The sequence below is a fragment of the Ptiloglossa arizonensis genome, chromosome 14 (assembly GCF_051014685.1).
Source record: "Ptiloglossa arizonensis isolate GNS036 chromosome 14, iyPtiAriz1_principal, whole genome shotgun sequence".
Lineage (NCBI taxonomy): Eukaryota > Metazoa > Arthropoda > Insecta > Hymenoptera > Colletidae > Ptiloglossa > Ptiloglossa arizonensis.
In genome coordinates, this window is record NC_135061.1 from 5,318,010 (window position 1) to 5,606,367 (window position 288,358).

The 288,358-nt window shown below is 35.9% G+C and overlaps 15 protein-coding genes, 3 long non-coding RNA genes and 1 other non-coding gene across 33 annotated transcripts in view; 7 read left to right on the forward strand and 12 right to left on the reverse strand.

Moving 5' to 3' along the window:
* Positions 1-1,418: 1,418 nt before the first annotated feature.
* Positions 1,419-9,133, reverse strand: LOC143154246 (ubiquitin-conjugating enzyme E2 Q2). The gene is made up of 6 exons (XM_076326190.1): positions 8,851-9,133; positions 6,318-6,665; positions 6,016-6,175; positions 5,754-5,905; positions 5,177-5,474; positions 1,419-4,678 (listed from the first exon to the last, which is right to left on the reverse strand). The coding sequence occupies exons 1-6, from the start codon at positions 9,010-9,012 to the stop codon at positions 4,647-4,649; spliced, it is 1,152 nt and encodes a 383-aa protein (XP_076182305.1). The 5' UTR covers positions 9,013-9,133; the 3' UTR covers positions 1,419-4,646.
* Positions 9,134-10,095: 962 nt separating this feature from the next.
* Positions 10,096-26,208, reverse strand: LOC143154261 (uncharacterized). 4 transcript variants are annotated; one of them, XM_076326217.1, is made up of 7 exons: positions 25,768-26,208; positions 15,850-17,195; positions 15,240-15,418; positions 14,561-14,587; positions 13,518-13,748; positions 13,147-13,404; positions 10,096-12,957 (listed from the first exon to the last, which is right to left on the reverse strand). In XM_076326217.1, exons 1-7 carry the CDS (start codon positions 25,862-25,864, stop codon positions 12,759-12,761), a joined length of 2,337 nt encoding a protein of 778 aa, XP_076182332.1. In that variant the 5' UTR covers positions 25,865-26,208; the 3' UTR covers positions 10,096-12,758. The 4 variants fall into 4 exon arrangements, with proteins under 4 accessions (XP_076182332.1, XP_076182334.1, XP_076182331.1 ...); XM_076326219.1 differs by lacking the exon at positions 25,768-26,208 and adding an exon at positions 19,324-19,642; XM_076326216.1 differs by lacking the exon at positions 25,768-26,208 and adding an exon at positions 18,833-19,642.
* On the forward strand, positions 18,887-21,070 carry LOC143154262 (uncharacterized). The gene is made up of 2 exons (XR_012994028.1): positions 18,887-19,562; positions 20,018-21,070. It is a non-coding gene; the product is annotated as an uncharacterized LOC143154262 (long non-coding RNA).
* Positions 26,209-27,466: 1,258 nt separating the features above from the next.
* On the reverse strand, positions 27,467-48,261 carry Aduk (unc-51 like kinase 3 homolog Aduk). 4 transcript variants are annotated; one of them, XM_076326167.1, is made up of 9 exons: positions 48,064-48,179; positions 44,968-45,126; positions 44,765-44,916; positions 35,303-35,517; positions 34,986-35,212; positions 32,111-32,372; positions 31,811-32,014; positions 30,932-31,116; positions 27,467-27,665 (listed from the first exon to the last, which is right to left on the reverse strand). In XM_076326167.1, the coding sequence occupies exons 3-9, from the start codon at positions 44,788-44,790 to the stop codon at positions 27,552-27,554; spliced, it is 1,233 nt and encodes a 410-aa protein (XP_076182282.1). In that variant the 5' UTR covers positions 44,791-44,916; positions 44,968-45,126; positions 48,064-48,179; the 3' UTR covers positions 27,467-27,551. The 4 variants fall into 4 exon arrangements, with proteins under 4 accessions (XP_076182282.1, XP_076182281.1, XP_076182285.1 ...); XM_076326166.1 differs by lacking the exon at positions 44,968-45,126 and having other exon boundaries at positions 48,064-48,261; XM_076326170.1 differs by lacking the exons at positions 44,765-44,916; positions 44,968-45,126 and having other exon boundaries at positions 35,303-35,527; positions 48,064-48,196.
* Positions 48,262-48,779: 518 nt separating this feature from the next.
* On the forward strand, positions 48,780-53,989 carry Ari-1 (E3 ubiquitin-protein ligase ariadne-1). Of its 4 annotated transcripts, none has more exons than XM_076326223.1 (9): positions 48,780-49,147; positions 49,873-50,302; positions 50,627-50,905; positions 51,087-51,260; positions 51,339-51,404; positions 51,545-51,760; positions 51,835-52,392; positions 52,475-52,701; positions 52,879-53,989. In XM_076326223.1, the coding sequence occupies exons 3-9, from the start codon at positions 50,699-50,701 to the stop codon at positions 52,958-52,960; spliced, it is 1,530 nt and encodes a 509-aa protein (XP_076182338.1). In that variant the 5' UTR covers positions 48,780-49,147; positions 49,873-50,302; positions 50,627-50,698; the 3' UTR covers positions 52,961-53,989. The 4 variants fall into 4 exon arrangements, with proteins under 4 accessions (XP_076182338.1, XP_076182339.1, XP_076182340.1 ...); XM_076326224.1 differs by having other exon boundaries at positions 50,013-50,302; XM_076326225.1 differs by having other exon boundaries at positions 48,780-49,056.
* Positions 53,990-57,090: 3,101 nt separating this feature from the next.
* On the reverse strand, positions 57,091-60,925 carry LOC143154225 (uncharacterized). The gene is made up of 5 exons (XM_076326147.1): positions 60,591-60,925; positions 60,367-60,496; positions 58,965-60,276; positions 58,060-58,527; positions 57,091-57,953 (listed from the first exon to the last, which is right to left on the reverse strand). Exons 3-5 carry the CDS (start codon positions 59,292-59,294, stop codon positions 57,834-57,836), a joined length of 918 nt encoding a protein of 305 aa, XP_076182262.1. The 5' UTR covers positions 59,295-60,276; positions 60,367-60,496; positions 60,591-60,925; the 3' UTR covers positions 57,091-57,833.
* A 3,336-nt stretch (positions 60,926-64,261) lies between these two features.
* Positions 64,262-108,432, forward strand: LOC143154259 (synaptic vesicle glycoprotein 2B). 4 transcript variants are annotated; one of them, XM_076326211.1, is made up of 10 exons: positions 64,262-64,465; positions 100,416-100,654; positions 102,565-102,624; positions 102,718-102,801; positions 103,535-103,859; positions 104,983-105,104; positions 105,634-105,872; positions 106,458-106,899; positions 107,178-107,465; positions 107,952-108,432. In XM_076326211.1, the coding sequence occupies exons 2-10, from the start codon at positions 100,618-100,620 to the stop codon at positions 108,005-108,007; spliced, it is 1,653 nt and encodes a 550-aa protein (XP_076182326.1). In that variant the 5' UTR covers positions 64,262-64,465; positions 100,416-100,617; the 3' UTR covers positions 108,008-108,432. The 4 variants fall into 4 exon arrangements, with proteins under 4 accessions (XP_076182326.1, XP_076182329.1, XP_076182328.1 ...); XM_076326214.1 differs by lacking the exon at positions 64,262-64,465 and adding an exon at positions 73,636-73,913; XM_076326213.1 differs by lacking the exon at positions 64,262-64,465 and adding an exon at positions 79,810-79,921.
* On the forward strand, positions 96,705-96,777 carry Trnar-ucg (transfer RNA arginine (anticodon UCG)). Its single transcript has one exon. It is a non-coding gene; the product is annotated as a tRNA-Arg (tRNA).
* A 384-nt stretch (positions 108,433-108,816) lies between the features above and the next one.
* On the reverse strand, positions 108,817-110,058 carry Rpl17 (ribosomal protein L17). The gene is made up of 5 exons (XM_076326215.1): positions 110,021-110,058; positions 109,682-109,768; positions 109,386-109,545; positions 109,110-109,280; positions 108,817-109,024 (listed from the first exon to the last, which is right to left on the reverse strand). The coding sequence occupies exons 2-5, from the start codon at positions 109,760-109,762 to the stop codon at positions 108,879-108,881; spliced, it is 558 nt and encodes a 185-aa protein (XP_076182330.1). The 5' UTR covers positions 109,763-109,768; positions 110,021-110,058; the 3' UTR covers positions 108,817-108,878.
* Positions 110,059-110,465: 407 nt separating this feature from the next.
* On the forward strand, positions 110,466-118,842 carry Dsor1 (mitogen-activated protein kinase kinase 1). The gene is made up of 8 exons (XM_076326203.1): positions 110,466-111,038; positions 111,138-111,363; positions 111,447-111,559; positions 111,651-111,762; positions 115,304-115,480; positions 115,616-115,829; positions 116,078-116,244; positions 116,324-118,842. The coding sequence occupies exons 1-8, from the start codon at positions 110,917-110,919 to the stop codon at positions 116,438-116,440; spliced, it is 1,248 nt and encodes a 415-aa protein (XP_076182318.1). The 5' UTR covers positions 110,466-110,916; the 3' UTR covers positions 116,441-118,842.
* Positions 111,689-115,126, reverse strand: LOC143154254 (sodium/potassium-transporting ATPase subunit alpha). Its single transcript, XM_076326204.1, has 2 exons — positions 114,603-115,126; positions 111,689-114,507 (listed from the first exon to the last, which is right to left on the reverse strand). The coding sequence occupies exons 1-2, from the start codon at positions 115,032-115,034 to the stop codon at positions 111,901-111,903; spliced, it is 3,039 nt and encodes a 1,012-aa protein (XP_076182319.1). The 5' UTR covers positions 115,035-115,126; the 3' UTR covers positions 111,689-111,900.
* A 284-nt stretch (positions 118,843-119,126) lies between the features above and the next one.
* Positions 119,127-126,775, reverse strand: LOC143154215 (uncharacterized). Its single transcript, XM_076326132.1, has 13 exons — positions 126,115-126,775; positions 125,499-126,010; positions 125,155-125,431; positions 124,665-125,087; positions 124,161-124,188; positions 123,771-123,798; positions 122,513-122,576; positions 122,339-122,424; positions 122,102-122,229; positions 121,766-122,025; positions 121,152-121,660; positions 120,800-121,073; positions 119,127-120,740 (listed from the first exon to the last, which is right to left on the reverse strand). Exons 1-13 carry the CDS (start codon positions 126,323-126,325, stop codon positions 120,358-120,360), a joined length of 3,183 nt encoding a protein of 1,060 aa, XP_076182247.1. The 5' UTR covers positions 126,326-126,775; the 3' UTR covers positions 119,127-120,357.
* Positions 126,776-126,919: 144 nt separating this feature from the next.
* Positions 126,920-130,506, reverse strand: LOC143154217 (protein-lysine N-methyltransferase SMYD4). Its single transcript, XM_076326133.1, has 11 exons — positions 130,161-130,506; positions 129,668-129,899; positions 129,318-129,501; positions 128,927-129,242; positions 128,605-128,854; positions 128,200-128,525; positions 128,048-128,121; positions 127,796-127,908; positions 127,358-127,649; positions 127,125-127,287; positions 126,920-127,049 (listed from the first exon to the last, which is right to left on the reverse strand). The coding sequence occupies exons 1-11, from the start codon at positions 130,280-130,282 to the stop codon at positions 126,920-126,922; spliced, it is 2,202 nt and encodes a 733-aa protein (XP_076182248.1). The 5' UTR covers positions 130,283-130,506.
* An 848-nt stretch (positions 130,507-131,354) lies between these two features.
* On the reverse strand, positions 131,355-132,994 carry LOC143154292 (uncharacterized). Its single transcript, XM_076326265.1, has 2 exons — positions 132,490-132,994; positions 131,355-132,114 (listed from the first exon to the last, which is right to left on the reverse strand). Exons 1-2 carry the CDS (start codon positions 132,535-132,537, stop codon positions 131,881-131,883), a joined length of 282 nt encoding a protein of 93 aa, XP_076182380.1. The 5' UTR covers positions 132,538-132,994; the 3' UTR covers positions 131,355-131,880.
* Positions 132,995-138,978: 5,984 nt separating this feature from the next.
* Positions 138,979-146,519, forward strand: LOC143154307 (organic anion transporter 3). The gene is made up of 8 exons (XM_076326292.1): positions 138,979-139,113; positions 140,734-141,075; positions 141,314-141,561; positions 142,720-143,009; positions 143,355-143,721; positions 144,312-144,550; positions 145,679-145,854; positions 146,211-146,519. The coding sequence occupies exons 1-8, from the start codon at positions 138,979-138,981 to the stop codon at positions 146,517-146,519; spliced, it is 2,106 nt and encodes a 701-aa protein (XP_076182407.1).
* Positions 146,520-147,735: 1,216 nt separating this feature from the next.
* On the reverse strand, positions 147,736-151,338 carry Med31 (mediator complex subunit 31). 2 transcript variants are annotated; one of them, XM_076326247.1, is made up of 5 exons: positions 149,109-151,338; positions 148,979-149,032; positions 148,705-148,794; positions 148,349-148,636; positions 147,736-147,902 (listed from the first exon to the last, which is right to left on the reverse strand). In XM_076326247.1, the coding sequence occupies exons 2-5, from the start codon at positions 149,013-149,015 to the stop codon at positions 147,865-147,867; spliced, it is 453 nt and encodes a 150-aa protein (XP_076182362.1). In that variant the 5' UTR covers positions 149,016-149,032; positions 149,109-151,338; the 3' UTR covers positions 147,736-147,864. The 2 variants fall into 2 exon arrangements, with proteins under 2 accessions (XP_076182362.1, XP_076182361.1); XM_076326246.1 differs by having other exon boundaries at positions 147,753-147,902; positions 148,979-151,338.
* LOC143154282 (alpha-tocopherol transfer protein-like) lies at positions 150,438-155,765 on the forward strand. 2 transcript variants are annotated; one of them, XM_076326245.1, is made up of 4 exons: positions 150,438-150,696; positions 150,873-151,184; positions 151,928-152,291; positions 155,269-155,765. In XM_076326245.1, exons 2-4 carry the CDS (start codon positions 150,883-150,885, stop codon positions 155,524-155,526), a joined length of 924 nt encoding a protein of 307 aa, XP_076182360.1. In that variant the 5' UTR covers positions 150,438-150,696; positions 150,873-150,882; the 3' UTR covers positions 155,527-155,765. The 2 variants fall into 2 exon arrangements, with proteins under 2 accessions (XP_076182360.1, XP_076182359.1); XM_076326244.1 differs by having other exon boundaries at positions 150,447-151,184.
* A 51,613-nt stretch (positions 155,766-207,378) lies between these two features.
* LOC143154302 (uncharacterized) overlaps positions 207,379-288,358 on the reverse strand; it is a 135,101-nt gene continuing 54,121 nt past the window's right edge. The window contains exons 2-3 of the long non-coding RNA XR_012994040.1: positions 207,564-207,896; positions 207,379-207,434 (exon numbers count right to left, since the gene is read on the reverse strand). This is a non-coding gene — a long non-coding RNA (uncharacterized LOC143154302). The remainder of the gene's footprint in view (positions 207,435-207,563; positions 207,897-288,358) is intronic.
* Positions 255,601-256,315, reverse strand: LOC143154190 (uncharacterized). The gene is made up of 3 exons (XR_012994019.1): positions 256,195-256,315; positions 255,974-256,128; positions 255,601-255,856 (listed from the first exon to the last, which is right to left on the reverse strand). It is a non-coding gene; the product is annotated as an uncharacterized LOC143154190 (long non-coding RNA).

Consider the following 288,358-nt stretch of genomic DNA (forward strand, 5'->3'; position numbering starts at 1 on the left):
TCATCGGTAAGTCCTCGAATAGCGTGTCGTCGAATCGCGAGACAAACAGGAGAGAAAAAAAAGAAAACAAATGTCCATCGATAACATTTCGATACGAACGACGCTCTTTTCTCGAAGCCTTCGTCAAAAAAGTATTACAATACGAGAATTAAGTAATGCCATATACATAACACAGTACACAAAGTTTGTATACTTATAGCCGGTGGCTGGATGGATAATGATCGAAGGCAGCGGTTACGACGGAACTATGGTAATCGATCCTAAACGGTGGTACCTGTGACGCGAGATACAAATTTTCTTTTCTTTCTTTTTACTTTCTTTAGATTTCCATGCGTCGTCCACTGGAGTAACGATATTTCAAATTTCTCGTCGCTGAGGTTAGGCGTATTCCCATTCGACTATACGTTCCGCGCGCACCACGTGCCCTACTTGACAAATCAAAGATTACCTTTCCGATTAATGATTAAAATCGATTACTCAACGTAATGTGTGCAATTACACGCGGGAGTCGTAAAGGGAGCGGTTTACGCCGGTGTCGAGATACTCCGAAGGCAACGGGGGGGGAAAAGAAACTTAAGACACTCTAACGAACTCACTATTTTTGCCACAAATACATTCGGGAACTGAATACGTCTACTGTCGGCAGAGCTGCCCGTTATCGTGATCGGGAACGCCGGTGTGTACGTGTGTGTGTTTGTTTGTTTGCCTCTTTTTTTTTCCTTTCTTTCTTTCTTTTTTTTTTCTCTTTTTTTTTCAAATTCACACCGTCAAATGCATAAAAAAGATAGCTTTAACGCGTACAGGCCGATTGTTTTTGCGCTACTTGTTTATACCAATCCGATGATGTGACAAGTGTCGGCACATCGATGACAACGACGTGACGCGAATCTTGGTACGTGGTATGGAAGTAAGGAACGCGAAAAGTTCCAGCTTTAATCAGTCTTCGTATCGAAAGTCCACCGTAAATCACCGTGAAAAGTCGAAAGTTCGTTAAGCATATCGCGCGCAAACTACACTCGAAGTTACCTAAGAAGTTATGAAAATCATTTAGTTATTTTCTGAAGGATCGGCGATCGACAAACAAGTTTCTTTCACGCCGTTCGCTTCGGCACATTTTTAGATACACGCTCGTTATTTCGTTTTTCCTTTTTTTTTTTTCTTCTTTTTTTTTCTTTATCACAAGAAACTGAAACAAGAATTCAATCTGCTCGAAACGAATAGGTCGGTATCGTATTCGAATGCGATCGTCTATCGATGCAAGAGTGAGGAGAATTTCTTCGTCGTATTAAAATGTAAAAAAGTCCGGATCGAACGGGGACGAATAAATCCTTTTTACACGAGTCTAATATTTCACCTCGGGTAGAAACAGTTACTACCAGTCTCGCGGCCAGAAAAATAAATGAAATTTCAGTTTCAAATGGGCGTAAATGTTCTTTATTAAATATCGATATACCGCTGGATAAAAAATACTTGTACGATACTCAGTGCTTTATTCCCGTACGAAAATTCCCGTTACTTTTGCATCTACCGAGTGAACGAGATCCTCGTTTGTTTAACAGCTGAGAAACTCAAGTCCGTACCGGTTTATGTACGTCGATCGATATAAACCATTGATCCGTTTTCGATTTGTCCCGTTATAATCGGTATTACTTTCCTTCGGCTTTCCTTAGAACGTCAAATGAATTGAAAACAGAAATGTAGGAAGAGAAACGCAAAAACGTTTGAACGTTTTAGAAACGGTACTACTAACGATATTTGTAGCAAAAATATACAGGCCACGTGACGGCTTACAATATATACGCTCCGCAAGTTCTTACAAGAAAGAAAAATAAACTTAACAGATACAAGAGAAAAGAAAGCTATTTTTTGAGATAGAACATAACGGTTAACGACGTCGAACAACCAGCACTCAATGTCAGTCGGGCGCGGCTGTACAAATCATTGATGCCCCCTGACAATGAGCTCGTTGATTGTACACTTATACTTAGGAATCTAGATTTCATTACGATACTGCTCGCACGAATTTCACAAACGATTTTTAATTACACCACGAACAAAACTAGTAACCCATGCTACTCCGCTCGATTAGTCCAATAATTATATTTACGGATGCATCGTACATGCGTTATTGCCAATAACATATGTACCGCATCATCTTCGTACGATTGCTGGCCGTTTTTACAGAGACACGTTAATAATAATGTTCCTTGTACAACACACGGTGTATCGATGCGTCAAGAGATTATGGATTCGTGTTTAATGAACAACGATGTGTACTTTGTCGAAATTCATATGCGGCTCCAGCCCTCCAAGCATTAAAAAGTTATCATCGCTGAACGCGTTAATTAAGAATACGTACGGACCAACGTACGAAGATGAAACGCAAGGAACGGAATATGTATATTTATATACACGAATCGGAGCATGTGTATGAATGCATATATGCATGGATGTATCTCTCTCTGTCTGTGTGTGTATGTATACGTGTGCGTGAGCGTGTGTGTCTATATGAAGATGTGTCATATATGTATACGCGTATTTGTGTACGTATGTATGTATGTACGAAACAAGTCGCATAGACGTTCTGGGAGTCGAATCAAGTACTTTAGAATACACTAAAGCAAAAAACATCAAAAAAGATTGAAATTCGCTTCATAATAACGTATACGCAATAGTTTGACCATTATTTCTGCTATGCAGCGAAACTTATCACTACTATCAACTAGAATCAAGTCATCGTGAAAAAGACAACGGAAGTTCGTAATTTCGTATATAATGAAGAACAAGACCCGTTCGTAGACGGAGAAACGTTCCGCGAAGAAAGACGTACATGGATAGCCGTAGTCTCGTGAATTTCAAAAATACATGTGTAATAATACGCGTGTATTAATTTTAAAAAGCGGTACTCGTCTTGCGGTCCTAGTGGTGCCATTAATGTACTCCGTGTTCTCCTTATTGTGTCTTATTTTTTTTTTCATTAACTGGCCCGTGTAAACTCTACTCTGGCACAAATAAATTTCATCCATTACTCGTTACGTTTCACGTTCGATACGTCATGCAAATAGAGCTCGAATTGCAAATCAATGTCACGATATATATATTTATATATATGTAGAGTACTACTAAAAGATCTCTTGAACGTACGCCCAACACACAGATTTAGTGCCGACCTCAAGCACAATCAACCGCTTTGTAAGACCGTATAACAAAAGTGGGTCGTACTAAAAACGAGTCACACAACCAAATCTTAAGTTTGTTCTTTTTTTTTTTTGATATTTTTTTTTTCTTTTTCTTTTTCTTTTTTTAATTATACGTATATTTGTATTCCTCGATTTAGAAAACTGGACTCTAAAGAGCACTTTCGAGACGTCAATATACGAGCGTATGTATGTACATCTATACAAGTCTTATTTATTTTATTCAGTTACATTAAGGAAATACATACTATCTAATATTGCTATGCGATACCTACGTGTATAAATATGATTAAAAATGTAATACATGACCTTTCAAAGCTGTTTAGAATGCAATTTAAGACAAATGTTCCACCGTGTTATTAGTTATACATTAAATACGAATGATAAGATAATTATGGTATATGCAACGTAAAGCGTTAGAGGTATCTACAGTCATTACTTTTAGTAACTAGCGTTGCGAGACTGCTTAAAAAGTGTAAAAAAATATTTTTTACGTGAAAAGCTTACAATCTTTTTATCTGGATAGAAGAAATCAGTATTTATTAAGATACTCTTTCTTGACTTCTGTGTGATGTGCAAAATTTAAGAAAATTTGTAACTAATGCCATACCCTCTAGAGCCTCGTAATATGTAACTGTAAGATTAATGTTGTGAAAATTGTGTCTTATTAAAGTAGTTCTTCGCGTAATAGTTTGGTTGTGTGCTCGTTCACATGGTTGAACTATGTTCGTCAATGAACGAAATTATCCAATAAATACAAAAGGTAATAACAAAACTCGCTTTTACCCCCAGAAACATCGCTATTCTCATATTTAATCGTTTACTGGTTACTTTTAACAAATGTATATACCCAAACAACTTATTCATGAATTGCACGATGAATGAAAAAATTAAAATATAATAAAATAGAATGAAACGAATGAAATCTCACAATGATAAAAAACACTTCGAAAAATTCTCAATATAACTATCTAAGTTAATAATCATCGTGTTCGCCCTGTTGAAAAAACAGGAAACACAGATTGCGCAAACGCATTTCACAGAATGTTTACACTGTTTCGTACGTACGTACAACATGTGTACTCGCAAAAAGAAAAACTAAGATTAATATTATTTGGAATAATTACGATTCTTAGTAATTCCGAACGTAAGAATCAATTCCAGATAAAATGATCATATCTCACATTCACAAATGCGATTGGCGATCTAATCACTAATTACTGAAAAATCTATGCATACGGAACCAAACACTTCACTGTTTGCGCGGCAGCCTTCTCAGCCATCAAAGGAATTATGCTTTAGATTAATTCAGTATCTTAAGTTACCTAGTTAATGTTGTGTTTTGTGTATTAAATCATTATCGTAACAATTATTTGTTGGGCACACACCGAATTAAAGTCTCAGCTGTAAGCACGCGTCAAACTTTTCTTTCTTCCTGATTCATGTTCATTAGCCATCCTCTTTTGGAGGGGTAAACCAACCTATAAGAATATTTAAATACACAATGTGCTCTTTGTCGTTTTTTTAAAAACCACACTCAATGCACTTCTACATATTAAATATTATATATGAAAATACTAAATATAAAAGAGAATCCATTTATTTCTTAAATATGTTCATCCTTCTAAGAAACCCTTTACTAACAATACAATATTAGATCATCTTAAAACTAAATTTACATGAATAAATATTTTTGTAAGAGTGACAATATTGCATTAAAAAACTTGCAAATAGATTTTACATGCTGACATTTTTTAACATAATAAAACTTTATCACAGAAGCAAACAACACAAACCCTATTCAAAGTACATAGATACATATGTTGTGTTACAATAAAATTATAGATATTAAGAACATAATATTTAGGTAGTAGAAAATATCTCAACTATATTTATTACTTTTAAAAGAAATTTTCTTTTTATTGAAAACCCAATTGTGTTTTTATAAAATTTGTTGTAGAACAAAATTGAAGACTTACCATTTTTTTCATGTATTTGTACAAGAGACTTGAATGACTGTTGTGCACGTGCTAGACTGTATTGACCTTGCCCACCACATACTTTTCCTGCGCCACCAGATCCTTGAAACTGTATACGTGCTTTTCCCTTGACCAATGTTGCCGATATCTGCATGATGACTGCTTCCACTGTGTAGGCTGAACTCCAACCTTGTTTTGTTAAGAGCTCCATGCAAATAGCGCCTCCTATAAGGACGTATCCACCAGAAATCATGGGATGTACAACTCTGACAAATGGAGGTTCAAATGGATAAGTTTCCTGCAACAACAAGAATGGGTAATGAATTTTCTTATCCATAAAATCAGTATCTTGGATTTCATATTTACAACATACAATATGATTTGAACGTTTTACAAGTTTTTGAATAGTTTTTCAAATTTATTTAAGTACATTCAAGTCATGTACAATCAAAACATTATAACATAAGATTAGACATTTTGCATTTATTTATTTAGATAAAATTAAATATATTTTTAAATATATTTCAGTATACTTGAGATTTATATAAGAGTATATAGTTTTAAATCAATAATATACCTTAAATAGCATATTAAGTAAAATACTATCTTTTCCTTCCTTCTCTTTCAAAAGTATGAGATCGCTGTGTAGAGGCGAATCGGGGTCAACACACATCAACCTGATATTCCATTCATACAAACTGTCATTTACTAATTCTATGCTGTACATTCCTGTAACAGATACAAGCAAAATAATCAAATATACTGAAAAATTCTAATGGTATACCAACTAATAAAATTCCATAGTACAAGTGTAAACAAATAAGACTACCTATTCTTACCTTTCTTGAAACTGTCGCTTCGATAAATGTCGCGCAATTCTTTCATAAGTCTGTCTGTGGCTTGCACACTTCCACAGGGAGAACCCTTTAAGTAGTCTTGTCTTTGATTTTGCCTCAACCTTTCTAACGTTGCAAGATGTTCTAGATCCATTTCCTCGCCCTTCAAAATAAATTCAATGTTGATCCAAATGCATACAAATACAAAGAAATGAATATAAAAGAAATACAATTTAGTAGAATCATTAAATACAGATATTTCAATATCGAAATAATGTTTGTATTTAATATTCTCCCATGTTTACCTTACTCTTGGCATTCACATCTCCCTCGTCCATGTCTAAATGAAGGTCTTCTTCAGCCTCACTTTCCTCATCTTCATCGATATCTTCAACATCATCTGCTTCCATCCTTTGCGCTGCAGTTTCATTTGGTCCTCCTAAGCGCAATGGATCCAAAGCTGTTCTTAATCGTTCAACGTCAGGTGGCTCTGGTAATGAGTGAAGTCTACATAATTCTTTCAAGAGAATCCCAACTTGATTAATGACATGGTTGTCACGGCCTGTGGTATTACTTAAAATTTGTACCGCATTTGTGACACTCGTCTCCTCTGATTCTGCAAACCATACTGGTGGTGTAGAGGGGTATGTTTCCTGTGAAACATTGATTATGGTTTATGACATTTTATAAAGTATTACAATGCTAAATAATCTTAAAAGTTAAACAATTTTTTATTTAATGTATAGCTCATTAAATTTAATAAAACATAACCTTAGGGATTTATTTAACTTGTAGAGTTATATACACAGAATGATACAGAATGATACAGAATGATACAGAATGATACAAAATGATACAAAATGACACTTATACAATATATTATAAAGAACTGAATGATTACTTGTAAGAGTAATGGAACTTGAAAAGAATTAATTATTTGCTATATGCTAGTAACAATATTTAATCGTATAATTTGGAATCTCTTTGAAAGATGTGAAGAATACTATTGTTTAAAAAAACAAACAAATCTTGTATTGTATGTAATAAAACTTATTTGTTGTATCAGAAAATGTATACAATTAAATTTGTTGTTTGTAAGTTCCAAACAAATATATCTGTTTAATCCTGTGATAGTTTAGTTCAAAATGGAATAAAAAAAAGTGACATCAAAATTATATACAAAACTGAAAATTATTACTTATATACAAACTGAAATTTATTATCATATAGACCTTTTTGCATTCTCTTACTTTTGTTATATTTTATCTAATTCTGAGTAATATGCTCTACTGTAATAAGTCTAGTTTCAAAATCAATATGATACTGAATTTCAATAATGATATAAAATAAATTCCAATTTTTATATTCTATGCATTAAGAAACCATAAATCATTTTCAGATAAACATTCTCAATAAATAATAAACTAGTCTTCCACAAAACAAAAAATCATTATAGATAATAATGTTTAAAGCAAATTTTTTTATCATATGAATATCAAAATTTCTTAATTCTAATTTTTCAGAATGTTATAATGTTTATTAAAACTGTGGCATAAAAAATAACCAAAATGCACAAAGCACAAAGACTGAATATAAGCTTTGTCTTAGATAAAATATTACAATCATGAAAATTTAATAATTGCAAAACTTGATGGTAATTTTTATTATAAAAAATTACGTTAATTCAACAATTATACAACAAAAATTTATTAAAAACACTTATAAAATATTTAAATATGGATTTATCGGCAAATGCAGTTGGTTTAGAGTCAGTGCCACGTCTATACATACGCATAACACGAATCGTAAATTAATTAGTACTGCCAAACCGTAGTTGATATCAGGTAAATGCGAACAAATATTATCGATCTTCTAACGGACGAATCAACAAAATAATAACGTAATCAATTCATTTATAAATTAAATTCGCGCATCGAGCTTTTTGACGTTTCGTATAAAACGCAAAATAATTTAAATACCTTTTTCACGTCAAATAGACGCATCCAAAGTACCACACAATTCGTAATTAAATGGCACAAGAAAAAAGAAGATAATTATCATACGTTTTGATTTGCATGTGACCTTCCATAATAATTCAAAGTTAAGCTTCGATATTCGGTATCTTAAATTATCCATTACAAATCAATCAATTTCGTTCTAAATAGTATGAATACTATATAACGAGAAATAAACAAGTCTTTCTCTTCTATATTTAAATATGCAACAAAGAATTGTGCGATATTTATACATACATAGATAATTTCGTATCAAAAGCAACGGTAATGGCAACGGTAAGAGCAATGCAAATGGATATGCTTATTATTATCTAGCTTATCTATAAAAATTATCTAGTATATACGAAATTAGTAAATAGTTTGGTTTCGTACAAATACGATATAACTGTTTCAATAGACAGCGAATGTAAGTTAAATTTATTTTTGGCAAGTACAAATGGACAAGACAGGTACTATTGTGAGAGGTAACCCTCTATTTGTGACATACATTGACCTCTACCGCAATATTAATTCGTCTGAAAATCTCCACGGAAACTGCTTCATTGAAGCGAGAAAGAATCGATCGTAACTACAACAAAATTTTCTGCAGAGCAACAAGAAACCGTGGTAACAAAAGCGTGCATGGTGAATACACGGTATACATTCTCCCCGGGCATGGCTCTTGTCAAAAGCTCCAAATAATAACATGAGTGTTATTGTTTCTTTGTCCGACAGTCGCAGACAGCAATGGGAGTTAACGTGCGCCCGTATGAAGAGAAAAATGCTGTCGATGAGCCAGAATCGATTTACTGTTTCAAATTGTAACCATGCTTGTTACACTTACTGTGATATTGGCGTGTATTTCGTATTTCTTCCCATTTTTACCGACGAACCTGCAGCTGAGTTCGTCCACACTCGCAGACATTATCTGAAATCTCTCATGGCTCTTAGGGAAGACGGACTCAAGAGTTTTAATCTCCTGTTTAAGGGTATTCAGACAAGCCATTTGGGGGAGCGAACGAATGTGCCGTACCCCAAACTTTTCGGCGGCGCTTGCCCCAAAAAACACAGCAACCCGAAAGAAACACGACGTACCCGATGACTACCCGACAAAATGGCGACCGCGACTGACTGCTTCGGCCAGTCTCGTGTAATTTCGCTCGTTCTCGTCACAGATGCCAGCACTGAGCCATTCAAATGTACATGACGTCTTTCCGGTACAGCTGAGTGTGGTTGAACATGTTACGGCATTTAAAAGCTGAATTGGTTGCTATTTTAAATAGTGAATGATTCAACGAATATATAAAGGATAGTATTTTAAATACAGTATGAACACTTAACGAATGAAGTAGATTTATTTAAACAAATAAATCATACATCAAAAAAATAGTTTCTCTCGAATCTCGAGATATTTTAAACATTTTCATCACTTAATGATGATGAAAAGAGTAGTACATCGAGTAAAGAAGTATAAGAAAATATAAGAAAAAGTAATACATTGATAATTGAAAATTGCCTGAACTTATTCTTACATTTAAGAAAACACTTGCTGATATGTATAATAGGATCTTTAGTTTAGGCTCTGGACATCTCAATATGAAACAAAATAGATTTTTCAAATTAACGATCTATCAAATATTTCTATTTCAAATTTTACACAAATTTGATTCATAGTCTAATGTAGCCTTATTTGTTTGTTGTTGACCTTATTAATCTCACTGTAAAGATTGAAAATAAAATATTTTATTTAGTACATTGAAATGTACTTTCATACTGTTATTCTAAACTGTATATATAGACTTTTTTACGATTTATAAGAACTTGAACGGTGTTTACAACCTCAGATTGCAATTTTTAAGAATTTCCTACTGCGAAATTAGAATGTATATATATATAACTACAATCTTTTCGAACAAAATGTCATATCACAATGATTTCGAAAAATAGTCGCTCAATTTCTGTTATGCTTTTATTAAATTTACTAGAATTAAAAACATTGTTGTGTTCTTAACGATGCATTTTGAAAATTTTAATTTGTATGGTTTCATATAAAAAAAAACTAATTTAAATAATCAACACTTCATTAATTATATCATGAATTTATTTGAAATGTCTAGTATTTCTAATTCTTATGATCTATATGTACAGATGATAATGTGATAAAGTATAATACACGCATTATTTTAACATGTGTTAACAAATAAATGCTCTAATCTAACATACTAAAAATAATTAAGTTCTAATTTTTGGACTGGGCCCACAAACCTCCATTTCTCTTCTTTATTTTGAAACACAGTACGTGTAATACATTATTCTACTAGCCCCTTGTAATAACATGAAGCAATTAATAATGTACAGTATTGTGTGTACTGGAATTGCTATTAAAATAATTCAAGAAATTCTTTATACTTGATGAATTCATATTCGCGTGCCCTCCATAGTATGCATATTTCGTAATTCTTTGCCTATGCATTCCAAGTAATTATTCGTACGTTAAAAAGTTGCATTTACTTATTAATAACAACGCGAACGCAATGTAATACAAAAATAAAAAAATTAACTTTACTGACATTTTACTTTATTTATTAAATAAAATAAAATATCTACATGTTACGCATGCTTGAAATTGGAACGGCTTTTGTTCAACAATTATCACGCCGGCGTCATTCAAAAATTTCCTTTACTAAATTACAAAAATTTTAATTTGCCGTATTAGAAGATGTAAACAATAAATATTACTGTACATATTATTGCACAGACTTTTCCAGTGAATATTTCTCGTGTATGAATTTCTTGTGTTATTTTTTTTTTTTTATCAACGTTAGAAAAGGTTAGACACCAGTCCATAGTAGTTAGTCTTTTCAATGGCAATAGAATCTTTGAAGTCATGACATGACTAAATGTAATTTATAAATAACAAAATATACCATTTCCACCGTAACAGGATGCCTAAGCCTTTCTTTTATATGGAAAATCCATGATGGTCAACATTAATTTATTACTATAATTACCTATCTCCATACATATATACATACACGTCTTTTTCACATATACATACTTAGTTTTTTTTTTTTTTATATAATAGTAATAGCGAATGTGAAAGTTAATCAGTCAGTAATACTAATTTAAGCCTCTGTTTTGAGAGCAGGATCAGTTGAAACGGCGCATTTATACGTCATAAAGGATTTCACTTTTATTAGTTAGTCGTACCCTACTTTTTTCCGTTTAAACAGAGTAAAAAACATCCAATGAATGTTTTTGTAAACATGGAAAATTATATTAAATAAATATCTTTAACTTTTGTACCCATATGAAATTGTAGATTAAAACGGAAGACCATCTCAGGCGGCTTTATGTTCCATGATCTGTCAGGTTTAAAGACTCAATAATAGTTTTTCACGTTTTTCTGTTTCCAAAAAACTTGCAAACTGTTACATCTTCTTTATACAAATGAATGTGTGTTACATTAATATTTGAAATTAACATTCATGAGATATGTTTGTTCTTGATAACTACTTAATAATTACGGAATCTAGTAATTCAAAAAAAAGTATTAATAAAACAGTTTTTTATCTTGTATAAACGATTTTTCAACCATGAATTTGATAAATATTTAACGATATTTTATTAAGCGCAATACAACAGAACAGTATGTTGATTCAAATAAGAACAATGCAAAATCAATTGCACTTTATTTACATTTTCTGGAATGATTATACTCAGTAAAATAGTAAATAGTTGAAAATTTCTCGTAGACACTGGTGACACATATCTCATTGATTGTTAATGTGTGTCATACTTTTAGTGGTATCCTAAGCTGCATTTTTTCTTTTTATTGACTTAGATATTTACAACACTGACAATATCTGAACAAAATTAAATGCATCACTGTTTACGGTGTTCTTGATAATTGAATTTTAGAAAATATAATTTTCCAACATTCAAAACTTAGAATGTTTTACGTAATAAGTCTTGGTAAACTCACGTCACAATTTATCTTAAACCATTGTTGTGAATTAGTAACATTTTTAAATTATTTTGCAGCTAGTTATCAGGATACGTATTAGCAATAGCTAGGAACTTGAAGAAGCATTACTTCCATTTCTTTAAATATACAAATGCCAAATTTTTTTGATATCCGTTCAGCGAGCGAAGTAGGTGAATTTTAAACAACACACCTACAGCACTTCATGTCCATTAATGAATCGCATATCACCACTTTCTTTCTCCGAATCACATTACGATTAGAACTTTCAGTTTATTTACAAAGAAATACTACAAGTAAGATACTCTGCAGCAGAGGTAGAAAAATGAAATGAAATGAAATAAAAAATAAGGAATGATCTTGATAATTATAATTTCTGTTCTTGCTTTTCTTTCACTTATCAACTTCGAGTTCTAAACGAAATATCAAAGAAAAGTGTTGTTAATCTTAATATAAAAGCATATTTGAATTGCCAACCGTGCAACACTAGTTTTATACATCTGTTTTATTTACAAGCAGACTCTCGCCGCATAGATACACTTTGGAGAAAGAAGTAGCTTGCAGTATGTCACAGATTCCTTGTATATAAAAGGTAATCATCATTTGTATGCACTCTCTGGCACATGACGTCAGTATTAATTCTTCTTCGTTTTATGTTTTCTCAGAGCACATAATGCTGATTTGTTTCACAAGAGTCAAAGTAATCGGCTTTTTCAGAATGCCGAATGATAATAATCATAAGTAGGCCAGTAAGGCTGTAGCCACTCCTAGCTGGTGCGTTGACGCTTTTTGGCAGGGTGTTCCTCAGATGAATGTGCTGGTGCTGGTGGCATCACCATCTCTCCTCTATTGAACATGTACTTCAATTGGGGCATGTATTTCATTATACTTTTTACTTGTATTAAAGGTAACTCTTCATTCAAAGATGAACACTTCCCTGCTTCCATTAACATTTTCATTTGTAATCTTTAAAGAAAAATGTTTTGAATTAATAGTTGTTTATATCTTTTAATTATGTTTTAAAAATAATGTTCACTTTGTATATCATATTTATATAAAACCCAGACAATAGTGTATCTGTAATTTTTTAACCACATACGAACGAATGTATATGTAAACTTTTCATAAGAATGTGTGCAATAACAGTAGTCTTACCTATTTCCTTGATATAAGTCTATGTGCAATACATCTGTAAGGACTTGTCGACAACTATTGATGTCACAGGCAGGAAAATACTGAGCGACGAAATCAGAAAGTGTCATCAACAATTCAGAGTAGATGTACGGCTTGAAATTAATACAAGGTACCATTTTATCTTCAACAAGTGCTTTCTGAATTTGATAAGGTTGAACTTGACAGGTTGATACGTGTGTTTCTGGTATTGGTATCAACTGTTTTCTCCCTCTCGAATCTCTAAAATGATATATTTCAATATAATAACGACAAATAAATTATTTATGTTTCCTATAATAATGTTTTTATTAATGTAAATTAAAAAAAAGAAAAACAAAATACATTGCTTGTACCTGGAATTATTATTGTTACCATTAACTGGTATCAATGGTGGTGGATATTTTGCATGAGATGTATTATGTACGGATGGTGTATGCCTTTGTGGGTGCAGCAATGTAGGTGCTGAAGTAGGCGATGGCATTAGAGCTTGTACTTGTTCACTTAAACCAAGCATTTGAGGGTATGTACTTGCAGTGACAGCATTAGGTACACCTAAAGTAGGTGTAGTATATGTAGATGTAACCCTAAAATAGAAAAATTTTATATTAAATTCTTTAAAATATAAAAATCTGAAGTATAATTTAAATAAGCTGATTTGTAATACTTGGGAAAGTTATGAAATATTTAATAACATTTATTACTATATACTTTTTGTGTATAGTCTATAATTTTTCAAAAACAGTTTGAAATACTTTAAAATATATACTGAAACAAATAAAATATTAAAAAACCATGTACAATAAGTATTAAATTTTAACTGTTTATACTATTACAATTAAAGATTCTTTACAAAATATATACATTGATTCATTATATCTAATAAGAAGAGCAAAAACTGTATTATTATAACATTTCATAATATTTGCATCAATTAATATTTTATTTGTTAATTGTTTAAAGAAAGAATATTTTTATACTTTGTGTTAAAAATCAAATTAATTATTATTGTAATGAGAATAATACATAAATAAATAAATTAAAGAGTTATAGTACATGTATAGTATTTTACAATAACAATGATAATTAAGTTATTCACATTTCCCATGTATGTCAACATCTAATTTAATGAAATTTGCGAGAAAGAAAGGTTGATTACAAATCTGAGTTGTAAATGGAAAAAAAACAGAACTACACTCCCAAAGGGAATTTACATGTTTAGTGAATTAAAAGAATAAAAATAGTAAACACATAAGTAATGTTTAACGAGGCAATACATGCAATATGAAGTTATTGCAGTTTTGCATAAATCAAAAGTTTGTTAATCATAGTATTCTTGTGCATGCTATCTTACTTTTATGTAGTAATCATGACTATAGTACATTTTACAGGGACTCACCAGTCATCCTTCCCATAGGTTGGATAACTATACAAAAAAATCATACATTGTATGTACAAATGCAAAAAGCTATAGTGCAGGTTCTCCATATAATAAATAATAATCTTTTACAGACACAAATATAATTATGTACTTTCAAACAGACAGTATAGTTCCCTAAAATTTTGTACTGCATGCTCACTTTACTCTAATATATACTTTGTTAAATATTTAGTTTCAAAATTTGGTATGCGCTTATAAACTATAAGAAGGTATGAATGTACAAATGAATAATAAATATAATAAAAATATTTGATACTAAGTAATATATCTACTCATTGAATAAATATGACACTTATTTTTAGTTCATGATTCCTTTCATCTTGTATAAAGTACTTTAAGTAATGTATTAAACCAAATGAATTGTAATTAGCTTTCTTGTAGGGAACAATATTAAATGTGTATAGATTTAAATATAATATTTCACTGCGTGCTTTTCTTAACACTGAACTTACACCTAATATACAATTTACTGATTTCAATCACTAAACCAAAAGCAAGTACAAAGTATTGATAATGCTATGTAAGACAAAAAGAAATGCTTAACATGAAAAAAAAAACTGTCCTGAATATTTCAATGCTTTATTGAGAAAACACATATTAAAAGACATTAATTTCAAGAATACTTTATATTACTCACCCAAGATTAGATTGAGTGGAATGGACTGTTGTTCTGACAAGAGGGGGTAGTTGGGCTTGAGCGACAGTTTGCATAGTTGTAACCGGATATACTCCAGGATACTGAGCTGTTGCACTGCCACCACCCCCTCTACTTCTACTAGACTGTTGAGAATAATTTTTTGGCTGTGTAGATATTTGCTGCAATTGAAAAATGTATAAATCAATGTAAAATTCTACATTAATGGATCAAAAGATTAAAGGTTTAGTACTATATTGAACAAACTATACAGCTTAGAAACTTTTCAAAATGTACTTTAAAATAATTTCTTACTGAAAATGCATAAGAATCTTAGACATTTGATATAGATCATAATTTAAACATAAATTAAAAAAATTATTTTTTACTCTTGTGTTTATATTTAATTGGCATTTTAAATTCTATATATTCTAGTAAATTTATTATAAATTAAACTAATATTTTGTTCCAAGTAACTTTTCCTGTTAACAATTTTTTCTATATTGTACAATGTCTTTAAATGCGTTTTTACGTTAGAAAATGTTATATGTTAAAATAAAAAAAAAAATAAAAAATAAAAAAAATTAAAATAGTGACACTGAAAAAAACTTACATTGTGCATGTTTAAGGTCGAAGGCATTCGTATAATGGAATTCGCCTGAGAAACGAGTGCTGTTTGGAAAGTGGGCTGACCACCAACAAGTCCCGCCCAACCGTTTTGTACGGTGTTAAACACTGGTTGTGATACAATGTTCGATCTGCCAGAGGGAAGTGCCGTCGGTGAAGAATGCGCGGGATGTGTAGTCACAACGGGCCTCGGCTGAGTGACACCACGCTGTACTTGCGATGCATTAGGAACCGATCCACGCGGTAACAGATTATGCATAGGAGTGGCACGCGCGTTAAGCGGTGCTTTATTCACATTATTTTGCACGGTAACGGGTTTCGTCGCCGGTGGTGTTGGAGGTTGTTTTGTCCATCCACCACCGCTACCACCACCTTTGCTAGTCACTAACAACTGAGAGTCCATAACTTTAGTCGGCCAATAGTCCTCAAATCCCGTACCGGGTGGAAAATAACTTTTAATATCATTCAAACTAATCACCGAACATGTCTCACTTGCAAACAGTTCATTACGAATACCCTGTACTTTGCAACAAAACTTCAAATACGATAAGTCCCAACCTTCGAGTTTTTCCGCTTTCAATTTTAAATTCTCGGTCTCACCTTCGAAATAAAACAGGGGAACGTATTGAAGACCGTCCTTCACTGTATAAGGAACTACAGATTCCTTGTTTATTCGAATAAACCCGCATTTATCGGCTTTATGCCCATTCGACACATTAGGATTTGTGCCTGCCGTTAATTTCGTGTAACACACATCCAAAAAAGTGTAGAACTCCTTCGCGTCAGAAAGTCGAACCACTAAGTCTTTACACGTAAATTGGTCTCTACCGAACTGATTTTCGCAATGTTTCATGTTGATTTCGGTGAACAGCTTGCTCTCGGCTTCCGTAATATAGTAACTTCTTATGCACGTGCAACTGTAGATGTCAGAGTGCAGGTAACTCAGGTACTTGTTCAGCAACTTAGATTCTAAGATTCGTACGGCGCAATACTTTTCGCCGGAGCGAAATATATACGGTATATGACAGTCGTCGAAGCTTGTCCATCCGAATCGGCCTCTTTGACTCTCATCGTCAGGCGGTACTTTACCTTCCGCAGGAAGGGGTTTCGTTGCTACACCGGTCGACGAATCGGCCGGCCGTTTATTCAAATATCCTAAAATGCCAGGAAGATTTGTTTGCGGAAGGAGACACTGAGGAGGCCTTTGTTGTGGTGCCCCTGGTACCACCCCGCTGACCATTTTCGCCTTGTTTGCTTCCACCATTTTGGCAGCCAGTTCTCGGATTTCCGCTTCATCGGGAAGTTCTTGTTTGACGACAACTTTATCAAAACCTAAAAAGACACAAAAAGAAAAAGACTTAAATTACATTCAACGGTTAATGAGTTTGTAAATAAACATTAAATTGCCCATTTAACGCGTATATGCGTGTCGCGACAGCGAACAAAAAAAAAATACGAATTATAATTATCTGCATATTTATAGATAAAACACTCATCCCTCGACAAGAAATGTTGTTATGCGCGCTTGGTAATTATAACTATTGTTTACATAAATATAGAATATAAAGGCAGTTATCTCCTACATCTTTATTGCATATTATTACAGAAACTGTTTAAACTGCTAAACTATGAGTTCTAAATGTGACTACAATAAACACGAATGAAATTAATGTTTCTTGAAAACGAAATAAATTGAATGCAATCGAAAATATTATTTATAATTCGATAATAGCAAATTAGTGATAGAAATTATTTTCATATTCTCTTGATCTTTGTAACATTTAAAATGTTAAAAGAAAATTGTCCAATATACGCAAAATAGTAAAAAACGGTGAATTTTTAATGGAAAGACAAATTCACTGCAAAAGGTTTACTTCTAACGAATTTTCTTAGATCGTTATCTGTGAAACCACGGATAGTCGATGGAGAAGAGCGCGGGAAAATATATCACGTGTCAATGCACGGTTACAATGTATAGTTGATAATGAATTCAAGCAATTATCTCTTATCATTCTGTCGTACGCATCACATGAAAATGATGACCCTCTACAATCTCAAATTTCGTTTAACGGGTTAATTCATTTAAGATTTGGACAGTTTGTTCGAAGTAATAAACTAACTTTCGCGATATAGAAAATTTCAACGCTCCTATGACGCGGTCGACTATACACGTGTATGCAAACCATGCGCATGCCAGAGACACCGTTTACTGAAAAATAGTTTGCACGACAAAATGATTAATACACTGGTAGTTGAAATTATTATAAATTCCAAACTGTAATTATTGCCTGCTATCACGAATCAAAGTGTTTAACGAATTAATAACGCACAAGTATTGATCACAATCGTACACAAATAATTGTTTACACTTTCGTACAAAGCACAATTGTGAAAAAAAAAAAACATAGAAAGCCCACTCTGTGATGTATTTACACAAGAACCGTTGCATTTTATGTTCATAATACACAATAACTGTTATTTCCAATCTATGTGTCTAAGACATTCTGGTTTTTGTATAGAGAATACCACACTTTATAAGAACATTTAACTGTCACAGATCGCAGGATTACAACATTTTTAACTCGATGTAAATGTACACTCGCAGTTTCATAAAATGCCCAGATATTTCAAAAACACCGTGCACGCGAAGTGTGTTAATTGACAATCCACCGTCTAGCCATTTTTTGTAGTCACTTTTAAATAAATATTTAAACAAGACGATCTTTGATTATTACCTTAGCAAACAGCAAAAAACGTTTAACGGTACGGTTCGTTAATATCGACGAATTTGACAAAGGAAAAGAAACAGATCCTCACGCTCTTTTCTATCAACATTGATTACTAACAAAAACAAAGAGCTAACTGAAAGCACGCGGACGTACACCGTCGAGAAACCATTAACAGATTTGATACACTAATTCTGCAAAGCACATCTTTCTTTGATACGGAAAGATGTATTTAGGACGTACTGAGTGACACTTGATCGGGCGCAGTCTGCGATGGACTCCTTTTCTCGAGCCATATGGCGTCCGTGCTGCTATCAGCATTCGCTGTATGCATGTCCGTAATGTCGTTCCTCATCTTCGACGATCGAGCGTGTGTTTTACTTTAATCGAAATCACATTTCGATAGATGCAAAAGTGGACGCAAACCAGTGAAGAGGTTATACGCGAGTGCGTCTGCCTACCGATGTGCACTGTCGATGAGACGACACACGACCATGTTACACGACGAGAAGCGAACAGGCTCAGATGGAAAAGTTCCCCTGTTTCGACTCTCTTGGCTTCTAGTTTTCACGCTTTCCCTCGACGTTTCACTTTGTCTGCTGACTACAATTATAGCAGGTGGCGCGAAACAGTTCACCACGCACAACTCTCGAGGGATACATTGGGGAGTAGATAAACGTACGTAGACGGTACCGTTGACACTGACTACGTACATGTTCTTTGAACGGGCGTACCTCTGGACCCCGGCGAAGCTTTGCCGTGGATTAAGGTGCTCTCAGTCGAGGGTAGCGCCATTTTACACGGACCTGGCCTCTGTAAATCTCCGATTTCAGGCCGTCCAGTAGGCCATGCCGTAGCATCGAGCTGTCTGCCTGCAGCTGCACGGGACACTAGGCATTCCGCGGTCTAGCCGACCACGAATCCTACGGACCAGAGCGGCACGCTCAGTTTTCCATCCGGACTGTACCGCTAGGTACGTGCCAGTATCGTCCTCCGCGCACACATGTCCAGTTCACTTTAACTTTCCATTTTTAGGAATCCATCTGACATTTGTATTACATTCAGTATTTTTTACGAATTATTCCTTCGAACATCCAGCTTTTGCCATATTATATTCTTTTATAAAAAAAATCCAATTTTAAAATATATTTTATCAAATTTTGATGTATATATGACAAATTATTTGACGTTAAGACTTACAATATAAAATACACGGAAAATTATTCTCGGATTGGTAAAAAGATTCTTCAATCTTTGCTATTTCGATCATGATGTGTAACTCCAAATATAAAACAATAGATTTAAAAAAAATAAAATTACAATCTGATATATATAAATTTATGACAAATGATCTTTCGTTTATAAAATTCGATCATGGAAAATTTAGATTAAATCTCTGTAGTATCGCTAAAAATCTTTATTGTTCAGGATAAAAAGGGATTGGCAACCTATCCGATAGCTGTCGCCATCTATCCACTGCATCTAATATTATTAATTAGATAGAATCTAGTTTCTCGGTATAAACTGAATGTAACGCATGCGCCGATAATTTGTATTAAGTAAATGTAAAAGTAAATGTACCGCGAAAAATTTTAAAAACAAGTATTATTACGTATTATAATGCGTATATCGCTGTAAGCTATAAAAAGTATTAATTTAATGTAACGGACTATTTATTAATCTATTAAAAATAAATAACTTATTAAATGCGAAGGAAATTCTTTTTATACTAATTGCGATATAGCCGTGCACTTTGATGTTCGATACACAGTGGTATATAAGAGCGTTGCGTGGCGGCAGTCTTTAGTCGAAGCCGAAGAGTGACAAGCGAAGGGTGTATTCAATTTTGTGGTATAAAATTAATAAAGTGTTTAAAGAAAATATGATTTAAATAGTTATCTTATATTTTGTGATTACGCATGTACGTGTATAATATTGTTCTGTATCATAATTTTGACTTAAAAACATTAAAACGCATAAAAGTATTAAAAAAAAACTTGGAAATGTTGATTCGATCTTGATACTTTGTAATAAAGAAAATACAAGTGCCGAAACAATTAAGAAAAAATTGGAAAATCTTTATATCCTCCGTTAATACGCATGTCTGTCCATCGTGCTATGTGAATGACGTTCAAGTTTCAACCAAGTAAAGTTTGATCACTTTTTGTGCTTTCAAACATACTTTATCGTAAATTAACACGTTAATAATGTCTAAACATACAACGAATATGTGTTTGGAAATTTACACAATGAACCTCGTTTCCGCATTGTAACGATTTGAAACAGACTGTACGTATATTGCCGACGACGAATAAGAACTGTAGGAAAGCGAAGCAGAAATGGGTGGCAAACCTTATAGTACATTCCCCGTATACATACATATATCGTATTTACACGGAGCCATACGTTTTCGAAAGACATTAAAACCACGAATTATGTTTATTCATGTTCTATGTACACAATAAAATTATTTAATAACAATGTTAGCTATATTGAATGTTAACGTGTAGTAATTATACTAATGTTTAACTAATAAATTACTTTATGTTCCTACTACATTTCCGGGAATAAAAAGAACCATGAACTCGAATATTATGATTCATAAATACAACGTGTGTGATCATTAGAATTGTTGAAAATAGAATACGTCCACAACTGACTGTACTATGAACAAATATTTGTACAAAAATATATATAAAATTGAATTTCATCTATAAATGTATCTATAATAATATACCTATTGCGTCTACATTGTAAACATTAAACGAAAGTTTTTGATATAACAGATATAATGCATTCTTTTCTTTTTATTACTTTTCTCTGAAAAAGTAATTAAACAATTTCATATAAAGTATAATTTTAAGTTGATAACTCTTGTATTAATCGTTCTGGGATATACGTTTTCATTTATGAAAATATTAAATTTTGGACTAGGTACGTCACTGAATCATATAAATAGGTGAACCATATATCGTTGATCAGATTTCGCATCGTGTGTCAGGGATCGGCTGCAGCAGCTAGGTACATACCGCTCAAAGAGTGGCCAGGGCCAGCGCGTAAGATCGCGCAGACGATGTGACAACGTCGCACGGTCGATATGCTCTTTCAGGCAAAGTGCCAAGATTGGTAAACGCACGCGGGGGTATATAGTCGTGGTTTCAGGTGCCCTTCCCTCCTCTAACGCCCGCGTTTCATCCCCACTGCCACTTCTGGAACTTATCCGTGGGATTCTGCATGATAGTGGGGGTCAAATAACAAAAGTGGGGGAATTGAAGCTGCGCAGAACCCAGCCAGACGTACATTGCTATTTGTGCCTTTGCGCAGCTCTTACATACATATACGCGACGGCCTCCTATGTACTACATATGTATTATACTTATTATTTTAATCATGATTTACGACCGCAGCGTTGCCAGTTCTTGCTACAGGCACGCCCACTCTCTCTCTTTTTTTCACTTTTCAGTAATATATACGAATACATAGAAGATGTATGCAGAGAAAAGCAACGTCGCTTGATCGATACTTAATGAAATATGCAATAAAAAAAAATACATACAAAATGAGTTTATCATTATTATATTAATACGATAAGGGTACATTTTTAGAAACCACAAGAATATATATTTTACGTATTATCAATTGAATAGACTAACTAAGAAAAAGTATGGACAAAATGGTGCTTAAAAGAACAAAAAAAATCTTAAAAAAAAAAAAAGAAAAAAAAACTAATTAAATGTAAAGAAGTTAAAATGTTCGATTATTCATCGTTCACTTTCTCTCCAGGTTATTGCCGCAGTAACAAAAACATCACTATTCCGATGATGCGACGTTGCCATTGCAAAATGGCCGACGCGGCCTTGATTGGCCCGATTTCTTCCACGACGACGCTGGGCCAGTCGTTTTGGCAACACTGGAAGGTCGTAGCGATCTATTTATAGTAGCCCTCTATTGCTGCTGTTGCTATGCCGAGCGAAGGCACACTCAGTTTAACGGGAGGGGAGACGATGGAAAATGGAGGGGGAAAAGATTACTAAAGAACAATATGGCGCTGAACCGGATGTGCCCTCTTCCAATCTATCCATTCTCTTTGCCATAACTACAATGCCTTCTGTCTTTCCAATGCTTTTCGTCTTTTTCTGACAATATATCTTTTTTCCTCTAATAATGACACGTTTCTTATTACGTTTTGTTCAATTATAAAATCATAAGAACAAACATTACATAACGCAGTGAAATATTGTGCACCTAGGTACGTTTAAATGAAATATGCTTCTGCTTCCTCCCATCATGATAAGACAAACGACATGAAGGTCACTGTTTTATTCGTTTCATAATAGAAGGAAGAATATGATTGGGGGGAAAAAGGTGAATGTTGATTGCTATGATGGAAAAGAGTCGTCCAAGTATGCTCTATCATTTTTGTAGACGTAATTTTTTGCGCAACTCAGTAGAATTGCACATGGCGGCGTACACTTGTAGCAGCTGACAAGCTTCATTGTGTCTGTCCCCATAGCACACAAGCACGCATGCGACTTGCACGAAGCCGTCGCTTCGGGAGTGCTCGGCAAAGTTCGTGAAACTGCCTCTTTGTTACATCATTCTTCGGTTCTTATGTAGTACATAGGGGCGGGTACATTATATACCGCGCCTGCACATATTTCCCCCCCAAGCTCACGCTCTCGTATGTACAGTGTATATAGTTGCCTTAGCACATATATGCTGGCGGAGCAAACGGGCGGACGCTCGGAGGAGCGAGCTGTGATCCGTATTACACGAGGCGTACAGATGCGGAACAACTAGAACGGACGCTAGTACATAAAATGTAGATGTTTGTTATCGATAATTTTACGAGTTATAATAAAACATACTAATTCTTATTTGAAACTGAATTATTAGAAACTATTATGTTAAAGTGTTCAAAAGTTTCCATAAGGTTATTTCACAGTTAGATACTTTAATATTGTTTATCAATTATTTACTACATAAATTTCTATGTAAATATAAGTTTAAATTTTAAGAGAAAAAGTATTTTTACGATAGAAAGCATAATTTATTACCTATAATAAAGTTCCTAGATTACGACTGTTAATAAATGTTTCAAAAAGATGAGTATTCTGTATAAATTAATAAAAAAGATAACATAAACGAAAAGCTTGATCGATACTTAAAAAAAATGTATAATATTTCATATCTCCCTTATTATTTTTGTATATGTTGAATGCCATAGTTGATGGTAATAACTGTTTATTTTCTACTAATATCGACCTGCACACGTGGCGCCAAAAATGCTGTGATTACTTTGTGTACGAAGGAAAAACAATACTATTTTCTTTGATCATAATAATCTCAAAGACGGCCGCCATACTATCCCCCGCCAATGTCTGCGATCGATTAACTTTCGATGTTCTTCTACCTTTAGTGCTGTACCGATTATTTCTTCACTTACTGATAGTGGAATGATCATTGATGATACTAATCACAATACGTTGGGGGTCTATATTTACTTCAACAGAAATTCTATTTTCAATTGAGTAGTTCTAACCGCATATAAAAATAGTTGAAAAGTAGAATGAAATTGAATTGATTGATAAACAAGTCACAATTTTTAACAATAGAAAAGTATACTGCATTCACGTAGAGTTGTTAATATTAACATTAAACCAAAGCGTGTAATATTTTTTTATCATTCAGTTGCATTGACAGGACAGATCAATAATGTTACTTGACTTGGTACTACAAACTATAGTATAAAATATTTACATATAACAAAATAAAACATATTATCCTAACTATTCTAACCTTTATTTACAAACATATATGTATATACACATACATTCTAATATATATATACCCTTTCGTACATATACACTGTGATTTAATAAGTAAATGACAGATGAGTATCTCTGTGTAGTTTCTAATAATAATTTAAAGATTGGCACATTTTTATACGATCTCAAAATATTTTCTATTTGAAAAAATCTACTATTCGTACAAAGATGATGTTAAACCGTCACGTTTCAAACTTCGTATAATATTTTACCTTTACAAGAATTGCATGGTTCCCTAATTTAAGTATTCGTTACACAGCTTCTTTCTAAAAAACATCTACGATATTACCAGGATCATCTTACCGTTTGCTTTAAATAAACCGTGACGTCATCCTCTGCAAGCACACGCAGATAAAATGAAATGAGAATTAACATCCTTTATATCGATCATATATCGAGGATGTATTGAAAATGTGTCTTATTGTTAATGATTTGAAAATACTACTCCATATATAAACGGTAAATTATATTGGTATTTGACAGGATTTACGTTTTATTCAATAACCGACTTATATTTAACACAAAACTACTGTTAAAGATGTAGTTAGAACAAACTTAAGAAACACTGTATCTCTGAATAATATAATATGCGACAATCCCATCACGTGACTTCTATATTATGGTAAAATAATCAAGTAACGTATCAATTTTTTACAACACCTTTTTTTCTATTTCTAATAATGATATGCATTGGTCCAAAAATAATTCATACATCTGTTAAAAAATGAATCTATTTGCACACCGGCCAACTTAGACAATAGATCGTACAAAAATGAATCATCCCAAAATATTTCACGTAACTTTAAACCTGTTTCCTAGCCAATAAAATATAACACACACAAACACAATATTTACAAATAGATGGATCATTGAAGAAAATCACTGTTAATCGGTTGTGCGAATATTTCGAAAAATTGGGAAGACTCAGTGAAAAGAACCCTTTGGATTTTTACTAAACAAAATGTATTTTCAAGCTTCACGTGTCAATGTTGCAATAGTAAGCAATCAACACGAGAGTTACAAATGTTTGACAGGTAGTCACATCGAGGAACCACGTTTCGCCGGGTCTGCACGAGGTGCAGCTCGTAGAAAACACAGAAAGCATGATGTGTACTCCAAGGCACTGGCCACTCACACAATGACGAGGGTAACGTGATTGGACGTGGTAGGAAATCGAGTGAGGAATATATATAAAGTGGGAAAAGGACGGAAGAAGTATCCAACGTGAGACGAATGGAGAGGGAAGAAGGAGAAAAAGAGATAGAGCGCATGAGAGAAGGTACACGGGAGGGGAGCGATACGCGCGAGTCTGATGTCGCCGCTGCCGCCACCCATAACCTCAAAGCTTACCTCTGTTGACTCGGGCTTCGACGATTTGTACGTCTTCGTCGACACTCTTGTCACTCATCTTCTTCTTCTTCTCGTTAACCTGAATGTCCATGCACATAATTCCACCACACGAAACAACACTTCCGCCACGCGGTCGCGCTACCCCTACGTCCCCGTGACATTTACATTAAACTGCGTGCGCGCGCGCAAATTTCACACTTACGGGGGAAAGCGAAAGGGTCGTCGCGCGAGGGCGCCGCGAAATGTGCTCTGTACGCTGCAATCTATTCGTTGCTATACTTAATAATGAGACACAACGATATACACAAAAGATCGTAGATAAATCGCACGAAACGCTTGTTGGTCGCCCGTTCCAAATGTGCACGCAATTCTCTCGCGGCCCGCGTTTTCTGCTGTTTTGTGCGGAGGTGAACCGAGAGGCCGACCGGGTTCCGTCCAGATTTGAATGTGGTACACGTTGCCAGTTCTTTCTCGTATCCCCCTCCGTCCCCCTTCCACTCGTCCTTATGTACTTAACGGTTGCGACGTTGCCGCACATCCGGTACCAGTGGCCAGGTGGTGGGGGAAGGAGAATTTCGCAAAGGAGTGGGGGATGTACATAAGTACCTGACAACGCCATAGTGGGGACTCTCATGGGGTGGGGGAGAGCAGGGGGTATGTACATAGAAGAGGGGGAGGGTTGTTGCTCGGGAATGGGAATTTTCCATGACGCTTCAGGGCAACAGCGACCGTTAGCTGGGTCACGTGGCTTTACCGGAAATCGTAAGGGCGACGCGCCACGACGCGCGCGCCCTCGTCTTCCGTCGCAAGTCCCAATGTTCTACCTGTTAATAATCTATTTTCTTTTTCGGTAGAATTATTTTTTAACGATACCACACAACTCGTGCCGCATTTCTTTTTCTCTCATTGAATCTTTTTATATTTAGAAATCGATTTTGTAATCATATTTTCTTCAAAGCGTCAAGGTTGCACCAAAGTCCCCTAACGTGAAACGCTGTTAGATTCCGTAACAAGAATAATATAAACAACGCGCAACGATAGTAATATAAACAGATATCGTATTTTTTTTTCTTTGTTGAAGATGGCGCGACAGATATTGTACAATTAAGATTAAAAAATTCACCGATACAGACGTTGAACGCTTAAGATTAATACTTCAAAAGAAATGTAAATAGTCTCAGTGTGTCCTTAAATGACTTTTTGTAATCCGATGAAATGAGTAAACACATAATGTGTTTAAGTTCGAGCGATCGAGCCTTTAATAAACTTCACGTTTGAGGACGTAAGAGACAAATATTATGTATCCACTACCTTAATATTTATGCAAATCATAGTACAAAGTATAATGTATACACGAATTAATTATGAATGTAAATGTAATTAGAATCATGAAATACGTCCCTTTCACTATTTCTTTACTTCTCTTTGCATAGTATCTCAACGAAAAACTAGTTATTCCACGTAATGTCTCAAATAGTTTATCGAATAAAGAGACAAAAGTATATATTATACATATTACAATTTTTACATATTATATATACTTGTATAATACAAGATTGCACGTGTTTGTAGAACATTACAAAAAAATGGTATTGTTTATGAAATAATGCAATTTATGTTCATTTAATTTAATACAAAGATGTTTTATTTTTCCATAAATTAATATACACATTCTATTTACATATATTAACACATAGAATAACGCAAACGACTTGTATTTGATTTACAAAATTTTAATACACAGTTCTAGTAAAAATTATCTTTATTATATCTAAAATGCAAAATTATTGTAGTGTGCATTGTTCAGGGAAATCGGAACCACGCTGCACGGATTCTTCAATGTCTTTCGTAGCTAAAAGACCTTTTGTGCTTTCGGCTTGTTTCATCCAAAGTTGAACCTGTGCATTAACAAAACATTATGTAATGAAGAAATAAACGCTTATAGTAACTGCCATCAATGCAGTAGTTAGAATAAGTAGTTACGACATTTAGTTGTGACATTTTCGCAATAATGCTGGATAATGTTTGGTTTTACAATATTAGAATTGTAAATTATTTTATACGAAACTGATGTATTAGGAAACAGTTTTTATTTCATATGCAACGAATATATACGCAAATTGGAAACAATAATGTGCTTTTAAATTAATTAGATGTTAACCTGACGAATACATATTATTTAATTGAAAATGTACGAAAGTTTATCATACGCTTAAAATTTGTACTTCCGCTTGTATTTATCGTGAAGTTCTATCAACCTACGCGACGATACGTAGTTACATATATACAATATGTACATTGAAATTGTTTCTCTTCTTATCTAATTTTTTTTATATCTTTTAATTATATTAATATAATTTTGAAAATATTGGTAGCAATGTTGCGACGTTGATGATAGTATATTATTGACACGCATAATGTGTACAGCAATCTTGTTAAAAGAATTAATTAATTAATAAGGGACGTTCGACAACTCGAAAATTTTTCAAAATTTTATATTTTGCACAAACGTAACTCAAGTAACCCCATTAATCGATTCATTCTTTGTTCTGACAAAGAAGCGAGTCCTGGGCTGAAAACACCCCCTTAAAGAAAATACGAGTTTACGCATTATCATAAATATCTTTCAAATAATATAAGCTATAAAAAAAAAGTTTGCTACAAAGTTTGATGACGTTTGATGTCCTACAGTAAGGCCGCAGGAAATTTTCGAGAAATTTTTTTTTTTCAAAATTTCTTTCTCTTCTCCTTTAATTTGTTCAAGTTCTATCTTTTGATGATACTCAACTAGATAGCTTTTTAAGAGTCTTTTACAATCGTGTATACGAGTTGAATCACATAACTTTTGAAACAGACGAAATTGCTTTTTCGCACGAAGGTACGTACCCTTGTAAGTAACAGGTACGTAATGTAACCACATAGATACATAAGCGTTTATTTATAAGTGTTGTACATTTACACGTGCTGTCTTTACATTTATACATATTACTTTTGTATATCGATTAATTTACCGTAAATGTGTGGTCAATTGTAACAGATATTGAAGTATTTGCACGCGTAAGGGTGCAAAAAGTAATTTTACCGTAGATTCTGCACTTTACATTTATGTGATCCCAAATGGAACAGTTATACTATTCTACGTAAGTGTTACAGTAATTATACTCTTCGAAAAAATATTGAGAATAGATGTACTTTTTGTACCACGCACAATGTACGAAAGCTTACTTGCTTGCCTTTCGATAGAAACTGTTGTAAGTCTCCGGGACAATGTTCTATCCTCGAATGTAATAGTAATGAATTCTTCCCCTGGGAATTTTGTAAAAATATTTCTCGAATGCAGGTCTTAAAACGTCGAACCGTGAGCTCCCTTGATTTTGAGGCTGCGATATCAGCGTTAAGTGGTCTAAACGGATTTTTCTCTACATAGGGGCCAAATGATCCAGTAGCTTCCTTTGATAAAATGTAAAGGGGTGAAAGGTGTTCTCTAATTGCGGATATATGTAATAGGTATAATGGTACAACTGTGAGTCATAAAGGATAAAGACTGAACAGTGGCCTCGATCGTTTTCGCTCCAACAATAGACAATATCCAGAATGTAACTCCAAATTAATACCGCTTTCATCTACATTGTAAATTGATTCTTCACCGGCGGTAACGATGCACGGTTTTATCGATTCAACGAATTCTTCGGTATTTCGACGTCTATTTTCAATATCACCGACGATATTGAAAGATCGTGTTTGAAATTTCGTCATCATACGTGGTAAAATGCGATACGCTTTTTTAAAATTCCATATTCAATATCTTCCCTGTTTCAAATAACGAAAAGTCGATTCGTTCTTTTGCTTCTGGAGCTCATCTTCGTAAATCTATATCGTGAACGATAAATTTTCATTTCGGAGATTTTTCAAATTTCATTCGTGTATATTCGAACAGGAATCTGTATTTTTCCCTATCAGAATCACCCTGTATTACACGTGCTTTCCATCTGTACAATTGGAAAAGAAACTTTACATTTTTAAAACGAGCCTATACTATCTTTATTGTTTCTCAGAGTTTAACAGCATTTATTTTGTGATCTAGATCTACATTACTAGCTTCTGGATCCGTCGATAAACCTAATTCATCCTCTTCGGCTTTAGATCATACTCGTCTACGAATTGTATATCAGGTGGTTTCGAAAAATGATCAGAATCTGGATCTTAATCGTGATCAATTTCAAATTCGTTATTTTCACTTCTTATTAAATTAGTTGTTGCGTTGTGTAATTCTACTTCAAGTTGGTTCGTAAGAGTATGCACTATTTCGGAGATACGAGATGTTGCACTCAACGTATTTATAATATTTACTATATTTATCAGAACCATTTAGTTGTGCGAAAGTTTGCAAAATTCTGATTGAAAATTTCTGCTTAACGAAAGTTATCGAAGATTGGTAACTTGATCGAGTAACTTCTTCATCGAGAGATGAAGAATACTCGACTGGGACACGAAAACGAAGATTTCCTTTTTACAGGAACTGACGATAACAAACATTTTCTACGTACTTCAATGAGTAATATGTTACGATAGAATATAAATAACTCATTCGGGGAAAATACGATCTGCACCGGATGTTGTGAAAAATATATACTATCTATTTCGGGAATCAAAACACTTTGCAACGTATTATTGATACATCGTATCGTGTATGATTGATCTTCGTGCATCTCGTTCATATTTCCTGCGAAAAACGGTACCTGTTATAACTGTTTCATCAAGAAATTTGGTCACACGCGATTTAAAATTTTGTAAACTACAACTACAATAGCTGTCTTTCAGTTTTATATTGCAACAGTGTTGTTACATTAATATGAACGCGTACAGTTCAAGACAAGTATCGTCGAAAGTAAAGGTTAACAAAATTAAGGGTGAAGGAGTACAAATTTTGAAAAAGAAGATTTTTCAAGTACTATAAAACTTCTTTTCAAAGATATTTACAATAATATGTAAAATAATATGTTTCGTTAGAGGATGTTTTCACTCCTAAAATCGCTTTTTTTTTGCCAGCACAAAGAATGGATCCATTAATAGGGCCACTTGAATAACGTTTGTGCAAAATTTTAAATTTTGAAAAATTTTCGAGTTACCGAACGTTCCTTACTAGAGTCTGTAGTATAGTCACCTGTTTGTATAATAAGTCTCTCCTTCGGCCTACTGGCTCCTTACCCAATAAGGGTACCAGCAGTCCTAGACAAGATTGAAATTTTTCTAACGCAAGTGCATAATTTCCTTCCGTAAAATATTGTTCACCGACTTCTCCTATTTCGAGTGCATCTGCCATGCTGGGTGTGGTTTTGCTAAGAATTCCTATCGATAAATATATATGATGACGATTCAAAATTTTACAGTTGAACGTAGACAGGTGTTGGTTTCGTTCGAATTCTGAATCCAATTGAACGTGCTCGATCCTTTACTCTGTGTCTTAATCTCAAGGTATAATCATAAAATAATATTTCTTACTAGCGAGCACTATTAACCGAACGAGTATCAAATTAGTCGCTATTAATACTTGGAGTTTGTTGTCGGTTCACCAACCACAGCAAGGAAGAATTTTGTTTTTACTGTCAGTTACGATAAAGCAAGACTCCGTTCCGTTTCAGTAAGTTTACTGCTAAATTTTGTTCTTCGTTTTGCTGAATTTTACTTTCATTACGATTCCATCGAAGTGTTCTACTATCCCCGTGAGGAGGAATAAGTGAATTCAAAAGAGGGTATGTCGAAACCATTCTGGTTTTTAATTAGAATTACGGTGTGTGACTACCGTGTAAAGCTTATTAGTAAACTGTAACCTACTTGAAACGATACAGTTAAAAAATACTAGAATTATATTGTAATTACAAGATTACACATTTTCACATGTTTTGAAATTAACGACGATAATTGAAACGATACGTGTACGCGGGACAATTGGCTTTACATAGCTGAAGAAATATTATTTTTTTCACCATCTTTGTATAAAATGAAATCGTTCTAATTGTTCGTAGAAAATTGGAATACAAACGTAGTTCGTGATGTAAAAACGATGACGGTCCATTCGAAGATGGTATTTTTTGAATCGTCGAGGAGCTCCCTTTATCCTCCGATTGTAAACATTTATTATTCTCGTCGCTATTATCTATAAACGATGCTTTCAATATCTCTGCCCTCTGTATGTAATTATTTACGTGCGACCTCAAAATCTCTTTCCGTTTTAAGTCGGTCTCACCTAAGAACGTAGCATATATTTTTAGTTCATCGATCCGTTGTATCGATTTATTTACGAGGACGTTATTTTATTTATATCAAACTCGTAGCACCTTACTTGTAAGAAAAGGAATGAAGAACCTAAGAGCCTGGCAGTAAAGGTGAAATGCTTCTTTCGGACGTTTCTCCGCGTCCATTTTCACTGCCTTTTGCACTAACTCTAACGCAGTGTCATAATTTTCCTTTGTCGGCGCGTGAGCTAAATCCAGAAAATCATGGGCAAAAAATTCATCGAACGATATCCTCTCGTCAGGGTCGTGCTTCAACAAGGACATCAATAAATCCTTGCACTCGCGCGACACATGCGATCTTCTCGGTAACTGTAGTTCATGAGAGCAGCGTTAGAAATTTCGTGCATGATAAATTTAACAAATCATTTCTCGTAAAATGTGGAAAATGGAACAGTGCTGAATAAAAAACTTAAGACAAAAAAAAAAAAGAATAGAACCTTCCCTACCGATCCAGTCGTTAAATATCGTATTCGAAGTTGGATATATTTTTAAATAAAAGCATCTATTCACTGTTTAACAATCATCCCGTATAAGGCTGAACACCTAAATATCTCTGCACTTTTAAAGATACGAATATTTCGTCCATAACAAAATTCGTTATACACGTATAAACGACATTCTTTAATGTTGTTGTCAACGTTATCGAATTTTTTTTTTTTTAAACGAGGTAAGAAATTTTTATAAATTCAAAATATTGTTGCTACTATATGTTTATATTAAGGAAACACGATCTTCAGATGACCTTAAACGTAAAAATTTCTTATGATTATGCGTATCTGAAACGTGCATTTACGACGCGTAAACATTAACTCAAAATTTTTTGCGACAAATGTATATAATCTTGTTTTAAAGTTTCGGCTTTTAAACGATTACAAAGCCACATTTTTTCGTCAACTGATGTGCATACAAATCACAATTCGTGTGCCCATACTTTACGCACGATTTTCGGGCAAAAAATGACTTTAGGTTATACCTGTAAAGTTTTAAAAAATAATCTTAAGAAAAATCATTTTTAAAACGTCGTATTTGTTCCCTCGAACGAATTGCGCATCGGCTTGACTTTCTCATAATTTTCGAGACAGTTAGATGTTATTCCTTGTATATATAGAATATATCTAAATTGTATTATACATAGTTATAGCTGATTACGTTGTACACTTTTATGTGCTAGTATATGTATACTGACGATGTGCTGCATACGTACATATATAAGTACAAATCGTATATAAATTATATTTATAGTTAGTTACGCAACTACACTTGGCTACATATCTTCTGTACTTATATGTGGAAGTTTTTTAATTACATACAGCAGATGTGTAATCTGTGTATGCAAACACATGCAATTTATCTGTACTTAAATATTAATAATTAATAACTAAAATTATAATATAAGATTACATTAATTAAAACATTTCTTTTAATATATAATACCTATATATATGTGTTACATCAATGTCTTTATAATTTTATATTACGTAGAAGTAAGTTATACAATATACAGTAAAAAAGTTCCAAGTTCAAACCAAGAAAAAACATCTAAATCATTGGACAACAATAAATATTACTCGTTTTATTGCACAATGAAATCATCCATTTTCGTATCTACAGTTTTTGTTAATATTATCGAGGTAGCTTTTATTCTTTTCAACTTTCGACCACAAAATAACTAATTACTTCAATCATTTTCATCACGTTTTCTTTCCATTTTATAATCGTATTTAATCTTGTTAGAATGGAATCAAAATAACTTCGATTGTTCTTTCGAAATGTCGTGTCTGATTAGTGACTGTAATCGGCTACTTAAATTTCAAATGCAGTTAAAAAAAAAATTTGCCACAACCATAAAGTTCATTCGATCGTTTATTTCACCATCCCTCTATGATTTCTTATATTTCACAGTTTTGTAACAGATTAAACACACAACACACATAAAACGAGACTATCGTTTCATAGGCATCAACAGTGTCCATATTAGGTTAAATGTTTAATATACACAACATTTCTCCTATTAATTTCTTCATGTTACTTTCGAAATTCTTATTCGTACAACTGTTATTAATCTTGGAACTTTTTCTTATTAACACCACATACACATAACGACTAAAACGTGCATAACTAACAAATGTAAAGAAAATGTGCCACAGTAGAATTCCATTATTCGAATAAACAAGAGGACATGACGATTCGGACGAGGCAATATTCAACTAATAAAACACACTCGTTTTTCTAATATTGATTCTCCCATATTCCAAGAAGAATGAAAAGTTTAAGAAAATAATACTCCTCGACGGAAGTAATTATATTGACAAAACAATTATACCTTTGAAACTCGTACAAAAATAAAACAAGTATCGGTAAAAGACATACAAAAAAAATAATACACGCGAAGAAACAATTTTCTTAAAATTCTAAATTCTCTTTTTGCCCCGAACCATTAAAGCCCCGTTTCCGATGTCACGAGTCGCAGTTTTACCAGCACTGTATGCTCATGTTGACTTTAATCGAACCAAAAAACTCTATTTAATTAAATAAAAAATTTCCCTTAATTAAATGAATATTTTACTTCAAAAACGGAGGGTTCGGTCGTTTTCCAACATTTAAATCGTCTCGGGTTTTATTTTCCCAGCAACCGTCTCCGTTCCGACGTTATTATTATATGCAAGTGTGTACACTGGAAACTTCGTATTAGATTGTTACGATCGAAATTAATTTCAACCGTTACAGTAGAATGTTTCCATACGGGAAAAGGTAATTTACAAGTACATGCCCGGTTCAGGTAATACAACGATAGAATAATAGAGCGTTCGGATAACGGAGGTTCTACTGCACCGTTTAGGAGGATGAAAGTAACGGTAAAAACATTACGAGGCAAGACTATTTCTGCGTTAAAAAAAAAGAGCAGATCGATATAGTAGTCACCTCTATCGGTCGTGAGTCCTTGATTTTTTCCGCTAGTTCGTGAAAGCTATTGCTAGAGTACGGAGCTTTGCCGAATAGGCATTCGTACATGATCACACCGACGCTCCATAGATCGACGCGAGCGTCGTACACACGTTTCAATAAAATTTCCGGCGCCATATAAAGGGGGGAGCCCCGAATCGCAAATCTCTGCTCCGAATTCTTAAGGTACTGAGCGAAACCGAAATCTGAAAGAAAAGAATTATTCGTGGCGAGGTGGTATCGGGGAACGGGGGGCGATGAAATGGGCGGTGAAAATTTTTCAAACGCGAACAAACCTCCGACTTTCAATACCAAATGCGGATTTCTCATTAAGAGTAAGTTCTGCGGTTTCAAGTCCATGTGCGAGACATTGTGATCGCGGAGATACTTTAAAGCGAGCGCGAGCTGCTGTAAAAATCTTCGACATATTTGTTCGGGTAGCTTGTTCTTTTTTCTGATAAAACTGGACAAATCACCGCCGTCGCAGTATTCCATTACAATGTATATGTGCCTGCGTTACGCTACATGATAGAGAGTATATAAACAGACGTATTTATACATTGCTCGAAATAGTCAAAGGATCACCTTTCGTTACGTCGTTGTCGAACCCTTAGCTACCGACACTTTCGAACAGTTTCACAACTTTACAGGATGTTCGTAAGTTCGTGGTATTAACACGGACGTCGTATTCGTACAAATAAATGGAAAAAGTGTTAATGTTTACTTTTGCGATCGAGCCCTGATTTTTGTTATTTTTTACGATTACGAGTCAGAAACTAAGATTGCGATACTTTGGAACAGTTTCAACTTTACAGGATGTTCGTAAGTTCGTGGTATTAACACGGACGTCGTATTCGTACAAATAAATGGAAAAGTGTTAATGTTTACTTTTGCGATCGAGCCCTGATTTTTGCTATTTTCTAAGATTACGAGTCAGAAACTAAGATTGCGATACTTTGGAACAGTTTCAACTTTACAGGATGTTCGTAAATTCGTGGTATTAACACGGATGTCGTATTCGTAGAAATAATTGGAAAAGTGTTAATGTTTACTTTTGCGATCGAGCCCTGATTTTTATTATTTTCTAAGATTACGAGTTATTGGGGGGATATGGGCTAAAGTTGTGTATCTTTGAATCACGTGTTAAAAGCAATTAACTTTAACCTTCAACTGTACAATTCTGAGTAACGTTAAGTGCCACGTAAACTTTGGTTCGAACTTACAAAAGCATTTGTTCGAAGCATTTATTCATACCACGAGAGAAACAATTCATTTTGAAAGTTATCGTACGTTAAAAAATATAGTGCAACTCTGTTAGTTAGTACTATGCGTAAGGAGAAACTTAAAAAGTGTAATAAAACTTTTTCCTACATAGGCATGCTTTTCGTGAAAATCGATTAGGAAAATTTTCACAGGGCTTCCCGATTCATCGACTTCCCCGTTGTTTGTTTCTTAATTAACCGGTAGCTCTTGTCGATCTCGGTGAAGCTGATTTCCACTCGAGCCATACCTCGAAGAGGTTTTAAAGCCACATTCCCATTTATGCGTCCGTTACTTTAACGTTATCGCAAATTCGAACATAGAGTTGACTGGCACTCTACGAGGTAAGTACCACAGCGTACGCTCCGAAGGATTGGCGGAAAGAGAGTGCGGAAGCGAGCGAACAAACGAGACAGATATAGAAGATAGAGAGAGAGAGACGACAACCTTTGTTTTTCCCAAGTTTAATATTGTTAAAACCTGAAATTAATCGAATCGGTCGACGTAGACGAAAATTTCGAAATAACTCGATGTCTTTCTGGTAGGATGCAGCTGAACAAAATTCGAACGGATTGTTTCGATTCGTGTTGTTCAACTATTTTATCTTCGATCGAGTTAAACGTTCCCATTGGTCCGTTCATCGAACACGCGTTATTATATTCCAGTAAAAATAACGAATAAATGGATGAACCAACTGAAATGGTTAAAAATGAAAAATGTCTTATTGGTCGATTTATTCACTATGAAGGAATTTTTCATCAATTTTATTTCAGGTTGTATATACCAGTCGAGGTGTTTCGGTAGTATATCGAGACTTTGGAGATCGTAAATGTTATTCGTTTGGAAATCTTTGCGGAGGAGAAATTTTTCACAAAGGGTAGCGTCGAATCTTATGAAAAATATCTTTTCCGTAAAAGAAATTCTTTGCTTTCCATTGCGATGCATTGACCAGAAGGAAGCGAGGTTAAGCAACGGGACACTGACGTCTCACCTGGTGTAAATCTACCAGCTTGCTTTATTGTATCAAAGGGCCGTGCATGCTTGCGAAAATTTCACATTTTCGATACCCTCGTACTTTCTCAGCCCGACAAACGAGAAATCAAAAATATCGGGTTGCTCGGAAAGTAATTTCGTTTTCCAAAACGGAGAATATGTAATTCAAATACGTTTATACACTCTATGTATAAACACTCGCTGTGTATATACACTCACATATATAAATAAAATGTTTATACGCTCTAAAACAAATCGTATTCTATTTTCACCAGAAGGGTGAAATGACTTTTCGAACAACCCAATAGAAAGCACTTTTTCGATTACCTCGGATCGAAATGCGAACACTGGTTCGTTTTGGTCGTTGACCGCATCTTTAAGGGTCCTAGAATTTTGCGAGTCGCATTATTACGGTCGTTGACAGGTAATCGAAAATCCGTTTAGAGTGTATCGTAAAATATAGAAAACACTTCGGTGGTCGATCGAGAACGCGAAACAATGAATAAGTTTCGCGTGAACGTGTGCCCTGTTCAACCTCGTTCCCAAATTATGTATAACCATTCTCGTGCTCCGGTAATGAGCAGCTTACCTTTGCTGGAACACAACTAAATTTCAGTAATTTGACTTATAGAACGGAATAGTCAACAAGGTCGACTGACATCAAGGATTTATCGAGCATCGTACAGAAACAGTTCAGTAGAATCTATTACAGCTTAGCTCGTGCTTAAGAATCATCGTGGTACAAAAACAACTATAACGTAACAGAACAAGGTGAAACAGTGTTTCATTGTTTTCGTGTTCTCGATCTATCGCTGAAACGGATTCGTTGTTTACAACGTTACGATGGAACGTATAATTGGCAATTCCAGAATTAACGAGTCCGTTGCGTTTATTTTTTTAAGAGAGTCGAGTTTCACCCAAAATTGTTGTCCACGTCGTTGCTCCATTACGCTTTATTAACGTTTAAAAGTAATTCTCGTAAAGGTCTGTTGATATTTATCTCCGTAAAGTGTACCAGTGGAACGCGTTGAAAAGAGATTCGACGAGACACGATAAAGGAGAAAATTTTAAACGATCCACGTAGCGAATATGAGCGGTTACGAGCGGTCGTCATTCTGCTTTATTACACGGAATTTTACCTATGGTGGAATGAACAAAAGAATCGACTTGATTGGTGGGAGAAGTTTCAAGAACGAGAACCCCCCACTCTTCGCTCTATCTCTACTGTTTCCGACTCTTGTAGCGAAGTATTCAAAAGATTTCAAGACATTACGGTTAATCGTGGATTTCGAACGACTTTGCGTTAATAACATTTATTATTATCAATAACACTAGTACCAAATTAAAGGAAAACAAAGCTACATAGGATACGTACGTTCGATCTCGTCGCTACCTACTTTTATCGCGTACTGCTGAACCATGGGTATCTAAACCATAGGTCGAAGTGGGGAAAGAGTTCTCTTGAACGAGTCAACCGGTGGAAAGTCTCACGAGTCGATCTCTTCGTTGACTTCGCTATCATTTTCGCGTCCAAAACGTTCATCTCTCTGTATAAAATTACTCGCCTGAAAGGGTGGACGTAGACCACGATGACGAAAACATTTCCGTTCAACGTTACAATTTTTCCGAAACACCGAGATCGTTAACGTGCGCTTAAGCGACGAAACTATAGGCTTTTGTTACCGCATTCTTTCCGCCGATGAAACGACGAATTCGACCATACGTGACACGTTGTCCTTCAGATAACCTTGGACAGGAAAATACCACACACAATCGGAACAGCGAAAGCGTATGAAACTCATGAGTCTTTGTGCGTAAATCGTGTGTGCGTTGAATATTTACTTGGCGTCATGACTGTTTCTAATAGTTCTATTCATACGTGTACACATCCTCCGAGGTGCTCTACACGTTCCGTCAAGCCCGCCATTGTTCCATTCGGTCGAATCTGTTCAATTTTTAATACCGAAACTGATAAAAGATTACATTGAAAATCAATTCTCGTAATCGTACCGATCATCTCCGAGCAAACAACTTCTGTCTGTAACATTCTTTTGCGTTGTTAATAATGATACAAAAATAAGCCAAAGATTAACTTTGGAGCACCTAAAGCCACGCTTTTGCCCGTGAACGCGCAAATCTGAAGTATTTCTACGGATCTTCGTCGGTATAGATTCTCAACCACATTATGCGAAGTTGCAAGATACTGTTTCAAGTTAATGAACGACTACACACACATATCACACACACCACCTGTCGTTCCAATGCTTCCTTCGCCCAAAATTTAAACAAGAAGGTAATTACAATATCTAAAGTACCTGTAGAATCGACACGACCACAACTGGAAGTAAATTACACAAGATTAGTAAGAAATTGAGAGGACAAGTTGTACGTTTAGAACGACGAATGTTCATAAGCATTTAACAAACACGACACTTGTACCAACGGTTCACAGCAACTGCCTACCCGTATCCTTAAAACGGATAGTAATTACACATCTGATTGTGAAATGCTCCGTGAGATGAGCTAAGGTAAAATCTAGTGGTCACCTTTTGTGTTCGGATGGACACCCCAAATTGGTACATGTCTCAAGTGGAGGGTCACAAGTCAAAGAGGCAGCAGTTGTCTGCTGTAAACATATTTTATACGACCCTCCGTTGATGCTCTTTGTTACTGCCCCAAGGAAATTGCGTTGTATCCGAATTTCGCCGGAAGGTTTCGAAGCCGGAGCAACGACGTGTGGGAGGATCTTAAATTTATGTAGAAAAATAATGGAAAAGTAAAATAACGCGAACAATAGAATGATATAGTCGAATTGGATACGCGATCAAGATTTTAGATTGCAAACAAATCGAGGCCGAGAACACCCTACGCAACCTTCTGATTCGAGGACCTGTGGTCTCAAAATATCGGTTTAAGGCGGAAGAGAGTCGTCTCAAAGGAACGTTCTCGTTGACTCTCCGGATATTGAGAACGACTTCAGTTATCTGGCACGAAACGATCAAGATTTTAGATTGCAAACAAATCGGGGCCGAGAACACCCTACGCAACCTTCTGATTCGAGGACCTGTGGTCTCAAAATATCGGTTTAAGGCGGAAGAGAGTCGTCTCAAAGGAACGTTCTCGTTGACTCTCCGTATACTGAGAACGACTCCAGTTGTCTGGCACGAAACGATCTGAAGGTACTAGAACCGTTCGAGATCCTGGACATGCGAGAATCTCGAAATTCGAGTCGAGACGAGACACGAACGTGAACCGGGATCTCGCCTCTATCCAAGCCTTTCGGTTTTTCCGAGTCGCTCCCGAAATATTACGACCATAGCCGAGCGCCGTTTGCACCACTACACGTATCGTTCGGATGTAATCGGAGTATCTCGGCAGTGGCTCAGAAAAACCGAAAGGTTTAGAGCAGGAATGGAGAAACTGCGGTCTTTTGAGGTGTTCCGAGCGATCTTTCCTCGCATTTCATCGATTATGTGTTCTCTCGGCTCGCGAATGATAGGTTCTCGAACGATGTTCGGTCTGATCAATTGAAATTAAAGAATTATTACTTTTAAAGCATTACAGTTCGATGTGTCGTCCTTTTATTTTTTGATCTGTTACTAAACTGTGAGGAAAAAATGTAGAGTAAAAATTCGTTTACTCGTTCCTAAAGTGATACTTTTTTTTCTATAATTATTGAAGTATCTCTCCATAGATTCGCGAAAGCGTCGCTAGTTTCGAAGAAGCGTTCGGAATTCTCGTAAGAACCGAGAGTCTCGAAATAATTGGGATCCCGCTTTACATTCGAATTCCATTTCGGCTCGAATATTCGAGACAGGATTTCCTCGTTTCGCTTTTTCCGAGGTGTCGAACAATCTAGTGCGTACGAAGAACAACTCTAGTAGCTCGAGTCGCACTATACTCAGGGACGACTTTACGTGGCAGGAAACGATGGGTAGCATCGGGACACTTTCTACTAGTGTTTCAACAGCAAAAAAAAAAGAAAAATTGTTCAAATTAATAAAGCAAACACGATTATCATATATGTATACATAATTGTAGCTAATTTTCCATACGAATTAATAAAGCACAAAGTGATACAAATATCGCTACGTATCATCTAAAAGCAAGGGAAGTAAGTTTTTAAAAAGACCCTGTCCACGCTTAACAATATGTTCGGTAATATTATTGCGTAAGAAAATTTCATTCCATCTCGTACAATACGTATTGCTTTGAATTTAAAAACTCAGATGTCGTTTACGTTTGCAATACCAATGAAAAATGGAGGTTTAACTTGGAAGCTTAATCAGTGCACTAAGAACTCTAACGTTGGTATCCAGACAGCAGTTCTTGGCTGAAATTTAAACAAATTAACTGTACTTGTACAGGATACATTGAACTGAACGATGCAATTTAAAAATACGCCATAATTCTATTCCAAGGCACGTGCTACTAGTAACTTACAGTTTATAGTACACTATAGGAGGGTCTTCGACCAAACTATCTACGTGTATATCGTAACGGATGAGTTAGGTGTGTTTTTGGCAATGTTCTGTCACGAAGTATGCTATACCTTCTCGATCTATGGTTTTCGTAGTGTTTGGCGATGTTATCGTACACGAATGACACGATTGCATCTGTAGATGTGTAACCTTACGACTCAAGATGTAAGTTTCTAACTTTTCCATCGTCGTATATTTTCTTGGAGTTCTTGGAAATTAGCTCGCGATGGCTAATTATTAGTACGACCTATGGACAGACTGAAGCACACGAGGTGCACAGCTGTCCAAGAATTTCAGTTCATGGGGTGGCCCGCAATAAAGTAATTTCAAAAGCATGTGGCTCTTTGAAGTCATCATTTGTCTACTTTACCTTGCAACTGTTGATCTTCGAACCTATATTCGTAAACACTTTTCTGTTTATTTCCACGAGTATCGTACGTATATAAAGTTTATACCATGAATATACGAACACACCGTACAAATTCGACATTCGGTAAAAATATTATTAATCCATCCGTTTCGTTTGAACTTATTTCAATGTTGTTTACTTACAGACACGAGATTTACGCCGAAACTAATCCGACTTTTAAAACTTTACTTTGATGCATCTTTCTTTTGGTTTTTCAACATTTTTGTCCCGATCGCTCTGCACCCTTGTATTTAACAAAGTTAACGATAATTATAACGATAAATTAGCGTTAAGTGCACCGAATTTCTTTCAAAGTTAATATTTACTTTGTTTTCTCGAATTCTAGAGACGTGATCCCCTAATTGTTTTGAACAGTGTATATTGAAGAATTTTTCAAATTCGATAATATTTATAGATTATAGTAGAACCGACGAAAGAATCGAATCGACTTGGCCGATGGAAAAAATTTCAAAAACCGAGAACTTTCGGTGTAGATTACTCTTGAACACTTGTATAAGTGTTAATATACTTTATACTTGTCGAATAACGTTAGTATTTATTTGACCCAATTTTATAAACATTGATAATATTTATATTCAAAAACATTGATAATATTTATATTCAAAAACATTGATAATATTTATATTCAAAAACATTAATAGATTAAGGTTCATTCCTTACTAAGGTTCATTAAGATTTAATACTTAAGGTATTAAATCAGGATTTAATACTTATATTAAAGTATTAGGTATTATATATACATAGGTATTAATAGATACCTTATATCTTAAGGTATAAAGTATAATACTTAAGGTTCGTGTTATTAAAGGTAGTACTCGTAAGAACAAGGATGCGACACACTCGATCCCATCGCTATTTTTATTGTATACCACCGAATTTTGAACATTCAAGTCGTTGACTAGGGCGCTAAGAGAGGTAAGAAGTCTCCTCAACGGACAAGTGGCAGGAGAGCTACCAAGTCGATTCTTTCGTTGACTCTACCATAGTTAGAAAAAAGACTGTAGTGCCATCATGTGGTGGAATAAGTTATTTCAACGACCAAATAATACATGAGTCGAGTCTGGTCTGGATCACCGATTAAAATCTTGGCGAAGATTTCATTTAAATCATTCTAGAACACCTAACATGAAAATCTTGCTGCAGTAGAGTGCAACAAACAATTAAATTTGTCACCTACAGAGATTCATTAATAATGGAGGAATTGGAGCAAGAGAAACTGGAAATTTATAATCCTTGCAATGTTTTATCATTTTGCTACCAACAAAGCTACAACATTATAAAAATATTGTTACATTTATATACTCCTGATAGGAGTACATCTATCAAAGAATGTTTATAAATAATTTCCAGTATTGGTGGAATAATTGGATAAAAATGTGATATATTTTTTTGTTATTTTTTGCAAAATTTTTCAGATCACTTTCAGTTTGTTAAACGACACCCTACTGTATCGTTAAAATTCTAAGAACCTTTGTCGCCATCGAGGTGATCAAATTATGCAGTTTACCCTGTACATAGGGATGACTTTATATTTTTATAAAAATTAATATATCGGTGTGTAGCCTATTTTTATTATCGGTCACAATTCGTTTTTTCAAGGTGAAAACACCCCTACTGATCTATATATCTTTAAAACTATGGTAGGTATGACAAAAACGATTGGAATAAAAGTTTAATAATTTTTCATGCTTCTTAAGGCGATATTATGAAAACGAGAATTATTTTCTGTTTAAATAAAACATTTCCCTACCGTTTAAAAAAATTCAATTCTTCCCTTTCGTTGAAAACCTCAATGTAAACGAAGATGTGTTTGTTAAGTTTATCGAATAACGCGTTCTGCATATAATTTTAACTGGTAGGTACGTCTTACAATTAGATGTCTACCGTTGCACTTTGAACGATGAGTCATCTGTTATTATATGCATTATCAGTTGTACAATGGTATATATAACTGTTTCCGAGTTGATGATCATTTCGTGTTGCAGTTAAACAAGTTTCATTGCATTCGTTCTTAGAGAATAGAAATGTGTTGAAAGAATGGTGCAGATAAATGCAGCACTTGCAATTAGAAATTCTCTAAACGAAAACGACTCCAAAAACGACCACGTTCAAACTATTTTTAAAATATACTGTTAAAAGATACAATTTTTACTAATTTTCATCGAACAAGCCTCACCAATCATTGTTAACATTCTCACGAAAATATAACATACAATTTGACAATTGTTTATGTGAAAAATATTATTTTCGAAATTTCTCCAATTAATACACTTTCCTCCCTTATAAGTTAAAAAGGATAAATACTACTTTAAATGCTTGCCAACAAATTAAATTCGGCGGTCACTAAACCGAGACTCACTGTACACACATGTACAATTTGCATATACAGACGTTGAAATACACGAATACTAATAAATAAGATACCAATATATTTAATCAGACAACGCAAACGATATTTTCATGTTTCCAATTCGATCGAATCAGACGTAGACTCGCGTGTAGAAAATTTCTGATCGATCAGTATTTTTCTGGTGACCACAGTCCTTTTTACGTTGAAATTTTTCGAGACCCGAGGAAATCGATTCGCGACTAACCCTTCGTCCCAGAAGAAATCTTTCATTTCTACAATGTGCTCGTGCTTGAGAATTTTTAGAAGATTGATCTCCGTAAGAAGATTATCGATAGCCGACTTGGACAGCGACGATTTGTCTACACACTTGATTGCAACTACCTCTCGGCATCCATCCTACAAACGACCAACAATAGCATTACGCTTAGTCACCTTGAGATAACTTACTTCTTTCGAGCTACAATGCAACCCTTCTGGCCACCTCTCAAATCACCGGTGTCGGTCGACGGATAGAGACCAGTCATTTGGAATACATTAAAACAAGTGTAATTGGAAACACGGCGGGTTAAACCGATACTTTCCGCTGTATGCTATGCGAGAAAAAAACTAGTACAAAGGTTAGTGTATTCATGTAAACTTTGATCGACAATATAACGTGTACGGTTGTGTTACCATCGTGGCATTTGTCTAATGTCAGTTGTGTTAATAACAACCGTCCGTGATTCCTAATGATATAATTTTGTTTTTTTTCTTCTTTAAATAAATTAATAGGTCAAAGAAAAGAGAACTATTGATCTGTCTCGATAAGTAAATCCGTTTATCGTAGATATTGATGCAAGTTTACGTTACATACATTGAACTTAATACAAATGTACGATACAGAGATTTAATATCGATAATAGAACCGCGTGTTACCTTATCTTACGTGTGTAACGAACTCATCGTAAATAATCTTGTAAATGATACACAACAGCTGAGTGTTAATAAATAGTAAATTTCCCGCGAATTGTCAAGTGGTATAATTTTTATAGCTATCTTTTTTAATCCGTCGAAGAAATTACCATAACTAGCCATTGCAACTTCATTGATTTCGTGAAATCGGTTTAGGTCGTATATTTGAAATTCAATTAATAACGAGTGTTTACCAATGTACCGTAGTATAATGCGTCCGAGCAAAATAAAATATTAAATTAAATGGCCATGCGGAGTTCATTGGAAAACCAAAACTCGTCTTTCAACATTTTGACCCTAGTTGCAGATTCTTCTCGGGAAAATTGTTTGTTTATTAGTTTGCAGAAATGATCGATCTACGACGCGATATATTTTTTCGAACATAGTTAATAATTCGTGTTAAAGTTACTTATGAAATAAGTAAAACGAGGTGGTGAGTGTATATAAAATTAACAAAGGCGAGTATAATATTTAAAGCATTTTTTTCAATTTTTACAAATAACGAATATGCATCGAGAAACCCTGAAAATTACAAGGGGGAATCATCGTTATCCATGGACCGATTCTGCTCAAAATCAAATCAGATCTTGACACGAGTATATAAAACGTAAATACAAAGTTTCGTTAAAATCCATTCGGTCAATTAAATGCTAATCGTGTTAATGGACATACACACGCACATGCGTACATCACGCACCTGGGGAAAAAGATTTGGCGGCACCGCGGCAGTGCGCACCTCGTCTCGCACAGCGCGTACGCTTAAGAAGGGATCGCGCGCTTTACTAGCGGCGACCACGCATCTGTAGTAGTGCGGCCAAGTTTTTTCCGCCGAGTGTACGTAAGTACACATACACGCTCGTTCAAATAACATTTTCTTTTTTTTTCTAACCAAAACGTAATCAAGACGTGTTTTTTCTTAATAAAAACTGTTCAAAATTTGTCGCGAGCACGATAAATGCTTTCGTTCCTCCTTATAGGTTGGAAACGAAAAAGAAGAACCAAATCGTTCAGAAAGAAGTCATAAATAAAAATACTCTAGTTAATTTTCTAAAAATGAATCGATCGATAGAAGACTTACTTACGACTTGGAAGAATCCCTGCTTAATTTTAAAATCCTACTTTAACACGTTAAGCACGGAGCTGATTTTGCTCCGCTTTTCATTTAGGCGACGCGTAGCGGCGTGCTGGCGTAGCGGCGATCGTTTGGCGGGGTATTCGATTACAGAATATAAACAGAAGATAACACGATTCTGTTTCATTTTCTGTTTGAGCTATAAGAATGCCGCAACCAATACAGAAGTATACAAAGTATAAACAGAAAATAATAAAAAGGGGAATGGTAAAAAGGAGATGACCGGTTAAACAAAGTAGAGACTATTTGAGCAGAAAGAATTTTAGTTCGTTGCCTATTCAAAGTTTTGTTTTACAAAGTTGATGCCGCGCTCGACGTATTAACTATTAAATGTACATGAAATTTTTTTTTAAATTACAAATAAATATCGCAATTGTTTAATCAATCAGTTTTCACAAAATTGACTAGACAATTTTATTTATAATTTAATTCTTAATAGAAACATTTTTCCTTTTTTATATATACTCACTATTTCATTTGACTTATTTCATAAATATTTAATATGAATTATTAATAATGTATGTAAAAGTATTTATATAATCGTTCAGCAACGCGTATTGAAACGTCGAAAGAGGAATTTACGTTTTACAAAATGTTTTACCCGACTATTTAATTTAATTTAACTTAATTATAGCGTTTGTTACAAATGCGTAATGCATCGAATATTGATCCGCGTATTAATGTATCTTTATGCGCAATAAATTATTTTCAAAAATTTAGATCTATACGCATTTTTAACTAATATTTTTCATTTAACAGGTTTACAAAAAATTATGCTTGATATTTTCATTCCCGCTACGTAAGTTTTAAGAATTTCACTTAGCGCGTTTAAAATTTATGGTAATTGGAGCACGCGAAGAGTTTATTAATCTTTCATTGAATTCAAATCTACATACTTAATTACCATAATAAACGAGTGATTAAAAGTTATTGAATTTGCATTGGCATCGGAATCACGACAAAAAATATTTTATTAACTTAGTAAATCGTTCGGTACCCAGCACGTACTGATATCGTACAATGTTTCAGCACTGCATTGCAGTGTTCTACTCTTTATTTACAGACAAAACAAAAAACACTAATGTGTAAGCGTACTCTAATAGAAATAATTCTCATGTAATGAACACACAACAAATATAACTATATCGTAAATCCTAATTAACCTTGTCATATTCTATTAATAACGTATTCTGTATGCATTTTTTGCCGGAATGTTTGACCTATTAAAGTGAAAACAGAATTAATTGCTCACCGAAAGCAACGAAGCCACCTTAAGTTTAAATAACGCAAAATGTAGGTCATAAAATTATATGCGTGTAAAGAAAAAATAAAAAATCTGCGTCGCGTATTTCACGATGAATTACGATTTAGAGGGTGAATTGTGGCTCCCGTAAACTTAGTTACGCCACTGTCACCGTATACTTCGTGTACCCTTGTACCCAACCTCAAAACGCACGTACCTTTTTGAACGCTTTGTAGACAGTCGCATAACTTCCTGAGCCGATTTTTTCTAGCAAAGAATAATCACTCACGCTGGGCAAACTCATTTTGCCCTATAACTGTGTAATTCGCATCGATTTTTGCCTCGATTATTACGACACTGAGGGGTTAACTTAACTTGACAAAACGCTGTGAGCGTCTGCGCTTATCGTTCGTGCAACATTGGCGTGGTAACTTGAAATCCATTCCGCAAACATACACATATTACAGAGTGAAATAAAATATTCAATGTGAGAATCGTTCAAATGTCTATTTATATGAAACTGTTATTAGTTTTAATATTTGTGTATAATGTGTACAGTCTGAAAGATTCTAAATCAAATATGTACATATATTTATACAAAGTACATCGATAAAATGTTTTATTTAGATGTAAATGCTGAAAATCATTAACTGCGCATTTTATTATACTACATACGGAGATAAATTTGAAGGCAAAGCACTAGGAAAGATATAATGTATTAAATTATTTTTATTTTTAGTCGAATATTATAAGATGTTATTACTTTTAAAACACTTTATGATAGTTGCATTATCTTTGCAAACATTGTCAAATGTATTTAATATTTTTATGTAAAAATTTTTTTACGCGTATACGACTTTTAAATAAATATGTCAAAATTATGCCCTCTATAGGGACGCCCATGTGCGTCAGCTGTGCGCCGCATACGGAGCATACTTCAAGTAGTTGCCTCGAGTCAGTAAAACGGCACTTGGTGACGAGACATTTTGTTGTCGCGTCACTAATAGATTTTCAATTTCTCGGATAGTATTGCGCGAAATTTTGTGTCTATTTCTATTCACTAACCAGTTAGCCTTGATTTTGAATAGTGAGCGCAGAAAAAAATAATAGCGTATTTAAGTCATCATTGAAGAAAAGACATGGCACGCACTGCTATGGACGTGACCGCAGTGATCGAGCTATAAGCTCGTCTGTTCTTTCATGGCAAATGGTGCATTCTGGTTTAATTTATGATTTTACCCGATTAGCCTACTAATTTGGTGACTTGCTGGGTGCAATGGCTGAAACGATTGTTGTGCATGGTAATACATCTTGTAAATCTGTGATGTGTTTTAACATCGATCAATTTTCGAGGTATCGCGTAAAGTGTGTTTAGTGTTCTCGTATTTGTTACAATTATCGATTAAGTTGGATGTCGTGCAGCTTAACCTTTGTGAATTAAATGAGGTCGAAAAAATATTGAAATAAGATTTCCTACGTTAACCTTTACATGTTTCCATATTTTTAGTGAAATCATTCTGGTTTAATGGTTACACAGTGATATCGTATATATACATACGTACATAGTACACATGCATACACACGCGCGCGCGCACACACACACATGATTTGACATAGAGTACAGTTTATTATTTGTTACAACTTTTCATAAGTTATATTATTTTACAAGATATTCATTTTATTTTTGTTATCTTATTTACAGTAATAATTGTTCGTATAAGTTCACTTGAACATTATTAATTAATCGAAATAATTAGTACAGTTTCAAGTACAGTCTCTGCTACAGCAACTGCTGTAATTGGTAAATTACGATTTTTAATTACAGCTAGTAAATTTTATATAACATTTCTTATTTGACATATAGCATAAATTTTATAAAAATAAAATTGCAGCTTTATAAATGTTTGTGTTAAAAGGATTTACTTTATTGCTGCAGAATTGTTTTTAATTATCTTAATGTTTATCTTAATTTGTTGACTATAAACTGGGATTGTGCCATTTTGTGTAAAATTATTGAATTCTAAAGCGAAATATTAATAAAAATCAACGAACAATATAAAGTAACAATTCGATAAACACAAGACGCCATTGGATAAAATGTACACACAAGGCTTCTGATTGGCTACGACCACGGTAACTCATTCATCGTTTCTACCGTGACTTTAGCATTTGGTGTAACAGCTACCGGAGTTCAACTCGGATGTTTTGGCAGCTGATTTACTTCTTGCTTACGAATATCGTAGATATATTTTGAAATTTTGTTGACTATACATGTTAATGGAAGGATTGCGTAGTGTCGTAACAGTAAATTTTATATGATACTATTGGCACTAAGTAAGGGACAACGCATGATAAAGCTTCTTGCTTTATTCGGGAAGTAGCGAACGATGACGTCATGTGCTGAAACATAAGCTGTTTTCACCTTGTTCCGCTACAACAGTATTTCGCGGGTACAGGTGCGATATATTTCTTTGTGGTATTCAAATTTTCTCGAAATCTATTGAGTAAAGTAGTAAAATAGTAATTATGTTCGTGTTAATGTTATTATTCGTCTCATAATTATTTAATAATATATGAAGCACAAGTTAAGATAAAAATGTGCTAATGTACTGTTTTCCCTTAACTGTGACACATACTTATTAGTGATTTCATTGTTTCCAATGTATGTTTACTGTGTAGTTGAATGAACAAAACAGAGTGTACCAAAAAGAAATGTGGTTTTGGAAATGGAGCATCAAATGCAATAATTGTATCCCTTGATAGCAACCTTTTATGTACAGGTGCAAAAAATATATAATAAAAAAATATATATATATATTGGCGTTTTAATCGCTGAATAAATTAACGATACAATGGATTCTGAAGAAGAAACGTATGATGATATTGATTCTGGCAATGAATCCAGTGGGGATGATGTGGATTTTGCAATGGAAATAGAAGCTGAAAATCCAAGAGAACGGACAACAGATGTTGATGATTATCCTTTTGAAGTTTTGTCAACAGAAGAGATAGTGCAACATATGATTGATTCGATAAAAGAAGTAAACACAGTTGTAGAAGTATGTTAAAAAATGTTTTACATCTAAAAGTAAAAAAGGAAAAATGAAATATAAAAATATACATGTGTATATGACAGATACTTGTTTTGTCAGAGTTTTGATAACCATAATAATAAATATAGAAAAATTAATTATACATTATATTCAAATATAATTATAGTACTTCATAATTTAACTATAGATACCAGCAACCACCACACGCATTTTATTGAATCATTTTAAATGGGATAAAGAGAAATTAATGGAACGCTTTTATGATGGTGATCAGGAAAAATTATTTGCAGAAGCACGAGTTATTAATCCTTTTAGAAAGGGTCCATTAATAAATAGAAATCAATCTCCTCAAAGCTCTCTGGTGAGTAAGCTCTTATTTGTCTGTTTTTCATTCATAAAAGACCATGTGTTACATTGACAATATACTTATAATTTTTAGTCTAGAAGGACATCAACAAATGGTACAGAGGAATGTGGAATCTGTTTTATGGTTCAACCATCTGCAGTATGTATATGTAAATTTATATTAAATACAATGTAATATATTTAAAATTCATGTGATATTCTTGAAAAATTAATACTCATATGATAATATTCATTAATATATTATCTTGTGATTGTATAACATTTAAAAAACAAAAATAGATGATGACTGGACTTGAGTGTGGACATCGCTTTTGTACTGGTTGTTGGGGAGAGTATCTTACGACCAAGATTATGGAAGAAGGAGTTGGCCAAACAATTGCATGTGCAGCACATGCTTGTGACATTTTAGTTGATGATGCCAGCGTTATGCGTCTTGTAAAAGACTCTAAAGTTAAACTGAAGTATCAACATTTAATAACAAATAGTTTTGTCGAAGTAAGTATCATCTTGTACATTTCTATTTATTTGAAAAATTGTCAAAGTATACTAATTATTATTTTGTTTTATAGTGTAATAGGTTATTAAGGTGGTGTCCATCTCCAGATTGTAACAATGCTATAAAAGTACAGTATATCGAAGCAAGACCTGTAACTTGCAAATGTGCACATACATTCTGTTTTCATTGTGGTGAAAATTGGCACGATCCTGTGAAATGTCATTTACTGCGAAAATGGATAAAGAAATGTGATGATGATTCAGAAACATCTAATTGGATTGCTGCAAACACAAAGGAATGTCCCAAGTGTAATGTCACCATTGAAAAAGATGGTGGGTGTAACCACATGGTGTGCAAAAATCAAAATTGCAAAACCGATTTTTGTTGGGTTTGTCTTGGACCTTGGGAACCACATGGATCTAGTTGGTATAATTGTAATCGTTATGACGAAGAAGAGGCTAAAGCTGCAAGAGATGCTCAAGAAAAATCAAGATCTGCGTTACAAAGATACTTATTTTATTGCAATAGATATATGAATCATATGCAGTCATTGAAATTTGAAAGTAAACTTTATGCAAGTATAAAAGAAAAAATGGAAGAAATGCAGCAACATAATATGTCATGGATAGAGGTACAATTAATTGAAATTAAATTGAAAAGAATGTCGTACGATGTGTTTTTAACATTGAGCTGAATTATAATATTATTTTCAGGTACAATTCTTAAAGAAAGCAGTAGACATTTTGTGTTCCTGTAGACAGACTCTTATGTATACTTACGTTTTTGCTTATTACGTGCGAAAAAACAACCAGTCTGTGATTTTTGAAGACAACCAAAAAGATTTAGAGGGCACAACGGAACGCCTCTCAGAATATCTTGAAAGAGATATTACAAGTGAAAATCTTGCTGATATTAAACAAAAGGTTCAAGATAAATATAGGTAAGTTGTTAGATATATTTATGAGGAAATCATTATTTTATCTAGTACTGTATTGAAATAATATTAGCACTTTAGTTTCTGTAAAAGTTAATTAAAATAGTGTGATGCATTTAGATAAAAACAAAACATGTATTCAATGAAAATATATGTATATTTTATCGTCTCTTATTTTTCAAGATATTGCGATAGTCGGAGAAAAGTGCTTTTGGAACATGTACATGAAGGTTACGAAAAGGATTGGTGGGATTATGTGGAATAGAGAGCTATATCAGCTTTATTTTTTGGGGGCGTGAGACAAGTTTTCCTTCTTGTCACGTTTGCGCCAGCTGTGATAAATCAAGAAAGCTGACAAGAGACAAAAATAGAGCATGTCACCAAGTGATTTACGTGTTAGATATACTTTAAACACAATATGATCTGTGGCAACACATATATCGTTATGAATTTTGAATTTATTAAAATTGAATCCTATTACCATCAGGCTAAATGTAAAATACTTTTGTATTGATTACTGATGTTAATTTGCGCTTGTTGTGTGCTATTCATTGTTGCGTATTTCGATTCTTCATAATATGCCTTGCAATATGATATTTTCAAATCTCAAATGAATTTCATATGCAGACAGACACATCCGACGATAAACAGAGGTACGAAACAAATCGAACAGTGTGTTGCAGTACTGAACAAAAGTTTATCTGAAATTTGCTTAATATATTTTAATGCCATAGTGTAATAATACAGTGCACCTTTTCATAATACTATAAGATTCTCTAGAAAGGTATTAATTGAACTTTAAAGAAAACCTTTTCAAGAGTTCTTTGAATAGTACATGGAAAGGTTAATATAGAACTAGAATACTTTAATCTGTCTCTTATTCTCAGTCCTGTGCAGTCGATTTATGAAGGAATAATTGAACACGACAGGCTATTGGTGCAAATGAGACTTATAAAATACCTTAACATTTTGCTCTATTTTGGACAGCAATACGTCCAGGCTATAATTGCCAATCTTTATAAAAACTGAATTAAAGTGATCATATCGTCAGTATCGTGTGCGATTTGTCCATCAAATTGTACTTCTTTACCTTTTATTTTATTTCTATTATTTTTTTCTACATAATAATATTTAAAGTAACTATTCTTGCAATCAATAATTTATGTACAGTGGTGGCTATATACCTACGTATAGTTAGCAAAATGAAATTTTATTTGTTCTGTTTTTATACAGTAAACAGGTATACAAAAATTAATTGTAGTTTTTATAACTTTACAATATACATAATAAAATAGTAAAATAGTTTTTTTTAATTTGCTATAATTAAAAAGTTTCTTATATTTTTGTATTCAAGTATCAAATTTTCTGCGGACACATACTTAAGTACATACCGAAATATTTATATTTTCACAAATTTCTTTGACTTACAATTTTAATACTTTAATATTTCGTAGATAAGTCCTTATTTTTAAGAGCTGTGGCATACCTTTGATTTAGTTTTGATAAGTGCATCTATAATAGATATCAAATTTTGTGCTTCTTGCGTAGTAGCGTATAATTTTTCTGGAAATTGTGCTGGCCATTTCGTTACGTGAATGTTATGATCATTTGAAAATATCTTAATAACACGTGCGGTATGTTTTGAATTATTATCCGTTTGATAGATCTGTTCTTCCAGTATATACTCCTGGCAATTTTGTTGTCATTGAATCTCATACAAATACTGGTCTGCCATCACTTTTTACAGTTAGTATTATACAGTTTTTTAAATATTCTTCTTCTATCCGACGTCACATATACACTTCTTCGTTAAATCTGAATTTGAATATCTATAAGATATGATATCTTATTCTTGCGAAGCTGGTGCACTTGCCGCCGTTGTTCTGGCACGATACTTTTTCCTTTACACATCACGATACCATTGTAACTATCAACATTGTTCAGTAAATATTGATAAACATTATTTACATTGTAAGCATTTTGACCCCACTGTGTACAACCGCAGCGTACGTAAGTAGTTGTCCGCTACGAAACCAATAGGTTGAGACAAAAAATTTAATTTCTCAGAATAAATTAAAACCCTACTACTGATATACACATTAGAATCTAAACATTTTAAAAATAAATTGTCGATACCACTACACGTGTTCCACAAAAGTACATAAAGTTTTAAAATTAAAATATGAAGTGTTCGTAAGTGCATGGCCGACACTGTACATATAGGAACAGTAAAGTTAAAATTGATTTATAATTATAAAAACAAAAATACTCAAAATACAAATAGAAGTACATAAACTCCTCGGTAAAAGTCCAAATTATTCCTCAACAAAAAGTTTCGGAATCATCCTCGCAATTATTTATGTTTATTCATTGTGAGTAAGCGGTTAACTTACGCGGCAGCGGCTGTGTAAATAAGACAGTTCAATTTTTGAGATAAAACCGTCTACCACTTTTGCTAGAAATCTCTAAGCGGACTCGATTGTGATTTTTATTAAGGAGTTTCTGTAAACTTTAGACTGTTGGTTTGGGATAAATTATCAGAATTAAAGTTGCATAATATAAAGGGGTCCAATATTTCTAAGAATTTGTAGTATTCATCATTTTATTTTTAGTATATTGATTAACAAAAAATTCAATTTATTAGCATTATGTATTTAGACTACAATTTTTAATATTCATTATATGTGATCATACATCATTATTTTATTCATTTAAAATTTAACTGGAAAAAATATCAGCATTTCACATTATATTCATGACATTAGTGTTGTTTGCGTTGATGTTTATTCAATGTAATATTTTCATAATGCTGACGATGTGTTCCATATATCATTAGCCAACTATTTCAAGGTTAATGACCATGATACAATGATCACTTATTGTTATATAAGTGGGGAACGAAATAAGAGTTCCACTTGTACAGTTATATAGTTATATATTCACACATAAATGCATAATACATACTTATATATAGTTGTAATATCAATATTAGTAGACTTAAAGTAGAAACATTTGAAGGTTTATTAAAAAAAAAAGTTGTTGATTCTTACTATTATCCACGTTAGGGAATAAAAAGTAAAATGCAGTTGTTTTCTGTACAGTCACAAAATTTGAGTAGAAGTAAGAAAACTGTTAGATATATTCACAGGAAATTATTCTCTAGTTCGTGGTTTTGTATTGTATATTCGTGTAATGCATAAAATTATATGTAATAATCAGGGAATTACCTTTTTTTATATTCAAACATAAGAAATATTCAGAAAAGCTTAAAAACTTACATGTAATTCGTGTAACAATTATTCGCCCTTAAAATCATCATGTATTTATTAATACGTGTGCAATAAATTTGAGCAGATGCTGCCAGATTTCTAAATTTTGAAACATATTTGAAGAACTTAACAATTTATCTAATAATTAATACTAGAATTTTTCAATGGTATCAAGAATTTGATATTTAAAAGTGAAAGTATTACTTGAGAAAGCATTTTCTGAATGCCTGTTTTTAATATCTATAGATTTTCAATCATGGGCAATATGTACACAGAAGACACATAATATTATGTGTTTAATTCTGCAAACAAAAGATCAATGCTGCACACCGGTACTTTAGTAATATCTAATTTGTTTGAAGGATAAAAAGATGCAAGTCGTATAATAGTACACTCACTAATAATCATGTAGTTTAGAAATTTTTTGGTTTTGAAATACTTGCATTCTAATATCAATCGATAAATCAATATATTTTGAGTAGTACATAGATTGTATTTATGTTTGAGTAAGTATACTACTTTAAATAAAACTATACCAACATCTGCAAAATATATTTTTAATAATTCTAGTACTAAAATATTAGTTTTCTTTTAAGAAACTACCTTTTTGAGATTAATTTGTTCAATAGTAATAAGATTTTGTATATCAAATTATTTGTTTTTTTTTTATCATTTCTAGACATTATATTATATATAACTAGATCAACTAAGAATACTTATTCATGAAATTGACAGTGATCTTTGTTTTATACCCACTTATTATTTTTTACTATTTTCAAATATATTAGAGTCTAATATTTTTCAATACATATTTTAGAATATAGAATCGATACTATTTAACATACAATATCGATTAATATTAAATGCGATCGTTAAGCGTAAAATAATACATTAATATCCTCAATGGGACCGACCGAACACGTTTCACGAAAATCAGCTATTAGAATTGAATCTTTGAGCCTCCTTTGCATTTACTAAAACTTCATATGTCAAAATTGAAAAAAGATATCATCTAAATATTTTCATAATTCAAAATGTTCAAATACATGCATGAAAAATATAATTATTATATCATTTTACAGATGACTTTTTTGTTATAGGTTTATAAAATAATTGATACAACTAAGAAAACTGATATTTTGTAGAAATGTTTATTATCTCCAAATATTTATATAAAAGTTTTGCAATGTTATTAGAAGCTACCACATGTAATATTCACTGTTGTTTAAAGTTGTTACTGTATATTTAACGAGCACTGTCGTATCAATCGCTTTTTATACATTCTAAGTGTTCATTATTATGATGGTCTTTGAATGATAAGGAAATTTATTATTTAATATATTTTCTACCTAAAATAAATTATAAATAAATATACTTAGATTGCTTCTACCTAAATTCAATATAATTTTGAGATTCTTGTTTGGCATAAATATCTAAAACATCAATTTTGAGTATCGTATGAAATTATTTTGATAAAATATCTAGATTAACATTAAATAAGATTTTTTTACTAATTTAGCTAATTCATCGAGCTGCAATTATTACAAAATACGAATATAATAGGGAACTTGTATCATTATACTTCACTCATGCTACATATTTGTTGCAGTTATGTAAAAAGTAGGATGTTTGTAATCTGAGTGACAATGATATGAAGATTGAATGCACTGCAAGGACGAAGCTAAATTTACGTCCTGCATTTATGATAAATGCACAATAAAAATGGCTTTCGAATCATACAATTACCAATGTAAGGGCATTCTATAAACTCTGGGAAATTGTTTTTTTAAGTGCATTTTGTTAGAATGTAAGTAAGCTAAAAGGTTTCACGCAAAACGTACCCTGTGCAACTTGGTTTTTAAGGGTATATCAAGAAGTTACAGTTAAAATTGTTGCAACCAAACCAAGAGTGGCACCTGTCATCAGAAGGCTCCTCCAGATTGCTCCAGTAATTTCTTCTGCCACAGGGTATTCTATACACAGCTGATCCTAAGGAAATACAACATATACATATATCAAAGTGATTTTTTGCATGCAAAACAAGAAATTACTTAGTATCGATATTTATTTATGAATTTTAAATTATGATACGTACCCATCCTCCATACCCTTTGATAAAATGTGCAACTTTTTCGCCAATAAATCGAGAAACATACAGGGGTAATTTTTTCTTCAGAGTGTGCATTCGTCTGTCTCGTGCCCAAAGAGCAAGTCTGCCCATAAATGCGTACAAACAAACAATTCTTGCCCATGTAACGCCACCATGTAAAAAGAGCTCATCCGCGACTCCCATGAACGCTTCATACGCCGTGTCCGGCACTACATTCAAACGGTTTACCATACTTGCGAATAAGATACTATGTTTGTTTAACATTTGATACACGTTGTGTCTCATACTACGAGAGACCGGGTCCCGCGATATAAGATAAATATCTTCCTTTAGTAGATATCGCATAACATCGTTGGCCAAACATTCTGCTGTAAATTCTATAGAGTCCTCGCACAGGCTGTACCGCTGAGAGGACGATGATACTAATTGCGGGAAAAGATGTTGCAGTCGAATCTAAAAGAGACGACTTTTTGTAACACTGTTGCAGTAAATAAATACATAAGAGAAAGCGAGGTAGTAATTGAACGATTAACGGTGCTTCGTTCTCGTTACATCAAAGATCAAATAGTTTAATACTTTGAATGATTTCTCGGGAACGTTTGTCCGTGAAATTTAATACGAATTTTCGGCTTAACGTTCGTACGCGTTCGTGAATAATTCAAATTAGCAAAACGGGAGTATTTTAATTTTGAAATTCGATGTTTCGTATCGATCTTCCCGTCGAAACGCGGGTCGAGCTTTCACGTGAGCGAGACGAAGAGAGGGGAAAGAAACGCGCGCAAAAGAGAAACTACAGATAAGTCATGAGGTCAGAGAAAGACGAACATAGAGCTCATTGACAGTCAGCAGAGATTAAAGCACGTAACACCGGTAATCGCGCGTATTGTTACCTGACAAACTTCGATGAAAGACATAGCGGTATTGGCAGTGCTGATAGCATATCGGCACAGACCGCCGTTATCGTCGGCAATCACGGTTTCAACGCCTCCGCCGCTGTTGTTACAATCGTCGTCGACAATCACAGTTTCACCGCTTCCGTCGCCGCAGTCGTCGTGGTCGTTGCAGGCTCGTTCGCTCGGCGAATTCCTGTTACCGGGGGGATCGCATTCCAGGATGCCGCCCACTCTGGAATGCGGTTCCCCCCGCACTGACGCACCCTGCCCCTCTCCGTCCGCACCGAGGATCTCATTGTTCGGTGGTGCATCGTCGTCGCCGGCCATCCTCGTGCACGACCGCCCGCACTGATCTCTTCGAGTCACCGGCTGTCTGTCCGGACACCGACTCTCGCGACGAGATGGTCGGAACACCTACGGGAGGAACTCCGTGTCCGCGTTTCGTTTCTCTTAAAACATCACACCGTGTGTCGAGAACCTGGTGAATCGTACGCCCGAAGCGCCGGGTTAACGAGCGCCGCACACGAAAAACTTTGGCTCGCCTGCCGGACGACGTAATGCTCTCTACTTTCCCGCGGCCATTTCCGAAGCCGAAGCTGTACCCGCACCCCACTTCTCTGTCCTCCCGTATCCCTACCATTCCTTTGACGTTTCCCACCGTTCCACTACTGTTCTGTTCTCTTTCGTCGGTACAGTGCTCTCTACGTACCAACACACGTATCTCGCTCCCGGCACACAACGCCATCGACTTCTATGGATCATTCACGTTTTCTCCCCACCATTGGCTACCGGCGTATTCCGGCACGCGGTCACACTATCGTCCATCGCTCCACCACAGTCTCACCGGCTACACCTACGGTTTTACCTGGTGCACCGTGGCTGAACTATCTCCTTTCCACCTCCTTCTTCTTCGTTCGGGCCCTCTCTTCTCCTTTCTCTCTTTACTCTCGTGCGCGAGGCGCCGTCGATAACATTCCCCCTTACTCTGAAGGGTGCTCACGCGCACGTGCACGGCCACAAGCGCGAACACTTACCTGTGTGCGCTCTGAGAATCGAACGAACGGAATTTCCGATGGAACGCGGAGTTCGCCTGGTATCGGGCACCGTTTCCCAGGCCATATTCTCGCCGTTATATTATTCACGCGGAACGTTCGTTAAATATTGACTTCGTGCTTTCGCTACCAAGGAAAGTATTCTAATCATGGACACCAGCGAAATTTTATTCGCCAATGAATTCGTGTGCCTTTTTTTTTGCCTCTGTTACGACACATATTGATCGTTGTAACGGCCGTGGTGATTGGTGTGGTTTCTGTAATTAATTGAGAATCTTTACAATCGAGAAATTCCTCTTCTAAGGCTTCTCGTAAACGAAATAGAGGTCTTCGCGTCGTTACGTTACCTTTGACGTAATTCGTACAACGAATTATTGTTCGTAGAATTTTAATCGAATTCAAAATTCTTGCAACACGGCAGACGTCGATTCGATCCTCGACGGTTAATATTATCTTCGTTGGGTGGTAATTTTCAATCTGTAACGAAAGTGTTTGATCGATTACAAGAAATTGCGACACTTGTGGGGATCGTGCTGGCGTGCACAGTGAAAGCCACGTCACGGTTGCTGACCCAAAGGTGACGTAGGACCGTCGGGGATGACGATAGTATTCCAGTCATTGGTAGTTTCCTATTTCATTGATGCCGTGCTCCCTATCATTATGACTTCCTGCTGTACAAGTCACATGGTCCACAATTTGCTTCTTTCTTATTGCGTCCCAGAGAATTCTACAACAATACTTTTCTCCTCGAACAATGAATAAAAGTAGTTTTTCACTCGTGTATCGTTGCCAATGTTTGTTCTTAATTCATCTCTGTTAAATCTGAGCGATAATTACGTAAAAGCGTGAAAAGAATAACATTGAGCACGACATTCCGAAGTTGTATTTCGAAGAAATATATTTTTTTTCTCTTACTGTTACTATTGCGAATGTCGTTGGCATTATTGTTTAATACAAGGATACGCTTTCTCGTTTGGAAGTTACTGCCTTAGGTACACACCGAAATACAAGTGATCTTCAAGATTTCTTTCCATTAAATCCTGAAAAACGAAGAAAGAGTTTTTGAGTACTGGATTGCAATAAGTGTAAATGCATTGAATCAGATCTTAATTAAAAAAAATGTCATCGGATGTCAAACTTCAATTTACCTTTAGCACACCACTCTTTTCGAACATTCGTCCGATAACATTTGTGCGATTTTGTTATGTTTATTATTGTTGCACAAGATAATACTCTTTTATCAAGACCTGAAAACATAATTATAAAGTTATTACAGAAAAGTCATTATAGATGGAGAAAGACATCTAAAGACTAGTAATTACGAATTGCTGATTAATAATTACAGCAATGATTATATTCTTTCATTTCTTTGGATCTATATCTGTAATTACATTGTTGATAATTGAGTAATTTTAAAAAGAAGCTTGGAACAAGTAAAATTGACCCCTTTGGTAGTTCTAGTGTTAATGGTTGAACCTGACGACCGATAAGAAGAAAATACCTCTCGTTATTTTCTTCTTATACAAGAGCATGAATTTTTCACCGATTTACAAATGTACATAGTTTATGATTACCGACCAGTTTTACTCGTAACTGATAATTTTTTCATTTCGATTACTTTTTTGATAAATTGCAAAGGTAAAAATAATATAATCATTCACGGTTCAACTCTGGTGTTATTTTCAGCAGTAACAGCACCGTGAAAAAAAAATCAGACGAAGGGATGGGAAGACGGCACCGTAGTGTTTGCGATTCGGTTCACACGTAACAAATGCGGTTCCCATTCGTGATGCTGTAGAATGCATGGTACCACGGTATATTTCCAAGAAGGAATTATTATGTTGAAACTGGTCGGTGTGCGCGCCGGCTGACTCTGATCGCCGGCGCGCGACCGTGCCCGCTTCTTTCTGCCTGTGCAACCTTCAAAGGCCACAGAATGCGTCGATGAATGAAGTAGGAAAGTTGCAGAGTGCCGGCCGACCGGATGTGTATACTAGGTGGCTAAGAAAACGAGAGCTCCGACGTCAGTCGGCGACGAACTAGTTTTGCGCCCCCTCTCGGCAATTGGACGCCGCTAGACGCTGCGTCGGCAATTATCAATCAGTCAGTCTTTGTGGAGATGATTTAGCTGCACCTGAGTTCATTTTGCGGAACACTTTCACTTTGGCTCGTTCGTTTCGATAAATCCACCAAATATGACTCTTCGTTTTGACGTTCGATTCGTTTCGTCAAAAATCTACAAAAACGAAAAATATAAGTTACGTATTCCAAGTACGAAATAACCGTGGAAGAATGTTTCGAGACGATCGACGAAATAGAGAAACTTAAGTTACATCAGTAATTAAATTTTTCTTTTTCCTCGATCAAATGAAAGATATTATTGCAGATGTATCTTACTTAAAGATACATTTGTCAAGGATTAAACACGATCCATGGATTTTTGTCCTTTTGGCTTTAAACAACGATTCGTGTCGAGATTCAACGTGTCTACTCGACGTTGTCTAGTTGTGCGTCGATCGAGTAATTTCTGCGAAAACAGAATTCGCAGGTGCAACGTCTATTAACAGTGCAAACCTACTCGAGGCGGTTTACCTTTCTATACCAAACGCGGATAACCATACACGTAAGGCATTAAAGCCTGGCAGCCGGACATGGATAAATTGGCAATATGACTCACGTGTAAATGACATCTAATTGGGTCATTATCTCACAGTTACTTCTTAAAGTGGCGAGAGACGCAATAAGAAGCTTCGTTGATCGCGAACGTTTAGCGCGACGAATTTCTCGATGCGAGCGTTAAGAAAAATTCAATCGACGCAAGCCTATCGCATTCAAACATTCCACGCGAGATACTGTTTACCGTGCTGAACCTTGCGTACCGTGAAACGATGCACGCAGATTTGTTTCTTTCGTTATCGTTTCGTACCAGGGGGTCGCGCATATCGTTCATCTCTCCCGATAACCTATAAGGCTTCGAATTACCTTAGATTGGTAACAATTATGTTTTATCTTTCTCCGTCTCATTAAAGCGTCGAGCGAGACTGACAAACGTATCAACTATCGCGACGTCCGTCAAAACGATTACGCTTCTTGTTTTGTCATGGGGTTGATTGAAAATATCGTTTCACATTGTTTTCTCTTCGCAAAGTGGACCGTGGGAATACAACAGAGTGAGCGGCACATAGTATTTCAGGGGAACTCGTGGTAACCGGCTCTCGGTAGCTTTTCTTACCGTCATTCATGATACTATGGTACGGCAATAGGATGATTGCTTGACGGCCAGTGCCTAAAGTGGATAAAGTCTTCTATAGTAATTTAACTCGAGCAGGGCACAGGGGTGCAGAGGCCGGGCCTTTCGGTGATCTCTCTTTTTCTTTTTTAGCTTAGCAGTATAGATGGTAACGTAGAAATGTTTTTCCGCCTATCATCTGTACCAGGTTAAAACGATGTCTGCGAATTACCGTTCACGTAATTACACGAGTTCTACGTCCAGGAAAATTAAATCAACGTTGTAATCGTTTCGTTACGGTTTCGCTAATTGGATCCTCAATTGTAATTTCACGCGTTCCTTTCCAGCCGGTTTGCAATCTACGAAACACAGACGTAAATTGAACAAAGTGTAAGATTACCGACTGTAAACTCGATCGCGATGAAAAAAACATAACCCTATAAACGACGAAAATTCGTAACGTATCGTACGGTAACGATCGTTCCACGCCGCGTTCGCGTATAAAACATTTAATCGTAGAAACGTATTTACGAACGGAATAACGAAGGAATCCGAGTGAAGGTTCGCGGCGCACAAGGAACTACGGAAACAGTTCAAGGCGATTCTGCAGGCGCGATTCCTCCCTCGTTCCCTAATCGTTAAAGAGCAAACCATAGCCGTTCCCACCGCCGTGTCCACGCGTATAGAGGAAAATACATAATCACTAGATCCGAATCGAAGCGCGATCGACAAGTAGGACCCACGAAACGTCCTCCGGTTGGACATAAATTTATTTATCTGTCTAGATCTTCGCACTTTGGTAGTTATCCTTAACCGTGAGTTTTATTACTTCCGTGAAGCTGTCAATGGTCGCCTATTATCCCCCTTCGCGCAAGAGGTATACCTTTTTTCGAGCATCGCAGGGCGGAGTAGTGGGACGGGGATGGGAAGATGGAGGGGAGGGGGGTTGCCTGCCTGATTTCGCGGTCCCGTGCGACGTCCCTGAGATGGCAGTGGTATTAACAGATTGACAGACGTACTCGCCGCGAACTGACCCCTTCGTAGTGATTTAGTTATATTTCTATCGGCGCCTCGCCAAGTCGTATACTTTTTTTGTAACAAGAAAGACAGAAAAAAAAAGTGCTGCCGGAAGTGTTGTATCAGAAGGTAGCGTGCGCTCTCCGCTGAATAAGCTTCTGCCGGTTCGGGATTCTTTCGGGGCGAGATATTATGATTAGGTTAGTATGTTTACTTTGTGCCTATTTTATCGGTTTCCGTGATTGTTTCTCATCCGAGGCAATTGGCCAATCATTTTTGTTTGACTTTTGTGACGGAAAAGGTAAGGCTCGAAGAAATACGGTAAGCATTACGAAGTTGTCGTTCAGTAACATTTTCTTGTCGATGGAAACTGATCCGAAGAGCGTTAATGGAACGGTTTGCAAATAGAGATTATCGCGAATTAAAATCTTTGTTTCCATCCAAATACTATGGAAAATATTTGTTGTATCGTCTTACAGGGACCACAAATCGTCTTCTTGAATAATTTTACCTTGCAGTATTACTTTTGTTTTTCTCGGGTCCCCCGAATGAAATACGACACCTGTTGCTGATAAAATTCACTAGCGTCTTACGTAATAAGATGGAAACAAAGTTCGAATATTTTGGAGGTGATACTAATCGCGAGATGGAGAAACTTTGTTTCGAACCACCTGTTGAACGTTACGAATCCGTAGAACCGTAAATCGAAGTTGCAATATACATATTTCACACACAGTGACTTTATTGGAATGTAATTTAAAAAATTTTATCTACAAAATATGTGGTCAATTACATTCTAAAACATAATTGTACCTTTAAAAAATCAAACGTATAACTAAAATTGATTCCAGTATGCGTTAATCAAATGTAGCTCGATTGCTCGAAATTGTCGATTGTGTTATTGTATCTTTACTTTGAAGCGTTACTATTACTTTAAAAAGGATTCACAATGGTTACATAATATGTATTTTATAGATATAGTAACAAATTGAATTAATCGGCGTTCTGTGCTTTCCAAGTTCTGTAAATATTCAATACGGTACAAGAGATCAAACGAATTCATCGTCAAATCAGCTTACAGAGATCCACTAATAAGCCTAGTATGATTTCGAGCGGAAATAGATCATACCGACCGTTCGTGACACGTACGGACAATCAGGATAGATGTAATCGTGTTTAAAGTAGTAGTTTTTGATACTCGTTCAGCTTGTATTTGTACAGTGTACTCGAGCAATAGAAGATCCCTTTTTTGCGTTAACACTCGTTATCTTAAATGTCATTTTACGCGTTTAAGGTTAAAACTCAACTAACTTTTTCTACGCGTACACATATAAAATTTTATCGTATTTGTTCTATGCAAGTCAAGCATTAATACTTCGTTCGTCAAGAAGGACCAAATAGCACTATTCGTCAGAACAATGATCGAAAAAATTTATTCCGTAAAATGACAAGTCTTATTTCCCTACTTGTTTGTTTTTTTTTTTTATTTTGTTTTAATACATTATTATTTAATTATGTAAACATAAATATTTTCATGTACGGATAATACCATCTTGAACACGTGGATTCTCAATTTATGAATAAACTCCTCAATAGGTCCCAAAGCATGGGCCGAAACGTTGAGTTTATCGACGCATTCGTTTAATTCAGATACTGTTATCGGTGAATACCAAACAAAACAAAGAAACATTATATTTTTCAATATATAATAAAACTTTGCTCAATAAGGATCGTGTAAATTAACGATATATAATACAGAAGTTTGACAGATCGGGCATATAAATATTATATAATACGATTAATAAGTTAGAGTTAACGATTGTGTAACACATTGAATAATTAGAACGCGAAGCACAATACTACGCGCGTTTCGAACGAAACGACGTAATTTTCCATCGCGTTAATTTGATTTATATGTTGCAGTATAGCGATAAAAAAATTGTTTGCCCGCTATTGGAATGCCATTTATTCCTGCCAATCTGAAATTGCAGTTCTATTATCTTATCGCCAATGTATTCAATCTTCGAGACCGTAGTGCTATAATGAATTTCGGTCATAATTTTTTTTTTATATATGTACACCATACGTAGTGCCGCATCAACGGCACCTGGATGATTCTTAGCATCGATGATTTAATAGTTTCATTAGACAGGGGGTGGGGGACTGTAACAGGAATGAAAATACTATCCAGAAGTACAGTGTCCATTTATCAATTACTTTGGTCCTTGTTTATCATTGTACCACGAAGTGATAGCGTATTTAGAAAATTGTTCGATACTTTGCAGGAAATTTGAACGAATAAGATAAGAATTTTATGTTCTTCAATATTAATCGCGAGAAAAGTACCAGAATTGTTATTAGTGTAGGAAGAGAATATCATTTTTAGATTTTGGTTAATGTTCAGAAGTGAAACAAATAAAGAACGAAAGAATAAGTGGGTAATGTCTAGGTAAATAGAAATTTTATTCAGAATCGAAAAGAGGATAAGGTTTAAAATTGAAGATCGTTTTGGTTTTTGGGATTTTTGCATGTTCGGGGATCTGGAACAGTTGTATATAGTATCTTCGCGGGTACGGTACCCCGGAAGGGTTGCATTGTCTCCCACTACGCCCTGCATCGGGTTTGTGTGAGGCACGCGCGGATAATGCAGTAACAAAGTCGCAAAGTAACGGCAGACCGTGTAGGATTGCACTCACGTGTAAAAGTAATCCAATTCGATAACAATAGATCCAATTTGATAACATTTTAGTAACAAAATAATCCAACCCTTTAGAAATCTGTACCTATTCGAATCTATAAAGTCATTTCTTAAAATTGCGACAAATACTTTCCATGCAACCTGTACAATGGGTGCAATATTTATTTGAAACAAAGATCACCATTTTATTGAGTAATTTTTTTTCTATTTGTTCGTACATGTATCGTGTATCTGTAGCATTACGTTCGTGCAATAACGACGTTAAATAAGTAAATAAGTTAAAAATATTATCTGCTACAATTTCGATTATTTTGTGTTTCACAGAATAAATTTACGAATAAAGAATTGCGTCCATTTTGCAAATTTTGTACGTGTATTTTCATCGTGGTACAATTCCGGTTGTAGCTGTTGTTTAAAAAGCAAAATTTCACGTATAAATTTCGGTACGACGATCTTAAATTTAATTCCGGGAAAATCTTCGTAAATCAGATACCTAACAACTTGTTATTATTACGCATTACGTGGTGACACATAAAAAGAGCGAAATCAGATTGCAGATGTTCCTTTAATAACTTTAATAACGTTAATAGTGACAACTTCCGGGGGATATTATGTAAACAATGTACGCAACATTTTACTTTACGATATAGCTTTCCTATCCGAAGTTCGATAAAAAAAGAAATTGTTATCGTTCATTATTTACCGTTCTTCGTATTCCCGGAAAAAGAGCGATGCACGTTATCAAGATTTCGTACATTTTTGTTATTGTCTTTTAATCTCTCTTAAAATATAGTTTATTTTTCAGCGTTCTAAAATCTGTTAAGTAAGAAGTCATGAAGAAATTATAGAAAAAATGCTTCTATATTATATCTTATCCTTATTAATGTCTATTTTTAAGAGTTACTAATATTTAACCAATATTTATTGGTACACGTATACTAATATTTTCTTTCTTTATTTAAATATAAAAAGTCACACTTTTTACTCGTGACATTTTTTCTGCTAAAATTTCCACATACGTGTGTATCTTTGACTTTTGTTGAGAGTTCTTGACGTTTGTTGTACTGATTGTATTCGAAGATGTTTAATCAACCTGTTCCAACTTCTTTGAGCTGAAAATCAGCTATTCACGTTTCAATTTAATTCTTTTTTCTGTCTCGGATAAAGCTATAGCAATGCTATATCATGGTTTCTGCTTATCGTATTAGAAATTAAATCCCGAAGATAACAATTCATATTTTTAAAAATCTTTCCCTATTTGTGTACTTTTCAACGTGTAAATATATTACAAAAAAAAGCAATACACAGTGCAGAATTAAGCCTTCGGCATAAAAGACATATAAAAACAACACTTTTCGCCTGTTGATCAATTTTAAGAAGTTTAAACAAAGCTGTACAAATAAATCTATAGACATGTACGAACTTATTATTTACCGTGACTACTGCAAAATATTGAACGAAGTTAAACACGTTCGTTGCTCAGATGTATACAAGCAAAAAAATCTGTTCAGAATGAATGTACACTCTTTGAAGAGGTAAACATTGTATGATGAAAAAATGTTCACCAAGGTTATTTGTTTCGAGAAACATTCTATTTTATTGAAGGTGTTCTGTGCATCTGCGCTTAATTCTGCTGGAAATTTATGGAAAATATTCCATTGAATATTAGAAAATGTATATGCCTTCAACATTGTAGATGCACGTTGTTGAGTATTATTATTTCCCGACGTTGGATCTAACGACAAACAATTATGACGTCTATGATAATGAATCACAGTTATGATAATGAAACATTATCAATTATTCATATCCAATGCACTTCAGAATCTTTATTATATTTTTATGTACGAAGTATACTAAAAACCATTGTTTGGTAACATTTTTAAATTTTTGACTTTCAAAGAAACAACAGTGACTTGTAAATCCTCAAAAAGATTTACCTCTGAAGATATTTTGTGTTTGCATTTTCAAATCATCATATCATCTATTGTTAAGGCACTTTGAATGTCCCAATAATTTTTTTTATAACACTCCAATATTGAAACAATCACCCCACGGTTCTCTTTATGGAGTTTGTAGATTTTTGCATAATGGAAAATCAAACGGATGTGTGGGAAATAAATTCAAGGCGTGCAATGATGCATCTGAAACGAAATAAATGCATATATACGTGCATAATGTAGTAGATACGTGGTGAAGTAAGTGGCGCACCAACGACTCGATGATTTACAATCTGATTTTCAAATCCTGTTTGTCCTTAGATTAATTAATGGGGAAATTTATTGTAGGAGAAATATAACTGGTCTACTTAAAACTGTCTGCATAACCGGATTTTGCGACGAGAAATCAATGAAGTAGAAACATTGATTCATATACTTGATTGGTATAAATTGCTTCTACTTGTGTTTGTCCGCACACATTAAAGTTTTACAAACGAGTGGCATTAATATTCTTATCGTACTATACAATTCGCATTTTTTTTTCAAATCCAGTGAGTTGTTACAAATACTTTCAATCGGAGAACTTTTATCCAAGATATTACTCACATTTTACAAATTTTTATTGTACTATACAATTTGATTTTTTGTTTCATATCTATTGTGTTATTATAAATACTTTCAATTGGAGAACTTTTATCCAAGATATTACTCACCTTTTACAAATTTTTATTGTACTATACAATTTGATTTTTTTTCCATATCTATTGTGTTATTATAAATACTTTCAATCGGAGTACTTTTATCCAAAATATTACTCATCTCTTGCAAATTTTTATCGTACTGTACAATTCACTTTTTTTTTTCAAATCCAGTAAGTTATTGTAAATACTTTGTACCGGAAAATTTTTATCCAAGATATTACTCACCTCTTGTAAATTTTTATCGTACTGTACAATTCGCTTTTTTTTTTAAATCCAGTAAGTTATTATAAATATTTTGTATCGGAGAACTTTCATCCAAGATATTACTCATCTCTTGCAAATTTTTATCGTACTGTACAATTCGATTTTTTGTTTTTCAAATCCAGTGAGTTATTGTAAATACTTTGTACCGGCGAACTTTTATCCAAGGTATTACTCACCTCTTGCAAATTTTTCCCACTACGTTGTTCGTTTCTCTGCTCATTTTATTTATAAAACCGTTGATTCCTGCTTGTAAACGGCACAATTCTTACATCACTCATTTGCGATAAGAGTGATGCAACTCAAACAGTGCACATTTTCCAAGAGAGGTGTTTTAAACTTGTCTTTTCACTAAGACGTGAATAATGATCCTACAGTTTTTTTTCAATTTGCGTATGGTTACGTACATTTACGGAACAAAAGTCACAGGTTACACGTTTAGTAGGAATTCTATTAGGAATGATAAACATTAACCATTTTTACCCATTAGAGGTGTTACGGTACATTATCTTTCAAAAATTGAAACGAAACATATAGAGACAAGAATACAACCACCTGTATTTATAAAAATTCCTGACAGATACTACACGCATCTTTAAACATCTCAATACGTTATCAAATTATTTTGTACAATAATTAACATCATTTTCAATTTTGTTATTAGTTAATATTCGAGTATGAATACGAACCAAGGCAAACATAAGCGCTGAAAATAAGTGAAAGATCATCTACTCGAATAAATTTCTCCCTCGATAACACGTTCAATATTTTTAAATCTGTTCGCAATATGCTTATAGTTAAGAATGGCAGAGTAAATAATAAAGCAAATCAGAGCAATTTAAACGTCATAAATCACAACCCATGACTGATTTGAATTTATCTCCTTATAATAGTTTGAATTTGTTATTATCCTAAGAACACGGTATAACGAGTGAATGGTTCGTTATACAGAAAGTATTCGAATACTCCATTACAAGGGAATTCCCCTAATCTATAAGTGTGATTTTAGCGAAAGTTTGTGTGCATGTATAGCGTATTGGGTCGTATACGACACAATTTTTTTGTCGATAAAAAAATATTGTCTAGTAGATAAAATCAGGCCCTGAAAATTCAATATTTTTTCATTTTTTCAATACAATTCTTTCCAAAATGTTTTTCACTGTATAGCGATAGAGCACTAAAAGCTGAATATTTTTTGTAAAAAAAAAAATGTGTGCTCCCTCTCACACGATTGCAAACTTACAAAGAAAATGAAACTCGACGCGAGCTATCTGATCTAATGGAATCGGATGAAATCAACCTTTACGGAATCATTTTCTCTTCGATGTTTCAAATACAATTTCGTAATAATGGGAAATTAAAATCCAACTTTCAAGTCAGGTGAATTTCCTTGTAATAGAGCGAATACTTTCGTGAGTCACTGTACGTGCCAAACTCGTCATATCGTAATCAGGTCTTAAATACAGTCGAAAGGTGGTTCGCAATAATTCGTTTTGATATTTCATTTAGATTGTAAACATTTGTCGTTTCGATCGGGCAATTGACCCAATTATGCCGAAAGTAAAAAATTTTTGTAATGTTTTCGAAAGCTCGACAATAACGTTCGGGATTGTTTCCCCTGTGTACAAACACAGTACTGTAACATTGAAAAAAATCAAAGAAAACTTGGTAGGAACAACATTTTTTAAAGGTGGATCGTCTAAAGAACGCAAAGAAGAAATATTTTATTAAACGGATGTATCGATATACAATTCATGAAATGTAGCGTAGTTGCATTAATTTTTCAACTGTTGAAACAATTTTCGTAATTCGTACGATAACAATTAAGAAACGGAGAAAGTGGATCGTAATTGAAATCAGGAAATTCTGTAATGTAACAGTGCTTTCAACTCCTTTGATTGCACCGAAACGATACGTTCTTATTCGACCTCCATTCAGCTTCAAGCATCCACCCACGCAAGAGTGCAACCGTGCACTATGTGACGCGTGATCCGCAACATTTTTACGCTGCTTGCCGGTTGATTGCCCCCCCAAGCACGTTGATGACGTCAGTACGCTCGATGACTCACTACGTGCAAGTTGAGCACACTATAGCGAACACGCATGACAGTACACGCGCACGATTCGCATTACTTTCACGCGCGTGTATTCGCTCGAACGCACGATTGAGCCCGTAGTACAGAACGTACGTATGTAAAACGCGAAACGTGTTGTACTTTCGCATTCGTTCTCCTTTTTCTGGCTCGCTTATCGGAGTCGTTCGAGTACTTCGAGAATGTTACTATTCGAACGGAGTCGAGTACATTGAGAAACCGAGTATTCGGAAGGAATCGAGTAGATACTCGAACGTTTCTCGTGTCTCGAGTACTCACTTTGGGATATCGATTATCCAGTCCGGTCGGTATTGTAGGAAGCCGAATATAATCTGGACCCGGTGGATAATCGAAAGCTACGGAGGGATGATTGAAATTATTAATGGTGCGCGCGTACTCGAGTATTACGAGCTCGGTCGGGTTCGAGTAAACTCGGGTAGACTCGGGAGGAGCGCCACGCCATACGAATATTCGAACAGTACTTAGACCGTCTGGTGAATTTGGACCAAAATCATTGATTTAGTTTAAATTTAATTGATTTAGATAAACTTTCGAACGCATTGTTTCTTTGAAAGGTTTCTCTTTGTTAATCAAACTCCATTGTATTTTAATTGAACGTCGATTAGATTCCCAGAAAACGTATTAAAAAAAAACATGAAATTTTATTCCATATATATACAAATACCATTTTTCTTAATTAATTTTATCAGTGAACTTTAACGGATTTCGGTGAAAGATGATTTCAAATTGCGATATTACGAAATTTTATCAATACAAAGAACGGAGACGTTAAATTGGTGGAATTTTCTACGTCTGGAAATATAGTTGAGTCAACAAGGGAAGAATTTTGTTTTTTCACTTTGAAATCTAAAATGAAAACATATAGCTAAAAATACTGGCGTTTCTCTTCCCTCGTGTTTAGTTTTACTGTTATTCGTCTTTACGTTCGTTTGTACATGCACATATTATACAGATTTCTGTATGCACATATCTGAACAACGAACACGACTCGACGTGTACTTACCTCGTGCTTATCCATCATTTGATGAATAATTGATTTTTAAATCGAAGCCTGACAATCTCACCAACGAGTCGGTATATTACCGACACTGACGACATCGCGAACCGATTTGGTCCGATAATGTTTATTCATCGGACAGTTTGAGATTATCGAGTTGCCCGAATATTCGTAACTTTGAATTCTCTCGAGTGTTATACAATTTTTGTTAAATCCGAACCGATTGCTCAGATAGCCATTTCGCATAGTTTTCGTTCAGCTAGCAATTCTAATAAAAAACATAATTCTCATTTGCCTACCTGATCGCAAACATGTGCATAATTTATTCGTTGTACTATTTTTCATCCTCGAACTGTTTTTATTGCGTTAAGCTTTCGCAACGCAAATCCGTTCAGTTCGAAGTGGCACATGTGTACATCGAGGAGTATAATTTATTGAATTGTTCGTAAAGTAATATCGTTTTTAAAATGAAGAATATATAATTTAATAAAACGTTCAAACGCTCTAAAAGAATCCTGTTTCATTTTCACCAAAAAAAAAAAAAGAAAAACCGAAATGACTTCCCGAACAACCCAATAAAAGCGTACTATATATCAAGAGTGACAATTATCGAAATATTATTCCTTTAAGATTTCTTTCTTGACGTATCGTGCTCGGAAGTTCCACGACTGTGAAAACCAGCCGATGCATCGTCACTTTGTCTCCGAAGTTCAACAAGGTTCGATGACGTCACCGTTGATTAGAATGTCGAAGAGCAGAGTCCGAGAAAATATTGACGGTGTGCAGAAGCTGGTGCATCAATCGTAACGTTCTTTTATCACGTTGATGAATCATCGGTAACATTCGGAAGCGCGCGATCGGCCTGTGTCGAACCGTGTGTAACCACTTTCCCCGTAGGACGCAACACGTGCTACTAGTCCGAGCATCGTTACGAATCGTGAGTGGAATTTCTTCGTTCAACTGTTTACTTGATATCTTTTCCCGCGAAACTCGAGAACGAATCGGGCGAAGTTTTCGTTCGAACGTTTTATCGTAAAGAGAATTCGAAAAGCCGTACGCGACGAGCAAAACAGAAGCGAACGGAGACAATCATTGCGCGGCGAGACAATCGATTACATGATACAGTCGTATATCATCGCGTATATTAACGCGGAGCGCGTTGCAAGACAACGCAGCCGTGTTTCTCGTACGCTGTGTATCGCGTATACACACGTATATCTCGAGTCGTCTGGATACACACTATATTTAATTCGTTCGCAAAGGTTCTACTCGATAACAACGCGTGGATGCGGAGTAGTACGGGCAATCTTACGAACGGGCGACGTCGCTCGTGGAAATATAGGTTAAACAGGTTGTCGCGGGACTAATCAAATTACGAATACAATTTCGTGCTTTACGATCGGGTACGTACGACCGGTCAGTCGTATAACGGAGTAACGACTCACGGCGCGCGTACCTCGTTCGATTGGAATATGCTTTTCAACCACTTCGGGAACAAATTATTTCCTTACAAGTAAACCGAACCGGGGAACCGACCACGACACCACCGCGGTATCTGTTTATTTAACGATCGTGTCACCGTGTCGTATCGTTGGTAAATTTGAACGCGAATATCGATTCGCGAGACGAAACTTCCGCAACTTTGATCTTTCCACGGGCGGTATACTTTTGCGATGAGTACGGTAGCTCGAGGTTTAAACGCGCGTGTGATTTCAATTTCAAAATCAATTTTGAAACTTTAGAGTTTTTCCACCACGAATGTGGTCCATGTGCGTTTGAAATTTGTTACAGGATTTACGTTAAATTATTCGCTCGACGTTTGCTCCGATTAGAGTCCTTTTTTGGAGAAACTGAGAATGCACATCGTACGTTACAAAGTAATACTATTGGGTTGTTCGAAGAGTCATTTCTTTTTTTTTTTTTGGTGAAACTGAAACACGATTCTTTCAGAGTGTACAAACATTTTATGGAAGTATATATTCTCTATTTTGGAAAACGATATGACTTTTCGAACAACCCAATAAAATGTTCTACTGATAATTGTATCGATGGTTTTCCAATTTCTTGAATCGAAAGTTATGGATTCTAATCGCTATCTTTGCGTTTCGAGAACGCAGACTTGATCCGCGAGAACTAGAAAACAAGCTCTGGCTGGAACTATCGATTTGAATAAGTAGTGGTTCCTCACGGTGTTAATCGGAGCCGAGGCGAACCTTGTCATGGCTTTGACCGTGAAACGTTCGAACGAGGAAAGATTTTATGTGCACGCGCGTGGAATTTGCCGCGCTGGTGCAGCTTACAGTATTTTTAAATCGACTTTTAAAGGCTGTGTACTCAATCAATTACACGGTCTGTGGTTTCGAAGTGCTTAATAAGATCAAAAAAAAAATAAAAATAAAAGAAAACGAAAAAGATGGAAATCGTATCGATCGAGGGGTAATATTAATTTTTCTCAAAGTAAGTGCTCTGAGACAACTAAAAGATTATAGAGCGTTAGTTTAGTTAATTATCAGGATCAATATACGAGTATCGTTCTATTGGATAAATTCCGTGCCATTTGAATCGTTTGAAGAAACAAATTTTCTTTGCTACTGCTTTGCATCTTTTGGCAAAAAATATTCAATCCTTTTCCATCGAATGTAACCGAATAAACGTTAAAGAAACTACAGAGAAGTAATTTTACATTGACTATTCGCGATCTGTTCAGTGTTATTTTAAATATACCAAGAATTTATTGTTAACTGAATTTTAGCACACTGCAATCGTTTAATGTAAAAGACAAGTATATCAAAATAACATCTTACGCGTTACTAACACTCCTCTGTAAAGTATTTTAACACTGCATATTTTACGAAGAATAAACGAAGCTTCAAAAACCACTTAATTTAATATTTTCGTACATGCACGAACGGTGCTATGATACATCGTGTCCCGCGTGCAATTTTCGTCAGATACAAGTCACCTTAATATTATTATTATTTTGAAGAAAAATACATGATATCGTGACAATGCAGTAAGCTTAATTTTTACCGCGACAATAAGGCAGGCTTAATTTTTACCGCGAGAATACCACAGGTTTAATTTTACCGCGACAATACAGCAGGCTCAATTTTTACCATGACAATACGACAGGTTTAATTTTACCGCGACAATACAGCAGGTTTAATTTTTACCGCGACAATACAGCAGGATTAATTTTTACCGCGACAATACAGCAGGTTTAATTTTTACCGCGACAATACCACAGGCTTAATTTTTACCGCGACAATACCACAGGTTTAATTTTTACCGCGACAATACAGCAGGATTCATTTTTACCGCGACAATACAACAGGCTCAATTTTTACCATGACAATACAACTGGTTTAATTTTACCATGACAATACAACTGGTTTAATTTTACCGCGACGATACAGCAGGCTTAATTTTTACCGCGACAATACAGCAGGCTTAATTTTTACCGCGACAATACCACAGGCTTAATTTTTACCGCGACAATACCACAGGTTTAATTTTTACCGCGACGATACAGCAGGCTTAATTTTTACCGCGACAATACAGCAGGCTCAATTTTTATCATGATAATACAACAGGTTTAATTTCACCGCGACAAATTGAATCTGGATCATAAAAATAATATAATTCGCGAAAGTATCGTTGCACGTGGCGTGCACACGTACAGGGTGTAAAATATGTGATCGAGTATCTCTTAAAATTGATGACAATTAACTCGCGCGTGTAGATTCCTTTGAAACGCGAATAAAAAAGACAAACGCGAAGACAGTAAAACGTCCCTGTGTCTGACAGCCGGAACGAAATAATGGATATCGTAAACATTGGATTTATTAGCATTTTTTTGTGGGATTTCCTAGGTTAGTGGCGCGCGATTGCACAACGATTCCCGCGGCGCTGCGCACGCGCGAAACTCCGGTTCCACTTTGGCGCTGGTTAAGCCGCTTTAAGATTTACTGCAAACACTCTCTCCATTATCATGTTTCCTCTGACATGAGTCGACACACCTCTTTAAACTTGGTAAATTTACATGACGGATGCTCCTACCGTGTAATTAATGATTTATTTTCGTCCAATTTCGAACACGCTCGGCATCGTTGACTGACATTACGAGACATCAATTTGTCTCTTATAAAATATGCAATCCTCCTCTGTGTGGAAGATTACTCTATCTAAATGCATTCTCGGGAATATGCGAAGTAAAGTAAACACAAGTGACCTCGGAACTGCTTCCAACAGCTGAACAGGGAAGAAAGAAAAAGATGAGGACACTTTTCTTTCGAAGTAGATCCTCGTTACTCGATTGTTCGAGATCAGTGACAGGGAATTAAAAGTCGACAAAGGTACAGAGATGTAATGAGAGATGACTCGTGCTATCGATCGATTTAAAATATGTCTATTAGTCTCTTCGATTAAAATGCGCTGTCTGCTCTTGCGACACTCAATGGTAATAAATTTCCTCTTCGTTAAAATCATTAACAATCGAATATATCGATACATCGCGTGTTCATTAGATTTAGTAGGTGATAAAACAGACGGTCGAGTACATCTACCTCACTGTTTCGAAACACTTGACAATTTATGGATAATAAACGACAATTTAATTTCAAGTAATGACGAGTTAATGGAACAATTTAAAAATCTTTAAATTTTTTCTGAATATTATTTCGCATTTCGGGCAACCGATCGAACGAAATATCGTGTTTTTTTTTTTTATAAAATAGCGATCGGTCGCGTCGAAATTTGATTTTTTCCCAGAGAGTGTTAACGAGTCACCTGACGGTCTTATTGTTTAAAATTTATTTTGACGCGCGATAGGTACTTTTTTTTTTTAGAAAATCGTCGACGGAAAAGCAAGTTCAGGAGGACACAATAAATCAGTCCGTCTGTTTGTCTAGATTTATGATGTTACGACACTAAGCGATGCGTAGATGACGGGAAAGAATTCGAAACGACGTCCCTCTCGGCTATCTGAATTAATTACGTCGATCGGTGGACGCTTTTTTGTTTAAATTTCACGCAGTGGCTCGTGACAACAGAAACATTTCGTGACAGAACGCGAATTCTGTTTACGATGATAAAGAGATCCACAAAACGTTCATACAGTTCGATAGAAAGCACACAGCGAACCGCTTTGTTACATAACTAATCTTTTTCAGTTACTTTATATTTCCACTGTTCAAAAATACGCGCAGAGATATTTAACCGTGAAACTAGAAAAGCCTACGAACTTTTCGTAAAAAATTCCGATTCCATAAATATCGGATAATAATTTATAACTAATAGTATTTTTTTTAACGAACGTTTAATATTTTTTTCAGTTACTTTATATTTCCACTGTTTAAAAATACGCGCAACTTCGTACTCGAGATAATTAACCGTGAAACTATAGGTAAAAAATTCTGATTCCATAAATATCGGGTAATAATTTATAACCGATACTATTTCTTTTAACGAACGTCTAAAAAATTCTTATTCCATAAATATCGGATAATAATTTATAACTGATACTATTTCTGTTTTTTAGTAAACACTTGAACGACTCGTTCGAATGAAAATTGATGTAACACTTAAAAGCAACTTTTAAATATTATTTCATTTCATACACGATTTATATACCTTTTTTTATTTGCCTAAGAGAAACGTTATCGACTTAAATCGATAAAAAGAGAATTATTCGAATTCTCAAAATATATACGAAATCTATTATAGTAGCAATTTAAAAGCAGAATCAAGTATTCTCTTTGAAAGTCCTTGCGACGATATTAATTCAGAACATATTTCGCAACAGAAAGCGATGCGTCGAATCGTTTTATGCGTTTAAGTATTTTTCATTAAGTAAATTGTGCCCGAGGAAAATGTTTGTCGTTCAAAAAATAACCATCCTCTTGTGCGATTTTTTTTCAGTCAATTAAATAATTGATCGATGTCTGCTTCATGAAAATGTCAGTTTACTTAAACGATTCACTGTCAAATTCAATATGCCCGACGTCGATCGACGATACACAAATTTCAATAACGACTGAAAACTATACAAAAACAATGTTTTCGAAAAAAAAAGAACACAAAACGAAAAAACAAAAATAGAATACCAAAAACATTAAATAACAGTAAACGGTAGTAAAACGTAAAATCGAAAGAACTCTCTGTAAACTGTATCACAACAGCGAACCTCCTTCTTCCCCGTTTAGGAATACATAACGTTTCAATAACCGATCGATGTTTATTTTCCCAAGAGAACGTTCCTCTATTATATTTCGTTGCATTACGAACTGTAAATATTCTCCAGAAGAGGGCCACGCAAAATGGCCGAAACGTCGTGCTTCGTGCGATAAACGTGCGCATGTAGTTTTCGTTACACCACTACTTGTAAATGTTTCGTGTCCAGCGTGTTCCATCGAGTTCCGTTCCGTGCCGCTCGCTCGAACTCGTCACTAATATGAATCCTTCCGAACAAGCGCGCGAGACTCTTGAATTTACGAGACGGAGAACCGCGGGAAAGAAAGAGAGAGAAAGAGAGAGGAAAGAACGGATGAAACGTACCACCGTACAAATAAAATGTTTTCCAGTCGGCGGCCGAGCGCCGACTCTCCTGATATCGTTGGTACTCGCGCGAACGGTTCGCGCGACATTGCCTAAAAGCAACGAGTTGTCCCGAGATTCAACGGCGGCTCCATGCGCGCACGTCGCGTAGTAAACACGTGCTGTACGATCCCGTTGCTTATTCGCGACGGTCCTTCGACGTCTCGTTCGTCGAAGAACCCTCCGTCTGTGAGTCCGTCGGTCCGTACGGATGCAGCCACGGCTGCGTGTGGGTTCTACGAAGCCGAGAGTGGGGGATATCGGTGCCTCGTGGCCTCCCCTATATAAGGTTGCGCTCGGTTGTTCCCCCAATTCGGGCAACTTCTCCGGGGACTTGGCAAGCCGCACACCGTAAGTTGTACACATGCTTTTCTTTACGTACATACTCTGTGAAACTTTTCTACTTTTGCGTGTTCTATCGTACTTGTACTCTATCCTCTCTGCGTCGCTCCATTTTGCATTTACACGTCGTTCGATCGCGGTAGGAGATGATCCACGATGTTTGCACGTAGAACGCAACTCCGGGTTGCGGACACGGCACGTACACACGCTCGTAAAGTGCGAGAATTCGAAAGGATCTATCGTACGGGAAAAGTTTGCTTTTCTCTTTTTTTTGAAAAAAAAAAAAGAAAAAAGAAAAAAAAGAATCTCGTTTTCGATTGTACAGCGAATCGCGGCGTATTTATAGCTCGTGTCGCCGTTGGAATTCTTACATCTCGCGAACTAACGTAACGACAATCGTTCCAAGCATTTATCATCGACCGGTTGATCTTTTTCTCTTCCCGCGCGGGTACGGAGCAAAAGTTCTCGAATTCGAGAGACGATACAATATTTACGAGCTGCAAACAACGTTACGTTTATTGCCGTTTGTTTCTGTTTCTCTTACCGTTGCGTTATCATGTTTTTCAGAGCAACAATTTATGTTTATGATTTATTTATTTTGTTTACGAGCTCATTGCATGCCAAATTGGACACTGTTTGGAGTAACGTTTCGGATTTGGCTGAAACTTGGATATCTTGTAGCCTTTATAAATACTTCGTAAATAGTTTTAAAAGCTGTTTGTAAAATAGTTGGTATAAAGTATAACCGTTGCACTGACAATCGAAAAAATTACATTGTTGTGCTTACATTAAAAATAAAAGGTCATCGAATGAAAGTTACTTCGGTATTGGAACAAAGTTTATTTAACTATTTTTTCTCGCAAGTACTTCGAGCATAATGCTCTTTTTTCGTAGCCGAGGAAAATGATAAAATCCGAAAGAAGTTACGATTGTACACTTTAACATTGACCGTATGAAAATTATTCCAAGTCGCGTCGAAGAACATTATAATTCGTTTTTTGCTGTACTATGATCCAAGCTGTTGCACCTGCCATTGTCATAAGTTAAGATCAAACGACAACGCGAGAGATATTCGATCGGGCGATTGCTAACATTGACGAGATTGATTTTAAATTCACATCGATGGACGATATAACAATCATTCGCAACTATCGCGAGAGAAACGCGAATTTGTTAAAATAATTCGCGAAACTTTCGTTCGTGAACGAAACGATTTCTGTTTCGAATTTATCGGTCGAGGTCCACTCTTAAAAATAAAAGATTGTATAAAAAACGAACTAACTAATCGCACGATCGATTATTTATTTAATTAGACGCAATCCCGTCCCATCCCTATGGAAGAATATTCCCAACTTTTTCATGGTTTCCATTCAACAACTGCAACTTGAATATTTTCAACGATAACGTGCTTGCAACTCACACCGCTGCATGAATTCGTCTCGTAAAAAATATTCACTGCAAAGGATTACCGTTGATTCTTATCCAAATTTTTATACAATATTAACAAATACAGCCTGGTCGTTACTACTGCACAAATTATACGTTTCGTTTCAACGTTATTAATTTTCGTACGATTAATCTTAAAGTGTCACCGTATTTGAAAGTTAGTCACGAGGGAACACAGAACCTCGTTCTTGATTTTTTTTTGTTTTTTTTTCATGTTTTTAAATGCTCCCCAGTATCAAGACGTTCCGCGCCGCGTCCATTTTACGTAACTATCCATTCAGACTGCTACCGAACACTAAACGTTTACAACAATCTCTATCTCGCAACACTTATAAGACCGCGAACATTAATCGAGGGACTCGTTGTCGCTTATTCCATATTTCCTAAGCGTTTTCAAGTTTTCCTTATCGAAATCGTTGAATTTCTTTACACCGCCCCACGCGAGTCTCTATTTTTCATTTTTTTTTTCAACGTCACCGTAGTTAAAGCACAATAATCTGCATAAATAAATATATATATATATATATATAAAAATACATATATATATATATATATATGTACGTATCTATGTGTATTTTCAACGTGCATCGATGTTTAAAATTCTCCGCGTCGCTTTTCGCGAACGATACACTCGAATCTACCCGTATCAAAGTATTTGTCGGCGTTTACATTGTTTTTCATCTTATTACGTTGTTTTAAGGGCTGACGGCGAGAGAGGACAGACAGCTTTTCTTGCTCGCCAGATCAATTCACAATAATGTCGATCGAAGGTCGCAAAGACGCCTTTGTGAACGCTGAGAAGGCAGTTGTGCATTATCGTTTATGTTCTATTTAATTAAAAAAATTGTAACACCGATGTCTTCACGAATTAAAGACCTTAATGCTGTTCACAGTTTGTATTTTTATTACCTTGTTGTAACGCTTGGAGGCAGAAACGAACAAATACTCGCTCGCCTTTCGTTTGCGGAACCGAAGCAATTGCTTCTCGTATCCATCGTTCGTATTGCTTGTTACAAGCAGCGTAATTGAGTCATCGCGAGTTGAGGAGTTTAATCCTGTACGCAGCCTATTGTTTCGGTACATTCTGGAACCGTTACAAGTAAAAGAAATCTTACGATCGATGTGTCCCGTGCGAGATATAGCCGAGAAATCGTTCGTACGGATCGAAGGGTTTCATTTTTATATCGAAATGTTTGATCATCGAGTACGTTAACCGTGTCGCGTTCGGAAACGTTGTATCGTAGTAACCCTGAACCTTTTTTGAGTCGTGAATAATTTCGCAGAGTAGTCGAACGAAAAATGTTACACGCGTTACTTTTGAATCACCTCACTTTTGAATCTTGATAGTAGAGACCTATTTCTCGAGTCGCGAATAATTTTGCAGAGTTGTCGAACGAACAATGTTACACGCGTTACCTTCGAACCTAAACCTTCGAATCTTCTCTCTTTCGAATCTTGTTAGTATCTATTGTATCTTTCGAATCGCGAATAATTTTGCAGAGTAGTCGAACGAACAATGTTACACGCGCTAGCTTCGAATCTTGTTAATACATCTCACAGAGTAGTCGAACGAAAAATGTTACACGCGTTACTTTTGAATCTCCTCACATTCGAATCTTGTTAGTACAGACGTATTTTTCGAGTAATTTTCGAATAATTTCACAGAGTAGTCGAACGGAAAACGTTACACGCGTTACCTTCGAACCTAAACCTTCGAATCTCCTCTCTTTCGAATCTCGTTAACACCTATTTTTCGAGTCGCGAATAATTCTCGCAGAGTAATCGAACGAACAATGTTACACGCGCTACGACGTGCAACGATCAGTTATTAAATCTTGAAATTGGTCAACTTTACATTCTTACATTCACGAAATTTGTACACAAAATTTAAAAATATTACCGAATTTGATCAGAGCGTTTCATCGATCGTATCGATGAAACGTTTCCATAAAATCAACAGATAACGTCGAATTTGTCCATCACCCAAAGATTCAGCTATCCCGTTCGTTTCTGTGACGAACATAATTGCATCGCTACCGTATTTATGGCCCGTGTTGTCTAATATTATCACTTGCGTCTTGGATCGCTGTAAATCTTTCTTATAGATCTTGGCTTCCTACAGCCTCAGAAAAGATATACCGGATACAGATAAGTAGACTATATATACACAATGTATGGAAGTACAAAAGTAGATACGGTCGCGTTCGTCATCGTTGTCTTGCGAGTACCTTAGACAGTAAACTTGACACAAAGACGGAACAATGCTTATCTCGACAACGAATGGACACAGAATCGTACCGTGTATAACATTTTCGACTGGAAATTACCCGACAAACATACCGGTGAGATTCATGGACAACCTTACAGGACACCCTGTACACTGACACTAATCTTTCCGCGCATCGGGCAAGCGGTCCGCGTGAATTTCAAGTAATTAAAGATCCAGGAGCGGCACGCGTGGACATTGGAAACTAGAGCATCGTATTATTCTCGTAGTCCACGGGACGTAACTGGTTAAAACCACTTTTAAAAGTCTCGACGGTTGAATACGTGTTGCGTACGGCTCGAAGGAGCTATAATTCGTTCGATTACGAGAGTACAATTAGGCGCGTCGTGGGAGAAAACAACCGATTGGTTCCCACATTGATCGATTATCGTTCGATCGTGACGAAACAACGAAGAATCGGAGAATCTTGATTAAAACACTCTTCGTGTCTAGTTTCGTCGAGAGCTAACGGAGAGTAGAAGTAGATTTCGATGTGAAAGAACGTTTGGAGTGTCTCTTTTGTCATTTTTCTAAATGAAATTTCTTCCAGTTCCGTCGAATCAGTTTCGCGTATTATCGTTGAATTTTCCACTCGTCGAGTTGTTTTTCGTTCACATCGTCGGTAATGAAGTTTGTACTGCGACGACGAACGATGTTTACTATTTAGAAGAAGATATTGCATGAAATTGTCACAGTCCTTCGAGCACAGATGGAATAAGCCTTGCTCCAGTGACGCCGAGGTCGGCATATGTGTATTTCCATTTTTCATATTACCTTACGCGAGGAATCACAGTTTCACGCCATCGTCGGTCATCTTTGTCTCTTGTCTCGCAAATTAATAGGTCAAGAAATGACGAATCCACGCCGGGCTATCCGTTTCAATATTTCGATGCCTTGTAGCGACTCGTAACAAAAGTTACAAGATTTCGAACACTTTTGTTCGTCGGAGAGCACAGAAACGGTAACGATACCATCGAAATTTCATCGATTTATTTTTTTATCACACCATGGTACTTGTACTTGTATCGTACGCACGTGTAACTATTGTATTTTAGAAAGATTTCAAACACTTTTGTTCAGAGTACAGAAACGGTAACGATACCATCGAAATTTCATCGATTAATTTTTTTTTACACCATGGTACTTGTTAAAATTAATTTATAAATATAAGCAATATCATTTCGCGCTAAATATCACGGAGACTTTGTCAATTCTTCCATTGTCGAACACGATCGTAATTATAGATTCGTAAATCAACTTTGGGTTCTCGTAGATTGAATTAGAAACGTAACTTATTTTCGTGCAACCAACAAAAGGAAGAGAGTTGGTGGTTCGTAAGGAACACCGATTTATCACTTTGAGTATGGACGATTATGATATTACTACGCCATTTAAATGTTCCAACTACCGGCAATGATAGTACAGCCATTACGATACTAAATGTCCCAGTAAAAGATAGACTACGTCAACGATAGTTCGTGTGGGAATATGGAGTAAAAAAAAAGTCTCATCGACATTATACTCAAAATTCGTATTCAATGAAACGAATTACCACGAATGGAATTTCTAAAATTTTCATCGAAATGCATACTTTGCGAAATGTTACCAATTTGTTTGCGATAAATATACTTTATCCAACGTACGACAAACATTTTCTGAACCATTTCTTCGCGTTTTTTATTCGATATACTTTTTCTTAATACTTTTATGTGTATATATAATAATAAGAAGAAGAAGAAAAATTTATCTACCCAAAGAGATTAACGAGATCGATCAACAATCTTAAAGAAAATAACCCAAGAGAAAATGTTTGTCGTAGTTCTACAATGGCTCCTTTGAAAGTTTAAGTTTATCCTCTATGTTTTTCGTTGTCCATAAACAACGGAGATATACGAGTGTTCTCGTTTAAATGGGCCACCTTATATATTTCTCATTGTTCATCCAGTTGGATAAAAACTTTACATCTGGTCTAGAATGGAAGTCAATTTCTGCCCGTGTCATTGCGTAACTGTCATTTAGCAGCGACTTAAGAATACTTCTTCCGTCCTCGAATCATGAAAATTGCGATTTCAACATTAGACCTATATAATTATTAAGGAATTTTCTTCTCGTCGGTAAACATTTCTTTGCTGTTTTTCATCGGGAGATCTAATTACAAGAAAACCCCAAACGAGTTCTTTTTTACAAAGAACAGTTAAAATTATCCGTTGCTTTTACTCTCGTCACTTGACGCTCTTTTTTTTTTTAGAAAAAAGCAGTGCGTAGTTTTTAAATTTGTTGCAATTTTAACTTCTTTAGCAATTTGTCTATCGATTCGAGAATTCAGATCGTAAATTGACTCTGATTCTGCATTTTGTCAAGGCTCGTAGTCGTCCAAATACCTGAAGATTTTTTAAAGAACAATAAACAATAGAATCTTTTTTCAAGTATCAATTTTTATGCTAGAATGTACTGTCTATATTTGATCGTGAAAGTAGAATCTGATTAATCTCACTGTGATTTAGATTATCGTTGAACATTTTCTTCAGCATAAGTGTATCAATAATATAGTTGTAGTTCAATTGTTATTAACAAGAAATTCAGTAACTAAATATGTTCCAAGGTTATTATAATTTTGTTCAGACAGATTCATCTACTTTCCACGTTCTGGCCTGTAATTCGATCGGTTCGTGTTTCGTATAAATGATTTTCAGTGTGTTTTTTTCATAGAAGAATGTAAAATATATTAAAAATAATAACACAATCACCTTGAGGAAAATATTATAGAACTGGGAGGAATTATTCAAGATTTGCAAAAGAAAGTATAATGCAAAGTCGAATAACTTTGCCTGTTCTAAAGTGCCTGATGCAGTTGCAAATGCAGATGCACCTCGACTTTGAAATAGAATCTCACATTATTTAATGCATTCTTCGATGTAAGAATCTTTTATTCTCTGTAAAAAATAAAAGCTATTAGTTTGAGAGATATTATTAACTTTGAAATTGAATACTGGAGCGTTTGCATATTAATTAAGCTAGCTGATATTCACACTGCCGTGCAAATATTTTTGCATTTCAATTTTTATATTTCTCATCGTATCGTTAACTCGTTTCCCCGCAATCTTTCATATCTCTCTTCCAACGTTAGTTTAGAAGAATAACTACATTTTTGAAAGGACTGAATAAACCTCGTCCACTATTTTCATTAAAAAATACAATGTCCCGTCTAAGAACAGTCAACCCTCACATACACAACGTATAAATAATACATTAGAAGCTTCTAAAACCGTTCAATCTTTCCAAGTACCATCTTTTGTTATCTCGAACCGTTTCAACGTATACAGCCTGTGCCATACCTAACCCACGAGTATCAATATAAAAAAATCTCTCTAGTCGGTGCTTTCGAAGTACCCGCTGTACAATCGTCCAACAGTTAGAGTAGAGTCTCCTCTTTCAGGAGGAAAAACTTGGCAAAAATTGCCAAAGATGTGTTGACAATCATTTTCAAAGATTCGAATCGTCGATTCGAGTTCAGTAACTGCGCTCGGGACTAGTCCCTCCGTTGATTGCACGGAACACGGAAGAATGTAAGGTGCGCCATCGCGTTCTATCGTTCTGTAACCGTATTGTCATAATAATCGTGGTAGTGCAATTCGAGTAACGGTCGGACTTAAAGTGTCAAAGGATCGCGTGTCCTTAGCGGTGACTCGGTGGGAAACAACGAGGGCATCTCCCTTCACGGTCATCGTGAACGTGTCACTCGATAGACTAGGAAACGCACGGGAACGTTTATAGTCGACGAACGACTACCGTGATAGTTAGTGGGAGGTGGCAGGTAGCTTTTAGCGCTTCAATGCTCGGGACACTCATTTCATTTCCACGCACCGTCTCACGCGGGTCAAATCATTAAATGTTGACTCGGAACGTACCACGGGCCGATTTCAACGAGAACCGGGCCTCATACGGCGAACAAAACGAGGATACCAACCGCGCGTGACGACGAGGAAGTCTTTCAGCCCTACTCTCATCGTCGAAAACAACGCGCCGCGTTTATCGTCACAAAGGGACCGTTCCTTCGACTTTGTCACCGTGTTATCGAGACCGTTCCCGGCAATCGTTCACGATTACTCCTCGGAGATATACGTCCGAAGACGTTCAACAAGGTACCGCAATATCTCGCGGGAGCGTTACATCGCCGCGAACACGTTTCAAGGTGCTGGAGAACGATCGAATAGTTCGTCGAAGAATTCGTGCGCCAGTGGTTCGATTGATTTCGTTCGAAGGAGAGGTCCATGTGTTTGCGAATTGCCAGTAAAAGTGTCGAGATTCGTTCTTGGTTGCGCGAGAATCGTATCGAGGCTTGTGGAAGCTCACGGTAAAGGGTGAGAGGGATTTGGAATCTCGTTCGAAGACGTTGCTCGCACGCTGTTTTTCCATGACTCTCTCGGACAAACAAACCGGCCACGACTACGAGAATGCGCTTGCGTTGAAGGAGCTCTTTCATTGATAACGATAGTTCGACGTGTTCTTGCGAAGTACGTGCCCTGGCTCTAGGACATTCACGATCCTCCTGGCGTTTCCGTAGTGGCTCAGAAGTAAGTAGAACATGTCACGCACGATTTTTCACGTCACTTGAGACACTAAGCTTTTTTTTCTCTTTTTTTTTTATTACTTGGAGTATTTTACGATCAATTCCAAAATAGTATGATACACTTGGAGTATTTTATAATCAATTCCAAAATAGTATAATACACTCAGAGTATCTTGCAATCAATTCCAAAATAGTATGATACACTTGGAGTATTTTACGATCAATTCCAAAATAGTATAATACACTCAGAGTATCTTGCAATCAATTCCAAAATAGTATGATACACTTGGAGTATTTTACAATCAATTCCAAAATAGTATAATACACTTGGAGTATTTTACGATCAATTCCAAAATAGTACATTACACTTGGAGTATTTTACAATCAGTTCCAAAATAGTACATTACATTTGGAGTATTTTACAATCAATTCCAAAACATTACATTACACTTACAATCAATTCATTGTATTTTACAATCAATTTCAAAATAGTATAATACACTTGGAGTATTTTACAATCAATTCCAAAACAGTACACTACACTTACAGTATTTTACAATCAATTTCAAAACAGTATACTAGACTTAGAGTATTTTTACAATCAAATACATTTGTATTATTTGAATACATTAAGCAAAAATGTTGGTGTCGGCAATTAATATGAGTATAATCTTAAAAGTTAGAGGTGTACGTAGTGTATGTTGATATTTGTTTAAATTATGTAATAAATCTGCTCGCCAGGTTTAGCATAGTGAACTTTTTCAATCGAGAAGAATGGGGTGGTTGGATCAAGTTGGCAGCTAGAGGGTTTTCGTGACACACTAGTTGTTTTGTGTGACGTTGGATAAGTAGCGATATTTCTTGTTTAACCAGAGGAGTTAACTTGTTCAACAATGTTAACTCTTGTTCAACGTTGATAGATCTCGACGCGTGAAACGTCATCGATTCTTTTTATCAGCGTTGCGCGATAACGTGCCTCTTTGTAGTGAAAATTAAAATAAAATACGTTTCGATTTTTCCAAGTAAAACTATGCATGTGAATCACAGTTCGGTCATAGTCCATTAAAATATTATTTCAGAATATTATTCAGCGTTCTTCGCACGTTTTGGCTCATGTTTGCAAACTATAAAATAATATTTGAGAATGTGATCGAACTGGCATTGCATTTTCAAACAAAAAAATGTTGGGATAGTTTTTCTTTCATTATTTGAATTCATTGTACAAAAATATCCATCGATTGTGGATCATTTAATATTTAATTTCTGGTCGGTTCGTATTGTTTCCTCTACTTTCTAAATAGTGGTCTTATCCACGATAAAGATATTAATTATCAACGTATTTAGTAGAGCTGTAAAAAGGAATTTCAACGCAAACGAACAAAAACGACACATTCTATGTACAATTTTCCCACGAGGTGGATTTCTTGTTTGGAAAAAACGCATACTTGTATCCGTTCGTTTGTTAATTGAATTGCAAAATTATTTACGTTGTCGCGTTTTACTTTCCTTGTCCTTCTCGTGCTGTTTCAATACTGAAAAACAAGACACAGCTACGCGTTTACAGATTATTCAAATCGCAGATATGTGTACAACCACTGGTAGAATCGTTTACCACGTACAGATTGTTATCGCTACCTTGTTACAGATACTTGTTACAATTTACATTATTTTTCCACAGACGATGTTCATAGAATTCGATTTTCCATAGAACGTGAAAACTTGATTTTCAAACTTGGAAGATTGTAAATTCACCGTGGCTCGTTTGTTTACGTCCTATACGTAGAATGTTCTTTATTTCATTCACGATAGTATCTCAAATTATGAATAATTTAATACAAAACGCTTGCGTATTCTTCGACTGAAAACGGAGTCGGGATTGGAAGTTGGTGTCCTTCGAGTTCATATATGACACTTGATGACAAATATGTTGATTAAATTAATTTTTCGACGCATCAGAGGATCTTTGAGAGTTCTCGGATTATTTGGGAGGAACAATTCTCTTCTTATCGAAATATTTATAAATTGAGCTCATTTTCACCTCCTCGCGATTCTCGTTGGCTTTCGTATTTTGTTCCATAAGTTACAAAATCTACAAAAATGTGTTTTCAAATTATTTGCAACAGTCCAGAGTATAGTATACTTTTAAACGTTTCTCAACATGGAACTCAGACATTCTGTCGTGCATTCGCCTACACGTAGTCTTTATTTTTCGTCGAAAGACTAAAAAAACTAAATCTACCATAAAAAGCCTCGATCGTTCTCGTTTAGAAAATTGTGTAAGTCGAGTAGGAGTAAGAAAAATCGTTCAAGTAACGATCGAGTTTACACTCGTACTTTTTTCTCGTAAAAGTCTGGTTCCTCGATTGACTTTTTAACCCCTTTTGTCGGTCCGTTGCAATAAAAACCGTTTCTCTCGCGTTCTCGGTAAGACGCGAGCATAATTTACAATAATCGTTCACGAGAAACCGTGACGGTCGTTTTCACATCTTTCCGTGTCTCGAACGATCGATTCCCTTCGTTACGAACGAAACTTCGATCTCTCGATCGACTTTTCAATCCTTCGATCTCTGCATCCTTGCGAAAGTATCTCGTCTGGTAATCTACCAGATCTCTCAAAGATGCGAACAACCCAGTTTCTCGTTACCCAGATTGCAAAGCAGTTGTTGTTTAGATATTTCCGATTGAATCGCCGCAAGGTCGACAACATTCGCAGGAACACGTGAACCGATACGCTCAACCCTTTCGTTACAGAACGTTACCAATGATCGAGTCGATCGATCGATCAACTCGGTGTATTGTCACGTTAGCTAGGCGTCAGATCGTTCCCTGTGAACGTTTTCTGAACGACGATACGTATCGAAAAGGGTTGGTGGAATCGGTCCAGGACACGTGTCGCGATCGTGATAAACTAAGTAATCGGCGAAACGTTTGTCGAAAACACGTCAATTAGCCGCGGTGCCCGTGGTGCGAACCAATCTTAACGAGTGTGATGACACCGCTTTTCAGCGATGGCACCGCTGCCTCCTCTTCCCGCCCTCCTCGGTAAATTTGTCGCAACGAGACTGATTATTATGTCCTTGCGAGACTGACGATAATTACACAAACCGCTTTACTTTCAGTGCCATACGCTTGACACGCCGATTAGAGCTTTCGAGAGCAGCTTGACCTCGTTTACTCTTCCACCGTTCGATCCGCGATCGCGAACGATACTCGACGCTCGATCAAAATCCGCGACACCGGCTAAGAACGACGCGTTCGCCGATTATGGAACCTGGCGAACGAACGACCGGCAAGAACGGTCCTAAGAGGTTTCCTCCCGATCGAGTCGATATTCGAATGTTGAGATTACTATTGGGTTTACGTTTACGTTTGTGCGATACGTGTCAGTGGACGATGCCGAATTTTTTACTCTATCGAGGGAGAGAGAGAGAGAGAGAGAATATTAATATACGTAATTTGTGGAAAAAGAATACGTGAAACACACTTTTTGCGAACGATGGAGAATTTGTTACTTTTTCTACGAAAGTAGGATTTTCTGGGTGGGAAAGAAAGAAAATTTTTCTGAGAATATACACGAAACATACTTTTTGCAAACGATGGAGAATTTGTTTCTTTTTCTACGAAAGTAGGATTTTCTGGGTGGGAAAGAAAGAAAATTTTCCTGAGAAAATACACGAGATACCCTTTTCTTGAACGATGGAGAATTTGTTACTTTTTCTACAAAATTAGAATTTCGTGGTTTGAAAAGAACAAAATTTTCCTAAGAAAATATACGAGACACCCTTTTTTTGAACGATGAAGAATTTGTTACTTTTTCCACGAACTTAGGATTTCATGGTTCGGAAAGAAAGAAAATTTTTCTAAGAAAACGAGACACTCTTTTCTCGAACTACATTGAAATACTGTTCAATGTACAATAGTACTGTTCAATAAGTTTTGTCGTTCGATAAAACTTATTGAACAACCTAGTGTAATTACAACCTAGTAATTACAGTGCATACGATCTATTCTCTTGATCGATCGGAAGAAATCTACCAGTCTACCATTTTGTAATCCAAAGCTTCGTTTATTAGACATAAATAATGAAAACTTCGATATTTCGATTGTCATGGTATTTTGAATCATTGCATACACATTAAGAGAAAGTAAATATTCTCGATCAGTCTGGTTTTACAATATTATTTGAACATGTGTTCGTAACACGAAAAGCCTATTCAACTTAATTTTTTATTGCAAACCTTAAAGAAATATCATCGATCGTACGGACTCGTTACCAAGTCTTTGTTCGAGTAAATGAAAACATACAATTCTATCGACGAAAATACCGATGATTGAATAGCTTTGAAGAAGAGATCTCGATACATGTTTTTGTAACATCATCTTAACAGATGGTGCAAGTGTACCGAAGACAGGTCGGTTGTGTTTTTAGGCTGTCTTCGATTTAAGCGTTAAAAGCGAGTCTTTGAGTTCGATTCGAGTTCAATCGTCAGAAAATTAAATTTCGATTCGTTAGCAGCATCGATGAAATCAATATCGAGTGAAAAGAATCGAGAGGCGCGAGTAATACGATTTTTGTATCTATTTAGAATTTTAATGCGAATTGAAAACTGATTAAAATCTGAATCGATGAAAAATGTGTTCGTGTGATACTCAACAGAGTGAATCCATCGTTTCATTATCGAATCGTCCCAAAGATAAAAGAATCTTGAATAAAAAAAATGCAAAGAATGTTGAAAATCGTGAATTCAGTTCACGAATTAACGTAACTGGAAAATTTATCGTGTATTTTTCGCCGGTTTCTGTCGAACGGTTACTTTTTCGAAAATTGTTTCAAAACTATGAACGATTAAAGAAAGTAACGCGCATATGCTCCTCAATGGCAAGCGTTACGAGTGTATTAACACTGGTTAATACAAGCACGCGAGTCGAAACATTATTCAATGATGATCGCACAGAGGCGACGGCCTTTGCATCCGTTTATAGTTATTGCAAGAACACGAAGGCTGTCCAATCAGATTCCGTGTTCTTGATACGATCGACCTTTGCGTTACCGTTTTTAGAGTACCTATACTGCTCCATTGAATTTAGACACTCCTGATGGACGGTTTCGCTTGAATCGGTGTTCTTCGGATGTCACGAGCCTTAAAATAAAAATAGACACGATGCATCTGTTCTCTTACTCGGTGATGGATTATTTATTCGCGTAAACGAAATTGCACGCATCACCCAACGTTTAAAAATATCGAAATTTAATAGAACACGTGCAATCTGTACACTGTACGTATAAATACAATGTATAGAATGTATACATCTGAAAATATCGAAATTTAATAGAATATATACCAGGGACGTATTCGTTTTGTTTAATTTTTTATTTCTACGACAAGAAAAATGGTGCAGAGTTACGAGTCTCGATTAACGAAGCAGAAATAGTGTATAAAAAGTGTATAAGTGAAACCTTAGAGCTAGTTAACCGACAATTAACATTAATCGTACGATTACGATTCCGAGGTTGACGAAAGTAATTTAAATTGCATTGTCTGCTGCAAATAGTTGGTAGACTCGTATTAAAAATAATAGCTGCTACAAAAGCAGGGAAAAGCGAATTGGAATGCAATATTAATCAAAACGTAAAGATACGCGGAAATGGTCATCTGTACAAATACGTCTGAGTACATTATTTCGATCTTGTTTATTGTAAATGCGTCGTACGTCGATCCTCGAGAAGCTCTGAGTGTCAAAAAATGTAAAAATCATCGCGTAATTTAACATCGATGACAATGTTGCAGTACTAGCAAGGATTGAAATTTAGAAAATAAAATAACAATTGCAGAGTAATTTCACCTACACATAAATATTGCACCGTGTTTATTATTCTTTTAAACATACCCGGGACAATATTGTTTCATCTGAAATAATAAAAGAAAAAAAGAACAGTTTCATTCGCAAGTGAATCAACAGCGACATCGATCAATTCTTTTTACATACTTGACACGACCACAAACCGAATTGTCTAGTAGCAAATGTAATTAATATATTCAGCCGCGAGTGATCAAATTATGCATATAAATAATTGGAACGACTGGAAGTATCGCGTTTAATTGTCTCTAACAGAAGTGCTGGATTAAGTAATAGCATTAAACGATTGGAATTTACGCGTGCGAGATTGTAAAGTCTGTTTGAACAAAAGTCCCTCGCATTGTCGACGATGCACCGCGTGCACACGTTGCACCTGCAGTGCGCATCATTGGAGATCGCGATTACATTGAACGGATCGTTGAACTCAATTTCACAACGGATAATTGACAATTTAACCGATGTAGTTAATTACACTGTGCCGTGCAACGACCTCAATGCACCACCGCAAACTATTTATACCTTTTAAAAGGTGCTGCAATTGCACGCATTGTTGTGGTACTGCGACCGATTTTGGACGGACATCCGAGAAAATACTATCGGCTTGTTGCGAACAGATAAATTTACAATCTCTTTTAATTATACGCATTGTGTACAAAGCTAGTCGAATGACACAAAGGGATCTGGACAAAAGATCAGTTTTTATTTTCTATTCCCTCGATAGTTTAAAGTTTTACAAACACAATTCTAAAGTAGTACGTTGTGGTTATAGAACTTTGAAGCAAACTTCCTGTACGCTCTAACACTATACACCGAGTCTCTTTAACATAATTTCTCGTATAAAAATCAACTCTGTATCTTTCAAGATTATTTTTTTTTCTATCTATTTACGAATAGATATTGTATTCTCAATAACGGTGAAGTATTAGTTTGTTTTAATTTCTTTTTTATCTTTCTTAATTATTATTTACTCCAAAACCATCGAAAAAATATCGAAAGCATGCCGAGAAGTGTTCAGGTAATTACAGGTAATTACAGATACGAAGGGCAGCGTGATCAAATATTAAGAATATTTAATTTAGTAAAATTCTTAGTAAAATTCTTATACTAAGAATATAACAATACGTTTTTTCTTTTTTTTTTTTTTCAAACAAAATTACCGTTTCAAATGCACTTTCAATTCTATTGTCACTGTTGTTTCAGCGATTTGAGTCATAAATCCAATCGCAAAGTAAAGAACATTGCATGCGAGTGTATTAACTTTAGTACCATTTGCATTATTACGTGAACGTAATAAAACGATACGATCGATTTTATTCCAGTATCGCCGGCATACAAACGTGATACTCGGAAGTCTAGAAGCTTTTATTGCCCAACCAGAAGCACATATTTACGTAGCCGCGGAAACACTTTCTTTTTTTGTATGTTTTCGAGTAAATATTTAAACTGGATTTCCAATTTACCAAGATACAAAGAAATTTCTACGAAACCACACCGAGGTGGCAAAAGTTAAATTAGACATCGTTGAAAACCTTTCAATGATAAAAAGTGAGGAAAATCCGAACGTTGTCTTGCGATATATTTCAAGTTATTTATTTCAAAAAAAAAAATATATATATATATATAAAGTTTGGTCATTTTAATTTACCGCATAAAATTCTGACACGCGCTACAATTAACACGCGTGCCATCGATGGTCGTCGCTATTCCATACGATAATTAAAAATAAAAATGCTAATTGGATTACGGTGATTAACGTTCTTGAGGAAATTGAACGCATGAAATGTTTCTTCGTCTAACGAGGATGTCAACTGGCAAGAAATGTTCCACTTGATTGTGATTCACATAGTTCGCGGAAAGTTTTGAACAGACGCGCGTGATATCGTCTATTTAGCGAGTATTTGGTACAGGATGTCCGTCAATGTCTGCTAATATTCAGTCGTTTTCTAGAACGACATTAAGCTACGACACGCCTGCCTTGCAATTATGTCGTTGAGCCTTCAGGGTCTGTAACATAACTGGTCAAGGTATTGAATTGATCTTCTTATGGAAATTTTGTCACTTTTATCGATAAAATAATAACGATGCAACGTGTCGATCGTTGGGAGGATTGAATTGTCTAAAATATGTAAGAAATTTGTATTGAAATTATGGAAGGTGAATAATATTTGCAAGAAAGTAAATAACCTTGTGTAAGAAAATACTACAAAACAATAGTTCGGTTACAAAAAAATAGTTGGCTTAATGGAACATTTTTTTATCATTTATACGCAACAATCGATCCATTAATGTCGATGTTAATCGAAACGACTTTTATCTTTTTAGTAGAATAACAAAGAACACACTTTAAAATTTTGCTACTTCTTAAAAATAATTACAAACGTGGAAAATTGAATTGTTGTTGTTAACAAGTGTATTTTATATCTATCTTGGTAAACTTGTGTGTTCATTTTTTATTTGTCTACGTATCGTATTTTATTTGGTCCAATTTGTATTTAATTCAACTTTGGTGTATGGAAGACGTACCATTATTAGTAATTTCATCAATTTAAAGTCCAAACGTTTGCGTAATAGGCCTATTTTGTAAGAAATAGTGGCAGGGGTGATAATTTGTCCAGCGTTCAACTAACAAATTGAGAAAACTACCCTTCAACGACCGTGTGGCCTAACGGATAAGGCGTCGGACTTCGGATCCGAAGATTGCAGGTTCGAGTCCTGTCACGGTCGAACAATTCTTTTTTTTTCTTAAATTTCATTCTAAATATTCGGCTCGCTTTCGATATTAATTTCTATAAAAATAATGTTTTATTTTCAATTGTACCGACCCCGTACAATATGTTATTGCAAAATAATCTGATAAATTTTCTTCTGTATCAGAAAAACGAATAAATTTTGTTTTTTTTATTATGTATCGCTGAGTGATAAAAATGTAAAATTCAAAAGTTATAACATTTTTATATCAAACAACGTCCCTGTTATATTCTCGTAGAACGAAATAATTGTTTTTCTGTTTCACAAGCAAGCCATAATACTCTCCTCGCAAAGTTTAATAAACGTATAATAAAATAGAAAGAAAATTACTAAAAACGAACACAATTGTCCGAGATAAACTTGTAACAAATTATTCTTATCGTTATTCTCTAATCGTGATTATTACACATTATTGCAAACTAATAATAACGATAACTTTTTACAATCTTATTCCAGAAACAGTAATCAACGATAAATAGATAAATAGTGGAATATAGAAACAGTAACAGGAAATGCATATAGTATTATTTGCTTTTATTATCGAAAGAATATATTCTTTTTTTAACGTAAAATGTACCGTTATGGTCGTTTAGCGAATATACTCGTAACTTGTTCTTTTCAACCGTGACAATTCTCCGCTCAAGGTTTACGAGATTTTGTTCAGTCAAAGGTAGCGAGAAAACTGTGCGCACCATCGACTGTTACATGTAACGGCTCGTTACGTCAAACATAATAGAATTGTGGGAACACGTAATAATTAAAGTGATCATAGCGTGCTTCGTTTATGTGTTAAACGGGTGCAGTCGTCTGTGACCCAAGGTCGCGGGTTTGTGAATTTCGCACAAAATCGAAATTTTTACCACGTCCACGTGTACGTTATCTCTCATAAATATTCTCAGAAGTCGAATCGATCGACTCCACGAGATAAAGAGCCGGGAAAATCGATTCGACGTTGCTGTTCAAGATGAAACTTGAAATTGAAAAACTTACTGAAAACAGACTCGGCCAGTTTGATTTCTCGGACGCTCGTGCATGGCTCGTGATTCGTTCTTCGAACAAATAACCGCGCGATCCTACACGATCATTGGTTATTTCTTTGGAACGATTAATGTCAGTGACCTACTCTACATACAGTGGATCACAAAAGTATTCATACAACGTGAGCTTTCGATTGCAAACGATACGTACACGTTGTGTTGTAGAAGAAACCACGAAAGAAACATCGAGACGAGAGAAAGTATACTTTGCACTCTTCGATATCGATTGTTGTGTATCGTCGTTCGAAGTGAAAGATACTTAAAAATATACACGACGTTTAGTAAACTCGTTCACAAGAAATACAAAATACAACGGCGCGAAAGTTTACGCGAGAATATCACCGATAAAGTTTACAAAACTCGTTTCTATCGCTTGTTTCGATACTTTGTTCACCTTCCATCGCGACAATGCACAAATAATAAAGTGCATTTCTGGTTCACTTCGATTCCTCGTATCGTATTAAACGAGTGGATTCGTGTTTCGTTTAATTACACGCGACAGAGAGGATATCAGAAATTTTGTTCTTTCGATAAGAAATTCCAAAATTAAAAGAGCAGAGAAACCAGCTGGAATTCTTTGGCACGAATCGAGGGAGATGTTTACCTCGTTAACAACCTCTCGAATGGTTAACCGACCATAGCTATAGATTTTTATTCAGCATCTGTTTCTTTATCACGAGTCATTGGCTCGAAGGTCGTTCTGGGCGTAAATAATCCCCGAATACAATTCTCGATACCTACGAAGCTTTCTGCATTGTTTTTCTTGCCATTTTTAACACGAAATTCAATGCACGTTTTTCGTTCTTTCGATCTGTACCCAATGTATCCAAACTCGAACGCTGCGAGTACATTATCGATAAACAAAGATGTCCGAACAACTATAAACCTTTCAAATCGTTGCGTACCATCGATAACAACTATGCGTTGAAACTGGTACACTACTTGGAATAAGAAAAAATTGATTTTGGATAGTTCTTCGATCCAATTGAATCGAATTCGCAAAATTGTCGTACACATTTGGCAAACGTTCCCAAATTGTTACGTACTCGAAGTACTTTGTCGAGACTCAAATTATTGGGTTGCTCGTAAAGTAGTTTCGTTTCTTTTGGGGAAAATGAAACACAATTTTTTCAGAGCGTACAAACGTTTCGTTAAATTATAGTCTCAAATTTGCGAAACGAAACGACTTTCCAAACGACCCAATAATTTCAAGAACCGTGTAGATATCTTGATCTTAATTTTGTCATCGGTTCTTGTATCGTTCGAACAAAACTTGTGAAAATGTTCAAGATTCTCGAAGAGGGAGAGTACGAACGTTGTTTCGCGTAGCAATTATTCCCTCGAGATGTTCTTAAAATCGTTCGAGTTCCAATCGAAAGTTTCGCGTTCGAATTCAACGCAGAGATTACGATTTCCTCGTCGACGATCGGTTTCTCATTTCGTCGGAACGTGTATACGCTCTTGGCTCGATTCCCTTCGTGTCACGATGTTGCAATAACAATCTTATTAACCCGCGGAGGATGATAAAATTCTCGTCGATGCGAATCACGTCCCGCTTTGTAAATCGCTTTGTAAACAGACTCTATTGTCATCTCCATCGGGAAGCTTTCCAAATCGTTGCCTTTCAGAACGTTACGACCCACGCCCATTATCAGTGCAATTACAAATTGGCCCTACTTAACCCCTGGATATTGATTTCAAGCACGTGATCCCGTCCCGTTATAGGATCGTGCGTTTCGATGTAAAAACAGACGAACGCTCCCTCGCAGGCCCTCGATCTTCCTCGATCCAAGATCAACGCCTATTCGTGATTCACGATCGATCATTCGTACGCCTCGTAGAAGATCGTTGAATGCAATTGAGCGTTACAGCAACATGCAATGAGCAAGATGCAACGGTTAATTGTCCATCGTATGCCAAGTATTTTTCGTTTCTCTTCTGGAAAAATTAATACGATTCTTCGGAGAGTGGAAAAAACGACGACGAATTTTATTTCGTCTTTGGTGTACAGAACCTTGATACGATAATTATTAATAAGTAACAAATATTATCACTATCTCTCGGTATATCGATTTTACGTGGCTTTCTAAACACTCTCCCGATCATTTCACAAATAACAACACAGTATACTTTTTACCCACAAACTTGACAATGCTTAAGAACGCTCGTCAGGCAACGCTGACAATTACCACAGGTTGTTAACAATCTCGTTAACCGTTTAATACGAAACAATCCGCTTCAATTTTTCAAATCGCTCGACGGTACCACGAACACGGTGTTTAAGAAGTGTCGTTCGAGCGAACGTTTTTACAAAACCGATTCACGTTCTGCAAAACCAACTCGTGTCTGGTTTACTCCACGGTAGGTAATTGTGCAAAGCAAAAACAAAGGAACATTTTCTTCGCGGCGTTTTCACTTTCGTTGTTCGAGTCGGGTGTTCCGTTAAAGAACCAAAAAAAAAAGAACGGAAAGGAACAGAAACGATTTCTATTTAACCGTTTCAATGGAGGATCGCGCGTTACGTGTAAAACTTGTTCGCTTATGTAACCAGAGATCTGTTTTTGCGGCATGTTTTAGTTCGCAAGTGAGCGCAGAACCTAGCCCCGCCGACGAGCAGCAGCAGATCAGCGCAGATTCAGCAGGAAGAGTTCGCCGAGATCCAGCAATCCGCAAGAACAAGATCAATTTAATATCGATTGAAGCCCATCGTCGAGCACGAAGATTTCTCATCTGACCCTATCACCAAGCCAGATTCACCCAACTGCGCCGATATCGTAGAATGGTAGAGAGTGAACCTGGCTCAAAGCACAATCATAGTACGTATCTTTCGTTTATAAGAGAATTCACTTCGTTTCTCGTTAAACGAGAATTTAAGTATCTTAATATTCGGTATCTGTTACGATCGATCGAAACGCCTAGATCCGTTTCTGTTTGCTCTTCGAATTTATTATTCCAATTTGATGATCCCATTTCGTTCACAAGAAATGGTAGCAGTCACGATATGCTTGCTTTTCCATCTTCTAGAAATTTAATTTGAAAAACGTACCGTTTGCGCGTTCAATAACGATTATACAGTAAATTAAACCACCGCGTGTGCTCTGGTATCGCTTTATCGTGCACGAAATATCGCGTGAATCCCTCAAGTAGAATTATATAAAGACTTTTCGCGATAGAAAACAACAGATTCGCGATTCGGATTCAGCGAGAAAGAATACGTAAGAATCGGTGCGAGTATTGTAGAGAGGTTTGTTTGCCAGAGTTATTAGCAGAAAAACCATAAAATTGGTGATTCAAGGTGGAATTACGTAATTATACATAGGAAAAAAATAATGGGATAGGAAGAAACGGATCGATGTACAGATTCTGTGTAACGAACGTCGGTGTTATTCAATTAGGGAGGACAACGATTGGAAAATATACGATATCTCGGATTGATTTTAGATACACTTTTATCGCGTACGAAACTCACTGGTTTCATCCACTCGCTCAACTTAGCGCAAACGATTCAAATCTACGATGCAAATCTAGTAAATAATTTCTGTAAAATTCATTTTAACGATTTCGAATCGGTTATTCGAAACACTCCGGTGCAATTTTGTGTCGAACGCTCGAAAAGACGAGTAAACGTAAAATTTGCGAGAAAATTTCCAAAAATCTTCTTCCAAGAATGAAACTATCTTATCTTCTTTCCTTCTCAGAGAAGGATAGTTGTCTCTTCTCCATAGACAATGAACGATCATCGAACAGTAGAGATAATTTCGGTGATTTCTCAGTTAGAAAATAGACCTAACCGAATAGAAGTGAATATCATCGATGATTAAAAGTACACACGTGTGTACATTAGATCGTGAAATCCTATCAGCGCAAAGACACGTCTCTTCTCTCTAGACAATGAACGATCATCGAACAGTAGAGATAATTTCGGTGATTTCTCAGTTAGAAAATAGACCCAACTGAATAGAAGTGAATATCATCGATGACTAAAAGTACACACGTGTGTAGATTTATTCGTGAAATGCTATCAGCGCAAAGAGACGTCTCTTCTCCATAGACAATGAACGATCATCGTAGAGTATATTTCAATAGAGATAATTTCGGTGATTTCTCGGCTAGAAAATAGACCCAACCGAATAGAAGTGAATATCATCGATGACTAAAAGTACACACGTGTGTAGATTTACTCGTGAAATCCTATCAGCGCAAAGAGACGTCTCTAAAAGTTTGGCTAACGATGTCCCGCGAAAGGCCCGAAAGGCAGTTCGTCCAACAAGATAAGAAAGTGAATCAACGGGACGTGGCGCGATTTCAATGATTTCAACCTCGCAGAGGTCGAGTGATCGCTACCGTTGATACGATGAACTTTTCAGAGGTATAACGACCTCTTCTTCTCGTTTAATCCGCTCCGTTGGGAAGGCATCGTTGGTTCGGCATTATCCCTTTGAGAAATCGTACGCGCGGCAAGAATCGCTTCTTCTTCGATCGTTGCTGCGTTGGTAATGGTTGATACGGCCGTTAAATTCACGCCCGAAGGTTAATAGCTTCCATCGATATACGTGCCCCCTCGCGCGTCGAATAACGCTGGAATATTTAGCGTACGCGTTATAAGTAAGATCCCCGAGTGTTAAGTTTCGCGCAGTGCAAATTCCGTGCGGTATCGATGAGAACGGTGTCGCACGGTGTACGGGCACGAAACCGTCTATAACGTGTTCGAAATTTTCTATTTCAGAGTGTGATGTAAAAGACGAGCGGCTAAACGGCTGTGGCTCCAAGGATCTCGAACTTGCCCGTAGGTAGAACAGAGTTCCCCGTAATTCGCCCACGGGGCACCGGAAACTTCCGATCGATTCGCTAAACACCTTGTAAATTTCGTTTCACGCAGGTATTGGAACCAAGGGCAAGACCCTAGATCCCGAGAAAGGATCCTGCGTTAAGGCAGACTTTGAGAAGGCCATTGAACTTACCGGTAGGTACACGGATTCGTTGTTCTCGGCGGTGTTTGTTTTTGTTTGTCGTTTCGGAAACCTCGTGACGCGCCTATCGTGAATCTTATCGTCAAGGAACAAACATCGAAAGAATAACTTGTACCATTTCGTGTAATCGTGTCGACGCTTATCGCCTCGTGGTTCGCGACGTGAGTCATTTTCTATTCACGAGTTTCGTCGTATTCGATTCTTCGTATTGTTTCGAATCGTTTGATCGGAACGGTGTACTCGATAGAATTCGGTGTAATTTAGTGTACTTTGGGAGAGCTATTTCGTAGGTACGAATTCGCGAAACGAGCTTCAGTATCGCTAAATTCACCGATGGAGAGTGTAAACAGTCTCTACGAATTCTGAGCACTCGATGGAACTAGTCGATGCGAAGGAAAAGAAGATCTCCTCGAAGATGTTTCTTTTCGTTCTCCTATCGTTGTGTTCCCGATAGATTGAAACGTTTCCGTTTGAACGGGAAGGTTCGTCTACGGTATAATTGTGAAAAAATTGTACAAACACCGCGTATCTTTCTCTTTTGGTTACGTTAACGTATAACGAAAGCTTCTTAGCGCCTTACTTGCGATCGACGAATCGAGTACGCCGAATATCTCGGGAACTTTCCGGGCGTATGTTTATTGAAGTGTTTGCATTTCTTTTAACGAGTTCCATCGACCTCCGAAGCTCGTATTTATAGTTTATTTACCGTGTTCGACACTTTTCCAGACTATGGCAAATTCCACTACTTCCTCCTCACGGTATGCGGCTTCGTCAGCACCAGCGAGGAGATGGACGTGATCTCCATGTCCTTCATTCTACCAAGTGCACAATGTGATCTGAATCTCGACACCCAGGCCAAGGGATGGCTCAACTCGATCATCTTCATCGGCATGATGGCCGGCGCGTACGCCTGGGGCTCTGTCGCGGACGCCCTAGGTCGTCGGAAGGTTCTCATCGCCATTTCGTTCACGAACGCGCTATGCATCGTTGCCTCCAGCTTCAGCCAGTCCTATGAACTCTTCATGTTCTTCCGTTTTCTCAACGGTGCTGCGTAAGGAACACGATCCAAGTATTTCTTTCTAATAGGCATCCGTGGACCTCTGTTAGAAGTGGACAAATATTTTAGTACTTATTTCTATGTAATAGACGTCCATAAATCTCTGTCAAAAATGGACGAAACTTTTTGTATTTATTTCTAATAGATGTCCATAGATCTCTGTCAAAAGTAGATCAAACTTTAAGTACTTATTTCCATGTAATAGAAGTCCACAAATCTCTATCAAAAATGAACGAAACTTTTGGTATTTGTTTCTAATAGACATCCATAGACCTCTACCAGACGTGGACAAAATTTTTGGTATTTATTTTTAAGGGATGTCCATAAACTTTTGGTATCTATTTCTAATAGACATCCATAGACCTCTACCAGATATGGACAAAACTTTTAGTACTTATTTCCATGTGATAAGAGTTCGCTAATCTCTGTCAAAAATGAACGAAACTTTTGGTATTTATTTCTAAGGGATGTCCATAAATCTCTCCCAAAGATGGACGAAATTTGTAGTATTTATTTCTATCTAATAAACATTCATAGACCTCTGTCAGGAATGAGCGAAACCTTATTCGAACAATGGATGGAACAAATAAAGAGAACGTGTAGCAATTTGTTCGTAATGTTTATTCCATCAAACACCTCCTCGCGTAAGTTGTTATTTATTCAACCGGTGAAACATAATCTCTTCGCGCAGTCCGTACTTTAATTTTAATTCAACGGACAACCGATAAGAAGTTGTTTACCTTTTATTCGTTATTCGCAATTATCATCCATTTGGGAATCTTGCCCACCTTCGACGTCTACCACATTTGTACACAATGTTCGAGAGGAAATAATCCATAACCGTCGCTACCTTTTCTTGTCAAGACGGAACTAATATTATCTTTGTCGTGTAACGTTACCAGACCGTGTACTTTCAAAACGACGTATCGATTTATACGTCGCATTTCATACTTTTTATTTATTTTTCCGTTCAGAATCGTCTGTATTTCGTTCACCTGACGACACTTTCCACTGCATCGGACTCGAATCTTTTGCGAAATTATTACTAATTTGTGACCAATAACAATCACTGTTACTCTTCTTTAAGCAAAACAATACATAAGTTTCCCTGTTTCAGTCTTGGAGGCAGTGGACCTGTCATCTGGTCGTACTTTGCCGAGTTCCAGCCAAAGTCCAAGCGAGGCTCGATGCTGTCCTTCATGGCTGCCTTCTGGACGCTTGGGAACCTCTTTGTTGCTGGTAAATTGATCGCGTACCTGTTAATCGAGACGAATCGCGACAAATTCTATGATCATTTTCACGATTGACTCTCGTCTAGCTACACCTGGACCTTTTCGGATCCAGAGAGACCTTTGCATTGCTCGTTTACACAGTTGGTACGACTCAATATTTGTGGAAGCGAGATCGAAGGTATGGGTCAGTTTAGACCCGAGCGTGATCTCTTCCGTGGTTGCTTAAACCGTTGTTATCGCGAGAGTTAAGTTTAATAGGTTGTTCGATAAGTTTTGTCGTTGGATAAAAACATATCGAGCAACCTAGTACTATACTAGTCCCTATTGTTGTTAATTTTCGCGCAATATCTCATTTCGATCGAAAATCTTGGCTTTCTACAAGAAACGTGTGTTTTTTTAATACACACCGGTTATGGAGCAATTCTGCTTCAGGAAACGTGTTCACGGCCCAAATGGTTGTTGCAAAATAGGAAAAAAGATGATCCGTTGCATCGTTGTACGTTTAACAAGTGACGTGATAAATTTTACGTTTCCAGGCTTGGCATGGTCGATCATCCCCAACGACATCGGTATCGCAAGTTCGACGTTCACATACAACTCTTGGCGAATCTTTCTGCTGATCTGCGCTGCTCCGTCGTTTATCGTCGCGGGGCTGCTCCTGCTGCTCCCCGAATCCCCGAAATACCTCCTATCCTGTGGAAGATACGAGGAGGCGCTCGACATCTTCCGCGGGATATACGCCATTAACACTGGCAAATCACGTGACAGTTACACGGTAAATACTTTCTTTTCGTGTTTCTTAGCTACCGGCGACGTGTTTTTAAGGACAGTTTTAAAGCAGATAACGCGACGCTGTTTTCCACTTTCGTTGGATTTACGATTGAATAGAATCGTCGAAGCGGTCCAGGAACATGGAACGTCCATGAGACTCGAAATCAAAAGGACATCTACACGCGAAAAGAAAGTCTCTCGTTGTTTCTCTCGCGTCTTCGTTGAAGCGTCACCGGCGGTCCTTACGAAGCTTTCCCGAAATGAAAAATCCAAACGCCACATTCACAGCTAATTAGGGTATTTCGAATGACGGTGTCGCGAGCACTGTGCGCCGACACGTCTAACGAAAAAATGATCATCGAGATCCATCGATGAATTTCATCGGTAATCGAATTATTCGAATCTCTCTTACTTACCGCCCCGCGAGTCGACGACCAGTTGTACCATAATGTAACACGTAATTGTATAATATGTAACGAAACGTATTTCTTGAGAACGTAATTAGAGCAACGTTGAAATTTACTTGTCCGATTAAAAATTTGAACAATTCGATAATTTTCTTTGTATAATTTTAATGGCTGTTCCGCAGGTTAAAGAATTAATTCTCGATGACTTTCAAGAGCCAGAACCGGCGAAGATTGGCGTCGAAAGAAATAAATGCAAAACAATGCTCAGCGACATCGTAGACAACAGTAAACAACTTTTCGTCTCACCGATTCTTCGCTTCACCATCATCTCGATCATTATCAACTTTACCTTTCACATCGGTTATTATGGTCTGATGATGTGGTTCCCGGAGCTGTTCAATCGTTTTGACGAGTTTCATCGCGATCATCCTGGAGAGATCGCCTCGATATGCCAGGTCACCGAATACGTAGTTCAAAAAGGTTCTCAAAACGTTAAGAACCTTTGCTCGGACAAGATCGGCGCATCCGTCTTTTTGGAATCGTTGATCACAGTGGCATCCGCCATTCCAGCAAATATCGTCGCCGTTTTAGGAATGGATCGTCTTGGTCGTAAATTTTTCCTCGGTACGTAGTGTATTCGTTCAAATCTTTTTACAACTTCGTTTCGCGATAAAAGTCTCGAATCGCGTTTAAAACGATGAACGGTCGAAAGAAATTTGTTCACCTGCGAAAACCGTGACAAACATTTTATTTACGTCCTCTATAAATCTACCTTGCAACGTCAAAAGATATTAATGCCGTTACAAGGAAGTACAGTTATTTACAATTAAGTTAGAATTGAACCGATTAATAACAAAGGAAAACATTTAATTGTACTCTACGACGAATGTTATTATTTTCAGTGTTTAGTACACTTTCATCGGGACTGTGTTCAATAGGATTGTACTTTGTTTATAATAAGCACCACAACCTGATTGTTTCGGCTATCTTCAGCGGTGTGATAAGTTGTGGAAATGCAGCATTGGACTGTCTAATAACAGAGGTTTTCCCAACGCATCTTCGTGCGACTGGAATAGCAATTTCTATGGTCGCAGCACGTCTTGGTGGAATTATTGGAAATATTGTAATAGCTCAACTTCTGGACATGTACTGTCCAGCACCAACTTTTATAGTTGCTGCTCTTCTAATTGGTAGGTTTTCCATTAACACTCGGATTACCAAGCCCGGGTCCGTTTGGACCTCATTTTAGATATAATACGCTCGCTTCTTCTTCATATTGCATTTAAGTTTACACCGAGTCCACGACATTTCGGATCTGAATAATAACTACAAACTCTAAATTATCACTTACTGTAATTTTATAAAATATGAAGGAGATATTATTAATAAATTATTGAGAGAATACTCGTGTCGTAGATACACGCGTTGCGCAGAATAGTAATAAACAAAGTTTACCTTTGCGTGTTCACATGGGCACACACTTTGTTTCGTTCATTACTCTTCTTATTATTCGTATTATATTTTGTACATAGTCTTGTGCGAGTTTATGTTGGGGTTCAAATGGACCCAGCCGTCCAAAAATTAAATATTCTAGGCTCTTATTTATTATTGAATTGATTATATTGTTTTCAATAACTTTTCAAAGTAAAAATATTATAATTTCTTATTGTTTACAGGCGGAGGATTATTGTGCTTATTCTTACCGAACACAACACGGGAACCACTTTCTTGACACCGGTGGAAAATTACATCAGACCTAAATCGATGTACAGTCATATACGCATTTTTTAAGGAAACTTTCGACGTTTTAAAGCAGCACATTACGCGCGTACATCTGTTCACATTTAGTTCATAAATAGATTATCATTGTAAACAGCATATTCCTGTAATCGAACTCCACATTCCTATTTTACATATCAAGATTATACGGCAATAAAGAAGTAATATTAGCAGTTAGGCTTCATAATAGATAGCAGGGTAATCTTTTAAGAAGAATTAACGTACGAATATGAATTCGTACATTTTCTTTATAAGAAAATACAGCTTTCGCATTATTTCTGTGTTTTCAAGTATTAGATATTTGACAAAATGTTCTGACCTTAAAGCGTGCGAATTTTGTATACTGATGCTAAACGTGAAATATAGATACAACACTTATGTAACGGAGTTCATTTCTCGATACATGTAACATTTTGTTATGTACTTTTTTATGTCTCATTGTTCGTTCGCATTTCCGACACAGCCGTTACTGTTGTACGTTGTGTACTATCATATACTTGTAATTTAAAATGTAACAGTTGCAAGATATTTGAAATATAAAAAAATACAGCAATTAAAGAAAGTTAAATTTTTTCAAAATTACTCGTCCTCGAATTTAATTATAATTATAAAAGCCACGTTTTAATCTTTGATACTTCGTGTAGTCGTCAACATTGTAAATTTTAGTCGCAATATAAAATGTCTCCAAAACAATCGAATTCTTACGTTTTATTAGAAAAAAAATTACACAATAGTGGAAAAGGATAGAAATAAAATAGAAAAATTAGAGAACAGTGTAATCTTCATTTTCCACGGTACATTCAATATCCAACTAAAATGTAAAATTACTCCCTCATCATTTTTTCCTTTTGCCTCGCAAGCTTCTTCTTACTCAGTTTCTTTTTCGAAGGCTCTTCTTCCGGGCTTTTAATTACAAAATCTTCTTTTTCGGTTAAAATTACTTCAATGTGACACGGGGAACTCATATAAGCTATAAAAATGTATAAATGTAATAAAATTACAAATGTATTACTAAAGACTTGGTGTTTTAAAAGATAGTAATCATAAATACTAACGGTTGATGCGACCGTGAGCTCTGTACGTTCTTCTGCGCAAACAAGGAGCATGATTTACTTGAATATGATTAATTACAAGACGATCAATTTCTAATCCTTTGACATCGGCATTACTTTCTGCATTTTTCAGAAGCTGCAGCAAGAATTCTGCCGATTTCTTGGGCCAACGACCTGAGTTCAAATACGAAAAATTTATTATTGGTAAACACAAGTTCTAAACTTTAAAAACAATACATAAATTCTTAAAATTATCATTAACCATTTACTAAAACTTACCTTGAGTGGTGCCAAATTGTTTTGCTTGAGCACATCTACCGACACCGCCATTAAATCTACGGAATGGAACGCATTCCTTATATTCAATGACATTTTTCAAATATTTCTGCGCCCTTCGCAAGGGCATGTTCTTGATGGCACGCGCTGTTTCATGTGTGTTCTAAAATGCAGACCAACAATGGTCAATCACAAATTTTGTTGAATGAAAAGTACCATCACCACGTTGCATTTTGTAAACATACTACCTCCTTACTTTGAGGTTAGACCTTGTGATGTACGATTATTTATTTATTTACCTTGAAATGCACTCGTAAGTTAGAACCTCGTGCTTTGCACGACTTGGTCGCGTTTACTGGATCGTGAGAATAACGTCCCATTGCGTTCTAGAATCACAGAAATTCAGTGACAGATTTTCACATCGGCCTCTTGTAACGTAAATGTCGCGAACCAATCTGCCGTCACGCGATTCGGTATTCAATAATCATTGTTTACTGGATCTTCTACTTTACACTTTTTAAGTAAAATAAACATTTATAGTCACATATTCACGAATTACACAGTATCGAAGCAATTATCGATGCAAAATCGCAGATGCAAACAGATTCAAAAATTGTTACAGATCGAGCTATACGTACCTCTTAACAGCGCGATTTTAAAGGAAAAGACGTCACATACGCAACTAGGAAGATACTTCCTGTACAATCAATGCTACCAATGTTAAAACGTTTACAACGAAAGATACAAATGACATTTATTTTAATTTATATTGCTTTTTGAGTTCAGATATAAGTAAATCAAATAATAATTCAAGCATTTAATTTCTTATAATCGCTAAACAATAGATGAAGAACCACAGTTTTATCTTTTCTTTTACTTTTATCTAATTAATTATTCATTTGTAGATTAATTTTCAAATTTTAATTAACGATTAGTTATCTGTGTTAAATAAGATAATATTACAGATCCGATAATATTAGGAATTTTGTGTAATCTGTAGTGAAAGTATTATATAAATTCGTATGTATTATTTAAGATTGAAAGCAATCTTACTCTAGGAACATTTTAAGTGAACAACGTGTGTGAGTCTGACGTTGTTCCCGGGAAGATTCGTATAACCTCTTCTTATTCGTGCAATATTTGCAAAAAATATGCATGTTTGCGCAATTTCGTGGTTGTTATTAGTAAATTAACAATTCTTTGAAACGAAGTATACGTTTATCTGTGGTTTACTGAAAGCTCTTTTCCAGCAAGAAATTTGACAGTTCAAAGCTTGACAGTTCAACTCCAACGACATTCTGAATTCAGGCTACTCCTTGTATTTTCGAACGAATCTTGCAATGAGAACAATTTTAATCATCGCACACGTACTGTGATTTAAACGAATATAATTAGAAATATAATATATATTCGATTAAATAAATTCTCAGTTAATTAATGCATGTACTTTAATTTTCATAAACATAATCAAGAAGTGAAATTTTTGTGCATAAATATCGTGTATTAGTGGTGCTCCTTTGACTTTATATACCAAATGTCAAAAAACAAATTAAATTTGACATTACCTCCTGGCTCGATAGAACCAGTTCCAGCTGTGTCACCATCACCACCGGTACCACCGCTGCCTATTTACTCAGAGCCACCAGTAATCCCAGAGTAATTAAAATTTCTTTCTAAGTGTGATTTTTCATTATATAAACTATAAATGATATTTATTTACCTATGCTGTTTGATTTTCACTAATTACTACTATAGCGGAGTTATGGGTAAAATGAGTATAGATGCTATTCAAGAAAGGTTAGAGGAATTAGAAATGGACGAAGAACAAAGGAAGAGATTGGAAAGCTTTTTGGGACAAAAGGAAAAGGTTGGAGAATTATGCGCAGAAGACTTTGAAAAACTTGGTGAACTTGGTGCTGGCAATGGTGGTGTAGTTATGAAAGTGAGACACAAAAAGTATGGACTAATAATGGCAAGAAAGGTACGATTTGTATTCATTGTATTTATTTAGAATAATGACAATTAATGTATCGAATAAAGTTAGTAATGAATATGATGTTACAGCTAATACATTTAGAAGTTAAACCTGCCATAAAAAAACAAATAATTCGAGAACTGAAAGTTCTTCACGAATGCAACTTTGCACATATAGTTGGTTTCTATGGTGCTTTTTATAGGTAAACCTTTATGTTTTATGTAGCAATTAATGCAATTTATTAAACTGTAATGTTATTTTACATTAATTACAAAACATTTTGTTTGTTACAGTGATGGAGAAATTAGTATATGTATGGAATACATGGATGGTGGATCATTAGATTTAATACTAAAAAAAGCTGGAAGAATTCCAGAACCAATATTAAGTACAATTACTTCTGCTGTAAGTAGTAAAGAGCAACCTCTTCTCATAAAACCTATTAGCTTATTTTATTTTATTTAAAGACTGCAACTTATATCCTGATAATTATAACTATAAATAACAATATGAAACTCATGAATTATAAATATGGATAAATATTCAATAATAAGTATGGCGTTCTATAAATCCACCTGGAAATTTACGAATGCACAGCCTTCTCAATTCATCGTATATCCACAGAAATGCGCCAAAAGGTAAACATGGCCAATACCAATAAGCACTTAGAGGCATAGTCTGTAATACTTTTTCAGTTCCTGGCACATATAACAGGATGCCGGTTAAAATTATTTCAAAAATGAAAGAAAAATTTAGAAACCAATTATCCATTCCTTGTTGGAAGATAGAGTTAACTCTTGTTTTACACATTATTAAATCTATAAGTTGCGTTATAACAATAGATAAAAAATACCCCGTACGTGCTTCGTTTAGTAAATCCATTCTAGTATCATATGTCCATGTTTGACCATAAGAATCTTGTAAATCATTAATAGACTTATTGTCCCAATCGTATCTTAATCCTAACAAACGATCAGGCAGAAACCCATTTAACATAAGAATCATAAAGTAGGTGTAAAAGGCAGCTAGAGACTGTGTCATTCCAATCTGACCGTATGTAAGAGATATTAAACGTTTGTTTACAAGTTTATCATACTTTGGATTTCTTGGTGCACGATGCATTATATCAGATTCTGCCTTCTCGTATGCCAGCGCTATCGCTGGAAGCAAATCCGTTCCAATATCTACACAAAGGATCATTTCAAGAACAAATGGCAAAGGAATAGCAAATATGATACTAGTTAGCATGGGTAACATCTCAGGCACACTGGAGGTTAGTGTATACGCGATAGATTTTTTAAGGTTGTCGAATATTAATCTACCTTCTTCAACACCAGTTACGATTGAAGCAAAATTATCGTCCATGAGGATCATGTCAGCTGCATTTTTTGTTACATCTGAACCAGTGATGCCCATGGCCACTCCAATGTCTGCTTTCCTTAATGCGGGTGAATCATTGACACCATCACCGGTTACAGCGACAATCTCTCCTAATCTTTGACAACTTTCAACGATGAGTAGCTTCTGCTGTGGAGACGTTCTTGCGAAAACAATTTCTTCGTATTTTCGTATAACGTTATCCAATTCATCGTCATCCATGTTTCTCAATTCGATACCGGTAATGATTATTGCATACGTATCGGGATCCGTTATTTGGGAAGACGATTTGTTTTGTAATACCGCTCTTTCATACCTGGTTTCGTGTCCCTCGCTTATGATACCGACTTTTTTTGCAATTGCCATTGCTGTTACAGGATGATCACCCGTTACCATTATTACTTTGATGCCAGCTGTACGACATTTTCTTACCGCTTCGGGTACAGTCGGTCTCGGAGGATCTATCAAACTTACCAATCCAACGAATCTGTAACCTCTTGTTGGAAAATTGTACCTTTGTGGAGAGTCGGTGTTGAACTTGAATTGCGGACCATACTCACTATCGGGTAGATAAAGATCACAATAAGCCAATACACGTTCGCCTAAGTATCCTAACTCTAGACAGGCACGTCGAGATGTTGCGTGATCCTGTGGTGTCATTTCTTGAGTCTCTCCTTCTGTAGTTAGTATGTGCGTACAATTTTCCATTATCACTTCTGGCGCACCTTTCAAGATCATTATATGACCATTCTCTTCTCTGTGTATCGACATTTGATACTTTGTTATAGAACTGAACGGTATTTCCGCAACCTTTGGATACTCCTTACGGAATTCTTCCGTTGGGTGTATGTGCTCGCAGAATCGAAGGATACCAGTTTCAGAGGCGTCACCGATTACCTCTCGTTCTTCGATTGGCTTTAACAGCATAAATTCCGTGAGAAACTCGGCGCGCAAGCAAAGAGTAGCGTTCTTAATCATGATGTTGAAGGCTGGTTTCTCCAATAGTAGAATCTTCTCAACGCCGAGCCATTCGCCTGGTGGAAAATTGTACCTCGAGGAGCCAAACCATAAGTTGGATACGCTCATCTTGTTCTGCGTGAGAGTACCCGTTTTGTCGGAACAGATTGTCGAGGTGGACCCAAGTGTTTCAACTGCTTCTAAATTCTTCACCAAACAGTTCTTCTGTGCCATCTTCTGAGCTGTCAGCGTTAAGCTCGTAGTAACTGTTACCAATAATACACTAGGCACATTTGCTATGACGATGCCAAGTAGATAAGTGAACGCCTGAATAATATCCGGATTGAGTGTCAAGGATAATGCGAAAAATAGTATTCCAAACATTATAGAAACAATGATGATTATTTGTACAAAATGCCTAATCTCTTTGGCTATTGGTGTTTGGGTTTTTATAAGCTGTGACGTGAGACCAGCAAGACGCCCGATCATCGTTCGATCACCCGTAGCAATTACTATACCTTTACCTTTGCCGTCCACCGCAAACGACGAGAAAAATGCAATATTGGAAGTTTCTAAAGGGTTGTCATCGGTAGGGTAACTTGTTCGAGCTACCGGTTCATTCTCACCAGTGATACTAGAATTTTCAACTCTAAGTCCAGTACACTCGATGATCCTGATATCGGCCGGTATTTTGTCACCAAATTTAATGAATACCAAATCGCCTAAAACCAAATCTTCCGTCGCCACTTGTAATTTAACACCGTTACGTATTACCGCTGCAAAAGTGGGTACCATTTTTTTGAAAGATTCCATCACCTAAAATCGTTACAAAGAAGAAGATTATATTACAATCTCAGCATTTAAAACTATATCACGGAGTAATTGATTTCACATATTGCGCGTTTGTCTACCTTTGTATTCTTACTCTCTTGTATATAAGCGAACACACCAGAGATTATGCAGATTAAGACAATAATAAGGCCTAACCATTCATTACCGCTGCCTGTACCTTCAGTCAGGATACTGATGCCGTATAAAAGAAAGCACAATGCTGAGCACGCCCATAGTAAAGTTGCGAATCCATGAAACATGCATTTTACAAATTTTATATATTCTGGAGTCACTTTAGGCGGAGTTAGAGCATTTGGCCCATCCCTAAGTAAAACTTTATTTACTTGTTCTTCGGTTAAACCCTTTTCCAAATTGGTGTTTAATTTTTCGCATAATCGTTCCAATGAAATTATATGATCTTTGGTAGTCAACTCTTGTTGAAGATCCTTTATTTCGTTGTCGGTAAACTTTTTCTTAACGACTTGATTAGGTGCTTGTGACATTGTCGGCATTTTAGATGTTAATTGAATTGCGTTCAAACACAAATCCCTTTAAAAAATTTAACATACATACGTAAGTTTCGCGCAAATTGTAACGCGACATATCCGAGAATCGATTGCTTTTAAGATTCAACTATTTAATGTTTGAAATCATGGCCCATCCGATCGATTTCGTGATCTTTTGAAAACCCAAAAATTTGATGCTTTTATCAAATTTAATTTTTCTCGATCTTCTTTCATCGACGATTAACATTACTGAATAGTATTTGGCCTCGTTATAGGTCTTGAAGGGTTTGAGCTATTTACGAGATAAACATGCAATTATGCATCGGGACGTGAAGCCGAGCAACATTTTAGTAAATAGCGCTGGAGAGATCAAGATTTGTGATTTCGGTGTTTCCGGACAACTGATCGATTCTATGGCTAATTCATTCGTCGGAACAAGAAGTTACATGTCGGTAAGAAATCATTAGATTAATTAAGATCATTATTACGTAAAATTTCAGTGCATAGAAACAATGTGCATAGATTTCACAAGTTGTGTTGTTATTATTAAATCCCAATTTTAATTACGTTGGTTTTCTCATTTTCAGCCAGAAAGGCTTCAGGGTACACATTATTCGGTACAAAGTGATATTTGGTCCCTAGGATTATCACTTGTTGAAATGGCTATTGGAATGTATCCAATTCCACCACCAGACGAAAAAACTTTATCCGCGATATTTAGCACTCCACCAGGCCAACCACCAGCAGACAGTGCTACTACGAATAATGCTTCTACTCCAACCACACAATCACCTGGACATAGTTAGTTCCTGTTTTTCTCCCATTAAAATTTATTTGACATATATTATAATTTCATTGTAATGAAATTATATTGCAATTGATATTAGCTACAACTAATTTATCTTTTTGTAAAAGATAAATATCCTATTATTCATCGTTTTAAAATATAAATTGTCTAACGTTTTTTTCGCGATTAAAAAGTTAATAATTTGGAATATATGAAAATATATTATCTTGTGTACCATGTTGAATGTGAATGTATTTTTCAGATACAGGTAGTCCACGACCAATGGCCATATTTGAATTATTGGATTACATTGTTAATGAACCACCCCCAAAACTGCCTGCTGGAATTTTCAGCGATGCTTTCACGGATTTCGTCGATCGTTGTTTAAAGAAAAATCCTGCTGAAAGAGCAGATTTGAAGACATTGATGGTACGTATTTCAGTCGTGTAACAAATGTCTGTTTAAATCAAGTATTCTGTTTCTTCCAATTATTGTATATAATTCTTAGAATCATGAATGGATAAAGAAAGCTGAATCCGAAAACGTGGATATTGCTGGGTGGGTATGTCGCACAATGGATCTACAACCGACCACTCCAACCCGTTTAGCAAACGTACAATCCTGAATAAATGTCACTCTTACATACTTGACTACCTATATACGCGTTCAGTACTCTTAAGTAAATTTCAGTTTCTTTTCGTTCGATTAGTATATACAGTGACGTTTGTGAATTCTTTTCTTTTTCTATTATAATAATCCTTGAAACGACAATCTTTCGCGATTTTGAAACTGGACTTTTTACATTAGAATCTGCCATTGTTTATCCAGTGTATTTTATATAATACTGCTCAGTCATTCGTTAGCGTTTGCGCGAAAGCATTTATTGTGTAGAATTTTAAGTGTACTAATATTTTAGTATTTCTACGAATTTACTCTCTTTTAAATGACAGAATTTAAATATTTAAAGATATAAGGTATTAGTTTATAATTATGTCCCGGTATTATAATATTTTAACGATACGTTGTAGTCTGATTTCAAAGTCGCGATAACATCGTGTAAAATTTAATATACATCATTCAGATGTAAGTACTTTTAATGTACATACAATATTATAAAGTATGAAAATCTATTTTGACATAGATGCATGATAAAATACGTCACTGTACTTGAATTTGATTTGATTTCACGTATTTTGTAATTTTATCTTATGCTTCTGTTGAAAGTATGTAAGATAAACAATTATCGTTATAAGTTTAACGTTATTGTACACTCATGGGCAAATTGTGTTCCCTGTGATGATACTAGGATACATAAATGGGCATCGAATTTATGAGAACATAATTCGAGGAAAAGAAGTGTTAACTAGAGATCAAGTTACTAGTATAACATTTGTACCTGACATTCGTAGAGCATTATTTACACCATTGAAAAAAGACTTTTGTTCAATCATTGCTAGAATGCCATACTATTTTTTACGAAGTATTGGTCCGCAAATAAACCTGATTTGAAACTGTAGTTAAATAAAACAGTATTTCAAGTAGCGGATATAAGTATTTGAAAACACGTGTATTTCGTATAATCGCAATAGTGCTGTTTATAATATTATTGTATAAAATAGTACTACCAACAGTATTGTTTAATGTGACAGGCATGTAATGATGTTATGAGCAGTACTTTATTGTAACCTGTATAATTTAACAATGACCTCTGAAGTACTATTTTATTTAGTACCAGTTAACATGAAACTTCATGTCATAGATAAAGATATTTTAAAATAGTAAAAAAAAATACTTTATCTACGTAATTAATCATTTTTTAAATATATATTAAAATAGTATAATATCCTTGCAAATATGTTGATTTGTCATATTATATCGTACATTGTGATCCAAAACATGACACTTCATAGGTGCAATTGACAACATAATTTTGATGTGTGTTCATGTGTTCACACAACATTGAATATATACAATATTGTATGTACTGTATAGCTAGCTGTGTATCAAGTCTTTCTTGTGCAATTTTTGTGAACTGTATTTGGGAAATAAGCCACTCATTTGGCTATTATCATATTTACACATACATCAGTAATTAAGTGTAAGTAGAAGATGTTAATAATTTGTATTATAACCACAAGTAAAAAAGATAGCTTAATAAGGTTTAAATTTCTTAAATCTTTATTGAAAAAACATTCAATCAAAACATTACAAATGTAGAAATTGTTGATTTCGTTGCTGCAACTCAGCAGTTGTTGATTTTTTTTAGTTAAATAATATTTGGTCTGTACTGATAATGAAGTGTTTAATATTGTACAATCTAGTAGGTATAGTTGCTTATCATTGTAATGTACTGACAAAGAATGTCTATATGTATATAGTATATCAATTAGTGTAAACATCTGTATTCCGTTGTATGCAAACATCGTTTTTTTTATTTCAAAATATGCTGCAATGGAATTATCAATTGAGAATAATAGAGAAGATTCATTACACATATATAACGTTATAGTAAATCTTACCCCGAGTTATACTTACTCGTGTTTGCTTAGCCACTACTTTTTTGTAGAACCGATTGCAGATATAATTATTGGCCTTTTCCGATTTGGCTTTAAAAATATCGGAATGTACTACGAGCATATTGTGATGTTTGCAAGCACAGTGAGAACACTCATTTATATGCCTCAGCGTAAGACGCTCAAGAACTGACCTTTCGTATTATGTTTATATGTCTAATAACGATGTGCGTAACTCTATTTACTATAACATGACATTCATGATGTATTGTAAACAGAAAACATTTTCAACAGTAAAGTTCTGTTAAGAAAAAATGTAAGATATGGTAACATACAGTTAAAAATTTTATTCACAAAGCAGTGAATCTTAACTGTCAAATGAATGATTACTTCTGGCACTTATTAAAAATGTATGGATATTTCTTGTTGCAAATTTGTGCATAATAATTGCCGTTGTATCGATTCACTGTCTAAATGTTGTAATTATTCAAAGAATAAATTTATCCTACATTGAAACATGATTTTTGTATTATTAAACCTGAGTAATGAAAAATGAGGTGCATCAAAATATTTAAGAAAATACAGATCTGTTTCTGTAAATACGATACACTTATTAAATACGATATGCTTATTAAATACGATTCATTAACAATATTTTAAACATATTAATATAAGCTCAATATTTTGCAAGCAAAGTATTTTGATGTGGATGAAGTTACATTATTTATCTTGATTTATCAAAACCTTACATATTATATGTTTTATTTGTACAAAAAGTATTGACTATTAAAGTGTCCCAGAAAATATTACGCAATTTTAATCATTGTGTTTCTTGTTACTTTTAAACTGTCTATGAAAATTAAGTATACATATTAACATACATTTGTGCAGATCATGAAAGTGTATTCTGCATTTGTTTGCATTTTCATTGTTACATTTATTTCTAAAATGAGCTACAAATAAATAAAAATTTTAGTGATTCTGCACAAATTATTAGAAAAAAAAATTATAATTCTACTGAAGCGATAAGGAAAATATACGAAGTTAAAGCCGAGGAAATTGTCAAACTTCATACAACAGAGTTATGTTGAACAAAATTTTACGATGGCGATATCAGTTTAAAAAGTGGAGAGTTGGTAGTGTAAATTCTCGAGTATTATGTGTAAATTAAACATTGATTGACAGATTATCAAGGGAGTTTGATGCATCGTTATCTTCATAAACTTGGAAAAATGAGTGGGTGCTGTCAAAAGATTTCCCATCAATTCATTCCAGAAATTCCTAAACAGTTTCTTGGAAAACTTCATCATCAGTGTTTTCTCGTGCAGATTGTTAACTGCAACGAAAACTTGGTTTATTATTGCAATTCTATCAAAACAAATCAATTAGAAGGGAACACTTAAAAAAAAGTTTTGTCTTACGTTTGATAGAAGTTCAAAGAGACACTTCAAATTGCTTTCAGGTAGCTGTACCATCAACACCAAACTCTCTATTTGTAACAATTAGAACATGTGTGTATTCTATAAAGAATAAGTGTACTTTCTCAGGGTATATCATAGTTTCTGCGACAACTAATAACATATCTGTATATATTTGAGTTTAGTAGTTCTGTTTTGGGATGAAACCAAAATAGGTGCATTTCTGTGAAACAAGACAATAGCTGACACTGTTTTTTCAAAGAAGTTTTTTCAAAGAAGATCTTTCATTCTCTGCACAACAAATGTAGCTTTGTGTAAATGCTATCGTGCTTTGTTAAACTGTGAACGCGTAATTTTTGTATAACGTCCACATTACTTTATCCAACTATTACCTCTTTAAAAGAATGGCACACTTCTTAAGAAGAAAGCGATTTAACAATGATAACAATATCAGATGTGAATGTGCAGAGTTTTTTGCATTCAATGAATCATCTAACGTAGTATTGCATAGGAATACAATTACTTGCAAAATAATTCTTGATATTAGTTTCGGTTCTAATTATGATCTAATAAACAAAGGTTTTTAAATGTGCAATATTTTCTAGAACACCCTAACTGAAAACTACATTAACTATATGCAAGAACGGCGAAACTTCGTTGAACAACTTAAGATTCACAGAAGTTTCCCCAACAAATATTCTCAAAATTATATTGTTAGTTCGATTACGGGTAATTGTGGCAGCTTTTTCTAATGTAAGATTCGTGACATCAGGACACGCTGATAAATCCAATAATTCTAATTGAGGTGCAGATGCAATAAGTTCAATGAACATGTTATCCGTAAAATTGCAATTACGACATGTTAATCTTTTCAGATTACACATATTTCGCAATGTAATGTCAGTTAGCTGTATCATGTCATTCATTATCAATGTTTCTAACTTTGGTAATGTTGTTATAGCAATTATTCCAATTTTTGTGACTAAACGGCAGGCTGCAAACATGTAAGAAATTATACACGCGTAAAATATTTTAAAACGATATTTAACTTACCACTGATATCTATGTAAGTAAGCTGTTGACATTTTGATGCCAAATTACAAAGAAGTTCATCTCTAACAACGTTATTCTTACTGATTTTTAAAACTTCAAGATTAGTTAATCGTGTAATGTGTAACATATCCCTTGATTCTGCTACAAGAGAAATGTCAAAAAGTTCTAATTTTTTTAAACTTGTGCAATATGTTGCAAGAGCTTCCATAACAATATTAGAAATATCAAAATGACGTATTGTAAGACTTGTCAGGTTCCGTAATTTTTGGATTGCCTACAAAAATACAAACGGTACATTTTAAATAAGATTTTCACAATATAACTAAATTAAATTAAAAATTATATACTTTACCTGAGATAAATAGATTTCTTGGAGGAAATAACATTCTTCTAAAACAATTTCTTTCATTTCTAATGGCAAATGTAACAAACAGCTTCCCCATAATTTACTATTGAATATTTCTAAATATCTTAATTTCTGATTTACATCGAATAACCTTTGTAAGTCCTGATCACAGATATAAAAGGTAGGACCAAGACTAAATTTTACAATATCATGACAATTAGTTGTTAATGAAGTTATACCAGCTGCAGAAACAACAATAGAAGTAAGATTGATTTTTTGTAAATTAGGACATAATTTCCCAACAATGGTCACTGTACTTGGACTTAATGTATAAGGTGCTAGAGATAAATCTATTTCATTTAAAAATTTCCCACATCGCAACAATATTTTACGAAAGGTATTTGTACTGACTATTGATCTTATAATGGAACTGTCAGAATTACACACATATGGCACTCCCAATTTCTTTACATTGCACCAAGATTTTTGACTTATAAGTCTCCATCTTTTGCACACTACAATTATTTAAAAATTGACATATTGAATCAATTCCTTATTAACATACATATTTTGAAGACAATAAATGATTTTATAATAAAAAAACAACCTTACATCCTTACCCATTTCCATCCTAATCCTCTCTATAATCGATAACTGAAGAAAAATATGCATCAAACAGTCATCATTTAACATTTGGATAGTATTTTTAATGTCACTTTCTACAAAATCTTCATTAGATTGTTCACTCAACTGTTTCTTGTCAGATTTTTGCCAATCTTTAGTATAATATTGATTTTCAATACTACCTGGTTGATGCCAAGAATCAGCTGGCTCAATTCTCAAGTTTCTATTGTGTAGCATTGTATCTCTACGTCTAGCCCTACAGATTATCATATTCTAACAATGCTGAAGTCCTCTGATGTGTAATTTCATCTTAGTTTTTATTCTATATTTACCTTACAGCTGATTCTACGTTGTTAAAAGTAACAAATGCATAGTTACTTTTTCCATTGTATCTTCGTATGAAGCAACTCTCAACAGTCCCATATTTAGAAAACAATTTAACAAGATCTTTGTACGAAGTCTAAAAGGAAACACTGCAATATTATTCTGTGTTTATACATTTTTTGCGGTATATACAAATACATATTTTATCAAAATCAAATTACAATATAAAAGGCATAAATACAAACCCTTTGTGCTAAGTTACTGACAAATAATTTTCGAATAGGCACTCCATCTTCTGTTACAGTAGAATGCTTTCGATACGCAACTGTGACTGCAACATGCAACAAACGAGCCTCGATGAAACTTCAAACTACTCAACAATTTGGTAAATCGAGTAACTTATATCCAAGTTTATTTACCGAGATCAAAGTAATCGGACATATATTCTTGTAAAAGATCGTCCATTTTTACATTAATGTTTTTCTGCCACAAGTGATTTGTTTTTTTTTATTTTTGATCTACCACCTACGAATCGATTTCATGATTAAAAAATAAAGATATACTAGATAAAATAATATACATATATACATAATATATGATAGTTGATTCAATTTGACGCCATAGCATAACCTCCTCGAATTTTCGCCGGCTATAATATACAAGTAAACCAAAAATTCTTTCAGCTATTTATACTTTTGCGTAGAATAAAGTACAATAAATAACGAAAAACTAAAATTCAAGAAATAATAACATAAAAGAAGATAAGTCTATTTCCATAGGAATTGTAATATATTTATCATTCATCAGAGGTATTTAAAAACAGAAACATTATTTAATCGAAATATTCGTTTTTGTATTTTTATTTCCTGGCAAATAAAAAATGAGAAATAATATTAAAGAAACTAATTTAGAGATTTTAATTTTAAACGCTTAAAAGTCATACAGTATGCATACAATACATAAATATAGCTTACCACTGACTTGAAGTCCTGTGGCAGGAATGCGAGAAAAGTGGAAGGGGTATATCTATTCTCACGCATACATTCGATTCTAGTTCGCTATTCGTCGTGTAGTTAAAGCATGTAAACTACTGATGAAGAAAATAGCGAAATAGAGAGAGATAATGAGAAATACACGGCAGAGAGAGAGGTACACATGGCGTATGCCATGCATCACATGGTGTAGATGCAACATATTACTATTGTACCATAGTCATATTTTATACAGGGCCACAATTTTTGCTAGTTTTTTACAATATGCTAGGAAAAATTGGTTATATAATTACGAGTCGGAGTAAGGAAAATTCTTTTCAGAAACAAAAATAATTTTTATATTAAGTTTAATAACACGGTATAGTTTGTTAATGTAATGTAAAAATTTATAAAAAATTGTAGAAGTTTTCAATTCCTAGTGGTTCTGTAGCATGAATTGATTCAACCTGAGTTTCTAAAGTACATCAATCACTTGTTTATTTACGTAAAAAAGCGAATTAAAGCTGCTAAGCAGTGAATTTAGTACATGCGTCGGCATCTAGCGGTGGACGTGGAAACTATTCCTCTACAAACTTGGCCTAGTAGCCACAGATAGCGCCACTTGTACTTTACGTACTGTAAAATTATCGTAATTTAATTAATTTATTAAATCATTTTGCAAACAACAATTAAAAATGTTCTGTACCTCATTTGAGTTAACTCTTTGGGTTTTTCTGTTAAATATAATTTTTATATTAAGTTTAATAACTTAGTGCAATTTGTTAACGTAATGTAAAAATTTATAAATTGTGAAAGTTTTCAATTCCTAGTGGTTCCGTAGCATGATTTGATTCACCCTGAGTTTCTAAAGTACATCAATCACTTGTTTATTTATGTAAAAAAGCGAATTAAAGCTGCTAAGCAGTGAATTTAGTACATGCGTCGGCATCTAGCGGTGGACGTGGAAACTATTCCTCTACAAACTTGGCCTAGTAGCCACAGATGGCGCCACTTGTACTTTACGTACTGTAAAATTATCGTAATTTAATTAATTTATTAAATCATTTTGCAAACAACAATTAAAAATGTTCTGTACCTCATTTGAGTTAACTCTTTGGGTTTTTCTGTTAAATATAATTTTTATATTAAGTTTAATAATGTAATACAATTTGTTAACGTAATGTAAAAATTTATAAGAAATTGTGGAATTTTTCAATTTCTTTCGGTTCTGTAGTCCGAATTGATTAAACCTGAGTTTCTAAAGTACATCAATCACTTGTTTATTTATGTAAGCGAGCCGAGCATTGATGAAAACAACTTGCGTCTTTTTTTGGCTGCAATATAATACTTTTATTCCTTTAAATTTGAATTTCGGCATAAAACCGGCAATTTATTTTACTCTGCATAGAAGTGAAGATTTAAAAGAAAATTAAACATTTTAATGATTTGTATAAAATTTGTTAAAAATTTTATTAACAATATTTACTTTAAATCTATACAGATTTTGTCATACATTTGTTACTGTACATATATAAAATATTTCGAAAATTTGTGAGGAGCTGTTTGTATTTATAAAACACAAAAAGAAATATTTAATTGAGGAAGGAACATGGACGCAATGTAAATATTCGTTTATAACGCAAGTCTCTGTCGATTATTCGTAAAAATGGTGAGACATCTGTAAATGTTTCAAGATCTACAGCAGTTCCTCCAACAAATAAATTCAGAATAATATTGTTAGTTCTGCAACTAGTAGCTGCTATTGCTCTTCTCAATGTAACATTTGTTATATTGTGACATCCAGATAAATCTAACATTTCCATTTGAAAAGAACACCGAAGGAGATTAGATATTGTTATATCAAAAAAATTGCATTCTTGACACACCAATTGCTTTAAGTTACATAAATATAATAAACCTTTGCTGGTCACTTGGTACAAATCACGTGTTATCAATATTTCTAGTTTTGTAAATTTTTCTATAGCTGCCAAAGTATAATCTCTAATAACATGTCCTGGAATATCTGAAAATGATATATTTTGAAGTTTCTGCATGGTCTAGAGACACATATTATATTTATTTAAACTTACCACTAAGATCTAAGTAGGTAAGTTGTTGGCAATGCAAACTCAATTTATAAAGAGTTGAATTGCAAATAAACCAATTTGCACTTGCCTTTAAATTTCTAAGATTAATTAATGAAGTTATGTATGATATACCGTTATATTGGAAAATACTGGACTTGCCTATGATTTCCAATGTTTTTAAATTTATGCAGTATTTACCAACAGCTTCGGTGGTCTTTTTCCAAATATCAAAGCACTCTTTTATTATAAGACTTTTTAAGTTCTTCAACCTCATAATTGCCTACATGTACCATATGAAAAATACATTATTCAAACGAAAAATACAACGTAAACAATTTTAAACTTACCTGTACTATATCATCATCACAAACATAGTCGCATCTCTCTATAACGATTTCCTCCATTGTTTCTGATGGCAAATCTAATAAACACTTACCAGATATTTTATTATCGACTAATTTTAAACATTGTAGCTTTTGGTTTGCTTTAAATAATTTTTCTAAATCTGTGTCGAAGAGACATATACGATCTAAACTGAGTTTTTTAATGTTGTGACAATTAGTTGTCAATGCTGTTGTTCCTGTTGAAGATACCTGAAGGCAACTAACATCGATAATTTCAAGATTGGGACATAAGTTACCAATAATGGACAATGCACTTTCTTTACCCTCACAAAATGTTTTTGTTAAATATATTTCTTTTAAGAACATGCCACATCGTGAAAGTACTTTATGAAGAATAACTGTATCAATTTGCTTCAGTTTCGCATCAGATGAAAATCCCCAAGTCGAATTCTGTAGTTCCAATTTTTTCATATTATGCCACGATTCTTGACTTACTTCTTTCCATTGTTTGCACACTACAATTTTTAAATGTTATTTGATGTAAATATATTACAAATTTAATATTAATATTTCTATATTTCAAAATGTTATATGCATTATACAATAAAATTAAACATACCACCTTCTATTCTAATTCTATCAATGATTGGCAAATAAAAGAAAATAAGCATTAAACAGTCATTGTTCAATTTATGAATACTGGTGTCTGCATTAGGTGTACAGTTTTGATTACATTCTTCGTTTGATCGTTTTTTTTTATGTCTGCACTGATTTTTTAACATATGATAGTGAGTTACTTTATTTTCTTTATGACGAATGTTAACTGACATAACTAAGTTTTCTTTGTTTGAATTTGTCCACTTTTTAAATTATATAGTTTTGAAGAACACAACTATTTCGCGAATTAGTCACATTCAGTAATTACTTTCTTGAAGAAAGAGTTTAAAATCGATTTCATTAAAAATTATTTTTTAAATTAATATTACTTTCTTTTAATTTTCCATCAATTTCACATTTTTACTCTTTCTTTTACCGATTTACAAATTGACACTGTGATAAATGCAGGAAAGCTTATACTTTCTCATCTTTTTGGTTAAGGTCCACTATCTTGCTCAAGATTTAACAGTAATCAATGATTTTTAATCACAAGATTAATAAAATTCGAGAAAGTCTTTGCCATCAATTTAATTTTATATTTATGTATGTTGAAAAATTAAATATGTGTTTATTTTATAATAAAATGCACACACTTTGTCTAAACTGTGTTTATTATACATCCATGTTTTCAAAAATAAATATAATTTTATGTCCTATTATTGATACATGTAAGAAACAAAATTATAAATACAATTATTTTATATATTTTCATAAAATATATTCATTTATTTAATTTTAAAGTATTATAACTAACATGTTCAAATATTTCATAGAATTGAAAGAATTTTTTCTCGTTTCTTTTTTATTTCCATATAAACATTATTCCATGATCCATAATTAAAATTTGTAAGTTCTTCTAGCTGATCTAGATATTTATGTGTTTTCTTCTGTAATGTTCTATAACATAAAAATATAGCATTCGCAAATCTTTTTTAACTTTGATTTTAAAGTTAATTTGAGAGATAGATTTACTTGTATGAATCCAGTGTAGTATTTAATTCTTTTTGTAGACTTATAATACACACATCTGTAAGTTTATTTAATTCATTCAAAAACTCGATACTAGAGGACCCAAATCTTTCCATAATTGCAATAATTGTATTTTCTAAACATGCTATACTATCCACATATTGACCTGAAAATTAAATTTATTTAGCTATATAAAATTGTTTAAATATTATTATGTATAATTTGTTTATACAAACCCATTGCAGTATAGATTTGTTCCATTAAATTTAAAGTAATTGTAATATCATCATTATATTTATATAATATTGTTTTTCTAATATGTAAACATTTTTTTAATTTATCTAATGCTTCTTCTGTTTTCCCTAAATCAATAAAATCTTGAGCTGATTGAAAAATGTTCTCAGCTTGTTTTATTTTACTTTGTTGATAAATTCTTGGTTTATCACCACAATCTAAACAACATAAAGAATTCTCAATGTTGCATACTGCACCATTACACTTTAAACATTTTATACCATTAAACCTTTCCTGTAATTGTAATGTTTCATTATAATGTCTGTATCTTTTATTAAACTAAAATTAAATAAATAATTAAAAATATTTATCAGACACAATTTAAGAGTCATTGCTTTCGGTATTTACAGTAATAATAAATTGATTAATTTTGTATTTACCATAAAATATTGTAGATTTGGTAAAGTGCAAGGTTTACATTTGCAAACAAAACAATACTGACTTTTTAAAATTTGTTGTCTCTGTTCTCTTGACATATGTCTATAATGTGGTCCTATTAATAACAATTTGTAATAAACAACAGAATGCTATTAATATAATTATGTGTAATTACTTTAAATGATAAATACATCCAATGATTATTTGAATTCAAATATTTCTTTTAACAAATTTTTAAAGAAATCTTACGTTACCATAACAATTGAAAATTTCTTCATTTGTTGCAATATCTCTTGAAGTCCTCACAATTAGATATTGATTCATAAAACTAAAATACAATATCAATAGTATATAAGATATTGTTAAAGTGTATTATCTAAATAAATTATACATATTTAAAAATTACATGTTAATTATATTAGGATCACAAGAATGGTTCATCATACTTGCAGAAGGGTAAATCCCTGTGGCCACAATATCTTGTTGATCCGTGGAATCATTTTTATTCAATAATGTATTTAATTTTACAATTGCATGTCCATTACAAATAAGTTGAAGAATATATCGTAAAAGTAAAGAACTTACATAAAGTTGTTTGTCACTATTTGTTAATAGAGTAAAATTGGAGTTGAGAGTATTATCAGAAAATTTTTTTATGAGACAATCAGTAGGATTATTTATCTTAAAAAAATCAGTATATTTCAATAAATATATTGTAAGCATGATAGCTGTCTGTAAAAATCATGATTGTATGAATTAGATATAAAAATTTTTTTTTATACGTATTTACACTTTTTGATAATATACATACAATTCCATATACCATTAAATCTTCTATGGATAATTTATTAAAATTGGTTACTAAGTTTTGCATGTCATTAAATTTAATCATATCCATTGTAGTTGTACATGTTAACAAAACTTTCAATGCTAAATGCCCTATTCCAATTTCTTTCCACAGCCCCATTTGGCTTCCTGGGCATTCCCAACGATGATACGAAAACCATGCTTCGTTTGAACAATTTGCATTGCAGTAAAAAGTATTTAGACATTTTGTGCAACTAAAATAATGTAACATTCTGAATATTCGCTCTTCAGAGAAGGTATTAACTGTCTAAATAAGCATTACTTACGGAATAGGAATGTCTGTATTTGAACAATTGCAGTGCTGACAAAGATGATTTAATGCATCATGATTTAGTAATACAAAACTTACAGGCTTCTCCAAAAAAAGAATTTCACCTTTTTTTATAAATCTATTTGCTATAACATGTCTACCTAATTCTTCATTATATTTTCTGTCTACACTTTCCGATGCATTTGGGAAATTAGGATTTTCATTAAATGCAATTTCAGATTTTAATTTTAATAAATCATTTATATTTTTTACGTTATCTTGTACACAAGACACTGTGAATGTTATTTTGGAAATTCGCTTTTCAATATCATCTAAAAGTTTATAAAAGATTTGTAAACAATGATGTCATAAATATTACTGCAAACTTATAGTAGTATATTGTGTACCTTTCATTGAAAGTTCAATATAATCAGGATTATTCATAATATCATGTAACTTGAATAGTGTTTCTTCGGCTAAGTTCTGTTTGCCTAATTTCAAGTAACATTGCGCTGCACGCAAATATAATTTATAATGTAATTTCTTAGGATAATCTAACTTAATTGCTAATTCAATATCTTTTATACAGTCCTTATCATCATCAAATGGTATTCATCATATATGGAATGCATATATAAATAAATTTTATTATAATAAGAAAACTTAATAAAATTTATTTTAATATTTTAACAAAACATTAAATATTATGTATAATCATTTAAATACAATTGAAGCACTATTGATTCTAATTACTTACATTGTATCTATTTAAATAAAATAAAGAAGCTGATCTATTTGCAATTGCAATTGATAATTCATAACTGTTTGTAGGAGCGTACAATGCACATTTCGTATACAATTGTATACTTAGAATATAATTTTTTTCTTGAAATTCTTTATTTCCCAGAGTCTTAAAAATTTGTGCTTTTGTAATAGATTTACAATCTTTTTTATCATAATGGTGCTCTAACCATAAAGACACAAGTTTTCTAAACAAGCAACAATAATAGATTTTTTGTAATAAAGTACAATAAATAAATTTTTGTAATAAAATACTATAAATAAATTGTTTGTAATATAATACAAAACAATAATAATTGCTAAAGCAGAGAATTTCTAAATTTTGAAAAGAAAATATTTTAACCGGCATAAAAGTTTATGTTAACAAGGTTTTTTATTTCAATATTGCGAAAGCAAAATGCACAATTACAAATATCAATTATTTTGTTGTATAAATGTTTGCTATTTACCTTGTGTTTTGATCGGTCCATAAATAAGACATTAATTTATTTTCACTGTTCAAGTTTTCCTTCAAGACATGTGTCACTCTTAATTTACATGTTAGAGATTCTAATACGTCTTGCCAATTCATTTTATTGTAAATTGTGTAAAAATTAAGTAGAATGTCTCGTAAAAGTTTGAGGTTATCCTATATTGCATATACTAATTATTCGAATATCTTTGTTATTTAATTTATTACCTAACGAATTACAAATTTAGTTTACAATTCATATTTTATAAACAATATACTTAATATTTATAATATTATATTTTTTGTATTAATATCCTTGAAAGCAGTGTAATAGTTGCGAATGACAATTTTTCGGGGACAAGTTAGACACCGAATTATTTTTATTAATCGATTACAGATGATCCCTGAGAAAAGGTAACATTTTTAAATGCATGGAAATATATTTACATGTTCCGTATAATTTTACAGAAATAAAATAGTATATTAGAAAATTTGCAGATAATAAAGTTTATATAAGAAAACATTTTATAAAAACAAAAAATTAACAAATGAATAACAAGAGTAAAAATAACCTAAAATTATAATAAACGTATTATGCATTGTGCCTATAAGTATCATGTTCAAAGTAATCAAAATTACATATTGTACGTTTTGTCATTTTTTATGTGCACAATGTCAAATTTTCAATTAACGCGGCAAATAAGGCCGCTTTAGACTGTGCCATCTGTTTTGAATCGACTGTTTTCATATTAAAACATTATTATCGTAATCCTTAAAGATTTACTCTACGAAAAGGTATTTAAAAACAGAAACAACAGTTTAAACATAAATTTTTATTATATCGAAACCTTGATACGTACAAAGAGCAATTTATAATGTGCCACTTCAAACAAACGTTATGGGATGCTTTTCGACGTAATAAAGTTTCATTTTTGTACGTACTAATTCATGCATATAAATAATTAGCGAATATATAAATTAAAGTAAGAGTATTATTTACAAATGTAGAAATAATATATTATTCATCTATTATGTATATCTTATGCTAAATCGAGCTTATTATCGATTGATTGATAAAGAAGAAAAAAAATAAAAAAGTGTGGTAACATTCTGAATATGTACATATATATTTTTAAATACTGTTCTTAATGTTATTCAAATTTCACAAATATGAGATACATATCTATGGAATATTTGTGAAATTGTAAATTTAAGTTTTTCGAATTATATTTTTTTTCATTTCGATGAATAGTTTCCCTTTGTATAACTTACTTATACTACACTTAAGTACAAACAAAACAGTATATTAAAAACGAATCAAATCGATAACGCTCATTGGTATTTCTAAATGATTTAGTTACCATTTGCTGTCAGCAACACTAGCGCCACAAAAATAATATATATAGTGCTATTAAAACGTGTGACTAAATGCAGCGAAAATATAAATAACGCGGAAATTGATATTTCATTTAGAATTGTTTCATTAATACATACAAAATTTAATAACGAAAAGATAAAACATTGTGAAAATACCATTTTGTAATATTATTAACATTCTGTTATTTCTTAAGAAGGTAAAATAATGTTTATTTTGTTTATATAAATTCAAATAGTTAAACAAATTTCAATATCTGATGGTTATAAGTTATAAAACCGAACGTTTTTATGGTTTAAATATAACGATAAGTTAAATAATTACGGCCCAAGGTACAGAATCTTTAGAACAAGTCTGGTACATAATCGTCATCGCCGTAATCACCATAATCATCCGCTCCAGGTGGTACAAAAATGCCTCCAAGTAAACTCGAAAGATTTTCGCCAAGTCCCATAGTCGACGCGACTCCAAAAACGAGCCTAAGCATGAGTAATCTCATAAAGTTTACCACGTTCGTTTCTTTACTTTGAAGAGATAATTGCGTTGTTTTCTTTGCTCTGCTCTCAACGCATTGAATCTGTCAATTATTACAAACATTGATTATGATATAATATTAGTCGGCGGTAAATTAAATATTAAACACATGAAAGAAAAATAAACATAATAACTGTACGTAAAGAAATTGTATATATTATTTTATACTTTATTTTACATTATACGAAAATATTCGTATATATTCATGCACATTAGGAATGCTCAATGTACGTTGATAATAATTCAAACAGTTACCGATCTTCCGATTTCGTAATGACACGAAAACACACAAATAGGTTTTATTTTTAATTATAGTTAATGATACGAGCTGCGTTTCAACATTATAACTAATTGGCTTCTGGTAGCGTGTTAGTTAATTCTTAAATTTTAATCGTACTTTTGTTTAATACGAACTTACGTTGACGCAGGCAAGAATAACTGCCGCTATAGCGAGCGTAATTTTCATCTTGCGTTTTCGACGCGTTAATCACTTCCGGTGAATACCAGCGGTTTCTTTTGCGACCGTCGATCGCCCTTTTTTCGGTTGTGTATTATATTCGTTTCCTGCGATGAGTTCGTTTGCATCGGTACAACCCGTTTCGACCGAGCACGCAGAGTGAGCAACGAGGACTGAACGTACCACGTTTTCGCGGTAGAAACTCACCCGGTTCCTCTGCTCGTTAAACTTCGCCACTAATAAAGCACCGGTCGTAATATACGATCGAACATGCGAACGATGAGGACAAAGTGAAATAAGTGGCAGTGCCATGATCGCAGTACCTAAGTTATTCTATGGTAACGGTACACGACGAAAAAAGACATCCAGGTCATTTCACCAGGTTATACGATACGTGCTCGGACGCTACACAATTACGGACAGTCACGGATGGCGGAGGATCTCTATTGGAAACGAGCGCGTAAAAAGAGGCACGCTCTTGTGAAAGTGTCAACACGTTGTCGACCGAAGTACTGTTCACGGTAGTTTCGTAAACGGCCGATAGACGTCCAAAGCGCTTGTGGGTTTTTCTGAACGTTCGTCCGATAACTTAATGCTCCTCGTTACTCTCTTTCGAGTCTTTAAAGAACAATCACCGAATCAGTGAAAAGAAAGTAGCGTAAAAGGTCAAATTTAAAATTCCGAGATTTAAACGTTTCGAACGAATTTTGAACGTGCACGCAAGTGTACAGAGTTTCGACAATTGAAACTAAAAAAATGTTCATACGTTAGCTCCGAATATGTATTTCGAGGTTTACGAAGTCTTTAAGTATTTAAAAGAATAAATGGTTACGAGCCGAGGAAACGGGCTTTAGGAAAACTAGCACATATATATGTTGATATGTAACCTGAATTATCAAGTATACGGCGTTGTTTCATTTAATACGGGAAATTGAATTCTCCGCGGTAAACGGCAGGTTATTATATTATTATGTCGTTAATAGCGGACAAGACATTAGCCTGAATACATGCGAGCAACAATAATATTGTAACACGAATCGTTGCTTTCCAGCTAGTTACGACTGGTATTTAGTTCATGTTGGTATTACACGTGTCTTTATTCTTTATACGCAATAGTATGTTACAAAGGAATACAATTAATCTGTTTGATTTTTATTAATCGTTAAAATTAAGATAGTATATTAAGTGTAACGCGGAAAGAAAGAAAGATTAATCCTGAACGAGATATGCGAATCGTATCGAGCTGAACGTTTTAGTTTAACAACTTTTGTGAATAAAAACTACATTATCCACATTCCCCTTAATAAATACAAGAATATACAAAATAAATGTGGATAAAATTGATAAAATGAAACTTGTTCGTAAAGTTATGTATACTTTTTATTTTCATCCGATCTATATCGGCACGTGTTGTTCATTTTATGGTTCACTGTCGTCACTGCACCATCATCGACTGTACTCGAAATGGTATTTCATTACTATTCAATCGTTCACGGTCGTTGAATTGTTCATCAACTGTACGACATTGTAATGAGTCTCGCTTGTCTCCTACTTAATTTCATAAGGCAAGAATTAGAGACAATGTTGATAAACTAGATTTTAGAAATGTTGATCGATAGTATTTTTATGTCGATAAAATAAGAAAATATTTTATATTATATTATTTTCTCACGATGAATTTCGTTGGTTCATTTTTCAGCGAATTTTACGCCGTATGTACTTACATATTATATATATGAGATTATTTGCGATTCACTTAATGAAATCAAGTCGAGTTTATCGTACGTTTGTTATACAATAAACATGAATATTAAGGAAAGTTGAAATTTTTCAAGAGACACGATATTTCGACAAATTTATTTTCGTATATGCGAAGGCGCCAACAAATTGTCAAGGTCTGCGAGCCGTTTTTAATAAAATCATATATTGTTCGCATTCGAGCTAGTTCAATGACCACTCAAGGTCACTCTGGAGCACGGATATAGAAAGAGCATTTTATCGTTTCGATTGCGTTCACTTCTAAATTTTCGATATTCGAAACGCTGCCTTCCATTTTGTAAACATTTCTCCTCTATAACATATACAAACTTTTAATGGTAACTTCTATGTTGAAATATATAAAATAACAACTGAACAACTGAACGTACAAGTATGTAAATAGGAATATCTTTAAAAAGATTTAACACCAATCGCAGATATGTGTAGGTAGTATCGAATATTGAAATTAATCTCTAAATGCACAATTGTAATTTACATTGTGTCGTTGAAAGATGTGTACCGTTTCTAGAAAAAAAAGTTACTCGGATACATGAAATCAATTTCACGTTGCATCATTAGTCGCACAGCAAGTTACTCGTATCGTTTTTCAAACGTGCAATTGTGATTTGCATTGTGTCGTTGAAAGATGTGCACTATGTCTAGAAAAAAAAGTTACTCGGATGCATTAAATCAATTTCACGATACGTTGCATCATTAGTGGCACAGCAAGTTACTCGTATCGTTTTTCAAACGTGCAATTGTGATTTGCATTGTGTCGTTGAAAGATGTGCACTATGTCTAGAAAAAAAAGTTACTCGGATGCATTAAATCAATTTCACGATACGTTGCATCATTAGTCGCACAGCAAGTTACTCGTATCGTTTTTCAAACGTGTAATTGTGAATTGCATTGTGGCGTTGAAAGATGCGCATCGTGCACAGAAAGAAATCACTTACATTACTTACATTATCAATTTCACACTATGTGAACCCGAAATGACCGTCGAAAGGAATTGTAACACGATCATCGGTCGTTTAGCGATCGAGTGTCTCGTTCGAAAGTTCTCTAATCGAGCGAAACATCTCGATCGAGCGAAAAAGGACGATGCTTGGACAATGGTCGATGGATCGATCGGTCCCGACAATTGAATGGAAATGAAAGTCGTTCAGAAGCATCCCGACAATGACCGTGGTACGATCACCGACCGCGAATGACGCTACCAATGGACGATGTTCGATTTGTGGTGTGGTCGAAGGACAGCTCGAGGATTCACTTGCCACGAGGGTTTCCTATGGAATCGGCGATCGAGCGAACACGAGGTGCCTCTAATGAAAGGCAGGATGCGCCCGGGACCGGACGTGATGTTCTTCGCATACAGAAACAGTTCCAGAAACGAAGGAAACACCGTCGCTAGACTATGATGATTGTACCCCTCCATCAAGATAACCGTGCCCTAAGTATGGCATGGCGAGAAGACGTCACCGGATAAGTTTTTACGCCTTGACGACAATTTACCTACGATATTTACGACCTGGCATCGATTTTCTTCCTATTCGTCCGGGAATCGTTGTTTTCGTACAAGGATACATCTTTCAGGGAGAACGACACACAACGGAAGCCCCAACAACCCCGAAGAATCTTGTCGAGTGATCAGAACGTGGAGAGAAACCTCGATCGGGATTGCATCGGGTCGTTCGGAAAGTAATTTCGTTTTTCGAAATGGAAGTTTTCCACGAGAAAATCGATTTTCCAGAATGGAATCCCGTCTAGAGATTTCTGATCTTTAGAAATCAGTCTTGGTTAACGTTTAAGTAGTTTTCGCTCTTTTCTTACACGTTTTTTAAATATTTCCTGCACTAGAATCTCTCGAACGCGTACGCACGTGCAACAGCATTTTAGAAGCTATTAGGTTGTTCAGAGAGTCATTTCGTTTTCCAAAATGGAGAAAACAACCTAATAGTTACGATTCGAACCAACTGGAAGAACTTGCGATCGAAAACCAATATTTCTTAAATCTTTTTTCAATGTTGATGACTGCAACTGCTCGATCGATCTGTACATCGAACGAGATAAACGCATCATTGATGTCAGGTGAATACACATTGCTCGATAGACGAATAAAATTGATAAAATTCAAGAGAACATCAATTTTGAAAGTTTGAATTCGAATCGTAAGTAGAATTTATATTTCATGGATGCATACGATGTTGATTACGAATATTTGAAAGTAATATTCATCTTGGGAATAAAATCTTGAAGATACGTGGACAAAGTTGGTCTCGTGAATCTTGTCCGTTTTAAGTGTTTGGGTGTTTTGCAGAGGAAGAATTATTTACAGAAAGAAGAAGAACGAATTAACCGAATCGAAATGTTACGTCTTATCGGTCACGGCTGCGATTTCCGTCGAGAAAAGCGATTCAGTAAAACGAAACGATCAATACCTATCAATGGAACTTTCTGTTGCAACCAGAGGTAGGCATAGAATGAAGTAAACGTGCGTCGAGAGTTCATAGACCCAGTCGGGCTATTATTTAAGTTGCTGCATTTGAATGCATCTACTATCGAATGTAATCGTGCAACCCACAGAACGAAATTTATTTTCTCGATATTCTTTTTCGGTTATCGATTATGTTCTCATTACTAATTTAAACGGTTAACGAGTAAATCGTGATCAAATCATTGAGATCATTCTAATGTATAATTTACAAAATAATGATAATTTACGTTTATGATCTGTAATCGATAAAACGTTGCGTACCATGTGGATAATCGATAACCCATAATATTTATCGAAGGCAAAATTTGCATTCGGTAGAGAATTTTTATTTTTATTTTTCTTTGATCCCTGATGAATGAAAACAAGGAAAGAAAAAGATGAAATTACAAGTTCTGGAGCATTTTAAACAGTTCTTAAGAATCTACTGGAAACTTGAAATTTCAGAAAACATAATTTGTAATCGTGAAACGAAAGACTACTACCTTTATTAGAACTAGGGATGTGCTTGCAGAATAATAATAGTAATCGGTTAATTGCGTTCGATGATGTGCTGATTCATTAATCGTGATTATCGATTACTTCGTACGATGACGAATATATATATAAAGAATATGAAAAATTCCTTGTAACAATATTATTATAAGTTTATTTTAGTTTAACGTTAATAAAATTCATGTTTTTATGTATGTATTTTTTATCATTTAGAAGGAAATAATTTTTAAACTTAATAAATATCGTAGAATCGATAAGTAACGATAGAAAAGCGTACATCGTAGCGTGAACTATTTTATCTGCACAATATACGTATATACATTTACAGTGTGTACGTTTGGTACGACTGACAAAAGTCTTAACCATTCATGGGAAATCGTGCGAAAATTCTGCGGTACTTCGATACCGCTTTGGACGTATTATTGAAAATACGATCTCGAAGAGAGTAACGTTATCGTTCTTTTCATCCGGTGTCAATAGTTTCCCGTTAGAGAAATGTACACTTAAAATACGAAGAATAAAATCATAAAACAAACGTGTATCGTGTCAATCTATATACGTTCTATTTTATTCAGTAGTTCGGTTAATACAAACAACTTCGTTACGATTACAACGCACTGCAACCGATATCATTGATTAAAAAAGGTATTGGTAATTTTCACAACCGATATTGTTCCCCGAGCATCGAAAGTACACAAAGCACGAAAAATTCGTCAGTATCCCCTGCGCGAAGAAAATGAAAAGCAAAAAGGAAAATCAAAATACAATTTGATAATACCTAAAAAAAAAAAGAAAAATATATAATCACTTTCTGCGAACAAAATGTCAAAATCAGCTCGACGATGGCAAAGTACACTAAAGAAGCGTGAATGAATCGTCTTCTCCTCTCTTGCACAGTACCAGTTTGAAAACCGCGCACGTATTTCCGAAGCGAGCCGATGCAGATGCGTGGAACAGGAAGAAATTCAAGAACCTAGGAAAGAAACGGTGAAAAACCAACGAACGAACATATCTGTTGTATTGTCGCTTGGATCGAGCGTGATCGTTTCCTTCAGCAGCGTTCGACTTTACCCGGAAGCACGGACACCGAGCGCGTTTCATGGAAATACAAAATTCATGTTACGTCAATTTAAAAATCGATTATCATTGACAGAAGATCGTTTTCTCGTGACGTGCGTGCGTTAATGGGATACGTGTCGCCAAGCGTGAAACAATACCACGTGTTTCTGTCCTTGTTCGTTCCGGCACCGCTAGGAATCGGCTCCTCTTGTCGTGCCATCCTTCGAGAGAGAGAGGACTCTTCTCTCTGTTAGTGCGTGCTTCACCCTCACGGGTGACACTTTGTTCGGTCTCCGTGGTAACTTTTACTCGTGGCCACGAATTTGCATCGAGTTCCCGCAGTCTCGAGACGGAGATGCCCTCGTACGAACTTCTTTTGACTCGCGAAACTTCGTCTCGGTTCGCTGCTAAATAACGGATCGTTTTTCATCCCGACGCGCGTTTTTTTCTTTTTTTTTTTAAGCAGAAATCGCGTACACAAATGGACGAGCGGGTCGGTGAGCTCGCGATTTCAAAGTGGTCCCGTTTCTTCGCTGGATGGATTTTCGATACGAAATTGTGAATCGTCTCGTGGTTATCGATCGCAACGTGACACGTGATTTAGTGAAGGAAAGGGTGTCGATCGCGTGCAACTATCACAAGAAATGAACGCCGAAGAGGTAAAAGTCGGCTGCTTCCAAGTGGTCATCGTGCTGCTGCTGGCCATCAATTATGTCATAGTCGCTATGAGCCACGCGTTGCCGGTCTTTCATAATTACACGCCGAAATTTTATTGTCAGGTAAGATAGATAGGTGCTAAATTGAATATTAGTTTCATCGTTCTGCCGACAATTGTCATTTTATAAATTCCAGATTTTGTACGATAACCAATTTACGTACGACTCTCGATTACTTTTCCCGAGTAACGAGTAATTTACTTTCACTGTTTTAACGTTGTAAAACGAGTTTATTTTACAATTTGTTGGTTTTACAAAATTTCATATTCATAGAAAGCCTTCTTCTTTTAAAAAAGAAAAAGAAAAATTAGCGAAAGAATTGGTAACCGTTAAAAAAAAAGTATTAAATTATCTACGAAGGAACTTACGTAGACGCGATTGGAAATTATCGAAGAATATGAATTTAAATAAAAATCATAAACAATGGAACAATGTTTAAATATACAACAGAAAGGAAATGGTAGTCTCTAAGTTAGCGTTAACTGAAAGTTTCAATCGTGATGTCGGAGCTACTGTGATACCGTCGAGAAGTTATATTAAGATGAAACTTCTTATTATTTCATAATAAATGTTATTCGATATTTTAGCGTTAGTTTATAAATTAATCGCGACACTTTCAAATATTTCTGATACAGTCCCCTGTAATAATTATATTCTGTATCTAAAATGCTACGTTGTTTCTACTATAAAAAATTCTGATTTTTAATTTTGTTTGGTCACTTTAAAATTCTCGATCGATTTTAAAAAATTTAAATTGAACGTGCTATTACTTACAAGCACAGTTTTTCCCAAAATTTTTTTCACGCTTTTCCTCCAACACGAAAACGTTCATTTATGACCGAGATAAACGTAGTTTTACAAGTATCACGTCTTGTTGTTCATTCAAACAAAAGTAAGTGCTGTATATTCACCTTTTGCTTCGCGAGAAGTCCGAGGTCCTTTTGTATGGCGCACTTGTATGCACATTGCACATTTGAACAAAAGCTACAACTCGACATTATATGCACTAGTTGCAGAGTAACAAGGGACGCATCAAAGGCAAAAATTGTACAATAGAAATATTAACAAATTCCAGTGTTATTTAAGTTTCTTAACAGAAATAAACAACAATTTTCAATTTCTATTCGTTTTTTGTACTGTTTCAAACTAAATATTTAACTTTATTAATTGTTTTCAAATCGTTATCAATTTTAATCTATTGAAACGATATCCCGGATTAAAACGTAAAATTTGCATCAAATATATTGAATCAACTTTCGTCGTTATTTAAATCCAACGTATAAGATTGAAAAAATAAACGTTTGCATTGTTTGCTGAAAAATTCTTATTTACAAATACGATATTCAATTAAATCGTGCATTTACATATACTGTACCCTTCCTCGTGAATACTTTTGTTCTCGTTTGTTCGAATCCATATACTTTTGCTTATTTCAAAGATTTAAACGTTAAGATAGAGGTATTAAAACTAAACTAGACAAAAAACACGCTTATCTTTAATTAAAAATCTGAACGTTTGTATTGTGCCCACAAAATGGAAGTACAACGTAAAGTTAATTTTTCGATTTCGAAAGAACTTCACGAATTGTAACACGTTCTGTTTCATCGCAGGAACAATTGATAAAAAAAATTCAAACGTTAAACGGTCACGTTGTATAATCGAAGATCAACCTTTCCATTACAGGAAAAAAATGGAACGAGACGAACATATGGCTGTCAGGAACTCGGCAACGTGACCTCTGCAATTAACGAGACTTCCGGTCTCGAAGAATCCGCGGACTCGGATTTGTGTTTCGGGGACTATCAATTTGCAACCGAGTTCGGCGAAAACAGTGTGGTGACGGAATGGGGTTTAATTTGCGAAAAGCGATATTTAACGTTTCTCGGCCCGACCGTTTATTACGTCGGGGTTCTAATGGGTGCCTGGATCGCCGGTCTTTTGGCCGATCGTATAGGAAGACTTCCGGTTCAGGCTATCTGTCTCTATACACAGGGTACGATGGCTGTTGCATTGTACGTCGTGCAGGTAAATAAACTTTTTATTAAATTTCCACCGTGAAAATCGCGAATGTTAAATTTTTATCCATGCGTAACCAATATATAAACGAAATTTAGGGGCTTTATTTGTATTGGCGATTTGTAAATGCGGATTGTAACGTGACGTTACATTATACGAGGAAAGACGATAGTTCATCGCGATACGAATGTATAGAAATAGTTTCCGTAAAATTGAATAGGTTATTTAAACGGAATTTAAATTTTAGAATTATCCGACGTTCTTGGCCCTACGTGGATTACAAGGAGTCTTCGTTCAGGGTCTACAAAATTCGACATACATTCTTTCCCTGGAATTATTCCCCGCGAAAGCCCGAACTTTCGTCGCATTAGTTATGCAAATCGCATGGGCGATCGGTTTGGTGCTTCTGGCTGCTCTCAGCTACGTCATACCTGACTGGAGAATTTTACAGCTGGCGGTTTCGGTTCCCACTGCGGTGACCGTACTTTATATTTGGTAATTATACTTCTTTATCGCGAAAGGGTAAAGGTATTTGGTAATTATACTTCTTTATCCCGAAAGGGTAAGGGTATTTGGTAATTATACTTCTTTATCGCGAAAGGGTAAGGGTATTTGGTAATTATACTTCTTTATCGCGGAAGGGTAAAGGTATTTGGTAATTATACTTCTATATCGCGAAAGGGTAAAGGTATTTGGTAATTATACTTCTTTATCGCGAAAGGGTAAAGGTATTTGGTAATTATACTTCTTTATCGCGAAAGGGTAAGGGTATTTGGTAATTATACTTCTTTATCGCGAAAAGGTAAAGGTATTTGGTAATTATACTTCTTTATCGGGAAAGGGTATGGGTATTTGGTAATTATACTTCTTTATCGCGGAAGGGTAAGGGTATTTGGTACTTATACTTCTTTATCACGTGTGTCAATTTCATTCAAGTTACAGATACACGTGACTGTGGTAATTCTATTGCGAGCGAACGATCATTTTACGAAGCGAACGAAAATTCGAACTCGTTAACTTACTTTTCCACGTACAGATATTACTTAACGTAACACGAGATCGTTTTATACTTTCCTCTTTGACTTTAAAGCGTACATTATCTCCGGTTTCAGTTTACACGTGCAACTGTTTCTCAAACGATTGAACATACAAAAAAGTTGTTCGAACGAACGATGTAATAACGGAGTTTAATCTTTTGTAAAATTCTCGTTCGCATAGATTTCAATATTATTTTTGTTTCTCTTTGAACGAATATGTGTTTTTGTTACTTTCGTCTCGTTGCGTGTGCTATGATTCGTCTAACGAGGCAAATGAAGGGCACTTTTTATCTATTATTTATCATATATAGTATTCTCTTGCATTTGGTAATAAGTATTTAGTCTAGTTTAGTTGAGTTTTCAATTATTGATGCAGAAACAGATGAAATGACCTATGTAGCTATATTCTATTTGTGAAGTGTTAAAATGGAGTGTTAAAAAATGTATACGTTGTGGTACTCGACAAACGGAATAAAAAATAATGGCCCGTATTTTGAAATTTTCAAACGACAGTATACACAATCTTGTAATTTGTACAAATTTCCGGCGGACGTACGATAATTCGATCGAGCGAAAAGCGGTGAATTGAGAGCAACATTGTTAATTTTACTTTTAGGATTATACCAGAATCGCCAAGATGGCTGCTGGCAAAGGGTAAAACGACGGAAGCAGACATGGCGGTGGAACGAATCACAAAGTACAACGTTTGCTGCAGCAGATCGCGCAGAGAAAACGACGTTAAACCGGAAACAAGCGTACCTGAAAACTCGACACCGGTCAAGCCGGAAAGGAAATCGCGCGTTTCGTGCGCAGATTTAAAGAAATCGAAAACCAATAACGATACGAAAGAGGAAGCTGCTAATTTGCTAACCAATAATACGGACGCCACTCAACAAAAAGTTCGAAGTAAGAGAAACGAAAGCCCATCGTACTGCCCTTCCATTAATTTTGTAATTACGATTCGTAAGATTTTTTTGTACATTGGAAATAAAAATTTAAAAGGCAAAACAAAGTCGATGGGACGACTTTGAAATTTTAACGTTCAGAGCCTTTCTTTGTAAAAATTGTCGAACGTTAACACGGCTAATACTTTGAGAGTTTATTTATACATATAAATATTTGTTTATATTTATTTATATTTTTATGTATACATTTGTCTGCTTCGTCGGTTGTCTTGCTAGAATCGTCGTGCGTAACTTTCTTGAAATTATTAAACCGATTACTGATAAATATCTCGTGTGTGTTTTTCAGAAACGAGTTTGAGAGCAATTTCGGAAAATTTGGAGAGCAAGTTTCCCAAAACGGAATCGGTATTGGAATCTTCTCAGTGTGAAAACGGGGAGAAAGAGAAGGGAAGTACTCCATCGAGTTCGAAAAGCCATCGTAAATCAAAATCGATATCACAGCCGGCCAGTAATCAACGATTATCCATGAAAAATGCGTACGATATTGTGGAACTGAGAACACCCGCGAAAAAGGAGATGTTAACTAACAACGAGGAGAAAATAAGCGGTAAAATTGAAGAAAAATCGAGTAACGCGCAAACAGAACAGGAACTGAAGGAGCTGTTTAAATCCATACTAATGAGAAAATATGGCATAATAATGGTTTTTCAATGGTAAGTTTTGTAGCGCATATTCTTTGCAGAGGAAAATATTTGTAAAACAGTGGCCTCTTTTATAATCTTCGTAATAATGAGTAGATTTCTCTATTTTCCGAAACAATACCGTTTCTAGACAAGATTGAATTATTATTATCTTAAACACTTGGACGACAGGTTTTTTAAACACCATACATTGCGCAGCTTGTTTTATATTCTCTATTTGCTTCCGTTTTGAGAAACTATCCTAATTTTTTCTTCCATAATTGTATTTTTAGCTTACGTCTTTAACGAAATATTTTTTAACAGTTAATCTGTGATTCTTTCTTGCAAATTATATTTTACATTTGTCAAATTCCACGTAAAAAAAACTACAAGTTATTAATATTAGCATACATTGTTCAGATTAATCACAATTGCCTTATTTGTATACGATTACGATAACTATTTAAAAATTTTACAAATAAATGTTCAACAACGTAATAATTACAACGATAAGTCGGTAGAAACATTTTCAAGTAAAATCGACAAATTGAAGTGGCACTCTAAGAGTTGTTCCGATTGTATCTAATGCGTATACGATAATGATTATTCTCTATTTGTTCAAGGTTGACTTCTTCTATGGCATGTTTCGTTTTCATGGCACTCGTACCGAACTTTCCCGTCAACAGACACGTCACTTTCGCGCTCGGAGGTGCATTAGAAATTGCAACTTACGTGTTCCTCTATTTCGTATTATCCCGATACGGCAGACGAGTACCAATGTCTGCATATCAATCTTTCAGTGGTGTTATTTGCATTTTGATAGCCGCCATAATCATTTTGTCAAAGCCTGTGATTGGAATGGGTACGTGATTGAAATAACAAATATTACTCGTGCTATCCGGAAATTATTACACTTTAACATTATCCAGAAATTGTATTTATTAATCGAATTATACTTAATAAATTACGATACAAAGCATTTTCAAATTAACGAAGAAGTGACAAAAGTAACGATTTAGAGAAAGTATTCCAAAGTTGGAATATTAAGAGATTAAGACTGCCTAATCAAAATACTTTTCATGGAGAAAATAAAAAAAATTTGTTTGTTAATTTTATTCGCAAAAGTCGCAAATGTATTTATTTTTCTACTTCTGGACAATCTGGTTTTCGGGTCTTTAAACGTTCTAGCAGTTTTTTTCATCCCACATTTTTTTTCTCTGCTTCTAACGCCTTTTTCATCGATTCATAGGACGATGATTTTTCCTTTCACTTTCTCGTATCATTTGCCATTATTTATAATCTAAAAATAAATGTAAGTAATTTAACTACATTAAAATATTTGATGAAAAGTATTCCGATTTAGGAGTGCGTGGAGGTTCGACTCAGAAAGAGAGAGAATTATTTTAAAAATATGTTGACATTTAAGAAACAGTTAAGAAAACTATCTAAATTGTTACTTCTATCCTATTAATACAAATTAGAAATAAAAAATGAGTATTTATACATTTAAAAATCAAATTTGTATAGAAGAAAAGGTGTTGCTCATTAATGCTGAATAACAAATGAATAATTCTACTGTATCATAGTACTATTTTGAAGTAGTTATCACATTCCTCGCTCGGTTGCAGCACTTACTTAACAAAATAAGTCGGATGTCCGACTTTGGTCACTCTATAATTCAAAGTAGTGATTCAAATATGCCGAAAATAATAACGTATCAGTTACTTAACACTTTCCTCCATTTCTCAAATAAATTTTAGTAACAGTACTGTTAACAATTCTTATCCATTTTATAAAGTTGTGCAAAATCTATTTGACGGTGTGAATGCTTTTATGTAAAATTTCTTTATCTCTAATTTCTTTTTGATATTATACATTTTTTTGTAAAAAAATAACTTACCCAAGAAGTAACATCGCGAAAAAATAATGACTTTTAGTCATTCGTACGAGTTCTAAAATTCTTATTAATTTTCTGCACTTTTATTTTCAGATCTTGCGAAAACCATTATGTTACTACTTGGCAGAGTAACAGTAATGAGTACCGTATCTATAGCGTACTTGTACACTATAGAGATATATCCAACAGTTGTACGAGGGACTTGTTTAGGCTTGTGTACCGTTTTCGCAAAAATTGGTAGTTTGTGCACACCACACATATTATTATCGGTAAGATTTGCAGAACATTTACATGTCACTGTTTTTAGAATTTATTTAATGGAACATAAAACATTACTGTTGCAAAAGTTAAGTCTTACCTAACATGAAATTCGTTTATTTGAAATTAAAAAAAATATCGATGTATTTGAAAAAATAATCCATTTTAAAGCAAATAATCCAATTTCTATGGTAGGAAGAAAAGTTCTTCCAAAGAAAAAACTTGTATACTTAATCTATGGCACAAATTCCAACAATAGGGAAAATATATTGTTAGAAGTGTATTTCCCAAAGTGTTAAATGTCTCTTGACAATATTTGTTCGAGAATATATAAAATATAAAATTACAATTGCAATGTTTGTTTTAGGGAGAATATTTTCCAGTCACCATTCCATTAATAGTCATTGGAATGCTTTGCTTAGTGTCTGGAGCTTTAGGTCTAATTTTACCAGAAACTCTGAATAAAGTTTTACCTGACTCAGTAGAGGATTCTGAGTTGCTGGTTGTGAAGAGAAGAGAAAAGAAGAATAATGAGAATTTAAATAATGAAAACGTAAACAGAGATGAAGATCTCTCGGAAAGGGAAATACTTAGAGCAAAACTTTTTTCAGAGGATTGGGTGGACGCTGGAAATGGTATCTTAGTAAATTTTACAGAGAATAAGAATTCCGAGTAAAAGATGAACAGGATAAATCGAAAAGGAAGTAGATACAATTTTAATGTTGCATTTTTAAGAGAATTTAATTTTCTTGATCACTAAGCATTAAATGTTAATATTAATAATAAATTATCAACAATGTTGATGTAATGTTGTAGAATGAGATTGCTAACATACTATTTATCATGAATATTTACATTTTATAATAATTTCTCTTCCAAATGGTTCGAATTACGAATGACTGAACAAGCATGATATTTTAGACTTTTTTATATACAGTTAGTATTTTAAGATTTGTGATTGTGATTTATAGTTGCGGTACATTCATTATTATTCGCGCAAATCAAAATTACAATCACATATATAAAATGTTCTTTTATTATGTTTGAAAATGAATGTATGTGATAACTAGATAAAGCTGTTTTTATAAATTTATAGAAATACTCATAAGTATGTATCATTGTGTACTATATTCTCTAGACAAACGCACTTATTAGGTTATGATTATAGTATAGGTTAATCAATATTTATTATTTGTTATACTTAATATGTTAAATGTTAAAATAATTATAGTAAAACAATCAGTTGTCACTGCCGGTTAAATGAAGCCTAAGTTTCACTATAAAAGTAAGAAACTATTTAGAAAAATGATAAAAACTTTGAAGTACTTCCATTTTAGATACTAAAATAATGTTACATGGTATTTTATTAACTTTTTTATGTATAGTGTTCATACATTTACATTTGTAATTTCAAATAAATACATTGTACATAAAATGACAAAATATACGTACATGTGTAATTATTTTAAAAATGAATTTTAAATAAAACATCCATGTAAGAAGTATGAAACTTCATCTAACAAATTAGAAAATAATGGATTAATAATATTATATATAAAATAACTTTTCCTAAAAAATGTTTGGTTTTTACCATATAAGCCACAATCAAGTTATTATAATTTTGTTTGAAATATTAATGTTACATTTAATAATTGTATATATAATTAATACCAAAGTATTGCATTCATAGTAATTTAAATGTAAGGGCCGTATATCGTAAAATTTAATTTGATATATAGAACTACCAATGTGTAGATATATTTTTATTATCATCCAGTTTTAAAAATTATTATTTTTTTACAAAAAAAATTTTCATAAGGCAAAAGATACCCAAAGCCAAATATTATTTGAAATATTATATTTATATACAATATTTCAAAATGTAACAAATTTTGTAACAGAATAAAACAAGTAGACTTACTAAAGCTGCAAAGTCTGTATCTGCTATTCATATCTTCAATGATGATTTTCCACCCTTTCCATTGTCTTGAGGCATAAATAGTCATAAACTTTATGAACAGCTATTCAGGTTTCAGCATCACTCGTCCAAAATCAGATTCTACAATTGGAGTGCCTTTATTTCAATTTGTTTCCACTGATTGCACAATATTAATAAACTTCTCCAAACTCTGTATATATATTTATTTGTTTATTGAAATTATATTTCTTTAATTATAAAAGAATAGTTTTGCAACTTTTTAAATATATAGATACACATCTAATATTTATTATTGTACTAACTTCTACAGTATTATATTTTAAATATAAATGAAGTATAAATAACAGATAGAAGGAAAAGAGGGAGAAGTGTAATCACAGGTGTATAATAAACATAGAAAAGTACTTTATTTATGATTTATCACAGTCAAAAAACATAACTAATAAAACAATTCTGATAAGGAACTATAGTATAGAAGTAATCTTATGTAGTGTCACAGTTTTTGTGGACCCATTTAATACTGTTTTTCACATATATTACTCAAGGAACTTTAGGTTGTACAATACCATTGTTTTGAGGATTTACATGCTGCGTTTGTTCAGCAGCAGTTTGTAACAGTCTTGTCCTACGTCTGGTATAATGTTGCCATAATAGTATTTGTTGATCGTCTATAAATTTCGTACATTGAGAGTTTACTACTTCTCTTCTAAAATGTTCATATTGTAATAAATCTAAGAAGTACAAGCACATAGGATATTTCAAATATTTTGCATATTCAGGTTCCTTCCAATATAACAGGTACTTAAGATAATTTATAAACGTTGAATCCTTAAAGTATCCACGTTGTGCTAAAACTATGAAAGTAATTATTAGTATCTTTAAAAATTATGACAAAGTATATAATAATCATTAAGGAACGTACAGTTCAAGTAGTTTGGATTAGCAAGACACTGAACAAATTCTAGTTCAACCTGAAATCTTAAACGTTGCTGCTCATCTGTTTCTGGACCCCCTAAAAAATAGATAAAATTTGTTAATAGAAAATAACAATGTTTATTTGTTTATTAGACACGAGACGTAAACGCATAAACAAGTAGCAAACCAATGGAAATGATGTACGAAGCATTTAACAAGTACCAAATAGAAGTTGGAATTATAATGTTATTAAAAATGATAAGAATTCAATTAGGAAATACCGTTCATTCCAATGAAAGATGGTTTTCTGCCTTTCATGAGACCCGGAGGATCATCTAAACGGTTCATAGTACATTAATTCTTAACAGTCGATTGTTATCGACAACGCTATGATAATAGAAACACGTTTACTTTATAACCAAACGAACAACAATTACTTGGTACGATTGTAACGTTTATAGAGTTCAAAAGTGTTCTTGAATATTTTGTTACACCATCTCGCAAGTTTTTCGTATACATATCAAAGCGTATGACGTAGATGCGTTGTGATTGAATACAGAGTAACGATACTAGCGCCAATATCCTGTCGCGGGAAATGTAAACTTTCTTCGGGCACATCTTAACTATTTGTGGTCGAAGTCCGAAATGAAGTACTCCATAAGTGTCGGCCATTTCTTTAGGCAGCTCGATCCAGTTGTCCTCAAGAATAGATAATAACTTGGTTACTCCTATTGCGTTTGCATTTGATCGGTCGCACTTCATTTTAAATACTTATATGACGTTTATGCGTTGTATATGTAAGAAATAAACATGATTTTTGTCTACGCAATTGGCGAATCGTGTCCCCGCTTGTGTCCTTATTTGTACTTTGTATATAAATACGTATTTACATATTAAATATAATTCCATTCTTCGATTCTTTTTTCACATAATTATAAATCAAAAGTACATCGTACTGAAATTATCGTTAATGTTGATACAAGAATAGTTTTGTCGCTCGATAAAACTTATTGAACAGTATAGTACAGTACTAAGTTGCTACAACCTATACACCTTAGAAATATTCCACGAAATATTTCGTCTGAATAAGTTTTATCGAACCACAAAACTTCTTGAATAGTATAGTACAGTACTAGGTTGCTACAACCTAGTACACCTTAGAAATATTCCCCGAAATATTTCATCTGAACAAATTTTGCCATTCGATAAACCTTCTTGAACAGTACAGTACAGTACTAGTTCGCTACAACCTATTACACCTTAGAAATTTACAAATCTCAAAAGTATTCCGGGTGTGAGTGTACGCTTGCAATTACTCCAAGGATAGAGCCGGTTCAGGTATTCCCCGATTACTGGAATTCGAGTATACCACCGTAAGATTAGCACGAGCGTCCCCATCCGAGGCGTTTCACGCGCGGTGGTGCGGCAGATATGCTCGTGGCTGAAACGGAACAACGGGAGGAACTAGATCAGAAAATGATTAAATTAGAAAGCGTCGCGATACTTCACGGCGATGAACGTCTCCTCTGTTCCGGGCGGATGTTTTCGTAATCCCCGATGCTCCACCGTGAAAATTAATTAACGTTAACTGGCGCGACGGTACCCCAACGATTCGTACGCGAGGATGCGCGGCAATGCTCTCTGTCTGTGGTTTATGTCTACGTGGATTCGCGATTCCGTGTGCACGGTGAAACGATCGAGCACGATCCAATGCGCATCGACTAATTATCCTTCATCCTTCGCGACTCGTTGAAAAAGAAGTGTCGGTTCTCGGTATCGGAAACGCAGACGTTCTCCTTGCGTTCTAATAGAAACGTTCGAACGAGCCTTCCGTAACTACACGCGCACCGATCTCACCCGACGATTCATTTCTGATACGAATTGAAGTCGAGACGTTTCCGTCAGTCCTCGTCGAGACTTCGAACCGACCGCTCGGACGAAATACGTGGACAGTCGAACGAACAGGAATCGAAGACTGCGTGGACGATCACATTTCCCGGTAACGATCGGGTGAACGCGTAAGCTACGTTGCGGTTCAGTGACGACGACTCTGCAGTCTTTAACGATTCAAGGACTCCTGTAAATTCTTACCAACTCGACGCGACGAGACGAGACACTACACCGACACTTTCGCGTATCGATACGACGAGATTCGATCTTACACCGTGTCTTTAGCCGCAGCACCATGACCACCAAGAAGATGTTACCTCTGCCGTATCCGTTCTCTCTCGAGGAGGAACTGAAGAAGAACCCGGAGATCAAGATGTCCGATATCGAGCTGCTACGAGAATGGTGCGACAAGCAACAGCACCTGCCGAAGGTCACGGATCTCCATCTGATACTCTTCTTGCACAGCAACTATTACAGCATGGAGGCCGCGAAGAACACCGCGGAGAGTTTCTTCACGATCAGGTCCCACGTTCCAGAGTTTTTCTCGATTAGGGATCCCTTGGGCTCGAAAGAGCTGCGCCAGGCACTCAATGTCGCGTAAGTCCTTTCTTAGTTTTTCGAACTTTTGATCGAGCAATTGATCGATTGGGCATGAAGCAGACTTCTTCTCGATTTTTTTTTCAAAGCGGACCGGTGGAACGAACTTTTTGAAACAAATCGTGGTAAGCGTAATCGCGAGAATACAGCAAAAAATCTGTCTCAAAGTGTCGAATAAATGTTCGTTCGAGTCGACAAAGAATATATATTTGTACTATCGTTTTAACAACGAAGAATTTCAAGTCATTCGGTATGTCAGTTTCGTTCGATATCACTTGACAAATGTAAATATTCTCTCGATAATTCACTAGCAAATAAGACATAAATTTAAATTAAGGAATGTAGTCTGACGTGAGCATACATTTGAATACGTGTACATTTTACATGTTTCGGTCACATTTTCTTTGGGTTTGATAACAGTTGTAGATACCATTGTGTAAACGTAAATTAATATATTTTATAATATAGAGAAAAGTTCTTCGATTGATTTTGAAAAAAAGATTCTTCGATCGATTTTGAAGAAATCTCCTTCGATCGATTTTGAAGAAATGTCCTTCGATCAATTTTGAAAAAATATTCTTCGATCGATTTTGAAAAAAAGATTCTTCGATCGATTTTAAAGAAATGTCCTTCGATCGATTTTGAAACTTTGCAGACTTCGTGTGGAAAGATCGAAACACTTTAAAAGAGAAAAGAATAAACGTTGAGTTTTTGATTAATTAGTTTCTAATTCTTTGATTCAGAGCCATAACTGGACTATCGGGACTGTCGAAGCAAGGTCACAAGGTACTTTTCGGAAAACTGGTGGATCCCGATCCGTCGCACTATTCCTTCGAAGACGTTACCAAATCGTTCTTTATGGTGTCCGATTTAGTCGGTTTGAAAACTGGCACCTGTGAAGGTTACATTTTCATCGGTGACTCCGCGAACGTTTCGTTGGGTCACGTTGGTCGAATAAGTCCCATGGGTATGAAGAAGCTGGTGATGTACGTTCAAGAAGCGATACCTGTTCGTTTGAAGGGAATACACTTCATCAACACACCGCCAGTGATGGACGTGATAATGAACATGGCGAAACCCTTCATGAAGAAAGAATTGTGGAATATGGTGAGGAACACGATAATAGTATTTGCAGCGCAAGCTGTGAAACTTTTGAGGTATATGCGTGTAAAATGAACCGATAAAATTCCGATCAGCATAACGTAGGGCACGTGTACTCAACGAAACGAATATTATCGAAGAGATCAATGTTTAGCTTCATTAATTTATTTTCGATTAAATGGTTACCTTAGCTTGATTAATTTATCTTCGATTAAATGATTACGTTAACTTTATTAATCTATCTTCAATTAAATGGTTACCTTAGCTTCATTAATTTATGTTTGATTAAATGGTTACCTTACCTTCATTGATTTATCTTTGATTAAATAGTTACGTTAACTTTATTAATCTATCTTCGATTAAATGGTTACATTAGCTTCATTAATTTATCTTCAATTAAATGGTTACCTTACCTTCATTAATTTATCTTCGATTAAATGGTTACGTTAACTTTATTAATCTATCTTCGATTAAATGGTTACGTTAACTTTATTAATCTATCTTCGATTAAATGGTTACCTTAGCTTCATTAATTTATCTCCGATTAAATGGTTACGTTCATGTGCGATAGAAAACGACGACCATTTTATTAATCGACGTTAGCAGAGCTCGGCACTTAACGATTATTTTCGTATTATTTTCGCATTTACTTCGTTAAATATGTTTCACGTATTAAATCAAAGACACGACAGTGTTCCACGTACAGGAAGTCCTTTCGACGTTTCTCGATTCGCGTAGAATTTGCCACGTAGCCTTACTAATGAGTCCAATTAGTAGATCCGGGACAAGATGCACTAATTGTAGCTTTCGTGAAAAGATACGTTCTGCGTTTGGAGTTAATGTACGTTTACGATTGCACGTTCTCGTGACGATTAATCGAACGATCCACGGGAATTCTATATTGTTGTTCGCGAAGGGCAATTTTACGAGAAGGAAAGATTCTTTTTATTAACATTTCTCGCGTTATTTACGAGGAATACTCGATCTCTGACCGTTGTACCGTAACGTGGCTTTAAACATTACTCGGTTTGGAATTTCAAATGCGCTTTTAACGGTTATATGTTCAGTTCCATTTACGGCAAATGTTCGATACATTTGTAAACAGAGAGTCTGGCAATTTAGATTGTCCTCTCAGGAGTAGCAGTTTTCATTTTGTCGTTTTAATTTTCATGAATCGTGAGAACCGGTTTGCTTACAATATTCTCCTCGAGAATTGTAGTTTTCAATTTATCGTTTCCATTTGTATGCAGTGTGAAAACCGGTTTCTAGATTATCGCAACGTATTACCATAAATTTGTAACACGGGTCAATTGATCTCTTATTGTCGAATTATTATCAAAAACATTTTACAACTTTGAGAACTTGTCGATGGTGTGCTCCGTTATGATATGTTGTAATATGTGCAAAACGATACCTTTCTATTCATCGTTAATTTTAATTGCTTCCTAGTTAACTATGAATCATATTACACTATTAGGAGTTTTCTTAAAAGTTATTCCAACAAATTTCTTTTTTAAAGTAGATCGATTTTGTCGTATCGATTCACATTTTACTAAAACTTGTACAGCATAAAATTCTACGGACAATATTTTTTATAATTTAGTGCGAAAGTTTCGAATCATTAATTTCGTTATTATTTATTAATCGATATAATTTTCTAAAAGTTACGTGCATCCACTTATCCTTTGCCGTTTAATCTTCAACATTGTATTACGTCAACAATAATTGCTTTACGAGTTGCACTTTGCGTGAAATGATAATTTTCCGGTCTGTAGAGCAACAACGTCAATATTTTCTCGAAAAAATGACAGGCACTGTTTAGCGTAGCAAATTATGCTCTGCGGAGATAAAGAAATACTTCAAATTTGAAATTTAATGTAAAAATCTCAAGAGTTAGAATATCTACGTCGAGTCTCCGAAATAAAAATCTAAAATCTCGACGTGAAAGTTTATACTTGAAACAAATGACTGTTTCGAATACCAAAGACTTGTTTTAATTCAACTAATGTTAACGATAAACCTTGAATATAAAAAGTAGAAGCGTACATTTTGAAGGTTTGGATAAATGTTTAGATTTCGATAAGTGTTACTATCAAAGCTCAAGTTTCGTTAGTTCGTAGATGAACAAAATTTCGTAGACCACTGATTTCCAAAATTAAATATTAGAATTGTTTTAAATCTCGTAGTTTGGAAATTATCTTAGATTTCAAACTTAAATACTAAAATGATAGTTGTAAGAAATAATAGCCATTTATTTAGAGCATTTTAATTGTAACTTAGCAGAACGGGATTTAATTCCTGTTGAAGCTAATTAGAAGTCCGTACGACATATCCAATTTTATGTGAAATTTAATTCATCGCGCAGAATTCTGTTGAACTGCTTTTGGTATAATTACTACACACATCGTATATAAGATTTTTGTTAATTGGTGTTTTGTAAGGTATTTCAGAAAACATGAGAATTCCACAGATTTACGTGATACTTTATACGGAACTGAACTGAGCCGTATCGTTGAAATGTTTAAAGATTCGAAAAGGAAATGATAAATCGTTGCTGTTTTTTTAGAAAATTCTTTGGAATAAAATATAAGAAACTTTTGCAGAAGATTTCGTAGTATAAGAAATTCCTTGAGTATAATTTTTCAAAGTAGAACTTGTACTTCTTACATATTCATGCTGCCCTACGTATATGTTGCAACACATGTGTGTGTGTAAAATGTGTGTGATTCGCAACATGTGTATTACAGAGAGAGGGAAATATTAATTCTGGAAGAAATTACGATTTGTAATCAAATGTTTTAACCAGTTTTCGTAAGGACTGGGTCTAACGTATATAAAAATTATTCGACAGTGTCTTCGCTCTATTTGCTCACGATATCGTATAATATTCGTACTGTACGCGCATTTTGCTAAAAAATCGTTCGTTTCCTTTTTACTTAAGCACCTATACATTTATAAGAGATATGAAAAATTCTATTTCTAGATGCATTTACATTCATCGTTAAAAACTTTGGAAGAGTTCGTTTCCCTCGACATACTCCCGAACGAAGTCGGTGGAAAGGCAGGATCGATATCAAAAATACAGGAGGATCAAATAAAGGAAATTGACAGTAAACGGGAATGGTTCATCGAAGAAGAGAAATTGTCTGTAGTGGACGAGGCTTTACGCATTGGCAAAAGCAAGACTGCGAACGATCTCTTCGGAGTCGAGGGGACTTTCAAAAAACTCGAAATAGATTAGAAAAGTATTGTTTTGAATTTCACCGGGCGCAGAAATAAGTTTTTAAGGAACAAATAGCGGATCCTAATGCGTTAAGGTAATTTCCTATTCGTAAAGTGGCTTCTGTTTTTACGTACATAGCCGTAAGAGATTTCATGAAAAATGTTTATTTATTGCGTACGAATAGCGAAGTGAGAGCATATATTCTCGAAACGTTAAGTTTATTCGGTTTATAATAAATGAGACATTTTATTTTTCTATACAGAATCTTTACATTCAGAATAAAGTGATCATATATAAAGCGAATAATATTACCATTAATATATAATGTTCATACATTATTAGAAAGCTATTTTCTCGAATGCTTTTTATACATTTAGGTTTCGAAATTGAATAGAGTGATCGTAAAAGTGTAATTGAATGTAACTAAGTGCGCATGTATCTTCATCACCTAATTAACATTTATTTTCCACACCAATTGCTTTACAATTAAAATTTAAGATTTCATTTAATTGACCTATCTTTTTAAAAATGTATCGCTTAATCTTTATTGCTTTGTTATTCTCAATGTAGTCTGTTTTCTTTGTATTTTCTAATATAATATTTTATATTGTTGAGTCAAAGTTTGTATCAAGTTTTGGATAAATTGTTGAAAGAAATCATTGTATAATTGATAAAAAAGGGTTTTATACTAAGTTATTAAACTTAATATCAAAATTATATTTAACAGCAAAGATCAATGAGTCAGCTCAAATGAGGTACAGAGGATTTTTAATAGTTTGCAAAATGATTTAACAAATTAATTAAACTACGATAATTTTACAGTACGTAAAGTACAAGTGGCGCTATCTGTGGCTACTAGGCCAAGTTTATAGAGGAATAGTTTTCATTTCCACTGCCAGATGTCGACGCATGTACTAAATTCACTAATTAGCAGCTTAAATTCGTTTTTTTACATAAATAAAGAACTGATTGATGTATTTTAGAAACTCAGGTTAAATCAATTCATGCTAAAGAACCACAAGGAATTGAAAACTTCCGCAATTTCTTATAAATTTTTACATTATGTTAACAAATTATTCCTTCGTTATTAAACTTAATATAAAACTTATATTTAACAGGAAAGACCAATGATTCAATTCAGATGAGTCACAGAGGATTTTTAATAGTGGTTTGCAAAATTATTTAATAAATTAATTCAACTACAATTATTTTACAGTACGTGAAATGCAAGTGGCGCCATCTGTGGCTATTTGGCCAAGTTTGTAGTGGAATATTTTCCATTTCCTTGCAGTTGAATATAATTTTTATATTGAATTTAATAACACGGTACAATTTGTTAACGTAATGTAAAAATTTATAAAAAATTGTGGAAGTTTTCAATACCTTTGGTTCTGTAGCACGAATTGATTAAACCTGAGTTTCTAAAGTACATCAATCACTTGTTTATTTACGTAAAAAAGCTAATTAAAGCTGCTAAGCAGTGAATTTAGTACATGCGTCGGCATCTAGCGGTGGACATGAAAACTATTCCTCTACAAACTTGGCCTAGTAGCCACAGATAGCGCTACTTGTACTTTACGTACTGTAAAATTATCGTAGTTTAATTAATTTATTAAATCATTTTGCAAACAACAATTAAAAATCCTCTGTACCACATTTGAGCTGACTCTTTGATTTTTGCTGTTAAATATAATTTTTATATTAAATTTAACAATGTAGTACAATTTGTTAATGTAATATAAAAATTTATAAGAAATTGTGGAATTTTTCAATACCTTTGGTTCTGCAGCATGAATTGATTAAACCTGAGTTTCTAAAGTACATCAATCACTTGTTTATTTACGTAAAAAAGCGAATTAAAGCTGCAAATCATTGAATTTAATACATGCATCGACATCTGGCAGTGGAAATGAAAACTATTCCTCTACAAACTTGGTCGAGTAGCCACAGATTGCGCCACTAGTACTTTACGTACTGTAAAATTATCGTAGTTTAATTAATTTATTAAATCATTTTGCAACCTGTTAAAAATCCTCTGTACCTCATTTGAGCTGACTCTATGATTTTTGCTGTTGAATATAATTTTTATATTAAGTTTAATAACGCGGTATAATTTGTTAACGTAATGTAAAAATTTATAAGAAATTGTGGAATTTTTCAATTCCTTGTGGTTCCGTAGCATGAATTGATTCAATATAATTTTCTAAACTACATCAATCACTTGTTTATTTACGTAAAAAAGCGAATTAAAGCTGCTAATTAGTGAATTTAGTACATGCGTCGACATCTGGCAGTAGAAATGGAAACTATTCCTCTACAAACTTGGCCTAGTAGCCACAGATTGCGCCACTAGTACTTTACGTACTGCAAAATTATCCTAGTTTAATTAATTTATTAAATCATTTTGATTACAACAATTAAAAATCTTCTGTACCTCATTTGAGTTCACTCTTTGATTTTTGCTGCTAAATATAAGTTTTATGTTAAGTTTAACAACACGGTATAATTTGTTAACATAATGTAAAAATTTATAAGAAATTCTGGAAGTTTTCAATTCCTTGTGGTTCTTTAGCATGAATTGATTTAACCTGAGTTTTTAAAGTGCATCAATCACTTGTTTATATATGTAAAAAAGCGAATTTAAGCTGCTAATTAGTGAATTTAGTACATGCATCGACATCTGGCAGTGGAAATGGAAACTATTCCTCTACAAACTTGGCCGAATAGCCACAGATTGCGCCACCTGTACTGCATATACTTTACAATTAGTTTAATCGGTTTATTAAATAATTTTGTAAATAACTATTCAAAATCCTCTGCACCTCATCTGAGCTGTATCATTGGTCTTTGAATTTCCGTCGCTAAATGCTGATACATGTACTAAATTCTCTGCCTAGCAGCTTTAATTCACTTTTTTTCATAAATAAACCAGTAATTGATGTAATGGCAGGGCCTGTTACTGATGGGTCCATTAACTTTCTCTTCGTTTTCTTATTTGCACGCAGTCCTTCGTCCGATACTATTAAACTTAAATAAACACCATTACCTTACAAAAAGGTGAATATCATTTTAAATAAAAAAAAATCTCTTAGAAGATATCTTTTAGGACACCTTATTGGTAATCCGTTGCCTTCTACAGATCTCTGAAATTCTTTGAAGCTAATAACGCTGTACAGTTTCCATGAAAATAATAGAAAATATTAAAAGCGAATAAATTAAGTTCTTTGCAATTTGACCAAAAAACCATTATATTTCGAGATTCGTTAATAGAGAACATAATTTATTTCGTAAAATATATATTTTTTAAAAATAAAACGAAGGCAATACGCATTTTGGCATCCGATTTCGTAATAGACGTGTCCTCGTTAACTAGAATTAACAGAAAAAAAAAAGGAAAACTCTGACAGCTTGCAACACGATGCAGCGAGCGCGGCGCGCAAAATGAAAAATTCACGCGTGTTTCGTATCGACGTCAGAATATTTTAGGAACATATGATGTAAAAAAAAAAAGAAAAAACAAATGTAGGTGTATAAATACAAAGCCATGGCAGAAGGTGCTGCTCCGGAAAATTATTAAACGTGTCAGCGAAACAGAATGATACGGCGGGACGAACTTGTGCGAACAATCCATGGCACGGTAATAAATCATAATTGATAATAAATCATTCGCCGCGGAGCTCCATCATTCGAGGGATTAAAACTTCCGTTGCATAAATCATGTCGACCATTAAAAGGTTAGCGAACACGTGCTAAGTATGTGTTAACTTAGCACGAATGACATTCCCTCGTCCGGTCCCCATTTGGGGCTTTTATTCATGGTTGTTCGAGGCAACCCCGTTTCCTCGTAAACCAATCTTATGGAGAAACTTGCTTGGTAAATGCATCGAGGCAAGAGACCAAGAGACTTATGAGCCACATTCGCAGCCCGTGTTCTGCCTTTTAGAGTTAATGGAGCGTGCTTCTTTTTTCTAAAAAGATGTACCGATTTCTCCGTTTTAATCAATCAATAGATTGTGCCACTTGTACGTTTCGGATTATTTAAATTTTGAACTAAGAATTAAGAAAATGTTGGGTTTGTGCTCCTACACAGAGTTAAGATAAAAAGGAGGTACTCCTATTCAGATTCTTAGAAGCGACGTCGTTTCCAAAAATTTTCGCGAAATGTAATTTAGCGGAACATACGAAAGAATTTCTGTAATTTTGCTAAAGTTGTTCCCTGATTTTGGAACTTTGGTATCAGGAGTACATAATATTCGTATTGGTATTGTTTTAGGTAGTTTCAGCAATGTGATAGGATCGGTTTAAGGAAATGGAAGCAAATAATAGGTAGAAAAAAATCTGCTGTTGTTACTCGAAATGAATTTATTGAAAGACTACGTTACATCGAAGGTACAATTGCATTCTTTCGTTTCATTGTCATACTCAAACTTTCATACGTATTGTAAAAGTGTTGTTCCTTGAAGTATTCAATCGTTTCTTATATATTAACTAACTATTCTAAATTCGCAGCCAATTAGCTCGGTACTACCCGCGACGAATAATTATTGTTCGTCGCGAGTAATACCGATTACCAGGTCTCACCACGTGGAGGTTGCTGCGAGCGGAGACCCGGAGAGAGATAGATGGAATCAAAGTTCCATCGATCTCCCTCGACACGCGATACAAACGAAGATACTAAACCAAAGAGATGGAAGGAATCAATGTTCCTTCGATCTCCTCGTTTAGTACTGCCGAGCAATTACATTATGGAAAAATTAGACAAAATTGGGAAAGACGCGACACGAACCGTGCAGTTGGTCCTACTAGGTCTATCCCGTTTCCCCTCCGTGGTTCCGATTCCAGAGAAAACGAACGACGCCTACCACTCCCCTAGAGGAGTGCCCCGTTTCTCCATCTTTACGACGAGAGGGTCTTATTTTGGAGGCTTTCGCAGGGACCGGCAAAAATGCCTACTCCTGTGCTCGCAACATGCCTCCTCTGGAAGCGGACACATCGGAAGAGACGGCGATAGACCGTTCGGACTACTTACACGGCCGGCCACTTGCTTATACAAGAAGCAGTGGTGACCGGACCGAGGAACGAGGAAGCGAGCAAAATTAAGCTAAAGATTGGATAATTGCTTGGCAGATCACAGCCTTAAAACTAACTTATTCTAACTGCAGAGATAGAAGGAATCAATGTTCCTTCGATCTCCTCGTTCAATTCTGCCGAGCAATTACATTATGGAAAGATTAGGCAAAATTGGGAAAGACGCGACGCGAACCGTAGAGTTGTTCCTACTAGGTCGGTCCCGTTTCCTCTCAGTGGGCCCGATTCTCAAGGATATGCGCGACGCCGTCCACTCCGTAGAGTGCCCCGTTTCTCCCAACTCCGCGTCAGGAGCCACGCAGAGCGTGGACCTGACCCACGGAGGATGACGAAGAGAGGGTCTTATGATGGATCAAGGGCTTCCGCAGGGACCGGTGCGAACACCTGCCCCTGTGTTCGCAGCATGTTCTCTCTCAAAGCGAACGCACCAGAAGCGACGGCGATCGACCGTTCGGTCCACCTCCACGGCCGGTCACTTGCTTATGCAACAAGCAGAGGTGGCCGGACTGTGAGACGAGGAAGCGAGCAAAAATAAACTAAAGATTGGATAATTGCTCGGCAGAGCACAGATATTCGTACATGGTGGCCTTAAAACTAACTTAGTCTAAGCTTATGGGTAAAGAGGCGGTTACGATGAGAGTGTACTCTTCTTTCTTCTTTCTTCGTTTCCTGATGTGCCTAGCTAAGAGGAAGGAATTGAGAATTGGGAATGGTTAAAAACATGTCAACTAGAAAATAAAGGAAGCACTGCAAAAAAAAGAAGCATGGAAAAACAAATAGGAATTAAAATTAGCGAGTTAGTACAAAAAAAAAAAAAAAAAAAAAACAAAATTAGATGTTTGCCACCGATGGGCGGTGGTCAGTGGCGGTTACGGAGAGGGTAACCGGTGTTCATTGTTGTCCGTGGAGGGTCCAGACACCTAAAACGAAGAGATCCGTCCACCTCGGCGGCCCCTCCTCGAATGAAATTTTTGGCAACCGGGTGGGGCTATATATACCCCAATCAAGGTGACTTACCGTTACTTCGATTGTTTTTGTTCGATATAACGAAATATTTCAAGCAATTGATGACTTTTTAGCCATTATTTATACTAGAACATTGTTAATAATTGTTTAAACTACGGTCCTACGACAGTTCTTAATAATTATGATAAATAAACATCAGAATTTTGCGAAATTTGCGGATGCAAACGGTTTCGGTGAATGTTTGTTCATTTCCGTGATTGTTACTAATATTTATGCATATTCCCAATATTAATCGAAGAATGTGCATCTTATTTATGCGTTACAAATGATTAATTAACTTATACAAATCGATTTTGGTCGAGATTCGTAGTAAAAACGTGTTTCGTAAAGTTTTAATATATGGACAGTAACAATTGTTTATTAGGTACATTAATTTAACATTTGCTTAATTTTTATAATTTTTGGAATACACGTGGAAGTTGCATTTTTTACTTAAAAACTTCGAAATTCAATTAATCGCTCTAGATAGAAAAATCATCGTAATGAACATTTGTGAATCGATAATCGATACGTGTATCCTTGACAATGTCGGTTGGTCCTCAATCAAAAATTCCATCGCAAACAAAGAATATTTCAACCAAATGAGATTTTTAGCCATTATTTCTACCAGAACATTGTTAATAATTGTTTAATCTACGGTCCTACGACGGTTGTTAATAAATATGATAAATAAACATCGAGATATTGCTAAATTTGCGAAGACGAACGGTTTCGGTAAATGTTTGTTCATTTCCGCGATTGTTACTAACAATCATACATGTTCCGAACATTTATCTTACAATATGCATCTTATTTATGCATTAAAAATGATTGATTCCCCTACAGCAATTAATTTTGACCGAGATTCGAGGAATAAACGTGTTTCTTAATGTTTCAAAGCATGGAAAGTAACAATTGTTTATTAGATACATTAATTTAACATTTGTTTAATTCTTATAATTTTTGGAATACACGTGGAAGTTGCATTCTTTACTTAAAATCTCCGAAATTCAATTAATCGCTCTAGATAGCAAAATCATCGTAATGAACATTTGTGAATCGATAATCGATACGTGTATCCTTGACAATGTCGGTTGGTCCTCAAAGAAAAATTCCATCGCAAACAAAGAATATTTCAACCAAATGAGATTTTTAGCCATTATTTCTACCAGAACATTGTTAATAATTGTTTAATCTACGGTCCTACGACGGTTGTTAATAAATATGATAAATAAACATCGAGATATTGCTAAATTTGCGAAGACGAACGGTTTCGGTTAATGTTTGTTCATTTCCGCGATTGTTACTAACATTTGTAAATGTTCCGAAGATTTATCTTACAATATGCATCTTATTTATGCATTAAAAATGATTGTCTCGCCTACAGCAATTAATTTTGACCGAGATTCGAGGTATAAACGTGTTTCTTAATGTTTGAAAGCATGGAAAGTAACAATTGTTTATTAGGTACATAAATTTAACAATTGTTTAATTCTTATAATTTTCGTAATACGCGTGGAAGCTGTATTCTTTATGTAAAAGCGTCGAAACTCAATTAATCGCTTTTCTAGATAGAAAAATCATCGTGATGGACGTTAGTGAATCGATAAACATTTCCAGCCTTGACAATATCGGTTCGATCTCAATAACAACAATTCCATCGCGAACAAAGAATTCTCCAACGATATGATATTTTAAACCATTATTTGTTATAGGACATTGTTAATAATTGTTTAAACTATAGTCCTACGATGGTTATTAATGATTATGACAAGAAAACATTGAGATATTGCAAAATTTGCGAAAATTGCAAGATTTTCGAATGAATTCCCCAACTTTTGCTAGAATTTTCCGTATATTTTGGGCGTTGGTAGCAGGAGAACATGATACTCGAGAAGGTATTCTTATTCCGGTGTTTTTAGAAATGACGTAAAATTCCAAGAATTTCCGCGAATTAATATTTTGCTGGATATTCGAATGAATTTCTGAATCTATGTTAAAATTTTCGCTGACTTTCGGACTTTCGTATCAGGAGCACACGATAGCCGAGGAGGTATTCTTACTTCGCTGCTTCTTCGAAATGACGTCAAATTCCAAGAATTTCCGCGAATTAAAATTTTACGGTATATTCGAATGAATTTCTGAATCTATGTTAAAATTTTCGCTGACTTTCGGACTTTGGTATTAGGAGCACACGATAGCCAAGGAGGTATACGTATTCCGCGGGTTCTTCGAAATGACGTCAAATTCCAAGAATTTCCGCGAATTAAAATTTTACGGTATATTCGAATGAATTTCTGAATCTATGTTAAAATTTTCGCTGACTTTCGGACTTTGGTATCAGGAGCACACGATACCCGAAAAGGTATTTTTATTTCGCGGCTTCTTCGAAATGACGTCAAATTCCAAGAATTTCCGCGAATTAAAATTTTACGGTATATTCGAATGAATTTCTGAATCTATGTTAAAATTTTCGCTGACTTTCGGACTTTGGTATTAGGAGCACACGATAGCCAAGGAGGTATACGTATTCCGCGGGTTCTTCGAAATGACGTCAAATTCCAAGAATTTCCGCGAATTAATATTTTGCTGGATATTCGAATGAATTTCTGAATCTATGTTAAAATTTTCGCTGACTTTCGGACTTTCGTATCAGGAGCACACGATAGCCGAGGAGGTATTCTTACTTCGCTGCTTCTTCGAAATGACGTCAAATTCCAAGAATTTCCGCGAATTAAAATTTTACGGTATATTCGAATGAATTTCTGAATCTATGTTAAAATTTTCGCTGACTTTCGGACTTTGGTATTAGGAGCACACGATAGCCAAGGAGGTATACGTATTCCGCGGGTTCTTCGAAATGACGTCAAATTCCAAGAATTTCCGCGAATTAAAATTTTACGGTATATTCGAATGAATTTCTGAATCTATGTTAAAATTTTCGCTGACTTTCGGACTTTGGTATCAGGAGCACACGATACCCGAAAAGGTATTTTTATTTCGCGGCTTCTTCGAAATGACGTCAAATTCCAAGAATTTCCGCGAATTAAAATTTTACGGTATATTCGAATGAATTTCTGAATCTATGTTAAAATTTTCGCTGACTTTCGGACTTTGGTATTAGGAGCACACGATAGCCAAGGAGGTATACGTATTCCGCGGGTTCTTCGAAATGACGTCAAATTCCAAGAATTTCCGCGAATTAAAATTTTACGGTATATTCAAATAAATTTCTGAATCTATGTTAAAATTTTCGTTGACTTTCGGACTTTGGTATCAGGAGCACACGATACCCGAAAAGGTATTTTTATTTCGCGGCTTCTTCGAAATGACGTCAAATTCCAAGAATTTCCGCGAATTAAAATTTTACGGTATATTCGAATGAATTTCTGAATCTATGTTAAAATTTTCGCTGACTTTCGGACTTTGGTATTAGGAGCACACGATAGCCAAGGAGGTATACGTATTCCGCGGGTTCTTCGAAATGACGTCAAATTCCAAGAATTTCCGCGAATTAAAATTTTACGGTATATTCGAATGAATTTCTGAATCTATGTTAAAATTTTCGCTGACTTTCGGACTTTGGTATCAGGAGCACACGATACCCGAAAAGGTATTTTTATTTCGCGGCTTCTTCGAAATGACGTCAAATTCCAAGAATTTCCGCGAATTAAAATTTTACGGGATTTTCGAATGAATTTCTGAATCTATGTTAAAATTTTCGCTGACTTTCGGACTTTGGTATCAGGAGCACACGATAGCCGAGGAGGTATTCTTATTTCGCGGCTTCTTCGAAATGACGTAAAATTCCAAGAATTTCCGCGAATTAAAATTTTACGGGATATTCGAATGAATTTCTGAATCTATGTCAAAATTTTTCGCTCATTTTGGACTTCGGTGAAAGGAGAACATTATATTCGAAGAGGTATTTCTATTCGGCAGATTCTTAGAAGTGACGTCGTTTCCAAAAATTTTCGCAAAATGTAATTTAGAGGAACATTCGAAAGAATATCTGTACTTTTGCTAAAGTTGTTCCCTGATTTTGGAACTTTGGTATCAGGAGTACATAATATTCGTATTGGTATTGTTTTAGGTAGTTTCAGCAATGTGATAGGATCGGTTTAAGGAAATGGAAGCAAATAATAGGTAGAAAAAAATCTGCTGTTGTTACTCGAAATGAATTTATTGAAAGACTACGTTACATCGAAGGTACAATTGCATTCTTTCGTTTCATTGTCATACTCAAACTTTCATACGTATTGTAAAAGTGTTGTTCCTTGAAGTATTCAATCGTTTCTTATATATTAACTAACTATTCTAAATTCGCAGCCAATTAGCTCGGTACTACCCGCGACGAATAATTATTGTTCGTCGCGAGTAATACCGATTACCAGGTCTCACCACGTGGAGGTTGCTGCGAGCGGAGACCCGGAGAGAGATAGATGGAATCAAAGTTCCATCGATCTCCCTCGACACGCGATACAAACGAAGATACTAAACCAAAGAGATGGAAGGAATCAATGTTCCTTCGATCTCCTCGTTTAGTACTGCCGAGCAATTACATTATGGAAAAATTAGACAAAATTGGGAAAGACGCGACACGAACCGTGCAGTTGGTCCTACTAGGTCTATCCCGTTTCCCCTCCGTGGTTCCGATTCCAGAGAAAACGAACGACGCCTACCACTCCCCTAGAGGAGTGCCCCGTTTCTCCATCTTTACGACGAGAGGGTCTTATTTTGGAGGCTTTCGCAGGGACCGGCAAAAATGCCTACTCCTGTGCTCGCAACATGCCTCCTCTGGAAGCGGACACATCGGAAGAGACGGCGATAGACCGTTCGGACTACTTACACGGCCGGCCACTTGCTTATACAAGAAGCAGTGGTGACCGGACCGAGGAACGAGGAAGCGAGCAAAATTAAGCTAAAGATTGGATAATTGCTTGGCAGATCACAGCCTTAAAACTAACTTATTCTAACTGCAGAGATAGAAGGAATCAATGTTCCTTCGATCTCCTCGTTCAATTCTGCCGAGCAATTACATTATGGAAAGATTAGGCAAAATTGGGAAAGACGCGACGCGAACCGTAGAGTTGTTCCTACTAGGTCGGTCCCGTTTCCTCTCAGTGGGCCCGATTCTCAAGGATATGCGCGACGCCGTCCACTCCGTAGAGTGCCCCGTTTCTCCCAACTCCGCGTCAGGAGCCACGCAGAGCGTGGACCTGACCCACGGAGGATGACGAAGAGAGGGTCTTATGATGGATCAAGGGCTTCCGCAGGGACCGGTGCGAACACCTGCCCCTGTGTTCGCAGCATGTTCTCTCTCAAAGCGAACGCACCAGAAGCGACGGCGATCGACCGTTCGGTCCACCTCCACGGCCGGTCACTTGCTTATGCAACAAGCAGAGGTGGCCGGACTGTGAGACGAGGAAGCGAGCAAAAATAAACTAAAGATTGGATAATTGCTCGGCAGAGCACAGATATTCGTACATGGTGGCCTTAAAACTAACTTAGTCTAAGCTTATGGGTAAAGAGGCGGTTACGATGAGAGTGTACTCTTCTTTCTTCTTTCTTCGTTTCCTGATGTGCCTAGCTAAGAGGAAGGAATTGAGAATTGGGAATGGTTAAAAACATGTCAACTAGAAAATAAAGGAAGCACTGCAAAAAAAAGAAGCATGGAAAAACAAATAGGAATTAAAATTAGCGAGTTAGTACAAAAAAAAAAAAAAAAAAAAAAACAAAATTAGATGTTTGCCACCGATGGGCGGTGGTCAGTGGCGGTTACGGAGAGGGTAACCGGTGTTCATTGTTGTCCGTGGAGGGTCCAGACACCTAAAACGAAGAGATCCGTCCACCTCGGCGGCCCCTCCTCGAATGAAATTTTTGGCAACCGGGTGGGGCTATATATACCCCAATCAAGGTGACTTACCGTTACTTCGATTGTTTTTGTTCGATATAACGAAATATTTCAAGCAATTGATGACTTTTTAGCCATCATTTATACTAGAACATTGTTAATAATTGTTTAAACTACGGTCCTACGACAGTTCTTAATAATTATGATAAATAAACATCAGAATTTTGCGAAATTTGCGGATGCAAACGGTTTCGGTGAATGTTTGTTCATTTCCGTGATTGTTACTAATATTTATGCATATTCCCAATATTAATCGAAGAATGTGCATCTTATTTATGCGTTACAAATGATTAATTAACTTATACAAATCGATTTTGGTCGAGATTCGTAGTAAAAACGTGTTTCGTAAAGTTTTAATATATGGACAGTAACAATTGTTTATTAGGTACATTAATTTAACATTTGCTTAATTTTTATAATTTTTGGAATACACGTGGAAGTTGCATTTTTTACTTAAAAACTTCGAAATTCAATTAATCGCTCTAGATAGAAAAATCATCGTAATGAACATTTGTGAATCGATAATCGATACGTGTATCCTTGACAATGTCGGTTGGTCCTCAATCAAAAATTCCATCGCAAACAAAGAATATTTCAACCAAATGAGATTTTTAGCCATTATTTCTACCAGAACATTGTTAATAATTGTTTAATCTACGGTCCTACGACGGTTGTTAATAAATATGATAAATAAACATCGAGATATTGCTAAATTTGCGAAGACGAACGGTTTCGGTAAATGTTTGTTCATTTCCGCGATTGTTACTAACAATCATACATGTTCCGAACATTTATCTTACAATATGCATCTTATTTATGCATTAAAAATGATTGATTCCCCTACAGCAATTAATTTTGACCGAGATTCGAGGAATAAACGTGTTTCTTAATGTTTCAAAGCATGGAAAGTAACAATTGTTTATTAGATACATTAATTTAACATTTGTTTAATTCTTATAATTTTTGGAATACACGTGGAAGTTGCATTCTTTACTTAAAATCTCCGAAATTCAATTAATCGCTCTAGATAGCAAAATCATCGTAATGAACATTTGTGAATCGATAATCGATACGTGTATCCTTGACAATGTCGGTTGGTCCTCAAAGAAAAATTCCATCGCAAACAAAGAATATTTCAACCAAATGAGATTTTTAGCCATTATTTCTACCAGAACATTGTTAATAATTGTTTAATCTACGGTCCTACGACGGTTGTTAATAAATATGATAAATAAACATCGAGATATTGCTAAATTTGCGAAGACGAACGGTTTCGGTTAATGTTTGTTCATTTCCGCGATTGTTACTAACATTTGTAAATGTTCCGAAGATTTATCTTACAATATGCATCTTATTTATGCATTAAAAATGATTGTCTCGCCTACAGCAATTAATTTTGACCGAGATTCGAGGTATAAACGTGTTTCTTAATGTTTGAAAGCATGGAAAGTAACAATTGTTTATTAGGTACATAAATTTAACAATTGTTTAATTCTTATAATTTTCGTAATACGCGTGGAAGCTGTATTCTTTATGTAAAAGCGTCGAAACTCAATTAATCGCTTTTCTAGATAGAAAAATCATCGTGATGGACGTTAGTGAATCGATAAACATTTCCAGCCTTGACAATATCGGTTCGATCTCAATAACAACAATTCCATCGCGAACAAAGAATTCTCCAACGATATGATATTTTAAACCATTATTTGTTATAGGACATTGTTAATAATTGTTTAAACTATAGTCCTACGATGGTTATTAATGATTATGACAAGAAAACATTGAGATATTGCAAAATTTGCGAAAATTGCAAGATTTTCGAATGAATTCCCCAACTTTTGCTAGAATTTTCCGTATATTTTGGGCGTTGGTAGCAGGAGAACATGATACTCGAGAAGGTATTCTTATTCCGGTGTTTTTAGAAATGACGTAAAATTCCAAGAATTTCCGCGAATTAATATTTTGCTGGATATTCGAATGAATTTCTGAATCTATGTTAAAATTTTCGCTGACTTTCGGACTTTCGTATCAGGAGCACACGATAGCCGAGGAGGTATTCTTACTTCGCTGCTTCTTCGAAATGACGTCAAATTCCAAGAATTTCCGCGAATTAAAATTTTACGGTATATTCGAATGAATTTCTGAATCTATGTTAAAATTTTCGCTGACTTTCGGACTTTGGTATTAGGAGCACACGATAGCCAAGGAGGTATACGTATTCCGTGGGTTCTTCGAAATGACGTCAAATTCCAAGAATTTCCGCGAATTAAAATTTTACGGTATATTCGAATGAATTTCTGAATCTATGTTAAAATTTTCGCTGACTTTCGGACTTTGGTATCAGGAGCACACGATACCCGAAAAGGTATTTTTATTTCGCGGCTTCTTCGAAATGACGTCAAATTCCAAGAATTTCCGCGAATTAAAATTTTACGGTATATTCGAATGAATTTCTGAATCTATGTTAAAATTTTCGCTGACTTTCGGACTTTGGTATTAGGAGCACACGATAGCCAAGGAGGTATACGTATTCCGCGGGTTCTTCGAAATGACGTCAAATTCCAAGAATTTCCGCGAATTAAAATTTTACGGTATATTCGAATGAATTTCTGAATCTATGTTAAAATTTTCGCTGACTTTCGGACTTTGGTATCAGGAGCACACGATACCCGAAAAGGTATTTTTATTTCGCGGCTTCTTCGAAATGACGTCAAATTCCAAGAATTTCCGCGAATTAAAATTTTACGGGATTTTCGAATGAATTTCTGAATCTATGTTAAAATTTTCGCTGACTTTCGGACTTTGGTATCAGGAGCACACGATAGCCGAGGAGGTATTCTTATTTCGCGGCTTCTTCGAAATGACGTAAAATTCCAAGAATTTCCGCGAATTAAAATTTTACGGGATATTCGAATGAATTTCTGAATCTATGTCAAAATTTTTCGCTCATTTTGGACTTCGGTGAAAGGAGAACATTATATTCGAAGAGGTATTTCTATTCGGCAGATTCTTAGAAGTGACGTCGTTTCCAAAAATTTTCGCAAAATGTAATTTAGAGGAACATTCGAAAGAATATCTGTACTTTTGCTAAAGTTGTTCCCTGATTTTGGAACTTTGGTATCAGGAGTACATAATATTCGTATTGGTATTGTTTTAGGTAGTTTCAGCAATGTGATAGGATCGGTTTAAGGAAATGGAAGCAAATAATAGGTAGAAAAAAATCTGCTGTTGTTACTCGAAATGAATTTATTGAAAGACTACGTTACATCGAAGGTACAATTGCATTCTTTCGTTTCATTGTCATACTCAAACTTTCATACGTATTGTAAAAGTGTTGTTCCTTGAAGTATTCAATCGTTTCTTATATATTAACTAACTATTCTAAATTCGCAGCCAATTAGCTCGGTACTACCCGCGACGAATAATTATTGTTCGTCGCGAGTAATACCGATTACCAGGTCTCACCACGTGGAGGTTGCTGCGAGCGGAGACCCGGAGAGAGATAGATGGAATCAAAGTTCCATCGATCTCCCTCGACACGCGATACAAACGAAGATACTAAACCAAAGAGATGGAAGGAATCAATGTTCCTTCGATCTCCTCGTTTAGTACTGCCGAGCAATTACATTATGGAAAAATTAGACAAAATTGGGAAAGACGCGACACGAACCGTGCAGTTGGTCCTACTAGGTCTATCCCGTTTCCCCTCCGTGGTTCCGATTCCAGAGAAAACGAACGACGCCTACCACTCCCCTAGAGGAGTGCCCCGTTTCTCCATCTTTACGACGAGAGGGTCTTATTTTGGAGGCTTTCGCAGGGACCGGCAAAAATGCCTACTCCTGTGCTCGCAACATGCCTCCTCTGGAAGCGGACACATCGGAAGAGACGGCGATAGACCGTTCGGACTACTTACACGGCCGGCCACTTGCTTATACAAGAAGCAGTGGTGACCGGACCGAGGAACGAGGAAGCGAGCAAAATTAAGCTAAAGATTGGATAATTGCTTGGCAGATCACAGCCTTAAAACTAACTTATTCTAACTGCAGAGATAGAAGGAATCAATGTTCCTTCGATCTCCTCGTTCAATTCTGCCGAGCAATTACATTATGGAAAGATTAGGCAAAATTGGGAAAGACGCGACGCGAACCGTAGAGTTGTTCCTACTAGGTCGGTCCCGTTTCCTCTCAGTGGGCCCGATTCTCAAGGATATGCGCGACGCCGTCCACTCCGTAGAGTGCCCCGTTTCTCCCAACTCCGCGTCAGGAGCCACGCAGAGCGTGGACCTGACCCACGGAGGATGACGAAGAGAGGGTCTTATGATGGATCAAGGGCTTCCGCAGGGACCGGTGCGAACACCTGCCCCTGTGTTCGCAGCATGTTCTCTCTCAAAGCGAACGCACCAGAAGCGACGGCGATCGACCGTTCGGTCCACCTCCACGGCCGGTCACTTGCTTATGCAACAAGCAGAGGTGGCCGGACTGTGAGACGAGGAAGCGAGCAAAAATAAACTAAAGATTGGATAATTGCTCGGCAGAGCACAGATATTCGTACATGGTGGCCTTAAAACTAACTTAGTCTAAGCTTATGGGTAAAGAGGCGGTTACGATGAGAGTGTACTCTTCTTTCTTCTTTCTTCGTTTCCTGATGTGCCTAGCTAAGAGGAAGGAATTGAGAATTGGGAATGGTTAAAAACATGTCAACTAGAAAATAAAGGAAGCACTGCAAAAAAAAGAAGCATGGAAAAACAAATAGGAATTAAAATTAGCGAGTTAGTACAAAAAAAAAAAAAAAAAAAAAAACAAAATTAGATGTTTGCCACCGATGGGCGGTGGTCAGTGGCGGTTACGGAGAGGGTAACCGGTGTTCATTGTTGTCCGTGGAGGGTCCAGACACCTAAAACGAAGAGATCCGTCCACCTCGGCGGCCCCTCCTCGAATGAAATTTTTGGCAACCGGGTGGGGCTATATATACCCCAATCAAGGTGACTTACCGTTACTTCGATTGTTTTTGTTCGATATAACGAAATATTTCAAGCAATTGATGACTTTTTAGCCATCATTTATACTAGAACATTGTTAATAATTGTTTAAACTACGGTCCTACGACAGTTCTTAATAATTATGATAAATAAACATCAGAATTTTGCGAAATTTGCGGATGCAAACGGTTTCGGTGAATGTTTGTTCATTTCCGTGATTGTTACTAATATTTATGCATATTCCCAATATTAATCGAAGAATGTGCATCTTATTTATGCGTTACAAATGATTAATTAACTTATACAAATCGATTTTGGTCGAGATTCGTAGTAAAAACGTGTTTCGTAAAGTTTTAATATATGGACAGTAACAATTGTTTATTAGGTACATTAATTTAACATTTGCTTAATTTTTATAATTTTTGGAATACACGTGGAAGTTGCATTTTTTACTTAAAAACTTCGAAATTCAATTAATCGCTCTAGATAGAAAAATCATCGTAATGAACATTTGTGAATCGATAATCGATACGTGTATCCTTGACAATGTCGGTTGGTCCTCAATCAAAAATTCCATCGCAAACAAAGAATATTTCAACCAAATGAGATTTTTAGCCATTATTTCTACCAGAACATTGTTAATAATTGTTTAATCTACGGTCCTACGACGGTTGTTAATAAATATGATAAATAAACATCGAGATATTGCTAAATTTGCGAAGACGAACGGTTTCGGTAAATGTTTGTTCATTTCCGCGATTGTTACTAACAATCATACATGTTCCGAACATTTATCTTACAATATGCATCTTATTTATGCATTAAAAATGATTGATTCCCCTACAGCAATTAATTTTGACCGAGATTCGAGGAATAAACGTGTTTCTTAATGTTTCAAAGCATGGAAAGTAACAATTGTTTATTAGATACATTAATTTAACATTTGTTTAATTCTTATAATTTTTGGAATACACGTGGAAGTTGCATTCTTTACTTAAAATCTCCGAAATTCAATTAATCGCTCTAGATAGCAAAATCATCGTAATGAACATTTGTGAATCGATAATCGATACGTGTATCCTTGACAATGTCGGTTGGTCCTCAAAGAAAAATTCCATCGCAAACAAAGAATATTTCAACCAAATGAGATTTTTAGCCATTATTTCTACCAGAACATTGTTAATAATTGTTTAATCTACGGTCCTACGACGGTTGTTAATAAATATGATAAATAAACATCGAGATATTGCTAAATTTGCGAAGACGAACGGTTTCGGTTAATGTTTGTTCATTTCCGCGATTGTTACTAACATTTGTAAATGTTCCGAAGATTTATCTTACAATATGCATCTTATTTATGCATTAAAAATGATTGTCTCGCCTACAGCAATTAATTTTGACCGAGATTCGAGGTATAAACGTGTTTCTTAATGTTTGAAAGCATGGAAAGTAACAATTGTTTATTAGGTACATAAATTTAACAATTGTTTAATTCTTATAATTTTCGTAATACGCGTGGAAGCTGTATTCTTTATGTAAAAGCGTCGAAACTCAATTAATCGCTTTTCTAGATAGAAAAATCATCGTGATGGACGTTAGTGAATCGATAAACATTTCCAGCCTTGACAATATCGGTTCGATCTCAATAACAACAATTCCATCGCGAACAAAGAATTCTCCAACGATATGATATTTTAAACCATTATTTGTTATAGGACATTGTTAATAATTGTTTAAACTATAGTCCTACGATGGTTATTAATGATTATGACAAGAAAACATTGAGATATTGCAAAATTTGCGAAAATTGCAAGATTTTCGAATGAATTCCCCAACTTTTGCTAGAATTTTCCGTATATTTTGGGCGTTGGTAGCAGGAGAACATGATACTCGAGAAGGTATTCTTATTCCGGTGTTTTTAGAAATGACGTAAAATTCCAAGAATTTCCGCGAATTAATATTTTGCTGGATATTCGAATGAATTTCTGAATCTATGTTAAAATTTTCGCTGACTTTCGGACTTTCGTATCAGGAGCACACGATAGCCGAGGAGGTATTCTTACTTCGCTGCTTCTTCGAAATGACGTCAAATTCCAAGAATTTCCGCGAATTAAAATTTTACGGTATATTCGAATGAATTTCTGAATCTATGTTAAAATTTTCGCTGACTTTCGGACTTTCGTATCAGGAGCACACGATAGCCGAGGAGGTATTCTTACTTCGCTGCTTCTTCGAAATGACGTCAAATTCCAAGAATTTCCGCGAATTAAAATTTTACGGTATATTCGAATGAATTTCTGAATCTATGTTAAAATTTTCGCTGACTTTCGGACTTTGGTATTAGGAGCACACGATAGCCAAGGAGGTATACGTATTCCGCGGATTCTTCGAAATGACGTAAAATTTTAAGAATTTCCGCGAATTAAAATTTTACGGGATATTCGAATGAATTTCTGAATCTATGTTAAAATTTTCGCTGACTTTCGGACTTTGGTATTAGGAGCACACGATAGCCAAGGAGGTATACGTATTCCGCGGATTCTTCGAAATGACGTAAAATTCTAAGAATTTCCGCGAATTAAAATTTTACGGGATATTCGAATGAATTTCTGAATCTATGTTAAAATTTTCGCTGACTTTCGGACTTTCGTATCAGGAGCACACGATAGCCGAGGAGGTATTCTTACTTCGCTGCTTCTTCGAAATGACGTCAAATTCCAAGAATTTCCGCGAATTAAAATTTTACGGGATTTTCGAATGAATTTCTGAATCTATGTTAAAATTTTCGCTGACTTTCGGACTTTGGTATCAGGAGCACACGATAGCCGAGGAGGTATTCTTATTTCGCGGCTTCTTCGAAATGACGTAAAATTCCAAGAATTTCCGCGAATTAAAATTTTACGGGATATTCGAATGAATTTCTGAATCTATGTCAAAATTTTTCGCTCATTTTGGACTTCGGTGAAAGGAGAACATTATATTCGAAGAGGTATTTCTATTCGGCAGATTCTTAGAAGTGACGTCGTTTCCAAAAATTTTCGCAAAATGTAATTTAGAGGAACATTCGAAAGAATATCTGTACTTTTGCTAAAGTGGTTCCCTGAATTTGGAACTTTGGCATCAGGAGTACAGGATAGTCGTAGAGGTATTGTTTTAGGTAGTTTCAGCAATGTGATAGGATCGGTTTAAGGAAATGGAAGCAAATAATAGGTAAAAAAAAGTCTGCTGTTGTTACTCGAAATGAATTTATTGAAAGACTACATTACATCGGAGATACAATTGCATTCTTTCGTTTCATTGTCATACTCAAACTTTCATACGCATTGTAAAAATGTTTTTCCTTAAAGTATTCAATTGTTTCTTATATATTAACTAACTATTCTAAATTCGCAGCCAATTAGCCCGGTACTACCCGCGACGAATAATTATTGTTCGTCGCAAGTAATACCGATTACCAGGTCTCACCACGTGGAGGTTGCTGCGTGCGGAGACCCGGAGAGAGATAGATGGAATCAAATTTCCATCGATCTCCCTCGATACGCAGTACAAACGAAGTTAGTAAACTGCAGAGATAGAAGGAATCAATGTTCCTTCTACCTCCTCGTTTAGTTCTGCCGAGCAATTACATTATGGAAAGATTAGGCAAAATTGGGAAAGACGCGACGCGAACCGTAGAGTTGTTCCTACTAGGTCGGTCCCGTTTCCTCTCAGTGGGCCCGATTCTCAAGGATATGCGCGACGCCGTCCACTCCGTAGAGTGCCCCGTTTCTCCCAACTCCGCGTCAGGAGCCACGCAGAGCGTGGACCTGACCCACGGAGGATGACGAAGAGAGGGTCTTGTGGCACTGGGGCTTCCACAGGGACCGGTGCGAACACCTGCCCCTGTGTTCGTAGCATATTCTCTCTCAAAGCGGACACACCGGAAGAGACGGCGATCGAGCGTTCGGTCCACCTCCACGGCCGGTCACTTGCTTATGCAACAAGCAGAGGTGGCCGGACTGTGAGACGAGGAAGCGAGCAAAAATAAACTAAAGATTGGATAATTGCTCGGCAGAGCACAGATATTCGTACATGGTGGCCTTAAAACTAACTTAGTCTAAGCTTATGGGTAAAGAGGCGGTTACGATGAGAGTGTACTCTTCTTTCTTCTTTCTTCGTTTCCTGATGTGCCTAGCTAAGAGGAAGGAATTGAGAATTGGGAATGGTTAAAAACATGTCAACTAGAAAATAAAGGAAGCACTGCAAAAAAAAAGAAGCATGGAAAAACAAATAGGAATTAAAATTAGCGAGTTAGTACAAAAGAAAGATGTAATGCTGTACAAAAAAAAAAAAAAAACAAAATTAGATGTTTGCCACCGATGGGCGGTGGTCAGTGGCGGTTACGGAGAGGGTAACCGGTGTTCATTGTTGTCCGTGGAGGGTCCAGACACCTAAAACGAAGAGATCCGTCCACCTCGGCGGTCCCTCCTCGAATGAAATTTTTGGCAACCGGGTGGGGCTATATATACCCCAATCAAGGTGACTTACCGTTACTTCGATTGTTTTTGTTCGATATAACGAAATATTTCAAGCAATTGATGACTTTTTAGCCATTATTTATACTAGAACATTGTTAATAATTGTTTAAACTACGGTCCTACGACAGTTCTTAATAATTATGATAAATAAACATCAGAATTTTGCGAAATTTGCGGATGCAAACGGTTTCGGTGAATGTTTGTTCATTTCCGTGATTGTTACTAATATTTATGCATATTCCCAATATTAATCGAAGAATGTGCATCTTATTTATGCGTTACAAATGATTAATTAACTTATACAAATCGATTTTGGTCGAGATTCGTAGTAAAAACGTGTTTCGTAAAGTTTTAATATATGGACAGTAACAATTGTTTATTAGGTACATTAATTTAACATTTGCTTAATTTTTATAATTTTTGGAATACACGTGGAAGTTGCATTTTTTACTTAAAAACTTCGAAATTCAATTAATCGCTCTAGATAGAAAAATCATCGTAATGAACATTTGTGAATCGATAATCGATACGTGTATCCTTGACAATGTCGGTTGGTCCTCAATCAAAAATTCCATCGCAAACAAAGAATATTTCAACCAAATGAGATTTTTAGCCATTATTTCTACCAGAACATTGTTAATAATTGTTTAATCTACGGTCCTACGACGGTTGTTAATAAATATGATAAATAAACATCGAGATATTGCTAAATTTGCGAAGACGAACGGTTTCGGTAAATGTTTGTTCATTTCCGCGATTGTTACTAACAATCATACATGTTCCGAACATTTATCTTACAATATGCATCTTATTTATGCATTAAAAATGATTGATTCCCCTACAGCAATTAATTTTGACCGAGATTCGAGGAATAAACGTGTTTCTTAATGTTTCAAAGCATGGAAAGTAACAATTGTTTATTAGATACATTAATTTAACATTTGTTTAATTCTTATAATTTTTGGAATACACGTGGAAGTTGCATTCTTTACTTAAAATCTCCGAAATTCAATTAATCGCTCTAGATAGCAAAATCATCGTAATGAACATTTGTGAATCGATAATCGATACGTGTATCCTTGACAATGTCGGTTGGTCCTCAAAGAAAAATTCCATCGCAAACAAAGAATATTTCAACCAAATGAGATTTTTAGCCATTATTTCTACCAGAACATTGTTAATAATTGTTTAATCTACGGTCCTACGACGGTTGTTAATAAATATGATAAATAAACATCGAGATATTGCTAAATTTGCGAAGACGAACGGTTTCGGTTAATGTTTGTTCATTTCCGCGATTGTTACTAACATTTGTAAATGTTCCGAAGATTTATCTTACAATATGCATCTTATTTATGCATTAAAAATGATTGTCTCGCCTACAGCAATTAATTTTGACCGAGATTCGAGGTATAAACGTGTTTCTTAATGTTTGAAAGCATGGAAAGTAACAATTGTTTATTAGGTACATAAATTTAACAATTGTTTAATTCTTATAATTTTCGTAATACGCGTGGAAGCTGTATTCTTTATGTAAAAGCGTCGAAACTCAATTAATCGCTTTTCTAGATAGAAAAATCATCGTGATGGACGTTAGTGAATCGATAAACATTTCCAGCCTTGACAATATCGGTTCGATCTCAATAACAACAATTCCATCGCGAACAAAGAATTCTCCAACGATATGATATTTTAAACCATTATTTGTTATAGGACATTGTTAATAATTGTTTAAACTATAGTCCTACGATGGTTATTAATGATTATGACAAGAAAACATTGAGATATTGCAAAATTTGCGAAAATTGCAAGATTTTCGAATGAATTCCCCAACTTTTGCTAGAATTTTCCGTATATTTTGGGCGTTGGTAGCAGGAGAACATGATACTCGAGAAGGTATTCTTATTCCGGTGTTTTTAGAAATGACGTAAAATTCCAAGAATTTCCGCGAATTAATATTTTGCTGGATATTCGAATGAATTTCTGAATCTATGTTAAAATTTTCGCTGACTTTCGGACTTTCGTATCAGGAGCACACGATAGCCGAGGAGGTATTCTTACTTCGCTGCTTCTTCGAAATGACGTCAAATTCCAAGAATTTCCGCGAATTAAAATTTTACGGTATATTCGAATGAATTTCTGAATCTATGTTAAAATTTTCGCTGACTTTCGGACTTTGGTATTAGGAGCACACGATAGCCAAGGAGGTATACGTATTCCGCGGGTTCTTCGAAATGACGTCAAATTCCAAGAATTTCCGCGAATTAAAATTTTACGGTATATTCGAATGAATTTCTGAATCTATGTTAAAATTTTCGCTGACTTTCGGACTTTGGTATCAGGAGCACACGATACCCGAAAAGGTATTTTTATTTCGCGGCTTCTTCGAAATGACGTCAAATTCCAAGAATTTCCGCGAATTAAAATTTTACGGTATATTCGAATGAATTTCTGAATCTATGTTAAAATTTTCGCTGACTTTCGGACTTTGGTATTAGGAGCACACGATAGCCAAGGAGGTATACGTATTCCGCGGGTTCTTCGAAATGACGTCAAATTCCAAGAATTTCCGCGAATTAATATTTTGCTGGATATTCGAATGAATTTCTGAATCTATGTTAAAATTTTCGCTGACTTTCGGACTTTCGTATCAGGAGCACACGATAGCCGAGGAGGTATTCTTACTTCGCTGCTTCTTCGAAATGACGTCAAATTCCAAGAATTTCCGCGAATTAAAATTTTACGGTATATTCGAATGAATTTCTGAATCTATGTTAAAATTTTCGCTGACTTTCGGACTTTGGTATTAGGAGCACACGATAGCCAAGGAGGTATACGTATTCCGCGGGTTCTTCGAAATGACGTCAAATTCCAAGAATTTCCGCGAATTAAAATTTTACGGTATATTCGAATGAATTTCTGAATCTATGTTAAAATTTTCGCTGACTTTCGGACTTTGGTATCAGGAGCACACGATACCCGAAAAGGTATTTTTATTTCGCGGCTTCTTCGAAATGACGTCAAATTCCAAGAATTTCCGCGAATTAAAATTTTACGGTATATTCGAATGAATTTCTGAATCTATGTTAAAATTTTCGCTGACTTTCGGACTTTGGTATTAGGAGCACACGATAGCCAAGGAGGTATACGTATTCCGCGGGTTCTTCGAAATGACGTCAAATTCCAAGAATTTCCGCGAATTAAAATTTTACGGTATATTCAAATAAATTTCTGAATCTATGTTAAAATTTTCGTTGACTTTCGGACTTTGGTATCAGGAGCACACGATACCCGAAAAGGTATTTTTATTTCGCGGCTTCTTCGAAATGACGTCAAATTCCAAGAATTTCCGCGAATTAAAATTTTACGGTATATTCGAATGAATTTCTGAATCTATGTTAAAATTTTCGCTGACTTTCGGACTTTGGTATTAGGAGCACACGATAGCCAAGGAGGTATACGTATTCCGCGGGTTCTTCGAAATGACGTCAAATTCCAAGAATTTCCGCGAATTAAAATTTTACGGTATATTCGAATGAATTTCTGAATCTATGTTAAAATTTTCGCTGACTTTCGGACTTTGGTATCAGGAGCACACGATACCCGAAAAGGTATTTTTATTTCGCGGCTTCTTCGAAATGACGTCAAATTCCAAGAATTTCCGCGAATTAAAATTTTACGGGATTTTCGAATGAATTTCTGAATCTATGTTAAAATTTTCGCTGACTTTCGGACTTTGGTATCAGGAGCACACGATAGCCGAGGAGGTATTCTTATTTCGCGGCTTCTTCGAAATGACGTAAAATTCCAAGAATTTCCGCGAATTAAAATTTTACGGGATATTCGAATGAATTTCTGAATCTATGTCAAAATTTTTCGCTCATTTTGGACTTCGGTGAAAGGAGAACATTATATTCGAAGAGGTATTTCTATTCGGCAGATTCTTAGAAGTGACGTCGTTTCCAAAAATTTTCGCAAAATGTAATTTAGAGGAACATTCGAAAGAATATCTGTACTTTTGCTAAAGTTGTTCCCTGATTTTGGAACTTTGGTATCAGGAGTACATAATATTCGTATTGGTATTGTTTTAGGTAGTTTCAGCAATGTGATAGGATCGGTTTAAGGAAATGGAAGCAAATAATAGGTAGAAAAAAATCTGCTGTTGTTACTCGAAATGAATTTATTGAAAGACTACGTTACATCGAAGGTACAATTGCATTCTTTCGTTTCATTGTCATACTCAAACTTTCATACGTATTGTAAAAGTGTTGTTCCTTGAAGTATTCAATCGTTTCTTATATATTAACTAACTATTCTAAATTCGCAGCCAATTAGCTCGGTACTACCCGCGACGAATAATTATTGTTCGTCGCGAGTAATACCGATTACCAGGTCTCACCACGTGGAGGTTGCTGCGAGCGGAGACCCGGAGAGAGATAGATGGAATCAAAGTTCCATCGATCTCCCTCGACACGCGATACAAACGAAGATACTAAACCAAAGAGATGGAAGGAATCAATGTTCCTTCGATCTCCTCGTTTAGTACTGCCGAGCAATTACATTATGGAAAAATTAGACAAAATTGGGAAAGACGCGACACGAACCGTGCAGTTGGTCCTACTAGGTCTATCCCGTTTCCCCTCCGTGGTTCCGATTCCAGAGAAAACGAACGACGCCTACCACTCCCCTAGAGGAGTGCCCCGTTTCTCCATCTTTACGACGAGAGGGTCTTATTTTGGAGGCTTTCGCAGGGACCGGCAAAAATGCCTACTCCTGTGCTCGCAACATGCCTCCTCTGGAAGCGGACACATCGGAAGAGACGGCGATAGACCGTTCGGACTACTTACACGGCCGGCCACTTGCTTATACAAGAAGCAGTGGTGACCGGACCGAGGAACGAGGAAGCGAGCAAAATTAAGCTAAAGATTGGATAATTGCTTGGCAGATCACAGCCTTAAAACTAACTTATTCTAACTGCAGAGATAGAAGGAATCAATGTTCCTTCGATCTCCTCGTTCAATTCTGCCGAGCAATTACATTATGGAAAGATTAGGCAAAATTGGGAAAGACGCGACGCGAACCGTAGAGTTGTTCCTACTAGGTCGGTCCCGTTTCCTCTCAGTGGGCCCGATTCTCAAGGATATGCGCGACGCCGTCCACTCCGTAGAGTGCCCCGTTTCTCCCAACTCCGCGTCAGGAGCCACGCAGAGCGTGGACCTGACCCACGGAGGATGACGAAGAGAGGGTCTTATGATGGATCAAGGGCTTCCGCAGGGACCGGTGCGAACACCTGCCCCTGTGTTCGCAGCATGTTCTCTCTCAAAGCGAACGCACCAGAAGCGACGGCGATCGACCGTTCGGTCCACCTCCACGGCCGGTCACTTGCTTATGCAACAAGCAGAGGTGGCCGGACTGTGAGACGAGGAAGCGAGCAAAAATAAACTAAAGATTGGATAATTGCTCGGCAGAGCACAGATATTCGTACATGGTGGCCTTAAAACTAACTTAGTCTAAGCTTATGGGTAAAGAGGCGGTTACGATGAGAGTGTACTCTTCTTTCTTCTTTCTTCGTTTCCTGATGTGCCTAGCTAAGAGGAAGGAATTGAGAATTGGGAATGGTTAAAAACATGTCAACTAGAAAATAAAGGAAGCACTGCAAAAAAAAGAAGCATGGAAAAACAAATAGGAATTAAAATTAGCGAGTTAGTACAAAAAAAAAAAAAAAAAAAAAAACAAAATTAGATGTTTGCCACCGATGGGCGGTGGTCAGTGGCGGTTACGGAGAGGGTAACCGGTGTTCATTGTTGTCCGTGGAGGGTCCAGACACCTAAAACGAAGAGATCCGTCCACCTCGGCGGCCCCTCCTCGAATGAAATTTTTGGCAACCGGGTGGGGCTATATATACCCCAATCAAGGTGACTTACCGTTACTTCGATTGTTTTTGTTCGATATAACGAAATATTTCAAGCAATTGATGACTTTTTAGCCATCATTTATACTAGAACATTGTTAATAATTGTTTAAACTACGGTCCTACGACAGTTCTTAATAATTATGATAAATAAACATCAGAATTTTGCGAAATTTGCGGATGCAAACGGTTTCGGTGAATGTTTGTTCATTTCCGTGATTGTTACTAATATTTATGCATATTCCCAATATTAATCGAAGAATGTGCATCTTATTTATGCGTTACAAATGATTAATTAACTTATACAAATCGATTTTGGTCGAGATTCGTAGTAAAAACGTGTTTCGTAAAGTTTTAATATATGGACAGTAACAATTGTTTATTAGGTACATTAATTTAACATTTGCTTAATTTTTATAATTTTTGGAATACACGTGGAAGTTGCATTTTTTACTTAAAAACTTCGAAATTCAATTAATCGCTCTAGATAGAAAAATCATCGTAATGAACATTTGTGAATCGATAATCGATACGTGTATCCTTGACAATGTCGGTTGGTCCTCAATCAAAAATTCCATCGCAAACAAAGAATATTTCAACCAAATGAGATTTTTAGCCATTATTTCTACCAGAACATTGTTAATAATTGTTTAATCTACGGTCCTACGACGGTTGTTAATAAATATGATAAATAAACATCGAGATATTGCTAAATTTGCGAAGACGAACGGTTTCGGTAAATGTTTGTTCATTTCCGCGATTGTTACTAACAATCATACATGTTCCGAACATTTATCTTACAATATGCATCTTATTTATGCATTAAAAATGATTGATTCCCCTACAGCAATTAATTTTGACCGAGATTCGAGGAATAAACGTGTTTCTTAATGTTTCAAAGCATGGAAAGTAACAATTGTTTATTAGATACATTAATTTAACATTTGTTTAATTCTTATAATTTTTGGAATACACGTGGAAGTTGCATTCTTTACTTAAAATCTCCGAAATTCAATTAATCGCTCTAGATAGCAAAATCATCGTAATGAACATTTGTGAATCGATAATCGATACGTGTATCCTTGACAATGTCGGTTGGTCCTCAAAGAAAAATTCCATCGCAAACAAAGAATATTTCAACCAAATGAGATTTTTAGCCATTATTTCTACCAGAACATTGTTAATAATTGTTTAATCTACGGTCCTACGACGGTTGTTAATAAATATGATAAATAAACATCGAGATATTGCTAAATTTGCGAAGACGAACGGTTTCGGTTAATGTTTGTTCATTTCCGCGATTGTTACTAACATTTGTAAATGTTCCGAAGATTTATCTTACAATATGCATCTTATTTATGCATTAAAAATGATTGTCTCGCCTACAGCAATTAATTTTGACCGAGATTCGAGGTATAAACGTGTTTCTTAATGTTTGAAAGCATGGAAAGTAACAATTGTTTATTAGGTACATAAATTTAACAATTGTTTAATTCTTATAATTTTCGTAATACGCGTGGAAGCTGTATTCTTTATGTAAAAGCGTCGAAACTCAATTAATCGCTTTTCTAGATAGAAAAATCATCGTGATGGACGTTAGTGAATCGATAAACATTTCCAGCCTTGACAATATCGGTTCGATCTCAATAACAACAATTCCATCGCGAACAAAGAATTCTCCAACGATATGATATTTTAAACCATTATTTGTTATAGGACATTGTTAATAATTGTTTAAACTATAGTCCTACGATGGTTATTAATGATTATGACAAGAAAACATTGAGATATTGCAAAATTTGCGAAAATTGCAAGATTTTCGAATGAATTCCCCAACTTTTGCTAGAATTTTCCGTATATTTTGGGCGTTGGTAGCAGGAGAACATGATACTCGAGAAGGTATTCTTATTCCGGTGTTTTTAGAAATGACGTAAAATTCCAAGAATTTCCGCGAATTAATATTTTGCTGGATATTCGAATGAATTTCTGAATCTATGTTAAAATTTTCGCTGACTTTCGGACTTTCGTATCAGGAGCACACGATAGCCGAGGAGGTATTCTTACTTCGCTGCTTCTTCGAAATGACGTCAAATTCCAAGAATTTCCGCGAATTAAAATTTTACGGTATATTCGAATGAATTTCTGAATCTATGTTAAAATTTTCGCTGACTTTCGGACTTTGGTATTAGGAGCACACGATAGCCAAGGAGGTATACGTATTCCGTGGGTTCTTCGAAATGACGTCAAATTCCAAGAATTTCCGCGAATTAAAATTTTACGGTATATTCGAATGAATTTCTGAATCTATGTTAAAATTTTCGCTGACTTTCGGACTTTGGTATCAGGAGCACACGATACCCGAAAAGGTATTTTTATTTCGCGGCTTCTTCGAAATGACGTCAAATTCCAAGAATTTCCGCGAATTAAAATTTTACGGTATATTCGAATGAATTTCTGAATCTATGTTAAAATTTTCGCTGACTTTCGGACTTTGGTATTAGGAGCACACGATAGCCAAGGAGGTATACGTATTCCGCGGGTTCTTCGAAATGACGTCAAATTCCAAGAATTTCCGCGAATTAAAATTTTACGGTATATTCGAATGAATTTCTGAATCTATGTTAAAATTTTCGCTGACTTTCGGACTTTGGTATCAGGAGCACACGATACCCGAAAAGGTATTTTTATTTCGCGGCTTCTTCGAAATGACGTCAAATTCCAAGAATTTCCGCGAATTAAAATTTTACGGGATTTTCGAATGAATTTCTGAATCTATGTTAAAATTTTCGCTGACTTTCGGACTTTGGTATCAGGAGCACACGATAGCCGAGGAGGTATTCTTATTTCGCGGCTTCTTCGAAATGACGTAAAATTCCAAGAATTTCCGCGAATTAAAATTTTACGGGATATTCGAATGAATTTCTGAATCTATGTCAAAATTTTTCGCTCATTTTGGACTTCGGTGAAAGGAGAACATTATATTCGAAGAGGTATTTCTATTCGGCAGATTCTTAGAAGTGACGTCGTTTCCAAAAATTTTCGCAAAATGTAATTTAGAGGAACATTCGAAAGAATATCTGTACTTTTGCTAAAGTTGTTCCCTGATTTTGGAACTTTGGTATCAGGAGTACATAATATTCGTATTGGTATTGTTTTAGGTAGTTTCAGCAATGTGATAGGATCGGTTTAAGGAAATGGAAGCAAATAATAGGTAGAAAAAAATCTGCTGTTGTTACTCGAAATGAATTTATTGAAAGACTACGTTACATCGAAGGTACAATTGCATTCTTTCGTTTCATTGTCATACTCAAACTTTCATACGTATTGTAAAAGTGTTGTTCCTTGAAGTATTCAATCGTTTCTTATATATTAACTAACTATTCTAAATTCGCAGCCAATTAGCTCGGTACTACCCGCGACGAATAATTATTGTTCGTCGCGAGTAATACCGATTACCAGGTCTCACCACGTGGAGGTTGCTGCGAGCGGAGACCCGGAGAGAGATAGATGGAATCAAAGTTCCATCGATCTCCCTCGACACGCGATACAAACGAAGATACTAAACCAAAGAGATGGAAGGAATCAATGTTCCTTCGATCTCCTCGTTTAGTACTGCCGAGCAATTACATTATGGAAAAATTAGACAAAATTGGGAAAGACGCGACACGAACCGTGCAGTTGGTCCTACTAGGTCTATCCCGTTTCCCCTCCGTGGTTCCGATTCCAGAGAAAACGAACGACGCCTACCACTCCCCTAGAGGAGTGCCCCGTTTCTCCATCTTTACGACGAGAGGGTCTTATTTTGGAGGCTTTCGCAGGGACCGGCAAAAATGCCTACTCCTGTGCTCGCAACATGCCTCCTCTGGAAGCGGACACATCGGAAGAGACGGCGATAGACCGTTCGGACTACTTACACGGCCGGCCACTTGCTTATACAAGAAGCAGTGGTGACCGGACCGAGGAACGAGGAAGCGAGCAAAATTAAGCTAAAGATTGGATAATTGCTTGGCAGATCACAGCCTTAAAACTAACTTATTCTAACTGCAGAGATAGAAGGAATCAATGTTCCTTCGATCTCCTCGTTCAATTCTGCCGAGCAATTACATTATGGAAAGATTAGGCAAAATTGGGAAAGACGCGACGCGAACCGTAGAGTTGTTCCTACTAGGTCGGTCCCGTTTCCTCTCAGTGGGCCCGATTCTCAAGGATATGCGCGACGCCGTCCACTCCGTAGAGTGCCCCGTTTCTCCCAACTCCGCGTCAGGAGCCACGCAGAGCGTGGACCTGACCCACGGAGGATGACGAAGAGAGGGTCTTATGATGGATCAAGGGCTTCCGCAGGGACCGGTGCGAACACCTGCCCCTGTGTTCGCAGCATGTTCTCTCTCAAAGCGAACGCACCAGAAGCGACGGCGATCGACCGTTCGGTCCACCTCCACGGCCGGTCACTTGCTTATGCAACAAGCAGAGGTGGCCGGACTGTGAGACGAGGAAGCGAGCAAAAATAAACTAAAGATTGGATAATTGCTCGGCAGAGCACAGATATTCGTACATGGTGGCCTTAAAACTAACTTAGTCTAAGCTTATGGGTAAAGAGGCGGTTACGATGAGAGTGTACTCTTCTTTCTTCTTTCTTCGTTTCCTGATGTGCCTAGCTAAGAGGAAGGAATTGAGAATTGGGAATGGTTAAAAACATGTCAACTAGAAAATAAAGGAAGCACTGCAAAAAAAAGAAGCATGGAAAAACAAATAGGAATTAAAATTAGCGAGTTAGTACAAAAAAAAAAAAAAAAAAAAAAACAAAATTAGATGTTTGCCACCGATGGGCGGTGGTCAGTGGCGGTTACGGAGAGGGTAACCGGTGTTCATTGTTGTCCGTGGAGGGTCCAGACACCTAAAACGAAGAGATCCGTCCACCTCGGCGGCCCCTCCTCGAATGAAATTTTTGGCAACCGGGTGGGGCTATATATACCCCAATCAAGGTGACTTACCGTTACTTCGATTGTTTTTGTTCGATATAACGAAATATTTCAAGCAATTGATGACTTTTTAGCCATCATTTATACTAGAACATTGTTAATAATTGTTTAAACTACGGTCCTACGACAGTTCTTAATAATTATGATAAATAAACATCAGAATTTTGCGAAATTTGCGGATGCAAACGGTTTCGGTGAATGTTTGTTCATTTCCGTGATTGTTACTAATATTTATGCATATTCCCAATATTAATCGAAGAATGTGCATCTTATTTATGCGTTACAAATGATTAATTAACTTATACAAATCGATTTTGGTCGAGATTCGTAGTAAAAACGTGTTTCGTAAAGTTTTAATATATGGACAGTAACAATTGTTTATTAGGTACATTAATTTAACATTTGCTTAATTTTTATAATTTTTGGAATACACGTGGAAGTTGCATTTTTTACTTAAAAACTTCGAAATTCAATTAATCGCTCTAGATAGAAAAATCATCGTAATGAACATTTGTGAATCGATAATCGATACGTGTATCCTTGACAATGTCGGTTGGTCCTCAATCAAAAATTCCATCGCAAACAAAGAATATTTCAACCAAATGAGATTTTTAGCCATTATTTCTACCAGAACATTGTTAATAATTGTTTAATCTACGGTCCTACGACGGTTGTTAATAAATATGATAAATAAACATCGAGATATTGCTAAATTTGCGAAGACGAACGGTTTCGGTAAATGTTTGTTCATTTCCGCGATTGTTACTAACAATCATACATGTTCCGAACATTTATCTTACAATATGCATCTTATTTATGCATTAAAAATGATTGATTCCCCTACAGCAATTAATTTTGACCGAGATTCGAGGAATAAACGTGTTTCTTAATGTTTCAAAGCATGGAAAGTAACAATTGTTTATTAGATACATTAATTTAACATTTGTTTAATTCTTATAATTTTTGGAATACACGTGGAAGTTGCATTCTTTACTTAAAATCTCCGAAATTCAATTAATCGCTCTAGATAGCAAAATCATCGTAATGAACATTTGTGAATCGATAATCGATACGTGTATCCTTGACAATGTCGGTTGGTCCTCAAAGAAAAATTCCATCGCAAACAAAGAATATTTCAACCAAATGAGATTTTTAGCCATTATTTCTACCAGAACATTGTTAATAATTGTTTAATCTACGGTCCTACGACGGTTGTTAATAAATATGATAAATAAACATCGAGATATTGCTAAATTTGCGAAGACGAACGGTTTCGGTTAATGTTTGTTCATTTCCGCGATTGTTACTAACATTTGTAAATGTTCCGAAGATTTATCTTACAATATGCATCTTATTTATGCATTAAAAATGATTGTCTCGCCTACAGCAATTAATTTTGACCGAGATTCGAGGTATAAACGTGTTTCTTAATGTTTGAAAGCATGGAAAGTAACAATTGTTTATTAGGTACATAAATTTAACAATTGTTTAATTCTTATAATTTTCGTAATACGCGTGGAAGCTGTATTCTTTATGTAAAAGCGTCGAAACTCAATTAATCGCTTTTCTAGATAGAAAAATCATCGTGATGGACGTTAGTGAATCGATAAACATTTCCAGCCTTGACAATATCGGTTCGATCTCAATAACAACAATTCCATCGCGAACAAAGAATTCTCCAACGATATGATATTTTAAACCATTATTTGTTATAGGACATTGTTAATAATTGTTTAAACTATAGTCCTACGATGGTTATTAATGATTATGACAAGAAAACATTGAGATATTGCAAAATTTGCGAAAATTGCAAGATTTTCGAATGAATTCCCCAACTTTTGCTAGAATTTTCCGTATATTTTGGGCGTTGGTAGCAGGAGAACATGATACTCGAGAAGGTATTCTTATTCCGGTGTTTTTAGAAATGACGTAAAATTCCAAGAATTTCCGCGAATTAATATTTTGCTGGATATTCGAATGAATTTCTGAATCTATGTTAAAATTTTCGCTGACTTTCGGACTTTCGTATCAGGAGCACACGATAGCCGAGGAGGTATTCTTACTTCGCTGCTTCTTCGAAATGACGTCAAATTCCAAGAATTTCCGCGAATTAAAATTTTACGGTATATTCGAATGAATTTCTGAATCTATGTTAAAATTTTCGCTGACTTTCGGACTTTCGTATCAGGAGCACACGATAGCCGAGGAGGTATTCTTACTTCGCTGCTTCTTCGAAATGACGTCAAATTCCAAGAATTTCCGCGAATTAAAATTTTACGGTATATTCGAATGAATTTCTGAATCTATGTTAAAATTTTCGCTGACTTTCGGACTTTGGTATTAGGAGCACACGATAGCCAAGGAGGTATACGTATTCCGCGGATTCTTCGAAATGACGTAAAATTTTAAGAATTTCCGCGAATTAAAATTTTACGGGATATTCGAATGAATTTCTGAATCTATGTTAAAATTTTCGCTGACTTTCGGACTTTGGTATTAGGAGCACACGATAGCCAAGGAGGTATACGTATTCCGCGGATTCTTCGAAATGACGTAAAATTCTAAGAATTTCCGCGAATTAAAATTTTACGGGATATTCGAATGAATTTCTGAATCTATGTTAAAATTTTCGCTGACTTTCGGACTTTCGTATCAGGAGCACACGATAGCCGAGGAGGTATTCTTACTTCGCTGCTTCTTCGAAATGACGTCAAATTCCAAGAATTTCCGCGAATTAAAATTTTACGGGATTTTCGAATGAATTTCTGAATCTATGTTAAAATTTTCGCTGACTTTCGGACTTTGGTATCAGGAGCACACGATAGCCGAGGAGGTATTCTTATTTCGCGGCTTCTTCGAAATGACGTAAAATTCCAAGAATTTCCGCGAATTAAAATTTTACGGGATATTCGAATGAATTTCTGAATCTATGTCAAAATTTTTCGCTCATTTTGGACTTCGGTGAAAGGAGAACATTATATTCGAAGAGGTATTTCTATTCGGCAGATTCTTAGAAGTGACGTCGTTTCCAAAAATTTTCGCAAAATGTAATTTAGAGGAACATTCGAAAGAATATCTGTACTTTTGCTAAAGTGGTTCCCTGAATTTGGAACTTTGGCATCAGGAGTACAGGATAGTCGTAGAGGTATTGTTTTAGGTAGTTTCAGCAATGTGATAGGATCGGTTTAAGGAAATGGAAGCAAATAATAGGTAAAAAAAAGTCTGCTGTTGTTACTCGAAATGAATTTATTGAAAGACTACATTACATCGGAGATACAATTGCATTCTTTCGTTTCATTGTCATACTCAAACTTTCATACGCATTGTAAAAATGTTTTTCCTTAAAGTATTCAATTGTTTCTTATATATTAACTAACTATTCTAAATTCGCAGCCAATTAGCCCGGTACTACCCGCGACGAATAATTATTGTTCGTCGCAAGTAATACCGATTACCAGGTCTCACCACGTGGAGGTTGCTGCGTGCGGAGACCCGGAGAGAGATAGATGGAATCAAATTTCCATCGATCTCCCTCGATACGCAGTACAAACGAAGTTAGTAAACTGCAGAGATAGAAGGAATCAATGTTCCTTCTACCTCCTCGTTTAGTTCTGCCGAGCAATTACATTATGGAAAGATTAGGCAAAATTGGGAAAGACGCGACGCGAACCGTAGAGTTGTTCCTACTAGGTCGGTCCCGTTTCCTCTCAGTGGGCCCGATTCTCAAGGATATGCGCGACGCCGTCCACTCCGTAGAGTGCCCCGTTTCTCCCAACTCCGCGTCAGGAGCCACGCAGAGCGTGGACCTGACCCACGGAGGATGACGAAGAGAGGGTCTTGTGGCACTGGGGCTTCCACAGGGACCGGTGCGAACACCTGCCCCTGTGTTCGTAGCATATTCTCTCTCAAAGCGGACACACCGGAAGAGACGGCGATCGAGCGTTCGGTCCACCTCCACGGCCGGTCACTTGCTTATGCAACAAGCAGAGGTGGCCGGACTGTGAGACGAGGAAGCGAGCAAAAATAAACTAAAGATTGGATAATTGCTCGGCAGAGCACAGATATTCGTACATGGTGGCCTTAAAACTAACTTAGTCTAAGCTTATGGGTAAAGAGGCGGTTACGATGAGAGTGTACTCTTCTTTCTTCTTTCTTCGTTTCCTGATGTGCCTAGCTAAGAGGAAGGAATTGAGAATTGGGAATGGTTAAAAACATGTCAACTAGAAAATAAAGGAAGCACTGCAAAAAAAAAGAAGCATGGAAAAACAAATAGGAATTAAAATTAGCGAGTTAGTACAAAAGAAAGATGTAATGCTGTACAAAAAAAAAAAAAAAACAAAATTAGATGTTTGCCACCGATGGGCGGTGGTCAGTGGCGGTTACGGAGAGGGTAACCGGTGTTCATTGTTGTCCGTGGAGGGTCCAGACACCTAAAACGAAGAGATCCGTCCACCTCGGCGGTCCCTCCTCGAATGAAATTTTTGGCAACCGGGTGGGGCTATATATACCCCAATCAAGGTGACTTACCGTTACTTCGATTGTTTTTGTTCGATATAACGAAATATTTCAAGCAATTGATGACTTTTTAGCCATTATTTATACTAGAACATTGTTAATAATTGTTTAAACTACGGTCCTACGACAGTTCTTAATAATTATGATAAATAAACATCAGAATTTTGCGAAATTTGCGGATGCAAACGGTTTCGGTGAATGTTTGTTCATTTCCGTGATTGTTACTAATATTTATGCATATTCCCAATATTAATCGAAGAATGTGCATCTTATTTATGCGTTACAAATGATTAATTAACTTATACAAATCGATTTTGGTCGAGATTCGTAGTAAAAACGTGTTTCGTAAAGTTTTAATATATGGACAGTAACAATTGTTTATTAGGTACATTAATTTAACATTTGCTTAATTTTTATAATTTTTGGAATACACGTGGAAGTTGCATTTTTTACTTAAAAACTTCGAAATTCAATTAATCGCTCTAGATAGAAAAATCATCGTAATGAACATTTGTGAATCGATAATCGATACGTGTATCCTTGACAATGTCGGTTGGTCCTCAATCAAAAATTCCATCGCAAACAAAGAATATTTCAACCAAATGAGATTTTTAGCCATTATTTCTACCAGAACATTGTTAATAATTGTTTAATCTACGGTCCTACGACGGTTGTTAATAAATATGATAAATAAACATCGAGATATTGCTAAATTTGCGAAGACGAACGGTTTCGGTAAATGTTTGTTCATTTCCGCGATTGTTACTAACAATCATACATGTTCCGAACATTTATCTTACAATATGCATCTTATTTATGCATTAAAAATGATTGATTCCCCTACAGCAATTAATTTTGACCGAGATTCGAGGAATAAACGTGTTTCTTAATGTTTCAAAGCATGGAAAGTAACAATTGTTTATTAGATACATTAATTTAACATTTGTTTAATTCTTATAATTTTTGGAATACACGTGGAAGTTGCATTCTTTACTTAAAATCTCCGAAATTCAATTAATCGCTCTAGATAGCAAAATCATCGTAATGAACATTTGTGAATCGATAATCGATACGTGTATCCTTGACAATGTCGGTTGGTCCTCAAAGAAAAATTCCATCGCAAACAAAGAATATTTCAACCAAATGAGATTTTTAGCCATTATTTCTACCAGAACATTGTTAATAATTGTTTAATCTACGGTCCTACGACGGTTGTTAATAAATATGATAAATAAACATCGAGATATTGCTAAATTTGCGAAGACGAACGGTTTCGGTTAATGTTTGTTCATTTCCGCGATTGTTACTAACATTTGTAAATGTTCCGAAGATTTATCTTACAATATGCATCTTATTTATGCATTAAAAATGATTGTCTCGCCTACAGCAATTAATTTTGACCGAGATTCGAGGTATAAACGTGTTTCTTAATGTTTGAAAGCATGGAAAGTAACAATTGTTTATTAGGTACATAAATTTAACAATTGTTTAATTCTTATAATTTTCGTAATACGCGTGGAAGCTGTATTCTTTATGTAAAAGCGTCGAAACTCAATTAATCGCTTTTCTAGATAGAAAAATCATCGTGATGGACGTTAGTGAATCGATAAACATTTCCAGCCTTGACAATATCGGTTCGATCTCAATAACAACAATTCCATCGCGAACAAAGAATTCTCCAACGATATGATATTTTAAACCATTATTTGTTATAGGACATTGTTAATAATTGTTTAAACTATAGTCCTACGATGGTTGTTAATGATTATGACAAGAAAACATTGAGATATTGCAAAATTTGCGAAAATTGCAAGATTTTCGAATGAATTCCCCAACTTTTGCTAGAATTTTCCGTATATTTTGGGCGTTGGTAGCAGGAGAACATGATACTCGAGAAGGTATTCTTATTCCGGTGTTTTTAGAAATGACGTAAAATTCCAAGAATTTCCGCGAATTAATATTTTGCTGGATATTCGAATGAATTTCTGAATCTATGTTAAAATTTTCGCTGACTTTCGGACTTTCGTATCAGGAGCACACGATAGCCGAGGAGGTATTCTTACTTCGCTGCTTCTTCGAAATGACGTCAAATTCCAAGAATTTCCGCGAATTAAAATTTTACGGTATATTCGAATGAATTTCTGAATCTATGTTAAAATTTTCGCTGACTTTCGGACTTTGGTATTAGGAGCACACGATAGCCAAGGAGGTATACGTATTCCGCGGATTCTTCGAAATGACGTAAAATTCTAAGAATTTCCGCGAATTAAAATTTTACGGGATATTCGAATGAATTTCTGAATCTATGTTAAAATTTTCGCTGACTTTCGGACTTTCGTATCAGGAGCACACGATAGCCGAGGAGGTATTCTTACTTCGCTGCTTCTTCGAAATGACGTCAAATTCCAAGAATTTCCGCGAATTAAAATTTTACGGGATTTTCGAATGAATTTCTGAATCTATGTTAAAATTTTCGCTGACTTTCGGACTTTGGTATCAGGAGCACACGATAGCCGAGGAGGTATTCTTATTTCGCGGCTTCTTCGAAATGACGTAAAATTCCAAGAATTTCCGCGAATTAAAATTTTACGGGATATTCGAATGAATTTCTGAATCTATGTCAAAATTTTTCGCTCATTTTGGACTTCGGTGAAAGGAGAACATTATATTCGAAGAGGTATTTCTATTCGGCAGATTCTTAGAAGTGACGTCGTTTCCAAAAATTTTCGCAAAATGTAATTTAGAGGAACATTCGAAAGAATATCTGTACTTTTGCTAAAGTGGTTCCCTGAATTTGGAACTTTGGCATCAGGAGTGCAGGATAGTCGTAGAGGTATTGTTTTAGGTAGTTTCAGCAATGTGATAGGATCGGTTTAAGGAAATGGAAGCAAATAATAGGTAAAAAAAAGTCTGCTGTTGTTACTCGAAATGAATTTATTGAAAGACTACATTACATCGGAGATACAATTGCATTCTTTCGTTTCATTGTCATACTCAAACTTTCATACGCATTGTAAAAATGTTTTTCCTTAAAGTATTCAATTGTTTCTTATATATTAACTAACTATTCTAAATTCGCAGCCAATTAGCCCGGTACTACCCGCGACGAATAATTATTGTTCGTCGCAAGTAATACCGATTACCAGGTCTCACCACGTGGAGGTTGCTGCGTGCGGAGACCCGGAGAGAGATAGATGGAATCAAAGTTCCATCGATCTCCCTCGATACGCAGTACAAACGAAGTTAGTAAACTGCAGAGATAGAAGGAATCAATGTTCCTTCTACCTCCTCGTTTAGTTCTGCCGAGCAATTACATTATGGAAAGATTAGGCAAAATTGGGAAAGACGCGACGCGAACCGTAGAGTTGTTCCTACTAGGTCGGTCCCGTTTCCTCTCAGTGGGCCCGATTCTCAAGGATATGCGCGACGCCGTCCACTCCGTAGAGTGCCCCGTTTCTCCCAACTCCGCGTCAGGAGCCACGCAGAGCGTGGACCTGACCCACGGAGGATGACGAAGAGAGGGTCTTGTGGCACTGGGGCTTCCACAGGGACCGGTGCGAACACCTGCCCCTGTGTTCGTAGCATATTCTCTCTCAAAGCGGACGCACCGGAAGAGACGGCGATCGAGCGTTCGGTCCACCTCCACGGCCGGTCACTTGCTTATGCAACAAGCAGAGGTGGCCGGACTGTGAGACGAGGAAGCGAGCAAAAATAAACTAAAGATTGGATAATTGCTCGGCAGAGCACAGATATTCGTACATGGTGGCCTTAAAACTAACTTAGTCTAAGCTTATGGGTAAAGAGGCGGTTACGATGAGAGTGTACTCTTCTTTCTTCTTTCTTCGTTTCCTGATGTGCCTAGCTAAGAGGAAGGAATTGAGAATTGGGAATGGTTAAAAACATGTCAACTAGAAAATAAAGGAAGCACTGCAAAAAAAAAGAAGCATGGAAAAACAAATAGGAATTAAAATTAGCGAGTTAGTACAAAAGAAAGATGTAATGCTGTACAAAAAAAAAAAAAAAACAAAATTAGATGTTTGCCACCGATGGGCGGTGGTCAGTGGCGGTTACGGAGAGGGTAACCGGTGTTCATTGTTGTCCGTGGAGGGTCCAGACACCTAAAACGAAGAGATCCGTCCACCTCGGCGGCCCCTCCTCGAATGAAATTTTTGGCAACCGGGTGGGGCTATATATACCCCAATCAAGGTGACTTACCGTTACTTCGATTGTTTTTGTTCGATATAACGAAATATTTCAAGCAATTGATGACTTTTTAGCCATTATTTATACTAGAACATTGTTAATAATTGTTTAAACTACGGTCCTACGACAGTTCTTAATAATTATGATAAATAAACATCAGAATTTTGCGAAATTTGCGGATGCAAACGGTTTCGGTGAATGTTTGTTCATTTCCGTGATTGTTACTAATATTTATGCATATTCCCAATATTAATCGAAGAATGTGCATCTTATTTATGCGTTACAAATGATTAATTAACTTATACAAATCGATTTTGGTCGAGATTCGTAGTAAAAACGTGTTTCGTAAAGTTTTAATATATGGACAGTAACAATTGTTTATTAGGTACATTAATTTAACATTTGCTTAATTTTTATAATTTTTGGAATACACGTGGAAGTTGCATTTTTTACTTAAAAACTTCGAAATTCAATTAATCGCTCTAGATAGAAAAATCATCGTAATGAACATTTGTGAATCGATAATCGATACGTGTATCCTTGACAATGTCGGTTGGTCCTCAAAGAAAAATTCCATCGCAAACAAAGAATATTTCAACCAAATGAGATTTTTAGCCATTATTTCTACCAGAACATTGTTAATAATTGTTTAATCTACGGTCCTACGACGGTTGTTAATAAATATGATAAATAAACATCGAGATATTGCTAAATTTGCGAAGACGAACGGTTTCGGTTAATGTTTGTTCATTTCCGCGATTGTTACTAACAATTATACATGTTCCGAACATTTATCTTACAATATGCATCTTATTTATGCATTAAAAATGATTGATTCCCCTACAGCAATTAATTTTGACCGAGATTCGAGGAATAAACGTGTTTCTTAATGTTTCAAAGCATGGAAAGTAACAATTGTTTATTAGGTACATTAATTTAACATTTGTTTAATTCTTATAATTTTTGGAATACACGTGGAAGTTGCATTCTTTACTTAAAATCTCCGAAATTCAATTAATCGCTCTAGATAGAAAAATCATCGTAATGAACATTTGTGAATCGATAATCGATACGTGTAGCCTTGACAATGTCGGTTGGTCCTCAAAGAAAAATTCCATTGCAAACAAAGAATATTTCAACCAAATGATATTTTTAGCCATTATTTCTACCAAAACATTGTTAATAATTGTTTAATCTACGGTCCTAGGACGGTTGTTAATAAATATGATAAATAAACATCGAGATATTGCGAAATCTGCGAAGACGAATGGTTTCGGTGAATGTTTGTTCATTTCCGCGATTGTTACTAACAATTATACATGTTCCGAACATTTATCTTACAATATGCATCTTATTTATGCATTAAAAATGATTGATTCCCCTACAGCAATTAATTTTGACCGAGATTCGAGGAATAAACGTGTTTCTTAATGTTTCAAAGCATGGAAAGTAACGATTGTTTATTAGATACATTAATTTAACATTTGTTTAATTCTTATAATTTTCGGAATACACGTGGAAGTTGCATTCTTTACTTAAAATCTCCGAAATTCAATTAATCGCTCTAGATAGAAAAATCATCGTAATGAACATTTGTGAATCGATAATCGATACGTGTAGCCTTGACAATGTCGGTTGGTCTTCAATGAAAAATTCCATTGCAAACAAAGAATATTTCAACCAAATTATATTTTTAGCCATTATTTATACTAGAACATTGTTAATAATTGTTTAATCTACGGTCCTATGACGGTTGTTAATAATTATGATAAACAAAGATCAAGATATTGCGAAATCTGCAAGGAGGCGCAGTTTCAGTGAATGTTTGTTCCTAAACGCAATTTTTATTAACATGTACGCATGTTCCGATCATTAATGTTACAGTATACATTTTATTTATGCGTTATGAATGATTAATTTACCTACAGAAATGAATTTTAATCGTGATTCGAAGTAAAAGTTGCTTTCTGACATGTTTTAAAAATTTTAAAACATGGGAAGTAATAATTATGTAACAAAAACTTTAATTCAACGTCTGTTTTATTCCGATAAAGTGTACAATACTATTTAGTTTTTTCAATATTTAAATAATCCGAAAAGCCCAGGTTGTTCCATCTATGGCAAAATGCCATAATACCGCAAGTTTGTCGAAAAATAGTTTGTTAGCAAAACGTCAGATGGCGAAATAGGTACTGTTTCACCGTTTATTGCAATGTACCTGACAAAATATAAATTTTTCATAAAAAATAAAGATAAATGATACGTTTAGAGATGTAGATAGAATGTCGGTTGGAATGTAAGTGCAAAATACAATTTATACGTAAAGCATTATGTGTAGGTATACTTGTAACATGTATAGCAATGTGAAGGTAAAAAAGACTAACACGTAAAGCCTTTTATATACGATTTTTAGTATAATTTTCATTCGACCCTTGCCTATATAACGCGAATCCTATGTGTACATCTAAACGCGTTATTTATCTCTAGTTTTTACGAAAAGTGTTTATTGTTTCAGCTGGATTCTAACACACGGTCTAACAGCATGTATGTCGTTTCTTGGTGTCTTAACAAATTGCTTGCATCGGCACCCTTTGCTAACAGGAAGAAGAGGAGGAGGATGGTTACAGTCGTCCCCGGTTAACGAACAGAGGAGGAGAACCCAAAGAATACGGAATGGAACGTTGGTGCGAGGAAGAGAACAGAAACAGGCAAGGCCGACGATTCTCTTTTTCGATGACTCTGTGAAACTCTCAGAAATTCAACGAGTCTCCAGAGCACTTGATCGAGATCGGTTTGTAGCCGGCAAATGCACGAACCCAGTCGTCGACTCTGTGACAACGATGCTCGGGATTCAGCTCCTCCGAGATGCATGGCTTCGAAACTGGATGACAAAGAAACTACAGGCAATCGTAATAATAGTTTCCTTCGAAGAGGTTTCTTACCGTTGCGTTGCTCGATACGTGGTCGACAGATCGGATCACCGAAAACAAAATAACATTTCACTTTATACGCGGTGGCTCCGTGGCAAGTCTTTCGTTTCTCTCTGACGTTTTTTTTTTTTTTTAGTGCAAGATATTGACCGCTAACGAATCATTTTTATCGACGACACTTAACGGAGGAAGCCTTTCGATCGGTGACCAATCGTTTTCTTAAAGAATATTTAACCTTAATGCTCTGGAGAAAGACATCGTATAAATTGAAACTTATTTTTAATATCTCTCCTTTTGTACCTGGACAATAAATGTGAGAATATTCATTTTCCGAATGGAGACTTGTGTTTTTCTTCCTAAATTTATATCGAAAGGATAAACGTACAAGTTGTAAGACAACGATGATCGTGTTCTTACATTTACATTTTATATACGAAGAATTTGTGGAATCGCACATATACGGTTACTTTATCTTAATCGATACATCGGACAATGTTTCGGACCAGGAATTAATAATAACGTGGATGCCACGATGAATTTTCTAAGCATCGAGTGAAATTTTTCCAACGTTTTTAACATCGAACAAGCAAAGATATTCACAGCGTTTGTCTAGGTAGGAATAATGTTTGTAGAAATCAGCGCAGGAAATATTTGTATTCCACGGATATTTCAAAGGCAACGGTGACTGCAAAGAGAAATGTATGAAGATTCGCACCACATCCCCTAGGAGATTGAGTCCAAAGCCCCAAGAACGTCCTACCCTTCCATAAATTTGTTTCACAGATTCGATGAAATGAAAAATATCGAACAGACAAAGGCAACACCGTGCCGTGTTCCCTTCGGCTGGCTTCTTATTCGATCTTCATTGTTTCACTCTACGCGTGCTTAAATGCAAACATTTATGGGGAACGTATACGGGTGGGCGATGGTTGCGAGTTTACGTTAGAAAAAGGTGGTGCTTCCACGGCAAGCTACTTCCCAAGAAGTAATTTCCGAGCAAATAGGCCTCGGGGGAAACTTCACAGTACAATCGGTGTCTTCGTTCAGTTTTTCGTTTAGTCTCATTTTTATGGTTATCACGTGTCGTGTCTCACGATGAAATATTGTACAATTTTCTTACTAAATTTCCTCGACGTTAGGAAACAAATGTCGCGCAAAACTTCGCGGGACAAATAAACGTTCGATTTCGAATCGTAGGAATTCGTTGCTGTGTTCAAGGGTTATTGTTATAAACTACATTGGAAAGTGTGCGTTACGAAGAGTTATAAAATATGTCCCTGAGTAATTAGTTTATGTGGGACAAACAACGCGTTGACTACCAGTTTCAGTTGCTTTGTTTAAATCCTAGCAGATGCATATCGCATACGTTCATTTTTATATTTCATTTTTGCTTCGAATTTAAATTCACAGTTTTCTAATATTATTTCTCGTCTAAAATTCCATTCACATGGTTCTATTATACTTGTTTTTTCGACTCATTTTTAGAAATTTAAAAAAGATTCGAAAACAAGGCTGCGAAACATAATAATATATCCTTGTTTGAAAAATGCACGTTCAAATGTAAAGACTGCATTTGCCTTTATTACTTTCGAATACGGATATGCAAGTATTTTTAAAATTTCCTTCGCGTTAGTATCATCCTCCGTATGTAGAATAAAAATATAGGCAATCTCTAGAGAGCTATAAAAAGTCGTTACGGTGACGGTAATATTGAGAGAGAAAAAAAAAAAGATATTCTTGATACACGATTTAAGATTGGCCGGATAAACCCACCAGGATACCGCAAATCGAAGGGAGTCGAGGGAAATTGGACGCATCGTCAATTCGATGATAGCGAGCAACAAAGATCCGTGCCAAGTATCGTGGAAACGTCGCTGGGACATGGAACAGCGCGGGTGATACAATTTCCAGTTCCATCGTTCACTGGACCAGGTCTTCGAAATTTCACGATACTAATAACGTAGATCGTAGACCTTCTGATGGTATCCCATAACTCCTCACGGCGTCGAGGATAATTCAGCCTTCGAGTATTGGCTGTTTCTCGAAACAGCATCGTATAAACGAAAACGACAGAAATAAATAAAATGGTGTGTCCTCGATGCTGTTTAATACTTTGACTGCTGCGCGTGTTTACAAGGAAATCTCAATCAGGCCACGTGCGTTTCTTAAGATTGAAACTCGACACCGTGTATCTTTGTAAATAAATAAAAACTTGATCTCAGGATCGTCAGCAATATTGTCGTTTGAAAAGATGCTCCTTGGATAAACATTGGACGCGGGTGTAAACTAATCGAACAAAAGACGTCATGTGGATCGATCAAAGGGAAGAAAAAACGTAAAGAAAACAACAGCTTTTTGTTCAAATTGCCTCGACCAACTTCGATATATAGAATGCTTAATAATTATACATTTTCTAAACGAACAACGTTTTTATATTGTTTTCGTAATAATTGAACGCAGACTTGTTATATCCCGTGGAATATACTTCCAATATCCTAATAAGATTTTTTATAAGTAGTCCACGTAAGTGTCGCCCGTATGCAAGTGACGCAGCTTGTTCGAAACTTTTGCTGTCATCTGCATACGGGTGACGCGGCAATTAAAGTTTTAAATACAGCCGAGCCCGGTGAAATTTATGTGTTCTGTATCGACGGTCCCTTCGTTCCACGTTTCCTCGACGAACAAGAATAATCTCGATAATCGAGCAACGGTGCGACGATTTAAAAACAATTTTTTTTTTTTTTTTGCCTCGTTGTTTGTTTCTCTTCGTTTCCTCAGTGGCCGTACGAAACGTTAAGTCGCGATTCGCGGTCCAGATTACACGCGCTGGTGCAAAAAGGAAGGAAACACCGACGCCGGTTATTTGATTTACAATTTGTCGACTGTTATCGATGGCACGGTTATCGATACGAACGCGGTACGCAGAACGAAAGAGTAATTTTTGCGCGTTTCCTTGGAACGGTGGATTGTAGGAAACGAAGAGATATTATTATTGCTTCCTATACGAGCAATCGTGAGGTTATTGCTTTATAATAGGTCGCGCATTGAAAATGTTCAAACGACATGTCGGAAATGCTGTTTGAAAGGCTTTTTAACGTTATTGCTACTGTAATTTCGCCCGTGAGATCGAATAAGGTGAACACAACTGAATGCGAATTTTCAATATTTATTATAAACCGCATGGTTTTTATTTACAGCAATCCGAACACCTTGAATAGTCAGTGGAATATGGATTATATAATTACGCGGACTAATTATTCTAGAAATTAATCGACCTTGCGAAATAGTTTTGTTCAAAAAACGCAGAAAAAAGTTAAACTTCTTTTGCTCTGCGATAGAATGAAATTTAAATAATCCAAAGAAGGAAAAAATGTTCAAAAATGACCAATTGTTCAATTATACACATTTTCTGAGCTGTAAGTTGGTTAAAAGTTAAAATACTTATACAAGAACCAAGTGTTTTAACCTGAAGCAATATATACAGTTGAAAGTCAAAATAAATATTGATTAACGAGAATATCGAGTAATGAAAAATAAGTGTATAATAAATATTATAGTCAACACGTGTTGGAAGGGGTTGACCGACAACCAGTGGCTTCGAAATTTGTCATCGAATGACGAATCGTGAGTTTTGTTGGTCGTATCGAACAAGAATTTCGATAATAAATTTCAATCGTTTGGCGCCGAGCGTGTATCGATCCTCGATGATTTATAAACCATCATCGAATACAAACATCACACTATTGTGACAATTCGACAACAAACATGGCGGATACAACGATTCAAAGTCCTATAGTTCTTATCTTAAAACTCTATCACTCAGTGCTAACAAATCGTTACGAAAATCGTTGGTTGCTAATTTAAAATCCAAGGATCGTCAAACGATTACAGAAAAGTACGTGGATCCGATCTTGGGGTACATAAATGATGCCGTGGACAAGAAGGGGATGATTCGAGCGTCATTGCGCGTCGAAGTTCCGCCCGCGACGTTTCACTGATTAATTATGCAATGCCGATGCTCTCGAAACTTTTGGCTTCGGCTTCTTTTCACGGGGAAAAGTAAGTTCCTTAAAGTACGCTCGCTGAATCCATTCGATGCACTTAAGGAATTTTGAAGCCGTAATACGTCCGCGAGCTCGTGTGTGCAACTGCACAGCACTTTCGAATAAAGTTCAGCTTTCACGGTAGCGACGGTAAATACATGCAAATGTTTCGTGAAATAGGGGATTAAGGCTCCCGACTCCCGCCGCGATCGATGCGACGTTTTGAATTTGCCAATTTGTCCCGGCGAGTGTTTGAAAACAAGTTAAGACGCTTTCTATTTGTCTTGGCCCTAAGAGGAATATTGGTGGAGGTTAATTCACGTATTCGCCACCAAAGGGCAACCAACCGATCCCTTTCTCGCAAGTTCCAGATCCATTAATGATTCCTATATATACATATACAGTCTTCGATTGAACATCGCGACGTCTGAGGTAGGATCTGATATTTAGCTTCACCGACACGGGTCCCTTTAGCATAGTGGTCGCTAAACTTTGAAGAGTATACTGAGATATTAAATTAGGCTCGTAATTCTATGTAGTATATATGTTATATTATATACTAGGTTGTTCGATAAGTTTGTAGTTTTTTCCATTGTAAAAAAATAGTATGACACTTCAAATTTGAACAATTGTAGATATACGACCGAGTCGATATCTACAAGAAACTTTATATATGTTTATCGAGCAGTAGTACCGTTTTTAGAAAAATAAAACAACAAACTTAATAGTGAAATTTCTTATCAAACGACAGAGATTCTTATTCCAGCAACCTGTTAGTGTGGATATTATAAAAATACGACGAAGGAGGAGTGAATTATTTTGAGATAGGTACTTTGGTATTCCAAAGACCGTATTTCAAGAATGAAAAATTCTCTTTGCTCGAAAATAAGAAAATAGTTGCTTCAAAACTTGCTATTTCTCATACTTATTCTTGTTAAATATGAAAAATTCTTATTCTCCGGTGGTATTCGCCCGAAGTACGAGAAATCTGCTATTTCTCAGGACTATTGCGTGGACAAATTCGTCGGTTCTCTGAGATTTTATTTCCTTAGCTATGCACCAGGTATGACAAATTTTCTATACTTCTGGATGTGAAGCGGAAATCAATAGAGTTTCTCACGGGAAGTGAACAGAATTTGTCGTTTCTTTGAAACGTTCATTTCACGGTTACATAGAACGAGATAACGTTTGTTATTTTTTAAGTTGTAACAAACGAACGTGAACGTGAGAATAATAATTTCTAAAAGTAATTTGAAAAGGGTTTGCATCGAAATTACTATATATTCGATTACACGGTTAAAAGTAATACAGTATAATTAAATATGCAATTTAATCATGCACGCAGAAAAATAAAAAAAAAGTAAATTCCAGTTTTATGTTTACTAGCTGATAAATGTCGAGGTTCGAATAAGAATTAAACTTGAAACAATTAGACTGATTTTATGCGTTTACTGTGTATACTAATACGTACATGTAAAATGTATACAGAATATATTTCGTAAACTGGTATAAAAATATTAATATATCATTTCACATAAATGGCATCTGTTCTACGTACGTAGGTTTATAATATATTTTTGTACTCGTACAAATGCATAAATGCATAAAATCCACAGTCCATAACGAACAATCTAAAAACAGTGAAGCTCTGAAAATCTCAAGGATTATCAGTGTATCAAAATTAACTAAAGAGACACGTTTAATGCGTTTGCAAATCAAACGTACACTTTAACGTAGATTTATTTGTGGATCAAGACCTGAAGTTGTCGACGTAATACATTTATTACGTTCGGACGAGGATAATATTATTTAAGAATATTATTTCCAATATTATTTCATAAAATTCGAGACAAAAAGATGCAAGAAGTATTAATAATTCATAATCGATCTTGTTTTCGTCCGATGATTTATTCCTTATGTGTATCAATATGCTCGGTATTGGTTCAACTTGACCCAAAGTTACTTAAGCGGGGTAGATTTACTAATTCCGCGAAAGGATTAAACGAATGACACGTTTCAGGAATCGATTTTTGCACGTGACTCGTGCACGTCGATAGAGACCCATGGGATTTTATAAACGACGAGCTTTTCTGCGTCAATGTAGAAAGTAATCCGGGCTCATTGTGATTCAGAGTTCGTGGTCACTACAACACGATTCAAGCGTAGCTTCTCGATAGTCCTTCCTTTTTCCTCGTTTAGTAAATAATCCTTCCAGAGAGAAAAAACTTCACTACTGATAATATCTGTTTCTAATTTTTCCATAAGAAGTCTAATACGGCCAGTAAGAGATGATTGAAGATTTGTTTCTATGCATTTAGCTTCCATGCTTCAATATCAGTTAAATTCGATTATGAAACTAATGTTCAAAATGTTTACTTAGTAAGTTAAATACTAAGTTAATAATACATACAAATTAGGTACATTTCAGTTGCAAAGTATCGACACGTTGAATGAACAGAATGCTAAAGAAATTTATCGAACGTTCATTGTAACGAATTATAAATTTCAGAGTGGGGTTAATAAAAAAAAGTTTCTTTTGATAATAGTTCGTTCATCCAAGTATTCAACCATACAGGTTTATCAGTCCGATGATCTATGAAAGCTACAGATTATAACACTGTTGTACAATCTAGTTATTACAATATTTCTGTTACAGCTGTACAATCGTTTAAAGTTTAAAAGTTCATACCTTTGTCACGATGAAAAAGAATTTTTTCGAAAATTTATTTCAGAAAAACCTCGTATTGAATTGTTTTCATATTTTTTTTTATTAAAGAATGGATATATTGTAAATCGTATAAAAAAATTGTTGAGTTTGCACGTAAGCCAATATGTCTAACAAATTAATATCCGCACATATATACACTGCGTAGCTGCACTGTTTGCTTGATTTAGATTTATACAGTGTAATGGGCCAACGTGAAAATGGATGAAATTAGATTAAACTTTATTGTATTGACTGTCACCTGTCGAGATCGTTTTTAAAATTTTGAAAATGTAAATAAAAAATCGATTTTATAAACCTCGTTAAGGTATATACACCTTTAACGCTGGTTCCTATACAATGTCCAATCATACGATCAATTACCATTGGTTAAATTAATATTGATTGATCACTCCCAAAAGGTAATCAAGGGGTATGATACGAAAACATTAATTGTTCACTATTACCAATAACTGAACACGTGTCGGTATTTCGTAACACTCGTGCTGAAAATTCGATTGTAAATTTCCAAAGAAACGCGATTGCATATATTTTTTTCTTGTTTCTCTGAGATAGGAAACTCGAAAGAGTTTTCAAGTAGATTTTTCAATTCGAGGAACTGATCGCGTCGTTCGTTAAAAGTGCCTCTTAAGCACGGTGGTTTACGATTATGGTTCATGAATCAGGAGGTAGATAACAATGCATTGAATTATTTGAGAACCCAAATTTTAGCTCACGATGCATGTAAATGCATCGGGACTATTTATTAGTTCAAATTAACGATTGGTCGATCTATTTTCAAAAATTAACTTTTCGATGCTAGAGACTACTCAAGTACTCATAGGCCTGGTATCGAGGAGATTAGGTGTTCCAGGAATTGAATTCGAAGGAGTGAGAAACGAGATCTGTGAAAACTAACGGAGTTATCACGAAGACTACGAAAAGTGTGTTTCAAGAAGAACACGTTTAAAGTTTCTGTTCCAGTGCGTCGACACTCGCATGCAACACGATTTTTTTAACCAGACCTGTTTTATAATATTTTCAAAAATTCAAACTATCATTTTATGTATAAAAAGAGTCTTCTTTTATTACTCTAGCAAGTAAATTATTGCTGTGCACACATTCACAATTTGAACAATCTGAAAATTTAAAATTCTTCGTCACGATCTGGAATATTTTGATAAAACCATCGCGGAATATTCTCAGCGCAATATCCAGATAAATAAATACGTAAAATAATTTTTCCTCGAATTTGTAAAAGTACGTACCGTTCGAACGGTCCCTCTCTTGCGTTATAATTTTCGCGATCGAAGCGTTTGCTGTTTGGCTATTTTTACGTTAGCGTTGACGAGGAATCGCGACCTACAGACGCCGCCTTAGAGTCAGGATCATCAGCATAAATCCAGGTTAAAAAGTTACGGCCGCAATAGAAGCTCGTCGTGCGGCGTAACGAAATCACGTTTTCTTCCTCGGGCGGCAAACTCTCTTGCGGCAAGTTCGCCTTTTTATCGGCTAAACTTCGCTGGATCTTTCCCGCGCGGCGGAGAAACTTCCAATGATGTGTCCCTCTCGTTTTGAGTCCTCTGCTTTCCAGACGGCAGCTGTAGAAGGAGACACAATGACGAAGAGTTTGTCGTAACTTTCAGGCGTATTAAATTGAAGAGCGAAAAAATTCCACGGGATTATTAACGATACCTATGACGAATCTTAAACCGGTGTACTCTCGGTTCCTTCGACGCTGATTAGATTTCACTCGCCTGTATATTTTTAAATTAATAGCCACGATCTCAGCGAAACCGATAGAAAGGATTTTCCTTTCTATTTAGTTCCCAATTCCCGGAAGTGACCCGAAATTTATCAATTCAGTGGTTACAATTCGATCGTATTGTACACACGCGGTTATTTTTTAGTTGCTTGTAAATTTTTTAGTGTACGTATCTGTTAGTTGTTTGTACAATGTGATATAGAAAATAATTCTCAAGTATCAAAAGAAAGTGCAACAGTATAAACGAATAAGAAAGTACAAGTGAATATGTAAAAAAGAAACTTAAAATGTGTTTTAACCGCATACGAATACTTCCTCGTACTTTCGGAATTTTATAAATTTATTACTCGGTGGAAGGAAACCAATCTCGAATAAATCCCAACAAACAACTTCTGAGTGCATATTAAATGGATTTGATGAGTGTAACACACGATGGAAATTCATTTAATTGCAGAGACAGTAAGAATAATAGATTATAAAGTTAATTACTGGCGAAATAATAATTTACAATTAACAAAATGCGGCACATGTCGGGTACATTGCTTTAGATTAATTTCCAACGGACATTATTTTGATGGATTTCAATTGATCCAGTTCAAATAAATATCGTGTAGGACGTGCCGAAACGTTCATCCTCATTAGTTATATAATATGTTGTTCGATGTTGGGCAATAACAAACGATAATTAACGAAAATCACTCGAATAAAGATTGTTGTGACGGTATTGTATTTTCTGTTTCGTCCTCGTTGATTCGAGCGAGAGTGAAAATTATTTACTGGATAGCTTCGCGAGTGATTATCTCTCTACAGTAATTCCTCGCTTTTAGACTGAATTTTAGCATAGGATTCAAGAAACTTCTTCAACTCGAGCGATTTGTCGACTCGTGCGGCTGGCAGCTGTAGAATTTGAATCCCACTGGTTAAACTTCAAAGCGATGCTGCCCGTGTATTGGTATAGTATCGTGCAATTGCAAACTAAAAACTATTATATTTTCCATTGTATCGTCATGAGAGTACAGTCGATAGATTAGCGAGGATATAAATCCTTGGAAATAAATCCGAACACGAACTTACTCGGACTATTTTTCATTGTACATAATTGAAACTTGTTCAAAAGTAAAGAAAACTACCCGAAAATTATTCTTAATTATACTTAAGAATAGTCAGAACGAGGTTACGTTTGGATTAATTTTGATGGAAACATCCTCATCGATCGATTGATATTATTCTAATAAATGTATAGTGAAAAATGTATAGTATTTTAATTTGTATCGATGTTAACACATCGACATTCATTATTTACTCTTGGTATTGTATCTTATTTACTGTACCCTTGGAGTACATTGTTCGAGTTCGATAAGTTGCGAGAAAAAATTCTCTACCGACCCTCGGTTAAAGAAAACCGATGGTCTTGATTTTGTATCTTAAAGTGAGAAATTAATGCTGTATGTCATTTTTTTTTTCCGATGTTGACCATTGTTGTTGCGTCATGGAGACTTGCGCTGTCTTTTGCAAAATTTATTCCAAAAGAGCAAGCTGAAGCAGGCGTGCAAAATGAATTTATGGAACGCTGGAGAAGAGGCAACAAAATATTTATTTTGATAGTCTATTCTATCATGTACGCCTGTACATCACGTTCAAGTATGCAAACAATTCCAAGTGTTTGTATTCCATTCAGACACGAAGGACAGTGAAAGCATGGAACGGACAAGTGAACAGAGGATAATACCAAACTGCAACTGACTCTTCTATAAACTCGTTGACATGCAGTCAAATTGTTTCGTAAAATGGTGTTCATTGAGGTTGAAAGCTTGTGACACATTTTCGACGGTTCGTTTCAAAACAAGTTCAAATATTCTGTTTTTTTGCAATTACCGTTTATCGTTATTAAAATAAAAATAAATAGGTGTTATATCATGGAATTTGATCACTCTACTTGGACGAAAATTAACCGAACTATGCAAAGATTGAAGAGTACAGGTTTAAAGCCAACCAAGAGTTAGAAGAACACCGAATTCAGGTGATCTCAGTACAATAACCCATTTCTCTGCAGTACAGAAAAATAATTTCTCCTGGGTCCTCAGGACCCAGGTGTACCAGTTATGGGTTAAATGCGACTAACCTATATGTGTGCAACAAATCGCGCGTATTAGTGTGAAATAAAAATACCCTGTAATAAATAATGCTTTACTCTTTACATTGATAATCTACATTAAGAAGTCTACTTGCTCCCCAACTTTAAAGATTGGACGATTTATAGAATCTTTTCTGGAGACAACTATTTAACACATCAATTTCAAATTTTGCGAGTACATTTATATGTTATTTGTGGCCTAATGGATGAGTGGACGTGGCCTAAAGGGGCAGGAGCGTGGCCTAAGTGGGGAGAGGGCTTGTCTAAAAGGGGGCGTGTCCGAATATATACTTCCCTCGGTTACAGAATCGCGTAGAGAATCATACAATCGATATTCGATTAATAAAAACTACCTCACAGACTCTGTCTTCGATGCAATTAGCAGTTCAACCCCTAAAATATCGTGTAAGACTCGTGAAAAGTAAATTAGGCCAAACATAAGAAACACGGGTGAGTCTTGTTCACATTCGTCCAGTCGAGTCAACTACAATCAAGTAAACTCAATTCAAGTCAAGTCAGGTGACTGGAGGTCACTGGAGGTCACTGGCAGTCACGTAAGGACGCTGGTAGTCATGTGAGGTTACTGGCGGTCTCGTGAGGTTACTAAAGGTTACGTAGGGTTACGTGAGCTTACTGGGGCGTGTTCTAAGGGAGAGGGGTGTACCTTAAAGAGTAGGGGGCGTTTCCTAAAGGGGTGTGTCTGAAAATGGGGCGGTGGCGTGTTCGAAAAGGGGGGCGTGTTTCAAGGAGTAGGCGTGTCTACAGGAATGGGTGTGTCCGAAGAAGTGGACGTATCTGAAGAAGTGGGGGTGTTGGGAATGCGATTGGACGATGAAATGTTCGGCTATCGGAAGTTCGTAGATAGAACGTAGATAGAAATATAAGCTGATTTCTAAGCGCGAGGAACGGGATAAGTAACGAGTGTTTGTATTGTATTGGTACACCAGGTATAAGATATAACACGGTATATTGTAACGGATTCTCCGTTTCCAATAGTTTCAATTTCTAATTCCACGCAGTACATCGCAATCGTAAATATTATTTCTTAATGCAGATCGTAGCTTTCACTCAACGATAGTAAATTCGGACACAATTGCGCGTTAGTTCTGTCAATACACGATCGCGAACGGGAAATTATAAAAGCGCTCTCGCGTTTGCGCCGGTGCTTGAAAAAGTCTCATTTATCGTCGCCACGGTGAAATATCGTGGGAAACCCGAGAGATGAAGCGACAAAATATTTCGACTGGCTCACCTGAAAAACCGTACTTTCGCAAATATGAAAACGAGTACAGGCACTTGCGTCCCGTTTAAAAAGTACCGGGCTAAGGTAAAAAATGATCCAGTCTGCGGTCGGTATTACGGAATACCGAGTCGACTAACATAGATAACACAGTTCACGGTTCTAGTATGATTGTTCACGTGTTAGAAATTTACCACCAATCTGGATAATACTCCAGTGCGGTCGAAATTAAATTTTAACAACAGTGTGTTGTACGTGGCATGTCTCTTACGAAATTTTGTTAATACTATTTGTATTATTTTTTAATTTATTAATTAATCCAAATGACTCGATCGTTTTGTTTCCTTAAAACTACACATGTTTGAAATTTGGAAATTTTATGGAATACAATGTCGAAAGAATTTTAACTTTTCCTCCATAAATTATAGTCGTTTTTCGCCGCATGATGATCATTAATCAAAGACGAACGGTTCCAATTTTAAATCGTTTCGGAATCGATCACGTAGATGATGATGTATTCTGTATTCATGAACGTTTAAAGATTTTATTAACGCTCGAATTGTGATATCGGTATTCCAAAAGCGTCAGTGGTAGATCGGAGTTTACTCTCAGCCCAAACTGTTCGGACACCGTAATTTATCTTAACGCTTCGAAAGACCGGCGATAGAACCGGAACTGGACATTTGGTGCATCATCGATTTCCTGAAAGACGATTGCGATCGATATCGGCACGTCTTCCCCTAGTGGTTTAAAATAGTTTCAAAATGCACCAAACTGACCAAAATAAGCATCCTGTGCTGAATTTACGAACGTCGGTGGTAAATATTTATTCGATTATTAATGATAAAGGTGATTTTCTAACAGATTAAATTATGATAAATGGAATAAACTTTGGAAGAAGAATTGATACTTTTTTTTTTTTAAATTCAATGGATTGAATTTCACGGTACTTATAATTTATATTTCTATGTAACGATTATTCATTGAAACGTTTAAGTAACGTGTCCATCGAACAAACTGACAGATTTCCGTTCAAATATTGACTATCATTATTTTTCACATAATGAGTCTGTGAGTGTGCACTGTATGATTCCACTGGCTACAGAGAGAAGTGGTTATTATGCTGTGTAGCACTCCGGTGTGTAGTTCCAAACCAACGTCTCCGAACAATGGATAAGAGTACTTATTAGCACTATATGCTCTGGTAGCTCAACTGTTTGCTTATGTAGAGGCTAATGCTACTTACTATAACTTAGACACTGGTATGTGACTTTGCTTGTTATCCGACACTGTTCAACGTGACTCGTAAATTGTTTCGTTAATATTGTAGGAGTTGCATCCGAGGCACAAAACAAAAAAAGAAAATACAATGCATACACGATGTCTGGGATTTATTTTTCAAATTACGAAATACAAACGAATGATACGCTATGCGCGTTAGTTTCTGTTACAAGCTAGCCTAACCTGTACCAATTGAGTAAAATTATTATTATATTTCAGAAAGGAAATGAAATAAACGAACATCTGCTTATTGAATACTTAAATCGTAAAAATGATAAAGACGAAAAATTGTATTATCTTTCTCACGAGGAAAAACGAAAGTGTAATAAACGCGATAACAAATAAAAGCAACAGTTTTCTGTAAAATCAAACATAGAAAGATGTTAAATGAGAGTTAACAATTCGTTATACGTCCCGTTATAAAAATTAACATTCTATCGTTATCCAGTATCTCGAACCGAACGTGAGATATATGACCCGTGTCGAAAGCGTATTTCAAGATGCTCGCGTTGAAGAAAGTATACTATACAACGGAAGTTATAGAGTTACTCTACAGAAACCGGATCACCGTAATGGAAGAAAGAACGATTTTCCAACAAGCGAAACGTTCGACTCTTGTCGAAAACTTTTTGTCGTTTTCGACACGATCGATGAGAACACCTTCGCTCGTGAGAACGAATAGGTCGCGATCAGCTGCGTGGCAAGACAATCACGACCATAGGTGGCGTTGAAATGATTATTAGCTGTGAACATGGCCCAGCTAATAGACTGGTAAAAGCATAAACATTTCTCCGAGGGTTGCTAGACTCACCCCCGTCGACACGGTTCTCCCGCGCCGCTTCGCGAGTTAATAGCCCGTACTTTCAGTCTCGTAACTACGGGGCCGATCTAGATAAAGCTGTTTTATGAAGCCAGTGTGTACACACACTTCCTCTTCCGCAGTCACTCGCACGACGCCGTGTGTCACCGTGCATTACGCCGCACGACGGGGACGCGTTTCGTCTCGACGTTGCTACTGACGATACGTACGGTGTCTGGGGTTAGTCACGTGCAGCTTTGCCAAAGACGCTCCGGATATTTTCACACGGCCCTTTGGTTACATCCTTGTTCCGTAATTTCTACCGGATTAACAGACTGTTTCCAACGATAAGCGAGTACAGGATGCCGCGTGATTTGTGGAAACCAAGTTGCTCACGCATAGGATACCGCTGACTTCACCCTCGACCCCCATAAATATGTGAGAGTTTCTTCGGTGGATTAAGAGAACAAGCTGATAGTTGCCGCGTCTAAAACTTTCGGTAGAGTGGCTGTGAGTGTTGGCTTTGCTACGGAATGTTACGGTGTTAGGATTTTGAATAGTTTCGGGGATTTTCGAGTGGCTTTGCAAGTGACTTCGCGACCAGGGAGCTGAATTTCATCGTGATTTTATACATTTTCGATAACGATCGCCCTGGAATTTCGAAGTTTCGGGAATCGACGTATCGGAGATCGGTGATTTGTAGGTTATTGGATTGAAATTAACGCGTCGTTGAAGCTCGAGATAAATCGGAAATCTTCTTTCTTTTTATTTTTATGCAATCTTATCGACTGTTTGCCAATTTCTCTGCAAATTACCTTCCACGGATATGGTGATGCACGGTTAACTTTCGTAAGATTTGTCACCGAGCAGGTTAGTGTATTTTTTTTTAAATTGAATTCGAAGATTATTTGACAAAAGGGGAATGATTATAATAAGAGGAAACGAGATTGACATAAAAAATGATACCGATGATCTTTTTATGCAATATTACACGATATGTAGCGTGTTTTTCCTTTTCTCTTGAGCCAAATTTTGTTGAACTCGAGACACTGAGAGGGAGGGATTGGGGTGAGTGAATCGTGGAAAGTTAACCGTGTACATTTTAGTAAAAGTTAACTGTACGAACAATTAGGAATCTTTCTCTATTTCGCTAGAAGTATAAAAAATCTCAACTTGGTGGAGGAAGAAACACACAGAGGACTATTACAAGATTCACACTTAGCAGGAAGATAAATATAATCCTCAAAGACACGAGAGAGCCAACAGGTCGCAGTGTAAAAACAAACACACTTCTACATCCAACTCTTACTCAAATAAACATACACAACACAAAGTTACCCTATGCATGTACACAAGACTCATATTTACGAGTTTACAAACTCTACAAACCTAACACCATATACTTCAGTGTCTTGCTAGAACATCACAAGTTCCATCTATTCTCGTATCTAGCTGCGAGGATGAATTTTTCAATATTTACCAGGACTGGGAGTCTTGATAAAACCACAGATATGTTATAGGAGCGAGTGTTTTACGTTTACTAGTGTGCTCTTAGAGTACTTAGGTATCTGAAAATGTTGCGTACACTGTAAAACTAACTGATTTCTTTTAAGACTGTTACTACAATTTGCGCGACACAAAATTTGTGCTCTTCTAACTTGAGACCCTCTAATCTTAACTTGCCACTAACTTAACTTTTTATTCCCTGATTATGGTTACAAGTAACTTAAAAATCTCTTCATTTGATTTTCCTGTTTTAGAAATAGAAATTGCAATGACGTTCTATGTACACTGATATTTATTCTTTCATTCGGTATAATATTACCTACTTTGTGAATTGAAATATGCCCTTTTTTCGTTTTCTTTTTTTTTTTAAATTCATGTTTAGTTAAAATATATGTTTAGTTGTGTAAAAAAAAATTCGTGATCAATTTCTTAAACTGTAAAAGCTCGCGTACGTTTCATTAGAGGTTACATTCGCTATGTTGAAGCATCACTGAACAGCTTTCGGTGCACTGGAATAACTCGTTAATTAAGTCACGACCGGGCAACAGATTTTAATTGCATTACTTTTAAAGTCCTTCTTTAATTAACGGTAATTTAGAATAGTACCAAGTACCCTCCGCTCGACAGATTCGCGATACTTCGATGCCGAATTTACGGATTCCGTCAATATACTATTTTATCGACTAAATCTCGTTCGATATCGACAGACGAGATACGTTCACCTTGCACGGAAAATCCTTTACGTAAAATAGTGTTCGTTTTAAAGTTTCAGGAACTCCTCTTTAGCCGACGATAAATCTCCAGTTGCGCGGGAAACCCTTCTCTGCGAATTAGGATTCGACTTAGGCCCCCTCGAAACTTCTGCTTGATCGAAGATAAATCTCAATTTCGATTAGAACTCCTACCCATGAATTAGATCAGGTTTAAGGTGGCCCGGAATTGAATGAACATTTATTTCTATTAGCAACCTAGGATTCCAAATTTTTGCGAAATTACTACCAATTTGTAGAAGTTGCTATACCTACCAACTTCTCGATAATGATCGACGTATCGTAAAGCCATCAGAACGCCGTATTTTAATCCCAAAGTTCCGTCTGTCAGCGTTCACGAATAGACATATCACTTGTTGAAGAAATGTGTGTTAAGGATGTAATAAAAAAGAAGTCGTGCTTTCGTTAGTGCCTGTCAATCAGTCGGTTGGCCCTCAGTTGTCAATCAGATTACCTAGGAACACTCGAGCTTTCATCGATTAATATTCACAGTTCATCTCTCATCAACTACTTGGAGAATTGCCAGCAATCAGGATTCCAATAGTTAAGTAAGGCAATCAGTCAGCTTAATTCGTTACAGGAGCGATTAAGCTCCCAGATAATTATGGGAACTCAATCTTACCGACACCCAGATCCGAAACAGTTAAACAAGCGATCAGTTCACTTAGGCTTCAAACAGTGAAACGAGTAATCAGCCTCCAATTGTTAATCGGATGAAGAGTCAGTTTCCGAAGCAATTAAATTCAATTAATCGATTCAATAAATCGTCTGTTTGGTATTTCGTTCCATGTAATAGTAAACACTGAACAGTTAGCTCCTCGATACTCCTCGAGGTAGTCGAGTAGCTCAGGTGTCATTACCACGTTTAATAATCAAGGGTAGCTTTAATACACTCCTCATTTTTATCTACAATTTTCGAAGACCACCTTAAGTGGAGATATCAGTGGAGAACTGTTGAAACTCCACAGAAATTCCACACTTTGTGCGTATTGAACGTAGTACGAATCCAGGATACATTCAATTCTGTAAGAGTGTCGTGTGTTTTGAAAACTGGTGCCAAAATCCCACGAATAGGCGGATGAAAATAAATGGAGTAAACAGTGGTGCTCGAAATAAGTACTCATCAATATCTTACGGTCGGAGTAAGAGCAGTTTATAGTTTCGTTAACGAAAATACCGTCGTTGGGTATTGGAGAGAGCATTTACCAGAGATATGTTAAAAGTTTAATCTTAGGAAAGGTTCACGGAAAGGTCAGTGGTGGGTCCGTGGTGGCTTCTGTACTCCGTAATGGCAGTTGGTAGTTAGAGATGGTCGTATCGGGTCTGAAAACTCGCGTAGGTGACACTAATTCCTCTTATACAACTCGTGCGATTGCTGTGATGGAAACTGACGATGGATTCTGTACACTTTTGTTTTCATTCGCATCGTTGCTCGTTTCTTTTTAATATATGACAACTTTTCCGAAAGATTTAGGGTTAACGGAGAAATTCGATAACTCTTGTTGAATTTTTGGAGGTTTTGTATCGGCTACAATTCGGTTCTTCAGGAAACATCAAATAAACGAAATTGTTAGTTTTACGGAACCAGAAAATAGTTAAATTTTAAAGTTAACTTAAGGACTTTTATTCTGCCTCGAAAAAGTTATGTTCAATGGCCAAGCATATTTTTGTTAACAGAATCCATTACTTATCCATAAATAAGGTGTATTTACAATGATTTTTAGAAAGTCGTGGTAATATAGGTATTGTTGAATTGACTTTCAAAGATAAAGAATAATGACAAAAATTTAAACGTTATTTTAAAAATAGTTCGAACTTTTATATTTTACTGCAGAATTCTTCTTAATCGAAAAGGAAATAAATTGAAAATTATCTTTCACGACAAAGTTAAAATGTTAATTAAAACTTCACCGCAAATAGAAAGGAAATTATTAAAAACGTTACAAGTCCACGAATAACTTTAATTTATAAAAGTTAACAATTTCGTTCAATTCCTGTCGATTGGTTGATTATCTTTGTCAGTGAATTAAAAGTCAGTCAGGTGCACAGATTATCCAGTGACTATATAACAGTATAGATTTAGATAGAGAGTATATATTTTTTAATACTATACTCTATGTAAAAAAAATATATATTCTACATTTTTCTTTTTCAGCGAGAAATCAGTTGTACCATCAATTATGAAACGCTTTACAGTTTGGTGCATACAAAGAAAGCAAAACTTTGCATAGCTTTGACTTTGTTATTATCTAGTTTAGACTCGCTGCTTTATCGGTGATAGCGACGCGTGAAATTGCTGGCCACTCGAACAAGTGTCGGATGGTCGGACAAAGTCAAAGTTTAATCCTTTACAGAAACCACGAACATGCAGAGGCGTTCGAGTAGCATTGTTGGCGTTCGAGACCTCTTGCTTTCGTGTCATAACGGTTGGTCAGTACAGTGGATGTAACACACATTGTGTACTTTCACGGACCCTTGTCCGAATATTAGAGATAACCGGTACCCGAATTCTGGGAACAAAAGAAACATCTCGTTTGGAAATCAATTTTCAAACAAATACGTGGCAAAAAACTGACTTTCTCTTATTGATTTTTAGCCTGCGGTTACAAACGAGCTCTGTTACAGACAGTTTAATTTAAAGTCCTACACGATAGCCAATTTCTTGAATTTCGCCACAATTTTTACCGAATGTACAAGTTATTTAAACCGACAAACATTTTCAACAAACGTTGATCGTGTATAGTAAAATTTACCGCAAAAGCATTGAGAAAATCTAGTGGTATTTATTCAACGTGTAAAGAAATGCATCGATAGTAAAATTACTCAGAAGACGTTGACAATAGCTCCAATAAGATAATCAATGACAAACTCGATCGATGTTACTAAACATACGTAGTCCTAGAAGTATCTGACCTGATAAAGAAGTAACGATAACGATAACCAATGCTTCTCACGTCTACAAGCTCACAAGCAATGACTATTGATGACTGCCAAACAAATACTAATCAACATAGCGTGGTCAACTTTCAAACTTAAGCTTCACAAGATCGCTACTTTCTCCCTTAGTCGTTCTTTTCAAACAACAACCGCCATCTATACGTCAGATCGGATACTTCTGGATCTACCCAGTGACAATAGCCTCCAAATTTCACGTTACCAATCCTCTGGTTACAAGAGTTCCAAAAGTCCGAATTAACGCAGTCGTAACTCGGATTCCGTGGGTTTCGAGACACGTATCGTTGAGAAAATGTGTAAAAATATTGATATTTTCAATTTGTAATAATCAGATAGGAATGTCGAGCGAGTGAACCGAGTAGCCAACTGTGGTACGAAGTAGCCGAGTCCACGGTGTCGCGAAGAGCTCGCGTCTAAATAGAGTCGTTGAGCGGCTCGCGTCACGTTATTTTCTTTAGGGTAGGTTGTCCTGTGCTTCGACGAAGAAAGAGGGCAGCCCGTGGAGCGGCTTTTTGCACCGGTTGGATCTCGAACGTTTGTATGTGTTTGTGCGCGCGTATTGGCCGTTGGCGAGGGGAGGTTGTCGCCCCGGGAACCCGGAGCCGAGGAGACATTAATTACTCTTATCTGTGCAAACAGTAGGTCCGTTACAGGCGACCGAGGTCGGCTCCGGAGACTCGGCAACTCGTCCGGTTAGTTGCGGGCTGCCCTCGTTCCGCAAGCTCTAAAACCGCGTCGCTTTCAATCGCGCACACCTCTCCCGTTCCCCGTTCCCCTCAATTCCCACCCTTCACCTAGCCCGAAGATACCAGTCTTTCGACCCCTGCCTACACCCTCGTCCGTTGCCACCATTCACCGGCACACCGGGCTTTCGTGGCACTAAATACGAGGCTGCTCGCGGTTAAACGAGCCGTACCCACGAGGCAAGCCGAGCTACAGGCGAATCTAGCGCGGCCCAGAAGAGGGTCGTGTGTCAGCACACGAAAGGATTAATCTGCCTTACGCGAGACCCGGCCTTGAATTGCTGCTTGGCTGTTTTCAACGACGCTGATGGGGATACGCTTTGGAACGCGGTCGAATCGATGACAGTTTTCTTAATGTTTAGTAGCGTTTGATAGGATATGCCTAGGTGCGTGTTCACTTCTTTGGACTCGAGAGGAGATCCTAATTCAGTGTACTGATTTCGATCTGGGAAAACTTTATGGTTTGGAATTCAAATTGGAATTTAAATATTACGTTCTTGTAGAGTGTAAACGCGTGTTTGCGAAGTATATAAAAATGTTCCGTTTCAGATGAATTTTACGACTTGAAGGGTTTTCTCGAGGCGTCGGTTTCTGGTAGCAAAGAAGCCTCGAGTGCAAAGGGTTAAAGAGGGCCGCTTCTCGAGAATTAAGAGGAATTTTATTAAACGATAACGGTTATGTGTACTGCTTATTATGATAACGAGGCAAGGTTCACTTCTCGATAGTCGAAAAAATCTGCGTTTTGCTTTATTTTCTCTGTTTAAGTTTCATTAAGTGTTGAAATACTGAATATATTCTAGGGAGAGGCAAAGATCAGTTGTAGAAGGAATTGATAGTGGTATTGGGGTAGATTTTATACCAAATGTATTCTACGAAGAAGCAAAGATCAATTCTGAAAGGAATTGCTAGTCGTATTGGGGTTAGATTATACACCAAATATATTCTATGGGGATATATTCTATGGAGAAGGAAATATCAGTTCTGGAAGAAATTGCGATTGATATTGGATGAGATTGTATACTAGATGTATTCTAGGTAGAAACAAAAACCAGTTTTGGAAGAAATTTCAATTCATATTGGGTTAAATTGTGTATGAAATGTATTCTAGGGAGAAGTAAATATCAGTTCTGAAAGAAATTGCGACATATATTGGGCCACATGCTCTTATCGTAAGAGCATTCAGACACCGATATAAGTAGAAATAGCGTGTAATGGTCAGACGCGCAAAACAAGTGGTATTGAACAAATTTTTATGTTTTCGATTGATTCTCTCACATAGAATAGCTTAACCTGGACCATATTATCAGTCACTGAATCTCCTTGGATATGAATATTATTTATTAAAAAAAAAGAATGTACAGATACAATAAGATTAAAACTCTACTTAATTGCTTAATAAAAATTCCATAGAGACGAAAACGTTGAGTGTGCTTATTAAGAATTCCATTGAAATAAAAAATTTCAGCGACACATCCTTCGAGTTTCAAAGAACAGTTCTCCATTGAATGTCGCTAATTGCACAAAATACGTTTCATAATGATAATTATCAAACTCCTCGGCATAATTATCAAGTTGTGTATAATTGCACGGTTTTCTCAAAATCGTCTGCCGCGTTCACTGAATAGCGTTCACTGAATAAATTAGTTGAACTTACCATTCTTCCAACGTTGTAGCACGCCGCGTGTGTACATAAATCCCGGGGTAATGTTTCTCGTGGAGAAATTACATTCGCGTATTAAATACGCAAGCTAATTACGCTCACAAAATTTCTGGCAACAAAGTGCGTCAGGTACACGTGTCCCGTGTTTGCGGGTTGACGCGTTCTTCTGCAATGCTGATCCGCAACCATGATAAAATAACATGGTTGAGGTAATTCTTAAAGCATGCGAAACTGGTAGAGCGAACGGTGAAAAAAGGAGTAAAACGTTTCGTAGTTTCAAAGCGTCGTGTCGCTGTTAGGGGTTTGTGATCAGTTATGCGTCACAAAGTGCTCCATGCTGTATCGAGTGTATGTACGCTCTGCGTACACGAGCAGACTCTTATGGGAAATTGGGACACGTACCACGGATTTACCTGGTCCAGTCGTAAGTTAGTACCAGCGTAGAATACTGTTACGAGTATTCGATTATTGTGAAACGAATAGTGAGAAATATAATTCTTGGCTAATAAGAATTCATTTCCATAGTTAAAACACTAAGTGTGTCTACTCTCTAAGTATGCTAGCTGATTTTACTATTGTGGGGAATTAGGATAAGTTAGAAGTTGGTACTAGCATTTAGCTAATTTTCCATTAAGAGTATTCGATTATTGTGAAACGAATACCGAGAAATATAATTCTTGGCTAATCAGAATTCATTTCCATAGTTAAAATACCACAAAGTGATGGGTACTTCCTATTTTATGACTAATATTGGGTACAGTTGGATTTATATTTTACAAAAAGATTGATTTCCACCATTACAAATCCCCTCTGATTTTTGGTGCTGTATTAAATGTACTAATAATGGAAAGAAAATGGTGTACTATTTGAACTGTCCTCCGTTTACTATAAGGAATCACGTAGACCGTGTCCCTCAGACCACATTTTATAATCAAACGGATTCAAATCTGAATTACCAGAGGTTCAGTCTACGGCTGAAATGAATTCTGATGGCATTGTTCTACTCTTGTGACGTTTTTGCTTTATAAACTAGGGCAAAGTCTTGTTGAGAAATCCTCCTTTATTTTTGGCAGACAGTTATCCTCCGGGGATTAACTACTTCTTTTGACACACCTTTTTCGTAGACTTTCAGTCAAATTTACATCTACAGAGAACATGGTCTACAAAACTTCTCGTAGAAATTTAGGTAACACAAAGAACGCTTTGGCAAAAGTAGCTCCTGAAATGTCGTTGAAAATTTGCGTCACTGTAAAAGATGGAAATTAAAAATAATATTACTAATTTCCTTATTTCAAAATTACGATTACAAATGATAATGCTTCTTAGTGTTATTTATAAAAGCTCTATATTCGTGTTAGAACACTAGCCGCATACTTGTGACTACGAAACTTATAGTAGGATCAGGTATTGCGATCGGAGTAATTAGATACCGTTGGAAATCGAATGGAAATCGGATGAAATTTTACGCGTTTTGTGTCTGTTTCATCCTAGTTGCCATAAAAAAAGCAAGAAGTGAAACGACATGTCTGGCCAATGGATCGTTCCCAATGATAGTGGGTGGTCTAAATTTCTCCAACGAAAATCCCTTGGCTTCGCAGACGTAGCTCGACTGGAGGCTGACCCATTTGGCCTGAGTTTCCACGGTGTGACATCGCTTAAGCTCAATTTACGTAATATCGATGTAAGAGCTTGGGGAAGCGAAACCAAGACGAGACAACTATCGAGAGATAGAGACAACACGGTGTAATAGGAAGAGCTGAGGATAAATACATTCGAAACACGAATAAGAGAAAAAGTGTTTAAGTAAACAACGTGAAACGAAAGGAGACTTCTCGAGTAAGGTGAGAGTTACGTTTGGAGAGAAAAATTGGGCTAATTGAAAAAATGTGAAATTATCAGGCGATTTCATCAGTCCTTGCGTATTTCACTGTGCGAAATTTTCTGTTGCTCTTGAAATCGGTTTATTGTTAAATAACACTAGGCAATATTTTTGGGACAAAGTTCAATATTATCTTAGCTGAACCCGAGGCGTGCTTGGACGAAAAGGAGGAACCGCGAAGGTCCTCCGCAACCTTCATTCATTCTTGCACACTTGGAAAGTACTGTAACACAAACACAGTGTGGTTCGTGATCGTAATTGTATTCCAACGGAACGTTGGTAGCGCACGTGTTATGAGCGTGTGTGCGTCCAGTGGAAAAGAATCGCACGATCCGGAAGAAATACTCTCGTTGGAAAGCTACTAAAACCGGAAGGGAACGTTACGGTACGCTAGGCGAGAAAACGAAGGAAAATAAAGTGCGACGAGGGGTCCGCTCGATCCAGCTCGAAAACGCGCAACAGTCTCTCGAAAGGTGGGAACAATGCTGGAAAGAGATTTTGACGAACGAGAAGAAGTTACAAAAAAAAAAGAAAGAAAGAAAAAAAAGGAACAGTGAAACGGGGTAAATGAAACACGACGGCACGAGTGGCACCACGTCGAAGAGTGGGCGCTTGGGACACCCGAGAATCAAGAGGATCCGAGGAACGACGTCGATGTAGCGTGTCGTCTAACACAAGAGCTCTCGGATCTTAAGTCCTCTCCCATTACGATGCCAGGAGCGTTAACTGAATATTTCAGGATACTTTCCGATGTCCTGGCCGTCTAGCGTCAACTACCGTCCCAGTGGGCGCACGTACACAACGGGTGTAGGGAGTTAGGTCTGGGTTAGGTCTGGGTTAGGTCGCACGTAGTTTCCTCCTCGCGTGTCTTCGATGCCACTTTTCGCGACGAAAGCTCTCTCTCTCTCTTTCTCTCTCCTTCGAGAAAAAAACAAGTAACACATCCCTGGTCTCCTCCTCCACCTTCCCCGGGCTCTTCACCGGCCGCAAGAGTCACAGTGTTTACGCGAACCTCTTGTCTCGTATCTCGGCTCGTTTCGACGCCAACGACGTTTGTGACGAGCCCGAGTACCCTCGCCTGTTTCCCGTGAAAGCTCCGCGAATTTACGAGACGTCCTCGTGATTCGGAAAAATCCCTTGGTCTCCCGCGAGTGCCACTTACCGGGTTTACTACTCGAGACCGCACGAATTGAGCCGTTTCGTAAAGGAGAACGTCTCTCGTGCCGCGTATCTGAATGTCTTTGAACACGAACGGCCTTTTTACGTTCTCGGAAAGGCGCGGGCCACCTTCGTCGGGATATAGAGGTTACGGCGGGGAGGAATATTGAAACGGTGAGAGGTTTATCGCGAACGATGCCGATAGTGTATCTATTTAAATGAAAAGAGGGTTAGGCGTTGAATAAGAACGAGAGAACGAGCCGAACCGGGCTTTTTGTCCCGTGAACAAATATTGCCGCGCCGCGAGTCGGTAGATAGATCGAATTTGCATTCTTTTCTACCGACCGTTTCCAGCTACGGGTTCCTTGCCGTACTTCTCGACGTTTTAGAGCCATTCGTTATTGTTAATCCACCTTGAACCAATTCACGCGAATGACCGCTTTAACGAACGATATTCATAATGCTGTTACTTCGTAGGGACTGTAGGTTGCTCGAGATGTTTCGTCGTTCGATTAGAAACGAAGCTATCAGGTTCGTTGTTTTATTTTTTTAATAATGGTACTATCGTTCGACGAACGTGTGGGAAGTTTCATGTAGATCTGTCGACTCGTTTGTATATTTACAGTTGAAGTGTATATTCAGAGTCGAAGTGTTTGTATATTCAATGTTGAAGTGCCATAGACGAAACTTATCGAACAACTTAGTATTACTATCGCTTACTATCATTGCTAATAGTTTGTATTAATTCGGATAGGTATGTCACACGTTGTGAAAGTTTTACATCTTTTTTTCGTTATCGGTTAAATAAAAATTAGAATTCGAATTGTGGAATAAAAAATAATACAACGAAAATAAATTGAACCGTCTAATCGAATGAACGTCGCGAATCGATCGTTATACGGTGGTTTTATTCGTCGTCTTTTGTTCGAATAAAATTTTACCCATCTCTGCTACGAGGTACGATTTAAAAATTTCCCATTCATTGCTTGGTTCGTACACTTTACTTTCTCGTTTTTCCATCGCTCGTGATGTTTATAAATGGTTGAATGCAATATCGTAATCTAAAAAAGGAATTGTACAATTTCGGACGTTTATTAATCGTAAACTACGTTTGCAGGCTAAATCAATTTTTAAAGGAGATATCACGATTTCTTAACTTCTGAGGAATAATTCAAAATGAACAAGTTAACGAACAGTAAGTTTTACGATACAGACGTTTATTAATCGTAAACTACGTACCGTGCGAAAATCCAGGCTAAATCAATTTCTTAAGGAGATATAATTTCTTAACTTCTGAAAGATATATCGAAATGATCTTAGTTAATGTGTAATAAGTTTTGAAATTCAGAAATTTAATAATCGTAAACTACGTTCCGTGTGAAAAATAATTGCTAAATCAATCAGAGATCTTACAATTTATTCACTTCTGTAAAATACTTTGAAATAATTTTAATTAACGAGCGATAAATTTTGGAAAATATTCGTTCCTTTTCTAATCAACTTGCTGTATTACCAGCAAGTCAATCAAACATAATGTCGAGTTCTGGACAAATTCTTTTCAGTCGACTAAAAAGAACGAGTAACTTCGGGTGCTCTTTAGATCGTATTCAGAAGAATCTCCGGGAAGAAGTCGCGTTAATTATTATCCATTAATACTGCAGCTGCTCGAGTAGAATCTCGAATCGTAGACTACCTTGGCGAAAGTTTCGACGACAATTTTACGAGAATTAATATCACGTAGTGATACTACGGGGGCCACTTACAAGTAGACAATTCCCATTTTTCACTGTTGCAAGAATCTTCGATTAAAAGTTTAGAAACTTGCACGAAAAGCTGAGCATTTCATTTCCATAAGTAATTTTTATGCCAGAGGTGCATTACTATTATATACTACGAGATAGTTTCATGTACAGGATGGCTTAGCTAAACAGGATCGCCTAAGTCTGCCTAATTTATTTCTCTGAAAAAACTTTTGAGGACAAAGTTACTCTATATTAAGAGACGTCTGTAAACGTGGAATGAATTTTTTATCTTAATTGTTTCTTTAATAAGAATTCAAGGTTTTTAATATTCTTTTAAAGAGAACTCTATGAGAAATTTGGGAAAGTTGGATTATCTTTAGATAATTATGAGAGACAATTTACAACGTTACAAAAGGAAGAAAAAGGAAGAAAAATTACACTATTACAAAAGGAATAAATCTACATAGAACTTTCTTGACGTATAAAACATAATTGTCTAATTTAGCCACAAGATGAAGTTGATGTTGTAACTGTCTCAAATTAAACAATTTGTGTCAAAAAAGGTTGAACTCGTTAGTAAAACAATATAGTACATCTCTCCAAGAAACGATTAGGCGTCTGCATTTAAAAACTTTAATATTATATAATGATAATTTCGAACAATAACTAAAGAATATGCACGTTACACGTCTAGGAGCATTTACAAATATTTTCATCGACTATGAACGCCACAACGATGTCGTTGATCCGATTTTCTTATTCGCGTCGAGATACTTTTTTTCTAGAACGAAGACTTCGGGGACTCGAGTTTCTGCATCCGGTTTTCAGTTTCCTGTCGCAGTATGCGGCGCATGCTGTGGTGGAACGAGGCGTGGAATAGAAAGGTGGAGATATAGCGAGACTGTGAACTTGGATAATGTATAAGGTCGCTGTGAATGTAATGGAAATTCCGTCAAAACATAAAATAATGAATAAGAATAAAGTAGTTTACTTTACCGAGTATACATTGTACGCTTAAAGTATCGTTTACACTAGGAATTTGTGTAAACTCAAAGAACAAAGGCAAATGGTGCTTAAATTTTGATAATATGTTAAACTAGGAGTCGAAAACAACAGTTATCCTTTAGTATTTCAATTTCTGTTAGTATTTATAGTTTTCGTTCAAAAGCAATTTTTCACTATTTGAAACTTCTTAAAAATTGGTATTTCACCATTCTAAATATCATTTTCGCGTTTGGTAACAATATCTCATTGAATAGTATCGAGTATTTATTGCAAACACAAAAGTGTACGAATTTGGAAATTTTGTAATATCGACAAACCAAATTTTTGTTTCCTTCACAACTCGAACCTTTTATTTCACTGTTTTTATCGGAACTTGCGATGCGAGAACTTTTTTTTCACCGTTTAAATGGAACTCGTTTAAAAAGTTCCATTAAAATTGATTAAATAGAATATATTTAAAATGTTTAATTCAAAATGTTTAAATAGAATCTATTAAAAAGTTCTATAACTATTTCGTTCGCTGTTTTAAAGCGTTGGTACTTCTGTTGTATAATCACGTTTGTTACTAGTATTATTAAACACGTTTTTACGCAGAGCTGAACTCCATTTTAAAACATCGCTAATTTCCAGCGACAACACAGAGAGTACTTGTACGAATTTTTCGTAACAATATTACATTCCGGATCAAAATGAATGGCACCTTCCATATTCGTCACTAGAGTATAATAATTTTTTTACCATGATTCCTTAAACATGTTTCACTGTACAATGGATCTGTGCAACACAAAATATGCATTTCCATTGAAACAAAGGATGCAATTCTTAATTGCAGAATGCCTTACTCACAAGTCCACTAGAAACGCTACTCTCCCTTTCTTTTTTTATTTTTACTTACTAATTCTTCTCCAGCACCCTCCAGAAACCGGCACAAATGTTTTACCAGTATAAAGCGTTATAATAAGCTTCAAAATGAAATTTCGTACGTGTACATTAGCCGTGATTTCAGCTTGAAATGCATTTGAAAATTCAAACTCGAGGAATATTACGCTTAAATGTACTCTCCATCTCCGAAAGTGAGGAATTTTTGAAATTAAAAGAATAATAGAAATTATGCAATTTGAAAGAGAACAAGGTCCTTTATACAAGCTATATTTTCGTTGTATTTCGAAAATTAATTAAGAACAACAATCAAACGTTATACGATAGGCAACGAGATTAAGGATACTAATCCCAAATTTCATGAAAATCGTTTCAACGGTACTCTAGGTATTATTAACGTCATATAAAATATAATATATTGTTTCGAGGGAAACGCGTTTAAAGTTTAGTACGACGCATGGAGGCTTTCATACAGATTATCTCTTCAAACGTCATATTTTTGTCATTACGATAAATTTTTCATTAGAGCTTGTTCTACATTATTTTAAAACGTCCAATTAATAAACATCGAGAGATGGAAAATTCCGTGTGCGGGCGCGACGTATTAACAAATCACCGAAACGATAACATTATCGAAAAGCAATTAATTCCCTTCAACGATCATTGCATCTTTGACGTGTCCTTATTAGCGAATTTGACGAGGTCGTCGCTAATTGGCTCGAGTGTGTCCTTTGCTGATCGAGAGCAAGATCTGTCACATGTGTGTTAGCGAATCTAAGGAACACTGTTTTTCTTTCTATTTTCTATACCCTCTGCCTCATTATTAACTCCCAAATTTTTAATTTTAAATAAAAAAAAAATATTAAGATTATTTAAACCGTTTGAGTTTTATTTAAAAAGTAAATCGACCGGTGATAATTGGGACATTCTATTCGTAACTGATAAGAAGTTTGACAAACCCCAGAAAATCTTGTCACTGTAAAAATTCAATTTATTTAGTTTCTTAATAAATTAATACCAGTAACTCACACAAGACTTTTGTTTCTTAAAAAAGAAATGCTTACAAATATTTAAAGAATTATACGAGGTCTCACAGACCCCACCATATTATATATATATAATAAAAGAACCATCATACCAGTTAAGGGCTAATTAAATCTCATGTGTCCATAAGTACCCATAAGTTTGGTGCGCTACGTGTTCCAGATATCTTTCAAAAGTTCGCTCGTTTCGACATATCAAACGTCTGCGAGTTCTGTCTCCGTCAATTCTTACCTAACCGATTCATAAATATTTTAACGACACGCGAAACCTCAGTAACCCGTTCCTTCCGGTTTTTACGCAGCTCACGTACCCTTCTTGCGAGGGAAATGAGATCGTTGAATGCGAACCCCTTCGGTGTAACGTCGAGGGTGAAACGTTCCAACATTCGGCCACCTTGTCGCAACATCTGTTTCGCTACGTCGATCTCGAGGGGAATATTAATCGTTCGAATTAAAGAGGAATTAATTTCTCGCTTTTGGTCGATACGGCTTGGCTTACGATAATAATTCCTAGTAGAAATCAACTGGATTCAGAGAATTGTTCAACGCAGACGAACTCACACGGTATTAAATTAGATACGGTCCCAACGACTGAAGATATCAGAAACATCTTGAAATTTTTCAGAGCTGTACTAACCTATGGCACAAAATCTAACGTCAACTGTACGAAATAATAGCACTGTTCCGCTAATAAAATATCTCGACGCGATGTAAAACTCAGGACGATAAAATAGAGACGAGCTGTTGGTCGTCGTTGACAAAACTAACGAGTTGTTTCGTGAGTTGTTCTTAAGGTGTCGAAGAGATACGATGTTTCATAACCGAAACAACGCAATTGTATGGATGTCAGGAATGGGATCGTTCCAAACGAGAGTGCCATAAAGCACTCTATCGAAAAATTTGGAAAATCCAGCAGTACGAGATAGAAGTGTACGCAACACCGATAGGCAAGCATAGCTCTACATACGTGTTACGAGGGGTTAAGAAATCATTCGAAATCCTAAATGAATCTCAGAAACGATTAAAGTTTACGTTCGAAGTAGCGCCGAGGGGATAAGTTTCACAACGAGGGGAGTTCTCGAGATGTGACAGAGATACGATGTTTCGTTCCTTGTTCGCTAATTTGCGCATCAGAGAATGTTATCTAGGTTGAAATAACGCGTATCGTGCGGTTACAATGGGTCAGAAATGGAAAGGCTACATAAATCGAGAAAAAAGGAATACGTGACCGATTAGGGAGATAAAGGAAATCAATGACTACTATTTTCTTCGCTAAAAGTCGCGTATAAAATTCAGCGATGGTTTACAAAAATTCACTATGTGTCACAACGTCTAAATACTCGATGTTGAACGTACACGAAATTCGGAGCGCTTACGCTCGCGCCCATTTTCTCCGCGTTGGCGCCCCTTCGAAATCAGAATACAAGATCAACGAGGCAGCGCGTCCTCGTCGGTCGGGGCGACGTTAATCGTTTCTGCAAACTGCTCGACGCCGTTGTTACAACCCGGGGAGGCTGGTGCATCGGCGAAGACGGCGATAATCTCGCTCAAAATTCGCCAACGTCGACGGCCATTAAGAACGTTCGAGCTTGCGCGCGGCCTCTTTTCCACGGAACTCCCGGAACGGGGAGGCGAACGACGTTGAACGGGAGAGACTGAGGATAAGGGAGGATGAAATAGTAGGTAGGGGGTGACAGGAGCTGAGTTACACTGGCCGCTTGCCAAACAACCCTCTCGGGAGCTGCGAGACCGAAAAAAACTGATCTGTCACGACCTTTGCCCCTCTCGCGAAAATCGTCCCTGCTTCTACGCCTCCCGTCTACTTTCCTTAATGTTAAACTGGAAAATTATGCGCCCTTTACGCCATCGAGTGGTCACCGTTGAATTCCTATGATCGATGTTGATATCGTTATTGGGATTATCGGAAGTCTTTACGCGGTTGAGAGATGATCGCAGACTTGTGAGATGCGTCGCTGACGAGCTGATATTGGATGAACACTATTGAACCTTAATGAACCTTAATAGACCCTATCGGGAGGAGATTCTAAGTCGTGACTTCCGATAGGGAGAATTCTGGATAGGTGGGATACGATGAGCACGATCACAGATTTGTGAGATACTAGTATGTCGTGAGGTTCTAAGTCGTTAGTTCTGATAGGGAGAATTCTGGATATGATGAGCACGATCACGAATTTGTGGGACAAGTCGTGGCGGGTGTGAGAAGTCACAGTAGGGATAACCTTGCAATGGAACGAGGACTAGGATAGGAATTTTAAACACTTTGGACATGATTTGGACGATCATGGATACATGAGATTCGTCAAGAACAATTTTAAACATTTAAGATCCGATAAAAAAGAACTCCCTATTTGCACGCTAAACAGTTATCTTAATAGGAAAGGTATGCTCGTACAGAATGTTACGAAAAGTATACCTATAATGTAATATTCAGTTACGTCAGTTTCTCACACTACATTTACTCCATAATTTATTTATTTTCCATTTGAGTAGGTTCCTGAATTTTCCATTCGATTTCATGGGATAGGTTGAACCGAAAGGTTAAAACATACATACATAGAGAGTATCGTGGTTCAGATAATTCCATATTCATTACTTGTAGTTAAAGTGTAGTCTGGTTTGGAAGTTGGTTCATGGACTGCCACAGACAGTTGTCTGCTTTAGTTTCAAAGCACACTCACGAGTTACATGTTGTACAATTTGTTACTGTTCTCGATTTTCTTCCATTGTCTTCTACTCGAACTGAACAGAACTTGCCTCGTAGCACTAGGTACTAGACTGTAAACAGTGCTTTGGTACTTATATTCTACCCACTTAATAGGGTATCTCCGAGTTTCTACGAGAACTTTGCGTTTACCTTTGCTTCCTGAAACTTCCACAACACTTCGAAGGTATTCGTTTCAAAGTTGACACTTGTAGCCCAACGAAATGATGTTCGAGAGTCCTTCGTCCCTACGTCGTAGGATCGTTCATTGTCCCTTGCTTCGACACTTTGTTTTCTTTCCGTTTTCAGTCGCCATTCTTGTTACCGCCACGACTTCCACAATTTATAAAGTTGCGCGACGCTTAGCTAACGTCATTCAAGCGGTACCGGATTACAGTTGGCGTAATCGATGCACTCGAGGGACGAAAATTTTTTGGTTTCCTTATTTCCCTCGGGGTGTTCCTCTCTCCGCCTGTCGGCGCTATTATCGGCAATTACTTCGAAAGTGGCTTCCCACGGCTCAACGATGGCGTCCAACTTTCGAGATCTCGGCTTCCAAGGCGCGTCCTTTTCCTCTGCTCCTTTTTCATCTCGCACCGGTCCGTACCATTTTGTAATGCGAAATTAGGAAGCTGAACCCGACGACTTAAGGTACGACTATGACCGGAATCGTTCGCACGTACCACTTCCAACCTTCGTTAGAAGTGTTTTCTCCGTAAGAGATCATAGTTTCTCACGTGTAGATCACGTTCCACGAGCAAAGTTCAGCGGGGAACATTCGTTACGTTGATCGTTTCTAACATCCTGTGAGACCAATTGGTACCCTTTAATGGCGATTAGAGATGAATTAAATTGAAGGATAGAGATCTAGGTCGGACGAACGACAATGGTGATGAATTACAACGTTTTTCTTTAACTTTTGTTCACAGTTCTGTAACATCATCGCACTTTATGTTATATGTATATGCATTTATATATTTTATATATTTTGTATATTTTATATATTTCATATATTTTATATATTTTATATATCTTATACATTTTAATATATTTTTTAAAAATAGTTATTATACTTTTCATGACATTTTTAGGACCCTTAGGGATCCATGACTTTTTTTCTTCCTTCAGAATTTGAATATAAAATATATCATTATTATTATTATAGAAAAAATAGCACATATTGTCAATTGTACATTATAAAACCCAATTTGTTATTATATTATACTGTAGGCGAGAAATAATGTAATTTTCCGCTATTACTCAAAGCGACGATGGTCAAAAATGTGTTAACATTATCTGAAACGGAACTAGTAATTTATCGTACACGAGATCAACCAACCGTGCCTATCCGTAGCTGTAGCCATTAGTCGTTCAGCACACCTTATACAATGGTAGGACGAATCCAACAAGATTGTATCCTTTCTGGACGAGTTCATAAGATCTTGCGAGTGACCGAGTTGAACTGCAGCCATTTTGCTTTGCATGCTAAATATTCATGATGCGAGACCGCGTATCTTGGCCATTGTTCTAAGTTGGAGAGTAGAAATACAGTGAAGCCACAGGGGATCGTGCATCGTCTTAGTCTTCCTTCAGTTTCTTGCTGCAATATACTACATTTCTATGACTATATTATCCATGATCTCTTGTTTATACGTAGAATATTTGTTAGGATCTGACCCGGTCAGGCTCGCTAAAGCGATGTACAATTCTGCCACACTGGACGTGAAAAGTATTGGCTACTCAAGGCTTTTGAGACAGTAGCAATAACCTTTTACAGTAATACTCTGATATCTGATCGAATCTTATCCCGAATAACTAAAGTTCATCCCCACTAGGTACGTTAACGGTCACTGTAAATGTGATTAATTTGATTTATTTGATTTTACACTATTACGAAATTGTTTTTTAAGTATATAACCTTCCAAGTACCTCTGAGTATAATTTATTCAAATAAACAAATTTGTTTTTGAAATAGAGTATCGAGAATATCTAAAAGAAATAAAATCCACGAATTTTTCGGGTTTGCATTACCTTTCAGAAAAATAAACGTTATTAACTACTGGTATTGTTGTTTCTCATTGAAACGGTTCGTTGCAGTAGAAAGTAGGGGTCTTAAAATAATTTGGATTCTTTCGGAATTAATTGCTAGGACGTTTCTTGAATTCTTTTGCTAATTTGCTTCGTTATGAAACTTTCAAATGAAAGTTATGCCAATAAATTCCATTACGAAAATAATTGCTTTCCTCTTATCCGAGCAAATTGTCCAGGATAGGAATTTTTATTGCCCCCTTGGGGTTTTTCGTTTCAGGAAAAAAAAAAGCGCAACGTAAAATCGGTTTCTTTAAGATCGATTATGCAAAATTTATTTTTACGATCCTCTGCCGTTCTCCTAAACTGTTTCCACACGGAACCACTCGCACGACACAAACTATTTACAATTCAAAATAATGCAATATGTATTGAAAACAGCAATACTGCACATTCGTTACGCATACAAAGTGTCCGGTTCTAACCCTGTCAGATAAACTATATGTGCGGTACAAGTGATATTTCTTGTGGTAATTGTTGACCTTTCCCCTCGATATTTGCAACCACTGACATAAATGAAAACACAAAACTATATATATTCGTAAATTGAATTTGTATTCAAATCTACTGTATCTTCAATTACACAATTTTATTTACCACGACACATAACGTAGTACAATTATTCTTAATATTTTATATTCTCATTGAAAACTTTCGTAACCTTTTACAATTGTAATATACAGAAAACTTTGTATACACTACCATTTATGTAACTATTTGATTCTTTCAATCGTGTTTCTAAATTGTTATATAACCTTCCTTTATTTTTCTTTCCATTTTATATTCTTTTATTATGTTAAACGAAACATTATTGTACTTATTTATCAATAAATAAACTTCATTCGTTTCCACGTATCGTTTACTCTCAGGCCCAAAGTATGAACGTTCAACTATATCGATAAATCGAAAATGATCTACTATACAATTATTCTGATCAATTCGATTGAATTTCAAGTATTTTTTATTCGATTCTATGCAATTGTTCACGTATGAAACTAGCCTACTTCTTACCTCCAACAGTTGTTTCCTTCTTAAACGCTATTCGAAGTTCTTCGTGACAAATATAGTTACCAGTTGCTATCATCGTTGGCACTGTTTTGTAATCTAGACCGTGTTAAGCTGACAAGCTTTCATAATCGATTACGTAACCGCATAGTTGTTTACATTTCCGCGCGCTTGCTGTACAGAGACAAGTATGTACCCTAACTACATAAACGCGTACTAGCTGTATAATGTGTAGCAATTAATTTGACAAAGTCTCCGAAACACTACGCCAAGATGATTACGATCTTTCAACGTTAGTCGACAATCGTCTTGTGCTTAATAAGATACGAATTCCATTTGTTATTCAATGGCACGTAAATGGGAACCGAACGTGGGAATTTAATGGTGAGGTGGCCAACATGGCCGATGGCGGAACCCAACTTCCGGGGGCTTCTATTGTGGAATGCCTATTCTCGTATTTATTGTAACAACTATTTCACGAAACTACCCTGCGTCGTTTGTACTTTCGACAATGGTGCTTGTTTCGTGTATAAACGCTCGTTGTTTTCTTTGCACATTGATATTTGTCCGCGAAGTTTGATTTTCTCAATACACGTCAACTTTGTCCCGTTTTAACATTGTTACGTTCTGTATATGGAACGCAAATCTGTGATTACGATCCTCCTGATAACTCGGAGTTATTGGAAAATGTAGATTCGTTAACGTTCGAGTGTTTTTCTTCCGTTAGAACGTTTCCTTGGGAAACTTATTTCGATAGAAAAATTTCCAAAAGTGATAGAAAAGAACACTTTTAGAGATAATTGATAAAGTTGAAAGGAGGAACTAGTCACAGAATTTTATTGTTCGAGTTGTCAAGTTTGAATTACATACAGTGTCGAGAATAATTTGTTTAAGATGTTGCGTAATTTTTTGTAAGGAGAAATGTTATTGAAATTCTGTAAATGTTTTCAAATTTCTCGCGCATAGAGTGCATCGATGTTATCGTGTTTCCCTCAAATTCGAGTGTACTCGTAGGATGTACAACGATGTTGTCAAAATTGTTAAGCGTACGATGTAATATATGCCTCGATTTGAATTAATTTGCATAATTCTCCACATCTAAGACATCAGTAATGATATTTACTTTAAACTTTGACAAGATATTTACTTCGATTAACCAGTTCTTCGTATCTAGGTTCTTCGTATTCTATAAGGCTATAGAACTTAAGAATAATCGAGCAGAAATTATCTATTATAAACTAAATCAAGATGAAAATTTCAAAACTAGGTAACAATAAAATAATTTGTATAATTCTACATAAAAACAATCGAATAAAAATTATTCGTTGTAAATTAAATTCAGCATTCGATAAAATTTCCAAAAGAAAGTAACAATAGAATAAATCGTACAATTTGATAGTTGATAGGAAAAATTGGGTCACTTTAAATTAGGCTAATTTCGATAATATCAACAGGACGAGGACGAGAGGACGAGACACGTGTTAATTAGCCAGATTAACAAATACGATAAACGTGAAAATTATTGAAAAAAAAGAAGGAAACCCTCGCGATCCGCGATTATTGAAACTCTTATTTCGCGCCTAATTTATTAATCGAGTAACCATTTGAGATCAGACCAAGTTCTTTAGTGAACTCCGGCACTTTGAGTTCTCGAGTGGCAATTTCAGCCTTTAAATCGCGGGAGAATTATTTCTCTTGAGCGTGAAAACTCACGCACAGTTGCTGACTAAAAATAAGTGTTTCCGGTAAAAACTTTGGACGCGCATCAAAGGCGTAAATACGGTATGAAACTCAAAGGCGACTTTTCCCTTTCGCGCGCCTTTTAAAGACTTACCGGTGTCGCGTTCAAGCTTTTGCTTTTAACGCGTTGAAAGAGGGATCGGTCGCGAGGATGCGGTTTCACGGCCGAGAACCGTATTAAGTCAATCTTGGCGGCTTTACGATCAATCATACGAGCTGTTTACATTTCGATTCGCACGCGAGCGGATGCCGGCTTTACGACGAGAAACGGTAGACCTCAACGTTACACCGCGTTGTAAACGCGACACCAACATCCGGAGTAAAAGTTCTGTCCCTGCTAGACAAGATTATTGTTACTTTTCTCGTTCTTCTCTCTATCGCGCACCGCCATCTGATGGTGCAATGCATTCGGTGCATCGTTATTGAATATACCGAAAACGAAATTCTAAAATTTCAACTGGCGAGTAATGCGCGAATTATGTTTTATTGTGACAATATGTGGCTACGTGTTGAGGTAACACGTGAACATTTATCCAGTTCTGAGCATTTTGTAGTTTTTCATATATATGTGTATATTTTCCTTCAAGTTTCTTTTCTCGTTCTTCTTTCTATTGCATATCGTTTTCTGAGGATGCAATGCATTCGGTGCATCGTTATTGAATATACCGAAAACGAAATTCTAAAATTTCAACTGGCGAGTAATGCGCGAATTATGTTTTATTGTGACAATATGTGGCTACGTGTTGAGGTAACACGTGAACATTTATCCAGTTCTGAGCATTTTGTAGTTTTTCATATATATGTGTATATTTTCCTTCAAGTTTCTTTTCTCGTTCTTCTTTCTATTGCATATCGTTTTCTGAGGATGCAATGCATTCGGTGCATCGTCAGTGACTGCATTGAAAACGAAAGTCTAAAATTCCAACGAGTAATGTCCGAATTGTGTTTTATTGTAACAATATGTGGCTACGTGTTAAGATACGTGAGATTATACTCTTTATTTTGTTTTGTTTCAAAGAATTATGCGGAGCTGAGACTTTTTATCTCTAGAAGTATTATAGTTGCGACTCGTATTGGGTCAGACGTGTCAGTCAGCTTTGACTTCACCTGTTGTTTAGAGTGAATAATTCTCAGAAAGTTACTTTACGAACGTCAGTCGCATCATTTCTATTAATTTAACAACTTATTCCAACCTTTTCAATTAATCCAGTATTTTAATGGTATTCGTTTCCATTTACGAATATTCTTTCTGTACAAATAACTACTAAAATTGATTTCATAAACCAATTTCGTGTACCATTTCCTTTCTGTTGGGGAAATCGAAGCTTATTGAAAAAATGTTTACAGAACAATTCAGTAGCTTGTTTATACGCAATTTATGGTCTTATAACTTCTATTTTACCGTGTTTGATACTATGTCATATGGAGGTAATTTGAAAATGCACGGAAGTCGGTAAAAAATTCAATTACTTTCTTTATTTGCCCAGGGGGACAAAACTTTTACAGTCGCACAGCAAGTGTCCCGTCGTAACAGCGAACGATCGTTTAAACTTACGGCCAGCAAGAGTAAAACTGTTGCTACATTTCTCACTGGGCGTCTTTTTTTACCCCACTGTTATTGCCCATTCGAATGTTACTTCGCCTTTCTGACGCGCAGAAGTTACAGTATTGTTTTAGAGATTCATAAATACGGTAATGGAATTTGCAGATTCTATTTCATTCGTGCATTATGTCCTTTTCGTTGTAGGGGTATCTCAGTGCACAAAAGTGCATCGAAAATTTTTCCGAAGAAACAAAATTTTTTTGTGTTTGCTTTCGAGTGAATGAATCTTGAAAACGTCAAAATATAAATGCAGATTATTTTTATTGATCTTCAACGTATTTCGTAAATGGTAAAGCTTAACGACAACTATGGAAACTAGGAAACATCAAACTCGCGTTCCCCGTCAATATGTCTATAATGGTTACGATATTTTCTTATCATAACCGCAGAGATATAGAAATGTACTTACCAGAGAGCATTTTTCCTGATATCGAGACATTTGGAGATAAGATAAACGATTTACGAATGTACTGAGAGATCTATCCTTTTTTTAATCTTTCGACATTCGTAAACGATCGAAAGATCGATCAAGGGTGTTTAAATTTGGAAATTGAAACGATTCGTGACAATTTTATTTTATATACTGCGAATATTTACTCTTATTGAACATTCGTAAGAAATAGAAGAGGCAGGGTTGTAAACGAAGTGTAAACAACGAGTGATAGATATATTACGCGGTACCATCAAAATATGTATAAATATTTCGCAACGTGCTTTTTTAATTTTTTGTTCTCCTTTAACCTGCCACTTTGTGTAATTTTTTGTATCTCAAATCTTTAACCTCTGTCCTCTTTGTAACTTTTTATAATTCGCTCCGGCCACTTTGTCGCTGTGAAGAACTCTTACCTCGCGCTTCGTTGACTTTTCACTTAATACTTAAATATTCACACATTCATGAACACTCATTATTCATATTAAGTGTTCGTCTGTGCATCCACTAAATTTCAATTAACCTTTGATACCATAAGTACCTGTATTAATATAAAATTCCATTCCTTCGAAAGAAAAATGAATTTCTTACGCGAGAACTAACACATCGAGGATAAAACATTAAAGTGTTACTTTCACGAAAGCATTCGGACTAGAAAAGTATAGTCGATGAGTTAAAAAAAAAAGAACGACGCGATACTCTACATACCCCTAAATTTTTCGACCTCTTTGTTAGGTCACTCTGTACGAGTGATTTAGGTCACCAGTTCAATTATCACTTGAATATTTTTCAAAAATAATACAAATACTGTGCAAAGAAAATTAATCAGAATGAGACAACGTTCGGTTCGATTTTCATTTAGAAAACTTCGCCACTGAAAATATTCTTACGAAAGTACAACACAAACTGGATTTTGCTTCAAGTATCCGGCTAATATTTTATTTAACAACCTAGCAAACAATAAAAAAATAAAAGAAAACAAAGAATTACTTAAAAATGTTACGAAAGTAATCGTGCAACGTTTTAAACAGAAATAGTTCGTTTGGTAATCCAAATGCATATCTGCTTTCACAAATGTGGCGCGCGGCGAGCTAACAGGAAAATAGCTGCGCATCAGAAAGTGCAATCGCAATTTAGCCAGTATTTCAAGGGAATTAGCGAATACCAAGGCGAGAAGAGCGCCCTCAATAAGCATAGAATTTTTAATCTCTGTTTCCTAAGGCGACAGGGTTGCCGGTGAGAACGAAGCCATTTAAACGCGACGATGGCGGCCGAAAAAGAGCAAGGAGAACGCTAGGACAGGGGGGAAAGGAAGGTACACGGGATCTTATCGCAAACAGAGGAGCGCTAAGTACATATGCTTGAATCGAACTTAATTCCGCGATACGATCTTAAACGAGTGCACGGGTATCAGGGAGCAAGCGGACGCAATAAAGGCGCGGGTAGAAACGACGAGCAGTGCAGTTTAAAACGACGCCGGGCAAAGAGAAGGGAGACCCGATGAAGAAGAAACGAGGGAGCGAAGAGCGTGGTGAAAATGGAGGTCGAAAGAAAAAAAGGACCGAGGGGAAAGGGTGAAAACGAAGGGAGAGATTCTTGGATCGAAATACAGAGATAGAAAAAGATAGGGAAGAGAGAGGGGGTAAAGGTGGGCGAATGGATCGATAAATTATTAATTGCATATGACGAGGATTGTTATTTAGGAGTAGTAAGTTACGTGTGTTAAATAGTGAACAGAGAATGTGTTTTATTTGTCCAAGTTGTAAGTGTTGCATAGCGAACACAAAATGTTTTATTTGTCCAAGTTGTAAGTGTTGCATAGTGAACACAAAATGTTTTATTTGTCCAAGTTGCAAGTGTTGCATAGTGAACAGAAAATGTGTTTTATTTGTCCAAGTTGCAAGTGTTGCATAGTGAACACAAAATGTTTTATTAGTCTAAGTTGCAAGGGTTGCATAGTGACCATAACATGTGTTTTATTTGGTTTAAGTTACAAGTGTTACATAGACGAGTAGAAGACATTTTGATAGTGCATAAGTATAAGAATTTGTCGGTGCAAAAAAAAAAAAAAATAAAGACGAGAGACGTGAAGATAAGTAAGAATAATAATAGAAGTGAAATAAAAATACAAAGAGCAAAACGTAGTTGGATGGAAACGAGACTGCAAACGAAGGTGCGAAACGATAATCATAAGTAATGATGAAAAGTGCATAGGTTGGTGTGCAACCGCAATGTGCATACAAAATAGCACACTACACATATTGTTCTTTGGGCGTGAGCAGGTGGTTATGTCAGTTTGCTTCGAAACTACCTGTACTAATAGTGGAAAATAAGAAGTAGCGATGAAATAATATTATTATTGTTAAACGGTATGATAATAATATTGTAATAATTGCAAGTATGAAATATATAAATGATGTATCTCGTTCAGTTCCAGAAACATAAGATCGTGACACTTTTAGTGATACATATTGTACGTAGGTATTGTATATATAATACATATAGGTAATACATTGAGAACTTGTAAGAAAATAGAAATCAGGTCACTCTAAGCTAAAAAGAATACGGTATATAATCAGAAGCAGAAGAGAAAAGTCTAGAAGAAATTAAAGATTGTATTTGTTTCAGACGTCCTAGTTACTCTTTGCACAAAAAAAAAAAAAAATATATCTTTGTTAATATTTCAAATTTCACTCGAATACTTGAATATAGTATTCTAAAAATATTAAATTTTAAATAAATGCAAAGATTCTTGAAATCAGAAAGGCCAGTGTTCCCCTTTAACCGGAGAATTGTCGCTTCGCGTGCATTATTCGCCTTTTCAACGCTCAAGATGAAACGGACACATTTCAGCGTCTCTCTAATCGAGAATTGACCTAATCAAGTAAGCAAGCTGGCCACGATCGAATATGGATCGCGATGAACCAGTAACGAAACGTGTGAGCGATCGAGAGTACGTCCGTATAAAATGAGAAAACGATGAACATCGTTTTGGCAGATGCTTGAATTCGACCGTGATTTTTCTAAGCCGGTGGCTCGTCGATATTCCATTCGTGTCGAAAAGGATCCGATTCGCGGTGTTTGTATATCACGGGAAACGTGCCACGACTTAATATTTATACGGAACGTAACGCGTTTCTTCTTTTATTTATAAAAGCATCCCCCGGTGTGACTTTACGCGGCGCTCGTAATTTCAATGCGCGCCGGGGACGAAGGACTCGAAACAATCACCGTATTTCCAAGCGACGATCGAAACTCTGCGGGACGTTCTTTACTCGATAACAGAGAACTCCGCACCGTGAGGGGCTACCGACCGAGTTATTAGTCTTGAATATCACTCCCCTACGAGACCGGGGAGGAGTCATTGTGAAACTTTGATAAAATTGCGCATCGACGAAGAACACAACCCGGCCGCCGTAACTCACCCGGATAATAATCATTTTATCGAGTTCTCGAGCACTCGGAATTTAAAGACGCGCGCAATTTTTCACGTCGATAACATCATCGAGAAAGCGTTTACAAGAAGTATCGCGGACGCGTTTTATTTTTTTTTTTTCAACTTGGATAAATCTCGTTTGCGAATTTCTCGATGCACCCACCGAAATTTAATATCTTCGAATCCACCGGGGATGAAAATATAGGGTGGCTATGGAAAATATTGTGGACGAAAGTGTACGAAGTATAGCTTCGCATTTTTCCATGGATTTGTGCTTCTCGGTCGAGTAAACTTGTAACGAGCCATCGAAGGAAGAGAAATTAAATTTTTATATTTTTTACTTTGCTTGTGATTATTTCGATTAGATAGATGAAGTTCTAATGATGAAAATGATAAGTGTGGTGGTGTTTGATCGATTCTTGAGTTAGACCGAGTAGGGATATATAAAGTATGTTTATTTTATGATACGTATGATATAATATTAATTGCTGAAGTGACGATTCACCAATGGAATAACATCAACGTAAAGAAAATATCGTTAAACATCAAGGGACACAATATTACTTTCAATGTTTTTCTCTTGTTCCCAATATATAGAAAGATAAATAAGTCTGTGGGATAACAACGATCGTTTCTCCCTTTCTAACTGTCACAAGTAGATTCCAAGCGTGTGACATTAACGCGACAGTATTGTACGTACGTAACGACTCACTTTATCACAGATTACCCTAGTCTCTCACGAGAAAATGAACGAAACACTTATCTTTTTATTTACTTCAAATTACAAATTTCCTTTCTCGAACACAACCAAATTTTTGTCAAATTTACGTCACGACTGTCTTGAACACGGACAAAATCGAATCTCCGTGTCGTGCTTTTAAATCAATCGATTCGATAATCGTACGCAGTGACCACGACTCGAGAAAGTTGAATATCGTGTAAAGTTTGTACAATAAAATCCAGCGAAGAATTCTCCGTTTCCGTATTCCGTATTCGTAAAAGTTCGGATTGCCCTGTCCTTCTTTATTTCCCCTATTTGTCCTCTGTGTTCTCGAAATTTGAATTCCGCTCTGACGGAAGGCCACCCTTTAATTAACCACGCTTTAGCTCAACCGTACAATCCCGTAAGATGGAAATAAGTTGCCTCCGCTGGACGACAAAACGAAGTTTCCTTTGTGTCGGCGGGAAACAAGATCTTTCTTGTGGCGGTAAGCACCGCCACTTTGAAACTTGTACGTGTCTCGTCGCTCACGGTTCTTCTTTAAGGCGGAAAATCCATGCATGTCAACATTTTCGCCATGATCTCTAGACCGAGCGAGATTTTCAACCGACACACGAAAGAGTAACAGCAGAACCGTTGTGTTTTTGAATTAAGATTCTGCACGAGGATTAAATTTTGTGAACACATTTCGCGCGATAATATACTGCACAAAAATGATACAGTAAACTCCCAAATGACAAAATTATTCATTGTCGGCTAACAAGGAAATATTTTTTGTACTTCCTATTTGGATATAACATTTTAAATATTATTCGTTTAATCGACACTTCCGAGTGTGTTGAATTTATAATATTTTAATATCTTGTATTGTACATTTTGTCTAGGCAGTCGCTATTGCGAGAAAGTATCTTAGAAATATTGGATAACGATATCAAAATGATATCTGGAGTATCAGCTGACAATGAATTGCACAGTGCGAGAAAACTCGTTGGTTGTTGATACCATGTACCTCATTTTGTCATTACCTAAAGTTGGAACAGTCAAACGATTTGTGGAATTAAGTAAAAGAAAGAAAATTAAATACTACGTCAATGATAACGTGTATTTCTTAACTCGTCAAAATTGCTGGTTAGCTTCGTGACGTTTGTTACAAATGCAATAAATCTAATAAAAAAATTGAAGGTTTCCAACAATATCGATACTTCCCCTCTACTTTCTTCGTAAGTTGAAAAACTAATGGCGGAGACCAATCGCGCGTAAATCGTCCTTGGAAGGAAGAGCGAGCGAGACAGATCAACAGCGAGTTAGCCTCGCATTACACGGGTTCAGGGAGTATACTGATGCGAAATAAATTCTTTTTTCTCGTTTCGATGTCACCGACGATACACGTCCCGAATCCACGCATTCGTATAAGAATAATACCATCGGCCAAGGTTCCGTGGTTCGACTGTTGTAAATTCAATTACAGTTGAGTTCGTGCCAGAATTTGAATTGCACAGCCCTGTTTTAAACCGTGTCCTGGACACTGCCCTCACAGCGAGATATTACGTTCTTGGGTACGGTTAACTCGGTTATTTATTACTTGCAAAACGTAATATCGTATCGCATCGGGCGCTATCAGGTTGCATTGTACTTTTACAGTCACAACGCGCCCATCGAGGTGATACTTCCGTGATTCCGTATACACGATTCCGTAACTTGAATCCGGGCTGAGAATTGTTACTCGAAAGCGGGCACTATTCTGTATTACATTAACACGTGCGTTACCGGCGTAACACTACACCTATAATTCGTTACTATGGAATTACACTTTGTACATTCTTTCGTAAACTTTTCATATCTTACGTAAAACAACAACACACAAATGTCAGTTGTAAGTATTAACTATATTCGTCCATCGTTTCGGTAACCCCGAAATTAATTTATCGACGAATGCTACACGAATTGTAAAGTAAAGTTTATTTACAGACTTTACTCTGTAAATAAAAATCGACGTGAAAAACCACACTGTCGACCAATTACGCATTAAAAACAGACGCGAAACCGCGAATGTATCGGCGAATCGCGAAGCTTGTACAGTACGATGAAAAAATAGCCATCTCGCGTACGTTGCACCGTGACGTGCATTAGTTTTTCGCGAGAGCGTTCCTTTTAAACACTCGGAACCTTTCTCGAAATGGTATCGTGAAGTTTCAGTTTGCGAAGATTAGCGGTGAAATTAGAAGAGAAACGACTTCGTGGTTTTCCGCCACTCGAGGAATCCACGAATTCCAAGTCACCATCCACCGTGAGCTCCATCCTCGATACGTGAGCAAGTTTCGCGAAAAACTTCTTCTTCTTCTTCTTCTTCTTGAGCTGTTTGCCCCGTACTTATCGCGAATCCTTCTTATTTGTAATAGAATCTCACGCAGCAATTCCGTGCGATGTATTTAAAATAACTCGATGCCCTCTTTCTATCTTGTTCTCTCGGTGTTTTCGCAACAGGGATGCTCTGCTTTCGCCAATTCGTCCCAGCCCCCACTGTTACCATCTCCGCTCGGTTGGAAGTTTCACTGGCGAACAGAAACAAGGCCAAGTACCCTTTTCCGTCGGGAACTACTCACCTTACCTACGTACACGTTGAAATCTTATGGAACGTTCCATGGTATATCGCCCCGTTCGATTACACGGCGTTCCGTTATTTCCGCGGAGAACCACGCGATGTTCCTTCTTACGAAAATCGGCTGAGAATATATCCACGTGAAACGTCTCGGTCGTCGAATACGTTCCGCGTTCTCTCTATCTCGTGGCTCGTTAACATTAACGTGGAATGATTTTTCAAGCGAGGATTTACGTACACGATTCTCGACGAGAAAGAATTTCAACGAAAGAGTTGTTTCGAACGCGTATTATGGAAAGTCCTCGTTAAAAAGCCGTGATCGGACCTCGGTAAAGCGTATCGAGTCGTTTACGCGTTTTTTCGCGGGTTAGAGATGTTGGGCGCGTAGTAATAAATTAAGAAACTTTATATTTTTAATTCTATTGTCAAAAATAAGTCCAAACACAACTTTATTCTTACTATTTTTTATTGTATGGAGTAACAAGTTTTTTTTTCAAAATCATTCGTACTATCTGTAAGGGAAAATACATAGTCCTGGTACAGTCGTGTTTGGTTTCAAAATCTTAATTCACCGTCCTCTTTGAACAACCCGTTTAAATTTGATCAGTACCGAGAATAAATTCTCGAGCGACCTCGAATTCAAGACAACCGGAGGAGCCGATTCCTCGCCTTGAAACCGAAGATTGCTAAAGTTCTTTTATAGTTCGTAAAAATCACCTCGAAAACGGCCGTCTGGAGCAGAATACCTCGACTAGACCACTTCCACCGCAACACCGGCGAGTTTTATCCATTGCCACCTTGAACCAATTTCACTGATTCAAAAGGAGCTAACCTCGTAAAGCGTGGGAGCAGATTGGAACGATTTTCGCTTCCCAACGTGAGCAACGTAACGAGTTTCTCGATCCGTCCTGTTGCCTCCGATCCATCCTTGGCTCGTTGATAAGACTTCCGTTGACCCTTCCGCGATCGTAAATTTCGATATCGCGACTGGCCGCTACCTTAATTATAAGGTACACCGTGAGGGAGTTATGGTGAAATTACACGGGCTCCCAAGAGACCGGTGGCTTATTGCCGCGACGTACATACGTCGTCGACAGACCTCCGTGTCTGCGATCATTCCGCGCGGAATGAATTCTGATCCCCTTCTTCGTTGTCCGCTATGTTTGTCGGAGGACTAAAATTCTACGGTCGCTTCCAGGAACATCGACGTCTTCGAGTTGCTCCTTATGGACAGGCAATTTGCAGCAAGACGAGTAGAAACGAATTTGTCCTCGCGTTGCGTTGCACATCCGTAGAGATTCAGTTTCTTTTCCTTTTTAAAGAATCGCGACACAGTGGACGATAAACGTTTTTCAAGTTTCGAGAAATTTGAAACTTGGGGAGAGGATCTGTTCAGGAGGATCTGTTCTCAATTGAAGGAAACTTAAGAATGGAAATTGGGATTTAGATCCTATGCTTTCTATGTAATTGTAGTTAGAGAAACTAGTGGACTATGGATAGAAATTTCTTGAGTATATTAAAGAAGTATACTCAAATTAATGTTAGTCATAGAATAAAAAATCTATGTGTAACTTTTGTTTTAGTACAGAAAATTCTGGTAACAAACGTTCTCCAAGTTTTGGGAAATTTTGTTCGAGAATCTGTTCTCGATCGAAGAAAATGCAATAAAGGGAACTGGAGTTTGCATTCTGGATTATAAATAAGAAATTTACTAAAAAATCTTTGATTCTGTAACCAGAATTAACTCGAGTATACTCTTTTGGTATATTTTTTTATTTTTGCGCAAAACATTTACAAACCACGTTTTTCAATCTACGTAATATTTAATCACGGCTTTGACTATCTGTTCATTAGAGAAATTGTTTCAGTGTTCCAATTCCCTGACGTCAATTTTACCTGGCCGTAAACCAAACATGAAACCGCTAACGAACCTAGTTAATATACACACTAACCACAAATGACTACTATAGTTGCAATATCCCCCTTATTCTCTCAACATTCATCGTTGCATCCGCCGAGCAGTTGGCGAACTATTAGGCGATGTTCACACCACTGTAATATTTTGTTGTACAAAGCACTCGAAGGGCTAAGCTATCTCCAAAGTGTTACGTTATGGTAGATCGGTCGATGATTTCCTTTGATCGCATTTTCAACAGCAGTCAGGTTGTCTGGCATAAGCTCCCCGAGCATCCAGATATTCCTTCATTAATTAACGATACTCGACCTGGTTCGAGCTTCACCGGTGACGAACGATTGCTCGAGAAGAACATGATCCATTAAACATGGGTTTTCATTTCAGTGAGTAGTTCTTTGTTTCAAATCGATCGTGTAATTTTAACAAATCGTAGCACGAGACAACCGAATGTTTATCGCGTGACAACCTGACAGAGAGTACTACACTTATTCGTAAAGTGATCGCAACCTGGAAAGTGTGTTAAATTTCAAAGTATTTAACGTTCTACGATATTCTTAATTTTTCGTGTCGAGCAATTTTAATCTCACCTGATTATTTTCGATTACATTGGACGTTTAAACGTACGATCGAAAAGATATCAATATTTTACACAGATAAATTACAGTTTTTCAGAAACGAGTATGCAGCAAATTATTACAAAGTACAACATTACACGACAACAAAGAGGGGATCGTTTATCTAATTTTCTAATAAAAGTTCTCTGTCCAGAACATATTTATTTTCACACCTTTCGAAGCAATCCTTGTTTATTTGAATACAAATTACAATTCAAAAACAAGATACACTGTACGTTTTACAACACTGTACAGTAGTTCCCGCTTTCAAGTGACAAACTCGGTAATTCGCTCGAAAGCGGGATAGGTAACGAGTTTTATCTCGCATCCTTAGATACACTGTTCGAATACCGAAGTGAATGCATCGAGAGTAAGCGAGAGAGACAATCAGCGGGCGAGACTCGCATTACACGCAGTTGGAAATTGAATTTCGTCCTTCTCACCTGGGACCGTAATCGCTGAATAAATATAAACCACGAGGAGAATTTCATCGACTGGAATTCGGTGTAAAAATTGTCTCTTGAAAGCGGGGATTAGAGTATACTTCGTAACTGGATACACATGAATCATAATCGACGCGGACACTCGATAATTCCGTTTCACTGATGTGAAACAAGGCTGGACGACAATCTGTCGAACGTCTTTCGAGTCTCTATCGGATAAATAAAACTCAGTCGGTCAGTCATAATAGTCAGTCAGAGATATTGGTTGTTATCGAAGGCTTCCCAGTTATCATCTATTCTTCGTTCACGTGTTCGTACATTGTCCATCAGAGTGCCCGAAGCCCACTATAAATTGGTAATTCGTAAAATCCGGTCGACGAACGAGCTCGAACGAAGGGTCTCCTTGTAAAATATTGGATCTCAGTGGGACGGATCGCTTAACTGGGGATAATCGCGACTAACCACGGATTGGCGTGGCCGAATTACCGGCTTGTGAGTCGTGTCGAGTCCAGACGAACGGACATTAGAACGATCGATAAGCTTCTCCGCGTTATATAGCTATTGGATTTTCCTCAGTCTAGAGATAGCTAGATTAGCCGCCAAGCGGAACCCATTCCGTCGGTGATCGACGACAGGTGCGAGGTTTGCTCAGCGAAGGGGTTGTTGCTGGGGTAGCCTGGGGGATGATAGCTAGGAATCGAGGAGGGTAGGGATGGACTGAAATACGTGGATGCATTCGAGTGAGCTCGGTTCTATCATAGAGAAAATTCCACTGAAATTGAAGAAGTCGAATTTGGAATTATTTGCGGAAGACGTTTCGAAGAAATGATTGGTAAGGATCAGGCGAGATATATAAGACACGCTGGCGAGCTGGAACGAAGAGTTATTCGTTAAACGTAACAGGTACCATCTATGACGTTTAGATGGATCGATGGAGAAATTTCAGAGGAAATGAAAAATTGTGTTTTTAATTTAATATAGTTTCGGTTACGTTGGACTCGTTCGAAAATATTTTTTCTGTACGTTTGTAAGAATGTAAACCATCGATGTTAAATTCTAATGTCGATAATGTAGTGTGAGGTCAATTATAATGTTGCAAATAATTTTACGAGAGATATTCTACAAGGATGTAGAATATAAAACAAGTATCGAAATGAGAAGAAATGTTACGTTTCGGTGAAGCTTGAATTAAGTGCGGACCACGTGTTAAATTTGGATTAAATTATTAAAATTGGATTGAAACATTATTCAGCTTCGGGTCAATACCAGATTAGGCGTTAATCTTGCATTAAGTTAAAACTGGATTAAAGTGGAACAAAGTTCACGATATTACCGAATATTAAATGAAAAGATTACCACAATTTTTATGTTTTTATTCTGCTTGTCAGATCAACCATTTTGTATTTCATGGTTTTATCACCACAATTACACCGTTTTCTACTCGTAATCTTCTTAATAATAATCTTAGCGTCATTTTTATCTTCTTTCGGTCTGCTATGTAGATCAGTCGTCTGATCAACGCAGCACTACTTTATTTATTCGTTAACAATTAAATCGATTTTTTTTTATATCGTGGCTCTATGCAAATACAGTGGCTATTCCCTTAAAATACAACCTTAGATTTACGAGAGAGAATATTTTACACGCGTCTGTTGTCTAGTATTTGTAAAATCGATCGCGTACATAACTTCGAGACTATATTTTTGAAAGAGATTAGAGTACTCGATGAAAGCGGCTTCTGGATGTACGCTTGATCGATAACACCGTATTCTCCTACAACTAGATAGTCTAAAAGTTGCTTCCATCGATTTTTTTCTTCTTTGTGCGGTGTCAGAGCATGACAGTGACGTCAATAAAGCCAATAGAGATCCCATCTTCGCCATCATCGTTCTCTTAAGAACGATCACCTCTTATAATACCCAGTGAAATTCATTCGAAGAGAAAGGAACTCGTTAGACTTTCGAAATAAGTTCGGTAAACATTATTCAGCCTTGACAAAATGGTTTCCCCATAAATATGCAAATGATTCCATTTGACTACTCTTTCACTATCAAGATTAATATATAATTGTTAAAAATTCTAACATACCGCAGAGATCAAAATTAATCCATTCTTTGCTAAAATCTACTCCATCTTCACCTCGAGTCGCGATTCAACATTTGACGATGTCAACATTTTCGATAATACCTATGAAAAATGTAACGTGATCTTCCTTACGAAGAGTTTCCACTAGCCTTTCGTGGTCTGTTCTGTTCGCGAACAATACGTCTACGTTCGACCATAACTCGTCGCAGCGGAGTTTCTATTTGCACGTGGACACCGGATACGCAATCAACCGCAAGAGCTCCATCAGTTACGCGAACAGCAGCTGCAACTTCAGCGTAGAAACGAGGTGATCGGGCGAGACTATCGTATTCATCTAGGAACCATTTTCATCCGGTCGGTGTTGATCGAGATTTCGTTAATTGTCCCCGTTTCCCGTCGGAACGAACCGAATCGTTTCATAATCGATGCTAATATCGTCGATGCTCGTTACGTTGCCACGAACGTTGTCAAGGCTGGCAGGTAGGCACCGGGGAGCATCAGCCACGCTATTAGGCCTCGAAACCAGCGCGCTGGGGTTCGCGCACTCGCGAGCGATGCAGAGCCAAACCGAGACAAGCCAGTTAAACGCGCTCGTGTAAAGCAGTGCTCGTCGCGCACACGATCGGCAACTTAACGCGGTCACATGCATACGCCCCACGCGGGGCTGCGGTTCGCGCCATAAACAGTTCCAGGAACTTTAATTAGAACCCACTCGCCTCGTTTTACTCAACGCTGCCTGAAGCCCGTCTTTACGCTAAAGGACGACCGTACCTCGAAAACTATCGCAACAGTTTCTCATATTTTCATTATTAATTCGATCCCATTCCAAGCTACACCCGCTGAGATTACTCAGGTTATGTCTACTACTCGAACACTTCATCGCTGGATTCTCGCGTGAAAATTTCTACGTTAGTTTGTCTAAAGGTGGATAATAAGGAACCACCCCTTGATAAATAAGATAGAAAGTATTATTCGTGAAGAGAAAAATTAGGTTATACGATAACACTATTGTCCACTTCTCTCGCGAATACTCGAATAGTTCTTCACTGGATTTTTGGGCGAAAATTCCTACGTTGGTTCGTGTAAAGGTGGATGATAACGAACTACTTGCTGAGGTGATATAATAAAATGAAAATTATTATTCTGGGACAAACAAGATGAAAAATATTATTCGTGGACAGAAAAATTAGGTTATACGATAACACTATTGTCCACTTCTCTCGCGAATACTCGAATAATCGCTGTTTATTTTTTACATACTGAAACTTTTATTTCTCTTCAATTATTGGTGCGTTAATCTTGTCAAACTTTTTAAGATTTCTTCAAGTTTTGTTCTTTGAATGAAAATGCTTTCGATGCTTCGCACGAAGGAACGAAAGACAGATCGATGGTGTGTGAACTAAATGGTGGGATAATCTTTTAATTGCTTTAGACAATCAGTTGATGATTTAACCATAGTTGCACAACATTATCACAGAGCACAGCGAAAGTACCTTTCTAGTATGCAAACAGTTTCATAAATATTGAACGTTATATAACGCAATATAATACGTTATAAAACGTAGTAATTATGTACATAATTAAATACAAGGCGTGTGTTGGTTTATTATTGAAATATTTACGACAAATAGCAGAAGAATATCGATGAATAAATATCGAAACACTTGAGCAAAAAAATGTTACAATTAAAATTATCTGTACGTTACACCTTATCTACAATTTCTATCATTGTTACGGTTTAAGAATTACCTGCGAGTTCGCTAAAGACGATTTGTAAAGTTTCTCAATAAACGTTCGATTAAACGGAACTCACGACGCTCGTGATTTCGAGACTACTTAGCATTTTACAAACACCGATTCTAAACTGTAAGTAAGCACATTATTTATCCACCCTTTCCTACAGCTGCGTCCTAGAATAAGGTACACCTTAAAAGGGTTGCTTTGGTTAAATTTGCATTAGCGAGCCTTGAACACTTTGGCGAGAAAGATAAAGAAGCGCTTGGTTAGCACTTCGCTACCTAAAATATTCTTAAGCGTAGAATAATAAACACCACGGGGACGATATTAATATTAAATATGTACGAATTGCGAAGATCTTGAGAATGAGGGACGATATCTGCGTAAGGTGTGCTTTATCGTTGCTCGTGTGAACGTACGATCGATAAGGTATCGATCCCGGTGTAAATTACGGAGTATCGATACCAGAATCGAACGATACGACGATAATCGATCTCAGTCCGTGCACGTCACGCGGGTATAGAAAAGCTTGTTCGCTCGGGTATCGTTGCTCGTGATTTACAATTGTCACGTTCACGTGAACACGCGACACCGTTGATAATAAATTCGGTAACAATCGAATTGATGCAAGTAACCCGCACGTAATTGGGTAACGCGCGATCCCAATATACGATTTACGAAATCACGTCGGTAGAATCCACGAGTTAATTAATTCGGTATGATCGAGGATAGAAAACACGGACCACCGTTGAATATTTAACACGACAATGTAAATTCGCGGTATATCGAAAAGCCCGAGTATAACCAACGCCGATCTCACCGTGAATTTTCGACGATCGCACGGAATCGTACAAAGTTAATGAAAATTCTTGCTCGATCGCGGACGCTCCGCGAACAACGATAATAAAATAGTACACCTCCGGTTGCGTCCTATTTAATCGCGCGCTCGAAATAACTTTCCATCGAAAGCGTTTCTCCTTTGACAGCGGGGCGACAACGAATTCGATAAACTTCAGAAAGGAAGGAAAGCTCGTTAAAGCGATGAAAAGGTTTATCCTTGGTACATAGCGGTTGATCGAGGCAGACGGTATCCGTTTGCTCGAAGAGTTTCCGCATCGACGATATTACGTCGAGACACGAGCATGTGTTTATCAGGGTAAAAGTCGTCTTGCGAACAGTAACGATCGGAAGTTTAATTAGATGCTTCTCGTATCGCGATATGCCCAACAAGGGTAGATACAGGTCTTGGGGGATAAAGAGAAGGACAAAGCGAGAGAAGGTTCTACGAAATATAGGTTGAAGGAAATAATTACGAGACGAGAAACGAATAAACGAATTTTCGTGGGAGGTATACTTTGAGGAGAAGAGAGATAGGAAACAAGGGGCAGTACGATCGTTTAAAAATTGTAAATGGTGGAGACTATCATTGGATTTAATTGTACTAAGATTGTACGAAGAGCGGTAAAATTGTTCGATAGTTATTCAACTTCAATTATTGTAATTGTTGAAGGCAACGATTGGAAGGAACTAATCGTACTAATTGTAGCAAAGTGGAATGAAATTGTTTATAAATTGTAACTTTTTAATAAAGTTTAACAGTATAATAATAGTCTAATAATAAAGTAACTATTAGTAGTCGATATAACTATAAATAGAGGATTCGTCGATTTTCAAAATGTTATTCTGAATGAAAAATATTGTACGTACTTATAAGTTCAATATACTTAAACTTTTGCTTGGTAATTTAATCAAAATTGTAGGCAATTGCATACGACACTGGTGTATCGAATTGATATTTATATTAAGGATTTATAATACTATTATTACTGTATATCATACTTAAATGAAAACATTTCCATACTCAATTTGTATTACGCATCACCTGACATTCGTAATTGGACATTTCCAAGATTACAGTCAAACGATAATACGTAAATATATTTATTTTATAATTATTCCATATATTTTCAAACACGAACGATTCTATTAAAGATCATTGATTGCATTCTCAAAAGATTCGTTTACAATATTTGAAAACGCAGTGTATTTACAAGAAGACTTTAAAGTTTAAATTAGGAAATAAAACAATGAAGGTAACAACAAGAGTATGATAAATATCCGTAGTTATTGTACTCTCTAAAGTCAACAAACGTGCAACGCGTCAATTTGAACCTTTCGTTTTACGACACGATTGAGTTTCCATCGAGAATTTCCTAGTCGGAAGAGGTTGTTTTTCTTATCGAGTGTTTGTCAGGGAAATACTTTTTTTTTTTTTTTTAAAGGAAAGTAAAACGTCTGCAAAGGAAATACTGCTTTTGCTTAACGATTGCACTTTATCGTTGCAAATATCAAACATCAAGAATACGAAAGGAAAATATTTCCAAGAAACGTGAATAATTGTAAGCATCGATGGCAATATATTACTCAGAAATATAATTGTAACAAAGTAATTGTTGAATATAATAATAATTAAAAATGTATAATGGTAAATATGTTTCGTTAATGGCTTTCTCCGTTAATTTCGTTTTTATTCCAGAAATAATTTCTCGAATAAACAATTATTTTCTCGAGCTTGAACCTTGAGACCCTAGACAAGGAAAGAGAATATACATAATGAAAATTAGTGGAGTAAGGATGAACGATCTCAAACATTGTAAAAGTACGATGCACGTACTACGATGAAACATCCAATTATAACAATTTTAATTGTATCTATTTTAATTTTATCTTTATGATAATGGTAAGAATGGATCAATGAAGTTTTTCGAGGTGTTGTCGTTTTTGGCAGACCAATGATTTTTCGTTGCAAGTCATCGAGTTTTTAATTAGGCAATGTGTGGAAAAAGGTGCAACCTTTCATAAAAATGTATATTTCTAAAAGAAGGATCAAATGTCGTAAACTTCGTGTATGAAATAATATTGGCGATATACGCGATGGCCGAAGGTGCCTCAGGTAAAAAGGTTGTAAAATGAAAGCACTAAGGTATCAGAAGACCGTTTAATTTTGCAATGATTTATTACCATTATACTTTTCTAGTGTCAGCTATTCTATACACCCCCCTTTCCATATATCTTAAAGATTAGATCTTGAATTACTTTTGAGCGCCATTTTCTGGACGATATTTATAACTTAAAATAAAAATATGACGAGGGTTAGAAATTGTACACTTTTTTCAGATATTCGTGTGTCTACGTTTAAAAAAAGCAGAGGAAAATTTCCACGTAATTATCGTGTGTATTTATAAAATTATTAACTATTACTCCCACGTGTAAAAAGAAATATTCTTTTTATCCATTCGTTCAATGTATATATAAATTTAAGAAATTTTCATAAATGCATTTATCATCTTTAATTAACTACTTAAAAAAAAGTCTAATTTGTAAAATAGCAAGCTTGTAAAAGAAGAAGATTAATATTTTTGTATGCACTTCTATATTTGGAAATCGTGAAAAAAAATAATTTCAAATATCAATTTATTTGTAAAAGAGATGGAAGCTATTATTGTTTAAGACACAGGGTTTCAAGTCTTGTAAACGTGCAGTAGGAACTTCAAATATTTAAAACCATTCCTATTTAAATATAATCAATTATACAGACCAGGCTAATAATACCACAAGAAACTGTATTTATCTTAGCGTTTCTTTTCGTTTTTACAGCAATGTTAGACTGGTTCGTCTTATATATTGTACCTCTAAGAGTAAATGACTACCTTTTGTAAATCGGTAGCATTATTTACGGAGCGAAGATTTTAATAATTTATAGGGTATGACGAACAGCGAAGTATAATAGACGAGTCGAATAAACATCACCAGCATCTTTATGAAGGTTTAAAGTGGCGATTGCAGCGTTGATCGCGCCATATTCTGCAACGAACCATGGAATAATGGTTCAACGTGTAATTTATGGCTACGTTTATTAAGCACGCCCGTGAAATATCCTATTTCTATTGTGGAAACTCTCTTTAGTGTAATGTATAATACCGTTGGAGCAGTGTTGCGTAATCCAGGCGATAACATTGATTACTAAAAGCGCTGAAACGGTCCTCCCCTGGGTGAATCTATGAAGTAATATTTATTGAGTGGTTGTCCGTTCATCTACAATTTTACTACTGATAGTCCAGTCGAGAACGATGAACCTGGAACGAAAATGTGGATGTTCGAAGAAAATGTGAAAGAATATTATTTCAATAATTCTCGATTACCTTCGATTGGTCATTGGTTTAAAAGCATACCTCTTGGAACAAGAGGAACAGTTTGTTTCTTTAATTAGTCTTCGATCAAATTTCAACATACTTTTTCTTGTTTCAAATTTTTCTTATTAAAGGGGGTATTCTTATTTAGAATTTTTTAAAAATTGATTCTTTTTTCTATCGTTTTCCTCTAAAGTATACGTTGTTGAAATATGTCTGCAACAGTGGTGTATGATCAACTTTATGGAGAATTCAGTTCAAAGTCCCATAATTCTATCAATTAAACGTATTTTATCACAATACTGTTCTAATTTTAAAGTTTGAAAGTTTAACTATGAAAATAATTATAATTATGTTCTTTTTGTCTTTCTCTGCTCAAATTCGTTAAATTAAGTGTAGTATAATTGTGTATAGTTATATCCCAATTTCTTAGCAAATATTTCCAAGTAAAATATTAAATGTTATTCAATGGTATAGGAATTTCCAAAGATTCCAAGAGAATCCATGTCACGAGTTGGGAGCTTTTAATAAATTGCTTGGACGGATAAATTATGCGACACGATCGGATCATTTTAATTGCAACATCAAAGAACAGAGAAATATAAACGAGGAAGTCGGTGAAGCTTCCGTGAAATGTTGAGAGACACTGGATATCGTTTAATGCAAAATTCGTCGCGGTAGTGCAAACGTTGCCGAGCGAAAAATTGTTTAACCAAATGGGAACATTAATTGTATCAAACGATCGGAAGCACCCACCAGTGAGTCGCTCAACCAATAAAGACACGCTTTGTTGATTTCCGACAGATTCACACAGGGGAACGATGTTCATTGTACCGAGTGTCCTTCAAAACCGCATACCAGTTTCATTAGAACGAAGATTCATTGTTTCGATCGTCCCTTTCGAAGTTAATACGAACGTGAAACCGTAATAAGTTAAACGAATCGTTTCGCTGATTTCGTTCATTCGAATTTCCCGCCCACGTTTCAATCATATTCAATTACCACAATGAAAATAGTGGGATTCGTACAATAATCTATTTTATCATTATTTAATGACACTGCAAATTAAATTCCCGTTAATAGTATTGTTTCAATCTTGAACCTTTACTAATTAACCGTCTGTTAAATTTGATCTCAGAAAGAACTTGTTACTTTGTAATTTCTGCAATTGAGTGTTTGTGGTTTGTAAACGTTTTATAATTGTATGTTCTATATTTAAACTCAATAGATAGAAAATAAAAGTATTTATATGGTATGATGTAATATTACCCATTGGTTAAGAATATTAATTTAAATTGTGTAATTCTTGGTGAACAATTTGTATGTCGTGCAACCTAAACAGTAGTTCCTGGATATAAAAATTAATTTTTTCTCAGTTCGATGAAATGAAATAAAAATTAAAAATAGATTACAATTAGATTACAATTAAAAATAGTCCAAACGTAGTTGTGCTTGAACTCATTTTCAATTGCGAGTACTTCGTTAATAAATGAATAATTCTTTCGTTCTTCGAAAACGATTCTATCGACGTATAATTGGAAATAATTCGAACATAGTCTGAACTTATTTTTGTAGCAAAACCATAGTCAATCTATTATTCTATATTTTCTTCAAAGATGAGAATTAAATATTTGCACATACTGTAACGTTTTGATCTACTCACGTTCTTGTTCTCATCGTGGTAAAGAATTTCCCATAAACTTGTAGATCCCGTGTCGACTTTCACTGTAACAAATATCGCGTGTAACGATAGCCAGAAGATACCCTGATTCATTTTCTTCCGCGACGATTTCGTTGATTGGCGTTTCCGATGGTGCAATTTGATCACGGTTATTACGTCCATAAACTTTTCCACGTCATGTAGAATTATCAGTCGTTACCGTCGCTGCCAGGATACGCAGTCATCACCGTTAAGCGAGCTTTAAATCAGAATGACGAACGGACCGCGCGGTGATGCTCTCGTAAACGTTGATCGGCTGGACACGCGTGTGGCCCAATCAATCATGTTTCAGCGTTGATCATAAAAGCTGAAACGAATACAGGCCACGATGCTACAGCGAAGACAGATTGTAATACAAGTGAGGACGCGGAGCTTGCGTGTCATTATATTTCCCCTGTCTTGAATTACACAGGACACGACACAATTTTTTACCATTTTTTTTCACTACTTTTTCTCGCTACGACTTTCGCGAACGATGTAAATTATCGTGTACTGAATCACGCTCTGTTAACTGACCGGTCAGTTAAAATTTTAAAACATTGTAAAATTCTACGTTAAAATATTCAAAACTAGCCCGAATACAGTTCTACGCAAACGACTGTACGTATGTGAGTTTATGTTGAAAAGAACGTAGAGTTGAAAAATCATAAAGATGTGGATTCTTGAAATATTTGACATGTATATTTCAATTGCGAAGAAAGAAATCTATAGGGTGTCTAGAATACTCGAGGAGCATTTTATTTTTTAAATTTAACTTATAAGATTTGTATACGAAACAATAGTGGTTGTGTTATAGTTGTGAATAATAGAAAGATTGGGTCGAGTAAACGATCATTATGCAGCTAGTCGTCGGTCAGATTTCGACGAACGTTGAAAATTAGGTTCCAAGTTTATTTACGGCTGGTTTCTATCTGTAACGAACATTTGTATTTAGATTGCTGAATTTTCGATTACTGACATTCTACCGTGGACCACGGGAAATTCCCACAGTGGTAACAGAACACTCTCAATAAGCATTTAATAATCACACCAGCAAATTGAACTTCGAACGTTCATTCGACCTCTGTAGTTATCTACGTAATTACTATCCCAATTACTCTGCAACGGACTAAACAGCGCCATTTGTCAATACGTACTGCGAAAACTCTTAATACAGTGCCCAAAATTCAACTATCTGCATACTCGAAGGTTGTTACAGAATTCACGGTACAACTGATTAACAACACCATTACAAAGACAAGTCGAGTAACAATTATCGAGTACTCAAATTGTAGCGTTCAGCTTCCTGCTGCTGCAAAGTGGACTCGAGATTTATTATTAACGAGCTGCGAAACAGTTCAAATTCGAGACTAATTTTAAACGAACCATGGGTAAAGTATAATTCAAAAGAATAATTGATAGAATATAACATTCGTTAGTCTTCTCCTTTAACGAAACAGTATTTAACGATTTTTGAAATAAAATCAAAGATTACTGTTCGTGTACCTACTACTTTTTATTCTAGTGTTAATAATATTTAATAACAATTCGAATTTTTCGAATATTTTATTTAGTCTGTTTAATTATTTAACCATTTTCCTTGCGTACAAAATCAGGGTACAGTCTTAAAATATGTTCTCTATCGTACAATTTTCAAGATCTTAAAATTTGTTCTACATTGCATGTTTTTCAAGATCTTGAAATCTATTTTACGCCACGAAAAGTCGTCATTGATTACAGACCTTTATTACAAACAAATTATACCTTAGAAAATATTCCCACTATGAAGAATCTATCGATGGCATCAGAATCTCGCAAACTTTCAAACGATGATCCCTGTGTCATAAATTCACCTCGAGCGATCGTCGAATGTAATTACCATCGTAATTAGCGTGCACGTTACTTGGAACTCTCGAAATGAATCTCCCGGGGTTTTGATTTCCCAACGATTTGTCGACATAAGAGGGTGTAATATTTCCAAAGCAGCGAAGTGTAGACGTTCAGTGTCGCAATGTTTAAACGTTAACATTTGATACTTTCTTCGAACGAGTTTCGTGTACACGTCGAAATACAGTTTAAGACACAGAAAATTTGATAGAATCAAGTTCGAAAATTTGATAGAATCAAGTTCGAAAATTTGGTAGAATCAAGTTCGAAAATTTGATAGAATCAAGTTCGAAAATTTGACAGAATTAAGTTCTAAAATTTGCAAAATCAAGTTCTTAAATTTGACAGAATCAAGTTCGAAAATTTGACAGAATCAAGTTCGAAAATTTGACAGAATTAAGTTCTAAAATTTAACAAAATCAAGTTCTTAAATTTGATAGAATCAAGTTCGAAAATTTGACAGAATCAAGTTCGAAAATTTGACAGAATCAAGTTCGAAAATTTGACAGAATCAAGTTCGAAAATTTGACAGAATCAAGTTCGAAAATTTGACAACGATAAACAGAACCACGATTCTACGAAAATTTTCAAACTTGATCGTGAACTTATTTCGCTAGGAAATAATCCTTTGGAAAATTTTCATTTTGCGCAACGCTTGCCGGATCAGCACTCTAACGAATTAACTTTAAGAAGGGAAAAACCGTTGCTCGCAACAGAACTGATGGGGGATCCCCAATAAATATTCATGGTTATAAGAATCCTTAAGGTAGCTTAATCTTCTTAACCACTCTGTGCTCGGGGATAATGATCGATGTCGTCTTGCAGCTTATGCGATGCAAGCCACTTCATTGAAAAGTGTACTCGTCGTCGGAATAAGTATGTGAGAACGTTGCGGAATATATAGTCGAACGAGATAAATTAACAGGGAACCTTGAATTTCAACCAACGAGATTAATAGTTTACGCGGGAGATTCAATAGGGATAATCCCTCAACTTGGTGGAATCCGGAAGAAAATCCAACTATCCTTGGGTTCTGCAAGAACGACTGGGAACCTATTGAAACTAATAGGGATATCAACCAGACATGTGAGGGACCTGATAGGAAATAACCTCTCAGCACGAGGGGATTCGATAAGAATAAGTCTCAAGCACGTGGGATCAAATAGGTACGAACGCAGACACGTTGTCATATAGGTTTCGATTTTATTTAACCACTTCCCTGCTGAATTTACTTTCAGTAGTCGAAGAAATTTTTAGATAGGTCTCTGTAAATGATACAAAATAGCTTTTGTGACGATCAGACGTGCATTGCATGTAGTCCAAAGTGCAATAAAAGTAATATCAATATCATTATCCTACTTCTACTGTTGTACTTCATTAATTGTAAGTAAAACGTAACCGAAATGCAAAAGTTTATCGAACGACGAAACTTATTGAACAATCTAGTATTTTACTTTATATTTTATTTCTCGAGAAGGTATACCGTTCTTGCTAGAACCTTACACAAAACTCAAGTGTGGAAAAAGGGTATTAGATTTAGTTCATCGAGTCCCTTAATTCTTATCTACAGCGTGAAGTAAACATTTCAAGTGTTTAATGCATTCCCAGAAGTTTAATGCATGTATATCTTTCCTCTTGTATACTATATCTCCTAAGAAATAAATATTTCTACATAAATACGTTTAGACGTATTTTATTCTCAAGAAATATAATAAGCGATGTATCACAATCCATGTGCTCCGAATTGAAAACACCTCACCATTATCAAAACAATAAAACGTAATTCTTTGTCCCGTTAATTTTACACAAAGGAACGACATGGACGACTTTCGTATTCGAGATTTTGGTCCTTTGGACAAACAGACAAGTGAAATATACCACGAAACTGTTCGTCAATCAACGAGACAGTTGAACGATATCGTTCGTGGAACGAGTCGTATCGAAGTGTCGTTTAAAAATTAATTGTTCGCGAGACAAGACGAATATGAAATTTTCAATTCGGACGAATGCAATTAAAAGAGGTCAGACGTTTCCTTCGGTGCATTCCCCGTTAAAGGTTTCCATTCGAGGACAAAGGAGATATCGGCTGCTGGAACGATCAATGGTGCATCGAATTAAAGATCGGCGTCGCTGATTGATACCGTTTGCGACAATGTCGCCGATTCCATTGATCGTTCGCGAGTCGTTGTAATTAGTTCGGGAATACACAATAAATATCAGCTCTTCCATCTTTGCACGGGTCCGATCGGTCGAACTAATTAACGTCATTGTATAGCTTACGTTGCACCGATACCCACGTCCCATTACGGTTCAGCGAACGGAATTTCCACGATGCAAATTACCCTCTGAAAACGAGACATTTCGACGTTCCAAAGGGAAGCGACGAGGATGCGCTCGTCGCCGTTGGTGATTTATCAAATTATTATAAATGAAGATATAAGAGAATGGACGGGAGGAAATTACGCGGGGAATTGTTTTCTAATTTCCTACGAAACTGAACCGAGGCGTGACGAGTGCAATGTTAAATAGCTCGAGCAGATACGAGTTATGGTTCTAGTATCTGTTTCTTGTAATCGACTCTGAGAAACTCACTTCGCGTTTGTTCAATGCTCTGCGTCCTCGTTCGTAAATGTTCGTTTTTAATTATCGATCGCTACGTAATGTTACCTCGATGTTGAATCACTTAATTAAAATGCATTCTAAGGTGCAGAGTACATTCTTAAACGAACGTTTACCTCTCGATCCTGAAAGGAACTTTGGTGCTCTGTGATCAATAGTTGGAGAAGAAATTTTATTTTCGAATCAATCCGTGTGATTCATTTTTCGAAATAATAATTATTTCGTATTGTCTATAGTGTGTTTATACTGTATTCGAATTTTTCACGCAACAGTTTTCTTCTATGGTTATCTCTGATTAGGAAAGTTAATCTTTCGAGAAGGAACACCTCGTTTTACTCGAGTAGGGAAAAATTTCCCAAAAGATCGATACGAATGTTAAATTGGTCACTGCGGTGTCGTAAGCTGGCCACCGTGATCACTATACTCAACACTTTTCTATTTCCTTTACAGGATTTTATTACATCGAGATTGTATTCCATAGGAAACATAAGCGTTGAAAAATCGAAAGTAAACATTGTTTTGGACTTTTCGGAATTAAAAAAGTATACAAACGATACGCTGCAAAGAGTAAATAATAATTTAGTTGAAAGAGCACGGTTACGTACGCAACATCGTGTTCGAAATTTCGAACGGTTTCTACTTCGATATACTTAGCGTTAAAAAGCAATATTATTATTCATGAAATCGTACGAATCAAGCATATAACATTACAGCACGAAAATGAGAATGATAGCAGTATCGACAGAAAGCAGATAATAACATCGCTCGTGTTAATAACTACAAACAGAGCGGAAACAGAAATTCGACAAATCGAAACGTACAGTTATTACACGTGTACTCGACAAATTTTCAACCCCCATTTTCTCGAAAACGAAGTTTTGTGCGAAAAAATTGTATCGCGCAATTTTCGACTCACTCTTTTCACCTAGAATCGTCCCTTGCTCTGTTACACGAACACTTCGTAATAAATTTCGCCATAGGTATCCTGAGATAGGGGTTATCTTTATTAAACTCCACGTGGATAAAGGTTTAGAAATATGAGAAAAAAAGAAACTCCTTTTTGTATCAGAAATAGGTTTATTTAAAATAAAAAAAAAAAAAATCTCGTATTCTATATTCTCTCACGAAATCATTTCATTTTAATTCTCAAAATTCCTCAATATGGCGCCATCTCAATTCCTCACCTTTCCTACCTTAGTTTAGACATACTGTCGTTCCATTCAAGCACTCTTCTTTCACGTCTTGGAAACACTTTACTCGCTCGTTTATCTCAAACACTCTTCACATTCTCTCAGAACCATACCTATTTTATTACATTCCCACATTATTGTCCTAACTCAAACTCTTATCATTATTGTGTGAAGCATCAGACGACTCGTCGTTTGAAGATTACCTATCTCAGAACCATGCCTATTTCATTATATTTTCACAGTATTGTCCTAACTCAAACTTCTATCATCATTGTGTGAAGCATCAGACGACTCATCGTTTGAAGATTACCTATCTCAGAACCATATCTATTTCATTATATTTCCACAGTGTTGTCCTAACTCAAACTTCTATCATCATTGTGTGAAGCATCAAAAGATTCATCGTTTCAAGATTACCTATTATCAAATAACACCACCCAAACTTTGTCCTTGCAACTTATTCAAAAACAAGTCATAGTCCAGAAATAATACTACCTAGATGATTACATTCCCACAGTATTGTCCTAACTCAAACTTTTATCATCATTGTGTGAAGCATCAGAAGACTCATCCATCGTTTGAACATTACCTATTATCAAATGACACTACTCAAACTTTGTCCTTGCAACTCATCTAAAAACAAGTCATAGTCCAGAAATTACACTACCTAGATGATTACATTCCCACAGTATTGTCATAACTCAAACTTCTATCATCATCGTGTGAAGCATCGGAAGACTCATCGTTTGAAGATTACCTATTATCAAATAACACCACCCAAACTTTGTCCTTGCAACTCATCCAAAAACAAATCATAGTCCAGAAATAACAGTACCTAGTCTCCACTCTCGCCCACCATTTCCCAAAATAATTTAACAATAAATATATATAGATCCTCGTGCAAATAAAGCCTAAGTTTAAATTTAGCCTTCAAACTGAATACACGTTGTATCTCAACACTTTTCTATTTCTTTTACAGGATTTCATTACAGATTGTATTCCAGAGGAAACATAAGCGTTGAAAAGTTAAAAGTGAACATTGTTTTGGCCTTTTTCGAATTAAAAAAGAATACAAACGGTACGCTGCAAAGAGTATATAATCTATAATCTTGTTAAACCTTCCTATGCTACGGTCTAACGAAGCGTTAAATTCGAGTAGATTCAATCGAATCTTTTCCCAGTTAAAAGGATTCGCCTCCTTAAATAAACCTTAGTTGGAATTATTCTCGTTTCGCGTATTCATTTTGCCAAGTGACTCGTAAAAGTCCCGTCGCGATCGAAACGTTACGCGTATCGTATCTCGAGCAACGTAACATCGACTGTGGTGTCTTCGATACACGCGAAATATATATATATATATATTTATCCCTCTACTCGTAAAACAATTATGTAGATTATTGCTCGCGAGCATTAAACGCACCGAAGAGTAACGGGCGAAACGATCGTTTGGAAGCCATTAACCTCGTCGTTCGTATAAAAATCTCAATTTTCCACCGTGGTTGGACAAATTTGAATCGCGTAATTATTTCCACTTCCGCGTGACGTCACGTGGATCCTCGACCGAAAAAGGATCGTCTCGTTAATTACACGATCGCGAGCTCGGGTGGGAAAAAAAAGTCGCGCGCAGAGGATTCGGCAACTTCTGGCTAGTAATCCTCATCGTGTGAATTATCTTCGACAAAGCGTGTAACGTTCACGGTGCCGGGGCAACGTAATTGCAGACTGGCGTTGATTAACGTTGCGAATCGATCGCACGTCACTGATCGATTGTGCCAGTGATCGACACGCACGCGTCGATCAGCACGCGCGCTCAATCTTCCTTTAAACTAACGCAATTTGTGGCCTCTCTTCCTTTCTCCCGGCTATTCACATTCCGGCCACGCTTTCACGACACACTAATTTACGTTGTCTGTATCTCTATGCAAAAGAAAAAGCCCGCAAAGGGTGCCAGTCACGCTGATTGCCTTCACTGATTGAACACTGTGGGTAATCTGTGCGCTCTTCGCGAAGTATAGATGACCCTTCGACGATCAGGTTGTACGATAAGTGCGCTCGTCGTTCGATAATTAATTTCTTCCAATAACAATTACACCCTGGTGCCGCATTATACCCGTGTAACTGCGTTACACGCTTTCTTTTTCGAGAAAATCGAATGCGAAGTGTGCTCAAGTTTGTAATGCGATTGCGTATATTCTGTTATCGATAAGTGTAATTTGTAAATGGGTTTGTACGGTTGGTGTTTGTAAATATTGATAACGATAGGAGACTCTAAGAAGTACCCGGATAGTTCTGTGTCTAAAAAAAGTTATTGTTTATCGGATCGTTTGTAAATATTGATAACGATAGGAGACTGTAACAAGTACCCGGATAGTTTGATACCTGACAGAAGTTAAAATTTATCAAAAGCTTTTACAGTATATGCAACTCGATGATCCCGTATTTCCATAGTTGTATTATAGAGTTAAAAACAAGAGTTCCATTCGTAGGGGATATTTTTGATTCTATTAACGTATGAATGCCTATCGAATTGAAGTTAGATAATCGCTAAGCTGCTAATTATCTGGAGCTAACAGAGCAGTTTTTTGCTCGAATCAGTTAAGGACTCCAAGGTTCCAGATTAACGATTAATAGCATTTTCTCGTCTAATTACCCAGAAAATTATTATTTTGGAAGGACAAAAGATATTTCTACATATCTTAAGTTTCTATAATCGATGCACCAATAGAAAGAAATATTCATACTATCTGCATCTCTCTACAAAAAATATTTCTACATATCCTAAGTTCCTATAATCGATACACCAATAGAAAGAAATATTCATACTATCTGCATCTTTCTACAAAAGATATTTCTACATATCTCAAACTTCTATAATCGATGCACCAATAGAAAGAAATATTCATACTATCTTAATCTTTCCACAAAAGATATTTCTACACATATTAAATTTCTATAATCGATGCACTAATAGAAAGAAAGGTTCACGTTACCTACAACTTCCTACAAAAGAAATTTTATTTTACCCTCTCCCCTCGCATTGCGAGACACTTCCTCAAGAGGGTGCACGCTCACTTCGGCGAACATTACACCATTCGATGTACGGTTACAATAAATTGGCTCGCTTCCGTAGCTTCTCATCTAGAAATGCACGCAGTGTACGCGTGACCGTTGTTGTTCTCGTATTTTTCTCAAAACGTTTGACGCATAGAGAAAAATCGTTCGACCTTAAGACGAGATAAAGTCGATTCGCGTGCGACGAAGCGTACCCGAGGCGAGGACGCGCTCCCTGGAAAACTGCTCGGTTGAACGGAAACGAGCTGCGCGGCCGTTCGCGCTAAATTATCAAATTTGCATTCGATTTCCGGTATAACGGCACGCAGCTGTTGATTGACAAACAAGAGAGCCAACACGGTGGTATCGCGTTCAATGGGAAGCCCGATGTTCCATTTAAATTACAAAACGCGCAAATGAATCGACGCGAGACGGACGCTTATACCGGCTCGTCGTTAACTTGTTCGGTTGAATGCGTCAATTTGACTGACAATCAGGATCCAAGCGAGTTATCGCATACCTAACTCGACCCTATTGTTTTACCGTGTCGCCTCATTGTTGCCCGTGACGCGATTTACTAATCCTTGGCGCGATGATACCATTTGACCGACGTTCTTTGTTCGTCGAGGGAAAAGATCGCTTCAGTCGCGCAAACGGGGCACGTAAATCGATTAATATGAAACATTCTCGCTCGCAATTACTCGAAATTAAGCTGAAAACTTTCCAGCAATTTTCACGAGCCAAGACGAGACAGTAATAATAATATTCGTGGTAATGTGTTTTCGTTCCAGCAAAATTGCACGCAAAAGACGTGGAATGCATACCGAGTGCAAAAATTCGATCTGTACGAAATTAATAAATACAGTATTTTAGAATAAGGTTTGAAAATTGTGTTAATAGTCTGTGAGTTTGATAAGCCGTATAACAAAATTCGATGCGTTCGAAAGTAACGAGTACACGTAGTATTTTATTCTATAATTTCATCAGAAGTTATTATATTTGTGAATTTCGTGCAGATTGAATTTTCTTACACGGTTTATAAAATTCACAGCTTCCGGGTAACATTGTTGGTTGATCGAGAACTTGGAACATGTTTCTATGCTTACACCATATGAATTTTGAACAGATTGAATCTTGTCATTTAAAGAATTCAGGGAAATTTTTTTCAACCATTTCCAAGAACCGTGTCTCCATCTGTCAGTCGTGGAAGACAACCAGAAAAAGAGAGAGTTTTTCTTTAATGAATAAGATGCAGATCGATGAACTCTTTATTTTCTATAAAACGATTTACTCTTTCGTACGAATCGGTCTAGTTTTTCACACGTGACAAGGATCGGGCAGTCGCGATTAATCTTCTTTTCTTAGAGGTGCCACCATTTCGCTTGTCTCGTTTCTTATTTTATAGTTTAAAAAAAGAAAAAACGATACACGCGCATACTAAAATCACTCGGTGGAAGTAATATGCACAACACGTGTACGTCATTAAATTGTTCGCTGGAATTGGTAGCGCCGGCGTGTCGAGTGCACGAACGAAAGGAAACACGCCCGAAACCGGGTGAGATGCACCGAATGCAATGTCACGAACACGTGTTGCATCACGGATCCGATGTGCAGCCAGTTTTACCCGCGCACAAACTCGCCCACCGCATCTGCATTCATGTCATTCTTGCCTGTGGTTTTCGTTTAATCCGAGGTAGTCCTAACATTTCCTTTGACCGCCACTTGTCGTTCCACCTTTTAACAGAATGCAATCTAATACGGATGCACGAATTAAAGTACCGGGTAAACAAGAACGGATGTATTGTGTTTATTGCTCGTTCCGCGAGTGTAATTATTGTTTCCATTGGGCCACGAATGAACGAGTTAGAAATAAAATTTTCAACGACGAGGAAGAAATCAATTTCGATAAGTTAAACATTTGTTAACCACGAAGGGATTTGAAAACCATGCGATCGATCTGAAATAGCTAACAATTGTTGCATTTACGAAGGATTACAACTGGGGTGCTGAAACTGGTAAAATAAATACTACTAATATGGTAGAATGATAGTAGTTTATCGGTAGAATCATTTTATAGGATAATATTGTATTTTTTAATACTATTTGTGACTAGTATTTAAGACATACGAAGTTTTTCAAAATAAATAGAGCGGTGCTTAAGTTGTTTCTTATCTGAACTGAATTAAATTCTAATCATTGACAGATTAAACTTTGTATTCCATTTTTTTAAAACTTCTGAAAATATACCAGTTGTACCGAACGGATATTAGCGTTTTAACGATGTTCCTCGAGCTATTAAATCGACGAGTGTTCGTCTACGTTAACGTTTTAAATTATTTCATTTTCAGAACTAATACTTTAGCTCTTTTTGCGATACGTTTCCACTCACGTAGGAATCCGTACCAGGGCAAAGTGAAAAGAAACATAATATTTGTACCTGGGAATTGGGGACCGTTCTCCTCCGTGTCTCGTATAAATTTTCAGAAATAGCACTTCCGATCGAAGTATTGCGGAAGCAATATCAACGTCATCGTCCCGAAGTAGAACAGAACCGACGTCGAGTGACGTGGCCGATATGTCTTCGATATCTCGTAAACTCTACTAGCCTTCGTTCGGTTCTTGCACGTGATAGAATTGTGAATGGTTAAATAACAAGCGTAGGTGGAAATTTAGATATTATCGATTAAGTCTATTTTAACAGTTCTATTTCCATGCGCCACTGTTAGGTACTGTTTTAAATAGGAGCAATTTCATTCTCGCTCACACGTTTTCGATAATACACAAATAGACAGGAAACTATTCCTTATGAAAGAACAAGAAAAGTATACAAAAATAGAATTTCCTCTGTTTTATTCTAATTTACAAGATAATCAAATTCGAGAGAATATATATTCCATTTGTAAACGCAACAATGTTTAGATGATATCTATAAGTTACAGCATTCCAAAAGAAAAGAAGCAAAGTGGAGTTTCTTCACTGTTTATTATTAATTATAAAATCACCTGTAGTAGACATCTATTACTTACCAATATCGAAAACTAATTACGTATTCGGTGATATTCGGTTACATAGATCGTATTAGACACGTCGAGTCGATTTTTATGCAAAGAGGTGCGAACACCAATAATGGGGTCACAGGAACGCACAATTGTGCTAATCCATTGTGATAACGTAGGAATGAATAACATATATCTGTTTTACTGATCGAGTGACTTGAAATGAACAAGTGTCTAGGACGTGTGAACGAGGATCGAGTGGGTATTCATGCACGAGGATTGATTGCTAGTAAAGTACGTATCTGGAGAGATTCTTGGAACGTGCGCGTAGTTTTAAGCGATAAAAGACACTTGGCACAACCGTGTTCGTGAGAATGTCGGGAATGCGGCATGATTGAGAATCACGTGAGTCGATGAGAAGTCTTATGGCCGTGTTCACTCGGAGAGACGTTCAAAGCTTGTCGTTTATTAAGAATGGAAGTCTGAGGTTACGCTCGTGAAAGCGTAAAATAAACAAATGTTTACAATTTTTACAGGCAGTATAGAATAGAAGTAATCATCGAACTAATATTGTCACAAAGATCAAATTGATTTACGAACCAAAAGAGTAAAATTGTAAGCGAACATTCTTTCGATATTTAATTTTCGTAAATCAATTTGATTTTTGTGACAATATTAGTTCGATGATTTTCTATTTTATACTGTCTGTAAAAATTGTAAACATTTTTTTATTTTATGCTTTCGCGAGCGTAAAACTCCACACCATAGTATAGAATTCAATTCTATACGATTCAATTCATTCTACCAAATTAATTTGTCCATATAGATGGTACACCAGGACGTAAATAAATATATCAGGGATACTCTACGCTGTCGGAAGACTTTACGACCCATCAACGAAACAACGTCGCTCAACAAGTCTCTTAGTCGTCAGTTAATCTGTTAGAGTCTGTAGAAGTTAGTAAGAGTGGATTAAAATTAAAGGGTGGATTTAAAATTTCGTAAATTCAATATACTGCACCTGTTACTAAACACATTACCGTTAGAGAACAAGAGATTTCTTCTACTCGATCCACCTAACATTCTTACAACAAATATATATCATTCGGAAGTTTTTTTACCAGATTAGTATTGTTTTCATTTTGTATCGAAATTTCGACTTTCATTGACAGTTCCTAGTAGTGTTTAATAGTTCGTGGTAGTACTAAATGTACACTACTACTTTTGCAATAAGTATGTATAATACAAAACCTTTCAGAAAGAGCCATGTATATAAAATTGTCAGAAACGTAGAAATTTGACGATAATAAAACAACTTCTAGGACCATAATCTTCCACACAATTAAGCGAGCAGGATATCAATATTTTCAGAAGCTGATCCTAAAAAATTGAACCTACCCAGGATATTAATATTTTTCAGAGCTGCTCCAAAAGAATTGAGCCTATTCAAGGCACTAATATTTCCAGGAGCTGATTCGAACAGTCTTGAGAATGCATTATAATTATTATTACGTTTCGTCGTGTATTTTACACAGAGTTTGATTCGCGATGTGGCTTCGCTGCTTTGGATAGTCACGCGTTACGCGTGGAAAGAACAGTTTTCTACAATGAATCAACGAAAGTAAGCTAAAACCGCAACATGGCCCTAACACGAGTCACTGAACTACGTGACCACGCAATAAGAACATCGGCCGACCGTAAAATCGTGTTCGCCAACTTTATTCGTTGGATCGCTCTCGTGAAAACTCCGCGGGGGAACAGACCATAAAAATGTCCTTGAGACGTTCCTGTTGTCACGGATAAACTATCTCGTGCCGGTTGAAAATTTAAGGAAACGTAGCCACTCTGTTTCCCTGGTTGAATTTCACTCGAGATAATAGTTTTATCTCAACGTGTTGTTCCCTGTGTCTTTGCTTTCTTGTCCAACGTGGTGTGTAATTTTTTTTAAATGAAACCACGATAGTAAAAGTATTTTATACATTTGCAAGAGAAACTTCCACAGGGAAATGGAAGACTATCTCCAATGAATGTTTGCAAATTTTTGTTTCACAGGTGTTACGATTTTTAGAAATTGGAAGGAAAAAGAAAGTTGCAAAATACAATAATTCGAAAAATATCTGCAAAAATGTCTTGGAGATAATAATTTTATCTCCTCAACGTGTTGTTCCTTGTCTTTGCTTTCTTGTCCATCGTGGTGTTACTTTTTCTTAAATAAAACCACGATAGCAAAAGTTATCGTATTTTATACATTCGCAAGAGAAACTTCCACAGAGAAATGAAAAACTATCTCCAATGAATGTTTGCAAATTTTTGTTTCACAGGTGTTACGATTTTTAGAAATTGGAAGGGAAAAGAAAGTTGCGAAACACAATAATTCGAAGAATGTCTGCTAAGAAATCCGATGACATAAATATTCAGCACAGCTGCAACTTCGAGTGCAAGCGATTCGTTACGCGAGTCGCGAACCTCGGTAGCTGTGACTGCAATTGCAGTTGAAGAAAAATAAACTTGTAACGGCCGATCGATAATTTCTGTTTTCTCGATAGTGTAAACATATACTGTGGCTACTAACGAAACGTCAAATCCTGCCAAAGGATCCAGGTACGCGTGATAGCACTGTGTGGCGAGCGTTGTAATTTTCCGAGGTAAACGAAGGCTAACAAAGCGGTCCACTGTTCGGTAGCTCGAAACTAAAATTAATTTATCAAGGAGCGTATAATAGAAGCACTGATACTTTTCCGAGCACGGCTTGAAAGTTGAGTCGGGCATCTAACGCTTCGTTACACGCTTCTCTCGTCGCTGCACTACTTTTTAATTAATGCAATTTCATTGATCGCTGTAACGAGCGTTTCGCGTTTGTCGTATGAATTTTTAATTGCGTTTCTTCTGCATCTCTGTGCATGCCCGCGCTGGTAAGTATTTACTCGTGGTTCGTTACTTGTTCGAACCATCGACACGAATATTACGCGGTGGTTTCGTCAAGTCGCATTTAATTAGGAAACTGTGTTGCTTGAAAACAAATATTTATTAGAGCGAAGGTCTATTACTCTACTAATTACTGTGAAATCGTATCGTGCAATTACACAAGCTGTTTGAGTTGAATCCAATAATTTGATGCATTCGAACCTGCAATGTTCGAAGATTTCGATAGTTTGTTCAACGTTGTGTTTATAATTTTAATTCACGAGATTCTTTTTATGCAATGGTGGAACATCACTTTGATTCGAGTATACGTTTCGTTAATCCTTTAGTTGCGTATTAATATTTCTGGACTATTTTCGAAGAGTGTCCAAAAATATCTCGTTGTAGAAATAAGTGACAAAATAATTTTGAAATATTAAATTATTACTAGCGTTTTTGACGTAGCAAAAGATAGTATGATACTACTTGTAGTATTTTCATATTTATCAATATTGTATTAGCTCAGTTCCTTATTTTTTTCGTTGTTACTGAATATATTGCTGAACATTCCTGAGGATCATAGTATGACAGAATACATGTTACCTATGTGTGGAGCAAAGAATTTTAAATGTCTCGCAAAGTACTCAATTCTCAAACATCTTACCTTAATCATTTTATACGCAAAACATTCGAATCGATTTACGTTATAAAAAGATGTGGTACAGTTGAGAAGAACAGTGCAATAATACTTTACAACTCAGTTGGAAAGGGTAGTACAACATTACTTTCGAGGTACTACTTAGGTACTCGAGGTAACACCTAAGAAGAAACCGATATTAATAACAATTTCACATTTTCCATCGATTCTGTTCCCTCTCCTCGACCCTCGAAAAGAAAATACAATCCTCCTCAATCACGCAACACACCACCGTCTTCGCGAACTTCTTTCTACCCAGTGCAGTTTCTATCGCGTGTCAGCACTTCCACGAAGCTACAACAACGCTACAAAATCAACATTATCAGTCGTTTAACAACGCTCTGAAACGATTTCACCGTAGCGACCGGTACCGAAGGGTTACGTACACTATCCACACCTGTACACTCGCAGCTGTAAACTCGAAAACGTTCCACACGGTCCGCCTTGAGCTACGCGAACTCCTGTAAACAACAACCTGTTCCACTCTTCGAACGGCCCCCATGAACGACCATAACTCCGTTAACAAGACCCTAAAACAACGACCTTGCCGTATCGTAACAGAATCCACGTGAACCTCGTCCTCCTTCCCGTTGTCCGATCGTCTCCGCGAACCGGTGTCTCGTGAAACGAGGATGATAGGGTAGGGAGTAGCGGGGTCACCGGTTAAGCCGCACACGTGACACGAACGAGACGCGGCACGGTCGTCCGAGTTGCAACCTGGAACGAGGTCACACGTGTATCCCCACCCCGCTTCTCGCGAGGGTAACTTTTATTCCCGGACACAACAGCCTTCCACCGGTCTCGGAATCGCACCACTTCAACCCAGTACAGCCACGTCCACCCTACACCCACCCTACACCCACCTAGCTACCTCACGTCCCGGGATTTCCGGCGTTTCCGGTCCGTTGCTCCGTTCTTTCGTCCCCCGTGTTCCCAGGGCACGTTCTCGTCCTTCATTCAACGGCGGTGAAAAGGGCGCGCAATCGCCGACGGGCGTTTTTTGTCTCGACTTTCACGAGCCGTCATTTTTCAGGCTTCCACTTTAATAACGCGACTCGTATCCGAAAACACCTCCCGGTGGACATCTTCCGGGAACACTGGGCGCTTTGGAACACGGCCGTCAAAGGGCCGCTTTGTTTTCGGCGCGAAACGGGGGAACTGTACTCGAGAGCCTCGCGTGTCCTCGCTATCGGTGTAAATAGCCTTTACGCGCACGCGAGCCCTCGCTGAAAAGAACAGTTTACGCTCCAGGAAGCAAAGAAGGGATTGCAACACGCTCGGACACCCGTCACCTCGGTTCCTGCCCGTTAAGGGTTTCTGTACACCTGAAAGAGTTCAAGTCGGGCTAATCTTTGCAACCAACGATTAAGGTTAGAAATTCGAACTTTTTCAAAGAATTTGACGACTCGTTTATTCGGAAACTTGTAATATATTGAAGAAAAAAAAAAAATATGTTAATTTTAAATTTGTAATTGGTCGAGACGTTGCAAGTTGTGCCGTGTTTGTTAGGATGCTTATGCTTTCGGTGTAGATATTTACAACAGTTTAGTGTATTATTTGCAATATGCAGAAATGAAAGAAATTTCTTAAAGTGTGAGAGTGAATTTAGTTTTTGTCTTAACCAAGTTTGGGCAAACTTTATTTTTTTGGTAAGGTGGAAAAGGAAAAAAAACTTAAATACTATTGTTAATTTTGAATGTATCGTCTCTATTGTACGATCTTCAAAAATTTATAGAAATTATTATACTCGAAAGAAAATAATTTTTGCTTAAATAAAACACTATTTGTCGATCGTGAATAGTATCTGGTATTTCGTAAATTTTTAGCAAGTTTATTCGATAAAGTCTTTCAGTAAATGTTTATTCGAATAACGGACGTCTCTAATGACAACAGTGACACTTTTACAGGGAACATATTCGACGATTTTTCTTCGTGATATTTGCTCCAACGTAAACCATGATTCTGAGACAAATCTATCGTATCGTAAATTTGAATTTGCAACGCAACAGTATTGAATGGTGTGCTGCCTAGCAACTTAATGAAATATAGTTTATTCAATACCGTAGGTATTGATTCGACTGTATGTACAGTTCGTGTTTTGTACAAATATGTACACGTAGCTGTAGAATCTGATGCATAGGAGGTTACGTTTCAGGGATGATTGTTTCTGCTTGGTCAATGTTTAATATTGAGTTGCTTCGTTGTATTTTACCCTTTATTTTTTTATATAGCTATGCTTAGTGTCGCATCGACTAATTCTAAGTGACTATTAATGACGATCAAACAGTATCGAGAGTAAGTAATTGCGAATAGTTATTGAGAATAATACAAAGTTTTGTAGCTTCTAATATTTATTGAACAATCTTTAGAAGAATTCAGGTAAGTATAACTAAAAATAGAAATAAGTAAATTATTCTGTACATCGTGAGCTATGGCTATCCCAATTGAGTAAATTCGAAAAAAGGCAAATGACACTCGAAGATGTATTCGTTTGTAAATAAATTAAGCAAGGACTAAAATTGGTCAAATTGACTGTACAGGGCAATATTAGAATTAGGGAATAGTTTCCAAGTTCTCGGAATTTCCAATTCCGGTTGGTGAACGACTTAAATCTGGCATCACTGCGGATTCTCGGCTCATCTAAATGGAGTAAGGATTAAAGTGTGAGATAATGCAGGGACAGCTTAAACAAACTTTTTCAATCCAAGAAGATGTAGCCTTTACGCTATCGGAAGATAATTCGGGACTTGATCGTCGCCTATACCGCACTTTATAGAAAATATAATCGATACTTTTGTTTACGACCGACCTTATCTCATATTCTATTTCAATATCCAAGAGAGAGAAAAAAAGAAGCTCTTTTCGTACGTCCACAAAAAATAAAAACAGTCGAGTCTTCTAAATTTAAGGAATATTCTGAATATTCAATATTATGCTCTGAATATTCAAAAAAATACAAATTTAATCTTCACCAACGTAACGGCTTAGAAACACGAATTCGTGTATATATTCCGTAGGGACTAATTTCGACAAATTCCCAATAGCTACAAGTTAAAGAAAATAAAATAAAATTCGAAACAGCGCAATAGAATCGAGAACGAACCTCGACGTGGAACCGTAAAGCGTTAATTGCTCGAGTGAAAAAGCGGATGAACAACTTGGAAGAAAGTATCTCGAGATGGCCGGATAACTTGAATGAAAAGTAATTGATTTGGTAGAACGTTGGCTGTGTGCACGCGTACGCGAGAGAGGCTCGAATGATGATCAGCCGTGGGGCTAACGATAATAGATAGATTTTACCAGAGCGCATCACCGATCGCGATAATATCTCGGCTAATTGCCGGTTACCCACACACCACCGTCTACTCATCCCTCCTGTAACCTGCAGCGGTTTCCCTTCATACACTTTCCACCCTCACGGCTGTCTACGGGACTCCCCTATCCTCGATAACATCATTGGGTCAGTCGCACATGTTGGATGAATGGCGTTAAATCGCGATCGTTGAAATCCGTCTGCTCGTCATTAGGCAATGAAAGAAACGTAAATCTCGAAAAGATCGCCACTTTCAGAGCACGTGTGAAAATACAAAATAATTACGCGAAATATTTTGGTATATATTTAACAAAAATTCTCTTTAGTAATCTATCGTAGTTGTTTTAATAAATATACATGGTTCGTACAGAGATCAACGATCTTTATTGAGTCGGTATCGACTTCAATTTATGCCACAAAATTGAAGATTTGTAATACCAAATTGAACAAATATCGATTACAGTGAAATTTGGAAAATTGTGACCTCGAGAAATTTTACTTTCGATAATCTATCGTTATTTAAGTAATTACCTAGACTTTTCATCAATTTCTACCGTTCTGAACTCCAGTTACAAAATTAAAAACATGTAATTCCAATAAAAAAAAAATATCAATTATCACAAAATTTGGAGAAGTTACTTTCAGAGGAAATTTTACTCCTTTGTTTTACTACAATTTTTCTTATTATTGTTCCTTTGAAACAAATAATTCTATTATTGAAACGTTGAGGGAAGAACGAAACGTTTAAGACGATCGAACGAGAAACACCATGGTAAACGAAATCTCGACGAAAGAACGGATCAGGTTCGCGAATTCGCTTTATTTTCCATGCATCGAACGTCGAAGATGTCTCTCGAAATCAAAACGAGCAAGGTTCAAGTTTACCAGGGAATTTGAGACTGGAAGCAACGCAGGCGTTGGTCGTTTTCATCGACGACGCACGCGTTCTACCTATGGTAGCGTAGACACGCGTATATGGAGATTGGAAAATTTGAATATTGTAATCAGTGGCACGGACCGGCCACGTTTCTACCACATTATCTCGTATACAGGCGGCTGTGCGTTGGTTTACGCAGCGTTCCACGGTTTCGCTGATAGGAGTCCAAGTGAGAATGACCTAAAGGGCTTTCGATTCGACAATTTATCAGACCAAATGATACCTTTAGCGCTCCGTTGCGTCTGTACTTATCGAAAATCGTAATTGAATATTGGAATTCTAGGTGCGATCGTCAGATTGGTCGTTTTCCTTATCACTTTTGTTAGTATTTCAACACATTTCCAGCTGGGAAAAAGTACTGATGTTTTCGAATTTTGTATAATTATACGAAACATTTGACGTAAATGTTTTGTACATTTATGAAAGCACACGGGGAAGGATCATTTTATCAATTTTCTTGCCAATTTTTGTAAAAACTTGTCGGTGAGTATGGAAAATTTAAGCGTCGTTATATCAATTTTTTAATCAGAGTGAATTTCTCTGATTTTAATCTTCAGAATTGAAATGTTTAGAAAGTAGATTCTACTCGTTACCATCGTGCACATGCAGGTTTTAAAAATACTGATTTGTTCAGAAATGGCAAATTTTTAAAAAGAAATATGTTAATTAAAAAAAAAAAAGAATCAACAGATTTTGAAGTTTCTTCGAAAAATATTCGAGAATCAAAAATATCCGTATGTACAACGATAGAAAATATTATAATGAATGTACAGTTCCAGTTTCAAGTCAATGAGATGAGTAATTTTCAAGAATTTATCACTATTAATTTCCTTTACAGTTTCCTCTTTCTCCCATATAATAAATTAAGGTGTTTATAACATCTATCAACGATGATACTAATATTATACTTTCATACTAATATGAAAAATCTTGAAACACATTGTCTATAAATATTTAATAATTTTCAAGTACTGTTGATAAATTCCTTTCGATAGTCCTATTTCTTTTCCTTTACAGTGATAATTTGTAGACTAGAGAAAACTTTGTAAATAAATGATTTCTTTGTTCGAAGGCTAAAGATAATATTGTCAAATTCTCTTACTTTTATAAAGTGTCTGTGACACGAATATTCACACCAGTAAACAGTTTACTTTTATAAATGTTAGCGCAGCTTCCGTCAGTCGTAAAACATATTGCTTGTCTTGAAGTTGCGAAACATGCTTTACATCGTGTATGTAGAATGCACTTTGTCGTTAGGTTCTTGAAGTTGCGTTACCACGTGGTGTATAATATTTGCCACGTAAACACAGCGGAAGATTTATTATCTGACAATTTACTTTTAGAAGGACCGATGGTGAGACAAGTGAGAAATATGGATCGTCATTGTGGACCAACATTTTCTTAACGGTTCGCGTATCCTTTTTCAACAATCGCCAAAGAGATGAATAAACTAATATTTATTTCGGGGAAAATATTGTTTATGTTACAATTCTTGGAAAAACGAATTTTCACGTGTTTTCGTATTACGAAAACACTACCAAATAGTAAAATATTTTCTCAGAGTGAACATTTATATTTTATTGGAAATGTTACCGAGTGTACATTTTCAAATTAGTCTCACTTTCAATACTCGTATTAATTATTAAATAATTACGAGGAGCATGTGTTCCTGATTTATTTGTGTTGTTCGTAATGAACGTCTGTTGTCTGTGTATAGAAAAATTATGATTAGAAATCGTATAATTTTGATGCTGTCATAGAACGAGAGTAATTTAAATATTGAATTTAGTGAAATAAATGAAAAAACACACGAGTTGGTGGAAAAATGACAAATTGATACGTATGGGTGTAGATGGTTGGTTTCACATGCATTTCGCGGTTACGATTGCAGTAATGCACTTTGAGTATATGCATTGACGTGATGCATTACTTTCTCTGACGTATGAAATGTAGCTTATTTTTATTTTTACTAAATTACTTTATCTTTTATTTTCTACGGTTTAAAATATTTCAGGAATTCTGTCAGCACACATAGCACGAACGATATTGTTAAGTAGGTGTAGTTAGAATTTTAAATACATATATTAAGCTACATCGAATCGTTAATATTGACACGAACATTAATTTATACGATCAATTAGTTGAAAGCTGAAACGAACATTCGTAACAGAAGAACATTATCACAATTAACGATAAATATACAGAACGAGTCATTTAGATTCTCAAATGCATTCGAAATTATTATACCAACAAATATTCGAAACGAAAGTTGTACGATATTTTTCGAAAAGGTGGTAATAAACAGTTTAATACTTTTTTATACAAAACAACGAACCGGATCGACTGATATATCCTAAACCTAACTTTCAAACACCCTCAAACAACCCTCATAAGAAATATAATATTACATTAAATTATTCCTCGTTAAAGTCACAATTGACTAAAATCGCATATGAATGTAAATATCGGAAGAATAATCGTGCAATTAAAAGAAACATGAAAAATTGTACAATCTGAAATTGCCATCTTCGCTCCAAAATCTAAATATCCTTCCAGGTTCGTTCGCTGCACCAGTATTGACTAAAATGAAACTAAATACCAAATAGCCGCAAATTGTTAGTGATTTCTTTGACCCGCATCTCGTACAATTCTCGCTCTACATACATTCAACTGTTTGAATTGTAATTTACATATATGTGGAGTCGCTTGAACAAAGCTTTATTTGTGTTCGTCTGGCAAGCCGTGCTGTTTGCTAAAACGCTCGATTAGAATATTCCGAATGCAAGGCCACAAATAGTCGGCGAGTGTGCACGGCAGGAAACAGGAAGGCAAAACCCTTTTGAGAACAATTCGACGGCGTGCGGTCGAAAATTTCACGAGTGGCGAGCATTCGTGATAAAAACGACGCGGTTACACATTCAAAGCGGCCATTAGAGCGACCTGCGGCGGAAGCTCCGATTAGAATATTCCGAAGATAAGGCACCGAATGGCTAACATTAAGTGCTATCGGAAAGCAGGAAACAGGAAATCCGAGGAATCGACGTAGCCGAAATGATACGAAAAATGTTCGACGAAAGACAAGGCCACTTGGGCTGCATACATAATCTGGAGACTTGGTGGGTATACATCAAGATGGAATTTCGTTTCGTTGTTTCGCTACTGATCGAGGGAATAATTGAGAATAATAGTAAAGAACAATTAAGGAAACACAAAAGATGGAATTTCGTTTCGTTGTTTCGCTACTGATAAAAATGAGGGAGTAATAGAGAATAATAATAGAGAGCAATTAAGGAAACACAAAAGATGGAATTTCGTTTCGTTGTTTCGCTACTGATCGAAACGAGGGAGTAATAGAGAATAATAATAAAGAACAATTAAGGAAATAATGTTTCCAGGAGGGAAGGTGATACGCATCGAAGTAATTTCAATGTTCCAGCAAATTAAAATTCCCTACTTCGAGTTAAAAATATTGTAATAACTCGAAAGTGCAAGTGCTCGAAAGTTCTCTCCCTTCTTTACTTATCGTTCGATAAATACGATTACAGTTTAATTAACGATCGGTTTAATTTAAAACAATAGGAACGTCTGAACGCGAACGAAACGATTTCTTTCGTGAGATTATTGAAATTCAAATACAGCGAATGGAAACGGCTCTGCGTGTCGCGTTAATGTTCAAATAGCCATACTTTCCCTGGTAATATTACTACTTCAATTAGAGGCAATTATCGCGACATCTCGGTGAACATTTCCGCGATCAAAGTACCGCGGTAACGAGATCCCGGCAAATACCTACCATTTGCGATTCTATTTGTGTAAATAAATTAGATATTCTTATCGTAATCCCGGCTAAGTAAATCCGGGACGCAAATAATTTAAACAATTCGTCGAAAATTTCACCGGACGGAAGAAGAATAAAATACTCGTCACTGATCTTCAATCGTTCATAGAAAATACAAATATACCTACGATTGAAGTATATTTTTGAAGTATATTATTGAAGTAATTACGATTGACGAATAAACTACTTTTTAATTCCGCTAGTTTAATTCCTAACTGGAATCGCTGGGTTCATCTTCCTCGTTCGTTTAGATTGCAACAAAGATACGTCAATACTCTACCGAATGGAACACGAGAGAATACCTTGTCTCATTAGACGACACGCATCGTAATAAACAATAATTGCGTTTTCCACGGATATGGTGTCTACAATGGAGGCTTCGTGGCTGTAGCCGGAACAGAGGAAAGCCACGATTACTAGACGCTAGTCACAGGGGAACAATCGACCAGTCCGGCAGCGTGTGCATTGCGTGTACAGGCAATGTACTAACAGCTACGAATATCTACACGTTGGGATGTCGGATTGCAGGTACACGCTCTTTGATCGGAATCACGTAGCAAAAGGAACTGTGAAAAGGTGCCAACCATTTCGACAAAGTCTCTCACGCGAGTGCATTATCGTTGGATCGCATCTCGAAGAAAACGCGCGGGAAACTTTCGAAATTCGACAAGTTACGATAAGATGTCGGTATAATAGGGAAACGATCTTTCTTCTTATTTATCTGGAGAAAGGTATGGGAATATCATGAAATAACTACTCGTTTCGTATTCCAGTGTCGTTACACGGATTTTACGATCGACAATTCCGAACACGCTATTAAATACACGAGCGTTCGCTTGACTCGAAACTTTGAATGCTAATTACGACCAGAACGTAACTCGAACAGCGCGGTTTTAATCGAGTTTTTAACGACGAGCCGCTATAGTGGCTTTCTGAGCTTAAAATATAAACAACAACCGCATTGTTCGAGCACTGTCCTCGAAACAAGGACACTCGTGGCTCTTATTTGTCAGGAGACACGAGTGACCTCGTTCGTTCATTGGAAACAACGAACTTTTGATAATATTCGTTGAAAAGACCACACAGTGTATCGATAATTTACAGTCCAACGATACTACCGCAAAGTGGAAAGTTTGCGTTTTATGAAAGAGCACCAGAATCGTGAAATTGGTCGAGGAAGACCCGTAGAATTGTTAACCGGTTTAATTTTGCTTCTATAAATTTACTCGCAGGTCGTTGGACCGTTCTCGGATAGAAGATGACTCTTTAAGATCACTTAGGGACCAGGGCAAACCATTTTCGATCTTTCACGATGATTGGTTGCGTTTGGGAAACGAAAAGTTTCGAATCAAAAAATTTCAAGATCAAAGAAATATAAGATCGATTATCAAAGTTACTTCGACATTGGTACATTTTATTCAATTGTATTGGTATATTTTATTAAATTTTAGATAACGCTCCCAACTGACAGACAGTTAAACATATTATAGATAAGCTGTTGTAGTGTGTAAATGACTTCTAACTGACTTCGAGTAGCCATCTTTTATCTCAATTATAAGAAAAATCCTCCATGGTTGCTTCTTGCAGTCTTTTCATTTTTCTGATTTATATCCCTTGTTTGTACAAATTTTTAAAAGTATCTTTACTCGATCTTAAAGGGAATTAAAGTTTGCACGAGAAAGTAAAATGCACCTTTCCTTTATCTTTCCTAAGAAACAAAAATTAAACGAAATGTTATTCATCGCGTATCTAAACCACTGTTTCTTTATCCACGCATTCGTTTCTATAAATTTGAGACATGTTCGAAAAGGTAAATGGAACAACTGCCGGCTAATTTGATCCATGAGTGTTTCACGTTACCGGAAATCTCTCGTAACGTTTCGAGAACGAAAGTGACTTTATCCAAACCTTTTCCCTATTTTGAGATGTTCGAGAAGGTAAATGGAACAACTGTGAGCTAACCTGTCCCATGATCGTTTGATGTTACCGGAAATCTACCGCTGCAACGGTAACTTGTTCGAGGATTCGCAAACCGTAACGGTCTCGAGAACTTATTTCGCTCGGACAACCGGAACCAAACTGACTGTACACTTCGAAAAACGAGTCTCATTAGTAACGTATACACGTGCACGCCGGTGCAAGTTAATGAAGCAAAGGGCCAGCAGTATAACCGTAATACAGCACGATGCCGCAGCCGCATACGGATTATCGCGCGTCTAGATAGAATTTTCCCTTATACGTGGCGGTTGCGGCAGCTTACGATTGTTTCGCTAATATCCGTGCCGCAAAGAACTGCACAATGTTACAGGGGCCACTGCGTCACCAGGGCGTATTCAGGTCGACGACGATTTCACTGTTACGTTAATTCGAGCGTCGTCGCGGCGCTCTTTAACTTGTAACAACGAACGATCACCGGGAAACCATTTTTCATCGATGTGAATATTACTTGAGAAATTTTCGAGGAAACCAACGATGCAAGTTCTCCACGAACGTGTAGAAGACATTAACGAAAAGGAGAACGCGCACAGGAGACATTAACGAACCGAGAAATTTGCCACGGTGTGTCCACGTTTGCCATAACACGAGCTAACGATTAACCAATGTAAGATATAACGCGATTCGATACTGTGGTGTAATTTAGTAAGTTACGAATAATTAATACTTGGACAAGTGATGGATAACAGCGAACAACGCAACTGTGATAACTTTTTCAAACGTTTCGCGAGTCTTTGCTCAACAGTTTGCTCAACCATGCTCAGTTTCACACTTCTTTGCTCAATATTGCTCGGTTTGACACTTCTTTGCTCGACACTGCTCGGTTCGACACTTCTCGACTTATCTTCACGAAAGTTTGCCTTTCTCATTATATCTTCTCAGAGTTCTCATTATATCTTCCACATCTTCACAACAGTTTGCATTTTCGAGAACATATTGGCTTGTTCGGAAAGTCATTTCGTTTTTTTTTGGTGAAAATGAAACACGATTTCTTTAGAGCGTAGAATCATTCTATTAAATTATATACTCTCCATTTAGAAAATGACTTTTGAACTTTTATGATTTTACCATATGACCTTTCGAACAACCCAATAGATCTACCTATCAAGCTCAGCTTATCGATGATCGGTGCTACCGATTTTTCTACATTAAGAGACACTGTACGCACATTATACGAGTCCACGGTGTTCCAACTGACTGTCAGAACAAATAGAACGATCATCTTATGATATAAATTGGTGTACCGAGATTCAAGATTATTTATGCCAGTGGATCGCGTTGGTGTTACATTCGGGCAGCACGGACCAGACTAAACGGAATGGTAGGGTCAATTACTCCCCGAGGGGCGGTGTATAGTAATTGCAGGCTTCCTTCGTTACAAGTAAATACACACCCTTGTTCTGGTTGATTCTGTTTCCGTGTAAGATGCGATAACGCTCGTCCTGCGAAATGTTTGCATGTAAAACATTAGAACCGAGGGTCTTTTTCAGCGAGAAACATGACGTTTATCTTCGGTGGGATTCTGTGTTAAATGTATGGCTTTTGCTCGCATTGGGTGTTACAGAATTTACATACATCTTGTTCGAACGCTTATGATAGCGATTTGCGCGGATTACAAGAGTATAGAGGAATATGTAACGTAGCCATACAACGAAAAGTGTAACGATAAATAATAATTGTGAACCGAAACGAGGTATCGTAGTCGAAGAACTGTTAAGAATTTTCACTGAAATTGAGTTTACAAATTTTTTAAAAATTTTTCAGACGTTTCTTCTTTGAAATACGAATTTTTTTAGATAGAGGTTACAGAATTTACATACATCTTATTCGAACAAATTTAAAAAAAATTTTTAAGACGTTTCTTCTTCGAAATACGAATTATTTGAGATACGAGAAAACGTTGAAATTCTGTTTCAAAATTCTATTTTAGTTACTACGATGCTTCTACGACATTGAAGATAAAAATTGTTCAAATTTCTAAGACGCGAAGATCAGAGAACGAAATGAATCGAAACCATAAACTTTCCAAAAGCGATCGATAGTCTCGTAGACGAGTTCAACGTTAGTAAAAAGTTGTAACAAACACGAGGTAGATGTGTCTATTTCGTGTAGGATTTAATAAACTTTCAAACATGACTTTCTTGTGTCTTTTATGACTCTTTGAATAATATTATTTTCACTTATCAGTCACTGTCTCATTCAAAATAAACACCTAGAAGATACAAAATACTTGCATTTCATTTCTCGAAAAAAATTCCCAAGTATCACATTCCATTTATAGTTCTCGCGTTGCATTTACGCATTGCGTACCAAAATAAACGCTATGGGTCGTTTGATTGCACCCACGAGATTATTATAATGGCTATACCTCTTCATTGAAGCGTTACGTGAACGCAATAGGTGTCCCACCAGAACCGGACACTTAATTATCCACATTGTTTCTAATCGATATGTTTTTTTCGCAAAAAGGATATCTGGAAAATTGTCTCGTGTACTTTGTTTCTAATCGAAGAAACTTTTTTACGAGAAAAATACGTACTTTCGTGAAAATAAATTCACTGCGTATCTCTCGTTGATCGCAGCGTGTATTTTAATACGAACGACAATGTTTTGGAATATTTTTAATTTGGAAAGAACAGCATTTGGCACACTGTCGTATTTAACGTTAACGAACATCAACAGTTTCACCTATCTGTTCGTTACAAGAATTAATTCGAGTACACGAATTTCTACCTCCTTTTTCGTGGCAATTCAGATGCAATTTGCGAATGAACTTCTCTCGTGAGCCTTAGAAACTGTTCTCTATGGTGAAAGTCATTGGGTAAGGATTTTCATTGAGCAATTCCAACGAATGAATTTCTGGAGCGAAGAAATTTTCGAAATTGTCAAAACGTGGGATGTCAGTGCATTTGAAGGTTAACAAATAAAATATTCACTTGTTGAAACAACTATAGATAGATCGTCTTAGATCTATCGTCTTAGATAGATATCTTAATCGACGTCATTAAAATGCGCCAAGTTAACATTGAGATAACATTCTCAACTGCAAATGAAATTTCACAACACCAGCCAAACGACTCAATTACATCCACTCTGTAACCAGACTAATGTAAAATGATTTTACGAGATTTTTAAACGATCGATTTTATTACGAACTGGGTTGTCCTTAAAAATCCTTCTCGTCGTAAAAATGATATTATTCCGATCATTTTTATTCAACGTTGAACGCGTGCACGAGTCTCGTTTCATCTAGTTGAGATAGCTTCCTCGAATTGAATCAATCGTGGATAGCGATAAACAATTCAAAATTCGTTCGCAGAAGATCGTTAAAATTTCTCGGTTGTACGTGTTCAGTTTCTACATTCTTTTCGCAGATCGTTTTATACAGAGATCGTAAGTATTTTAATCGAGTCCATTTTAATTCATTCTCTAGAGGCTCCACTTCATGGATTCCTAATTTCGTTTCGTTTTCCATTCTGCATACCGTTTCTACGTTCCCTGCCGATTGAGACGTTCTAACGTCCTGATAGACGATTCAGATTCAATTATCGGGTGTGCATTTACTATGCAAATGGCTTCGATCGAAAGTTTTATGTTAAGCTGTTTATTTTCATTCCAATTGTCGGCCAACTCTTCTCTTTTGTCGGTTTCAATACGTTCTTGCGTAACTCAACGTATTTCAACTCGTTTCATTCCTCCCCAATTTGTGCAGATCCGCTCCAAACCGCGTCAAACCGTTTCAACTTGTACGAATCAGTACCAACACGCAACAACTGGCATCAACGACCATCAACTCGCATCGATACACTTCAACCTGCCTCAATTTGCTCAAACTTGTTCCGATTCGTTCCAACCTGATTCAATTTGCTCCAACTTGTTCCGATTTGTTCCAACATGCTTTAATTCGTTCCAACTTGTTCCGATTCGTTCCAACATGCTTTAATTCATTCCAACTTGCACCAACCCAGTTCAACCTTCTTCAACTTCATCAGTTCTCTCTTTCTCGTTTCAAATTGGGTAAATTCGCTTCCACGTTCGCAAATCTACACAGTAAGCTACACAAAGGATACGTGATATCGAATATTGTTACAAAACACATTTGAAGTGTTTTAGGGACATTTGGATTTAATTTTCTGTTTCCTAACTTTTGTAAATTTTGCACAAAGTACATCACTGTACGTTGATTTCATTCGTGAGGGTTCAATTATTGTTCGTTCTTCGTAAAATACATCTTTCGATAAAATATTTTTTATTCGACAACGAGTAAAAAATGATTTGTTTACTCTTCGGTTGAGACTAATCTAGATACAAATTTTTGCGGAGACGACTCTGTACGATTTATCTTCGAACGTGTGAAAGTCGATCGAGATTGCGCCGATCACGTGCACCGGGCCTAAGTCGCTCGATCATTCTATCGAACGATCCAGATTCAATTATCGAATATTTATTTCCGATGCAAACGGCTCCGCTCGAATGTTACGTGCGTGTTTGTTCCATTTCCGGTCGATTGGTAAGCGGCACTCTTTTTTCACTGGCCAGATCACCGTCAACGTATTGTAACGGCCTATCACGAGCCGCGCGATAAATCGATCCTCACCCTTTGCCTTCCCGCCGATTTCGCGACTAATTGCAGCGAATGATTTGCGGCTCGGTTGGCATTTTACGCGCTCGCGCGCGTCCTAGAAATTGAACATACGGAAGGTCGTGGAATTGAATCGAAAGAGTCGCTTGTTTTTTCGCGGTTAATGGATATTTATTCGAACAATTTCCCGCGCCCCCTTCTAAGTGAAATTTATCGTCGACCAGCGGCGAAATTATTCCGAAATCAGCGCGCAGTTTCGCCGACTAATTTTCAAGCCGCGATCGACAGCATTACAGATGCGTGGCGAGATTCGACATGTGTCAAAAGGTGTTCGATGATAAATTTAGAACGATTTTGTCCGAGTGTTTATCAGAGCGTTAGATTTTCAATTTTCTCGTACATGCACCGATTAGAAATGTACAGGATAATTATTTACCAAGTGTTTGTAACCGTTGCTGGAGAGATTTCGGG

Bases quoted from the DNA above. Each gene is read 5' to 3' on its own strand.
- Rpl17 (XM_076326215.1), bottom strand. From the start codon at position 109,762: ATGGGACGTTATTCTCACGATCCAGTAAACGCGACCAAGTCGTGCAAA. The intron at 109,546-109,681 runs GTAAATAAATAA...TCTGCATTTTAG, and splicing joins ACTTACGAGTGCATTTCAAG to AACACACATGAAACAGCGCG. The intron at 109,025-109,109 runs GTTAGTATTTAT...ACATTTTTATAG, and splicing joins AGCTCACGGTCGCATCAACC to CTTATATGAGTTCCCCGTGT.
- LOC143154292 (XM_076326265.1), bottom strand. From the start codon at position 132,537: ATGAAAATTACGCTCGCTATAGCGGCAGTTATTCTTGCCTGCGTCAAC. The intron at 132,115-132,489 runs GTAAGTTCGTAT...AATAATTGACAG, and splicing joins TTATTCTTGCCTGCGTCAAC to ATTCAATGCGTTGAGAGCAG.
- LOC143154217 (XM_076326133.1), bottom strand. From the start codon at position 130,282: ATGAATTGGCAAGACGTATTAGAATCTCTAACATGTAAATTAAGAGTG. The intron at 127,909-128,047 runs GTAACGTAAGAT...TGTTATTAATAG, and splicing joins AGAAATTTTCAATTGTTATG to GACCACATTATAGACATATG. The intron at 127,288-127,357 runs GTTTGTATAAAC...TTTAATTTTCAG, and splicing joins ACAAATCTATACTGCAATGG to GTCAATATGTGGATAGTATA.
- LOC143154261 (XM_076326216.1), bottom strand. From the start codon at position 18,944: ATGAGGAACGACATTACGGACATGCATACAGCGAATGCTGATAGCAGC. The intron at 13,405-13,517 runs GTACAAGCAATG...ATATCATTTTAG, and splicing joins GGTAACAATAATAATTCCAG to AGATTCGAGAGGGAGAAAAC. The intron at 12,958-13,146 runs GTAAGACTACTG...TTTTCTTTAAAG, and splicing joins GACTTATATCAAGGAAATAG to ATTACAAATGAAAATGTTAA.
- LOC143154254 (XM_076326204.1), bottom strand. From the start codon at position 115,034: ATGCCGACAATGTCACAAGCACCTAATCAAGTCGTTAAGAAAAAGTTT. The intron at 114,508-114,602 runs GTAGACAAACGC...TAACGATTTTAG, and splicing joins AAGAGAGTAAGAATACAAAG to GTGATGGAATCTTTCAAAAA.
- Med31 (XM_076326246.1), bottom strand. From the start codon at position 149,045: ATGAACCGTTTAGATGATCCTCCGGGTCTCATGAAAGGCAGAAAACCA. The intron at 148,637-148,704 runs GTACGTTCCTTA...TTACTTTCATAG, and splicing joins TAATCCAAACTACTTGAACT to TTTTAGCACAACGTGGATAC. The intron at 147,903-148,348 runs GTATTGTACAAC...CTCCAATTGTAG, and splicing joins TGTAAATCCTCAAAACAATG to AATCTGATTTTGGACGAGTG.
- Ari-1 (XM_076326223.1), top strand. From the start codon at position 50,699: ATGGATTCTGAAGAAGAAACGTATGATGATATTGATTCTGGCAATGAA. The intron at 51,405-51,544 runs GTATGTATATGT...AAACAAAAATAG, and splicing joins TTATGGTTCAACCATCTGCA to ATGATGACTGGACTTGAGTG. The intron at 52,393-52,474 runs GTACAATTAATT...TATTATTTTCAG, and splicing joins ATAATATGTCATGGATAGAG to GTACAATTCTTAAAGAAAGC.
- LOC143154307 (XM_076326292.1), top strand. From the start codon at position 138,979: ATGAACGCCGAAGAGGTAAAAGTCGGCTGCTTCCAAGTGGTCATCGTG. The intron at 139,114-140,733 runs GTAAGATAGATA...TTTCCATTACAG, and splicing joins CGCCGAAATTTTATTGTCAG to GAAAAAAATGGAACGAGACG. The intron at 141,562-142,719 runs GTAATTATACTT...TTTTACTTTTAG, and splicing joins GTGACCGTACTTTATATTTG to GATTATACCAGAATCGCCAA.
- LOC143154259 (XM_076326211.1), top strand. From the start codon at position 100,618: ATGGTAGAGAGTGAACCTGGCTCAAAGCACAATCATA. The intron at 105,105-105,633 runs GTAAATTGATCG...TTACGTTTCCAG, and splicing joins TGGGAACCTCTTTGTTGCTG to GCTTGGCATGGTCGATCATC. The intron at 107,466-107,951 runs GTAGGTTTTCCA...TATTGTTTACAG, and splicing joins AGTTGCTGCTCTTCTAATTG to GCGGAGGATTATTGTGCTTA.
- LOC143154215 (XM_076326132.1), bottom strand. From the start codon at position 126,325: ATGTCAGTTAACATTCGTCATAAAGAAAATAAAGTAACTCACTATCAT. The intron at 125,432-125,498 runs GTAAGTTTAAAA...TGGTACATGTAG, and splicing joins GTGATGATGATATAGTACAG to GCAATTATGAGGTTGAAGAA. The intron at 123,799-124,160 runs GTACAGAACATT...TATATTTAACAG, and splicing joins AAAGAGTTAACTCAAATGAG to AAAAACCCAAAGAGTTAACT.
- LOC143154225 (XM_076326147.1), bottom strand. From the start codon at position 59,294: ATGGCCGGCGACGACGATGCACCACCGAACAATGAGATCCTCGGTGCG. The intron at 58,528-58,964 runs GTAACAATACGC...CGTCTCTTTTAG, and splicing joins CTTTCATCGAAGTTTGTCAG to ATTCGACTGCAACATCTTTT. The intron at 57,954-58,059 runs GTACGTATCATA...GTATTTCCTTAG, and splicing joins TCAAAGGGTATGGAGGATGG to GATCAGCTGTGTATAGAATA.
- LOC143154282 (XM_076326245.1), top strand. From the start codon at position 150,883: ATGACCACCAAGAAGATGTTACCTCTGCCGTATCCGTTCTCTCTCGAG. The intron at 151,185-151,927 runs GTAAGTCCTTTC...TCTTTGATTCAG, and splicing joins CGCCAGGCACTCAATGTCGC to AGCCATAACTGGACTATCGG. The intron at 152,292-155,268 runs GTGAGGAACACG...TTCTATTTCTAG, and splicing joins AGAAAGAATTGTGGAATATG to ATGCATTTACATTCATCGTT.
- Aduk (XM_076326166.1), bottom strand. From the start codon at position 48,150: ATGAGTTTGCCCAGCGTGAGTGATTATTCTTTGCTAGAAAAAATCGGC. The intron at 35,213-35,302 runs GTTTGTTCGCGT...CTTTTCTTTCAG, and splicing joins TTTGGTATTGAAAGTCGGAG to ATTTCGGTTTCGCTCAGTAC. The intron at 32,373-34,985 runs GTGACTACTATA...CATGAACTACAG, and splicing joins AGGACTCACGACCGATAGAG to TTACCGAGAAGATCGCATGT.
- Dsor1 (XM_076326203.1), top strand. From the start codon at position 110,917: ATGTCAAAAAACAAATTAAATTTGACATTACCTCCTGGCTCGATAGAA. The intron at 111,560-111,650 runs GTAAACCTTTAT...TGTTTGTTACAG, and splicing joins TTCTATGGTGCTTTTTATAG to TGATGGAGAAATTAGTATAT. The intron at 116,245-116,323 runs GTACGTATTTCA...TATAATTCTTAG, and splicing joins CAGATTTGAAGACATTGATG to AATCATGAATGGATAAAGAA.
- LOC143154246 (XM_076326190.1), bottom strand. From the start codon at position 9,012: ATGGCTTGTCTGAATACCCTTAAACAGGAGATTAAAACTCTTGAGTCC. The intron at 6,666-8,850 runs GTAAGTGTAACA...AATGTTTCACAG, and splicing joins AAATACACGCCAATATCACA to GAAACATACCCCTCTACACC. The intron at 6,176-6,317 runs GTAAACATGGGA...TTTATTTTGAAG, and splicing joins ATGTGAATGCCAAGAGTAAG to GGCGAGGAAATGGATCTAGA.